Raw genomic sequence first — 285,701 nt, 5'->3', positions numbered from 1 at the left:
GTCGACGAAAGGTTTTAGAATCTTTGAAACTTTGCTTATGCAAGCACACACATGTGTGTCTCTGTGTTTGACAGATTTGGGAGGTTTAGGTGTTCAGGATAAATGCACACAATCCTGTTAAAAAGAGGTGTGAATAGTTGCTTGAGGAACTGTGCTATCAGTCTACATTGGCTTTGGTAGCAACGCAGGGATCACGCTGAGCCGGATGCGTGGCATTAGCCAATGTGAATAGAGACAAACAAATGGAGGTCAATTGGAAACCTAGAGCTTACTGAAAATACAAAGAATGAGAAGATGAGAAATCTAGAAAAATACAATCCAGCTACTTTCTGTTCCCCCAAAATAGCTTCACAGTTAAAATAACAGAAAAGTGAATAATAGAAAAATAAACACACCTATAACAGACTGATATTAGCAAAGTAAAATAGGGGTAGCAATAGAAGTATCAACATAGAATTCAGGGCAAAAAAAATAAATGGGATGAAGAGGTTTACCATCCATTGATCTAAGAAAAAATCACCAAGAAGATACAATAGCACTGAGCCTTTGCACACCAAACAACATAGCGTTACAATAATATAAGGCATAAACTGTTAGAGAATGTATGAATTTGAGAAAAAAACAATCATCATGGGAGACTTGAGCATTCTTTTCTCAGAATTTTAAGATCAAGTGAGAAAGCTTCATTTTAACAAATTTAGACATTTCCCTTTTTTTAGAAAATTTGGTCACATACTAGTCAACAAAGAAAATCTCAATAAATTCCTCAGAATAGAGGTAACAAAGACCACATTTTCTGAATGGTAGAAATTAAACCCCATGTGGTCAGCACCTTGCCAGTTTTGTTCACCTTTTACCTCAGCACCTAACACATTGTTTGGCACATGGCAGGGCTCTGTGTTTGTTACATAAGGAAGGAAGGAAGGATGCCCATAAGACAACTCAAAAGCAGCATGAAAAATATAGCCTCCCCCGATATAATCCCTTAGAAATTTCAGTTACAATCATAAAAGTAATTCTTGTCTCAAAGAGAAAACTAAAATGGGAACTGGAACCTATTTAGAAATAAGTGACAATAAAAGCACTGGGTGTAAAAATGGACAGTTTTTCTTTGTGGAAAATTTACAATCTTAAATGCATTTCTTGGAAAACATAGAAGATTGAAAATAAATGAAATATATATTCCACTGAAAAAGGTAGAAAAATAAAAGGGGAAATCATAAAACGAAAACAAAAAACAATGAACTAGACAACAAGAAAATCAGTATATCTAACGAATTAAATAAGAAAACCTCAAGTCTGACCATGAAAAAAATAGAAAACACAAATAAAGAATATTAGGAATAATAAAAGAACTACAGATAATGTGGAGCTTTTTAAAAATTAAGAAAACACTATGCTTAACTTCATATCATTAAATTTAAAGTTTAGAGGAAATGGCTGATCTTTTAAGAAATTACAAAGGATCAAAACTGACTCAAGGGGCCGTCCAGTGGCGCAGCAGTTAAGTGCACACATTCAGCTTTGGCGGCCCAGGGTTCGCCGGTTCGGATCCCGGGTGCATACATGGCACCGCTCGCCAAGCCATGCTGTGGTAGGCGTCCCAGATATAAAGTAGAGGAAGATGGGCATGGATGTTAGCTCAGGGCCAGCCTTCCTCAGCAAAAAGAGAAAGATTGGCAGCAGTTAGCTCAGGGCTAATCTTCCTAAAAAAACCTGACTCAAGAAACAGTAACATCACCAGGTTGGTCAAACATCTACAAACATGTTTTCCTAGTCTTTGGTTTGTTGATTTGTTGATACTGTCTTTAGCCATACAGAATTTCTCCCACCCCAAAATTATATAAATACTCTCCAATAATTCTTCCTTATATAGTTTTTAAATTAAATTCTTCAGTTATTTTTGGTGTGAGGTAAGAGTCTACCTTTATTTTCTTCCAGACAGACAGCCCACTGCGCCAGTATCTTACATTAATCCAGGAGCTGCTATTACTTCTGTATATTTAAAATATACAAATGGCTTTGAAAATTGGCAAAAGGTTTGAATATGCATTTCACTGAAATGGAAATCGTTGATAAATAGATGAAAAAATACTACATACCATTTTTATTTAAAAATATAATGAAAACAATCATGAGATACTGTTTACTTATCATATTGGCAAATATTTTAAAATTTGATCATTTTTAGTGATGGTGAAGGTATGAAAAAAGGCCAACTCTTAAAGATTATTGGTGAAATTATAAATATATACAGTCTTTCTGGAGGCAATTTGGCAGTACTATCAGAATTTTAAATGTGCCTACCCTTTGAACAGGCTTTATTCTAAATATCTGTCATGGAGAAATTCTCACACACATACGCGAATGTATGTATACAAGAGTGTTAGTTGCACCATTTTATTACCAAAAAAATTGAGAACCACCTAAATGTCTGTAGCAGAGTATGGCGGACCCATATGATAAACACCATGCACCATGGTGAAAAATGAGCTACGTCTATAATACACTAATATGAAAAGACATCCACTGTGTATTAAGTGAAAAATGCACATTGCCTATATATATTCTGAGGCCATTTTTGTAAAAATAAAATATCCAAACCACTATATAATTAACAATTTTACCTTCTTGCTGGTTTGGTTTTTTTTTTTAAATGAAGTTTTGATTGATTGGAGTAAAACATACAGACAGGAAATTACACAGGGAACACATCTGTGTTACCACAAACCAGATCAAGAAATAGAACTATTCTCTAGGAGTCTGGAGCACAAGAAAAAGGTCTGGGCTGAGATAAAGACTTGGGAGTTAGCATAGGAAAGTAATTGAATAGTTGTCGAAATTGGGTAAAGGCTCCCAAGGAAGAGGCATAAAGTGAAAAATAGGGAAGACTGATTGAAGGGGTGGGGAGAGTAAACTGGGTCTGCGAAGGAGACTGGGCAGCATGCCAGAGGTAAGAACACCAGGAAAGTCATCCACCACCTGAGACGGTCTGACCGTGTCCAGCTGCAGAGCCCAGGAGTGGTCCAGGTGCCCCAGGCGGGACTCCTTACCTGGGTACTGTCTGTCCTATGATCCTGTCACTCGGGCCACAAGTGATTGAACGAGAGATCCATGCCCAAGGCCCTCTGGGTGCTCCGACATTGGCCAGTGAGTGCCACACCCACTGACCTTCCTCTCTCTTTGGATCACAGACACAGAGGGATACAGAGGAATAAATCGACACAGAAACGGAAACAGAGAAGGCAGTAACAGAAGTGTGCCTGGGAAGAAACCCCACGGTGGAGATGAGAGGCCAAAGAGTGGGTAGGGCGAATGAGGAAAAGCAGCAAAGTGTACTCCCTCACAGAGAGGCAGAGAAGTGCGTTAGAACCCTGGGGAAGCAAGCTGGGAACCTCCCTCGAAGCCTGTCTGTTTCACTGTGCTCTCCTTATCATAGACACCTGCCACAGGTAACCCAGGAGTGACGTCTAAGGCTGCCCGGTCAGTAGTGGCGCGCTGGAAGCCTGGGACAAAGTGCCCCAGTCACATTTCTTATCATATCCTTTTCATTTCCCCCAGGGTTTGGCATTTCCCCTTTTCTGATTGGCTGCCTCCCCAGGGCCCGGGCCTCAGTGCTGGTGGCCCTCTGGGGGTCGGGAGCGCATAAATAGTTCCTGCTGGGGAAACTGGGAAACTGGTCTCAGACAAGAGGAACAGACATCTCTGCCACGCACTGCTGCCTGGAGCTGCATGGGGTAAGTGCTCTTGTCTCCAGGAACTGACGGCTGTTACTTGGTGCCCAACCCACTGCCACTTCTTACCTGTGCTGCTTTTTATTCAGTTTCATCAGACACTTGTGGGCTGGGGACCCAGGGGAGGAGAAGGGCAGTGATGTGGCAAGCTGCAGTTGAGAAGGCCTGGTCCTTCTGCTCTGTCATCAGAACTTCCTTCCCCTTTTGTCACAGGTCCCAGTGCTGCCAGCGTGTCTTCTGTGTATCGCCCCATGCACCTCTGCCTCAGCCACAGCCCTTCCCCGCAGCAGCTCCCGCGGCCTGGCCTGGTAGAGCTGCAGCCCCAGGCCTCCTTCTACTCCTTCCTGGTACAACTGCATGAACCCCAGAGACCCAAGAAGCGAGTAGTGTTTGCAGACACGAAGGGGATCTCGTTGACATCCGTGCACAAGTTTGAAGATGCTGTGGGCAGACACTCTGAAGAAGCCTCGTGTCCCATGTTCAGTTTCCTGCGCCCTGCGCCACCTGGCTGGCCAGAGCCACCACCTGCGCTCTGGGCTTCCCCGCACCCAGGCAGGGTTCGGGGGTTTCAGAGGCGCCTGCAGGTGCAGAGTGTGCGCCCGGAGCAGCGTGCTGGGCAGGGGCCTTCCTGCGAGGCGCTGTCTAGCAGGCAGGCTGGGTTCCAGAAGGCAAGGCAGATGCGCATCACCTTTGATGTCAGGGCTCCTTCCAAGAAGTGCCTAGTGTTCACACGGCCAGTCCTTGCAGAAGCGAGACTGACAGCTTCGCCTTCCAAGCCATGTTGCCACTAGGTCTCCCAGGCCGGTGGGCACCATCCAGTTCTGCTTCTGTTGTTGGGGAAAACAATCAAGGGCAAACCTGTTGTTTGGTGCCCAGTTCTCAGTCACGCTCATCACAATGTAAGTGAGCTCTGTGAGGGCCCACAGACAGGGCGAGCCGTCTGTGGTTACTTTTTCTGCAGAGGCAAAGCTTGAATTCCTCACCCAGGATGTGCTATTCCTATCGCTTCTGGAACTTTATTCAGACTCTTCTTTCTCCTGAATTCACAGTGGGGAGACAGGAGGGACACAACTCCCAGCCCCCAGAAAGCCTTGAATGCTTTGCATTCTTCTCTCACAAGGGGAGCCCACTTCCTGACCAAAGGGCTGAAATTTCCTTTAGGGAGATGCTGGGAATGGCACCCTTTACCCTTTGCAGAGGAGCCTTTGGAGTGTGGAAACAGAAGAAATGTAAATAAAGCTTTTATGTGTCATTATTTAACAGGCCTGGCAGAGTGTCTGTAAGGACTGTGTGGAGGAGGGGTGGGCCGGGGAGGGTTCTTTGCATTGAAAGCAGGAGGCACCCAGCACAGGAAGGAGCTCTTACACTTTCCTCTCCAGGTGGAAGGGGCCAGCTTTCTGGTAACTTGAAATCCTACTGCTGCTTCAACTTTTGCCTAAAGAAAAGTTCATTAAAGCATCTTCAGTGGTTCACGTTGTAAACACTTGACCTTTCCCCCTCTTTAGCAGGTAAAAGTCTGGGGAAACTCTGTCTACCTCAAAACAGGTGCACTTAAAAAAAAACAAAAACATTTTTAGCTGTTTTGTGCATAATTTACCAAGACCCAGAGACCTGACCTTTGTTCCTAGGCCCCTCCCTCCCCTGTTGTATTTATCACCCTATATGGAAACTGCTTATTGAACTGTTTGCCACCCTCAGGGCCTGGAAAGGCTGGACCAGGACTGCCATCCACCCTGCTGGCCCCCAGGCTGGCAGCCCTGGAATGCTCAGGAGGTAAGGGTTGGAATAATACGTGAATGTTTGTGCCAGGTAGGCCCCTCGCTTCAACTTGCAATGCTCTGAGATCTTCAGTCTTCAGAAGATTTTAGCCTCTTTTCGGAGATTGCTCATTCTCTCAGATTACTGTTCGTGGATGACAAATTTTAAATATGTGTTTAAAAAGAATGTTTCTCTCTTCTGATTCCTTGACTTCTTGGGCTATATTTGTTTGTGCCGGTGGCAGGCTATATCAATGCAATCATTGTGGCTGAGCAAGCAGCATTCTCTTTTTCTCCCTAAAGGGCCTGCCCCAGCTGATTCAATCTGTAAAACAACCAGGTGGTTAACAGCGTAAAGCTAGAAGCAGCCAAACACACTGGCTTCCAGGGCCGCTCTGAACACAGCTGCAGCTTCCTCATCTGATAAGTAACGCTTTCGTAACTGCACCTGTTTCCTCCTGCTCCCTCTCCAGCCTTCTAGCCCTGCCTCCATTAAGGGATGATCAGGAATAGGTGAGTGGTACCCACAGGGTATGCTGTCAGGATTGGGGGTCGCTCTCCCAAATTAAAGCTGGTACGAATCAACAGAAAAACATGAGTAGCCAGCTCTAAAGGTGATTTACCTCTAGAATGTGTTGTAGTATATTTCTAATGAAACTAGGGTTTCTGAAATCTCATCAATGAGCCTCTGAAAAAATACAACTCAGGTCAGGTCCTACCACTGGGGAGGGGAAGTCGTGGAAGACCACGTGGGTCAGGTTTTACAGTTATAGGGGGCCTGAAATCTAAGACTTTTGATATTATCTCTGATGAAGTTACACTCCGATGAAGTATGACGGGGTTCGGAACAGTCCTCCCCAAGACGTGCCACTTTGGCATGTGGAATATTTTGAGCTAAAAACAAACGAGACCCTGCGGGCTCAAGCGAAACTTTTACCTCTCCCTTAAAGAATTTAAATTGGGAGACTTGCCCATAATAAGAGTTATTACCAGAAATAACTTTTTATGACCTATCTGTATGGCAGGGCAAACATCTAATTACCGAACATCTGCTCTTCTTATCATCCTGTGAATGACTCTCCTCCTCACTGAAGCCCCAGGCCCCCATCCCATTCCTTGGCTCAAGATAGCAGATACACCTCATTTTACCTTTCTGTCTTCGAACCTCTCATGTATGTGGGGTTCCCATATGTACAAAATTAAATGTTTTTCTGTTAATCTGTCTCATGTCGACTTGATTATTAGACTAGCTGAAAGAACATTTGAACAGTAGACAGAAATTCTTTCTCCCCAAAATGTACAACCACAGAGATAGCTAACCAGATTGAAGAAAGATGCTGTTCGTTAGTCATCTTTGAATTTCCCTTTGGTGTTTCATTGACAGACCACATTGCCTGTAGTGCACTTTGATTTAATATTTGATATTTTTATAAACCTTATCTTGTAAATAGTACAACTGTGTTATTTGCCCCTTTTTCTGTTAAAATTGATAATTTTGGAAATACACACATGTACTATATGCCACAATTGTAATCCTGTAATTCCTTTTTTTTTTTTTTGAATAGTGATAATCTCAAAAAAACAGTTGTAGTTCAGGGGTCTCTTGACCTCTAAAACATCCAGACTAAGAAAAACTGGTCCAATTAAGACCACCTTTTCCATCTAGCTAATGTTTGCATTCAGGGAGCTCTGATATTTTTACTGTTAAGAACCCCTTTTACTGTTTTTCCCACATACCCCAAGTATTGTCTACCAAATTTGATGCATTAAGTACTAGTTCATTTCACAATTTTATTAAATACGTATGTAATTTGTCGAGTTTCTGGTACTCATCATGTAGTTTTCCCTCATTCAACATTTATTGAACAACCTCTCTGTGCCAGACATTATGGGGACAGAAAGATGAATAAAACAAAATTTACAGTCCAGTGAGGGGAGCCAGACATCTAAACAGATCATCAATAAAAATAAGTAATGTGAGAGGCACCTAGAGAGTGTTAGGGACTCATGAAGAATGCACCCTAAGGGAGAAATCAGAGAAAACTTCCTTTTGGAGTTAACGCCAGAAGTGAGTCCCAAAAAGATGAGTAGATGTTTGCCAAAAATTACATCTTAGTTAGCTTAATTAAGTGGCCTTATTTATATATGTGATTTCCACTAGACTTTAAAAATTATTATTAAAGTAATTGGAAGCTCCCCTTTTCTTTCCTTGAGAATCCCAGGAAGGCAGCCATTGTTTTAATGGGTGGATAACGGTAGACGAGAGTGAATTTTAGAAAATAGAGAGCTGGGCAAAGAAAAGTGGTTTACCATATTCATCCAACAGGATGTTCTGCTCAGCCAAGTTTTTTTTCAGCTGCTTGGCACATAGAATCCTGTACAAGTAGAACTTTGGGATATGTCAAATCTCCAGAACCTCTAGATACGTACATTTCCTTTTTTCTTTTTTTTTTTAAACTTTATAGTAACAGACAACCTATCGATGTTGATTTAGTTTCCCAAGTAGATTTTCCTACTGCTAGTGTATGAGCTGACCTATGGATTCTATAATTCCGGTTATATTATTCTGTTATTCCAGTTAATTTTGCATTTTCAATTATCCACTTCAACTATCCAAATAAGCCCTTTCTTTTTATCAGTGTCTCCTGCAGGTTTGATTACTACAAGTCAGTGCTCACCCTGCCGTGAACTGGCAAAATTGAGCCTGTATATTTTTTAATTGAGGACCACGGTGTAGATATGGACTGAAAAACTTGTCTTCTTCATTTTGCTCTTAACTGCAAAGTCTCTACTTCTTACATCTGAGCATTGTTGAATTGATCTGATCCAACATGTGCATCGTCTGTATTCTGATGACTCTCACGTTTATATCACTAGCCTGATCTCTCCTCCCAATTCCAGACTCATATATCAAAGAATAGCATCTCAAATAGCAGTTGCAAAAGAAATTAAAAATAGAATTACCACATGATCCAGCAATCCCACGTTGAGGTATATATTCAAGAGAGTTGAAAGCAGGAGCCCAGATATTTGTACATTCACGATCATAGCAGCATTAATCACAATTGTTAAAAGGTGGAAGCAACTCAAATGTCTACATGGAGGACCGGGTAAAGAAAATGTGGTATATACATACAGCGGGATATTATTTAGCCTTAAAAAGGAAGGAAATTCTGCCACATGCTACAACATGGATGAACCTGGAGGATATTATGCTAAGTGAAATAAGCCAGTCACAAAAAGACAAATTTTGTATGATTTCACTTATACTTCATATGAGTATGAGGTATGAGTAGTCAAATTCATAGAAACAGAAAGAATGGTGGTGGGCTGGGGGGAGAGGGAAATGGTTTTTTTGTTTTTTGGGTTTTTTTTTTTTTTGAGGAAGATCAGCCCTGTGCTAACATCTGCCAACCCTTCTCTTTTTGCTGAGGAAGACTGGCCCTCAGATAACATCCATGCCCATCTTCCTCTACTTTATATGCGGGATGCCTACCACAGCATGGCTTGATGAGCGGTGCAATGTCCGCACCTGGGAACCGAACCCGCGGACCCCAGGCCACCAAAGCGGAATGTGCGCACTTAACCACTGCACAACCGGGCCGGGGGTTTTTATTTAATGGGTATTGAGTTTTCATTTTTCAAGATGAAAAATTTCTAGAGATCAGGTGTACAACAATGTGAATATACTTAACACTACTGAACTGTGCACTTAGAAATGGTTAAGATGGTAAGTTTTGTGTGTATTTTACCACAACTAATTTTTTTTTTTAAAAAAAGAACACAACTTTTGCTTAATTTGGCTTTTTCTCTTGGTGCTTGGAATTGAGCATTGGTGTTGCTGGTTGTGTAGTAAACAGTTGTAGGTTCACCTCTTAATGAATGTTAAAGACTTTGTACATTAAAAGGTGACCGTGGAAGGGAAAGGAATTATACAGCACACTTATGGTGTTGTTCTACTGAGGGACAGAGTACCTTTCAAACGGAGTATCTTCCCAGGTTCATAGCACTGTGTGTCATACACGCAGCAAACACAATGATTGTAGAGGCACATTTTGGGAAATGAGCTCAAAGTTAGGATGGGATGGGGATTGTTAAACCTCTCACTGAGACCTTAATCACTGTGACCCCCTTCTTTTAATGGTCTATCCTTCATCAGGTACTTAAAATTACTCACATAGTTTTTGTAGCACAAGAGTATTTTCATCGTAGAATGTGAAAATACCTTCAACAATAATCTAGAGACAGTCCAAATTCAGTGTCAAGGAATTTAGTGCCGGCGATGAGCCTGGTCATGCTATCAGGCAGTAGGCCTTCTCTATAGATAAACCCACGCCATGTCTAAATTCTCAAGCATTACTTGCTCACTTTCTCTCTCCCGTTTGTATTCTTTGTGCCTAGAAATGACCATGACAGAGAGATGCCCAGATCACTGACCTTTGCAAACAAAACTTTGGAGCCTAAGAGAACTATATTAACCCAGTTCTTACTGATTTCCTCTTTGGGGGGGAAGTTTGATTGCTTTCCCACACCAAAGAAGTTTAGAGAATGTACCAGTGAATGGGTGCCTACTCTCACCTGGGCATGTGTGCGTGTGTTGATACCCAAGAAGTGAGTTTACTATTTGGTTGGGCAAAGAATCAATGAACACGATTTGTATTGAGCCTGTAACGTGTGTGACTTATTTTTTAATTTCAAAATTATTATATACAAGGAACTGTAATATTTGGTAAGAATTGTGAGAAAATTTAAACATGAATAGACACTAGCAGACCAGACAGACACACGGCTTCTAAGCTTGGCTGGTTCTAGGGGTGGGAAAGGAGACCAGATATAAGAATCCAAAGAGCGTTTAAGATGGTGGTGGCCACTTTAAAACCCTATCCCTAGCATTGGGGAGGACACAAAAATGTAGAGTGTCCCATTTCTTCTTTTATGGAACTGAATCTAGTTGAAGATTAGACATGGCAATACATTATTCTACTTTGCATCATTGGGACCCTGGCAAAAACTGGCCATATGGTAAGGGTTCAAGGAAGGTTTGTTACATGAGTGGATAAATGATTGAGTTCAAGTCCCAAATAGGCGTGGTAACATTTAGCGTGGGGATGAGTGGTCCAGTGTTTTGGAGCAGAGCCATCATTCTCATAGTCAGATTCTGAGGTTTAAGAAGGTGAACTTTTGGGGCCGGCTCCGTGGCCGAGTGGTTAAGTTCGCGCACTCCGCTGTGGCGGCCCGGGTTCTGATCCTGGGCGCGGACATGGCACCGCTCATCAGGCCACGTTAAGGCGGCGTCCCACATCCCACAACTAGAAGGACCTGCAACTAAGATATACAACTATGTATGGGGGGGGGGGTTGGGAAATAAAACAGAAAAAAAAAAAAGAATGTGAACTTTACTCTCAAGATTTATTATCAGATTACTTAGCACGGAATGGCAATCGGATAGCAATATGCAGAATAAACTAGTGGGGAGGCATTGGTACTGGAGGCAAAAATATCCTTTAAGAACGGGAAGGAGAAGGGCTAAAGAAGGACGAATTTTAGAGAGGTGATAAGCTTGGGTTAGGTATTTGAAGTCTGAAGAGATGATGAGAAATACACTTACAAACTCCAGCAGGTACCCCCTAGATTTGAGTAGAGTGATCAGTGTTGAGGTAGACGTTGGAAAGTTGCAACTGCGAGGAAACATGGAGATCGTCTACAGCAACCCCTGAACTCCTTGGCTTCACTAGCAAGGCAACCAAGACTCCGTGATGATGATGAAGTAGTGGTGGTGGGAGCAGCCGCGGCAGTCGAGGGTGATGGCAGCTCACCTGTCTGGAGCGTGCCGGGCCTTGAGCTAAGTTCTTTACATAAACAACCGTATCTCACTGCATACTACAGCAGCCCCAAGACGACCAGGTAACTGATGATTCAAGCCTCTTCTCACTCAGCGGGGCTGACTTCACCCTCCAGAACCTAGGCTAGTGTACCCCGGGGGAGGCGGCAGTACGCGGGCCCTGACGCAGCTCAGAAACGCGGAGACCCCCCTTTAGGGAGCGCTCCCCGTGTGGGGGACGGAATCCCGGGGGCGCGCCACGGCGGTGAGCGGGGTCCGGAGGCCGGGGCCAGGGCGCACAGCCCCGGCGCTGCGGCACCTGGGTTGCCCGGCGCAGCGGCCGCCCGCCCTCCAGGGGCTGCTGCGAGGTGCGCGGGCAACGCCCCGCCCCACCTCCCAGACGCCCTGCCCCTCGGGGCCCGCGCGCCGCGCGAGAGTAGACGGGGGCGGGGCGGGACGCGGGGGCACGTCAAGGCGGCGTAACAAAGGGCAGGCGCGCGCACGTCCTGACGCACGCCTCGGCGGCGGCGGCGGCAGCGGCGCGGGCGGGAGCCAGCGGTCACGGAGGGATTTGGAGCCCCGGAGCCTAGCGGTCGGTGAGTAGGATCGAACCGCCCCTCGCTGAAGGTCACTGGGCTGCGGGAACCGCGAGCACCGGGGCGCCTCGGGGCCGGGCGCCGGGGACAGCGCCCCTGCGCAGCCCGGCGTCGGGAGACACCATTGCGGCGTCCTGGGGTTTCCCGGCCGCCCCTCCCGCGGTGGAACAGGCCGCCCGGGCAGGCCCGCCCCCGGCCCGGCCCGCTCGGGGCGCTGCTCTGGTCCCCGAGGCCCGGCGCTCCGCAACCCGCCCTCCTCGCCCCCGGGAGTGTGGCTTGGCAGAGCCGAGGGCTGCTCGAGATCACGAGGAAGCGCCTGCACCTGTAATAATTCCGTAGCCTCTTTGGCTTCCCTGGGATGTATGTTTTCCTTTTTCGTTCTTCCACAGGAATCCCATTTTCTTTAGGATTTCCTAACCCCCGAAATCCCTTCTTTGCGTTTTGATTTCACGTCCTGCGAGGCATCCGCCTGCCAGAGGGTCTTATTCCCTCCCTCTCCGTTTCACGCAGGGCTTTGACCTTAGTTGAAAAGTTAGGGAGTATGTACTGTGCATATACACACACAGCTAAGTGTGAAGCGTGCGGCATGGCTCTGTGGACGTAAGTTCATGCTGTGCTCGGTGCCACTGCCTCTCGCTGCTCCTGCCCTCCGTGTCGTGGATCTTCTCATTGAGAACCTGCACATCAGTTGAAGAATTTCCTTTCTGCTTCATTTTCCTTAATTTTGGCGGAACTTTGAGTGCCTCTGCTTAGTTTCCTGTCTTGTAGATCCTGTCTCAAACCAGGGGAAATGGTGTGAAAAGCAATTATCCTTATGCCAAGACTGTGTAGTACTGCCAGTCCGGTATCCTTTGCTCGCTTTGACAGTGAATTATTTTTTTTCGACCTTGTATTATGGAGAATTGCAGACACTCAGAAGTAGATAGAATAGTGAAGCAGCGTGTAGCCATCGTCCGGCCTCAAGACTCACGGTAAGTAAGCCTGTCCCATCACTTCTAGATCCGTGCCCCCTCCTCCATATCGCTGGGGCAAATTCTTCGTGTCAAAAGTAGCTTGAGATTTGAAATAAAAATCTTACTATGGATTAAAGTCATAATGTACTTTTATTGGGACACAGTCTACTATTATAAGTCCTTCAAATAAGAAGCACATAGTAGCATTAGAGAAGGACCAGAAATAGCTATCTAAAATGGTCAGGCTGCTGGAGGACAGGTTAAAACAAAATGTGTTTCAGATCCAGATGAGGACTTCCAGATCATCTGGTCTAACTTTGTCTTTTTTTTTTTAAGATTTTATTTTTTTTTTAAGATTTTATTTTTCCTTTTTCTCCCCAAAGCCCCCCAGTACATAGTTGTATATTTTAGTTGTGGGTCCTTCTAGTTGTGGCATGTGTGACACTGCCTCAGCATGGCATGATGAGCAGTGCCATGCCCGTGCTCAGGATCCAAACTGGCGAAACCCTGGGCCGCCAAAGCGGAGCGCGGGAGCTTAACCACTCGGCCACGGGGCCGGCCCCCATAACTTTGTCATTTCTGATGAGCCCTCAAGGTCCAGAGAGGTTCAGTGACTCGTCCAGGTCCACAGGGAGTAAGAGGCTGAACTGAGACTGGAGCCGACATCTGCCACCGCTGCACGCAGTCTTTCTGCTGTGCTGCACTGCTTGCCTTTAAGCGCTTTCCTTCAGGAAAGAGAAAGTGTGGAAGGGCTATGACTGAGCCCTCCTGAAGGGCAGGGATGGGTAGATATGAACTTTCATACCAGATTCTGGAATAATAAAACTTGGGGATATGCCTTAAATGATTTCCGAAACTCCATTTGGGACAAATGAGAAGTTCTAATCATAGCTTTTAGGAAACATGGGAAAATTCTAACCTTACAATTGGAATACCAGACTGAGAATAAGGACAAACTTTAAAAGATTTAGGTAACATTCACAGCTATTTTGTGAAGAGTTAGGGAAACTGGGGTGATTTAGAGTACACCCCTATGTTTTGCTCCTGATAGCAGACACCATTAGCACCCTCCCGTAAAAGGTGCTTTCTTGCCATTAGCAGATGAGAATCCTGCCTGGACTGGTCATGGATTAGGCTTTTTTTTTCCCCTTAACAAAACCATGGTATGCATTTCCCAGCACACTTTATGCTATTAAATTTTCTTGTCTCAAGAAAGAAGTAAATTCGGTACTTGTTCCTCAGTTTTCTTACCTTTCCAATGGGGATATTCTACCTACAAAGAATGCTGTGAACAAGGGCATCTTTGAGTTTGCTTATAAATTCAATTTATATGATGTAACATAATGGTTTATAAATTTACTTTCAGAATGGACTTTTCCTGTGTGACTTGTGACCTAAGTACAGCAGTTGTCACACATCCAGTTTATGGAAATACTGCTGAAATAACAGTATCTGGGTGTCTCGGTAAATTATTACCCCTAAAGACGGCCCCCAGGGTTGGGGTGGTCGTGGGGATTGTATGTTTCACGTGGAGGTTTTTTTGTGTTTGTGGTGTTGGAAAGAGTGCTGTGGTTCGTCTGTCAGGATTCTAGCCTAACTTGCTAACTGGTTTCTGCTAAAAAATAAATTATTTCTCTCATCTGTGTGCCTATCACAAAAAGTTACCTTTTACTTTTAAAAATCTCTTGCTTTCTGGAGATACAGTTAAGCTTGAGCTGTACTGCAGAATTGTTTCTTCACTTAAAATAGGACCTCATTATGGCATGTCCTTTACTTCTTACTGTGTCATCATGTTCATGGAGAAAACTTGACGAAATATTATCAATTCCATGTCTCACAAGCTACTTTATAATGCTTACTATAGCATGGTGAGTCCTTGTTAAGAGCAGAGAACTTTAGTACAAGTGTTATAAGTTTTTTCCTAACTCCTTTAAGGTACTCTTTCTCCTTTAAAACATATACATACACACGCACCTGTCGCACAGCCACAGAGGCCGGTCTGCTTTCTTTCAGCACTTTCTAAATTTTGTCTTGTATAATAGTAGTTAGTGTGTTTGTATTGCACCTCCTAGTAAAGCCTAAGCTCAAGATCTGCCATACCAGAATAATGCTTTCTAAAAAGTAGGAGCATGGTACATTTTTGTTGACTTTTTGAATTAAAAAACAAAAAACTGGGCCAGCGCCAGTGGCCTGGCAGTTAAAGTTCAGCATGCTCCACTTCAGCAGCCTGGGTTCGGTTCCTGGGCATGGAACCACACCACTTGTCTGTCAGTGGCCATGCTGTGGTGAGACCTCACATGAAAAAAAAAGAAAAGGGGAAGATTGGCAACAGATATTAGCTCAGGGCGACTCGAGGTTCCTCAGCAAAAAAAGCCCCCCAAACTGGTGAGGAAACTTAAATTCAGGGAAGCTGAATGACTTATTCAAGGTCACGTAGATCAGATAGTAACAGAACTATGCCTCAAACCTAGGAAGACTGAGTTCCAGTTGTGCACCCTTCCATTGTACCGTTTTCTTCACACCTCAGAGGAATAGGGAAGGAAAAAATATATGTGCATATTTTTTCCTTCCCAGTTGGAGATATATTGTTTTCAGGGTCTGCTTTGATCAGTGCTACACAATAGGAATATAATACAAGCCACATACATAATTTTAAATTTCACAGTAGCCACTTTAAAAAAGTAAAAAGAAACAGGTGAAGATAATTTTAATAATATGTTTTATTTATTCCAGATTATCTAGAATATCACTTCAACATGTAAAAAATATACATGCTGTTAATGAGTTCTTTTACTTTCTTTTTTTCACATTGTCATTGAAATCTAGTGTATATTTTACGTTTACAGCACATTTCAGTTTGGACTGGCCACATTCCAAGTGCTCAAGAGTCACATGGTCTTGGCTGCTGTGTTGGACAGCAGAGAATCACGGTCAGCTGCACACAAAGGTGAAGGAGCATTTTGTGTTCTTGGTGATATTCAGTTGTGAGGTTAGAGTTTGTGGTTTTGGTCTTTAGTTTTTTTCTTTCATGTTTTAGTGATTTTTCCTTGTACAAACAGGATTGTTTTGAGTTTTTGGCAAGTTGAACAGAGAAGTCTGATGTTGCACGAATTTTGTACCTTCATGATGAAGTGCTTTCTCATTATTATGCTTTTTTGCCTGTGGGATCAGCCTCCTCATTTTTTTTTTTAACCATCTTAACCATTTTAAAAGTACAGTTCAGTAGGAATGCTGTCTCATTTTAATACGACTGCTTAGTCATTGGGAGGGAAAACCTTGACTTAAAAAATGGCTAGTAATAAAACTCAGTAATAAAACAACCTACTAAAAAACAGACAACAGATTTGAACAATTCACCAAAGAAGATTTATGGTTGGCAAATAAGCACATGAAAAGATGCGCAATACCATTAGGTCATTAGGGAAATGCAAATCAAAACTACCAGATACCACCTCACGTCCGTTAGTATGTCTAAAATTCAAAAGACTGATCACATCAAGTGTTGGTGAGGATGTAGAGCAAATGGAACTTCCATACGCTGCTGGTGAGAATGGGAAAGGGCACAACCAGTTTAGAAAGCAGTTTGGCAGTTTCATAACAAGGTAAACATACGCCTACCTTACTTAGGCATTCCACTCCTAGGTATTTACCCAAGACAAATGGAAGTCTATGTCTGTACAAAGACTTATCGCTAGCAGCTTTATTTGTAACAGTTCCAGACTGGAATAACCCAGATGTCCATCAAGAGGTGAATGAATAAACAAATTATGGTATATTTATATGGTGGAGTACAGCTCAGAATAATCATGCTGAGTGAAATAAACCAGACAAAAAAGATCCTTAAAAGAAAAAGGCCATGAAGTTGCCCCTAGTTACGTATCTAACACTCGAATGTAAGAGCGCTGATGTTGTAATAGAGCTCTCAGGTCAGGAGTGAGAGGTCTTGTATCTTACAGCCTCAGCAAATCAAACTGTCCTTCCTTAAACTGGTGGCCCCGAATATCAAATTATCCTATATCCTTTGTCCTTTTTATCTTTTCCAGCTTTGAAGACTTAGGTTGCTTTGGGGTGAACTTGGTACCATGTTGCTTATTACCCAGTTCCTACTCAAGCTAGGCCTTTCTAGGCAAGAAGAAAGTACTTAAAGTCAGAATGACCTTAGTTAAGACCGAGTCCCTGAAACTGACCATATTCCTGACTTCTTCCTCGTGAGCTGAGTCATCCTTTAGTCTCTTGTGTCCTGGCTTTGTCTTGACCATTTGTTTTATCCAGGGTTGACGTCGGCTGAGTGTATATTCTTGGTTTTTCAGCACTTCAGATTTACTTAACCTACCAGCTCTGAGTGCTGCCCTGTCTCTTCGGAAACATTATACGTTTTCCTCCTAATTAGCAGCATCCTGTTTGAGCAAATCTCTTATACCCCACTACTCTGGTACACATGACATTAAATTCACACCAGCATGCATTTCCTCTGTGTTTGCGCAAATGTTTGTTTATTTACTGTCACATCAGAATTTGATGAGTCTGTGTCCTGTCAGAGTAAACTAGGAAAATGGATGGCTTTTCTCTGAGGTATAACCCACCCCAAAGTGGTGAGAGGTCAGCCTGTGGAGCAAAAAGGCCACAAGACCAGGGATCAGATCTGAGTTCTAGCTCTGCATCTTGTTACTGGCCAAGTTTGTGACTTGTCCTGGTCATTTAACCCAAGGCTCAGTTATTTGAGCCATAAGAACAGGTTGGACCAGAATTCTCAATGATTGACTAATAGAGTTTCAGTTTGTTACTGTTTTGTTACTGCTTTGTAGTGATGATTAATTAGTAGTAGCTTCTGTTTATTGAGCACTTGGTGCTGAGCACAACGCTGGTAGCTTGATAGGCGTTATCGTCCTCAGTCTTCACAGCAATACCACAGGATGCATGTTATTCCCATTTTGCAGATGAGAAAACTGAAGCTCGGAAAGTTCATTTGTTTTCCGCAGGTCGCACAGCTCCAAGGTAATGGAGGCTAGTTTCGACTGCAGCTTGCGTGGTTCCCTGTATGTTTAACTGTCCTGCTTTACTGCTCCTCTGACGTGACGATTTTAACCACTTGAGGAATTGCTGGACTGTTTCCCAACGTGGTTGTACCATCTTACATTTCCACCAGTAGTGTGAGGGTTAGATTCTTAATATTCTAGCTAAAATTTACACCCCTTTCACTACCAACCATAATACCAATTCTCTTGTCTCAGGGTGTCCAGAGCATGTCTGCCTTTTCTGGAAGACAGCCCACTTGATCTGATCTTCTGAGTGCTCTCTAATGCTCAACGGCTTCTTTTCATGATTCTGTGATGTAGTTTTAGATCTTCTCATCAATTCTCTCATGGAAGTCTTCAGTTTGTCTGGTGTTGCTCCCTCTTTTTTTATTTAGAGAACTAGGTACAATTTATTTACTTACTTATGGGTAATTTGTAATCAGAGATAGATAGTAGGTTGTCTTCTCAGTTTCCACTTCTTTGCTGGGGTAACTGGTAAGAATCCTTAACCTAGTAGTTCTCAACTCTGGCTGCCCATTAGGATCACTCAAGTCTCTTAAAAACAAATCCAGGTCTCACCCAAGGAGGTTCTGATTTATTTCATCTGGGCTGAGGCCCAGGTGATCCAAGTGTGCATCCTCGGTGGAGAATCAGTGCTGCCAGGAGTGGCCAAAGGAATGGTTCTGGCTCGGTCTTCTGAGGGCCCGCACTGCTCCCATCCCTGCCATGTTTGTATGGATGTCTGCTTTATTGACTCAAAAATACTGTGACAGTCTTAGTTTTTGCTGGTGCACTCGCGTAGAGTGCCATCTTTAAGCATCAAACATTTATTTTTCCTGATTTCTGCAGAGGTTTTGTTTCCCCTCACTGTGCTCTGCAGACATTGGCTGCAGCTGTGTTTTGCCTCCCTTTCAGGCCACATGCAGTTTCTGGGTTGGTTGACATGCTCCAGCCATTTTAGGGGATTTTAAACACCTTTAGGTAGAAGTGGTAGTGGAAAACAGATTTCTCATTAGTGTAATGTTATGACTTCTTTGGAAATAGCTTCGAATGCCCCTCCTCCTCCCTAGTAACAGGAGCTTAGAATAGTAGTAATAATGGAGCATTTACCTTGTTCTAGGCATGTGAAAAGTGCCATATGTGTATTGTCTTGTAATCTTTTGAACAGTCCTTTTCATAGGATTTTGTTGAATAGAAGCTTAAAGAGATTAAATAACCCAAAGTCACACACACACTACTAGGTGAGTGATAAAGATTCAAACCTTGCTGTGTTTCTTTGGATTTTTGAACCATAAGGCTATTACCTATTCAAAGTGACAAATACAATTTTAAAGATACCAAAAAGACGAACAGTGACCTCTCCCTTCCATCCCTAGAGGCAGCCACTGTAGCCAGTCTGTGGTGTATCTTTTCAGAGATATGTATCTTTGCAAATACATATAAACTGTATATATTTTTCCTTTTCCTCCCTCCCTCACAATTGGTATTTATTGTGGACATTGTTCTGCATCTAACTGGGAGATTGTTTCTTATCAGTGCATACGTAGATGTCTTTCTATCTTGTTTTTTAACAGATGAATAGTATTCCGTTGTTTCCTCTGTTAATGGACATTGATGTTTCTTTTGATATTACAAACAATGCTGCAGTCAGTAACTGCGCACATAGATCATTTTGCACATGCTTCAGTACAGGCTTTGTCGCCCTCAGCGCTGTTGACATTTGGGACTGGATAATTCTTTGTTATAGGAGCTGGCCTGTCCCTTATAGAATGTTTATCACCTCCCTGTCTTCTATGCACAACGCCAGTAGCACCCCAATCCCAAATTGTGATAAACAAAAATGTCTGCCGATATTACCAGTTGTCCCCCAAGGAAGTAAGAAATTGTCCCTGGTTGAGAACCGTTGTTCTAACTTATCTTCAGGATAAATCTTTAGAAGCGGAATTGCTGAATCTAAGGTTATGTGTGTGTGAAATTCTGATGCCAATTGCTGAGTTGTTCTCCATAGAGATTGTACTGTTTTACACTCCAACCAGCAGTATTTGAGGATATTTTCTCATTTTCACCAATATGGTGGTTTCTAAAAAGTTTTTTGGCACCTCACTATGGTTTTAATTCGTATTTCTCTGCTTTACAGCTAACCTTGTTGTTGAGCACTTAGTGCTTGCTAGGCACATGGTATTTTTTGGCTTGTGGGTTTTGTGACATGCTGTGAAATGCCATCCTCTCTATGTAGCCCTCTTAAAGTTTGGTACCTAGAACTGAAGACAGTGCTCTGGGTTTCTTCTGATCATAAGGAAATGATAATATGTAGCATCTAATGTGTGACCGACACTGTGCTCAGTATGATTTAGAAGTGCGTTATCCCCATGTCGCCTAAGCGTTTATTTTTAATAAAATGGGGCGTACATTCTTCCTTTTGCGTTGGTATGTGGTGTCTCTCTGGACACGTTCTGCTAGTCAAGTTCTCCTGAATTAGGATGTGTCACAGCTGGCTGAAGGAAGTATTTGATTCTGCAGTTGGGAATCATAATAGTCCTTGCCTTGTGATTGGGTCAGAATTGGTTTAGATGCCCCAATTTAAATTTGTAAGTTCTCTTAGTTATTTTCTCTTCCAGGACTCTCTTCTTTTCCTTGTTAACCGTCGTCAAAGTGGGAAATTATGGCCTTGTGTATGCTTATTTTCTTCGTTCTTTTCTCTAGGTGTTTTTGTTCATCACTAAATACCTAACACCTGATATAATGTGTGGCCCATAGTATGCGCCCAGTGAATATCTGAATGAATGGGAACTGAGGAGCCCTGGGAATCGGGTCATTTGAGGCCCTAAAGGCCTAGGTTTGCTGTTCAGTGGGTTGAAGAGTTTGTTTAGCTTAGCGATGGGCTCTGTCACCTTCCTAGGATGAAGCCATCTTCCCTCCTAAAAGGGTCAGAACTAGTTGGTTCTTATGTTTTTCTCTGGACCCTTTGGGTTTTGGGGGGAACTTTGATCCAAATAAGTCTCAGTGAGTTTGGCTGAAAGCTGTGGAAGTTAAGAGAATGAGTAAATATTCCTCGGAGTTAATGGCTTCCCCGGCCTCATGCCTAAGGAGTGTAGGGGAGGAAGACATTTCCTCCGCCCACTCTGGGTCCCTCTGGCCGGACAACAAATTAAATTCACACGAGACAGAATGACAGGAGAAAATGAAACAAAGCCGTATAACATGTATACATAGGAGAGGCTCCGGCAAACTGAGCAACTCAGCCAACTGGCCGAGGCTACCTGTGTAAGTATCTTCAGCTACAGACAAGGAGGACGTTTGGGGTAGTGGTTTGGGTCTTCAAAGGGGAGGAAGGCAACCCGCATGGAAACGGAAAAGCAAATGTTTGGTAAATAGAACCTTGAGAAGAGTGGGCTTAGCAAGGATCCTCCCAGTCTACCGAAACCCAGAGTTACCTAGATTATGGCCTGTCCTGGGGACGGGCCTTTATTTTAAACTTCTTTCAGGCAGTTAGAGGGAAAAGTCGAATGTTCCTTGCTGAGTCTGAGCCTTTATTGTCTTCAGCTCGAAATAATCTGCATAACAGAGTGGTGCATCTTGGGGTGGCCTGCCCTGAACCCCATCAGGAGTCATGTTTATATTTACTTGAGGCAAAGTGATAGCCTCTCCTAAATGAGCAGTTATCTAGGAATTGTGGTGTGATTGAGTTCGGACGGGTGTGATTTTCTGGTGTTTCCAGAGGTACAGTCTGTTGAAGCCTAAGATGCAGTGACCTCTGGCTTTACCTACTGCTCTGCTGATCCAGCAAGATGTTTGGAACCCTGCTTACTAGCCACAGTTTACTTGCTTTTTATCTCTACTTCTCAGAATTTTTGTGAGGATTGCTTAGTGTTGGCCACATAACTTGTTTGGCTAGTTTACTGTTCTCTGTTCTGGAGCCAGCTTGTAAAGGAGAACTCAAGGGTGGGGCGGGACAACAAGGGGAGTTCGCGGCCTCTGATGCGGGAAAGTGCAGCTGGGTCATGGTCGGCAAACTGTTTCTGAAAGGGTCAGGTAGTAAATAATTAGGCTTTGCAGGCCATGGTGTCTGTCACATATTCTTTGTTTTTCACAGTTCTTTAAAGATAGAAAGACTATTGCTAGATCATGAGCCTTATGAAAACAGACTGTAGCCAGATTCAGCCCATGGGCTGTGGTTGGCCAACCTCTGAGCTAGGTGAAGAAGTTAGTTTAATGCTAAACGTGTTTAATGTTTTGGGGACGTGAACCAGAATAACCTTGGGAATTCTCAGTTGATTGTGATCCAAAGAAAGGGATCTAAATTCTGGCGTGGGAAGTCAGAGTGACCCTAGTGTCAGTCACTTTGGGTCCTCGGAACTCAAGGTGACCTTGGCCAGTGAGACAGCAGCTGTCCAGTGGGCCAGAGGGATCACGCTGCATCTTTCCTACAGGAGTGCTGGCTAAGGGAGACAGGGATGGAAGAGTGGAACGGAGATGTGGCCCTAGAATTAGGCTGGAATTAGATAGGTTTAAGGAATACAGTGACTCAGCGTGTTAAATTGGTTAAGTCTCAGAAATACATTTAATTTCCTGAACCTTTGCTAGGATGTAGTTGGAAATCTGGCATGTGCAATCAGTTTGGCCAGTTTATAAAAATGAAAGAGCAGGTTTGTACTTTGGATTCTGAGAACACCAGATTCTGATACATGAATCCAGATTTGTCTTGTGGTTTTTCTCTGATCGCAGGAAGTTCTATAGAGCAGGCCTGGCATGAAGGAAGTGTTAATTTATTTCACAGTAGTTTGGGGGAGAGGAGGACACAGTGGTTAAAGAGCATGGTCTATGAGACACATGCACTTGTCCAAATTCCTACTCTACCACCTGCTAGCTATGTGATCCTGGGGAACGGAATCCTCTGAGCCCAGTTCCCTCACTTGTAAATAGTGGTGATAATGATAACTCCACCGTGGGGTTGTTGTGAGAATTGAGTGAGGATAGTATATGTAAAATGCTTATTATATTAGCTCAGTGTCTGTCATGCTAGCTTTCAGTAAATGTTAGCAGTGAAAGTGGAGGATCAGAAACAAGTATCAAGTATTTGTATTTGATCAAGTATTTGTATTAGTATTTGTGACTCAGCACTGCTGAAATACCATGTCCTGTTAATTTAATCACTAGATGTGTGGGAATGTAATGGGAGCAGTACTGAATTAGGGGTCAGAAGAACTGGCTCTGTCTCCCTCACTCAGTTTCCTAATTGGTAAATAAAAATAATACGTGTTGACAGGTTATGAGATAACATGTGAAGGGGCATTGACTTCTATAAAGCAGTGGACAAAATTGAAGGTGAAGTCAGTAACCTGTTCACTTGTTCAGTTTCTTGGCCTTCTAAATATGTTGGAACAGAGCCAGAAGGTGACTAGTGTGAAGCTAGAAGAAACTCAATAGATGCTCCGTGGTTCCGGACTTGCGTTGGTAACTGGTGGTTAGGAATGAGTAATAGAAAATTGGAATACTTTTGTAAGTTATTTGAAGTAGTGGAATATTGAAAATGAGTGGCCATAGTAAGTGAAAGAAGCCAGTCTGAAAAGGCTGCGTACTATTGGATTACAACTGTATGATCTTCTGGAAATGGCAGAACTATGGACACAGTAAAAAGATCAGTGATTCCTAGGGTTGAGGGCAAGGAAGGCTGAATAATTGGAGCACAGAGGATCTTTAGAGCAGTGAAAATACTCTGTATGATACTATCAAGATGGATGCATGGCGTTATACATTTGTCCAAACCCATAGACAACACCAAGAGTAACCCTAATGTAAACTCTGGACTCTGGGCGATTGTGCTGTTAATGTAGGTCCATCACTTGTAACACAGGCACCACTCTGGTGGGGATGTTGATGCTGGGGAAGGCTGTGCATGTGTGGGGGGAGGGTATATGGGAAATCTTTGTGCCTTCCTCTTAATTTTGCTGTGAACCCAAAGCTGCTCTTAAAAAATAGTCTTAAAAAAAAAACAGTGGCTAGTGTGGGGAGATAGGCTGGAGGAGTTTAATCTCCATGTTGAAAATGTGACAATATCTTGTAAAATTAAAACTGTATATTTCTTTTCCCCTGCAATTCCATTTATAGGAATTTATCCTGAAAATATATTTGCATGTGCATTTTGTATGCTAAATCCTGTATACACACATTATTTATAACAACAGAAAAGTGGAAACATTGGTGTCCAACCTCAGGAAACCAGTTAACTACATTAAGGTACATTCTTACAGTGGAAAACTATGTACCAGTAAAGAGTGAGGGAGCGCTGTGTGTGCTGAAGGAACACTTCCAAGATACGTTAAGCAAAAGAAACAAAACAAAGCAAGGTGAAGAACAGTGTTCATAGTATGCCATGATTATTGTTGCAGGCGGGGGGCAGTAGAAGGGATCAATTATGATTTCCTTGTATAGGCATAGAATATCTCAGGAAGAGTAGGGAGCTGGTAATATGCTTGCATCTGTGGATAAGAACTCTGGGTAGCTGGGGGACAGGTAGGAGGGAAATCTACTTTCACAGTATACTGTCTTTATCTTTTGAAATGTGTCTTATTTCCATATATTTTCTATTCAGAAAGTTTGAGTGGCCGCAGTTTGGAGTTGAAAACTGCATGAAACGTGTTTGTTTTCCTCCCACGTCCATGTCTGCCGCTTGTTGCTCCACACCATCCCTTTGCTCTTGATGACTGGGGAAGCTGGCACTGACTCTGGGCATAGCCTGTAACAGCCCCCATCCCCAAAGCACCTTGGTGTTTCTCCTCTTGGTTTGTGTGACTGACGGTGTTTCTGTTTCCACCCCCAGCTTTGGCAGCGTGTAAGCAACTTCTTACCAAGAACCCAGGTCACCTCTAAGAAGGGGGCCTTAGGGAGAAGAATATCCAGAGGAAACCAATGCCAGACGCGTCTGGAATTACAGTCACTGCGGGCAGCATGAGACATTGTGTGCCAGCATTTATGTCCTCCTGGCAAAGACTGTAACTCTCCAGGTGGGAGGGTCCTGGAAGCAGCACACACCAGGAGCCTCCAGAGGAAGAATGGAGCCAGATGTGAACTTTCTACAATGAACACATTTTCAGCTTATGAAGGAAATTTGAGTAAAACAATTATTTAATTTCCACATATTCAAGTTCAGTGGCCTTCCGTGTGAAGTGCCAGCAGCCACCCCTCCACAGGAGTTACTAGGATTTTTCTGGCACCAGGTTGAACTCTTCTTGGTACTTCTGGCAGTGACGGGTCTTCAGGACAGATTTATCTGCTAAATGCTCTTGGGCAGGAAAAAAATAAAACTGACGAAAGCAGCGTAAGGGTAGCAGGACAGAGATCCCTCCTTCACTGCTCACTTTCACAGAAACTCACCCTGGACACGGATGCTTACCCTGAAGATTGATTCTGCCTCATTCCCCTGCAAGCCCGTCTATTCTGGAGAGAGCTGGCATTTTTGGGCTGCCTCCTGTGGCCCTTCTTACTATCCTCCTCCTCGCAAACTTACTCTTCAGGCCGTCAAATGATATGAACTTTGGAATGGAGTTTGTTATCCTTTGGGGACTTGCTCCCTTTCCCGGGCTCTTGCTGTCTGAGAGGACCATCTGAAGGCTGTGGTTTGTTCTTGGGGAGGAGGGCCTTGGCCTTGCCTGGATCCTCCACCATGTTCCTGTTGCTGCCTTTTGATAGCCTGATTGTCAACCTTCTGGGCATCTCCCTGACTGTCCTCTTCACCCTCCTCCTCGTTTTCATCATAGTCCCTGCCATTTTTGGAGTCTCCTTTGGTATCCGAAAGCTCTACATGAAAACTTTGTTAAAAATCTTCGCGGTGAGTGGTCCTGTTTACAAGTGGTTCCTTCACAGAGGAGGGAAGAAGTGCCCTCAGCAAAAAGTTCTTATCTGGTTGATGTTTATTTCTGTTGACATGGAGAAGGTAGGGAGGATGGGAAATGGCATTCGAGTAAAAAGAATAGCTAAGTGTGTACATGTGACAGCCCGTAGCAGTCTTTCTTTTTGAGCTGAGGTGCTTGTGTGTGTGATTCTTCTGTGCAGAGGAGCCTGTTCCATGACTCCACACCTGGCCTGTCTACTTGAAAGAGAGGGGCTTAGAATTAAAGGAAAAATCACTGCCAGACTCTCCCTTCTCATATGTTACAGATAGTGAAACACAAAGCTGCTGCTGACATTTTCCCTCACTGATAGTATGAGAGAGTCTTTTCTCTCTTTCACACATTTATCTTAAATAGGTTCTTGCATTTAGACAAAAAGAAGGAACAGAAAAGGGCATTTGATGAGTTGTTAGATTTTCTTAAAGATAGAGGAGAGGGATAATAAATTTCTTAACATATGTCAGAACTTAACTATCTCCCACTGAACAGAACTGGTCACAATGCCAAGGGGATGGATGAGAAGTGGTAGTGCCTGGATGTTGATCTATGCCACAGACTTTAAATATCTGTTCAGAGATCTGGTAACTTATTAGTAATATCTGTTTTCAGTGGTCACCAAATCGTGAGGTATTCTTTTCCACAACTGAGACCATGTATAATTTGAGAAATGCACTCATAATAGTAAAAATAATACAGTATTATTTGTTCATTCTTATGGTATCAGAATAATTTCATCCATTTTCCTTTGGTTCCTTGTAATTCTGCAGTAACATTTTATCAGTGAAGAAATAGAGACTCAGATAAGTGAGCTGTATGAAATATTACATTACAGTGGGAAATATTTTTTATGTATGTTATTGAATCTTGGGTTTTGGTATTTAATATTCCTATAAGAATAGGACTTTTTTCACGTTTTAAAAAGTTGAGGTGAAATTGACATAGCATTGAATTAACCATTTTAAAGTGAAGAATTCAGTGGCATTTATTATATTCACAATGTTGTGTAACCACCACCTCCATCTAGTTCCACAAGTTTTTCATCACTAAAAGGAAACCCCATACTCATTTAAGCAGTTGTCCCCCATTTTCCCCTCCTCCGGCCCCTGGCAACCATGAGTGTATCTTCTGTCTCTGGATTTACCTATTCTGGATATTTTACGTTAATGGAATCGTGTAAAATGTGCTCTTTTGTGACTGACTGGCTTCTTTCGTTTAGCATAATGTTTTAAGATTGATGCGCGGTGTGATGTTTCAGTACTTTGTTTCTGATGGCTTGATAGTATTCCAGTGTGTATGCGTACCATAATTTGCTTACCCTCTCACCCACTGACGGGCCACTTCCACCTTCTGGCTGATGTCAGTAGTGCTGGTGTGGTGCACATGTACTTATTTGGGTAGCTATTTTCAATAATAGGATTTTGGAGCACTACTTACATCCCTGGGGTTATCTAGTTCCCTGCTACTCAGAGAGTGGTCCAGAGACCACCACCGTGAGTATCACTAAGACCTGGTTAGAAATGGAGGTCTCAGGCCCACTCCAGACCTCCTGAATTAGAATTTGCATTTCAACAAGATCCAGGTAATTCATGGGCCCGTTAACATTTAAGAAGTGGTAATCTAATCAGTCTTTGGACTAGCTACTTTACTAGTGTATAGTATTTTAATTAATCAGGAAATGTGATTTTCTTAAATTTCGGTCTGAGAAAATCTTCAGTAGAGCCCAGGGTTCCTGTGGACCGTATAACTTACTACCCATGCCTTTTTGCCACTGTGAAAACACACCAGTGTAGAGTTAGGAGAGCAGCTGATAAACTTTTAGGAGACAACAGTGAGGGATGTCTACCTTTCATTCAAGTTTATAAGCAAGTGATTCATTCATAGACCTATGGAAATACTTTATTATTTTTTAAATTTTTTAATTTTTTCTGAAGAAGAGTCACCCTAAGCTAACATCTATTGCCAGTCTTCCTCTCTTTTGAATGTGGGTTGCTGCCACCGCATTGGCTGAGGAGCGGTGTAGGTCTGTGGTGTGCATGGGATCTGAATCTGCAGACCTGGGCCACCAAGGCAGAGCATGCTGAACTTGAACCACTAGGCAATGGGGCCAGCCCGGTGGCGCAGCAGTTAAGTTTGCACATTCCGCTTCAGCAGCCCAGGGTTTGGCAGTTCAGATCCTGGGTGCAGACATGGCATTGCTTGGCAGGCCATGCTGTGGTAGGCGTCCCACGTATAAGGTAGAGGAAGATGGGCACAGGTGTTAGCTCAGGGCCAGTCTTCCTCAGCAAAAAGAGAAGGATTGGCAGCAGATGTTAGCTCAGGGCTAATCTTCCTCAAAAAAAAAAAAAAGCATAGAAGTAGGCATTATCAGCCTAGGGTTCTTCTGTAATGGCTAAAATTTTTTAGCTTGGATCGCTTTGTGTAGGACAGAAGACCTAGAATCCATGTATATTCACTACTCCATTTTGAAAATGTCCCCCAAAATTAATAAAGTACATAGCCAAGTAAATTTTTCTTATTGTGACCATATTTTTAAGTATACATTCTTGCGACTTGTACTGTAGATTATAATTATACAATGGAAAGTTCACCAAATATATATATTGTTGGCCAATCCATGAGGCAGGTAATCTTGAACCATCAGAGACTCTTTGCTGACTACATCTTGAAAATCACTGGTTTGAGGCACGGTAATTTAGAAGTGGTGATGGAAGTAATGTGTATATATGTATATACCCATTTGTGACCTCAAGATTTCAAATTTCAAGAACTAGACTTGTGCCTCTTATTTCCTAGAAGTGTATATCTGGCACTTAAAGGGTTCTGGGTCCTGTCCTGTTGAGTCTCATGGACAATTACAACTTGGCTATGAGCTAGACTAAGGAGTGGGCCGGAAAGGACTGGTATATACCAGCAGGGACTTGGGGTGGGGCTCCAGGGGTGTCCAGTCTTTTCTCACCCTTGGTGAAGTGTTACTGCTCTGAGTTTATCTTAATGGACAGTAAGAACTGAATATGATTTTTATCAGCGGTAGTGTTAGGTGGAAGTTGGATTTGGCCAAACTGGTTTTAGATCTTGGGAGGTACACATCTGTGTATCCATGTATGTCTCTAAAATACACCTGCCCTTGTGAGTGCTTTTTAGTGGAGGAGAGACCTTTATTTTGCTTTCTTTAACCTCTTCATCCCTTCCTAAATTGGCATGATATATATAATTTTGTAGTGGAAGGAAGCTCAGAGATCATCCCAGTTCCGTGGGTCTCTCCTGCTAACTACACATTTGAATCACTTGGGGAAACATTTTTAAAGTACTTACTTGAGAGCACTAGAATGGAGAGCACTCCCAAGAGATTCTGATTTAATTGGTTTGGGTGGGCATTTTTAAAAAATTCCTCAAGTGATTCTGGCATCTGCCATCAAAAGGTGGAGTCGGATTGATCTCCTCTTGAATGGGGACCTGCCTCAGGACTCGTTTCTAAGAAATAGAACGTGGTGGAATGTGACACTGGATGACATGAGATTAGGTTAGAAATGGCAGTATAACTTCTATCTGGCTCTTGGGATGCTTGCCTCTGGAACCCAGCCACCATGTTGTGAGGAAGCCCAGGCTACATGTAGGTGTTCAGCTCACAGACCCTGGAAGGCTCTGACAACCAGCATCAACTGCCACACACAGGAGTGAGCAAGCCTTCAGAGGATTCCAGCCCCCCAGCCTTTGAGCCACTCATCTGATACCAAACTGTGCAGTTTGCAGATTCATAAGCAAAATAAATGGTGGTGGTGTTCTAAGCCACTAAGTTATGGAGTGTTGTATTACATAGCAGTAGATAGCCAGACATAATATAATATTAAAGAATTCTGTTTTTTTATTGAGGTCACATTGGTTTATAATATGTAAATTTCAGGTGTACATCATTATATTTCAACTTCTGTGTAGACTATATCGTGTTCACCACCAAAAGTCTAGTTGCTATCCGTCATGATACAAATGTCCCCCTTTACCCCTTTCACCCTTCCCCCATCCCCCTTCCTCTCTGGTAACCACCAGTCTGTTCTCTGTATCTATATGTTTGTTTTTTGTTGTTTTTTATCTTCCACATATGAGTAAAAGCATGCAGTATTTGTCCTTCTCCATCTGACTTGTTTCAGTTAGCATTAAAGAATTTTAAACATTCATTCATGCCCCACAGCCTATAAACTTAAAAATTTTTTGTGTGCATCACCTTTCACTCTGGCAGTATGTGTCCATATTTTATGGTTGTGTTAATAGCATGTATGTATAATTTTGTATCTATGTTTTCTTTGGGGATTTTATCAGCCATTTTTACATTTTACTAGATAATCTTCATAAAGATTATTAAAACTGGGTATCTAATGGTCCATGCAGTACATATACCTGTGCTTTTGGAGGACCTAAGTAAGCCCTGTCTTAACAGCTAGTTTCCCCTGTTAGTTCGTCTTTCTGTATAAAGGAGCCTTGGTATACCTGCCGAGCAGGTAATGTAGAGTCTGGGTGGGTGAGTGTCTGTTCTGTTCCCTCTCCTGGAAGCTTAACTCAGTGCAGGTCCTGTTGATGCCAAATTGCTGAAGGTGGTCGAGTGCAGAGGACAGCATGTTACTTAAAGTGTTTGAGTTATCTTAATGTTTGTGCTTCAGATTTACCCTCACTACAGTGGCGTTGGTATTATTTGGGGTAGAGTTCCTAGGAGTGGACTTTCAACTAAGTCGAGAATGATTTGGAAAAGGGCAGAGAAGAAAGCCTGGATATAAAGGAGAAAGATAAATGACCTGAGTTTTCTTGCCTGATGTGAAAGGGATTGATCAGGTCAGGTTAGAGAAGATGGGACATTTGTCAGCTGGTTGACATTACACTCCCAAGTGTAGTCAGTTGGGACCGAGTGGGGGCTGTGAGGAAGTTGGAGGTGGTGGGGCAGTGGTGTGATGGCGTGAGTTTTTGAGTCTAGTGCCCTCTGCTTGAATACCAGGGCTTTTCTTCCCAGCTCTGAAACTGTCGTCAGACTTTCCGATCTGCCTTCTCATCTAGAGAGTGGGAGTAGTAATACCTACTTCACATGGTTGTAGGGAAAGAGGTCATGTTAACCAGGCCTGTCCTCCTTACCCCAGTGAGAAGGCTGATTTTAACTTAACCTTTAGTAACTTAAAGGATGAACTGAGGGAGATGAGAATGCGGTTGTGGTGGGGACGGTCACAGGAAGTAGTTTTAGGTTTTATCATTTCAGGTCTGTCTGTTCATAGGGAGACTTTGAGGAAGAGAAATATTGGGAGTTGATTAATTACATGCAGCCCTTACTGACTGCCTACTATGCAAAGCAGTCAGTTAGACTGCAGGAATGCAAATATGGGTAAGTTCCGGCTTCTGCCACTCAAGGTGTTGATAGTCCAGTAGGAAGACAAACGTATGCATTCACAGCTAAGTTAGAATGTGATTGCCAATTACAGTGCACAGCGAAGATCAGCTCTGACTGGAGGAATTGTGTAGACAGCATTTCATACAAAATTTGGCATTTGAGCTAGATCTGAAAAAGGAAAGAGCATTCTAGAAGTGCAGTGGGTAAAGATGAGAAAGTACAGGCTTGTTTAGAGATGGTACATAGTTCAGAAGAGAAAAAAACATTTGGTGCATGGTGGGAATGAAGTAGATGATAAAACAAAGTGTGTCTTTGGGCCTGGAGAAGCCGTTGGAAGTTTCTGAGTAGAGAAGTGATGTGAGCAGCCTGGCAGCATGTGTTCCGATGGATGGGGGGGAGGAACAAGCAGTTAAACAGCCATTGCCTTAGTGTAGGCAGAAGAGTGAGCAGTGAGCGGAGCGAGGGGCACGATGCAGCTGTGAGTGCCCTTCAGGGGAGGACTGCGCACTGAGTGACAAATGAGGAGCCCGAAGGCGTGGGTGAGCAGCACCACAGGAGGAGGGCTGGAGGCAGGGGCGCCCTTGGGGCTGGGGGGCAGCTGTCTTTATCCTCCATGTGCCGGATGATGAGGGCTGGACCCAGGTGAGAAGGGGACCGGCGGGTGATTGGAGACGGGAGGGCGCCCCTTTTGTAAGGTCAAGTGTGTGGATTGGACAGTAGCTACAGAGATTATGGCTGACGCAGGGAGAGACTTGGTAAAGATGTAGTCTTCGTGTGGGAAATAGAAGGCGATGGATGAGGGGAGCGGATTTTTGTAAGCATCTGATTCTTGGGGTTTGTGTAGTTAGTCATGGGAAAAGGCCCAGGAGGCTGACTGAAGGAGGGAAGCTCTGCGCTGAGACTAGTGTTGCCACGACAGTTACACCTTACTCCTGTGAGTGGTTCCCAAGTTGGAGTGTTCTGTAGAGTGAAGAACCAGCAAAAAGGCCATCATGCGCATTTCTAAGGGCTGGGCCTTCGTTTCACCTGCCAAGCTTTGCATTGGGTTTAATGTTACCTGAGAGTCCAGCATTGTTAGTGTCCTAAAATGATCTCCTCCGTCTGGGAGAAGCTGAAAAGGGAATAAGGAACCTGATACTGAATAGCATAGTAAATGGCATCTCAGATCAGGAGAAGGGAGAGGAGGTTTATAGGGAAATGAGCTCCGAACCTAGGAGTCTCAGTTTTATTCTGGATGTCTGAACACTCTACTTAAATTCACAGTGTGGAGAAGCCACTTCTGTGGCCGTCAGACGTCGCTGACATACAGGGCTCCTTTCATTCAGGCCTGTGCACCAGGGTGAAGTAATCCAAGTCACTGGCCAGCCATTCTTTAACAGGCTGCTCCCAGCCAGCCCCCAGGTTCCTTCAACCCTGCCCTCTTTCCCTACTTTTTTTTTTTTTTTTTTGAGGAAGATTAGCCCTGAGCTAACATCTGCTGCTAATCCTCCTCTTTTTGCTGAGGAAGACTGGCCCTGAGCCAACATCTGTGCCCATCTTCCTTTACTTTATATGTGGGACGCCTACCACAGCATGGCTTGACAAGCGGTGTATAGGTTCCGCACCCGGGATCCAGGCCGCTGAAGCGGAACATGCGAACTTAACCACTGAGCCATCGGGCCGGGATCCCCCCCAACACACTCTTGACTTTGGGCAATTCTTTTTTTTTTCTGCTTTTTCTCCCCAAATCTTCCCAGTACATAGTTGTATATTTTAGTTGTGGGTCCTAGTTGTGGCATGTGGGACACAGCCTCAGCATGGCCTGATGAGTGGTGCCATGTCCATGCCCAGGATCCAAACTGGCGAAACCCTGGGCCACCAAAGTGGAGCGCGTGAACTTAACCACTTGGCCATGGGGCCGGCCTCTGGGCAGTTCTTTCCTAGGCACGGAAGCATTTTGTAAGGTACCTGAAGTTTGAAAAAGTAAAGCTAGAAGTAAAAGTAGGAGGGCAAGGGGATGTCTGTGACAGAGCTTTGTCGCAGAGCTAGGAGATGTAGAATCTCATTTAACCAGTACCTTCCCAATTAAAACAAAAAACCACAGCCATCTCAAATTTTGCATAGTGCAGCAGTCCTCACTGACATGAAGTCCTCAAGGGGCGTGATGTCAGACATTCCTGCCTGTTGCTCTAAGTATCGGAGGTGTCAGGACAGAACCACATTTTTCTGATTCTGACCATGCTTGCAATACCAACACAGAGTCTTAGCCAAAATGGAAAACCCTAAACTCTAGTTGAGTGATCTGTGTGCCAGGGCTGTTGTCAACTCTCTTATCCTTTATTCACCTCTTCCCTGGATGGAATTCATCTTCCTCCATTTTGGGGGTTATATATACATTTTCTTCTAGAAAAAATCATCCGTACACAGAGCCAAAAGACATCAATGGCTAAATATCTGATATAGAACATGGGTTATGTGAGTTTCCTTGCCTTAGACCTTGCCTTGAGTGGGTGTCTCTGTAAGCCATCTGTTTTTTATAAAACTGTTTTAGAAGAAACTCTTTGATGTTTGAAGAAGTTTCCAGATGAGGTCAGATCACTGGTTAGACTCGTGTCCGTGCTGGTTCTGGCTCTCGCGGACACCTAAGGCTCTGCCACAGACTCTGCGTGTGCTTCAGGCCGTGTGCATTCTGCTGTGTCGGGATGGGAGGGCTCTTGCCCACCTTGCATCACTGTGGAGACAGGTTTGAAATGACGCTTTTTAAGGTATCTCTGCTATTTCTTTGACTCCTAGTGGACATAACTTTGTGTGCAGTGATAACACCTGCCAGTAGGGGGTAAGTGAGCTCGTGTCTCCAGCGGTCCTGATTTGATAGTGGGAGAGACCCAGCCTCTGTCTTCCTATAGTTAAAAGGATTTTAGTGAAGGAAGGGAAGCCCTAGGAAGAGCCTCTCTTTTCTAGCTCTCTTCTGGAGTCCCTTATTATTTCAATAATAATGAGGACAATTAGGGCATTTTATAGTTTCCCAAGTTGTGTCACATATATCTCATTTGATCCTGAGTGATCCCATGAAGTAGGAGGTTGACATACCATTCTGTTTTGTAGATAGAAAAGACCAACATTCAGAGCGTTGGAATGAGTTGCTTAAGGGACATAGCATACCTGCCAAACTTGGGATTTGAACCTAGAATTTTTAATCTCTAAATAGTGTTCTTTTCTTTTTCTTTCTTCTTTTTTTTTTTAACACTAAGCCCCTCAGGCCTTTCTGTGTCAGATGTGAAGTTCTCCTGTTAAAAGGTTACTCAGGGTGAATGGACAGTCCAGACATAAATATTATTTAAATCCTTTACTTGAAAACTAAAATCGTTGCTTTCTCGGAATAATTTGGGAGGTAGGCAGCGTTGTGTGGCAGGCAGTAGCTTAAAGGATGCTTTACGTGGTGGTTTGTGAATAGTTGCTGTTTGGCAGGAAGGAAGGAGTGTGTGAGGTGTGTGCACTGTTGGCTGGTGAGTGCCTTGAGGAACATGGAGACAGATTTAGGCAGTGAGAAGCAGGCCTGAGAAACCCACCCAAGCTCCTTAGTTTCCAGCTCTTTCCTTTAGGTGACTTAACTTTTGGTCCTCCTTATCAAGTAGGGGGCTGCTCTAGGAGGAGAGGGCTTTGAGTCTCCATTTAGAATGAATGCTTTCTTGGCTACGATCCGATCTCAGGTGACTGGGCTTGAGGCTTTCACAGCATGGAAATGGAGGTGTTCTCTGAAGGAAAAGATCTCATTCTTGTTGATTGCCGTTTTTCCCCCCACAGTGGGCCACCTTGAGAATGGAGAGAGGAGCCAAGGAGAAGAACCATCAACTTTACAAGCCCTATACCAACGGTAAGACTGGAACTAAATCCTTGTCCTAAGAGATCCCTTTGAGATGTGTTCCTGGGAGCTTTTAATTCCACACCTGCTCTTCCCCATCTAAGAGCAGGATGTGTACTCTCAGTATTTTTAACATGCGTTCTCCCACTGTGCTGCTTGACAGGGGTGTTCTCTTTTGCAGGAATCATTGCAAAAGATCCCACTTCACTGGAAGAAGAGATCAAAGAAATTCGTCGAAGTGGTAGTAGTAAGGCTCTGGATAATACTCCAGAGTTTGAGCTCTCCGACATTTTCTACTTTTGCCGGAAAGGAATGGAGACCATTATGGATGATGAGGTGACGAAGAGATTCTCAGCAGAGGAGCTGGAGTCCTGGAACCTGCTGAGCAGAACCAATTATAACTTCCAGTATATCAGCCTTCGGCTCACTGTCTTATGGGGCTTGGGAGTGCTGATTCGGTATTGCTTCCTTTTGCCGCTCAGGTGAGGGCAGGGCCTGATGGGGACAGACTTGAGCTGCTGCTGCCTAAGCCTGATGCAGGATCCCCCTACCTCGGTCTCCTCGCTTTGTTTTCCCATTTTAGAAAGAAGGATAATGTGATTCTTTCACTGGCCAGTCCTTCTGACTCTTGGCAGGGTACTGTGCTGGTTATCCTTTAAAGGCCCTTGGATTCTCTGCCTATCAGACAGAAATAGTTTGGGGTCTTAAAGACAGAGTGCTTGTCCAGGTGGACTAAACACAGGGACAGGGAACACAATGTCCTTTCTGGCCACTCCTCCTGGACACAGCTAACTCTTTCCTCCAGCGTGCCTCTCTGGTACAGAGGCAATATTGATCTCTGAGTTTTTCTGTACCATGTGCTGTTCTGAGTCTCTCTTGCCAGATGCTGGTACCTTCAGACTCTATTTCCTGTTGCTTCACAGAGAAGCTGTGCTTCTGCCAGGGTTTAAAGCCAAAGGGAAGGGTAAGACGGCAGGGCAGCAGGTGCCTGAGGGCAGAACAGCCAGCGTTAGGATTTTCCATCATTTTGGCTGCCTGATGCCTGAGGAGATTGTGTCAGCTGAAAGCCGGCTCCGTAGTTCACTGTGAGCTGGAATCAGAATGGTCTCTGGCTCTGAAAGGCCCTCTCAGTTTCCAGGTGGAGCTCTTTTCTAGGTCCCGGGTGATGGGATCATGGGGTGGTTTTCATGATACCCATTTTCATTTCACACATTCAGTTCTATACTAGGTGCGAGCATTTGTTTGCTGTGTTTTAACTTGTCGTCTTGTTACAGGATAGCTCTTGCTTTCACGGGCATTAGCCTTCTGGTGGTAGGCACAACCATGGTGGGATACTTGCCAAATGGGAGGTGAGTCGAGTGCGAGTGTCCATGTCTGAAGGGTTCTTACTTCTGGGATTGCTGGCTCCAATATTGAAGGCCAGCCTGCTGCTTTGGGTACAGCCAAATCCACAGAATCTTAGGTGGATAAAATAACCCAGTAATCACAGTGGCATCATCATTAAAGTCTTATTTTTTACTGATCCTGCTCTGTGACTGTTCTTTGTGCCCTCCGAGACTCACACTCTTCCCATTTTAAAGACAAAAGGGAGAAACGACAAAACTGTAGTCCGGGGTGAGCAGATTTTCTAGCATATTGTTTAGTTTTGAGCATTCTGCTGTGTCAATAAATTGGGGGCAAGAAATGTACGTAGGGCTCTTTTGTTTGTTTTTTTAAAGACGAATTTGCTCCTTCTGGTAAAGTTCCGGGGCTAGTAAAGCTGTCTTCCACCCGGGCTGCTGAGGAGGTTTGCCTGCTTCCGCCTGCCTAGGTGCTGCTGGGAGGGGAAGGGACCTAGGAGACTCACCTGTGCTGGAAATTCAGGGCTGTGAGTTCTGAACCCGTTAACTCAGGTGAATTTAAGCAGTTCTCGTCATTTCTGTTTGTTCATGTGTAGACATAAAGATGCTAATTCCTCACAGGGTTTTACCATATATACTAATATCTAAAAGGTACTTTGCAGTCATAAAGGACTCTAGGCAGTGATAGTTAAATAGTTGGAGTCAGCAACTTTTCCTGTCTTCTTTATGTACACTAAAAACATAAACCTCTGTCCTGTTGCTGCAGGTTTAAGGAGTTCCTGAGTAAACACGTCCACTTAATGTGCTATCGGATCTGCGTGCGAGCCCTGACGGCCATCATTACCTACCACGACAGGTGAGGTTGCTCTCTGTACAATCAGAGGGACATGGTGCTGGTGAAACATGCCCGACTCTGGCAGGTGGGCGGGGCTCCTCGGAGAGCTCAGTCAGAGCTGCTGGGGCTGCCGAGGTGCGGGCAGAGTTCCAAATGAGTGGTTTCACACTAATTTTTGTTGCTTTGCATTTTAAACATAGGAAAAACAGGCCTAGGAACGGTGGCATCTGTGTGGCCAATCACACGTCTCCTATTGACGTCATCATTTTGGCCAGCGATGGCTATTACGCCATGGTAAGACCTCTTTCTCTGGCTTTCCTGGGGTGGGCCTTCTTACATTAGACTGGTCAGGTCTGGGAGGCTCTGGACCCTTCACGTAGCTCTTTCTTTAGGGTATAAACAGGTAAACGTATTTTTGCACATGTTTACACCTTTAGGCGACCTCAGTTGTCACCTTTGTTTCTGTTGCTTTGGGGAACTCCTTGGGACTTCGGTAGGAGATGTCCGGAGCAGAGTCACTGAGAGCGTGGTTGGAGATCAGACTGTAGATATTTAGGTGGACTATAGAAAATGGTGACCGGTGGGGAAGGAGGATTTGAAAGGACTGAGTCAGGGGTGTTGAAGAATCTGCTCAGGGAGAGCGTTGTTACACAAGGTATTGCTCAACTTCATTATTTCCTTTTAGGGTTTTCAGCTATGTTCTTAATTACACATCTTTGGAATCACTGACTAAAAGCAGAAATTTAAGATTCAGGTAGTTCAATAGTGGTTTCTTAGTAGTGAGAAACCTTTATGGTTATCAATAGAATGTTAGAGGGTGAAAGGTTGGGGTACTTGTGGGGTTGGGGGCTTCCTCCACAGAGTGGGGGATTTGTGCAACGATGGCTTCACCACCAGTTGTTCCCTTGTCTGTGATTAGGTGGGACAAGTGCATGGTGGCCTCATGGGTGTGATTCAGAGAGCCATGGTGAGGGCCTGTCCTCATGTCTGGTTTGAGCGCTCAGAAGTGAAAGATCGCCACCTGGTGGCTAAAAGGTAAGCCAGCAAGATTCTGCTGTTCTGTATGACCAGTTGTAGAGAAAGGATGCATTTTAGGGGTAGTTATCCCTCCACAGTGGAGTTACAGCATCTTCTACACCAATCCTATACTGTGTTCATAATAAAAAAAATTTTTTTTGACATGGAATAGTGTATGTATACCACATCTTTATCCATTCATCCATTGATGAGCACTTGGATTGCTTCCACTTTCTGGCTATAGTGAATAATGCTGCAGTGAACATAGGGCTGCGTAAGTCTCTCTGAATTATTTCAAGTTCTTTGGATAAATAGCTAGTAGCTGGGTCATAGGGTATTTCTATTTTTAATTTTCTGAGAAATCTCCATACTGTTTCCCTTAGTGGCTGCACCAGTTTGCATTCCCACCAGCAGTGTATGAGGGTTCCCTTTTCTCCACATCCTCTCCAACATTTGTTATTTTTTGTCTTGGTAATTATAGACATTGTAATGGGTGTGAGGTGATATCTGATTGTGGTTTTGATTTGCATTTCCCTAATGATTAATGATGTTGAGCATCTTTTCATGTGTCTGTTGACCATCTGTGTATCTTCTTTGGGAAAATGTCTGTTCACATCCTCTGCCCATTTTTTGATTGGGTTGTTTTTGTTGTTGTTGTTGAGTTGTGTGAGTTCTTTATATATTACGGAGATTAACCCCTTGTTGGATGTATGATTTGCAAACATTTTCTCCCAGTTGGTGGATTGCCTTTTCATTATGTTCCTGGTTTCCTTTGCCTTGCTGAAACTCTTTAGTCTGATGAAGTCCCATTTGTTTATTTTTTCTTTTGTTTCCCTTGCCTGAGTAGACAGGGTATTTGAAAAGATGCTTCTGAGACCAACGTCACAGAGTGTAGTGCCTATATTTTCTTCTAGGAGTTTTATGGTTTCATGTCTTACCTTCAAGTCTTTGATCCATTTTGAGTTAATTTTTGTGTATGGTGAAAGATAATGGTCTGCTTTCATTCTTCTGCATGTGGCTCTACAGTTTTCCCAGCACCATTTGTTGAAGAGACTTTCCTTTCTCCATTGTATGTTCTTGGCTCCTTTGTCGAAAATTATCTGTCCACAGATGAAACAGCATATGAACTTTTAATGCTATTTGAAATCTCAAAATGAGTTTTTCACAAATAAAAACACACTTAAGGCAATGGAACAAGGTCCTGCTCTGTTTTCAAGCTTGGAAAAAAGGTCAGTATAGTACAAGCAATGACAGGAGCTTTGCAGTAAATGGAGAGGAATCAGGACGCAGCTGAGACCATCTTTGCTGGGGACAGATGAACCCGCCACTAAATTCCCTTTGCTGCATCTTTAGGGACAGTGTTGGCCAGGTGGACTGTAGGTCCAACCCAGCATGGCTGTCAGGAAGTTCGGTAGCAGGTATTTATTCAGGGTGCTCTTGGCAGGGCCTTGTGGCAGGCGTGTCCTTTGTGCAGTCCCCAGTCTGAACAGTGTCCTCTGTGCAGAGACTGTAATACTTAATTGAACAGTTGTATGGATTAAATAGTGATCTGATTTTCCCTTCTAAGTTTTGTCTTTATGAAATAAAGATTGTGGGTTCATGAAAGGTAGGATCATATTTGTTAACTTGCTTTTGTACCACCTAGTGTCACATGTATGTAGATTATTCCTCAATGCATTTTGATGATGATGCACGTAAGGCTGTCTGACCCTTTGTTTTACTTTTCTCTCCTGAAGACTGACTGAGCATGTGCAGGATAAAAGCAAGCTACCCATCCTCATCTTCCCAGAGGGTAAGAAGGCTGCTCACCACAGGGGTCTTCTGTGTGGGGCAGCCCTGCAGGCTGGGGTCTCTGCTGTGTCCTTGGAACCAAGTCTCAACCTTTGTTGGGATGTCTGTTTTCACTGCCTAATGTTAGGTCCCCTTTAAGTTGGTTGTGGGACTGAAAACTCAGGGGAATTCAGAATTTGGACTAAGATTGCCATAGTGTGAACTCCCCCAGTGCAGAAATCCCATCCTTCTATTGTCGTCAGGGTCTCAGCTTCTTGTGGAGTTCTTACTGAGACCTCCCAAGTCTGCTGAGTGTCTCTGGCCTTTATCTAGGCTGGTGTGTGTGAATCAGTGAAATGGTCTTGTAATCAGAGGATGGGAAACAGTACAGTATTTTGCCCATCTCTTTTAGGTGTTCATTTATGAGCTAGGGAGATGACAGGTTTATCCTGTTTGAAGGGCCATTAGAAGAATTTTTATTATATTTAGTCATTAAACTCTGGGGTAAAGGACCAAAAGAAATAGCATTTTACTCTCTCCTGCATTTTAGGAACCTGCATCAATAATACATCGGTGATGATGTTCAAAAAGGGAAGTTTTGAAATTGGAGCCACCGTTTACCCTGTTGCTATCAAGGTACATGACCTCTGAGGGCGTGTGTGGTCGTTACTGCAGCTGCCGTGAATGGGATGCAGCAGGACAAGGTGGAGGAAGGAGCAGTCGGTGGGTTGATCCACTCCAGCGGGCAGCCTGGGGCTGGGCGAGTGTGGGTAGGATGCTGGAGAAGGAGAACGTGACACTGTTCATTACCTAGTTGAAGAGACTAGGGAGAATTTGAATGAGGCACAGCCAGGTTCCAGCCCATACCTTGCTCTCACCACCAGGCTCAGGAGCTGGCGCACCCTTCACAAACTGTGTGTATTCCCCCCATTACCTTTTTCTTCATAAACCCAACTAGAATGTAAGGTGCTTCACTTGAAGAGGTGGCTTGCTGAAGGGAGGGGCTGGCGGGTATGGCTGCTCGAGTGGATCTAATAGAGAGGTGAGGGTGGATGGGTGCAGCTGTATCCTCATTCCTGAAGGAAGACTACCTCCGCTGCTTTGGGTTGTCGTATCATCTTTATAAACCAAGGACAGCTTATAAGTATGAGACACATCTAACAGCTTGTACCTCTGACTGTTCCAGCTCACCCAGAGATGAGATCCAGTTAGCCAGTCAGTTTCCCTTTTTCCCCCTTCACATTCTTCTGATTTTATAGATAGCCACATAGTATTATTTCTAAAAGAATGTTATTACGTTGTTACTTCTAAAAAACACAGGCTATTGTCCATATGTTTAAAGTATTTAGGTTGGAATCTCGGATTAGCGTAAAGCATTGTTTAAGTTCGGGTCAGAGTTGTGCTTAGGATTTCGTCTCTATGCTTTTGCAGGCGTGCCTCTGCAGAGCATTCTGTAGAAATATTCCTCATTTTCACTCTGCAGCACAGCAGGTGCAGTTGGGAAAGAGGTGTTCCTCTTGGTTAAGCAAGTGCTTGCCAGCCACTCCCCTTCTACCAGGAGTCAAAGCACCAGGGCAGGGATGGCAGATGATGAACGCAGGGAAACCGAGCTATGGGTTAGGGCTGCCCGAGCGATGTGTCAAGGATGCTGTGTCTGGGAACAGCAAGAAGGAAAACAGTCTGTCAGCAGTGTCTCCTGTGGGTGTGGGAACAGGAGTGGTGTTTGTGTCACACACATTTTAACATTTTGGTGGTCCAGTGCTTCACCACGTGTTTATCAAAAACAGACTAGTAGGTAGAAGCCCTGATCACTCACTCCAGAGCTTCGGTTCTTTCCAGCTGCGTTAGCATCACCTGGAGGGATGTGCCAATGCTGGGCCCCATGCCCAGCATTTCTGAACCTGCATTTCTGATCTGTTCCTGTGTGCTGGTGATGCTGCTGTCAAGAACCACGCTGCAGGAACCCTGCTCTGGAGCAGTGGTTCTTAACCAGTTTTGGGACGTGGACCCTTGAGACGGTTACGACTCCTTTCCAAAGAAAAACGTGTAAATTTTACGTATGCTTTCATTCCGTTCACGATTTATTGAAGCCCATGGGGGATCCACAACTTGCGCTGCGCAGATGTTTTCCTAGTTGTTGGGAAGCCTTCATTGGTAACCAGACTTGAATAACCTTAGCTATTTCAAGGCTCTTTTAACATTTTCAGTAATATTAAGCCATTATCTGATTTTGAGGAATTTATTGCTATTTTGAGCTTTTGCCTTGTTTTTCTCTCAGGTGTCTGCCTAGCCTGGAATAGAATCAACCCTAAACAAAGGATCCTCACACTCACACATAATATCACATTTTTTATCCTTATAGTGCTTTATAAAATATAGCACCACTTCCTTCCAGTCATACTCATTTGCTTCTGTTTAAAACTCATTCTTCTCCCTTGTTTCCTTTTGGTATTATACTGTGAGCTCCTTAAGTTTTCTGTAGTTAAATCTAAATTTCTTAGTTTGTATAATTAAATCTAAATGTCTTCACTTTTGTAGTCAGGTCCTCAACTAGGCATAATTATCCATTTTCTGCTCTGAGGATCATAAAATTTAGGCTTGACAGGCCTAAAAGATCATACAGTTGAAGTGCCACCCCCACCCGCAGCATCCCTGCCAGCGTCCCTGCTCCGGCTCTTCCAGGGAAGGGCGTTTTTGACGCTGGTGACAGCTTGGTCCTGTGGGATAACTCTTGAAATTGTCTCCTTTTATTTTGTCACTCCCTGGTCCCAGGGCTTCACTTTATCATTACACACAGTCAGTCTGTGGTAGCCCCTCAGACTTTTGGTAGGAGTTCCTCTGTTCAGGCATTCTCCTCAAGAACTCAGTCCCTTTTGTTGCTTCGTATGTCACTTCCTCGAGCACCACTCCCAGCCTGCTTACCTGCCACTTGCATTCTTCTGTTTGGGGAGAGTGAGGGGCACAGCTGCAGCCGGTTTCCCACAAAATGCGTGAAGGACAGCCTTGGCCTCTGCTAGTCACTGGCAGAGGAAGGCACATGACCCCCTGGTTGTGGGTGGGAAGTGCGGCACCTGTGTGGCAGGGACCTTGTGAGCTGTCGCCATGTGCCCACTTGCTGGTGAACACTGGTGGCTTCCTCAAAGCAGAGCCACCTCCTCAGCAGATGAGCTGTGTTATAAGTGTAATTATAGAAGCGTATCGTAAGATTTTTAATTGTTTTCTCCTTGGTCTGGGGCACCAGAAGTTAAAAAGTTGGTAGTTGTATAAGAAAATATCTTTATTGGGGGAGGTACGTGAAGACGTATTTATGAGTGAATGACGTGATGTTGGGGCGAGGGTTTATAAGAGGGGAGGGGATAGAGGAGGCAAGTATGGTGAACTGTTGGTAATTACTGAGTCTGGGGAATGGCTATATGAAAGTATATTATCCTATTCTCTTTGTTTTTGGGTATGCTTGAAAACTTAAATAATAGATTCTATACACCTGTGAGTGAGTAAGACACGCGACTAACCCCAGGAGGAAGGACATGTGTTTGAGGAAGGCTGTTAGGTATCCTCCCTAATGCCCACAGCAGACTCTGGGGTCAGTCAGGAGAGGTTGGTGTTGCTGGAGGTGAGAACCGCCCAGATGTAGGATTCCTTCGGAATGTTCGTGGAGGGGTCTGGCAGCAGCTTTCTAATACTCATACTGCCCCCCACCTGATGCACTCGGAAAAGTGGCTGTTGACACACACACGTTGTTACCATTTAGCTTGCCGTTGCCTTTTAGTATGACCCTCAGTTTGGTGATGCCTTCTGGAACAGCAGCAAATATGGGATGGTGACATACCTGCTGAGAATGATGACCAGCTGGGCCATTGTCTGCAGTGTTTGGTACCTGCCTCCCATGACCAGAGAGGTAGGTTCCCACACCGGGCAGAGGTCTTCAGCTACCTCTGTGGGACCTCTGTTGAGTGGTCTCACTCCTTCTTTTCTTACAGACAGATGAGGATGCTGTCCAGTTTGCCAATAGGGTGAAAGCGGCCATCGCCAGGCAGGGGGGACTCGTGGACCTGCTGTGGTGAGTCCGAGCCAGCCTGCGCCCGCTGAGTCTGGGAACACGAACTTCCGGAGCAAGCGCTGAAGGCTTGACTCCATTTACAAAGACGACTCCTCTCTCTTCCTGGTGTGGAGGATTGAGCCTCCCAGCTCTGGAGAGTGAGCACTTTGACTCCTTTCTCCTGGTTCCAGCTCGGAAGTGCCCCATGTTACGTATTGACCTTGAGGAACATGGAGCCCAGCAGGCTTCGACTGAAATTGTTGAGTCTGTGTTCCTTTCTGGGGTGTGTACCGGTCTACCAGGGCACCCAAATAGTTTTTGTCTCTTTAGGTAGAGTGACCTGATGCTGATCTGGAAACCTCATAGGAGTACTGGGCTCTCTGAGCCCATAACCTTTAGCAAAACTGGACCATCCTTAGAAAGGCAGAAGTTGTATGTATTGCATTTAGCTTGGTCCCTCCTAGAGCAGGAGTTGACAAACTTTCTCTGTAAGGAGTCAGTAAATACTTGAGACTTTGTGGGCCGTGTGGCCTCTGTTGTAACTGCTCAACTCTGCCATTGTGGTGTGAAAGCAACCAGAGACAATACATGGACGATGAGCGTGTCTGTGTTCCAGTAAAACTTTATTACAAAAACAGGTGTCAGCTAAGTTTGGCCCATGGGCCATAGCTCCGTAGACCCTTATACTACATAATGAGATGATCAGCTTCTAAATAGCAGGAGAGTAACTGGGATGAAGGCTGGTTCAGGGAAACCTTTCCACCTGCAAGGACTCTTAGTTTTAAGTGCAAGGGCCAGCTCTGAAGGCCATTTGACTAAAGTGGGCATTATAGGAAAAGAAGCTGTAGTAATTCAAGTTTTAAACTGACCTGTGGATTCTTAAGTAATAGCATGGCCCTCAGATTATGGCCTTTTTAAAAATGCTAACATTTATTGAGCAATTCCTGTGTGCCAGACACTGTGTCGTTGGTGCTTTACATGATGACCTCACTTCATCCTACAGTAACTCCATAAGGGATAAAACTGTTACTCCCATTTTACGTGATGGCCTCACTTCCATCCTGCAGTAACTCCATGAGGGATAAAACCGGTACTCCCATTTTACGTGATGGCCTCACTTCCATCCTACAGTAACTCCATGAGGGATAAAACCGTTACTCCCATTTTACGTGATGACCTCACTTCATCCTGCAATAACTCCATGAGGGATAAAACTGTTACTCCCATTTTACAAGTGAGAAGTTGAGACTCAGAGTCTCAGTAACTGTTGTCACAGACTAAGCACCAGAGCCAGATTTTAGGCTCAGGTCCGACAGGCTACTGGAGCTGGAATGTTCCACCACTGCTCCATGTTCCCTGTCACTGAGGCCTGGTAAAGACAAGGGGCTCCTTGCTTACAGTGCCTTTGCTGTGGGTTCTCGAGTGCGTAGCAGATGTGCATCTCCCTAGTGTAAGTCTGTCAGTGGTAGGGCTTCATCAGAGACTTTTTCCGCCACTACCACCAACATAGTTCAAAAAAAAAGTATAGCAGAAAGACAAAAGTTGGCTGGGATTTTCCTTAGTTACTGCAGGTGATGCTAATTCTAGAGTTAGGCAAGGAGGTGGGATGACGGTGGGAGTGGGACCTTGAAGCAGCAAGTCCAAGTGTGCAGGATTTATTTGGGGTGTTGGAGGAGGTGCTGGGGTGTTAGCCCAGAACTCTGAGAGTCACTTGGGTTCCCTTACACTACCGGCCCTTGAGCGCAGAAGCAGTAAGAACTTGTATTTCCCCTCGTGTTCGTTGTTTGGGTGAATTTGGAGAATCCTTGGGTCTGATTTTACAGGTATTATTTCACAGATAGATCTTACAGATTCATTCTAAGTCTCAGTATTTCCTAAGCTTGGCTCAGCTTCCATGGTGCCAGAATGCCTCCTTTATCTTTTGTCAGGTGGCGATGAATGTTCCAGTAGAATTTTAAACTCCTTGGTAGACTAAGCAATTACAAAGTGCCTTCAGTATGGGTAGGGAATTCTGACCCCAGGGCAGGAGTGAGAGTTTAAGGTAGAAAGGGCGCATTCCAGGAGTCCAGGGCCAGTTTCTGAGGTTGTGCTGATGAGAGCGCCCTGGAGTCCTTTTGTTTCTGGTGGGTTTTTCTTGGTGTTTGAGCAGCATGTGCATCTGGCTGTGGCGCGAGGGCGGGTGAGAAGCCTGCTCTGCTGTTACAGCCAGTCTTTCTGCCACCAGGGATGGGGGGCTGAAGAGGGAGAAGGTGAAGGATGCATTCAAGGAGGAGCAGCAGAGGCTGTACAGCAAGATGATTGTTGGGAACCACGAGGACAGGAGCCGGTCCTGAGCCCATGGTCGCACCGGCTGGGGCTGCCGCGCCTGAATCCTGACACGTGAGCCAGCTGGAGTTGTCGCCGCCTCTGCCCCCACTGCTGCATCCTTTCCAGACTCCAGGGCTCTTTTGGCTGCTCTGGAGCCCAGGACTCCAGCTTCTTCAGAGCCGCCCCGGGATCCTGGGCTGGCCGTCTGAAGTGAACAGTGCTGGGTGTTGCTGCCCAGGACGAGATGCCTTCTTGTTTCTTGTACCATAAGTCCGTTGGAGGAATGCCATTAAAGTCAGCTCTCCACCTGTGCGCATGCACAGCTGAGTGGTTGGGGAAAACTGGCCCCATTCCTGTATCCGAGTTGTTAGGATGTTGGTCTGTTACAGATGGCCACCTGCCAGGGACTTTGCTGGGGAAAGGATCTCCCCACCCATGAGGAAAGGCACCACTGAGGCAGTGCGGCTCGCTTTAACCTGAACACCACCCGCCAGCCTTGGAGCTCTGCAGACTTGATAAAAAGAAAACTTGTCTGCAGGGGCTTTCAGCAAAATGAAGTTTTAAATTCTTTGCTGCTGCCCACTGGCAGTAACCAAAGGGGAGGGGAAGAGGCAAGGTGGGCCAGTGACTGGTGTGCAGTGGCCGCCAAGAGGCATTTTGCACTCAAACTCCACGCTCACCCTGAACTCCAGTGTGACTTTCTCTCTGTTAACATGTGCCTCAGTTTCCCTGTCTCTAACCTGGACCAGGAGGGGAAGGGTGGCGATACGTACCTCACAGGGTGGTTGTGGGGGTGGGAGGCTACTGGGAGTGAAGGACAGGTCTGTGAAGAGCGGCAGGACAAGGTCTGAGCTCAGAGCTGCTGCCCAGGGCTTGGGGTTTGTTTTGTGAGTAAATAAAATTGTCTTCTGTGGTGAATGAATTGAGGGGTTTTTCCCTTCACTCTTTCTCCCCTAGATGTACCCCTAAGCAACAGGTTTCTAATCAGAGTTACAGTTCTCTCACTTGAACACCTGTAGAATGTTGGGACTAGGAAATCCACGTGACCTCTGGGATGAGGACAGGTATTGTTGGGAAGACGGTAAACGACTTGTGTGACATCTGCATCTCTCTCTGATGAGTTTAGAGTTCTCAGCACAGACTGAGATGTGGATCTCTGCACAGGTGGGGACTCCACTGGTGGAGTTTGGGGAGAGAGTGAGGGTGGCAGGGGCAGCATGGAGGTAAGGACAATGGGAAGCAATGAGGAATATGGGAGCAGGGAGGAGCAGCGGTTCTAGAAGGGTTGGCGAGGGTGGCAGGAGGGGCAACGAGATCTTTGGTGCCCCTTGGGCTGCCATCCGGCCAGAGAGAAACTGGGCTTCCTGCGCCCGCCTGCAGTCCCTGTGAGGGCAGATCCGAAGCCAAGCATCCCTTGCCAGCGCTTGCTTCCAGTGCCCACCAATTTCAACATCCCTTGGAGGAGAGCCTTGCCTCACCCCCGTTTGCCCATCTCTCCATCCCCCCGGCACCCTCCCCTGGCTCCAGCATGGCAGTCACAACACACCTTCCAGGTCTTTGCACAAGCCATTCTAAGTGTCACCTCTCCAAGGCTGCCCTCTGGGCGATTTGACGATGGGGAAGTGAAGCCCTGCTCCTGAGGCAGCCGATCTGGTGGCCTCTCCTCCCTGCCCTTAGTCTGACTCACCTCGGTGGCCTTCCGGTGCCGCTGCCTCCCTGAACAGCCCCCAGCTCCTCCTCCCCGCCCTCTTGCTAGCCAGTGAGAAATTCTTCTCTCTCTCAAATAAAAACACTATTAGGACTGTAAGAACAGGCTGTTATGAACTCTTCTACAAAATGTTCGAGAGTAAAGTGGTTTTCAGCTTACAGGAGGTGATATTTGCAGAGTTTAAAAGCTATCCAGAATGATCTTTAAAAATTGGGCTTGAAGATCAAGTTCCCTTTTTAAAAAGCTGCCATTTAGTGATTCTCACAGGTGTTTTTTAATACTTTGTTTTTAGTTTTCTCATGTTCTTTTCAGCAAGCCTGTCCATTGCTGATGACCTAGCAGAGTGCTGGGGAGCTTGGTTCAGACCCCTGCTCCATGACAAGTGCTCGTGGGGGCTGGGTAGCGTTTTGTTCCTCTCTCACTCAGCAGAGGGAGGCGAATTACACCCCCAAAGAGAGATCGCCCAAACTTATTTGGTGCTTGTTACAAGCGTGCAGACTCATCAGACTGCTCCATCCTTTTAGTTTGGGGTCCCTGCAGGCCCCATGTTAATCCAGAAGTCAGAACACCTGGTTTTAGATGACGGGGTTGGTCTTGAGTGGTGAACCTCATGGCACTTAAGAATAAGGACAAAGACGCATGTCGAGTACAGAATCCACTCTTGTGAGCCCGGCAGCGATGAGGACAATCTTGGAAGAAAACCAAATGGAATTACTTAGTGAGATGAGCACAGGCTGGCTTCTAGTCCCACTTCCAAACCTGCTACTCCTTTGCTGTTGTGACTGTATTTCTCTATTTCCTGATCTGTAACTAAGGACTTGAGCTAAATGACCTCCAAAGCCCGTTCCACCTCTGAAATTTCTATAATTTTTAAAACCATAGTTCAGGCTTTGGCTTTAAGCTCTCAAGTCATCTGGGTTCAGAAATAACTTCAAAACTTTGGGGCTAGCGAAGCTCCGCTCCACTAGAGTGCGCCCCACGTGTGGAGGAGAGTCCTCAGTGTTTTAGGTGATTGTGGGCCTGGCTAGGTTTGATTGTGGATCTTGGAAAGACTTTTTTCACTCAGACGTGAGGTTTTTTTTTCACCTAGTTAGAGAAGGAACTTTCTAAAAAGGCTAGTAAAATTCCCCGACAGAGAAGCCTGTCAGCCAGGCCAGAGCTCAGCAAGCTAAGCTCGATGGAGCAGTTTGAGGTGGCATCCTTGTGACATGGTAGAAGCAGCTTTGGAACTTGACTCTTCGCTCTGTCAGAGCCCACTTCCTCCTCCTGCCCGTCAGAGATTAGAAGAGGCTTGATGTGAGGTGGTGGGGAGTGCTCTGCAGAGCACTGAATGCCCACGCCACACCAGTGGCAGGAGTCCTCGGGTGTGTCCCGTTTCAGCCCTTCATAGCAGCACCTACCGGGTGTGCGCTAACTCTGTTGTTCTGCATAAGTCTTCTGGGACTATAAACCCTACCATTTTCTTCCTGGAATTGACCAAAAACTCAGCTGTCTGTGGGATAGTGATTCCAGCTGTGCCCTGATGCATGAGAGAGTCGACTGTGCCATGGGTCCCATCTGCCTGCTGTGCGTCTTGGGTGGGCACACTCGATTTCTCCAGCCGCACTCACCGTGTGTGGCCTGGGACATCTGGACTGCATGGGCACCTGCACGCACACTGACTCCTGGACAGGTTCAGAGCTGACCATCCCGCCATCCATCTTCCACTGCACTACCACCCCTCTCCCCCCAGTCAATATGTCTCTCTCCGATGGGAAAGTTAATAAATTTTGCTCTAGATTAAAAGTATTGATCATTTCATTTGTAAACGATAAATAAAAAGGGGGAACTTTTCATTGCACCAGGAGTAGCGCCTGGTGTATTTTGCTGGTGAAATTGCGCCAGCTGTCGGGGGGCGGGCGTCTCATATGCATTCCGGCCGGCCGGCTGCATTGATTTCCTATTAGTCTCCCAGCACCACCCAGTAACACATCATTTCAGTACCTGCTATTAATGGTCTTTTGATAAATAATCACTTGTAAGTCAATAAATTTTTATTAAACAGTGTGGCTCTTTGATTTATTAAAATCCGACCGTGTTTGTCTGGGAGAAAAGGGATGCTGAATTGAAGTGGAGGTTTTCATACATCTTCCTGACGCTGAGCAGTCACCACACGCTCCAGAGAAAAACAATTGCATTTTAACAGAAACAAAACAGCCGAGTTTGGAACTTGGGCGCAGGGAAACTTCATCTCCGTCAGTCTGAGGCCCACTCTGCAGGGAGCAGCTGCAGGCCCGAGGGCGCGTGGCGAGAACTTTGGGCCTGCTTCCGAGAGTGGTGAGGCACCCGGGCTGGGCCCCGCAATTGCATTCTGGGTAGCACAGCCCCTCGCTGGTGCCACAGACGGCTCCACGGGTCAGCCATGCCCCCAAGAGGTGCACCTGGAGTAGGCACCCACGGCAAATGGACATTGAAGATCCATCCAGGACCTGTTAGCTTCCTACCTGCCCAAATCACCAGTCGTGGCTTGTGGCAGGAACTGCCAAGAAATTGTATTTTGTTACGTGGAAATTTGGCTGTGTATTATTTTAAAAAGTGAGGCAATAGCTGAAGGTTGGAAATCTTTTTTGTGAGATTGGCATTGGCATAAAATTTGCTGTAAAGGGTTTGACACCTTTTCATTGAGACTAACATGGTCCCAAACATGAATATGGAGCAGCCCAACCACTAAGCATAGCCAGGACTACCCAACCCAGCAGGAAGTTACGGGAAGGGGAGAAAATGGCTAGTCAAGTGTTTTCTTGAAACTAATAGTGGAACTCCTGCTCCTTGACCCTGTGATTGTGCAGGCCACTGCCACCAACTTCTTTGCCGTTGAAACTTAGTGTGACAGGTGTTCACAGGAGAGGGGCTTTCAAAGCGTGGATTGCTAGGAAGAAGTTCAGCTGAGGGCCTTAGTGTTTTCAAACATTTTACGTTGTTATGTCTTTAAATCACATTTTTAAATGTTTTTAAGATTTCATGTTTTAACCCTGCTGCAAGGTTTGTCTGTCATTGCTTGGAGTTCCTTTTCTGTCCTGGTCTTGGGAGTGAAAGCTGCTAGATCCGGGATCTTGAAGAGGAACAGGCAGCTGGAGAGAAAACAAACGTGACCGTCCCGCCAGGCAGTAAGTAGTAAGATCAGGGTTTCAGGAGAGGGGCCCCGCTCTGTCCGTGTGCGGGGGTGGGGGTGTCGGTGTAAAGGACCCAGGCTCTCCTCCAAGGAGCCCTGAGGCCTGTGCGCACGCCGGAGCCCCACCCCCACCCCAGGGTGGTGTAGTGCTGCGGCCAGGCAGGGGAGCCACAGGACAGCTTGCTTACAGCTTTCTAGAACCCGAATGACGACATATATCTGCACTTGACATGTGCAAACTTCAAGTCCACTTTCAAGGTAGAACAGGAGACTTGTGTGTAATGTTTCCCTTGGGGGTTTGCCTCTAGCCTCGATAATTCTCCCTCCGTCGCTTCCCCATCCATGTACGTTCCACTCTATTGTCAGAACTTCGGTGGGGAAGTTGGAGAAGAATCGTCTTAGAGTTTCTTGTATTCCCTGAGTTTACTTCCGGTCATTTTGAGTCAAATACGTTAAACTAAGGGAAAGGAGTGACTTGCTGTGCAACTTCCGCCATGGCTGATGGAGGGGGCGAGAGGAGCGAGGCTGGCACAAAGGAGTTCCAGGGGGCCTTCGGGCTTCATCCAGCAGGTCCCTGCACCCCTGTGGGTACAGCCAGACAGTCTGAGGCCAGGGGAAGGTGGAGGTCGGCAGGCCCTGTCTCCCTTGGCCGTGAGGGTGGAGACCTGGATCTTCCAGAACGGAAGATCGGGTCATCCTAGTGGGCTATGACTGTTTCCTTCTCTTGACCCGACGGCTCCCCAAATGCATTCTCATTGGATTTGAACCCCCCTGCAGCTCCAAATGGCCGGATATGAGGTTGCGGGAGGTAAGCTGGCGCCTGCCCATGCCATCCCGTCCCGAGTTCTGGGCTGAGATGTTCTTCAGCCCCTTGCTCCCTCCCGCCCCCATCACGGGCTCGGGGTCTGGACAGAACACTTGATCCTCCAGGCTGAGGGGCGGCTCTGCAGCGGCACCCAGGGCCAGGTCCCCACGGCTGCTGCAGGGGCCGGGGACGGCCGCCTGCGCTCCAATTGATCCCCCAGCTGTGATTTGTCATCTCTCCGCGGCAGGCGCTGTTTTCTCTTGCTTCAGGAGGCCCCTTCGACACCTGCTTTATTTTTCTTCCTGCACTGACGTGACGGGAGACAGGTGTTAAACTACTTAATCACTTTAAAATTGTTTTAATTTTCTGTTTTTTATTGATCTCTCCAGCACCAATTAATCAGCTCACTGGACCAGGCAGTTAGTACATTAAAAATTGTCAGGGAGGCCGTGCATCTTGCAAAATGTCTGAAAAATATTCGGCTAGCAAATTTCGTTTCTCTTTGGCAGGCAGCAGTCCTTCGCCCACAAAACTCCCACTCGAAAAGGGCCTCCGCCTCTGGGCTCATGGCCGGAGCACTCAGGGTCCAGGAGGGCCTGGCTGCAGGGACTTCCTGGAGGGAAGAGGAAGCAGGTGTCCTTTTTGCCACCGACTCGCCACCTTTCCTCCACCCTTGCTCTTTGCTTCCCACACAGCGTTGGGTCTCCTTTCCCTGGGAGCTGTGGGAGTTCTCGTGGCAGGGCATGCTTGCCAGGGCATGTCCTGACGCCCACAAGGGCAGGACTTCACGGTCAGTAATGGCCCTCGCGGCCGGGCACCCGGCCCACAGCCAGAGCTCCTCGTCCTGGGACGTTGGCACTTTTGACTTGTCCTGACTGTGCCAAAACCACCTCCCTGGGGCAGGGGGCCCGCTAAACTTGGTAAACTGTTGGCAGGTGGCTGTTGTCACACTGCCTCGTCCCTGGTACCCTGGTCATAAGCCTGAAGCCCTTCCATGGAATGTTCTGGACAACACCCCCACAGTCACCCGCTTCTGTGCTGCAAACCCTTGCCATTTGCTTTTATCACCCCTCTCGAAAATTACCTAACTGCTTGCTGTACTTTCTGAATTAAATAAAATATGGACAGAATAAGCACGGGCTTCAATATAATTTCTTGGGAGTAGAAATTTGTTTTCCAGTTTTCCCATTTTTGCCCGATTTTCTATCACTTTCCAAAAGCAAGCCTCTTATCTTTGGGGGGGCAAGTGAAATATCAAGCAGCCTGCCTGTGTGGTCTGAGTTGTCTACTTTCCAGTGGCTCCCCCTCCCAAAGCACCTCTCGCCCACCCTGCCCGCCCTCCTCCTGCCCCCGGCTGCCTAGGTGACTGAGGGGAGCCCCTTTTATCACCTCCCCCCACATTTCACGGCCCACACAGGCCCCTCAGAATCGGGGCTGCAGCCCCCACCCGGGGAGGCCCGCTGCGAGGCAGCCGGCCACCTACCTCCCGCCCGGCCCACCCGCCGGCGTTAATTGGGATATGATTGGGCCGGGACACACAATCTAGTATCGATTTTCTCTCTGGACGCCACAGCTTTATTTGCTCACATCTGCCTTGTGTTTAATTGGTGCTTTGCTCTGGAAACAAGCGATCTTATCGGCCTGTTTGGTTTCTTTTCCTGGGGCACACAGGCATGCACACACCCTCACCCTCTGAGTTAGCTGGCCCAGCCCTGCCTCTCCCTGCCCCTCCCACGGCGAGGCATTCCCGGGGGTGGGGGCGTGGAGAGTGACCCAGAGGGGCTTTCTCGGAGACTTCCTGTCCTTACACTTGACCTCGGTGCTGTGGCTGATCCTTCCAGTGTGAAACTGGGTGTGTGATGATGACTGGGGGAAACGCCGGCTTTGGATTCAGGCCTGGGTTCAAGCCCACCTCCTCCCCGTGTGTGGCCTTGAGACTAAGCTGTTGAATTTTCCTGCACTGCAGGATCTCTGAGACAAAGGCAGAATGGCCGCTCGGAGGGACTCTTGGAGAACATCTGTCAGTCCCCACACATGGTGCCTGGCACAGCAGGTACCCTGGGACCAGCGCTCCTCGCTCAGTACTGTGGCCCCATTCGGCCTGTGCGGCTGCATGTGCCGACTGCCTAGGGTGAGAGTCAGCCGTGTGTCCTGCAGAGAGAGAGGGGTCTCCTGCGCCGCGTCTATTTGTCCACGCAGGGGTGGGGCGAGAAGCATGTCTCCCTAGGGCTCACAGGCCATGGAGAATCTCTGACCCCAAGGCACTGCTGTCACCACTCGGCTTGTCTGAGGCCGGCGATGGCTCCTGTCCTCTCCCTGCACCGGGGAGCTCACCTCAGAGGGCATCCCATCCCCGGCACAGCCTAGGCCGGCGCCTGTATTGGGGCGTTTTGTTTTTCTCTCCTCTGACTGTGGTCCTGCGTTTGGGCTGTTCTGCCCTGGGCTTTGTAGCAAAGGGAAGATGTGAAGGCCAGAGGTAAACACTAATTTCCTATTGACACAACATTAATTCTCCGGCTCGGACAGGTGAATGTGCTTTCACTCACTTTACCAAGATTAATGAGGTTTGTCTGCCTGCTGAGAGAGGCCTCAGGAGGGGCTCTGAGCGCATGCCCTCTGGGCTGGCCGTGGGGAAAGAGGCTGGCAGACGCACGGAGGAAGACCAGTCTCTCCCCCCACTTCCAACGTCATCTTCCCTGTTCAGGTACTTGCCTTACCCATGGAAGTAGCAGGATGGGAGAATTACTGCTTAAAGGATGTGAGCTATTCGTGCCTGGCCCCAGGGGGTTAATACTGACAAGGAGCCCATCCCAGCAGACCTGCACAGCACGGTCTGGAGGTCAGCCCAACCCTCCCCTGCCTGTCACCTGGAGCTCCTTTCCACCTGTGCAAACTGAGTCCTCGCCCCTTTGCACCCAAGGCTGTTGTCAAAGGTGGGGTCAGTCTTTGGTTCCTTGCCCTGAAGAGCAGCAGACAGTACTGGGGGACAGGCCAGGGCTTCTGAGGAGGGGCTGCTGGCAGCGGAGCAGCAGGACAGTTGAGGATGTCCATGACCTCAAGGTAGGGGACTCCTGGACCTGTAGGTGATGTGGGAACAAAATGGGATCCAAGTGGCTTCCATGTTGTGACTCTTTGGGTTCAGCACAGCTTAAATAGGACAAGAAGGAGCCCTACAGCTTGACTCTCCTCAGATCAGCCTAGGCAGATATGGAGAAGTAGCTCCATCCAAGGCTGTTCCACATCTGTGGACGGCCAGGGTCTCTTGAGGATTTCCTCACCCTTGGGGTGGGGGCAGTGGCCCCAGCCATCTCTGCTCAGGCAGCCTGAGTTGTCAGACCCTGTAAAGTACCGAAGCGTCACTGCCCGCGAAAGCCGGGCTGCCCTCACCAGAATTTGAACAAGGCTCTAAAGAATAAACACTTCGGGGACAGGAGGAATGGTTGAATCAGTCCCTTTCTGTCGCTAAGGCTGGTCCATTATAACTTAGCCATCCGAGCTGAGAGGACAGCTGGGGAGTAAAGACAGAGAGGGTCGAACTCAGCTCTCAGAGAAGGAAGATGGGCAAGTTCTAACCCTGAGCCGCTGCCCTTCGTCCCTATGTCCCGGTGTGGCGGGCTCCCTGGCAGGGCCAGCCTATAGGTAAACAACAGGGTTAAAAATTTTTTTTTTTACTGTGAGTGTTCTTTCTGTTATAAATTACAGAAACCCAATTCAACCAAACTCAAGACAAAAGGGTGTTACTGCCTCCTGAAAAGGCTACGGGTATCTGGGGCCTGGCTGAGTTCAGGCCTGAAACAGTGTTACCCATTCAACCTGCGTTCTCTGGGCCTCTCAGGCCCACTCTGCTCCAGGTGAGCTCCTTCCTGGGCTGCTGCCCCTCACAGGGGCGGGACGGCCTCCACAGCCAAATGGAGCCCCAGGTAGAGAGAGGAGAGCTGCTCCAGAGAACAACCCGGGTCCTTAGCATACCGGCTGCAGCTGAGCCTTAGACCCATCTCGAGCTGGGGGTGGGGTCAGCCCACACTAGGGCAATCCAGCATGGCAGGAGGGCTGTTTGCACCTAGGAAAGTCAGGGTGGCATCACCAGAAGAAGGCACGGATCAGGGCCAGGCAAGCCCAAACCACAGAAGTGCACTGCGCCCTTTTACTACTCCCAGGGTAGAAGCTGCCATTCACTGAGCAATGCACTGTACTTTACAGTTAACCTGCAGCTTGGCCACAGACCCTTCTGCCCCAGCTGTTTCCACCTTGGCATGTGACGGTCCAGCCAATGCAGTACGAGAGCTGAAAGCCCAGCCCTGCCTTCTTTTCCAGAACATACCAACGTAGTTTAGCAAATTCATTAGTGCAGAGTTTCTCCCAAGAGCCCTTGGAGGTTTGATTACATGAGACCTTCCCATAAGTGTCACCGCCAGGGGCTGGTGCACGTGGCAGCAGGAGGCCTGCAGGGTCCTGCCCTCTCTCCTCTGTCATCGGGGAGAAGATCCAGACCCTTTGCCGCTTTGCTTCCACGCCGCCGGCAGCCTTCCCTTGGTCACTGGGAGAGGAGAGAAAGCTACGGAACCGTACGTCATCCGTGAACAACTCCAAAGCAGGCAGGGAGGGCCAAAACGTGGATTTAAATCCAGATGGGCTTCTGCAATCACTGTTCCTCAAACCTGTCCATTACCATGCCCCAGGGCACTTGTCAGCCGGGAGCATTCCAGGCCCGCAGCCCGCCCAACTGAGTGGGGAGGTCCCAGAAGGGCCCTGGGAATCTGTGTCTGACAAGCCCTGTCTGTCGTCAGGCAAGCCTGGGAAACTGCCTAAGTGAATACCTTCTCTGGCTGTGCCGTGGCTGCTCCATCCAGGGACGCTGGCGGTCACCCATAAAGCAGAAACCACACGCAGGAAAATGCTCTTTGCTGTCATTGTGCACCACAACGCGTGTGCTCATTGACTAGAGGACTCCTGGTCTTCTGTGTCCTGAAGGCAAAGCGCTTTCAGATCTTTGCGCAACGGGCAGTAGACACCGCCCTGGAATTAGACTTGGGAGAGAAGGAGGTTTGACCTTGTTGGGTCTCTTCAGCGCTCCAAGCCTCAGTTTCCTCTTATCCCAGTTGGGGCTAAAACCTGATGGCCAATCTGTCTGAGAAGCAAATGAAGTAAGTGGTTGAGGTGCTGTGGGGAGCACAGCCTTACTGTTTCAGTGGGGATGTGGCCATGCTTTCCAGTCGCACCCTGGATTCTGGGTCTCAGCGGGTGCACACACAGTGATTCTGACTGAGGAAGCTTGTTTCTGTTCTAGCGCCTTCTTACATGTGGAAGGATGTGATGCTTTTGGTGACATGTGGTGTGGTGGGGTTACCCGCGAAGTGCATTTTTGCTAGTGCACGTTGTCATTAACTAAACGCTCTCTCAGTCTGAACCTCTGCCTCCTGCGGCCCTGCCATGCCCTGTGAAGACCTTCCTCAGAGCACCACTGGCACTGCATCCCTTCCTTTCTAGGCAGCCGGGCTCCTTCGAGACTTTGAGCATCAGGAGGCGAGGGAGCTGGTCCCACGTCTGTATTCCCAACAACGAGCACAGTGCCAGGCAAAAAGCAGACCTCAGATGGCGGCTGCGTGCATTTAAATTGATAAGATATATGATCTGAATTTTCTTTATAGCTGTTCAAAGCCCAGACTTAGTTCACATGGGCATTCTCTCTCTCCCCTTATTACGGTGGTTAAGAGAGGGGGCTCCAGGGGCCGGCCCGTGGCCGAGTGGTTAAGTTCGCACGCTCTGCTTTGGCTGCCCAGGGTTTCACCGATTCGGATCCTGGGTGTGGACATGGCCCCGGTCATCAGGCCGTGCTGAGGCGGTGTCCCACACAGCACAACCAGAGGGACCTACAACTAGAATATACAACTATGTACTGGGGGGCTTTGGAGAGAAGAAGAAAAGAAAAAGGTCTCCAGAGTCAACGTGATGGGGTTAAGATGGACAAGTTATTTAACTTCTCTGGGCTCCAGTGTCCTTGGCTACAAAATGGGTGTAATAATAATAATAGTGTTTATTTCACTTGAGTTTTTTTTTTTTTGAGGAAGATCGGTCCTGAGCCAGCATCCATGCCCATCTTCCTCCATTTTGCATGTGGGATGCAAACCCTATTTCACGTGGGTTTTTTGAAAATTAAATGAGACAAATATAGCTCCAGAACAGTGCGTGGCTCTGTGAATGTTTAAGAAGCGTTAGCGGGCAGTAGCAGCAGGAATGGTGGTGGACATGGTCATTGCCACGGCAGTGTGGTGCGAGGACAGAGCACGGGCATCAGAGGTGCACACTACTGACCACCATGGACTTGGGGGGCACCAGTTCATTTCTCTGCCTCAGCTTCCTCATCGGGAAAATGGGGATGCTAGATAGTACACAGCTGTTGGAAGACAAGGGAGCAGGTGTGAGTAAAGCATTTAGAAGCAGCCACTTTCTCAGAAGGTGCTGGAGTCTTCCTGCAGCCTGGACCTCCTGCCTTCTAGGGAACAAACCAGCACCTCTGCGGCGTCCTGGCCTGGTGCCAGGTGGGTCCTGTTGGAACTCCAGGCCCTGGGGACAAGGTGAACACAAGGAACCCCTTAGCTTTGTTCTCAGGACCTCTGCCTCCCGTTCACCACAGGTTTGCGTCACCTCCCTCCGTGAGCTCCCAACCCAGCCTCTGAAGCCAGTGGAAATGACATGATCCAGCAATCAACACAGCAGATTTTTTATTTGGAACCGTGTTGTTTATCTGAGCATCATCAAGGAGTGAATTGTTCTAAGAAAAATAATTTCCCAATGAAAATCCTTCTAGGGCCAGCTCGGCAGCACAGCAGTTAAGTTCGCACGTTCCGCTTTGAGGCCCAGGGTTTGTCAGTTTGGATCCCGGGTGCAGACATGTCACCGTTTGGCAAGCCATGCTGTGGCAGGCATCCCACATATAAAGTAGAGGAAGATGGCACGGATGTTAGCTCAGGGCCAGCCTTCCTCAGCAAAAAGAGGAGGATTTGCAGCAGATGTTAGCTCAGGGCTAATCTTCCTCAAAAAAAAAAAAATCATTCTAAAATATTATGCTCTTCCTGCCATCTTATGCAGAAGACAAAGGACCCAGTTTAATCTTTCTGAAGGCTCTGGGACATCGTTCTGTACATGAACCACAGTGCTGTCCTCGAAGCCCTCTGACCTGAGCTGGGTTTTCAGTCCTGTCACCAAATGCGCACAGAGGGCTGTTCTGAAATTCCTCATTCTCCTTTGTTGGCAGCTGATGGCAGTTGCCGCCCTGCGTCTTGGCTCTGGGCCTCTCTGAGCCTCGTCTTGTGCCTGAGGTGGCTCCAGTCTTGCCTGGGAGGACAGTGTGTGCGCCCTGTGGCAGCTACTTTCTTGTCCCCACAGCTTTTTCTTATTTTGCTCACAATCGGATTCCAACTGTTTCACATGGTCACAAATGCTATGAATCTACCTACACCCTTCTGTAGCCATCTCACAATTTTTTACTGAGCACCTACTTTGGGCCAGGCTCTGTGCTCTGAGAAGAGGGGTGTTATCCACACATTCACACAGTCAGACCCACTCTCGATCTTCTCACACAGCAATGTGCATACGAACCAGCCGGGATGTGTTAAAATGTGGATCCTGATTCAGGAGGTCTCCACTGCGGCCTGAGAGTCCGCATTCTGACGAGTTCCCAAGGGAGGCAGCTGCTGCTGGTGCACAGACCATGTCTTGGAGTGTCAGGGATTCAGAGTAGGCCGTACAGACCCAAATGCCTCCAGGGGCCAGGGAGGCGATGTACCCATGTGGAGCCAGGGTCCATGGAAGTCCTGGGAAAGTGGTGGGGACCACGCCCTGGCCCCGGCCTGGCCTGCCTCAAGGCCAGCCACAGCGTCCGTGAAAGCACCATTCTGCCCCCGAGGAAGCACGGCTGCAAGCCCAGTGCAGCCCTGGCGTCTGGTCTGGCCCTGACCTGGAGTCCAGAGTCTCGGCGTTCTGCAGGCAAACTAGTCTCGTCCCTCGGCAAGTCCTCCGTAACCCCCCAGGTAGCAGGGAGCTGTGACTGTGGACCGCCTGTCCCATCGTGGGGCAGACTGGCTGAGAGCCGGCCCTGCCGCTTCCCAGAGGTGTGAATTTGAGGAGGATCAGGGGGAAAGTGTGGGCACGAATGTGTGCGTGCCCACGCCGGTCTACACGTCGTACATGACTTCATCTAATCTTCTCCTCAGCCTTGCAGAGTTGGTTATCAGCCGCGCTATACAGGTGCGGACACTGGATTTCAAGTTGGTCACAACGACCCAGCTTGGTCACAGTGACCCAGCTACTAGTTGGTGGAGTGGGGTTCACACTCAGGACTGTCGGCCTCCCAAGCCAAGAATATCTAGCAGACACTGTGGTTTCTGCACACACAGGCACATGCATTAGGTCTCGCTTACAGAGCCCCTGCGAGGTGTGCACAATTACTCCTGTCTTCCGGATGAGTAAACTGACGTTCAGAGTTTAAATAGCTCGCCCGAGAACACAGAGAGTGGCAGAGCCAGGCTCTAACTGGACGCACGCCCCTCCGCCAGGCTGCAGGCAGACTCAGGTTAGCAGGCTCAAACCCTAGGGGTGGCCCAAGTATGAGGAGGGGTTGCCAGAAGTGGGATTTCAGTACCCCAACTCCTCTTTGATTGTCACAATCAGGATATGGCCATTCTGAACCTGGTAAGACACTGCCACCCTTGCCCTGCTGGGGCCATGTCCGCCATCCCTCTAACATCAGAAGCCGCAGAAGTGAGGCCCCAGCATGAGGCAGAGTCTGTGCCTGCCTGTTGGAGCCGGCTGGGCCGTGTGGCATAGCAGGACCCTATGGCTGTCAAGAGAACAGGACTTAATTTCTTTCTCCTTGTCTCATCCTTGAAAAGTTTGTGATGTAGGAAAGGAGTTACAAGAAGCATGAATTTCCAAAATGTTTTGTTTTTTTTGCTTAATTCAGCATATACAAAAGTCCTTGGGGGGGGCAGTCTATGGCTTATGATTTCTTTATGAAATCACAATGAAGAGATTTATGAAATTTATGAATTTCATTTAAGAAGTGAGAGCCCATGCTCCCCCCAGCAACACACACACACGTGCATGTGCACACATGCAATGCATGCACACAAATGTGCACATTTGTAGAGGGCAAGACTTCCAAATTTCCCTCAAGAATCTGGGCTGCTCGCCTTCGGCTCTTCTCCTCCTTCAAACTCCAGCTCTAGTCTCTTGACCAGGCCAAAGGAAGATAATGAGTGAAATCGGAGAAGGAGCCTCTCGCTTGCGTGGTACACGTGCTCAGACGGCATCCGGGAGCAGGAGTAAGGCAGGATGGCTGGCAAGAGTGGCATCTTTTAGCCAGAGGTTCCCGTGGCAAGTGTCCCAGAATTCTGAGACTGGAGGAGCTTTTGTCTAGCTCAGCAAATGTGTCCTGGGGAAAAACCTTCCCCAGGCTTGATTTAATACTGACCCAAAACAACTTGAAGCAGATGCAAGAATTATAGCCATTATACAAAGAAAGCACACGAACACAATTGCATTGTCACTGGCTTCTTCCTCCATACCTGCTCTATGACCTCATGGCCGAATGACATCAGCGGCCCCCCTCTGGACTGCAGGCCCCAGGACCTCCTCAAAGTGCTCAGGAATACCGTGCACCCCCGGCTCCCAGAGCCCACGGGGGCTGGTCTTTGTGGCTGTGCAGAGTGAGTCCTTGGGTCCTCCCAGGCTGCTGTCCTCCTGCTGCTGCACAGCCGCAGGGCCCAGCTCAGGACACCTGTGTCAGTGGAGTGCTCCTCAGTGTGGCTTGCGGCCAGGAGCAGACAGAGATGGTGCTTGATTCTTGGAAGCTGCCGTCTTATTTCCTTCCCCCTTTACGTGGAGAGAGACCAAGAGTGGACACCACTGGGGACTGAGGCGTTCTGCATTTTCTTGTCACATCATCCCACCCTCTGTGTCCGTTGGGGTTATTATGAAAGGCTGGTGCCTCAGTGTCTGAGAGGGTCTTCCTCCCGCCATCATTCCCACCACAGGATGACTCCACTGGCAGACTCTCCAGCCCTGGGGCCCGAGGGGCGAGCTGGAGGGCTTGGTGGGACAGCACAGGGCGCAGGCTGCCCACACTACTCAGGTTTGCTGGGGTTCGCACAGATCGTTACAGCAGGATGGGGCCTGCTCGCTCATTCTGCCTCTCCTTTTACGGAAGAGGCTTCCTGCCCCTTGTGTCCAGGCAGGTAAATGTGACAGCGTTGGAATGTCTTGTCTCGGGATGCCTTGTCCCACTCCCACGACTTGGTGTAGGTAGTTTCTGAGCCTCAGCTTTCCCCTCCACGCAATGAGCACAACACCTACCTCCTGGCTTCCTGTGGGGTCAGGTGAGATCACCCAGGCCTTCCAGAAGGAGAACTGAGAAGGTGCTCGCTGCACGGTAGAGCTCCTGTTCTCTCCCCAGTATCTTTTCCTCCTTATGGGACCCGGTTCCCCAAACAGATCATTCCCCCACTAGGCCATGAGTTCCTGGAGGCCACGGATCCCGTTAAACCCTTCCCGGCTTTCTCAGCACCTAGGACAGTGCCTGGCACACCCCCCCCCCCCCAACCCCCCCCCCCCCCCCCCAGGCCAGACATCAAATTGATCAGTGTCAGACGAGGTTTCCCAAGGCCCAGAGCACTGATTCCCTGCTGGGAGCAGAGATTCCTGCCCTCCAAGAGGGCCCCTCACAGCTGGCACGTCCAGGACTCCACAGCCAGTTTCACAGAAGCACATGAGCTATGGGGAGGTTTCTGGGACTTTTATTTCTTAAAAGCCAGTGGAGATGGGCAAATGCGGGGTCCCTTTTGGGCTGCATTCCTCTGGCCAGCCCCCACCCGCCTCTCCCAGCCCCTCCCACCTGCTCGTAGAGCCCTCCGTAGCACAGCTCCAGCGCCAGCCGCAGGGCAGTCCAAGGAAAGCAAGGGCTGGGGGTTCCACACAAGCCCTTCGTGCAGCCCCTCCCTGCAGGGGCCTCTCCCTTCCTTCGTGGGTACCCCAGTTGGAGAAGTAGGGGTTTCTGAGGTCCCTTCCAGCCCTGCCATCCCTCCCCTCTCTCCAGGTGGTCCTGCCCTTGCATCAGCACCAAGGCAAGCCCAGATGAGCAGCTCTCTCGGAGGGCAGCATCGGCCGCTAGGATTCCCTCATCTTTTCTCTGCCTCTCCTATAACCCTCTTTCCCAGCCAGTAGGGGCTGCTTATCTCTTCCTGTGGGGGGTGAGGGGGATACCTCCTGAGGGCAAAGTGGAGAAAGGAGGCCAGGAGGATTTCTCCCTCCAAGGGCATGATCCTTGAGTTTAGGTGTTTCTTCTTCGCTAGGAACCACTTTCCCTCCTGGATTTCCTCCAGCCTGGGTTATGTATTTGAATCTGGCTCCTCAAAGTCTGAGGAGGGTACCTGGACATGCCAACTTTTCTTCCGCAGTCAGCCCGTAGCCGACCTGGGCCCAGTATCCTCATGTCCAACTCCTAGAGCAGAAGGGAGACCCTTGCCCTGGTCAACTGCCTCCCTGGGGAAAGCCCCCACAGCTGGCTCACAGGGACACGTCTGGGACCCCACGGTCAGTTTCCTGGCTGCAGAGCCTGGTCATTTTCATCTCCCTGTGCACCTCTGAATCTGCAGAGTTGGCAAGGCAAGGCCTGGGCCCGCAGAGGTGCGCGATGGCAGAGAGGGTGCCAGGTCTCAGGACGTTTGCACGTCTCTTTGCTGCCTCCTCCCTCAGCATCTTCCCCTACCGCCTCCGCCACCTCCTTCTCCTTCTTCTCCCCCTCCCCCTCCCTCCTCCCTCCTTCTCTTCCTCCAGCTCCACAGCACCCTATGTTAGCGCTCTGCCCCCTGTCACCCTAGCAGTGTGGGGAAGGGGCGCGGGCTGCAGCTGGGGCGTGGCTGACTTGCGGCTGACGGGCGGGGGCTGGGCCTGTCGGGGGCAGGGCGGGGCCGGGCCTATCGGGGCTGGTCGGGGGGCGGGGGTGGGGCGGGGCCGGTCGGGGGCGGGGGCTGGGCCGGTCGGGGTCGGGGCGGGGCCGGGCCTATCGGGGCTGGTCGGGGGGCGGGGGCGGGGCGGGGCGGGGCGGGGCCGGGGCCCGTCGGGGGCGGGCCGTGTCAGACGCCGTGTGCGCCCAGGCTGAGCACTGAGAAGGCCGCGCGGTGCTTGCGGAGCAGCAGGCGAATCTTCTCGTCGTCCGAGTCGGGGTCCAGCGGCTTGTTGTACTCGTCGTCCTCGTTCTCCGAGGCCACGCGGTCCCCGCCCGCGCCGCCCGCGGCCCGAGGCGTGGAGGACGAGGGCTCCAGGGCGCTCTTCTTCCGCCACTTGGTCCTTCGGTTCTGGAACCACACCTGGGATGAGAAGGACGCTGAGGGTCATACACTCACAGCACACGCAGGGCCCCTTTCTGGGAGGTGACTCCCCTCGGTGGCAAGTCCACGCAGTCCTTAGGTGGAGTAAAGTAAATGGCTCAATAATAGAGTCAGCTGTCATATTCACATTCCTCTTTTTGAGGGGGCAATAAAATGAAAATACACGTGGTGAGCGCAGCAGCCCTTGGGCGCAGCTGTGAGCCTCCGTGTGGCGACTCTTCTCCTCCGCCGTCGGGCGTTCGGCGGAACAGGCTCGAGGGGCCCCGGGGCGGGGGCGCTTAGTCCGGGCGTGTCCGTAGGTGCTCGAGTCGCCGTGTGGCTCCGCAGACCCTTGCCGAGGTTCATGAGTAACCCCCCTAATTACACGAGCGCGCTGTGCTCCCGCTCGAGACGCCGACGAGCCCGCAGGGGACAGGCCGCGCGGCGCCCTCCTCCGAGACCCGGCGGCCCGCTCGCCGCGGAGGCAGCGTCGGGCTCGGGGAGGCTGCGAGGCCGGCGGCTGGGCCCGGGCCCCTGGGGAGAGATCCGCACCGACGCCGCCGGGGCCGCGGCCGCAGCCCGAGAGCGAGCGCCGCCCCCCGGCCCGGCGTCGGCGCGCGGCCTCCCGCCTCGTGGGTGGGCGTGGGTGGGGAAGGCTGGTCTTCCTTCTGGGGTTGGTAAACCGGGCCAGCTCGCTTGGCTGGCTGAGGGACACGCGTGGGTCCACGTCTAATCTGGCCCCGGCTCCCATCAGCTCCGGAAATTTCTGGCCGAGGCGGTGCGGAGGAGGGGAGAGGGAAAGACCGCCGTCTGTGGATGGTACCGAGCCCCCTCGAGCTGCTGCTCGGAAGCCCTCGGGACGCGGCTCGGAGCGGACAGCCAGCTTTGGCTCACGGCAGTGGTCCCCGGCGCTCGGGGTGGCGGCAGGCCGTGCCGAGCACCAGGCTGGCCTCCCAGCGCGAGCGAGCGCGGCGGGGCCGGCGCCGAGGCTGCCTCTGTGCCACGCGGCGGCCTCCGGTCCCGGCAGGCGGCTCCCTGCCAGGCACACCCACACAGACTCACCTTGACCTGCGACTCGGTCATGCCCAGCGAGTATGCCAGCCGCGCCCTCTCCGGGCCAGCCAAGTACTTGGTCTGCTCAAAGGTCTTCTCCAGGGCGAAGATCTGGTGGCCCGTGAAGGTGGGCCGGGTGTGCTTTTTCTTGTGGATGCTGTCGCTCAGGGGGTCCGGGGCTGGCGGGAGGAAGGAAGTGTGCGTTAGCGGGATGGGCGGGCTGCCAGCCCTGCCTGCCTCTCCCGCAGGGCAGCTCCCTCCTACGGAGAAGCCGCCGAGGACAAGGGGCCGTCGTGCCACCTGCCGCCTGAGCAGCACTTCTGACATTCTGATAATAGCGACGGCCACCGCTGCCATGTCTCGGGGGGGAGGGCGGGTGGCACCCCCGAGGGAGCACCTACCTGCCCCAGGTTATAGCTGTGCGGGGGCAGAGGGACCCCACCCTGGGCTCCTGCTGCTCTGTAATGTTCTCAAGCCTCAGTGATGCTGCCTTCCCCCAAGGGGCTGATGGGAGTCTCCTCAGGGACACCCAAAACCGGATTAGACCCCTTCCACCAACAGTCGGGGCCAGGGGCCCGGGAATTCCACCCCTGCCTACTTCCTTGCTCTTAGGATCCCATTTTCCAGATTCTCCCGGAAAACCAGAGCCTTTAGCCCCAAGTTACTGCTCTCTCCTGTCACCAGGCCTGGGAGTCATGGGGCTTCAACATGCTGGAGAGTCTGGCCACAGAGGCCCAGCCCCCAACCCCTGCTGGCCAGGGCAGCCTGGTCCAGAAGGAGCTGGGTGGAGGGCGGCAGGGCTCAGGGAAGCAGAAGGCCCGGCTCTCAGCCTTGTTCAGTGCAGCCCGATGGCCCATGGCTCATGTCCTTGTGTTACAGGTGAAGAAACTGAGGCACAGAAAGAAGAGACCTCCTGAGGGACCCTCCCCTTCAGTCCTCTCTCCCTTTGTGTCAATTCAGCCGCTGATTTTCTGAGATATTTTCCTGTGTGTGTATGTGCACTGGGGGTCGAAGCGTCAGGGTGTGAGAGGGTGTGTGGGGTGGGGGGAAGACAGAGGTGAGAGAGAGAGAGACAGCTGGAGGCTTAAAGCACCCCCAAAACCACGTAGTAAACTGGGTTCCAAGAGCTGAGGTCTTCACCTCCTGGAGCTCGCCGTGTTCAGGTGGAGAGGGCAGGCTGTCAGGCAGTGTGGCCGGCCGGAGCAGTGCAGTGGATGGGGGTCAGTGTGCTTCAGGGTGTCCTTGGCTGGCCCCAAGCCCCCCCTGCAGTGGGGGAGCCCTGAGGTCAGACAGCAGTGGAGGCCCCCTCCGCTGCTTTGCCCCCGAGATCCGAGGGCCTCTGTGGCACACTGATGGCTCCTGCAGCCACCGTCACTCTCCCTGCCTCCCAGGCAAGCCTCACCTGCCTGTGCATGTCCTGCCACCTCCTCAAGTTGTTGACTGGCATCATGGGGACCCTGGACCAGTTGTCTGAAAACAAGTTTGGGGATGGGTGGGGTGAGGAGAGCCCCCCAGCTAGGGCCAAGTCCGACCTGGCTCAGCACTGCTCCTGGAGACTGGGCAGTTGTCACTCCTACTGTTGACATAAACTCTGAGGAGGAGGATGGGAAATGGGCCCCCTTGATGGCAGGGGGGACTGCAATGGGGTCAGGGGGCATTCTGTGTACCTGAATGGTGCCAGGGCATTCGTGGGCTCTCAGGGAAGGTGATGTGGTGGCAACATCTCTTAGGGGACAGCAGTTGCTTGCTTTGGATGAAGAAGTTGTGACATGGGCACTGGGTGGGAGAAGTAAGGTGAGCTGCCGTACTGTGGGGGGGGGCTAGGGGTCTTCCCCAGACCTGGAGACTCCCAGGTTCCCTAGGAGGGCAACTGAGGTGGTGGCTGATAAGGGGAGGAGGTAGGGGTCAAGACGCCTGTCCAGGCAAAGCCAGGGTAGAAACGAGGCTGGGGAGAATTCAGTCCTGCACTAGCTGAGAGATGGCCCAGGGTGTCTGAGCTGGGCCGTCTGATGGCACCTGAGGAGAGGTGGGTGGCAGGTGTGACTGCCCTGTGAGTGCTCCCTTCCCGTGCCTCCTCCCTGATCCGATCCGGGCAGTGCTGGGCAGGGTGAAGTCGGCCCTGTACTCACTGTGGCTGCACTGCCGCCCGCTGCGCCAGTCCTGGCCCGAGTCCGCCCAGCAGTTCCGGGTCCGGGGCGGGTACTCGCTCCCAGCCTTGGAGAAATTCCCCACCTGGGGGCCATAGTAGACGCCCTGGGAGCCGAGTCCACCAAAGCCGGCCACATGGGGGTAGCTGGAGAGAAGGCTGCTGTTCGGTGTGGCCACGGGCCTGCTCAGGATGTCTGTGATCCCGTGCGGGGTCCCGGCAGCCAGCTGGGGGCCCAGCCCCGGAGGGCTGAGCTTGTAGAAGGAGTTCTGCATGGAGTACTGGCACACAGGCGCCTTCATCTCCGAGAACTGAGCCAGTGGCGTGTTGTTCAGCAGAAACGTCCCCTGCAGGTTGGACTCCATGATCCCCAGGACCGGGTGAGGGGAGGCAGGAAGCCCACAGGCAGACCCCTACAGCCCGAGACCCCACGCTCTGGCCCAGAATCCCATGGCAGGTTCGGAGGGTTAAAAGCGGCCCTGAGCCCAGGACTGCCCTCCCACCTAAGGCGTCCAGCCCAGCCCTAGCCCAGGGCCAGCACCCACGTCAGCTGCTAGGAAGTCAGGTGCTCCAGGCAGTGAGAGACCTCACCAGCGCCCCTTCCTTCTCTGCCTGCCTGGCCTGGGGAAGGCGGCTCCCCACGCCTCAACTCAGACCCCTCCTCTGCCTCTGAGTCTGGGACCCTCCATGAGAAGTTTGAAGTTCAGAGAAGCAACATTTCCCTGATAAAGATGTGGCCCATTAGAATACAGACCTGAGACTGGCTGAGCTGTGAGAGCCGCGTCGCCATTGGTCGAAATCCACACGGGCCGCACATTGGCTTCTCCTAGACAAATTGCACTTTGAAAGATTGACTGTGAAATCAGCCAGGGGGTGTGTGTGTGCGTGTGTGTGTTTACGCATGAGAGAGAGAGAGAGCGAGCTCTGGAAGCTCTGTTCATTCTCAAAGGGGGAATGCTGCTGCTCCCCCAGGTCCAGCATCTAGGAAAAGATGGGTACCTGGGGGCCCCTGGAGGCTCCTGAGGCAGCTGGAAGCCACAGTTCCTGAAGCTGCTCCTCTGAGGGTGAAGAGGCCAGGCTCAGGGTTGCTGTCCTAGGGTGCTTGGGCGCCCTTCTGGGCAGATGCCTAAGCCTCTGGGGGACTGTGCAGTCTGCACGGATGCTTCCCTTGCCTCTCCATGCTGGGGCAGGTAAGTGGGGAGGCTGGGCTTTGAGGGGAGGATGCACATCCCTGTGCCTGGGAGCCTGGGGTGGGAGCCTGGCAGGTGGATTGGGCAGGGGTGGGAGTGCGGCAGCTCTGGGAGGCTGGGTGTGTGCTCTGCCTGATCCCTCTGTCCTGCCTCCCTCCTGCTCTGAGGGATCATTTGTGTCTCTGCTGGAGCAATTGCCGTGTTCTCTCTGGCTTGGCACTGGGCTCGAAATCTCTGATGGCTGAGACGCTGTTGATTCAACGGTGAGTCCCTGTGCTGGGCACTTGGTTGGCGCTCAGTAAATATTGGATGGATGGGACTAGATTGAATCACAGAGCACCCATATGCCTTTCCTTTCTAAGGACTTTCTACAACAGACCGGCTCTGCTGGGGGCTATCTCCCATTTTACCAGCAGGAAAACCATGGTAAATAACGGGTTATTCTGTCTGGGGCAGCATTCTTTCTTGCAGTTTTTGTTTTTTTAAGTGGAAACCAGCATGCCACTGGTCTGAACATGCAAAATGACGGGAAAAATAGTGACTGCCAGACAGATGGACTGCTGTCCGTCCTCTGCCCGGCAGCCCCAAGGCCTTTCCTGACCAGGCTGTGGGCTCCTTGGCTCTCCACCACCTCGTGGTCAGGCTTTGGCAGGTGGGAGACAAGAGGTGCCCTTGGCTAGCCTTCTCCTTGGTTTCCAGGGGGAGGCTGAGGGCCCAGGCCTCAAGGAGGGCTCCCCTCTCACACGGAGCCCAGTTCCCCTCGTGGCTGCTGTCTGTTTATGGTGGAGTTGGTCTCTCTGAGCCATGCTCTCTGTAGCATAAATGATGTAGGTTAAGGCAAGAAAGACCTCACAAAGGCCGTGGAGATTGTTTTTCTAGAACTTGGATTAAAAACAAGAAAAAGACATTCTTATCCGTCTGAGGCAGTGGCACTACCACGCCGCCTGTCACAGGCATATGGGAAACTTAATTCCGATTCCCAGGGTGGGGCCCAACGCCACCTCGCAAGTGTGGTTCTGAACCTGTGCTTTGCGCCCGTCTGGGAGATGCAGCTGCAGAGCTGGGGTTGGCCCTGCGCCTGGGTGGCTGATGCTGAGAGAGGCTTCAGATTCCGAGTGAGGGCTGGGAGTGCTCCCAGGACCCTGTGACTTGGTCATCCCCTAGGGATGGGAACTTATGGGGAAGAAAGGCTCCAGCAATGATTGGACTCATTTAATGCCCAGCTTGACAAAGGCATTGTGCTTGGGAACCCCAGCATGACAAACTGAAGAGACTTTATCAATTGCTCACTCCATTCTGTCATTTGACAGATGAGGAACCAGGCCAACCTGGTGACCAGCCTGCATGAAGTGTTAGGAGCTAGTTAGGAACAGGGTGAATTCCCTCAAGTTCTTGAACTTTAAATGGCATCACGTGCGGAGGCCAGAGGCCTTGGCAGGGAGCACTAGTGTACACCAGCTGTGGGCTCAGCCATGGACCTGGTGGCTTGTGGTGCCCCCTCCACCCACCTTGGACTGGCCCCCATCTCCTGAGAGTCCTTAGGTGGGACAGAATCTGCTCTTCCATCCCCGGGGTTGAGGGGCTTCTCCCAGAGTGGGCTGTCCAGGTTTCCAGGAGGTGGGCACCTCTCTGGGGTGCGGGCCAGCCACCCCCTTACTGACCCCTCACCCTCAGACTCCTTCAGGCCTCAACCCAGGCTTCACTCAAACTCCCCAGGGACGAGCCAGGAAGGAGCAACGGAGCCGTGTGCCATGAGTCAATTTCTTTATTAATTTCGACATTTGTTCAGCTGGTGTAGGGAGGATGGTCTATACATCAGAGTGGGGGGGGGGGTTCTCTCCCCAGAACAGAGCATGTGGGAGAGACTCAAGAAAAGATTCATTTTCATAACAATTAAAAAAATCAAGGTAATTCCAAAACCTCTAAAAAGCATCTAATGTGCAGACCGCAGCATTCTCTAGGCATCGTGTGGAGACCCCGGCTCCTCCGGTACTAACGGCTCCTACAGCAGCTGGAGCACAGCCATGCGCCGCGGCCGGCCCGCCGGGCAAGCAGCCATGCCACAGGGAGCGCGGTGCTAAAGCGGGGCGGCGGGGCGGGCAGGCAGGACCGAGGCGCGGGCGAGCCCGGCCCGTGTTCCTGGGCTGTGGCCGGAGCCGTCGGACGGGCCGGCCACTGCTCCCGCCTCCGGGGGCGCCGCGCTCCTGCGCCCGGGCTGCGCTTCCTCCAACCCGGCCCTTGGGCTTCCAGAGGGCTCGGCGCGGGACTCCCGCTCCCCTGCCCGCACCTCTGCAAGCAAAAGCGACACCGCCCGGAGCTTCCCGAAGGCCGGCCGGCGGGGAGGGCTGCGCCCGGCTGGCTGCTCCTGGGGCCTGTGCGCTGGTGACAGGCCCAGGGCCAGGGGGCTGACGTGAGGGGGGCTTCTGTGCTACTCCGAAGTGTGACTGTGTTCTGAGGACCCTCTGAAGAGGGCAGGGAGGAAGGTGACTGGACCCCGGGAACAGTGGCTCTGGGAGCGAGAAGAGCCTGCCAGTCTCTGTCCTGGCCCCAGAGGGCGCCCGGGCCGGGCGGATTGTGCTGATTCGGGCCTCCCCGGGCCGGAGGCTCTACTGGAACTTTAAGGCTCTTCCCTGATGGCACCAAGGCGAGGAATAGCCAGCTGTCTGTGTCCTTCCTGCCCTGCCTGGAGCCTGGCCCAGGACTGTCTCCTTCCTGGCTGGGGCCTCCTGGTGGTCAGCTGCTCTCTCCTCCTCCAGCTCTTCTCCCCCAGCATGTGGTCAGCAGTGGGCCCCGTGCCCGCCTCTCCAAGTGGGCCAGGGGGCTTGGTCAGAATGGGGGCACCGAGGCTGTCCAGCCTAGGCCCCCACCCTGTGGGCTGCCTGGACTTAGAGCACCAAGTTCGCTCTGGGAGGCCTGGAGGGTGGTGGCTGACTTCCAAGAACCAGCAGATATCTTCACTAGCCCTACTCCCTTCCTTGCTCTCTCACTGAAAGACAGGCTGAAGCGCCTTCTCCCGCAGCCTGGAGAAGCCCTCAGGAGCTGAGCTACTAGTGCTTGTACATACCGCTAAAGTGCTTCTATTGGTTTGCATAGTATTTATTGTTTTCATATACACAAGGCTGATTACTGTACAGTGTACACTTTGAACACAGACTATGATATAAGTGCTTGAAGATATAGAAAATCTCTTCTCTACTGAACATGCTGGTGCAATCCTGGGACAGCCACCGGCCCTCCCCCAACTGAGAGAGAAGACCCTTTCAGATGGGGCACTGGCTCCCCTTGAGCCCTACAGCTAAGCCTGGGGGTCCTCGCCTCAGATTCTCAAGTCCCTAACACAAGGAACCCCGATGCACTCTAAAGCTAATGATTTTCCATTGGAAGATGATTAATACTGAAACTGGCAGAGAGAGAGAGAGACAACATAAAAAAATTCCAGTTTATCCACAGGAGAGTCTATACAGCTTCGGACATCACAGTAAAATCTGTGTGTGTACTGAGTAGAGGGGAGAGGTGCCTGTGTGTGTCCTGAATGTCACGTAGCGCTTGTGGGAGGAGCGGTCCCCTGCGGAAGGGAGGGACTGTCGCAATGGAATGGAGGTGTGTGAGGGTGGGGAGGCGGGCAGATGAGGACATGGCATTAAGGTGCTGAACTGATTTCATGCCTAGTTTTCACTTTTTTTTCTTTCCAGGAAGCCCACATGGATTTCTCACAGATGAGGTTGAAAAAAAGTACCCTGTAACAAGTCAAAATTAAAACGATTTAAAAAAATATATCCTCCCCAGCCACCAAAGAGCCCTTGTTCACTGCCTTGAGCTTGCTCTCCATGCCTCTCTCTCTCCCTGCTTCTTGCTGCTTTTGTCCTGTTTCCCGACAGAGGTCCGTTGTCGCTAGAGGCAGGATTGAGGACTGCAGGTCATGCGTCTACAGTCAGTCTGAGTTCATGCGAATAGGAGACTAAAGGAAGTCCCTTACAGAGACCATGCGTTTCTAGAGGAGCGTGTGTGCCGCTTCTGTAGCCCTCGGTCCAGCTCTCCTGTGTGCATGGCAGAGCGGGTGGAGTTCAAGGGTTGGGTGTCGAGGTGTGATCCTGAGGGACACAAAGAGAGAAGGAGTCACTTAGAAATTAAAGGTGCAACTTCCAGCAAAAACCCCAAATGCGGAGTTTTGTGCTGCTGCCCAGCAGGGTCTGCTTCAGAAAGAGCAGCCTCCCCAAGCAAGGTGCGGAGCTGAGAGGCGCTTGAGCTTGGAGCCCTGTGCTTCCCGGAACCCCAGCCACCCTCCCCCAGCTCCCCGCTCCGAGGCTGCCTCGAGCGGCATCTGCCCAGGCCACACTAGTTCCCTGTTGGGTGGACGAGCTTCCCGAAAACCCTCCAGGGTGGGTGCTCTTCACCTCGGAGAGGAGCAGAGGCCCCCAGGCCTATGATTGTCCTAGGGAGAAATCCCCATGAGAGATCCTTGTGCCTAGGAAAGGGACCATTCTCATGAGCCAGGGCTCCTCCAAGAAAGAGGCTAGGCCAGGCAGCGGTGCCTCCACTTTTTCAGTTCAGTTCAGCCAACATGCAATGACACCTGCTGTGCGCCAGCCCTGGGGACCCAGAGGCAGAGCAGACGCGATCAAAGCCTCAGACGCTCACTAGCCTCAAAGGACAACAGCGCCTCCTCAGCTCTGGTCCACAAGTGCTTCCTGACAGGCGCCTCTGGCCTCTCCCCATGCTCCGTGGAGGGACAAGCTCTGTTGTGGCAGAGAAACATTTGAAAAACAGGTGCTTTCTCCCTAGGCTACTGTGTGTCCCAGGCTGGAAGACAGCAGCTTTGCCTGCAGAGTGAAGTCCAAACTCTGCAGCTTGGGATTCACAGCCAGACATGCCCCTGCGCCCGTGCCTCGGCCTCCAACCTAGGGTGGGAACTCCGTGTTCCCAAGGCTGGCCAGTCGGGACTCTGTCTGCAGGGACCTTGGGAGGCATGGGGAAAAGAAGGACACTTACATAAAGAGGAGCTGGCAATCTCCTGGGTGGGGCGGGAAGTGACATAGAAAGGCAGAAACTCATTCTGAGACAGAGCTGTTGGCCAATCAGGAGCTGTCTTGGGCCTGACAGGTGACAGGGTTGGGGAGGAAGCTGGAGGTGACCGAGGTGAACTGACTCTGAGTGGTCCTCCAGGGATGGGAAGGTGGCCATAGAGTACAAACCAGGCCTTCTGCTGCTGTGCTTGAAAGAACTGTCACCCTGGAGGGCCGGACTCCTCCAGCACGGGGCCTCCCTGTCAGCAGCGCCCTCTCCTCCAAGTCTTCCCGTCCTGCCACACCCACTAGCTCCCTGCCTTTGCTGGCCTCTCCTGGCCAGGATGCCATCCAGTCTCCTCTCCATGTAAGTTCTGCCCCCCCCCCCCCACCAAGACCTAACCCCCATGAAGCCTTCCTGACCACTCCAGCTTCCCTGTTCCTCTGCTCCCAAGTGGAAGCTCTCCTCTCCGTCACTGCCTTTTGTTTAGAGCGATCACAGCATGTAGTGGTTAAGAGCATGAACTCTGAAGCCGATTGCCTGAGTTCATACATGTGTGTCTGAGAATTTCCTGCTGCATGAACTTGGTCAAGTTACTTACACTCTCTGTGACTCAGTTTCCTCTGCTGTAAGATGAGGGCAAGAACAGGACATTCCTCATTAGATTGTTGTGACGTTCAAAAGAGCTAAAGGCACATAGAGTGCTTAGGACAGTCATGTCAAGGGTGACAGGGCTCTCCAGCAATGCCCTCATTTTTGTCCTGTCTTTCCTTTCTCCCGTCTGCATTATTCCCCTGGCTGGAGTGTAAACACCCTGAGGGCAAGGGCTGGGCCTTATCCCTCCTGGTGGTCCCCACAGTGCCTACCCCACTGCTGAGCATGCCTCAAATAAGAGACCTGATAAAATCCTGAACCTGGGAAGGCAGGCTACCACCTCCCGCCCATGAGTCTGCCCAGACTTGGGGCGAGGAGAGACTTCCAGGCTTAGAGGTCACTCTGGTCACAGCTCACATCCTCTGGAGGAGCAGTGCTCCATCCAGCAGGATCTGGGTGGCAGCAGAGGGAGGACTTAGTGCGAGTCTCTGGCTGCGGCCGGTGCTCTGCCACCATCCTGTGCCTCTCCCCCTTGGTGCTCTGCCACCATCCTGCGCCTCTCCCCCTTGGTGCTCTGCCACCATCCTGCGCCTCTCCCCCTTGGTGCTCTGCCACCATCCTGTGCCTCTCCCCCTTGGTGCTCTGCCACTGTCCTGTACCTCTCCCCCTCGGTGCTCTGCCACCATCCTGCGCCTCTCCCCCTTGGTGCTCTGCCACCGTCCTGTACCTCTCCCCCTCGGTGCTCTGCAACCGTCCTGCGCCTCTCCCCCTTGGAGCCCCAAGAAGGTCTTACCCTGTAAAGAGCTGAGGAAACAGCCCCCCGCCCCTCCAAGTGGCTGCGCTGGTCAGGTCCTTTCCTCATTTCATTTCTCTGTGCTGCCACCTCTTCCACCCCCTACCCAGGGTCTGTGGCTCGCCCTTCTCTCCCTGTGCCCCAGACTCTCATACACCGCAATGGCTGGGGAGGGAGGGTGGGCTGTAACTGAAAACAAAACAGCAAAATAAACCACCATCCTTTGCCTCCCTGCCTTCTCCCACTGAGAGTGCTGACTGATTACTTTGAAAACTCACAAAAATATTCTATTTACTCAGAGCTAACACAAGTCTTGCAATTATAGTGTCTGAATAGAAAGTGTCTTTTAAAAAGGAAAACCAAAAAAAGCAGCAGCCTTTTCATGCCGCAGCTTTCCGAGAATTCCAGAAGGAGGAGCCACACAGATGCGGAGGAGTGCCCACGACCAGTGCCCCACCCAGGCTCCTGGTGACCCAGAGGGTGGCTGGGCTCTCCTGCCCCCAGCCCTCCTGCTGCCCTGCTCCATGCTGTCACTTTAGCAGCACTGACACCCTAATTCTTGGGCCTCAATACTTGGGCGTGAAGCGCAACCCACCAGCTGCTACCGTCTGCCCCAAACGATCAGGCCTTGACTAAACAGCTTCTTAAATACGACCGGAAAGCAACCCTCCGTGCCAGCCAGGCCTCAGACCCAGACTCCTCCCCGGGTCAGGAGTGACTGTGGGGAGTCAGAACGTGTGATCGGGGTCGATTCAGTCCTCACCTGGGAGGGGAATGTGCCATTCCTTTGACCAAACTATCACCATCCTTCATTTCAGCTCACCTTTTAAATATAAAGCCTACAACTGTGCCACATCAGCTTTAGGAGGTTTGGGAAGGAAAACCAAAATCTCATAATAAAGTATTCTTCAGTATGCATAAAAATCACTGGAGGGGCTGGATGCAGAATCCTGAGTTCCAGAATTTACTTCAGCAGGTGTGGGGCGGGGACCAGGAATCTCAGATGACAGAGGCAGGGATGCGGACCACACTTGGAGAAACAGTGCATTAGGACTTGACAACGTCTACAGCCCTTTCACAAACAGACACTCTTCCACCACCATGGCCGCCCTACAGGGGAGAGACGGGCACTCGCGCTGTGCTGCGGCTCAGGCCCTGAGGCTCGGTGAGCTGCCCACCTGGCCCTGGGCCCGGCTACAGGTGAGATCGGGGACTGAGTGAGTGCTGCATCCACGTGTTCTCCTTGCTCTTCACAGCAGCTCTCACAGCTCCCGCGATTATCTTTAGGCCTTTTTACAGAAGTCTGACACACATTCAGAGGGGACGCCTTCCATCTGCCCCCTAGGAGACAGATGCTCAGGGCAGTTAAACGACCTGTGTAAGGTCACATCACGTGGAGAGAGGGGAAGACAGGCCTTGAATCTAGACTCCCAAGCCCCAGCTTCCACTCTCTCTGCAACAAACACAGTCACTAACATTACTCACAGTAGTTCTTATATTCTATAAAGTCGCCATGAACACTGGCTTAGCCAACACCGAACCGTGGCTCCTCAGGAGGAAGCAGCACTAGGTTCCTGCAAGCCGCGCTGTTCACAACTCTTCTGTCAACCAGTGAAGACATACCCTTGTTTTATGCCTGTTTCTGTTTAAAACCCCTTATTCAATACACATGGTTGCTTCGTTGACACTGGACTCACGGCCAGCAGCACTGGAACTCAGCCCCGGATAAAGCTCACCAGCACACGGGTTTTCCCTGGAAGGCCCACCCAGCCTTCTGGCTCTTAAGACACTAGACAGCACTCCAGCACTAGGCTTGGGGGCCACTTTGAACAATGAAATCACCAAGAGAAAGCACAAAAATGCAAAAAACATGGCACTAAATAGACCACAAAAAGGAGACTAGTTTACAGGAGGAGAGCTGACACAAGCGGCAGGGTGTTGCCTGTTAGGCCTCAGCGGGGACATGCACACAGGGCCACTGCAGGTTTCACCGCCGTGCCCAGGCATGACGAAAGTGCTATGAGTGCTGGTTTAGGGGTTAAAGTAACTTCTGCAATTGTGGAATTCACAAATATGGGGACCGACTGTCCATGCTTGCGAGTGGGTGGGAGGGAGTGTGCATGGCCAGAGAGGTTGGCCCTCGCTGTCTTCTCTGTGGTCTTTGTCTTGGGGGCAGAGCACCGCAGGCCGCCCACTCTTCCCCTGCTCTTTGGGACCTAGGTGGGAGCCTGCCTCCATGCTGGCTCCCTCACCACTGTCCCCACCGTACGCTCCCCCGGCCTTTGCTTGGCAGAGGCCCCAGCCCTGGCCTGGAGCCAGGCTGCTCAGTGTTCCTGACACCCATGCTCGGGGGTCTGGAGCCACACCCTGTGGGGGGTTCAGCCACTTTGCAGACCATCTCCAGACATTTTTTTTTCCTAAAGTCCACGTTCCGGCCTTGCCCCCATCTGGCTTCTAGGCTGCCTCTCCCGCCTTCAGGGACATCAGGAGAACCTGAGCCAAACAGGAGCTGGAAATTAAAGCCGCTGCTGCCACTGCCGCCATAAGAAAAATCAGGCAGAGGAGGATACTTTCCCTTCCACTCTCTGCTTTTTCAAATTATATGCACCTTGGGATTACTTCCAGGAGTAATTACAGCTAGTCTCCAAAACCAGCAGCCTGGCGGGGCCCCTGGCAGTGCGGGGGTTAACACGGTGACCTCCTTAAGCTGCTGAGGCGTCAGGTCTAATTTTATCCCCTAACTGGATCCGTGGGCCTCTTTTTTGCCCACGTGCTGCAGGATGTCGGGAAGCCCAGAGTCAGCACTTCTGGTGGCTCCAAGGCAGTGGCCCCGCTTTTCGCCGAATGCAGAAAGCTGGAGCCTGCGTGCCACCTGGCCCAGAGCGAGGCCCTGGGGGTGTAAATGGCCACAACCCACTTAGCGCTGCGCTGGGGCCACAACGCCTCCCCACTTCCTGCCGACTCCCACCCCGACGCATCCTGTACTGAGCTGCCCCGAGCTGGGCACAGTGAAGGGCCTCGGGGCAGCTCAGTACAGGATCCCTCAGGGAGGACGGAGGTCAGAGCTGGCCGCTGAAGCCCCCAGCACCGCACGGGCCCGCTGGAGAGCCCTCGCTGCAGTGTCTTCTCAGCCCCCTCATCGACATCACCGCACAGCCCCGGTCCTCAGCCACGCTGTCCCCATGCTCACACACGCCATGCACCCAGCCCCGCCTCCCTCTGACTTGCAGGGAGAATGCCAGCTACCCCTTAGGCCTATTAACTTGGTCCTTTCCTAGAAAGCAAGGGCAAGAAACATCAAGGAGAATGGAAGCCTTGGGTTCCTCAGGACTTTTGAAGGGTTCCAGGTTCAAGAGACAGTGTGGGTCTACGCCTGTCACTGTTGGACACTTCCTGGGGACTTGTGTGGAAACAGCACAGCCTAAACAGACTCTACTGTACCCTCCAGCGCCCTGTCCCCCATCCTCCAGATCCCCAGGGCTTGGTTTCCAGGATGACATTACTGCTGAGTTACTGAGAGTCTTCACTCAGGAAAGCAGTTTGGCAAATCTGTCTTTTGCACTCCCCGAGAGGGAGGTCAGCAGGTATTGCTGACTGTTTTCTTGACGAAGAAACCGAGACTCAGAGACACAGACGCTAAGGAGAGGCGGGTCTATGCTTGAGACCACTGCTCATCCTGCATCCGCTGGGGGTGGGGAAGAGGGGACAGGGGACGGGGGGGTCAGGAAGTGAGCAGCCATTCCCAGGACCAGCCACTCAGAACCAGGCCAGGCCATGCAGAGAGGATGCAGAAAGACGGGGTTACCTCCAAAGAGGCCCTCCGAGGGGAGGGGCTCGAGGTCACTGTTTCCCCCTTTTCAGGCTGGCCCGCTTCACTATCTGAGCCCCCTTCCTGCCCTCTATCAGGTCCGGCTGCAGGCTACTCCCTCTCAGCTCCACCTGGAGACAGCAGCAGAGACAGAACACAGGACAGATCACACAGAGAGACGGGGCGAAAGATAGGCAAGAGATTGAAAGGCATCCTGTGGAGGCCCCGCCAGGGGGAAGGGAGGCTCAAGGGGGAGCCCAGAGAGAGGTGAGCATGGTGCAGACTGGAAGCCACTCGGGCTGGCACAGAGGGGAGCAGCAGGGAGAGGCGCTGGGCACTCGGAAGGCGGGCACCTCGGAGGCTGCAGCCACCGCAGTACCTTGGCGTGTTTCATAAAGTAATCAATATCAGCTTCCAGCTCACTAGGATCCTCCAGGGGCCCCTCAACAATCACCTCCTCGTGCTCCTGGGTGTCATCGGCACCAGACGAGTCTATCTGACGAACAACTTTGCGAACGATCTGGAAGAGAGACGTCAGGGAGAAAAGGTTGGCGAAGCCGTCAGGGCAGACTCGCGAAGAGCAGCTCCCAGGAGTGACATCAGGGAGAGGCAGCCTTTGTCCTAGGGGCCCAAGAACAGGGCTAGGCCTCTCACCCCCATCACTGAGTGTAAAATTCACACTGGACAGCCTCGGAGGGGCGAGAATTTGCAGCGGGGGTCTCAGCAGTTCTCATCAGTGGTCAGAGTCTGACCACGTGTGACTGCTGTCTCCAGCCCACAGCACCTCGTTCTGCCTCTTGGTGTCGATGCAAGTTGATGCAGTCTGTCCTCCCTGGATGGCTGTAAGCTCCGGAGGGCAGGGGGCGTTTCTTTTTCATCTATAGTAATTTGATGCAATCTTCCTGTTCCCTATTCATTCATCCAAATATTCTAACTGTTTACTCTGCACCTAGCATGTGCTAGGAGTGGGACATGAAAACATCGACAAGACACGATCCCTGATTGCTGTGCAGAAGGAAAGACAGGCACTGGGGTTTCCCTCTAACAGTGTGAGCAGCACTGCAGTGGAGCGTACAGGTCTTCCCTTCTCTCCTTCTCCCATTCGCCCATATCTAGATGGGGCCCAACCCTTGACAGGCAAATTCATGTTTTGCTGAATTAAAATCTACCCATTCAAGGTGTTTCCACATCCTTTTCATTTTAGAAGGGCTGTGGCAGTCCAGGACCACCAGACGGCTGCCTTACAGGGCTCAGCATCACAGGACTAGGTTTGGGCTGCTCCACGGGGCCTTCTGCAACAGAGTAGCAGGAGCTGAACTCAGGTGGAATCAGGCAAAGTGGCTCTGAGGAAGGTCATGTGCAGACCAGGGAAGACAAGGGCTCCTGGCACCAGAACCACCTCTTCTGGGCCGTGCTTATGCCCCGTTATGGCAGCAGCTAGAAGCCAGGAGAGGAGTCCACAGCCTTCTAGCTTCTAGCCCACCTGCCACTCCCCAGCTCAGGAGATTCTCTGCACCCACCTTCTTGGTGACAATGTTGCCCTGCTCATCCGTGAATTGCTCCTCTGTCACCTGCTCGCCTGGAATATTCTGAAGCTCATTTCCCTGGAATTAGAGAAAGGGAGAAAACTCGAGATTGCTAAGTGGGAGTTTGGGAATAAGAATGGAGGATGAGGAAATAGCAGTAGCAGAAACCACAGTCAGACAAATCCCCACCATGGCAGGAAACGCCAACTCAGCAGGTCGTGGCAGCCAAACCCACACCCAAGTGTGAGAGGCGGCCCATGGAGCCACGGGGCCTGAGGACGGGACGGAGCCCCAAGCTTGGTTTCAAGAGCTTTGTGTGCTCACTGTGGCAACAGCACCAGGAGCAGGCAAGACAGCGAGGAATATGCAAGTTTTACTAGGAAGCCCTGAGACAGGAAATGAGGCACCTAATTTATATTTCTACAGTACTTTACAGTTTAGAAAGCCCTTCCGGAGACACCAACACCCTGAGTGTGACCTGCTCACTTCCTGAAGCTGGTTGGGGACCGAAGCAGGACGAGAACAGCCCACTGAGTCCCACAGCTGAGCTTTCTCTGCCATAACAGAGTAGAGGTCTGAGCCAACGCTGCACTCAGCCCTCACTCGCGGTGCGCGTCCCATCCCCTGAGGCCTTCCTGGCCCTGACCTCATATCCAGCGCCATCACCCAGCTTCTCTCAACACACAGCACAGCACTGTGCCCCCAGCCCTGGCCTCCAGCCCCAGGCCTGCCTCCTGCCTAGCCGTTACCTTCAAGAAGACCCGACGGCGGACCACCCTGGTGGAGATGGTCTCCTCGTCGTCACTCAGGCCCTCGCTCTCCCCCAGCTCCTTGTCCAGCTCCTGGTGGATGTGCTTCAGCACAAAGCACAGGGAGCCCTTGACAATGTGCATCACATTCTGACAGCTGACCAGGAAGAAGCCCAGGAGCACGAGAGTGACCAGGAGTTGGGTGATGAAAGTCCACATCCTCACCTCCTCCTCACCAGCCCGGCCCTTGGGGGACCAGCGGAGCCAGGGGATCTGGTCGCTGGGGAGGTCCAACCTCTCATTCTCCTCTTGGACTCCTGTGACCCCCTGAGACCCCTTCCATTCTTGCCCCTTGGCCTCCTGCTCTTTCTCTCTGGCCAGGAGACTGACCGGCCCCTCAGTAGAACTGCCTGCCTGAGTGCCCTTCTACGGAGCAGCCCCAGGCTCTGCCCTCATGCCTGGGTGATGTCAGACTGCGATAATTTTAGCTCCCCAAACCAGCTGCTGGGGCTGTCCAACTGGGCTAGAAGGAAGCCGGCAGGTGCGCGTGTCCCGGGCACTGAAAACGCATGTCAAAGTCACTGTGTGCACTGAGTCCCGCCCCGTCCCGTTCTGTCCACCCCAAGAGCTTGAAGGGGGGCTTGCCCCCTCACCTCTCCTGCCTGCCTGCTCCTATACGAACTGAGGCAGTTCTGCCCAGGGAAATTTTCTCATTCAGGGACTCTAGAAGACAAAGTGTCCGAGAACGTGGCTACTTGTGTGTTTCCCTGGGGAGGGATGCCTGCTACTGCCGTCATCAGAATGACAACACTCCCCCCGCACCTGTGCAGATGGGACTGGCTAATACCCTGGAGAGTTAAAGGTTTATTTCAAAAATAGCCCCGGGACGACTGATTTTCTCAGGCCCAGCCAAAGGAGCACGGCAGGGTCCAGCACAGGTGGTGGGGCCACCTGGAAGCCCAAACAATTCCCATCAGCCCCATGTGCCCTTGGTGCCCCCCTTTACTGGGCACGGCGATCCTAAATGTAAGTGTGTAACTGGTGTGTCTATTTAAGGCCTGTCCTTAGAGGCTGTCCCCAGGCTGGGCTGTCAACGCCCACAAGCAGGACCCACACGCGTTACAGTCGCCTTTACAGAGTAGATTCACAGAGGCAGCCACAGCAGCTGTGGCTGAAAGGAATCCACTTTGGGGATCAGGCTGTTCCTCTTTGAGTAGCAGCCCACATGGCAGAGAGAACAAAGATCTGGGACACGGCTAATTGACCTTGCAACTCCCTCCTGGTGGGGGCTGGGGGAAGCCGGTACCTCTGGGACCCAGTTTCCTCCCCGCAAAACAGAGATTAGAGTGCTCTCTCCCCACCCCATTCTCGAGAGCGCTGGGGGCATCATGGGGTTTCCGAGGAGTCCCACGACGAACCCTAACAGCACACACTTACCACCACGCACACCGCTCCGCGTGGTTCTCGGTGGTTCCACATATTACCTTGGTTAAGCCTCACGACAACCCTACCATGCAGGATCTACGATTTTGCCGTTCAACACAAAGGGAACGGAGACACAGAGATGTTAAGTAACTTGCCTCTGTGAAAGGGTAAATGAGAGTCTGATTTCAAACTCCCATCCCTACACAATACTGCCTCACTTGAACAAGAGAGCACCTGAAACACAGAGGCCACAGCCCCGCAACGGAGCTGGGTGCAGGAGGGCGTTCGGTTTTAGCCCAGCCAAAAAGAGTCCAACTTCAGATATTTCCACCCGGGTCCTCCTCAGTGACTGGCTGGCTTACAGTCACTTCAGGCCCACCTCCCAAGCCCCAAATTACGAGGCATCTCTCTATCCCTCTCTTGCTGTTTTCAGAGATTCACTGGAAATACTCGGAAATGGGTGTTTTGCAAACTGTCACCTTAAATGGGCCTTGCTATCATCCCTGGGGGCCCTTGAGATGATTCAGACAATGGCTCATCCACGCCACTCTGTCCTGTCCCAGGCTGGGGAGGGGTTAGACGTGGTGGCCCGCACACTCACTGCCACTGGGAAGCAGGAGATGGGGCCCTCCTGGCCCTGACGTTGGTTCACTGTGTGACCCTGGAGAAGCCCTCGGCCTCTCTGGGCCTCAGTTTCCTCATTTATAAACAAGGCAGCTGGGCTGTGTGACCTAGACTGTTTCTCTCGGGATCAGCAGGGCAGTCCTGTTCTCTCCCCCACTCCCTCCTCACCGAGCTGACAGCAGAGGTGGTGGAGAAGAATGCTCCTGGTACCCTTCTCGCCCCCAGGGTTCTGGGGTGCACACAGGCTGGGAGCACCGCCCTCTGGGTATGCTCCTGCTCCCGGGAGAAGCGGGTGCCGAGGAACAGCCTGTGGCAAAGAATGCTGGGTGGGCTGGGGTTAAAAATGGACGCAGCTGCCTGTCCTGTCCCAGGCACATACTTGGCAGGGGAGCATTCTAAATAAAACCCTGTTTAATTCCTAGCAGTTCTTTACAGCCAGCAGCCCAGGACCATGGTGCAGCCAACCCAGTCTTGGGGTCCCAAAGGTGCCTCCCAGGGCTGAGGTTCAGATGGGGAAGGGGAGCGAAGAGAAGAAAGAGCAGAGACGAAGGAGAGGGGGAAATGGTTCCTGGACGAGCAAACAGTGCTGCCTGAACGGTAAGAAACCCAACGAGACACAGAATATATCGTTTATGTACACATCAAAAATACACATGCACCGCGCCAGCCCTGGGGCCTAGTGGTTAGGTTTGGCACACTCCGCTTGGGCAGCCCAGGTTCGGCTCCCGGGTGCAGACCTACGCCACTCATCTGTCAGTGGCCATGCTGTGACGGCAGCTCAGATGCAAAATAGAGGAAGATTAGCAACAGATGTTAGCTCAGGGAGACTCTTCATCAGCAAAAAACCCCGAAAAACAAAAAACATATGCACCGAACAGCAATGCAAATTTTATAAAAATGCATACATTGAAAAGACACACATTAATAAGATGTCTGGTATTTGCTTCAAAATAACATGGAGGGAGAGGGAAAGAGGGGGTACAGATGAAAGAAGACTGGCCACCAGTGGGTCATTCTGGAGCCTGGGTGGTTTGCGCGTGCTCAGTTAATGTGCTACTCTGTTTTTGTATTCGTTTGCAATTTTTTCATAATAAAAATTTTTTCAAAAAACGCATTAAAATGGTTGTCTACGGAAATGGGGAGAGGCAAGAGAATGGGAATGGGGAGTGAAGACAAAAGTGAATAAACAAAATGAGTAAAGTAGAGTAAACTGCAAGTAGGGAGGGGGGAAGAGAGGACGGGCGGAGAGAGGAGAGCGGCCTAGGGGGACGTTCTCTCTACCCACCTCCTGCTTCACTTGGTGAGCCTGCCACAGAATCAGAATTCCCCAGCCCGATGAACCTTGGTGATAATCTATCACTGCTCACTTACCAGTGAGGAAACTGAGGGGCTGAGGAGAGAGTGGCATGGCCATCGCCACGCAGACCAGCGTTAGCCTAACACCCAGTTCTCTTGGCTCTAAGCCCTTTCTAAAACATGATGGAAAAAGAAAAACAAAACCGTGGCTTTGGCATCAGCCAGACCTAACTCAAAGCCCACCTATGACCCTGTGACCTTGGGCAAGTTGCTCCACCGTCAGCTGCCAGATGGGAGTAACAGCGGAGAGCTGGGGCAGGTGTGAGGGTGATGACGGCATAGCTGTCGCCCCTCCATTCCCTCGGGAGAGGTCGAGGTAGGAGGTAGGTAAAGACCTTGCATCCTTACTTCTAGAGAAAGTGAAGGCACCACCGCAAGTTTTAAAGAAAGGAAACAGGCTGGGCTCTGGGCCTGAGTGAGAGAGAGGCCGCCCTAGAGCCTCAGGCCCCAGCAGGCGCCCCTGCGGCTCTCACCTGTACCACCCCGGAGAAGGTGCTCTCCGCCTCCTGCACCCATTCTTGGTGGCCTTGTCGTCTCCGTTCCCGGTCAGCCTGGGGGTTCTCAGCCTCGGGCTGCTCTATCCGCAAGTGCTCAGTTGCAGACCCCAGGACCTTCTCATACTCCTGAGACCCATGGGGCTCCAGCCCTGTGACGGTGGTGACTGCTCTCTGCACTGAGTGCGAGCCTTGCGTGGCCTCCTCTTGCTGGGAGCCCTGTGCAGCATCTTGCAGGTATGAGACAATGGAGCCTTCCCCATCCCAGTCCTGCAGTCTGGGGTCCAGGAAGAGAGAAAGAACACTCGGTCACCCTTCAGTCTCTGCTCTCTCAGACACTCTCCACCTCCAGAGCCCTGGCTCAGCCAGGACACGTCCTGTATTGCCCACCTGAGGGGCAGGAGAGCGTGAGCACATCACACAGCTGATTGCCGTGTCCAGAGAGGAACAAACGGTCCATCCATGCTGTCCAGGTGGAGAGGGCCACGGATGCCAGTACCACTGTCCCCTCCCTTTGAGTGATGGCTCCCTACCTTGGGCACCCGAGGCACTTGGCCCTCACTGATGGTCGAGTCATCCAGGGCTCCACACCCATCATCTTACCCACCTCCCCTCCAGCCCTCCAGGCCACTCACTCGACAGTCCTCCTCTCAGGACTCATCTGACAAGGTGTTCATGCTCTCCCCGTGGAAACACGCTCTTCCGTGGCTTCCAGGACAGTACACTTGACTGGTTTAACCCCCTCCCTCTCTGGCCACTCCTTCTCAGTGCCCTTCATTGGTTCCTCCTAATTTCTCTGATTTCTGAACACTGGAGTGCCCCAGGGCTCCGTTCTCAGACCTCATCTCTATCTCTATCCACTTCCTCAGGGACCATTCAATCCATGCTCACACCCCGTCTACACACTCCTCATGCCCGGATGCATGTCTCCAGCATCTCTGCCTCAACTGCAGATGTGTAGCCTACCACCTCCTCAACACTTCTGCTTTGGACTTCCAACAGGCATTTCGAGGACATCCATGCTGACGATCTTCTCCCCAAACCTGTCCTACCTAGTCTTCCCCACTGCGGTAAAGGCAGTTTCATCCTTCCAGTTGTCAGGTCAAGCATACCAGTGAACTCTTTGACTCCTCTCTTTCCCCCACACTCCACATCTTATTTGTCAGCAAACCCTTTTGGTTCAACTTTCAAAAATATATCCTGAACACAACCAAACACAACCACTTCTCGCCACCACCACTGCTACCATCTTGGTCCACACCCTAGTGGACTCTCACCTCTTAGGGCATCCCCCTGCTTCTACTCCTGGCCATGTCTGACTATTTTCCAGGCAGTTGCCAGATCACCTCACTCCTCTGCTCGAAACCCTCTAATGGCGCCTCATCCCACCCAGTATATACCAAATCTTTCTAGGACCTTAAGGCCTGACATGTCTGGCCCCATTACCTCCCTGACCTCATCTCCCTCAATAATTCTGCTGAAGGCACAACGACCTTCTCACTGTTCCTTGACTGGGCCAGACATGCTCTATCCAGGGCCCTTGCACTAGCTGGGCCTTCTGCTGACTGTCTCTCCTCAGGTATTCACCCAGCCCACCCCAGATTCCTTTAAGTTTACTCCAAAACCACTATCTCAGGCTGCTAGGCCACCCCGTCTATAATTTCAACCACCCCCTCTCCACACCATACACACCTCCTATCCAACCCCCTTCTCTGCTTTATTTTTCTTTTTAGCACTTATTATCCAGCATTTCTCTTTAATTACTTTTATTCACTTTATCTTGTTTATTGTCCGTTTCCCCAGCAGAATGTAAACTTCTTGCAGATGGAGACTTTGTCTGTTGTTCAATGCCATATCCCAGGCACCCAGGCACTATTCCTAGATGCCTGGCACAGAGGAGGCACTCAATGCATATTGTTGAGTGAGTAAACGATATCTGTCTATCCCCACTGGGAGGATGACCAAGGACACAGAGCCCAGCTCTGAAACATACCATGGCTCAGCACTCAGGCCTTCTGGCTCCCTATCTAGTGACCCTGCTGTTACGTGGTGCTGTGGCCAGCACCCAGTGAGCATGTGATCAATGCTGGCTGAACGCATGGCCATCACAGCTTGTTGGAAGAAGGCCTCTCTCTAGTGAAATGCCAGGATTTCACTTGGAATCCTCACGGGCTTAGTCCATCCAATTCTCCCCAATAACCAAAGGTTTGTTTGGGAAGCGAAATGAACCCTTGCTGTCCCATCTGCTAACGACTCTCTTTTCCCTCCTGTATTCAGGCCACAGAGAGTAGGCCCTGGAGCTTCCGAGCCGGCCTGAGGGCAGCGTGGATGGGAAGAGGAAATGATGACAGACTTCCCACAGCTTGACCTGACTGGAGCTCCTCGGGTGGCCACAGCCTTCTGGGAGCGCATGAAACACCTCGCTGCTTTAGGGAAAGTCCAGGAAGCACAGCGACATGGAGGAAAGGGCCGCTGCCACTCACTTCCTGTGCTGGTCCAGAAAGGCCAAAATAATGCCCATCACAGGTCTGTGTCCTCTCCCTCTCTCCCCCTAGGCCTCCTCTGCACTGAGCACAGCGTCGGGGGTGTGGTAGGGGTCCACTGCAGGGCCGTGAGCCGGGCCGTGGCCTGAGGACTCTCAGTGTCTGCAGAGGTGCTGCCAACGCTGCTCCCCCATGGCCTGCACAGGACCAGCCTTCCCGTCACGGGGAGCTTGTGAGGAGCCAGCCAGGGGAACAAGCAGCTCTCGACAGCTGATAAGCCTTGTCCTGTCCCAGATAAGCCCACCAGCCTCACTCTTTCAAAGGGACTAAGCAGAACGGGCACCATTATCAGCCCTGTCTCACACAGGCTGTGACTGCACGAATAACTTCCCAGGGCCCTGGTGCCTCCAGGTTTCTAAATATGGTCTTCAGCAGTCAGCGCACAATGGCGACAGGGCCCGGAGCACCAACTCCAGCCCCACTTTAGGGACGTGGCAGCACCGAGTTTTACAGTCTCTCTCCTAAGCACGCTGTTCCCTGTACCAACACTCTCAGCCTCTCTCCTGCTGGCCACGCCCGGGAGGGGTCTTGGGGCGGGACTGGCCTTGCAGATCACAGCTCCTCTCTTACATGACAGAGGCCTGAGTTCAGCTGGGCGGCTTCAGAGGCAAGTTAGCGCCATCCTCAATTTATGTGCTCCGGGGCACTCAGAACACAGGGTCAGGGCGGCAGCATCACCTAAGAATGCCCTCTGTGCTCACTGCCAGGCACCATCTCCCCCGGAAGCCCAGAAAGACGAAAGGCCTGCTGCCCTGGCAGCCCAGCCCTTACCTGTCCTGGCTCGTCTCCATCACCAGACTCACGGTGGGGGATTCTGTGATGTGGGCTTGTACCCTCTGCTGGCCTGAAACAAGAGACACTTCATTCTCTGAGTCCTGCCTCACACCTGTTGAGTCCTCCTGCCTCTCATGACCTGGCAGCTTCTCTTCTGACCTCTGACCTTCCTTTTGTTCAAGAAAATCGGTAAAGCCATTTGTGGCATCTGAATCCACTGTGTCGTCCTCTACGAGGTCCAGAGAGCCCAGCGTGGGGCCCTGGAGTCCCTTGGAGAGCGCCCCCTCCAGCTTCCACTCGTGGCTGGTGGCATCAGAGTCCTCGGCCTTGCTGCACTCCAGAGAGGAGTCCTCAGCAGTGACCAGGGAGGGTGTGAGGCCCGCAGACCACACCTGCATGTCAGACATCTCCAGCATGGCGTCAGGATCCATGACCACCAAGGGATTGGAGTCTATCATGGCCACCTCGTTCCAGTACTGGTCTGCACGCAGCGGAGAGGAAAGCGCGTAGTGCAGGGAGGCAGGGGACAGCAGCTCGTCCTGCAGCGAGGAGTAACCTGGATGGGCAGACAGAGGGCGACATGCTCCAGAAGCGATTTTTGTCACACATGCTTACGTGCAAGTCCACGCACACGCACACACAGGCACAGCCATAGATAGGCATGCACATTCCGGGCAAGGGGCTTTCCAAGCTCAAAGTCCAATGCTCAGGCCTTGGGGCTGCTGCCCCGGGTACCTGGGCAAGAGAAATAATACTCTGAGTTGGATGGGGGGCAGCCAGGGAGTAGGGGTGAAGAGGAGGACTGCTGTGCTGGATGGCAAAGAAAGAGATTGGAATTCTTTGTTATCCAGTTCAGAGCGCTACGTGAAGAGGCCTTGATCCAAAGGACTTGTGCTCCACCCTGTCTCAAATCAGGTGAGAGCCCCACTTCTCGAAGGCTGGGCAGAAAGAACTCCTGCTCTTTCTTTGCTCAAGACTTCCCTTTGGCACAGTCCTTAGAGTCTCTGTCAGGAATGTACCTTAAAGGGAGGGACCAGCCCCCAGAACCAGGGTCCGTGATCAAGGTGCCTTGGAGGGTCTCATGGGGTAAGCTGAACATCCACAGACCTTGGTGCAGTGGTCAAATGGGAAACCATTTGGTGTGAGATGAAGTAATTTTTCCTCGAGTTGTGGAATAGTTCCAGAAACTCTAAGTAATCTAAAGTGGCACACATGAGTTTTCTTTTCTTTTTCGTTTTTTTTTTTGCAGGGAAAGAGTTGCCCTGAGCTAACAGCTGTTGTCAATCTTCCTCTTTTTTTTTTTCCTCCCCAAAGCCCCAGTACATGGTTGTATATCCTAGTTGTAAGTCCTTCTAGTTCTTCTATGTGAGCCGCCACCACAGCATGGCCACTGACAGATGGGTGGTGTGGTTCTGCACCTGGGAAGTGAACCTGGGCCTCTAAAGTGGTGAGCGTGGAACACTAACCACTAGGTCATCAGGGCTGGCTCCACAGGTGGGTTTTCTAAGGGTTCAAAACAGGGGGCCAGTTCAGGGGGCACCAGGAGGAGCTAGGCACACCTGCTGGCACTTCAGGACTCTGCCCCGAGCAAGTCATCCCAGCTCCAGGTCAGCAGTGACCCGGAGGAATCAGAGCCAGCTGGCTCAGGCCCCCAGACGCATGGCCCCATGGTCAGCACAGCCTGTCATCCATCTGTTCCTTGCTGCCTGGCTTAGACGGGAGTCCCTGCTAGTTTTCTGGGTGGCTCTGGTACTAGCTCTCTGATGTTCAGAAGTGACCAGGAACCCGAGTGAGAGGCACGTGTCAGCGTGTGAGAAATTTGTGTGCGAGTTGAATGGGCAGTGTTCTGTCAGGTGGCTCCTCTGCTCTCCTCTATCCAGGAGTGAGGGTCCCTGAAATAGGAGAAAGAGGGCCTCTGACTCCCCTTCAGAGCAGGTGCCAAGCTGTGGGCGGGAGGAGGGAATAGAAGACAAGATTCTCCATTCGGCTGAGCTCGTCTGGGGAGCCAGGGAGCAGGTGTGTGCCTACCACCTCTGAAAACGCAGCAGGGCCAAAGGAGGACACTGGGTAGGGTGGGGCCACCCTCTGCCAGGTCTCTAGGGACCTTCCTGCCATGCAGAGAGGCCCCTAGCCTAGAGTCCTGCCATTCATTCCCCACCACATGCATCCAGCTCTTCCCTGGGCTCAGCCTTTCTTCCAACAGGCCTTCCTCATTCCTAGCTCTGGGCCTCAGCTCCTGCTCGCCCATCTCTTCTCTACTTTTGATAATACTATCTCCAGTTATCCTCATTCACTCACTTGTTCAACCAAAAAATATTAATTGAGGTCTGATTACATGCTAGGTACCATGCTAAAGGGTTGGGGATTAGAAACACACACACAATAAGACGTGTTCTCTTTGTCCTCTTTTTCATGACCATTTCCTATAACTTCAGCTTATCTTGATTTCCCCCATCTTTGAATCTGTCCTGTGTTCCCTCACTAAGCTATTCATGGAACTGTACACTCTTTGAGGGCATCAATGGTGTCTACCTTTTCCTCTCACTTGCCTGGAACAGGATTCGGAATCCATTGGCCCCAGGGACTAGTGCAGAGCTCTAGAGAAGTGTGAGGGAGACACAGGAGCCAGAACAGATGGCTTCACCCGTATTTAGTAAAACCACAGTTGCTAATGATTACACGTGTGCTCAATGTAATCATGCTACGTGCTCAACACATCCTCTCTCTCAACCTTCCCAGGAGAGTCTTCCTCCTGATTGATCTCTACAAGTGTTCTCCCAAAATCAGAAGGAGGAGGAGACCGTGAGGTGGTGTGGTGGCTGGTGGGTAGGATGGTACAGTGGCGGAGATTAAGAGAATCCCCTTTCACCTCTGGCCAAACTAGGAGGAACACGGAAGAGGTGGGAGAGCAGGAGAAATGGGTGGGTCAGATCTTAGCACAATATTACCACCAAGACATTGCATATGAAACTTTGACCTCAGGAACTGGGAAACCAGGGGGAATGGCCTGCAAACCTTCCATAGAAATCTCTCCAGATATATAGGAGCAAAACATCTTAGAGTCAAGTGATTATTTTCCTTATTATTATTCTCGAAAGCATTATTATCTTATTTCCATTATCAATCAAGCATCTATTTTGTGAAAAAACATATCTAACAGATTATTTTTAATTGTTACAACAACCCTACAAGAAAAGTAAAATTATTCCTACTTTATAGATCAGGAAACTAGAGGTTTAGTAAGTTGCTTAAGGCACACAGTAAGAGTGGTCTTTTCACTAGATTTTGCCATTAAAATCTTTTTAGGATAGCTTTATTAAGGTATAGCTGACATACAACAAATGCACATATTTAAAGTAGATAATTTGATAAGTTCTGACAGGTAGACAACCATGAAATCGTCACCACAAGGACAAGAGGGGACGTTCATCATCCCAGAAAGGCTTCCTCACGCTTCTTTGTAACCCTTCCTTCTGCCACTCCATCCCCAGGTGACCACTGGTCTGCTTTCCATGTGAGTTTGCATTTCCTAGACTGGTAGATAAATGGAATTATACAGTGCGTACTCCTGTTTGTCTGGCTTCTTTCACTCAGCCTAACTATTTGGGTGTCATCCATGCTGTTACATGTATCAATAATTCAGCCATTGTTATTGCTGAGTTGTAGTCTACTGGATGGATATACCACAGTTTATCCATTTGCCTGCTAATGGATATTTGGATTGCTTCCAGTTTGAGGATATTACAAAGCTGCTTGTCTGTTTGGACATATGCTTTCTTTTCTTCTGTATGGAATGGCTGGATCATATGGTGGGTAAGTGTTTAACTCTTTAAGAAACAACCAAAGTGTTTTCCAAGCTATTTCACTAATGACTAATGATTTAAGCATCTTTTCACGTGCTTATTTGCCATTGGTATATCTTCTGAGTTAAGCATCTGTTCAAATCTTCTGCCCCTTGTAAAAACTGAGTTGTCTATTTTCTTATTATTGAGTTTTCAGAGTTCTTTATATATTCTGGATACAAATCCTATATCAGATGATTATTTGCCAATATTTTCTCCCAAGCTGTGGCTTGTTTTTCATTCTCTTAACAGTGCATTTTGAAGAGCAGACGTTTCTAATTTTGATGAAGTCTAACTTATCAATTTGTCCTTTTACAGATTGCGCTGTTGGTGTTATATCTAAAAAGTCTTTGCCTTACCCAAGGTCTCTAAGGATTTCTTTTATGTTTTCTTCTAGAAATTTTGTATTTTTATGTTTACTCCTAGAAGTTTTTATATTAGGTTTTACATTTAATCTATGATCCATTTTGCATTAATTTTTGTATAGGATGCAAGGTATGAATCCAAGTTCACTTTTGCATATGAATATCCAACTGTTCCAGCACCACTTGTTTGAAAGATTGCTCTTTCTCCACTGAATTGCCTTTGCACCTTTGTTGAAAACCAGGAGTTCATATATATATATATGTGATTCTATTTCTGGACTCTATTCTGTTGCACTCGTTTATCTATCTTTATGACAATACCACACTTCAATTACTGAAGCTTTGTAATAAATCTTGAAGTCAGGTGGTGTCGATCCTCCAACTCCATTCATTTGCAAAGTTATTTGGGATATTCTAGGTCGTTTCCATATGAAATTTAGAACCACTTTCTCAATTTATACAAAAAATCCTACAGGGATTTTGATTGAGATTGCTGAAATATATAGATCATTTTAGGGAGAAGTGACAACAATATCAAGGCCTCTGACTCATTAATGAGATGTATCTCTACATTTCTTTAGGTGTGCTTTAATTCCTCTTGGTAATGTTTTGTAGTTTTCAATGTATAAGTCTTTTACATCTTTTATCAGATTTAGCTCCAAGTATTTCAATTTTCTCAATACTATTATAAATGGTATTCTTTTTTAAATTTCAATTTATAATTGTTCATTGCTAATACATAGAAATTCGAATGACTGTTACATATTGGAATTGTATCCTGCAAGCTTACCAAACTCATTTATTAATCACTTTTTGTGGATTCCATTGGGTTTTTATATAGGCGATCTTGTTGTCTGTGAATAAAGACAGTTAACTCCTTCCTTTCCAATCTAGTTGCCTTTTATTTCTCTTACTTGCCTTATCGTACTGGCTAACACCACTAATACAATGTTGAACAGAAGCAGTGAGAGTAGACATCATTGTCTTGTTACTGAACTTAGAGGCAAAAAATTCAGTTTTTCATCATTAAGTGTAATGTTAGCTTTAGGTTTTTCGTAGATGCTCTTTATAAGGCTAAGTGAATTCCTTTCTATTCCTACTTTGCTGAGGGTTTTCATCAGGAATGGTTGTTGGATCTATCAGATACTTTTTCTGCATTATTGTGATCATATGATTTTTCTTTTTTAGTTTGTTAATATGATTAATTATACTGTTTATTTTATGGTTTTTACTCTTTTAAATCTCTTAAGGTGTGTTTTATGACCCAGAATGCTGACTGTTTCACGTGAGCTTGAGGAGAATATGTATGCTCCTGTTGTTGGATGAAGTGGTCTATAGATGTCAGTTATATCCAGCTGATTGATGGTGTTGTTGAGTTTGACTACGTGCTGACTGATTTTCTCCCTGCTGGATCTGCGCATTTCTAATGGAGGGGTGCAGAAGTCTCCAACTGTAGAGTGGATTCACCCGTTTCTCCTTGCAGTTCTATCAGTGTTTGCCTCACACAGTTTGATGCTTTGTTGTTAGGCGCATACACATTGAGGACTACGTCTTCTTGGGAAATTGACCTTTTTATCATTATGCAGTGCTCTTCCTCACCCCTGATAACTCTCCTTGCTTTGAAGTCTGCTCTATCTGAAAATAATATAGCTACTCCTGCTTTCTTTTTATTAGTGTTAGCATGGTATATTTTTCTCCATTCATTTACTTTTAATATATATATGTGTCTTTATATTTAAAGGAGATCTCTGTCTTTTAATTGGTACATTTAGACCATTGACACTCAAAGTGATTATTGATACAGTTGGATTAATATCTACCATATTTGTTACTATTTTCTATTTGTTGCCCTTATTCTTTGTGCCTCTTTTTGTCCTCCATTCTTTTTCTGCCTTTTGTGGCTTTAATTGAGCATTTTTATGATTCCATTTTCTCTCGTTTCTTAGCATATTAATTATGCTTCTTTTTTTAACTTTTTTAGTGGTTGCCCTAGAGTTTGCCATATACATTTACAACTAACACAAGTCCACTTTCAAATAATACTATATCACTTCATGGATTGTGTGAGTACCTTATAATACCAAAATAATCTAATTCCTGCCTCCCGTCCCTTCTATCATTGCTGTCTGCTGTCATTCATCATTTGTTTCACTTATATATAAGCATATATAAATATATGTATATACGTGTGTGTGTGCGTATGTGTACAGATGGTCCCCAGCTTGATGGTTTAGCTTATGATTTTTTGACTTTACAATGGTGGATTCATGAGAGTTCAGTCTGTCATTGAATTGCACAACTCTGAAATGAGGTCAGCTTTGGGATCCATCTTACTTCAAAGATTTAGTGAAGGATGAATATGCCTACATGGTAATGGACTGTTTTGGTTTTTTTCTTTTACTTTTGAAATATACACACACACTTAAATAAATCATCTTGCGAAATAACACTGTGTATGTGAGTGTGTGTGAAGGTTTCTACCGCTTTAAAAAAATCTTTGAAAACCTGATCTTGTTCAACTTCTTACTCAATGCATTTTCAACTTAATGGTATTTTCAAGTTGTAATGGGTTTATCAAGACATAACCCTATTGTAAGTTGAGGAAGATCTGTATATATGTATGCATATGAGATATATATATATAAGCATGAATAATTAACTACATTGTTACTGTTATTATTTTGAATAAATTGTTATCCTATAGACCAACTAAGAATAAGAGAAATAAAAGTTTTCATTTTCACTTAATCTTTCTTTCATGCTCTTGCTTAGTTTACATAGAACCAAGTTTCTGACATATTATTTTCCTTCTCTCTAAAGAACTTCTTTTAACACTTCTTGCAAGGTGAGTCTGCTGGCAAAAAATTCCCTCAATTTTTGTTTGTCTGAGAGTCTTTATTTCTCCTTCACTTTTGAAGGATAATTTTGCAGGATACAGAATTCTAGGTTGGTATTTTTTTTCTCTCAACACTTTGAATATTTCACTCTATCTTCTTCTTGTTTGCAGGGCTTCTGAAGAGAAGTAGGATGTAATTCTTATCTTTGTTCCTCTAAGGTAAAGTGTCTTTTCCTTCTGGTTTATTTTAGGATTTTTTAACTTATATTTGATTTTCTTTATATCTGATTTGAAAATAGCCTAGGTGTAGTTTTTTGGCATTTATCCTACTTGGTGTTTTCTGAGCTCTCTGGACCTGTGGGTTGGTGTCTGACATTAATTTAGAGGAAATTCTCAGTCATTATTGTTTCAAATATTTCTCCTATTTTTTTCTTTCTTCTATATCTGGTATTCCCATTATGTGTATGTTACACCTTTTGTAGTTGTCCCACACTCCTTGGATATTCTATTCTGTTTTTTCGGTCTTTGTTCTCTTTGCTTTTCTACTTTGGAGATTTCTATTGAGATATCCTCAAGCTCAGAGTTTCTTTCCTCAGCTGTGTCTGGTCTACTAGTATGCCCATCAAAAGCATTCTTCATTTTTGTCCAAGTATTTTTGATCTCTAGCATTTCTTTTTGGCTCTTTCTTAGAATTTCCACTGCTCTGCTTACATTGCCCATCTGTTCTTACATGCTGTCTACTCCATCCATTAGAGCCTTCAGCATATTAATCATAGTTGTTTTAAATTCCCAGTCTGATAACTCCAAGATCCCTGCCATGTCTGGTTCTAATGTTCGCTGTCTCTTCAAATTGTGCTTTTTGTCTTTGGTATGTGTTGTAATTTTCTCTTGATAGCCAGACATGATTTACAAGGTGAAAGGAACTACTGTAGACAGACCTTTAGTAATGCAGTGGTGAGGTGTGGGGAGAGGGGAAGGGTCATGTAGTCCTGTGATTAGGTTGAGACCTAGGTCTTTTAGTGAGCCTGTGCCTCTCGACTGTGAACTTCACAAGTGTTTTAAATTTATTTTCCTCTACCTTAGATGGGAAAAGATGGCTAGAGTGAGCTGGAGTTAGGTATTTCCCTTCTTCCAGGTCAGTTAGGCTCTGATAATACCCCCAGCATGTTAAGCTCTAGTTAACTAGTTTCCCCTGAGGGCAGGCCTTGTTAAGAACAGAGTGCCCTGGCATATTTCAATGGTTCCTTTTCTCCTCCCCCAGCCGGAAGCACGAGGGGATTTTTCTCTGATATTTACTGTGGGAACCTGGTCCAACTCCTGGAGGTAAATCTCACAAAACTGTGAGGGCCCCACTATGCCTGGACCCCCCTGGAGCGTTTAACTCTCAGAATTGTCCACACTGAGCCTCCAGCAATCTGTTAATCACAGTCCTGGTTTTCCAAGCCAGCACTGGTTCCCAGGTGGTTTCCCCTTTTGAATCTCTGTCCCAGTAAAGTGATATTCTCTGTATTCACCAGACTCCCCAATTTGGGGGCAGCAGTTCGTTCGGTGTCCTCGCCTCTCTTAAAGATCCTAGAAGAGTTGTTGATTTTTCAGTCTGTTCAGTTTTTTACCTGTTAGGTCAGAGGGTCGACTCCCAAGCTGCTTACATGCAGAACCAGACACTGACTTATTATAGAATGTTAAACCTCCCTTGTATTCCTGGGATAAACCTCACTTGGTCATGATGTATTATCCTTTTTACATAGTGTTGGGTTTGATTTGCTAAAATTTAGTTTAAACTTTTTGCATAAACGTTCATTTTTCTTGTAATGTCTTTCCCCCCCAATATCAGGGTGATGCTGTCCTCATAGAATGATTGGGAAGTATTATGTCCTTTTTACTTTTATAAACGAGTTATTTCTTCCTTAAATGTTTGGTAGAATTTGCTAATGAAGCCATCTAAGCTTAGAGTTTTCTTTGTGGGAATGTTTTTTAAGTATAAATTTAATTTCTTTAACATATATAAGGCTATTCAAGTTATTTATTTCTTCCTATGTGAGCTTTGATAGTTTGTTTCTTTCAAAGAATTTGTCAATTTCATCTATGCTTTCAAATTTACTGGCATAAAATTGTCAATATTTCCTTATCATCCTTTTACTACTTCTAGAATTTTTAGTGATATTACCTCTCTTATTCCCAATGTTGGTAATTTTTGTCTTTGCTCTCTTTTTCTTGATCAGTCTGGCTAGAGGTTTATCAATTTCATTGATCTTTTCAAAGAACCAGATTTTGGTTTTATTGATTGTCTCTAGTGTTATTTCTGTTTTCAATTTCAGTGATTTCCACTCTGTTCTTTATTATTTTCTTTCTTTGGGTTTAATTTGTTCTTCTTTTTCTAATATCTTAAGGTATAAGTTCCAGGTGCAATTGAAAAGCATGTACATTCTGCTGTTATTGGGTGGAATGTTCTATAAATGTCAATGAGGTCAAGTTGGATGATAGTGTTCAAATCTTCTATATACTTACTGATTTTTCTATTTGTTCTATCAATTATTGAGCCAGGGTATTGAAATCTCTCACTATAACTGGTTTTGTCTATTTCTCATTGCCATTTTCTCAGTTTTTGCTTCATGTATTTTAAAGCTATATTACTAGATGCATAAACATTTAGGATTGTTTGCCCTCTTCATGAACTACTTATCATTATGAAATTATTTTCCTCCTCCTTGGAAATATTCTTTTTTTTTTTTTTTGAGGAAGATTAGCCCTGAGCTAATATCTGCTGCCAATCCTCCTCTTTTGCTAAGGAAGACGGGCCCTGAGCTAACATCTGGGCCCATTTTCCTCTACTTTATATGTGGGATGCCTACCACAGTGTGGCTTGATAAGCAGTGAGTAGGTCCACACCCAGGATCTGAACCAGCAAATCCCAGGCCACTGAAGCAGAGTATGCAAACTTAACTGCTATGCCACTGGGCCAGCCCCCCTCCTTTTTTTTTTTTTTGCTGAGGAAGATTTGCCCTGAGGTAACATCCACTGCCAATCTTCCCTTTTTTTTGTCTGTGACCCATCACCACAGCATGGCCACTAACAGATGAGTGGTGTTGGCCCCCGCCTGGGAACTGAACCCAGGCCGCTGAAGTGGAGCGTGCCAAACTTAACCACTAGGCCACCAGGGCTGGCTCCCTGGTAATATTTTTTATTCTAAAATCTACTTGTCTGATATTACTATAACCACTCCAGTTTTCTTTTGATTAGTGTTAGCACAATTTATCTTTCCTCATCCTTTTACTTTTAAGGAATTTGTGTTTTTATATTTGAAGAGCATTTCTTATAGGCAATATATAGTTGAGATTTACCTATATATCCAGTCTGACTATCTCTGCTTTTTAATTGGGGTATTTACACAATTTACATTTAACGAGATTATTAATATGGTTAGCTTTAAGTCTATTACCTGCTAATTTCTATTTTTTTATTTGTCCTATCTTTGTTTTCTTTTTCCTCTTTTTATGCCTTCTTTTGGATTAATTGAAATTTATTTATTATGATTCTATTTTATCTATTTTGATGGAGTATTAGCTATAATTCTTTATTATTTTAGTAGTTGCTAAAATAGTAGTTTATGGGGGCCGGCTCCGTGGCCGAGTGGTTAAGTTCACTTGCTCTGCTGCGGCAGCCCACGGTTCAGATCCTGGGCGCGGACATGGCACTCCTCGTCAGGCCACGTTGAGGCGGCGTCCCATGAGCCACAACTAGAAGGACCTGCAACTAAGATATACAACTATGTATGGGGGGCGGGGTAGAGGGGAGTTGGGGAGATAAAGCAGAAAAAAAAAAGATTGGCAACAGTTGTTAGCTCAGGTGCCAATCTTTAAAAAAAAAATAAAAAAAATAAAATAAAATAGTAGTTTATGGAATATATCCTTAACCTATCACAGACAACTCTGAAGTGATATTATACCGCTTGGCATATAGTATAAGAACCTTACAAGAGTATAATTCCATTTTTCTCTCTAGACTTTCAACTGTTTTACTATTGTTGTCATAGATTTTCCTTTTACATATGTTACAAACGCAACTCTATATTGTTATTTTGTTTAATCAGTCAGTTATCTTTTAAAGAGATTTAAATAATGAGAAAATAGTGTAACTAAAGAGAAAATTCTGGTTTTTTTCCTTGCAGTTGACATTTTTGGCACTTGTTCATCCCTTTCTGTAGATCTATACTTCTGTCTAGTATCATTTTTCTTTAGCCTGAAGGACTTTTTTTTTTTTTTTTTAACATTGCTGGTCACATGGGTCTCCTGGTGATGAATCCTTTCGGCTTTTGTATGTCTGGCAAAGTCTTTTTTTGCCTTCATTTTTGAGAGGCATTTTTCTGGGTATAGAATTCTAGGTTACTTTAGAGATGCCCTTCTTTAAAGATGTGGTCAACTTTAAAGACGTTGCTCCACTGTCTTCTCACTTGCATTGCTTCCAACGAGAAATCTGATGCCATTCTTTTCTTTGTTCCTTTGTACATAACACTTTTTTTCTTTGGCTACTTTTAAGACTTTCTTTATTACCGGTTTTGATCAATTTATTTAAAATGTGCCTTGGCATAATTGCTTTCATGTTTCTTGTGTATGTGGTTCATTGAACTTCTTGGATCCATGTGTTCACAGTTTTCATCAAATTTGGAACATTTTCAGCTATTATTTTTTTACTCCATTCTCTGTTGGGAATTCTAATTTCACAAATACAAGGTTGCTTGAAATTGCCCCATAGCTCACCGATGCTTTTTCAAATTTTTCTTTTCTTCTGTGTTTCATTTTGGAGTTTCTATTGCTATGTTGTCAAGGTCACTAATCTTTTCTTCTGTAATACCTGTCTAATCCCACCCAGTGTATTTTTCATCCTATGTATTACAGTTTCATCTTCAAAAGGTTGGTTTGGGTCTTTTAAAAATATCTTCCATGTCTTGACTTAACTTTTTGAACATCCGATATACAATTATAATAACTGCTTCACCATTCTTGTCTGCTAAGTCTAACATCTGTGTCAGTTTTAATTGATCGATTTTTCTCCTGATTACGGGTCACGTTTTCCTGCTTCTTTTTATGTGTGGTAATCTTTAATTGGATGTCACACATTGAAGTTTACCAAGTTTACCTTGGGTGCTGGATATTTCTGTATTCTTATAACTATTCCTGAGCTTTGTTCTGTTATGCACTTATGTTACTTGGAAATAGTTTGATCCTTTTGGGTTTTGCTTTCCAGGTTGAGTAGGCAGGGCTGGAGCACTGCTCAACCTAGGGCTATTCTCCATTTCTGAGATAGGACTCTCTGTTCCCCGTGCAACGTCTATGAATGATCAGTCTCAACCAAACTCTGCAGGGGACCCTCTGAAGATCTCCAGAGTCCTCTGTCTGTGCAGCTGTCTCTGCCCTGGTATTCTGTCTTGGGAACTCTAGCTGCCGTGATCTATCTGGACTCTCCACTACTCCTCCTCAACCCAGGCAGCCTTCTTGGATTTCCCTTCCCTGTGCCATGACCTAGAAACTCTTCCCAGGCAGTAATCCAGGCAATTGTAGGGTTCACTTCATTTATTTCCCATGTCTCATGGATCACTGTCCTTTGCTGCCTGATGTCAAATGGCTTGAAAACTGTCGTTTCATATAGTTGTCCATTTTTTAGTTATTTCAAGCAGGAGTTTAGTCCCTGTTACCTCATCTTGGCCAGAAATAGAATGGATCTTAAACAGCCCCTTGGTTACGGCCCGATGAACATTCTGACACTCTCAGGAAGACTTGCTCACGACTGGGAAAGGGAGCTCTACTGGCCACAGGACACCTGAGGCTCATCCTTGTGTATCCTTTGTGACTTTTCCACCTTGAAACTTCCATGGTGTTCATTTTAATGGAATTTCACCCAAATGAAAATGTGTCTGTGAAGAGAACTCATGCACACCCTCTCCCAGGACTTCCTGTCTGATGTTTACCCTAAAGCCCCTCCCTTGGTAACAGTATTTAGGGGCCATGCCTCACTGCTCCCTCTCAGTCTCTAGAGGACCCCACTAATCCACCCACACCCCCACAAGCTTGGCTCTGAGGCTGTAGGTGGCCTTACTCAGTGTAGGTGGGGACTACTACTAACCCGGGGCAATGCTCCCTGAGGCCTGAGCACAGCCGCATGAGTACCGTCTCACAAGGTCTAGGGTGGACTAGACCATAATAAGGTCTGCTGAGTCCCTTAAGTTAAGTTTTCAAAGCCTCATGTGGCCCTGCCATACCTGGGTCACCGACCCGTCCTTCAGTCTAGAGGTCTCTCCTCTGGGGTTGCATTTTGGGGAACTCGGGTAAAAGCATCCATACATACTGCTTTGGGGCAGAGCACAGTCCAGTGGTCCCCCCCACACCCCCAGGTCTCCCCTCATCTCAGGTTATCCCAGGGGGTCTGTCCTAACCCAGACAAAGATTACTCTACTAGTTTAATGTCAGTAGCAAGTCAGACAAGTTGTCAACAGACAACCTACCCTCAGACAGAAGCCACAGAAGCCACATTTCGCTAGCTGTATTCATTAAGACTTGATAAAAATAAAATGCATTTATTTCTAAGTAGACATTAATATGTGCCCAATGGGGGCCAGCCCGATGGCCCAGTGGTTAAGTTCGCACACTCCACTTCAGCGGCCCAGGGTTTCGCTGGTTCGGATGCTGGGCGCGGACATGGCACTGCTCATCAGGCCATGTGGAGGCGGTGTCCCACATAGGACAACCAGAGGCACTCACAGCTAGAATATACAGCTATGTACTGGGGGGCTTTGGGAGAAGAAGAAGAATAGCTCAGGTGCCAAAAAAAAAAAAACCTGCCCAATGTATCAAACCAAATGGAGCTGACAAGCATACCCATACTGGAGATGTCCATTTTTTCCTTCCATATAAGAAATCTGTTTTATTTTCAGGAACGTGCTATTGCTTTGCTTTATAGGTAATATTTTTATTCATGTTTACTACCCAAGCGCCCAAGCTAGTCCCCTCCTGTGCAGGAGAAGCAAACTGGCCTTTTGACTTAAACCCTCTTCTGCTCAGGCCGCTCCAGGTGTACATGGAAAGAGGAGCCGGGAAGGGAGGAAAACAGACCTCAGGTTCTATTTTCCAGACACCACAGAGCAACCACTCACTGCCCTTAGTCCCCATGGCTTCCCAAGGAAGCTCAGACAAGCAGAGAAACAAGGTAAAGCATGAGGGAGACAGAGGATGACCGTGCCCATCAGCACAGAGGGCTGGGTGGCCCCAGGACAAGCCATCATGGCCCTGCCCAGGAGAGAGCCAGGGAAACCCCAGGAGGCTGTGTCTCCCCACCCTTCCACCTCTGATCCCTCCTGCTCCTTCTTCCAGGCCAGAAGGGCACCCAGATGTGGGATGGTCCTCCTGGGACAGGGAAGAGGGCAGGAAAAACACACAGAAGCCTATTCTGGTGCCCAGAAAGGCAGGATGGGCCGAGCTGGGCGCCTGTTTCTGAGTGTCTGCTCAGGCCGTGGGGGACTGTGAGTGCAGGACACACAGCCTGTGTCCGTCGGGGACCTGCTGGAGGAAGGGGTTCAGAGGCGGCTGGCGAGGCTGGCCAGAGAAAGCAGCACTCAGCCAGTGACTGTCTACAACCAAAGGAGGAGAGGAACCCTTTGTCAACTCAAGTTAGATCATGTTACTTTTTTGGTCCAAGCCTCCAAAGGCTTTCCGTCTCACTCCCACTACAACCCCATGTCCTCAGGACAGTCTGTAAGAGCTGGCCACCTGTGCCCTCTGACCCCCGCTCCTGCCCTTTCTTCCTCCCTCCTGCTGCCCAGCCCCTCGGGCCCCTCAATGTTCTGTGAACACACCAGGCACAGGCCCCTCAGGATTACCGCATGGCTGTACGCTTGTCTGATGCCCTCTCCCCATGCTGACATGGCTCATCCCCACATCTCCTCCTAGCCTTTGCCACCCCCTCCCACCCTACTACTCAATCCCCCAACCCCAGCACTCTGATCCCTCTTACTCAAGTCTTTTTTTTTTTTTTTTTTTTGAGGAAGATTAGCCCTGAGCTAACTACTGCCAATCCTCCTCTTTTTTGCTGAGGAAGACTGGCCCTGAGCTAAGATCCATGCCCATCTTCCTCTACTTTATATGTGGGACGCCTACCACAGCATGGTTTTTGCCAAGCAGTGCCATGTCCACCCCCGGGATCCAAACTGGTGAACCCCGGGCCACCAAGAAGCAGAACGTGCCCACTTAACCTCTACACCACCGGGCCGGCCCTCAAGTCTATTTTTTCCCACACCACTTCTTGTAAGCTGCTAGCACGTTAGATAATTCACTGACATATTAGGCTATTTTCTGACTCCAAACAGAAGGGAAGCTCCATGAAGGTACAGTTTTGGGGTTTTTTTGTCTTTTGACTAGTGCTTTATCTCCCTTGCCTAGAATAGGCCCTGGCAGGTAGAAGATGTTAGAAAAATATTTGCCAAATGAGCTGACCCCCTGAAACAGAGCCCCTTCACCAGTGCCAGGGCGCACACACCCCCCCAGTCCACACAGGGATTCAGAACTCTGTTTAGGCCTTAGAGTCTCTCGGCCTGCCCGGGGCTGCGAGCTGCGGCCACCGAGACGTTCATAAATGCCTGGGTCTGTAACTGCCTTCCTAAAGAATGGTTATTGTGGTTAGAACACTTAACATGGGATCTATCCCTCTGACAGATTTTTAATTGTTGTAACTGCCTTGTTTATACTCATGTAATTCCATCGGCCTGTTGTCCCATAGGTACATAACCAGGGCACAAAACCCAAAATGTGCTGATTTGACTTGATTGAAACAGCGCTGGGGGTGTTAAGAAACCCAACCAAGCGATCAGTTAGATGTAGAAAAGGAGGAGAGTTTTGCCATGTGGATTTCCCGCAGTTGGCAGCATTCCTCGACCGCCCTCCCTTCTTTCCTCTGGGAAAGGGAGCTGGTCTATTGAGCAGTCCCCACAATGCTCCAGCCAGGTCCCCGAGGGCCGTGGCCACTGCCTTGCAGCCTCTGCACCGATCTGAAGAGTGAGCAGTGCACGGTACGCAGCCTCCCCTGGGAGCAGACAACCCCCGTGCACACCCGCACACACATGCCTGAGACGCATGGAGGGGCAGGGCTGGGGGTCTCTCAGGACATGCATCTGTGGAGGCTGACGGCTTTCAGACCTCTGGCCGAGGTGGAGACAGCGGAGACAGGCAGTGTGAGAGAATGAACGGACCAGAGGTCCAGGTGAGGTCAGAGGCGGCAGAGAAAGGCAACAGGACCTGATCAACAGAGGATGAGCCCTGCGCCCAGGGGCGCTAGACAGCCATTTCAGGAGACACAGGACACAGGAGAGAGAAAGGGGTGAGGGGCTCGTGTGCACAGGCTCCACCTGGTGGAAGGAGGCCGGTGCCCAGCCCAGCCTGGACCCGTTCGTGGCACATGTCCCGTGCCACAGGGGCCACACAGCGCACGCATGTGTGCATGGCCCTGGATGGCCATTAAACTAGGAGCTCGGGGAGGATAAACAGCAGCCATGCAGCTGTCAGGGTGATATATTAGTCACCAGAGGAAGGGAGTTCACAGAATTAAATTTTTTTCAGGGTCTGTAAAGACTTAGGAATCTGATCCAACTTGCTGATTTTAAAGAAGAGGAGCTAGCTCAGCTGCACGTGCACTCCAGAAGAAGGAAGGGCCCAGAGCGCCGGCCTCCGCTCCCCCCCGGGGCGGGGCCTCGGCTCCTTCGCAGCGCCCGCTGGTCAGAGAGGGGGCAGAGGAAGGGGAGGGGGGCGGTCCGCAGCCCCGGCTCCTTCGTGCGGCTGGCGACTTCCACTGCTGCTTCGAGGAAAGTGGTCCTCAAGAGGCAGCAGTCGGGGTGCTGAGGGCAAAGGTCAGGGCCCCCCCAGATGCCCCGTCACACTGGGGGCTCTGTGCCATGCTGACCCACATCAAAGAGTGAAGGGAAAGAGATGGGGTGAGAAAAAAGGGAGAGAAAGAAAAGGAGAGATCGGACTCAAAAAAAAGTGACGCGCTCAGCTTCCCAGAGCGGGCGGCAATAGGACTTTTAAACCAGCATCCAGCTACCCCACACCAGATCGTGGGCCAGAATCGCCAAGCCCTTTGCTTCTCAACCGTCGCCGTTTACAGACCGGGACACTGAAGCCCAAACGGGGCGCTGCGCAGAGCCGCAGAGAGCCTCGGCGACGGGCAGGGGGAGCGCAGCACAGCCCACGGAGCCCGGGCTCGGGGAGCCGCCGCCCCTCCGCCCCGCCGCCCCCCGCGGCCGGCGCCCGGAGGCCCCCTCCTCCGGGAGACACTCACCATTCACCTGGGAGGGCGACGACGAGTAGTCTCGCTCCGCGGGCCGCCGCTCGGGCTTCAGGTTGCGGCCCTGGCGGCCGGAGCCCTCCAGCATGTTCACGATCTCGGCCCGGTCCACGCTGCGCAGGGCCGCGTACAGGTTCTCCACTGTGGGCAGAGGGAAGGGGCGCTCGCGAGGGCGTCTAACCAGCAGGCGGCAGGGCGCGAGGGGGCTGGGCTCTGAAAGCCAGGCCGGAGGCAAATGGGAGACGGGAGGGCATTCCTTTTTTCAGAACGTGGAGGCCTCCTTTTCTTGTCAGAATCAAAACAAAGCTGCCTCTTTGGAGGATACTGTTTCCCTCCAACAGACTCCAAACGCTAACGGCGGCCAACTGCACACCCCGGGAAGACGTGCTTCGGAATCTAAGAGGAGCACAAGACAACCAGAGCCGTGGATCTGTCCTTGTGAAATCCTCGCTCCCGGCTGCTTGCTCCTTGAGCTGAGATGCAAATGTAAACGCTCCATTTCCTCTCCGTGTTTTGAGGATGGAAATTGGTGAGGAGGAGCTGAACAGACAAGACAACCTTCCATCCAGGTCAGAGAGAAAGCTGTTCCGGGAGCACAGCACTGCATCAGACAGGAGTCGCTCCCCCAGCCTCTGCCCTGAGAGGACAGCCCTCACTTGTTTGGGAAATTCAGCAGGAAGCCCCACACCCCACACACCTGCTGTCATCTGGGGCCCCCGGCAATGGCGACCTCAGTCTCTGAGGACAGGAAAAAGACCGAGGCCAAGACTGTCTGGTAGTCTCTTCTGGCAGGATTGCCTAGGAGACCCAGTGACCCTGAGAGGGGTAGGGGTGTGTGTGTGTGTGTGTGTGTATGTCTGTGTGAGAGAGAGGCAGAGACAGAGAGTGACAAAGAGATTTGTTCCCAAGGCCAACACCACACATGGAATTTGAAGGAAGAACTCCTTTAGTGAAGAGAAGGTCCTGGCACGGGTTTGGGAAAGAGAAGGCCTCCTCAGCTTAAGGGTACTGACTCTTTGCGTTTTGGCCTTCGCGGAGGACCCAGAGGTTCAACAAGGCTACACTCTGCTCCAACAAGGAGTTGGGGTTTTCCACGCGGATCCTGTTGATGTCTTCCACGCTGAACTGCAGCTCCCGAGCCAGCTCTGCAAGCAAAGAACCAAGACCGGGTCTGAGTGGGGCCCGAGCCCGGCCCAGCTCCCACAGAGGGCGCTGCAGATGGGAGTCCAGGGGGAGGACTGGCAGTGAAAGAATAGTCTCCCTCTGCATTTGGTCTTGCTTCTTACGGAGAAATACCTGGTGTTATGCAGACACCTACACCTTTGTAGGCCCAGAAAATGGGGCAGAGTAGCGGTGCTCAGTAAATAGGTTTTGAATGAGTGAGTGAAGGAATGAATGAATGTCCTCTCTTTCTCTCATTGCTGCCAATGTGAGATGATGAGACTGAGCCTCTCCACAAGGTTAGCACTTATCCAGGGTCATGAACGAGCTGGTGCCAGAGCCCAGAGTAGGGCTGCATCTACTGATGCCCACGCCAGCGCCGTCTGTGCTGCACCAGGAGGCCACCGACCTTCCACCAAGGAGCAATTATTACAGACACGCATTTCTGTATTTACCTTTCTTCAGGGAAAGGCATTAATTACATTCGAAATGAAAATACAAGCTCCCATCTAAATGCAAGGCGATAACACAGAATCTTAGCTTTCTCCCTCCCGTTATCTCCACTGTTATTTCTCACAGGTGCTTTGAAGGGAGAACAGCATCAGAGTCTAATTTCAAGGACGAGGAGGACCGGAGGAGAATCAGAATGTGCGCGTGGCAGCACACACATAACCGAGAAGCATTCCTTTTTGGCTTAAAGAACGAAGCGTCCCTGAACGTCTGTTGTGACCTCCCATCACACTGCCTTTCAGCAAGTTCTCCCTAAGGTTTCTGAGGCTGTCTGAAGCCCTCTCTGTAGGGGGAAGGAGTGAAGGGAGTCCATTCACATAAAAATGAACAAAAAAGGAGAGGGGAGGAAGGAGAATTAAGTTAGAGGGCCTGTGACTGAGAAAACACATTTGAGCTTTCCCTTTACTTCACCCACTGCCTCACTTCAAAGAAGAGCTCCCCTGACTGGAGTCAGGACCTCTGGTAGACTCCGGCAACAGCCAGAGGGGCTGATGAAGCATTCTGAGGCTTGCCCTTTTCTCCGCCCCTTCCTCCGACAGAGCCAGCCTTGAGGACAGCAGCGTGTGGAGGACGGGTGCAGGGCACGGGCAGACGGAGGCGCGTGTTTTGTCTGTGTGTTTGTTATCGCTGGCAGGTTCTTCTGGGCTCTGTCATTAACTAGCTAGACAACTAAAGTCACTCTACTTAGCTGGATCTCAGTTTTCCTGTCTGTAAAATGAGGTGAACTAGATCAATTCTAAGGTCTCTTGTAATGTAAAAGTTGATTTTTTCTTACAGAGGAAAACCAGACAGACGTGGAGGAGGGAGGGCCCCGCTCTCCAGGAGCGCCTGAAGGCACTGCTGGGACAACAGACCTGTCCAAGACCATCACAAATCAGATACAGAGGGAGAGAAAAAGCAGGTCAGAAAGACCTTCACCGGCTGCTCAGTAGCGGGGAGGAGGTGGAGAGGTAGGTGGACCCAGGCAAAGTGCTTTTCTACCTCAAATTCCCCGACTCACCTGCCCAACTCAGGCCAAGGTGCTCTGATATAATCGCCATTTTCATATCTGCTCGGTCTGTCCCGCTGAGGAGGCCTGGGGAGATGCAATGGATTTCATTTAGTTGCCTTGGTGGGACACAGAACTGACAGGGGTGAGTAAAGGACCTCAGGTGGATGCTCAGTCACATGGTGGCTCAGCATACACCGGATTGATTACTAAGCCTGTAAGGTCAGGTGGCGCCCCAAGCCAAAGGCCCCACACGCTGCGTCCCTAATGGGCTGAGTAAATCGTGTGGACGCGGATCCCTTGTCAGGGTGAGGGGAAGTGAGCCCACTCACACCCTCCTTGGAAAGGGAGGGAGCCACACCGTCACAAAGCGGGCTCTAAGGCTTATACCTGCTGAGGACTCGCTGAGACTGCTGTATCTCAGGGCGAGTGGCGTCAAAGTCCTCCTCCTGTCGTCGGCTCCACTCCCCTGCAGAAGAAAGACCACGAAAGGGTGCTTTGGGTTTCGGGCTTCCTCCCTTCCTGGAGAAGGGCATTCGAGCCTGCAGATTGTGGGGTGGGGAGTGACGCCATCCTGGTACACGGTGAGTAGCCCCACTTCTCTGGAGCCTCAACACAAAGAGTAGAAGTGTGGGAAGGTGTGGGAGGGAGTGGGACTGATGAAACTCACATACTTTATTCATCATTATAATAACGGCAAACTCACGTGGCCTTCTCACGTGCCAGGCCCTGCTTACTGCTACAAGAGCCTTCAAGGTAGGTACCATTGACATTCCCGTCTCATGGATGAGGAAACTGAGGCATGGACGGGTTACATAACTTGCCCAAGGTCACTCAGCTAAGAAGTGCTGGAGCTGGGGTTGCACTTAAGAAAACCAAAGTTTTCTTTCTGGATTCCTTTTGTTCAAAAGACTCATTTTTGATGCTAGCCCAAGGCTGAATAGCCCGGCTGGGTGGAAAAGTGCCCAGAGGCTTGCTCAAGGCTGCAGGAAATCCTATTTTGAAAGAGGAGTTGGTTCACCCTAACCCCAGACAGAAAGAGAAACTGAGCCAAAGCTGTATGAACAGATCCTTGCTTCTTTTCTAGTTTGGCACAGAAGGCTGATGATTCAAACAACAGCAAAACAACACCAACGAAAACGTGGAGACACGTGAGCCCTCCAGAGTCCCTGTTAGAGGTGGTGACTCTGACACCCTCACAGGTAGTGCTAAATGAACACACTTGGCCAAGATGCCTTTGCTGAGGGCCTGGCACCCTGGGGAAGATAAGCAAGTCCATGAGAAGAGCAAAGCTATTAAATGGCTGGGAAACCTTCAGCGGCTCGACACCAGTCCTAAGGCTCAGAGACTCAGATGAGCGGGGCCGGGCAGGTGCCTTTCAAGCTCCTTCTAACCTTCGGGAAGGACCCTAGAGCGCTCAGGGCCCACAGCATGAACACGCATGTTGCCACCTGACACTGACATTTTGTTCCTGAGCTTTGCAAAAAGGGCCAGGGTATGCTTTCCTTGCCACGCCATGGTACGTCGGGGAATTCAAAGGCAGCCTTTCAACAGGAGGAAGCCCTCTGGAAGCGCTTGACTCAGGGTCTGTTTTAGGACCTTCTCAGGCGAACCCACCTCTGGCCGAGGGTGCTCATCAGGGGGCAGCTCACCTTGGTGCAGGGGGGCATGGTGATGTTCAAGTGGCAGAGAATGTGCTGGGTGTCCTCATACTTCATCGCCTTGCGCAGAAATGACAAGGACCCTCCTGGTTCTCGACTGCTGTCCCTCACCTAAATTCAGACAACAGGAAGATTCAGGGGAGCGTTCCATAGGCCACCAGGCTGGCTGGCTTAGGGCATCCTGCCTCCCAAACTTTCTAGACCCAGAGATGTCGGCGAGAGGATGCAGCACCTTCACAGGTATGGCCAAACGGTTCTCCCGGAAAGACTGGAAGTGGAAACTCCGCTGCTGGGCAGCTTTTTTGACAGGCACCAGATTCCCAGAGAGTTCTGCAAAAAGGGGCATTCCTTCCAAAACCTGTAGGAAGGGAAAAGCAAATACAGCTTGTCAGGGAGAAATGCCCAGATGCCCTGTCTGCCCCTCAGCTTGGGTCTTTCCTTCCCCACGACACACCCTTTCTACTGCAGGAGGCCCAGGGCACGTGCTCTGAGAAATCCATGACTTGTTTTGGCAAAGGTTTTATTTCCAAGATCATGCTTCCTTACTTCAAGGGATTTTGTGATAAGCAAGAGTCTTCCTATATCCCTGCGTAGTTGATCAGGATTGCTATCAGAGTATTCTAGAACTCCACTAGGATAGCATACCATGGCTTCTGAAACAAACCTCATTACACCTGTCCAAAAATGTCTCATTTATGAGACATGCTAGAAGGACTATGTTATATTTTAATCTCACTCATAATATAAGGATCCCTATGATGCTTTCAACTGAGAAGTTATCATGAACCCATTGACAGTTGAGGAAATTGAGGCCCAAACGGAACAACCGAGTTGGCTAGTTAGGGCAGGGCTCCAGAGTTCCAGCCTGCGCTCTTTCTTCCAGGTCCTCAGCCCCCAAGAAAGCTCAGCACAGACTCTGCGGCCAGACCTTTGGGAAGGTCCTGGCTGATTACACATCTTGACACGAGTGAGTGTCCTGGGATCAGTGACAGGTTCAGTTCTAGTTCCTGTCTCTTCACTCCTCACATATTAGTGCAGCCGTCTCCCCTGCTTCCTCCTCTGGGCACTATCCAAACCCCCACTAGCAGGGAAAAGCGGGGGCTCTGGGGTCAGACTACTTGGACAAGTCCTTTCCCTACCGCTCACTTAGTGGTGGGACGTGGGGCGGGTTACTTAACCTCTCTTGGCCTCACTTTCCTCATCTGTAAAGTGGAGATAATAAAAGCACACACAGTTATGAGAATCCAGAGAGATCATACAGGTCAAGCACTTTGAGTAGTATCTGGTACACAGACCTGTAGTCAATGTCAGCTCTTATCATCACTGACCCCTGGGCCCACTGTCTGCCACCTGCCCTGAGGCACACAGCAGGGCCCCGAGCGGCAGCAAAGCTTCCCTGGGATGCTTCTCAAGAGAAGGATCAAAGAGGCACCACCTGCGCGCCCCTACAGAGGTGGGATTTCCTGACTGCTCTGGGCCACAGCGTCCCGGGAAAACAGCCCCTAGGTGGCCCGTCCTAGCTCCAGAAGCTTTGTCTCATTGTAAGCATGGAGGAAGGCCCACGAGTGCCCAGTAACGGGGACCGGGCGCTGTACCTCTATGTCCCTGCTCCGGGCCACCTCGACGAAGTTCTCATGCTGCTCCAGGGTCTTGTCCACTTTATCGTCCGTCATGCAGTAGCAGCGCAGCCGCCCTTCTCGGGGGTCGTTCATCTTTGCAAAAATGACAAACTTGGCCATGTAGGGCACTGCCGTAAGCTCCTTGTACAGCAGAGTGGCGAAGTTCACAGCTTCAGCTGTCCGAGGACAGTCCGACAGCCAAAACCTAAAAAGAGAAGACTACTTATAAGCATGTTCCTACATGCCCGAAGGAGGCTCCCTTTCCATCCAGACAGGAGCTATCTCTAAGCCACGCGATGGCCACTGCAACACTCCCGGAGGTCAGGGCTGGCTTCTATGTGGAGGGCACAGTGGAGGACCCTCAGGCTCAAGCCTGGGATGGGTGGGCGGTGGCATGAGGATGGCTACCTGCAGAGGCAGCACTAGGCCCACACTGTGGGGCCCACAAGCCCCCTGGGCTGTCTGGGCTGCATCTCACCTGGCGGAGACGTTGGTGGTGAAGGTGGCGCACTCGTTGGCATACACGAGCTTGGTTGTTCCTGTTATATCTTCCCACTGGGCTTGCTCTGTTCCTCCTGCAACAGGAACAGAGACAGGCTGGGGGATGTCTTCAGAACGCAGACACAGAACTCACCAAAATGCTAAAGGCTGAGCGTCAAAGGCAGAGACTAGCACATCTGGATGCGGCCCTGAGCACACCTATGCTCTCCTCCCAGCAACCTGCAGGACCCCTCCTCTAGGGGTCAGAGGGCTCTTCCACAGAGCCAGACTAGACTCAGACGCATCACTCCTCCCTCCCTTTGAAGAGCTGACCCCCAGGGAAGCCAACAAAAATGCCAGGTAACTGCTGGCTTCACCTTCTCCTGTCTCCCCAGCGTAGCAGGAAGGAGCTGCCACTGCCCTGAAGATGGGACAGACTCGAGGGCACCTCTCACCAATGACGCTGCAGAGCAGGCGCAGGCTGGTGGTGTCCCCCTCCCCGCTGTCCCGCGGGTTGTCCATCCAGGAAGGGGGCAGCGGGATCCGAAGCCCGATGGGGCGGTGGAACTTCCGGCGCCGTGGCTCCACTGTGACGATGGGGCTGAACGTGGCCTGGTTGCCCAGGAGCTTGGTGACTAGGTCATCGGGTACAGGCTGGGCCTGCAAAGTGCCAGAGGGGGACACTCAGCCCCAGAGCAGCAGGGGGCTCATTGAGAGGAGGCAGAATGACCCCAAGGAGAGAGCAGACCATCTGTGCAGAGTGCAAAGGCTGCTCTGGAGGTCCCACTACCGGTGGACCATGCAGATCTGTTTCGCTGACCCCAGGGTCTGCCTCGGGCCTGATGTCACTGCTTAGCTCTCCTTTCTGAGCCCTTTCTCCCCATTTCCCTGCTGCCCCTCATTCCCGGGGTGGTGCCACCTTTGCTCAGCATCAGGTGCCCTTCCAGGAAGCCACGTGGAATTCCTTCATGCTGAGCGTACTGGCCGTGCAATTTAACACGTTAGCTGGTTGGGCCTTTCTGCAGCTTAGCAGGGAGCGGCTGCCTTATCCCACCCACCCAACTTCCTCTTGAGCTTTAAGGTCAAATCTCTAACTGGAATTTTCAGGCACTGGACAAAAGTAGGGGGGATGTCTGGGGAAGAGTGTCATCTTTCTAGGGACTTGAACTCCTTCCACCCTCCGCGAACTCTGTCCAAGCGGCGTGCTGTGTCACCTGCAGAGCCAGCTTCACTTTCTTGTTGACAGCATTTTCTGGGAATGTCGCCTGCACCATGGGGACCAGCTTGCTCCTCAGAGAGCCGCCCTTGGGGTCAATGGTGTCATAGTCCTGGCAGAGCCGCGACATGATCACGAAGTACAAGGGGAAGTCGGTGGTGATGATTCGGCACACCCTCTTCTTCTCCAGCTCCTCCAGGCTCCCCAGCTCTGGAATCACATGGCACGGTGCTGCCTGCCCTGGTCATGCTGAGCACAGGCTCAGCCACCACTGTGTCACCACAGCCTCCTTATCCTGGCTCCCAGTGCATGCCCCCTCCCCAGGCCCCTGGCACTTGGGACAGACACCTACTCTGATGCCCTAGGGACTCAGAGCTGGACAAGATGGGGTTGTCTCTAGCCTCTCAGGGCTTTCCAAACTCCAGGCGGACCTGACAGCCCACCCCTAAAGTGTAACCTCAAATCTCATCTTCCAGAAGGAGGCGGGCCCGGTTACCTTCATCCATCCCATTGAGAATCTGATCCAGGTAGCTCTCTCCGTAGCGGTCCTTGTGTTCCTTCCACACAGAGCCATTTTCACTCCGAAGCACCACAAGCTCGCGGTCCCCACGGCCATGGGAGGCAAAGTGGGGGATCTCCACAATCACAGGGCTGAGGGCACAGAGCGAATGGTGGGCAAGGTGTGTGGATGCAGGTGTGTGTGCCTTGTGGGCAGGTGGCTGGGCACGGAGAGAGAGGAGCAGGGGGCAGGGGCAGTGGGTCCCTGCCTGGAGGGGAAGGAGTCTTGCAGCCACAGCAGGGGCCCCACCTGCGGGCAGGTCCTGACAGCGAACAGACCTGCCTCATGTTCCTGAGATGCCTCGAGGCCCCTCACCACCACCAGGCCCCGAGTGACCATGGACAGGGCTCAGTCTCACTTCACAGGGGTTCTCCTGCCACAGCCACACACTGGGCCCAGGCTCAGCCAAATAACCCTGCCCTTGAGCCTGATCCTGAGAACCCGCCTGGCATCCCTGGACAGGGGACCGAATATCTCTGAGCCTCAGCTTGCTCCTCTAGCAATCGGCCATACTGACGTTTCCTTCAGAAGGGGCTCTGAGGACTGCAGCTAAAGGGAAACTCATCCTGAAAGCATCTGCAGGCTGCTTGACAAAGGGTCGGCGACTGCTCAGAGCGGGGCAGGCCGTGGCCGGAGAGGAAGGCAGGGCGCCTGTCCCAACATTACAGCCCGTGGGGCCTGAAGGGTAACAGAGCACCACGGACCCATCTGCTTCAGAAAGGGGAGGAACGGGCCTCTGAGGCCTGTGAATCTCATCCTTGAGGGCAACGCTATAGGGCTGACTTCTAATAAGATCGTTTTAGAGCTGAAATAATTAAACCCTTGAGTGTCTTCTCCATTCCTTCTCTAGTGTCACACGAGATTTGAGAGCATTAAGCTCCGCCTTGGCTGTGGTCTCTTCCGTGGAGCTAGGAACAGGCCATGGAAGGGGAATGAAAGCTCCTGGTTCTGTTCCCCCGTCAGGACAGGAGAGCAATAAGATGGCATGGGCTCCGGGGCTGGCCTCCCCCTCTGCCCTGTGGCTGCGTGACTCTGGGTGTCTGCTGCTGAGGTGGTTGTGGCGGGCCAGCAGGGCAGGGCAGGCCAGGCCAGGGACACATGTTGCACATGCACGCCCAGCGAGAGCGACCTCTCACCTCAAGAACTGGGCTCCTGTGGGCCCCAGCGCAATGATCCTGCTGGCCAGGCCCTCCTCCTCGGCCAGCGGGGGCGGCGTGTTCAGCTTCTGGGGCTTGACCAGGCGGCAGGTGATGCGAGTGGGCGCTGCACACGTCCGAGGGGGGATCACCACCCTCAGGCCGTTGTGACGACTGCCCCTCATGGAGCCTCCCCGGGCGTCCACCATGAAGCTCACCAGAAACCTAGGGGCACAGGCAGATCCACGTTGGGCCTCTGTGCACTCTCTCTGAGGGGGGACAGCGGCGGCCCACAATCTGCACACCCCGTCGTGGGGGTCACTCACCCTGTATGGACAGGGCTGGCCACCGGGCTGATGTTATCTGAGGTCTCTGTGGCCGGGCTGCTGGGGATGAGTGAATCTTCATCATACTCCTTAGATGCCTGAGGAGGAGAGAGGCCAACAGGCCCATCACTCCGGGGCCACAGGTGCTGGTGTTGGGCCAGCTGAGGGCGCGCCAGCTGAGGGTGAGCATCTTGTTGCCAGAAACTGAGTGGCCCAATGGAGGAAGTGCTCCCGCACTCTCACCACTGACCCTTGGGAGAAGGCATTCCTGGAGTCTAAAAGGAACCATGGGCTTCCTCCCCCTACCGTCATGGCCTCTCCTTGGCTCAAGTCCCTGGGATAGAGCTTCAGAACTGATGGAGCAAGTCATCACTGCAGTCCCACATGCACTGTGCACTGTGCACACGGCAGATCTACCCACCCTGTTCTCCAGCCCGCCCGGAAAGGAAACCTCTGCTCTAGGAAGCTTGGCTTTCTCCCTAGAGTTGGCAGTGGACTCCTGTACCACGGCCTACTAGCTGTTAGCTCTGGGCAAGCTGCTTGTCCTGGAGCATCTGAGGAACACGAGGGGAATAAAACAGACCCTCGCCCCCAGGGGGCTTCCTGTTTCCTCATCTGCAAACGGGACAGTCCCTGCCTCCCAGTAACATTGCAACTGCGGGGACATGGGGCTGTCTCGCACGAGGCCTTGTATGTCACAAGGACTCATGAAAGCCAGCAGGGGCTGAATCTGGCCCCAGTCCCCACTGGTCCAGATGCCCATCCCTCTCCTCCGCTGGTCCCATCCTATTTATTTCTCATTTCTCGCCTCCTCCATGAATCTTTCCCGTTGACTCTAATCTGGAGGAATTCACACCACACGGTTGAGTAGTCCGATATTTACCCTTCCTGCATTCTGTGCTAACTGGCTACACATATCCGAGTCCACCGTTCCCAGCTGGACTGCCAGCTCCTAGGAGGCGGGTAAGGGTCTCGTGGTCCTCCTATACCAAACTCTATACAGGCGCATCGTACGAATCCAGTAAATACCTCCTGCGTTGAGTTCATGACTTAAGCAAGGAGTTGAAGAGAATGGGTTAGTCAAGCAGGCCTACCGACCACAAAGAGCCGGAACTTCCAAGTGGCCCCTATCTTCCACGGGACGCCTAAGTGAACACGTCTACTCGGCTGCTTTCTCACTGTTGTCTTTGGCAGCATCCAGAGAATGTGCCACAGCAGTACCAGGGCCATATTTGACTGTATCTCCCAAATGCCACCCAGCGAGTGACAGCAACATCACATCACTGTGATATACCCCGGCCTGGCAGGCTGAGTGGACAGCTTCCTGGGCGGCTTATCCCTGCATGCTACTTCTGGGTGCAGGGCCATGGCTGCTGCTTTCAGACATATACCCCTTCAGTGGCAGAGGAAGAGACCAGCCTTAGCCGGAAAACAGACATGCCTGGTTCAGTTATCAGGCCTCAAGGGCAGTCATTTCCAACCCGCAAACACCACGCTGCTTTCTTTTTTATCCTAGAAAACCCCCTTGCCTTGGAAAAAAGTGCTGAATGGCATAAAATTAAACTCAGGGGAATTAAATGGTTTTAAGCCACCCCACCCTTTTTTAGACAAATTCAGGTGACATCCAGGGAAGCCACAAAATAGGGAAGTATCATGATTAAAGCCCACACTGGGAACAGCTCTCTGACATCCCCTTTCTACCTGCATTGGTATTTTAAGCTTCCAAGAATTCCTTGAGAAAGGTGAGACAGAAACTGTCCCCTTTTGTACAGATATTAACGAAAAGGAGCACAGAGCTCCGTGACTCGCCCGCAGCTTCATTGGAGGCACAGCCGCAGCTGGTGCCAGCCTCAGGCTCCCTCTCCACCCACTGCCCCTGTGGGTGCAGAGAGCAGGTGCTCAGGGTTGTGGCCGTGAGAACACGGGCTCTGGAGCCAGAACTTCTGGAGTCATTTCTCAGCCTCACTCACGACTCTGTTGGCCTCTGAGACACATGTCATCAATATCTGGGATAACAAGGATGCCAGCAGCACAGGGGGCTACAAAGAACATGTGCCATCGCAGATCTGAAGGGCTTGGTAAATGCTGCGAGCTTTTCAAGTACTAGTTCCTACCGTACCGCAAGTCATCTCAAAACATCTCAAAACATGACCTCAAGTCATCGTCCGGGGTACTTGCTCTCTGCAAATGGGAAAGTAAGAGAAATGCTGCTTCTTACCTGTTCTGGCTCTTCAGATTTGATTAGCACTGTCTCAGGTGTGACACAAGGAATCCTCGGGATGGCTGGAGATTCCACCCTGTGCGCCAAGCACATTGGGAAGTCAAAGGGATGATCCTTCTAAGTAGCCCCTATCTTCCACGGGAGGCCCAGGTGAAACACCTCTGTAACCCCCTAATAACCTCTCCAATCCACCCTCCTGGCTGCAGCCTGAACCCCCCACTGACACACGCAATACAACTCTGCCTCCACACACTGACCAGCCTCTTCCCCTCGCCTCAAGATCTTTCCCCAGAGCCCAAGTGTCCTTCATGACCTAGCGGAAGGATTGCCTCCTCCAGGAAGTCTTCCCTGCACTCCCCACCCTGGTTCTGCAGCCTGGAGCCCTTGCTGATGGAACCTTGCTCTGGCCTTAACCTCTTTTTCTGCATTGCTATATGACCTCTTGGTGTGGGTTTCGATTCCACCAAACAAATCTGTAGGTTCTTCATGGTCAGGGTCCGAGTCTTGTGTTTCTTTTTAACTGATGTTTAGTAAATACTAATCGATTAATTAGCCTTGTAGTTTCACTGCCTGCTTGTCCTACTGCCCTGTTTTGTATAAGCCATGGGGCTAAGCTGGCACATATCTGTCTTTTCAGAAAACATCAAGGGCTCAGTGTTTCTACAAAGTAGTCGCTTTCAGATTTATTCACAAAATATCCCTGTGTGCCATGTACGCCCAGTGAATAACTCACAGCGTCACAGGGAGGAATGAGAAATGTGTGCCGTGCTGACAGAGGCATGTGGTCAGTGTCTGAGCTTAGCTTGGCAACAGTTTCTAATGTGAATTGCCCTCAGTGGATTTTTCTGATGAGACGCTGAGAGGGCAGGAGGGGGAGAGGGGTGTGAACACGACACTGTGACCAGGGAAGGAAAAAGGTTGGGGATCCAGAAGAGGAGGGGAGACACCACCGACAGCATGCTGTGAGGTGCAGAGCTGACTTATCCTCAGTGCTGGACCCACAGTCCAACCGACCAGCTTTCTACCCTTGCAGCGGCACATCCGGGGCCTGGCCCTCTCGTGACTTTCCCTGCTCTGGAATCCTTCCACTCTGAGCTCCAGGCTTGGACCTGGGCCATCCACGGTAGAAGCAGTGCTTACACTTGGTCCAGCTTCGGCACAAAATCCACCAGCTCTCTCTCTTCATCCATGTCCCGGGAATCCTGCCTCTCAGCCTTGGAGCCAGCAAGTTCTTCTCCTGAAACCACACAAGTGTAAGTGAGTGACAGGATGGAGATTTCCTCTTTCTTTTTAAAAAGTGCTTTTCCTGCGCCTCCCCTCAATGCTGGCTCCCAAGGAGTGGAGGAACGTCTCTGACGCCTGAAGTGGCTCGTTAGCAATGTTTTTGACCAGTCCTGTTCCTCCAGCCCTGGTATCTAGAGCAGGGCAGCCAGCTCCTAACATCCTAGTCTGTATCAGGCTTTGTACAAGAAAAAAAATACAACCAGAAAGAACTTTCTTAGCTTGACTAGTTCCTCTTCAAAACAGCCCTTGCAGGGTGTGCAATGACACCAAAGAAAGGATCTTTTCTGTTCTTTTCCACACCACACACTACAGAAGAATGAACTAAAATGGAACTGAACCCATTCATTTTGAAGGGCTGTAGGGTTTTTTAAAACCATGGCAGCAGAAACCTCATTATTATTTCCTCAGCCCACTATAAAGAGTTTCAAACTGTGTATGCAACCCAGTCTGCCTCTCTCCTTGCTTGGACTGGAGTTGGAGCCCTTGACCTTGCAGTGTCATTTACTGTCACTTAGCAGTGTCCTGGCTTCATGGTCTGGAGCTGACAGAATGGAGTAACAACAGCTCATGCAGTTATGTTCACAAACACAGTGGCACGGGCACACACACAGAGATGGACAGGCAGGAGCTACCCGCCAGGGCATGGGTCTTATGCGTGTACGGTTCCTGTTTTAGTCAAGCTCCCGGCTAGAGAGCGCTGGCCGTCGGAGAAGGGCGGAAAGCAGGAATGGATTAATGAGAGCTTGGATTGCTTAGGGTGAAATGCACTCGTGAGAAAGGACCACAGGGAACAGAAAGTGTTTCATACCCATAATAGTTATATGAGCAGTTCCTGGAAAGCAAAGAAGAGTCAAGTTTAAGGAAGGACATGACTGAGGTCAGTTAAAGCAAGAGGCATGTTTTCAAAGGGGACACAGGAGAGCTTTAATTGTCTAGGTGACAAAGCTATAAAACCACTGAATTACTGAGATTGAAGTGGCTGGAGAGATAATCCGGTCCAACTCCGCCATCTTATATCACAAGGGGTCCCTTCAAACTCAAGTGAGGAAGTGGGCTTATTTGGGGCAGGAAAAGTGCCACAAGCACTCTGTGGCTCATAGAAGTTAAAACTATAGTAATTTCACAATAATGGATATACCGAAAACTTTGACCCATCATGTCAGAAGAGCAGCTTATTAAAAGGAATTCTTCCAGATTTTATATAAACAGATTATTATTCGTTCAAAGCCCCAGGAAAGCACCAGATGGAATTTCATTAAGTTCCTCACAGCTCTGAGAGTTGATCTGAGTAGAATCACACTCCACGAATAATACATGCCAACACACATATATTTACAACACTTCATGGGATTTTATATTCTAATCTCTGAGATGGAGGTTTCCTTCTGCTAAAATTACATTAAAGGAGTATTTTTGATAATAGACAACGTCTTTAGAAAACCGTTCTCTTCAGTTTTGCTACACACCCTCGGAACCCGGGTGTGCTGTGAGGACCCTGGAGGGCAACTGGCAGCCGCGGGAGCCCAGGCAGTGCCGCAAGCCCAGGTATTCTCTGCAGCCCGACTCCCCCAGTGGTCTGTCAATCCCAGACCTTACCTTCATCTTCGGAGACATCCAGGATCTCATCGACTGTCTCAGGGACACTCATCCGGTGCTTGTCACTGACTAACTAAAAGGAGAAAAAGCAGAGAATTCAACCCAAATAGAGCAGTGGGACCTTTCACCCACTGATCCAGTAGTTACCTGGTCATCACTATGGAGACAGGAAGGAGGTGGGAGAGGAGGTTTGTCCCAAAGGAAGAAAATCAAAGCTGAGAGGCTCTCTGCCTGCCCAGAAGCTGATGTCTGGCAGGAACCATGGGGGATAAACAGGACATGCCAGCTTCCCACTGCCTCTCTCTACCCCCAACGCCATCTTGCTGCTGCCCCCTTAGGTCTGGTCACGGCCCCAATTCCTCCGGTCACTAGGTGGCAGTACAACTCCACCTGAAGGAGGAGAACCCCTCCCCCGCTTCTTTTGGGGTCAGCTTCCTGCTGGGCATCCTAGCAACCCAGAACATACTCCACTTCTGGGTGTAACCACTAGGGGCGCCCTGTTTATCAGGCTGTGTGTGTTTGAGGTGGGAAATGAAGCAGACATACCACCACACTGGTTTCATCCGTGACAACTTTGAGCACGTCTGTTACAGAAATGTAGCCCAAGCGCGTGGCTATTGCCAGAGGTGTGGTTCCATTCTGGGAGAAATAGAGAGAGGGTGAGAGCGGACCCGGGAATGGAGTCTGGGAGAAACTCGCCCCTTTTGCATAGACCAAGCTCACATTCTAATTGCTCAGAAAGGCCTAAGTAGACAGACTGCAGCTGGGAGCCCAGGACAAGGTCCCTGTTCGTGAGTCAGTGACAGTGCTTGCAGACAGGGGCGGGGAGCAGAGGGCAGGGGTGCTCTCACTCTATAGCACTGAGTGTGGGAGCCTTGAAATGAGAGCAGGAGGAATCTTGCCAGGACAAGAACTGCCAAGAGGGAACCAACTGGAAAGGGATGGGTCAGGAAGGCAGCATATGCAATTTTAGGAATATGAGAGTACAGGGCGACGTTGCTCGCTGTTCACTGCTCCCAACGCCAGTTCTTTGGGTGTCAGTAACTGAGCGTGAACATAGTTAAAATAATCCACATATTTCAATTAACTCTTTTCAGGCCAATCAGAAATCATGAATCACCGGAAAAAGGGGAGGGGCACATTTTCTACTCTGATTTTAAGAGAAAGAGTTAAGCGAAAATAAACTGATAACGAGGCTTTATTTTTCTTTTAAGTTCTCTAGTTCCAGCTTGTTCCGTGGGCCCCACACAGATTCAGCTCCATCCCCGGTTAGCTTCAGCAACCACACCTACAATCAAAGGTCCACACACTGTCCAAGCTGGCGGCAGGCGTGGAGATGAGCTAATGAAACCTGCAGGTGGTCAGATGAGGCAGTTCGCACTGAACAGTGAGTGCCGACGTTGCTAAAGACGTCGTGAAGATCACGAACCCCCCGAGAAATGCGGTTTGCTCACTTGTACCATACTGAAAGCAGCTTCGCAAATGTTAGAAAGGGTTTCAACAATATTTAAACAAAAATAAAGGGGGGAGGGTAAATGGTGCTTCAAAGGATAACCTGCAGTTCACCAGAAACAGAAACTAGTCACAAAAGCCTGTGGCCTGCAGTCCCGAGGCAGCTGCCACTTTACGGCACTGCAGCCGGTTCAGGCCCCGGCCGTGCAGTAAGGACAGATGGAGCCTCTGTGGTTCAAGGCCGGCTCCCTGGAGCAGCTCTCCAAAATTAGGAAATGGCTGGGTACTCACCGAGCTGACCTCGTTTGGGGAAGCACCATGTTTGAGAAGCAGTGTCACTATGTCTGTATGTCCTTGCTGGGCCGCCTGGTGCAGTGGGCTGTATCCTAGCTGTAAAGCGAAGGAGACATTTTGGCAGGATGAGCCAGCTCAGAGGAAGAACTGCCCACATCCTACAGAGCCTGTTCATCTTCTACATGCAACATAAAAAAGGCCTTTTCCCCATTTCTTCCTTCAGGGCCAAAGCTTAGAACTGTGGCAGAGCCCCAAGTGTGCCCAGAGTAACCCTGGCTGCATCCTAATTTGCCATCTGAGAAGTGTCAGTTTAGGAATCAGGTCTCAGGCATCCCTGTACCTTAGTTTTGGCATTGACGTTTGCCTCGTGCTGTAGCAGAAACTTCACCAGCTTGATATTTCCATAATGACTGGCCACATGGAGTGGAGTGTAACCCATCTGAAAACAAAGAGATGAGAATGGGTGACCAGCAGGGCTTCTGGGTATACCAAGAGCCATTACGAGCTGTGCATTAATGAAATCCTTACAACAAGGGCTGATGAAAAGCGAGAATGGATGGGGACGCCCTTTGGAAGGTTGCCAGCTGCTATAAGGTGTAAGCTGTACAGCCATTGCCAGCCTGATGCCCTTGGCCTGGGAAGGAACAGGGCTCTGAGTCAGACAAGTAAAGTTTGAGATGTCCGAGAGACATCCAAGTGGAGATGTCAAGTAGGTGGTTGGAAAGCTGACACTGAGCCCCGTGAAGAGGTCTAAGCGAGGACACTCCTACGGAGAGTTTAAAGTCTTGGAGATGAGTAAGGTCAGCTAGGATAAGTGTAGAGAGCAAACAGTAGGGCCCATGTACCGAGGCAATACTCTGAGGGAAAGTCAGAAAAGAAGACTGAAGGTAAGGGAAGCGAAGAGATAGGAGGAAAACCAGGAGAGACCTGTGTTACAGAAGCCAAGAGAGGTTATTCCAAGAAGGAGGGGACAGCCAGCAGGCCCTCTGCTGGGAACGGGGTCAGACGAGGACAGATGGAGGCGTGGAGCTCCCTGCAGGCCCAGACAAGAGCAGACTTACTTCCACTAGAAGGTGAAATCTCATCATAAAAACTCCAAAAAGGCTGTCTAGGTTACTGAGGTGTAATATAACGGAATTTATGGGAACTGGTCATTGCTTGAAATGAGTGGGCTTTGGGTAGTTATTTGTTTGAGTTTTGGCTGCAAAGGAGCTAATTTTCAGGAAGTCTGCTCTGCTGAATATTTTATTGCTCCCTCCAAAGGCTGACAAGCCAAGGCTCTCTGAGCTCTTCGGTGCCACATGTCCCTGGGAAGCTGGTGCCCGATTCCTGAGACCATCTTGACACAGACCCTGCAGGCTGGACCTCAAGTAATGGGATGGCTTTGGGACCTCCAAGTTCTAACCCACAGCATAGGTTCCCTCAGGGCAGGATCCTAAAAGACTAAACTGGGCCCACAAGAGAAGCCTCAAAGATCCAGAAGATTCTTGGGTTTTAAGGAGATTCTTGTTGAAGCTGCAGGAAGTTGGGGATAAAATACAGTTTGTAGATTTTTCTCGGGGAGATTTCAACATCATATTGTTGACTGGTGTTCCTGTGGGACTCCGGAGGCAGCAGGGCTGGAGGGGGTGTCACTTTGTCCCTTCCTTTTCATAGAGTTGCCTTGTGGTAAAAAGGAACAAAATGCTACTTCTTCCATGCAGCTTCCTTCTTCCACCCAATGGGGACACTCTTTCTTCCCTTTGTGCTACGAGTGGTTCACTAGGGCCTCTCTCACACCAGACAGCACACTGTGCCATCCCTTCCAGCCTCTCACAGTCACCTCCACACTGACTGCAGACACCTCGAGGGATATCCCACTGTGCAAGCTATGGGCTCGGTTACCTTCAACCACCTCACAGAGCTCCTTGCACAAAGACGACGCTCAAAGACAGTTGAACTGAATTTAACTGCATGCTGGAATAAAAGGGGCTGAATTTTCGAGTGAATTCAGGGAAGTCTGACATTTTGAAACACGGCTCATGTTAGATAGGTCTCGGAATCAAGATTACACATTCCTCTTAGTTTCTTGCTATAGACCTCAAAGGTTTAGCAAACTTTTCAAAATTCCCCACTGGAAAGTGAGATAATTGGGATTGGTGTCTTCAAACTCCAGTGCCACCTAGGAAGTGGCACAGAAGACCGTGCCGCTGGGTCCTTGGGATTTCAAAGCTCTGCGGATGAGCCAACTCTGAAGAGGGAGGGAGGCCGGCACTGGGCAGGGCTATGGGAGCACACAGCGGGAAGTGTGGGGAAGGCCACGTGGGAAGCTCCGGCTGCCTGCCTTACCCGGGTGGTGGCGTCCACTTTGACACCGTGTTTGATCAGCATGTCTGCCACTGGAACATGACCTTCTTGTGCTACCAAATGGAGAGGAGTGAGTCCACTCTGGAAAGAAAAAGTTGTTCATCACCTTGTAGCCAGCAAAGAATTCCAGGCCACAATGAAAGAGCACTGAGGTTTGGGAGCGGAACCTGGCTCTGTAGCCACCCACCAGCGATGTGGGCAGCGATGTCTTCCAGCTCTGGGTCTCCATATCTTTATCTAAAAAATGAGGTGGTTCAATCAGAGGTCAGCAACGTTTTCTGCTAAGGGCCAGACTGTCAATATTTTCAGCCTCTGTCTCTCTCACAACGACCCAACTCTGCCAGTTATAGTGAGAAAGCAGCTATGGCCAATATGTAAACAAATGGCATGGCTGTGTTCCAATAAAACTCTATTTACACAAACAAGTGGCAGGCCAGATTTGGCCCAGGGCATAGTTTGCTGACCTCTGAACTGGATGAACTTTATGGTACTTTCCAATTGTAACATTCCCTACTTCCATGATTCAAGATGAACTTCAGAGCCTTGGTTTCCTTATCTAGAAAATAGGGATTATCACTGACCAACCTCAAGGGAAAAGTAAGGATCATCTGAGAAAACACAGATGAAAATACATTGAAAAGCTCAACATGACATTTAACCATGGCATGTGATTAGCACATTGCAGCCAGTGCTGCACTGTGACAAGGATAGAGGATCCTGCTGGGAGGGAAAACACCAGATTCTTGGAGTTCTCATCACAGCTTCCTCAGGAGGAGAGGAACGCACCAGAGATCCTGATTGGTATGTGCGCACCCACACAAGAATGTCAGAAAAGACTTCCCTCCCTTGTACCCTACTCAACACGCTTTACTAAGTGTGGGACAAATAGAGTGGCAATTCCTCTGCAGTCAGAGGCAGTGGGCAGGGCCAGTCCCCTCTCCAGGGACTCCACAGTAGCCCTCTCCAGCCAAAACCTGAGCAGGAAGTCCATCTCCTGAAGACACAGACGGGTGCGCCTGGCCGAAGCACGAACAGGCCACGACTGAGCAGTCCCCAGGTCAGTCACAAGCTTCTGGGCACCTTGCTCGATTCTTGGGATAACGCAGTGATCTGCCTTGTGAGGGTGGTGTGTGCATGAGTGAGGATATCTCCAGGACAGAGAATCACCATCATCCTTATGGCTCCTTACAGAGCCCACTTGAAATGGCACAAAAATGAGAATCCCATCCAAAATAATGGTCCTACCAGAACAGTTCCCTCCTGGGGGTCACCTGTCCAAACCTGTCCAAAAAGAGCCAATGGATCTACAGGTTTCTAAGAAACCTTAAGTTACCCTTAAAACACTTGCCCTCCTGAAACTGTATTGCATTCATTTATCATCTAAAGAAGTGGCTCTTCATATTGAGTGATTCCGTTTATAAAAAATGTCTAGAAGAGGCAAATTCGTACTGACAGAAAGTAGATTAGTGGTTGCCAGGGACTGAGGGGTTTGAGGGAAAGGGGAAGTGGCTGCTAATGGGTATGAGGTTTCCTTTTGGGGTGATGAAAATGTTCTAGAATTAGATAGTGGTGATAGTTGCCCAATTCTGCAAATATACCAAAACCACTGACTAGTACAGTTCAAAAGAATGAATTTTATGGCATGTGAATTATATTTCAATAAAACTGTTACTTTAAAAAAAGAAGTGATTCTTAGTCCTTCTTGGGTCATGCGTTCCTTTGAGAAGCTGACGAAAACTATGAAGACTTCACCCAGAGAAATGCTCACATGCCCATCCTCCCAAAATGTTGTGCACAGTCTTCGAAGGTTTCATACTCGTAAGCCAAGGATCCCTGGATTGAGAACTCCCAGTTTAATGCCTAGGTTGGCATTGTAAAAAAAATCTTCCCCAAAGAAAAAGAATATTTAGTACCAAACGACTTAATCCAGTCCTGAATGTAGACACTGGCCTATATTTGGGAAAGTGTACCATGGATTTTAATATTGATCTTTCTTCAGATTCTTGAGTCAATCTATTTAGAAAGAATCAGCGAAGACTTTGGCATCAGAGAGGCTCGAGGTCATGCAACCGTGGGAATAAACCACCTTTCTGAATCTGTTTACTCATTTATAAAAATGCAATAAAACCTACACAGGGCAGTTGTAAGGATTAAACACACACACACACACACACACACACACACCCCTAATTCAGAACCTAGGCATACAGTGGGTACTCAATATTCAGATACAATATCTCGTCAGCTGACACTAAAGCGTTCATAAGACTACAGGGCAAATCCGAGAGCGCCATGTTTACCTTGTTCCCCAGGTTGCCATTGGCTTGTCTAGAGAGGAGCAGAGCCACCATCTCTGCATGACCCTCTTGGGCAGCCAGGTGCAGGGGTGTCACACCTTGCACCGACTCTGCATTCGCCGACGCCCCGTACTGCAGGAGACAGCGGGCCACCTCCATCTGGTTCTGCTTGGCAGCGATGTGCAAAGGGGTGTAGCCATTCTGAAACAGAAGAAGCCATCCAGAGCCTGGTTACAGGAAGGCTGAGTTGACAATGGGAGCACATGCTTAACTTTTAAATCCTCTGAGGGAGGGCTAGGCATGGTTCTTCGCCTGCTAGACACCCACTGGGCAGGACTGGTGTCACCCAGCAGGGCAACTTAAGTAAACAAACCAACAACCACGTCCATTTGCCTTGGGGAGGCCCCACGGCCAGCAAATGCCGGGGTCCTTTTCTCATCATCTATTTTTGGTATCCCGCTCTGACAAACAGCTGTGCAAGAAGTGCTCTGTCACCCACAGAGGCTAGGGTTCAATTAGGTGGCCTATGGAACAACTAGAAGGCTAGGTAAGTCAGCAGAGGAAAAGTGCCCACTTCCTCCTTCCAGCATAAAGAACCAACCCCCAAATATCTCAACAAAGAAAAGGAAGAGAGCCCTCCTCTCTCCCTGTGAAACTGGCCGAGTGCGCCCCTGGACCAGCCTGCTTTCGGCAGGGGGTGTAAGAGGACAGGTACCCAGCAAGGGGCTTGGTGACACGGAGCCAGTCCTTGTTCCACTTTAACTAACGTGTCACTGGGGCAAGATATGCAATGACCTCCTGACTGCCCTCTGGATTTTTGAAGCCATTAACAGTGGATAATAACATCTATCTTATTCTCGTAGTTGTTGGACAGATCAAATGTGATCATCTATGTGAAGATGCTTTCCAAAATTAAGATCTGAAAGGAATAAACCTTTGTGTGGTTTGCAGTTCAGGGCTTCACAAGGGGTGTTAAGTCCACGACGAGATGAGGGAGCTGGGCCCAAAAGTCAATCAACCGTGTTACTGTGCTCCGTTTATTCAGCTGGCTTTTCTTTTGCCTGTTTTTCGGTAGGAAGACTCTCAATGAAGGAAGCAGCACATGGCTTACATTCTGGAGCAGGCTCCTTGTCCCACTGCAGACGGGGCAGCCTACTTTGATCATCACTATTAGAACCACTTTCTCCTACATTTTCCCTTTTGAGCTTCACCACACCACATACAGGCATTTTGAGCATCACCCCAGTTTGTGGACAAGGAAGCCAATTCTCTGAGAGGCTAAGTGCCTTATTTAACGTCACACAGTAAGTGGAACAACAGATAACGTGAGCCTGGCCTTCTGACTTCAGATCCCAGGTTCTTTCAGCTGGAGCAGGGCGTGTCTAAAATCACCTGGGATCTTGTTAAAACGCAGATTCTGACTCAGAAGGTCTAAGGAGGCCCCAGAACCTGCATTTCTAAGAAGCTTCTAGGTAATGCTGATGCTGCTGGTCCAGGGACAACACTCTGAGTAGCCAGGCCCCACAGCTGTCATGGCTGAGGGGACGCAGGACCCAGGACGCTCTAAGCATTTGACATCCAGTCTCAGGGCAGGCGGCATAAGGCACCTGGCTTCGCCGACCCAGCCATCCCAAGGCTGGGATTCTTCTGGCTATCTTAGAGAGCCGGATCTCCCCAGCCAGCTGCTATCTTACTGTGGAAACCAACACTTCTGATTCTGCCAGCTTCACCGATCAGGAAAAGGAAGAGAAAAAAAGGGGCTGACCAATATAGTGAAGTCCCAGGTTTATAGCACTGGGGGACAGGGGACAATCCATCTGTAAGGTGGATTTTACGGGGAAATGAAAAGTTGTAATTTATGCAAAGAATTAAATTGAATTAAGAAATCATTCTCTTTGAATAATTACATAAGATAATTCATTTGCGTGTTCCTCCTTCTTAATTTGATTATGTTATGAGAAAACATTAAATTCTTCTTTGTAGGTTGTGTTCCTATAACAAGATTGGCACTTTGATTATAATAAAATTGATTAAACCCAACAACTTCTGTCCTGTGTCAAAAGGGAGCAAGGAAGTGTGGTTCGGTGGACGAGCCTGAGACGCAGAGTCATCCCCAAACGGACAGCTTTCTGTCTCAGATGAACACTGGAGAATATCTCCTTCCAGCGCCGCTCAGGATGAGACGGGATGAGGCAGCTGGATACCTAGCTGGTGACCGGCCCACAGCAGGCCTTCACTGCATGACAGCCACTATTATTAGAACTTCTTTTAATGTACAGAGGACAGTAACTTGAGCAATTTGAAGTATATTCGTGGGAGAATAATGAGGATTCCCCGGCCACTTGGGCAGCTGCCAATGTCCACACTGGCAAGATCAGTGCCCTGTCCTGGCAAAGGGCAAGCTTGCCCTGGAGGCTGCCCAAGGCTGCCAGGTGACCCCTGGTTAAAACCGAGATACAAGACCCACTGTGAGGCTCAGAACAGGGAGACTGAGCTACCCCCAAACCAGAATTAAAGGGAACAAATGACCTTCTGTAGGTGACAAGGACAGGATGCAACTAGGCAGGAGAGTCAGAAAGAGGTTAGAGAGGGATATGTGCCAGTAAAAGGCCTTTCTTTCCCAAGGAACTGAGCTCATCCAAAGGAATGCACGTTGGAGAGAGATCTGCCTAAAAGTTAAGACAACATTAGCATCACAGTGACAAAGGGGAGCGTTTGGTTTGGGTGCACAGAGATTTGCATGTGAAATTCTACAAAATTGCCAGACTACTTGGGAAACTATTTTTTGCCATGGAAACAAAACCCATCTGCACAGTGTTTGTGTTTGGATGAAGCTCTCTTTAAATACCATGAACCTGGCACCAAATTCTTTTATATAAGGAGGAGAGTCCAGCTTTTTATTTTTAGAGGCAGGAGTAAGTCACATCTTAACAGGGTCGCATGCTCCGTCTACACAGTGACGTGAGCCTGCTACAACAGCCGCACAGAAAGGAGCCCAAGGAGACCGGGGCGTCTGGGAGACGCTGTGTCTGCAGGAAAGTGATGCTGTAAAATTCAGATGAGCATCCATTCTGAGGACGGAAGACAAAGTGCAGCCACTGATTTTCGCTGACGCAGCGACCGCGCTGAAGACAGCAGGTGTCAGCTAGAACCACACAGCAACTGCCCCCTGATGGCTCCCTCTGCGGGCAGCACCCTGACTCCTGCAGCAGGCTGAGCACTGGGTGCTCTCCCATACATTACCCTGTTTCTTCTGAGTCTTGGCTGCTCCATCAGCCAGTGAGCTCGGGGTGCAGGATGCTGCGGCCTTTGTCCTTTGTGTCGGAGCCCTGCTCTCCCTCCGTGCCCCTCCCCTCACAGACAAACACTACACATCCTTGTGGCCCACCGGGGGCAGCCTGTCCCCAGAAACGATGCTCACGTCTGTCCTTATGCCTGCGCTTGTACACCCTCCCCTCCTCTGGTCTTACATAAGCAAGTCCTATCTGCTCCCTTCCTTGGGCCCTCCTGGGGCCAATGACCTTGCCCTCGGAGCAGCACAGTCCAGAGGTGACAGGGCCAGGACTGCACGTGGGCGTGCCTCATTATAAGGCACTGCCGCTGCAAGCCCAGCTCAGACAGAGAGAGATTTGGGAGTGACTAGTCACATTCAGAACAGGTTCCTTGCTTCAGAGTTTGGGCACGTTTCCCTGCAACCTCGACTATTTCTCAAATGCGGCCTCTGCGCCACCGGCAGCAGACAGAGAGCAAGGCCCCCGGAGAGTCGTGGGCATGCGGGCCTTTGGCAGCCACTCGTGCCGCTGCTTGGGGAACACGTTGGTTGTGCAAGGCGAATGCCACGTCTGGGAGGTTACCTGTTGCTACAGCTCTTACCCCCTTCCCACCCGCTCTGGTCCCCAAATAGCAGCAGTTATACTGCAGGCAACACTCCTGAAAGTGAGGCGAGATTTCTGAGGTAAAAATAAAAACAAACTCCAACAGCCCGGCCGCGGCCGGAGCGCCCTGCGGGCGGCCTTACCCAGGCGGGGCTGTGCGGGGAGCCACCCCGGCGAAGCAGCAGCTTGACGATGTCCAGGTGGTTGTGATGGACGGCCACGTGTAGGGGCGTCAAGCCGTTCTGCGGGGTGAGAGACAGAGAACGGCCTTCAGCAATTGACCTCCTGCAAGCGGTCCCTTTGGCTACAGGCAGCACCATTTTGGGATCCGTATCTTTTATACGGTAAAATCTGGTTAAAATTGTTCCAGAGCCTGTCATGATCTGAAGTCACTAAGGAGCAGAACCAGCTGGCCCTGGGGCCACCTCCTCATTCCTGGGGCCCCAAGGGAGCAGTGCAATCAGCAAACCCACTGACCTTGTGGTGGCCACAAGACCTGGCCACCAGGTCTTTCTGAAAGGAGAAGGCCTGTGTCAGGAAGACCTGTATTCCCAAAGGCCATTCCCTCTGGGTGGCTGCCCACTCAAACAGGACAGACAGGCTTAGGCAGGCAAGGCCACTCACAAGCGGTAATGTTTATTGTTGTTCTGTTCTCTAACCTCAGAGGAAGGGAGTTCAAACTCACTTTTCCTGCAGCATTTGGATGAGCAGCCCATTCCAGCAGCACGTTTGCCACCTGAACCTTCCCGTACTTTGCCGCCACATGGAGAGGGGTAAATCCTTTCTGAGGAGAAACACAGGCCGTCAGAACCATGGGAGCCACAGCTGTCCTCCCGGGAGAAAGGGTCTGTGGCTAAGGAGGCATCGCACTTAAGTGGCATGGCGACGCCAAGCAAACCAAGGGCACAGGATTTCTGATCCCTCTGCGAGGTCAAGACCTCAGGAATCAGCAGGCTTCCTCCACTGCCTGCTGCCCCCACCTCTCGGGATGAAGCATAAAACCATCTTGTGTTGTTACGTGACTGCTGGCTAGCTGAGGCAGGGGTCTCGATCCCTCCTGTATCCCAGAACCTGCCTGACTTGTGGAGAGCAGGTGCTGAGCAGATAGCTATTGCATGGTGAAGGCTGGGTGGGTGGAGGAGAGATTACAATTGACCACCTTTCTGGGGAAGGATGACGATACAACAGGCTCCCAGATGGCGGCCAGGCCTGTGGGTGCTGCCTTCCCAGCTGCTCCCAGCACCATCAAGGGGAGTGCCCCGCCCATGCCCCGGACCCCACAGTGACTGGCCTGTCCCTTCTGGAGAACAGGAGGAGGAAGCCTGTACCTTGGTCATGCTCGCCTGGGATGCTTCCTTTTCCAGAAGGGCCAGGGCTGTTTCCACATGGCCCTCTCGGGCTGCAGTGTGCAAGGGGGTGTGCCCGGCAGTGGTGGCCAGGTTGGGGTTGGCATTATTTTCTAGCAGGAGCTTCACCATGTTTGTGTGGCCAATGCGAGCTGCACAGTGAAGCGGGGTCTGGTCATCCTGAAACCCGAAGTGAAAACAAAAAACAGGAAATACTAAGCTTACCTAATCCAACTCTGCATTTTACAAAGAAGGAAGGTGAGGCCCAGAAACGTTAAACGACTTTCTCAGGGTCACACAGCTAGTAAGATGAAGAGCTGAGATTCAAATCAAGTCTCTGAGTTACAGAAACCAATATGTCCTCTCTTATTTAATCCTTCCAACAACCCTTCACATTAGTTGTTATTTTTACTTAGTTGCCCAAAGACTCAGCCTTGTCATCTGTGAAAGTGGAATAATAATGTCTACCTTATGGGGCTATGGTTAGGATCAAGCAGACAGCGTATATAAGATGTTACGCACTGTGTGTGGCACACAATAGGCATCCAATAAATCGTGGTTGCTGTTACTGTCTCTCAAGTCACGTCTGAGTGGACGTTTGTCTTTCTGTTTGCAGGCTGCTTGGATTTCTCTGTGCCAGGGTCACGGGAGAAGGTAAACTGCTGACGGGAAAGATGACTGTTCATCCCCACCGTCCCTTCCTGTCCGTGCCTGATACTGAAGGCGGTCAATGGGTGAGCGCCCTGTGTTACTGGGCCCAGCGGGGGCCTTCTCCACGTGGCCCAAACACAAACCACAGTCCTAATTCTGAACAGAGCCCCATGGCCTGGGAGGGAGGAGTCTAATCTTGGCCAACGCCCATCGATTGCAAACTCGGCAGCTACTCTTCCTCCTTGCTCACTCAATCCCCCCAAAATGCCTTTTACAACAAGGGGGAATCACCCATTTTTAGATCAAGAAATTCATGACTGATTTTCACTGGCAACACTTTCTTCGAAAGGTTGCTTCTCTTCTTATACCCTGACTGTGACCGTGACAGAACCCTTCCAGCCTGGTCAACACTGCAGGCCAGCCCTGCTCCTTGGACTTTCATTATCCTAAAGAAACATACAAATACAAATATGCACACAAAATATCTGATACAAAAATATCTCTGGCCTTCTCAGAACCTCTGCAAAGCACAATCTGAGCCTTTAGTGGAACCGACACGGGAATGACAGGGACCTTTGTGCCACCAGCACTGCAGCCAGGCCTCTAATCAAGATGGACTTCTCATCACACTCGAATTGCTTACGTCCCAGGACCCTTCCCTGCCCACCTCCCAAACTCACCTTGGCCTTGGCATTGACTTTGGCTTTGTTCTGGAGCAAATATTTGGCCACTTCCACGTGCCCTGCTCTGGCTGCCATGTGTAGCGGGGTCTCCACTTTCTGTAAAATAACAAAATCATCGAAGTGTTAATGCAAGCTGGGTTTCCGAAAGGACACACACAGAGCTCCAAAGTGCCAGCCCAGAGTGGTGTGGGGGTTTTGTCCAAGAGGTAGAGTCACCCCCCTCAGGAGCTCCTTTAGCCTTCAGCCTGCAGAGGCCTGGAGTGTGTGTGCGTGTGTGTGTGTGTGCATGTGCGTGTCTTCTAGGTACACTTCAAAGTCAACCCCAGAGTTAATGAATGTTTACAAATGTAAATGTATTCTCAGATAACACTTTCAGAAGTTCCCAAATTATTGTCCAAAATAAAACCTCCAAGACTCATAGATGTGTGACAAGCTTAATCGGGAAAGCATCCGTAAACCTGGATGTTCTCCCCAAGTCTCAGCCTACTTTGAGAACTCCACCTCTTCCCCCAGAGAGGAGATCTTGAGATCCCTAGTTAAAGCCGCCCTTTGAGCTCTTGGTCCAGAGCAAAGAGCCCTCACTCTCCCCACAGGCTTACCACGTTGGAGACATTGGGTGACGCCCCCCGCTGCAGGAGGGTCTTCACGATGGGCAGGTGCCCCATGAAGGAGGCTACGTGGAGAGGTGTCAGGCCAGACTGGAACAGACAAGAAAGGAATGAGAAGACAGGAGCCTTTCCCGCTCCTCCAAAGAAGACGCGGCCAGATGTATCCAATGCTTTCTTGCCTCTAGATGCTCCAGAATGGGTTTCCAAGAAAAGGGAGTTAAATGAGATGAGTTTGCTTCCAGGAAAATGGCTGGAGGAAAAGCAACCACTGCAGGGTGATTCTACCCACTTTTACAACTTAACAAATTGCATCTGATCTTGGAAAGCTCCCAGAGACTTGACATATGTTCCCTCGTCTTAGTCACCCCTTATTTATTCCTCTGAGCGGTTTAGACTCGCATACGCACATGCGCCCCTGCAGCCACATATAGCTACCAAGAACCACTCTCAAGGCTACTGAAGGAAGACCGTGGCAGAGCCCAGCCGCTCATCTGCAGAGTTCTCCTACCTCAGTGACAGCGTCGATGGAGGCCCCTGTCTTCAGCAGCAGCTCCATGACACGCATGTGATTCTTCTTGCAGGCGATGTGTAAGGGGGTAAAGCCATTCTGCAGCCCCACACGAAGGGAGACAGACAAGCAGGAGTTTACACGCTAGCCCAAGGAACACCCAGACCCCCTCGCCAGGGAAAAGGCAGCCTCTGCCCCAGCCTATCAGCGATTCCCGCAGACCACACTGTCAGTTACGGCAAAGCACATAAGAGGCAGCTGGCTCCCACTTTATGTACCAGGGATGTCCCTGAACGTGTTGTCTGTAAACCTTTTTCAAAAATTTAATCATAATTTTGGATGCACGAACAGAGCCTGCTGTTTAAAGTTTCCTTAATGGGAAATTTACAGGAAAGAGCACTTCTGTGAAGCAAATCATGATCCCTCTTCCCAGAAACTGCTGATCGTTCTCAGTAAGATGGTTTCTGTGTACCAGCTCTGCTCCTCAGTGATGCACTAGAATGTCAGCTCCACAAAAGCAGGGTTTCTTGTTTGTTTGCTGGTTTTTGTCTGCGCTTTATCCCCCTAGGGCGGTGGTTCTCAAAATGGACAAGATCCCCTCCCCCCACCCCGGTGACATTGAGCAATGTTTGGAAACATTTTCGATTGTCACAATAAGGGAGGAATGCCATTAGTGCCTAGGGGTAGAGGCCAGAGATGCTGCTAAACATCCTACAGTGTACAGGCCAGCCCTCACGATACAGAATATCAGCCCAAAACATCAACAGTGCTGACGTTGAGAAACGCTGCCCACCCCACGATAGCGCCTGGCACTGGTGAGTGCTCAGTGAAAGCTTTCTGAGTGAATGAATGAGCCATCCTTGCTGTTCCTGGCGGCTGTCTAGCCTTCTCCATTCTCCTCCTCCTTGAGGGGAATGGGCAGGAAGGACATGGTGATCGTGGGCATGCTCCGTGCAGAGCTCCTGCTCCACTAGACCCCTGAAGCTGCCCTGGGAGCCCCTGGCCCAGGAGAGGAGGGCTAGGAACCACACTCCCAGCAGGAAATTTGCTTTGGGCCTGAACTCACCTCTGCAAGAGCACCAGGAAAACTGTAAGCCCCTGGGCAGAGGAAGGATGCTAAGCTCAGGCCATTTCACTCGCCCCAAAGCAGATCAAAAAGCCAGGCAGTCTGATCATCAGGGAAATGCAAATCAAAACTACACTAAGATATCACCTTATACCCATTAGAATGACAGAAATATCTAAAACTAATAGTAGCAAATGTTGGAGAGGTTGTGGAGAAAAAGGAACCCTCATACACTGCTGGTGGGAATGCAAACTGGTGCAGCCACTATGGAATACAGTATGGAGATTCCTCAAAAAGTTAAAAATAGAACTACCATACGATCTAGCCATCCCACTACTGGGTATTTATCCAAACAGCTTGAAGTCAGCAATCCCAAAAGTCATATGTACCCCAATGTTCATTGCAGCATTATTTACGATAGCCAAGACATGGAAGCAACCTAAGTGCCCAGCAACAGACGAATGGATAAAGAAGATGTGGTACATATATACAATGGAATACTACTCAGCTGCAAAACAGAACAAAATCATTCCATTTGCAATAACATGGATGGACCTTGAGGGAATTATGTTAAGTGACATAAGCCAGCTAGAGAAGGATAATCTGTGTATGACTCCACTCATATGAGGAATTTAAAAATGTGGACTAAGAACAGTTTAGCGGATGCCAGGGGAAAGGTGGGGTGGGGGGTGGGCGCAAAGGGTGAAGTGGTGCACCTACAACACGAATGACAAACATTAACGTACAACTGAAATTTCACAAGATTGTAACCTATCAACTCAATAAAAATAAATAAATAATTAATTAATTAAAAAAAAAAAAAGCCAGGCAGTCTCTAAGAAGTCACCATCCCTCTGCTCTGGGCCTGGCTCTGATGGAGTGGCACACCAACCCACGTACCTACCACGAACACTACTTCTTGAGTCAGGTTTCCTGGGCCCAAACCCACCCTTGACCTCAGTCTGTTACCAGGGGCCACAGTCATCGGGTGAAGGAGGCGACACCCAGCTGGATGTGGGGGAATGTGAAGGTTGCCACCCTGGCTGTGCGTTGCCATGCCTTCTGGGCCTTAGCAGGCATTGCCACTCTGCAGGCCCTGAATCTCAGGAGTCGTTCCAGGCACCAGCTGGGGCCCTTCCCACGAGCTCCGGCCATGCAGTCTGGTCCCGCCTCCCTCGGCCCTTGCCCATCTGGCAACTTCTCCAACAGCTGCCCACTCACCAGGGCTCTGGAGTTGGGTTTGGCTCCTTTATCCAAAAGGACCTTGGCCACTCTGTGATGGCCGCAGTGGGCTGCCACGTGGAGTGGGGTCAGGTGGTCCAGGGTGATGTCATCTATCTCGGCGTTGTATTCCAAAAGAAGTCGGACACAGTCGAGGTGGTCTCCCTGAGCCGCCATGTGAATTGGGGACAAGCCATTCTGAGTGAAGAGGAAAAAATAAGTAACCACAAAGGCTTCTGGGGACAGAACACAGCAATTCAGGGCAATGATTCCAACCTCACTTCTACTTCTTCCCTACACGATGCTCTGTGTGGCTCCTGACGGAGCATGGTTCATTCTGGCTTCCACACTCATGCTAGCCTCTGACTGCAAACATTCTCCTTTCCACCTAGCCAAATCCTCCAAGCCAGCTCTAGCCGGCCCCACCTCTCCAAGAAGCCTTCCCTGACTGCCCTGGACTTCTGCAGCCTTGCTGACCTGTGCCACTCACTTGGGCCTTATTCACGTATTTGCTGAGTTGGATTCGTAATTAACTTTTCAGGTGTGTGTATCTTCTCTCCTTACTTATAAGCTTCTTAAGAGATATTAAGACTGTGCCTAATATCTCTTATATGCCTCCTACAGTGCCCCGTAAACGCATGTAACACACATAGTGGTCCTTAATTAATGTGGTTTGAATGAATGAATGACAATAAAATGTAAGTTGGATCTAAACCCCTCTGTGCATTGCCCCTAACAAATGTACATCGATTGAGAAACTTTTAAGGATTCTCATTGTTTCTCAGATAGCAATTTATTTTAAAAAACATTACAGACAGAGAAGACTCATTCACTCATTCATTCAGACACTGATTCAACAAATATTTATTAAATGATTAATGTGTACCAAGAATGGGTTGCGCTCTGGGGAAAGAGAAGAGAAGAGACATCGCTTCTGGCCTAAGGAAGCTGGTAGACCAGTAGATAAAAGACGAGGAAAGAGACACGTTGTCGCCATTCAGTATGGTGACACCAGGGAAAGCAGGGTCAAAGCACAGAGGGACACAGGAGGGGGGAGTCACAAAGAGGGAGGGACACAGCTCGAGAGAAGGCTTCCAGGAGGAGGTGATCCCTGAGCTAGGACTTCACCAGGAAGACAAAAGGGGAAGAATCTCCCAACAAAAGGAACAACATGGGCAGCGCCACAGCAAAGGGAACAGCATTCGCAGTGCCACAGTGAAGGGAACCGTATGTGCAGCACCACAGAGGCAGCTAGTCCTGAGGCACTCAGGGACCTGTACACAGTTAAACATGCAGGGGAGCACGTGACGGGGTATGGAGCTTGGCTGGAGGGGCTGGCAAGAGCTGCATCATGAGAGTCTATGCACTAAGGGACTGGGACATCGGCTTTCAGAAAGTGACAAGAGAAAGAGGACTTTCAGCAAGGGAGTAACCCAATCAGCCTGCATGACAGCCACGATCAGTGTCAGGGGTTGAATTGTGCGCCTTCGATATCCACATATTGGAGTCCTGACCCCCAGAACGTGGGGATTCCTAACCTCGGAATGTAGCTGTATTTGGAAATAGGGGCATTGCAGGTGTCATTAGTTAAGATGAGGTCATTAGTGTGGCCCTAGTCCAATCTGACTGCTGTCCTTGTAAACGGGAAATCTGGACACACACGCACACATACAGAGAAAACACCATGTGAGGATGAAGGCAGAGAGCAAGGTGACGCGTCCACAGCCAAGGACACCAGAAATTGTAAGCAAATCACCAGAGGCCAGGAGAGAGGCCTGGAACAGGTCCTCCCTCACAGCCTCAGAAGGACCAGTGCTGCAACACTCCAGAACTTCAAGACAGTAAGTTTCTGCTGTTTGAGCCACTCAGCGTGTAGTACTTGGTCACAGTAGCCCACGCAAACTAGCACGGTGCCCACTTACTGCATTTCAGAAAGGCCCTTCCATCCTTCCCAACTGAAAAGCCAGAAGTTCTCAGTAAGGCACTTTTATAACCATCTTTTTTAGCCTCTTTCTAATCATCCAGATAATATAAAATCATTCCTAACTTAGGAACAATTACATAAGTTTAAATACAGGGACTTGGTGGAAAAATGTGCAGAATTTCCTGACCTAATAATATAATTGGCATCAGCAATTTTACCTTCACTTATCTGAGGATTTTTACTTTTATATGCACTTTCAAAGATATCATCTCCTGCAATCATCCTGACTACCCCAGGAGAGAGTAGAACTCTCCAGAAGGGGAAACTGAGGCACAGAGAGAGTAAGAGACATGCTCAAAGTCACACAGCAAATCAATTGTGGATGGAGGATTCAATGAGAAATAAACTGGGGGGTAGACGATACCTCTGCCCAACACACAGACATACACACACACACACAAAGGGCAGCTTGGTTCTGTGACTCACGACCCAAGTTAGAGATAGCTCTGCAGAACATTCACACGATAATCTGTCAGGCAGTCAACTGGCTTTCATGGTTATGGACTGTGCGACTGTGCTGCAATCTTACGACAGAGAGCTGCTGACAGGAAACCTCCAGTGTGACCGTGAATCGGCCTGGTTTCTACCTTGCTCTGTTTCGACATGACTTCTGAACTCGCCCCAAGGAAAGGGGCAGAGAGCCTGGAGGAGGCGCAGGCAGCACGGGGCGGCCCAGGCAGACTGGAGACCTCAGACCAGAACTGAAGGACGGGCCTGTGCTCTGAGCCCTAATGGACTTGAGAAGAACTGTTTTGCTTTCTTTGTAACTTCACCCCAGCCTGGCCCAGGCTCTAAGACTCCTGGGAGCACTGAGCTCCTGTTTTTCTGGATCCAAGATAAAAGAGACAAGGGTTGACTCAGAGCTAGAGTGGGCAAATAGCTTGCAGGTCAAATCTGCCCGCTGCCTGTGTTTGTAAATAAAGTTTTATTGGAACTCAACTAGGCCACTTATTTGCATATTATCCACAGCCGCTTTCCCACTGCGATGGCAGAGTTGAATGGTTTCAACAGAGACCGTGGCCTGTAAAGCTTAGAAATATTTACTATCTGGCCCTTTAGAGGAAAAGTTTGCCGACCCTGATCTAGATAATAATTAGAGCTATACTGAGTGCCTCCTGTGTGACAGGCATTGGGGTAAACACCACGCACACTGGCTCAGCTAGTAGTATCAGCATCTCTGTTTCTCAGAAATGGGATTTGATCCTGGGTGGCCTGACCTGGAGCCCTGCCTAAGGGATACTCCTCGTGGAAAGGAAGCACACACCTTGGTTTTGGCTTGGATGGGGGCCCCGTGGTCCAGCAGGATCTCTGAGATTCGCACATGCCCATTCCGAGCTGCACAGTGGAGAGGTGTCAATTCATCCTTTAAAAGACAGAGCCAAAAACAGAAAACCCCAAAGGCACCTCTCAGAGGCCGTGTGGAGAGAAGACTGCTCGCAGCATCATTCCAGCCGCAGAAGTGCGCATGCCTCCTTCAGGACCAGCACAAGACTTCCTTCAGCACAGTCTTGTAATATGTCCCACTGCACCCTGGGTCCTGCTGCAGGCTGCTCTGGGAGGCTGAATGTCCATCACTGCGTCACTTCTGGAAGGCAGAATTCCCTCCCCTGGCCTTGCCACAGAGCTTGCTGGCACCCACCTTGGTCCTTGTTTCTATCTGGGCCCCGCGGTCCAGTAGGAGCCGCACCATGATCACGTTCCCCCTGCGGGAGGCGATGTGCAGTGGCGTGATGCCGTTCTGGAGGGGAGGAACGGGGACCAGTCAGGGCACAGCATCTTCCTGTTGAATGCAGCTGCTCTGCCCCCCACTTCCCGGGGCCCCTGGTCCCAGCCCCACAACGGCAGCAGCACAAGCAGCCACTTTAAGCCCACTGTGAGGACATCTCTTGCCTAAGAAAGATTTAAAAACCTGTAAGGACTTGATAGCATCGTAGTTAATCACAGCAAGCTGGCCAAGCCCAGGTCTCCCAGAGTCAACGTAATGGGCTGGAAGAAAGCCAGCCTCCTGCCCTCCAGATTTCCCACTTCTGGAATGGGTGGATGATTAGAAACCTACCCACTAGAAGCCTCGATAGGCATCAGGGCTGTCCCACCACAGGCACTCTGCAGTACAGGGGACACTCAGAGTGCCACAGTGAGAGGCAGGAGTGCCTGATTCTAGACAGCCCCCAGTGCCTGTGCGGGGCCTGCAGGGAGCCTCACCTGTGGCGTGAAGTTGACACTGGCTCCTCTGTTGAGGAGTAACTGGGCCACGTTGAGGTTCTCGTAGTGAGCTGCGATGTGGAGGGGGGTGAATCCCGTCTGAGGCACAAGAGAGGGGGAACAACTTGTCATATGCCATGTACTGTCATTTCTATCTCACAATCAGCCCAGGGATTCTGAAAAAGCTGGCAGGGCCAGAGGACCATATACATAAAGCAGAAGTTGAATGATGAGAACATGTGCTGACAAGTTACATTCCAAAGCCAGGTGCTACCTGAGGGACCCACACTCTTTGTTTTGTGGTTCACATGGACAAACCACAGCCTAGGATTAGGTTACCCACTGCAGGGCCCATTCATCTGCATGGTTACTTATGAAGAGATCTGAATGAATGAATGAAAGTGTTATGGTGGCTATGATCTTAATTCTAGGATTGTTTCATTCCCCTAAAAGGGTGTGCTCCCTCTGCTGGCTGGCCAAAGGCAGCCCTTTGACCCCTTGGTGCATCTGTTGTCATCATTCTGTTCTTTAACCCCAGACCATGCCTAATCCAGTAAGCAATTTTTCAGACAAATCCCAGTGACCATGGGTGGGGCGACTATGTGAATAACTCAGTGCAAATCCATTCCCAATATAAGAAAAGTAATTAACAGCACAAACTGACAGACAGTGGATCAGGAGTGCCTGAAAACATCAGGCAGTATGTTCAGATGGCTAGCTGTCCAGGCCCCCTGGGAAGCCCGTCTACTTCTCACCTCCATCTGTGGGGAGACCTGCCCCCCGCCACCAGGGGGCAGCCAGGGAAAGAGAGCAGGATAAAATTCTAGAACCCTGCATGCTGGGATTCCAAAGTTTCACCCTGGCTAGAGACCCATCCTGCCCCACCTGGACACTTTTCTGGATGACCTGGAGCAACAAGAACCTTCCGGCCACACGCCAAGCACATTTTTCTCAGCGTTCACCAGGGATTTAAAGTGGGGCTGTCCACTCTGGCTCTGATATGCAGCCGGTGGGAATCCGAAGGCACTGTGGGAGCTGGTGCTCGGCGTGCACGGCTGGCACCATCTCTCACCTGGGTTCATTCTTGGGGAAATTGTTGGGAATTGATGGTGCCTCTGTAACCCATAGAGCTCCTTGGTCCAGGCCCCAGAACTTTCTTGACCCTCGTCTGGCGGCCCTCACCTTGGAAAGCACGTCCGGGTTGGGGTCATTCTGCAGAAGCACCGCAGCTGTCCGGGTGTCATCGTTGCGGGCCGCGATGTGCAGGGCAGGGAGGCGCACCTTCCCTCTCGTCCCGAAGTTGATGAGGTGTGCCACCACGTTCTCGTGGCCCTGTTGCAGAGCCACAGCAAGAGGTGTGAAGCCATCCTGGACAGAGGAGAGGAGGAAAGACCGACTTGCTCTCACCGGATCTGACCACTCGCTGTCCTCAAGGCAGGACACAGGCTCTCATACCACGGGGCTCCCACTCACGACAGGCCCTCAGCCTGAAATGACCTTCCCCCAGCTCTCTGCTCTTCAAAGTCCTCCTCATCCTTCAAGTTTGGCTTAAATGCCACCTCCTCTCTGAAGCTTTTCTTGGCCACACTTTCTTTGGCTGTAATTTCACAGAGCCCATAGTAATTTTTCTTGAGCACGTATTTAATTTTCCTGCACAATCTGTTCCCAGTCTGACCAAGTACAATGAGGAGCTTCTTCCTACCTGGTTTCTTTCCCTATCCTCCCCCTCACCCCATCAACTGGTGCCAGGATAGTGCCTTGAACACAGCAGACGATCATTCATTTATTCATTTCATGAAAATTATTGAACATCTACCAAATCCAGAAACCAAGCCAGACACTGAGGCCTCAACTGCGAGCTCCTGTCATTAATCCCCTCAGTTGTGTACTTGGGGGCACAGGACCCCATGAACTGGCGAAGCAGAATGATAACGGAGTCATAATCACTGAATCTTACAATGTTAAGGGTCAAGAGAAGCCTTAGGCCTATCTAGTCCAATTTCAGCATTTCACCAATGACAAAACTCAGCATCAGCGCTAACGTGACTTGTCCAGGGTGTCCAGTGGGTTCATGGTCAGAGCCTTCCTCATTAGGGTCCAAGGCAGAGTTGTCAATCATACATACGCACACCACCCCCACCCCTGTCCAAGGAGCCTTCAGTGTTGGTTGCAGTGGGAACATGCTCGACTCTGATGGCATTTCCCTGGCATGCGTCTGGGCATTCCTCAAGACCCATAACTTTGTCTCTTACTCCCTTGCGGCCTTAACAGCACCCAGGGTGAGGGCAGTGATCTGAAAGTCGAGAGCACTCAACGAGACTTAACACTGATCACAGCAGAGGACGCATCTCGAGCCATGTCCCAGGAACGCAGGACCCACAATGATGTCCTGCACCTGGAGACTTCCGGCGGCGGGCCATTTTCCCAGGGTACTTACTTCTGTGGCTACATTCTGATTAGCTCCATTTTCCAGTAAAAACTTAACCACTTCCAAGTGATTCTCTTGTGCTGCCATGTACAGAGGTGTAAAGCCTTTCTGTAAACCAGGAGAAAAAGTCATTAAAATTCACCTGCAAGAGTGAGAGATGCTACAACCAGTGCAAACTCCACTAAACCTGAGGACAGCTCTCTCTTCATCCTATTTTCACCTGGCCCACAGGGCAATATCCCCACCTATAACTCCAGTTATAAAAACTCACTGCCACTTTGAAATGGCCTAGTGGGATTATTACAAAAGGCCACAAGGTGGGGGCGACAATCCATGGAAGTCTCTTTCTGCCCCTCACAGCATTAGTTAGCATCTTGCACATACAGCCCCCTCTATTTTCACTCCCTTTTTCATCAACCCTCCATGTCTCACCCACCTCATGCACAGTTTCTCCTCAAATGAGCCATAACTAAACGTATAATTTGGCTGGTTTACTGAAAAGAGATGGGGTCCACAATGACCAATCACATTGTGTAGTATAAGCACAAAAAAATAATAAAGGATGCCTTCATCATTGCTTGGAGACACATCGCCAATAAACCTAGACTCAGCTACACAGTGTGTGTGGACTAACACAGTAGCCAGTGTGTCCACTACGTAACAGAACTGCAGGTAAAGAAGAAAGTCAGCGCCCTCTAACCAGGGACCGGAGAGAGCCGTCACCTGCGACTGGGCGTTGACGTTGGCGCCATAGTTGACCAGCTCCCGGACCACCTCGTCCTGACCAGCGAGGGCAGCGATGTGCAGAGCTGTGTTCCCTTTCTGAAACACACGGAGGGAAGAAAGAGAGGAGATTTCCCACTGGGCCTGCGTAAGTGACTGTCAAAGGTACGGAAACAAGGTGCTAGTTGGGGGGAGGTGCGGTGGCTTTCTTTATGACCAAAAGGGGTAGACAACATGTGTGTGTGTGCCTGACCCATCGTACATCTTGAAATAGTACTGAGAGCCCAAGGGGGAAAATTCTTCCTGTTCTCTATGAAAAAAAGAATAGGAAAGCCAACTTCTCAACACTAATCTGCTGCACGCAGGCACAGCGTCCTGTCGCCGGCTGACGGGCGGTCAGCACTCCTCAGGACCCACGCAGCAGGTCTGCCAGGCGAGCAGCCTTCCCTGTGCTCGCAGCTCCTCCCAACCTGTAACTCAGCAGGACAACGCGGGGCCCCCAAGGCCTCCCCGGGGCTCCTAGAAGGGGAGGCCGGCTGATCCATCCCACCAGCTCAGCTCCCTCGATGCAGTTATACCCAACGACCAAAAGCTGGACCAAAGGAACCAAGGGAAGGAGAGGGAGGGAGCTAGCAGATGGAGAAGGAAAGGGTGGACATGTGTAACAAGGCGGCGTAATGAAATGAACTCTATGCTGTGTGTAGGAGAGAGAAGGCAAAGATGAAAGGAAGCGGGGAAAAACAGAATAAAATCGGCAAAGGAAAATACAAAGAAAGAACCTTCTCAATATTAATAAGTAAAATATAATGAGGAAGCATTCTCCAAATAAGAGAGGAGAGAAAAACCAGAGAGAACAAACACTAGAAGAAAATGAGGTACACAATTGTAAAGCAAACTTTTAAAAGCTGAGAACCGACAACAGAGACTAAGGAACCAGGAGGTTCTGAGACGGTGAGCGGAACGGTCAGACTTTCTTGTCTGGACTCGTCCTGGGTGTTTAACAATAATTCCTCCACGGGGGTCAGGTGGAGCCGGCTTCTCCTGCTCCAGGATCCGGCCTTCCTGTTGGCTGTGTCCTGCCTCCCGGGTGTCCGGAGCACAGTCCGACTCACCCACGGCCCCCACTGGCAGACCTGCTCCATGAGAGGCAGGCGGGACAGGGCCCACGTGACAGCTGCCGTCAAATAGGGCAGGTGAGAGAAAAATGGGACCACAGCTGGATCCATCTGTCCCTCTGCTGCTTAGGGAGCAGAGATCTCAGACGCCCTCATTTTTTCTAGTTCAGACGACAGATAGTTTTTAACTAAACTACATAAACACATAAATCCATCTCAGGAAACTCAAACTCCCACAAGCAGGGGCTTCAACCGCAGTCCGAGTGCTGCGGCCATGTGTCACCTGTAAGAAAAGTGTCCTCACCTAGGCAGAATTGAGTAGCACGGGGTCCAAGCTCCGTGGCTACCCAGCCACCGCTTCCCAGTGAGCTGGACCCGTGGAAGGTGCCCTGGGCTGGGAGTGGCTCAGGTCTTTGTTTCTAAAGCTTGGCCTATTTCAGGCAGGAGTGTCTGCTTGTGGCCTCCCGAAGTTGTCTTTTGATTTCTCCCGAAGCCTCATTTGATAAACAAAAGGGTTCTTCCTCAAATATCCATCAGAGAATAGTGCCAGAAATGAATTTACAGAAGCTAATTAATCATTTTCATAGAAGTCCAAGAGCCTACATTTAGAGGCCTTGGCACCTGGGTCCGGCTCGCTCACTGTACAAAGTGGAACAGGGCTGTTGGCACCAGAACCTTCTCTAGAAATCAGGACTCCTAACTGTAGGTCTCCCTGTTTAAAGGAAGGAGGCGTGCCGTGTCCATTCATTAGTTTGTCACACACTGAACATGTGTGTGTCAGGTGCTGGGCCAGGCCAGGAGGTACAGAGATGGTTGTGACTGAACCTCCTTGCCCTCAAGAAGCTATGTCAGATGTTTCTTTCCATCTGCCCCTTCCTGCCTGAAATCACATGACACCAGGGCTCTCCCTGAATAAAACCATGCAGAGGGAAGCCGGCCAGTTGTGGACCCCTGGCTGTGGATCTTGGCCATGCCATTTTCTGGATCTGCGATGTGAGGAGCACTGCTGAGGAATGAGAACAAAGGGAAGACCCTGGGGGACAGACCCCCGTCTGCACACACACATGCACACAGCGTAAGGCTCAAGAAGCAGGCCCCCTGGCCTTGGGTCAGGAGTCACAGCAAGAGGCGTTGCAGGCCTCTGTCTTCTCTGCCCCTTCCTCAGCATGAAGGAGCACGGCCTCGAAGAAGCAGGAAAAATTTCTTAGCTCTGTTTGGATCCACAAGGATCCAACCTCTCCGTTTCCAGGGAGTCACAGAGCTCAAGGAACGGCGGGCGGTGGCAGCAGGCGCTGAACGAATACAAGTGGAGGGCTTGGAGCTTTCTCCCTCCACTACCAGCTTCGATGCTGAGCTCCCGCCTCCAAGGGGGCAGGGGGGAGGGTGGGGAGAGATTGCTTTTGTTTTGTGCATTTAAAATTTCTAAGCACAGCTTAGGAAACTAGATTGGTTTGGGTTTTTATTCTTTTTTTAATCTTTCTCATGCTTGCGAGACCCATTACAATTCCCCAATCTGTTATGACTCTTGCTCAGCCCACGGTTTCAGTTTCACCACATTTTTCCTCCCTCGGTATGGCATTCAGGAACCACGTTGGCTTATAAAATTTCTATAAATAACAAAGACACACCAAGTGTTCACTTGCGAAATAACAAGCAAAGGGGGAAATTCGGAAAGAGTAAAATGCTGAAGCATAATGTTTTCGCAGCTCTTGGAGGGGTGCCAGAGGAGGAAAAGCTGCTCTGGCCCACAGAGCCCGTCAGATGGCACGCTGCTTGCAGCCAGGTACGTGAGAGCAGCAGAGGAAAAAGTAACTGCATCCCCTTCATCCACAGAGGGAGCAGGGTGGAAACAACTGGTACTGGTCATGGGGTTAGAGAAAGCACCCCAGGACATTCAGAAAGAGCAACACAGTCTATTTCACCAGCGAGATCTTCTCACCTTCGGGAAATGACATGAAAATTAGAATTTTACCTTAAAAGATGATTCTACTTTCACAATATTTTGGTACTTCGCCTCATAACCATAAATTATATCTGTTCTCTATATATTGTTCTTCTGGTTCTCTGCTTGAGAGGCGGCAAAATGTTTGCTGCATGGAATTGACATTGAGGCTGTGTGTGAGACCACGTTTAATAAATAGCAAATGGAAAATAAGAGGTGGAAGGGACAAGCTCAGGAGGAAAACCATGCAAAGTAACAAAGGAAAGAAGAGAAGAGGAAACAACTCGAGTTAGTAAATAGAGGTGATTATTTGTTTAGTTTTGTTTTGAAATGCTGGCTGCATGTTGCTTAATAAACAAGTAAGACACATGCATGTAGGAAATAAAGGTGATTTTGCAATGTGGAGATGCATCCATGTCATGACTGCGGTTTTGGAACTTAAGTCCCTGGTGTTTATAATCTATTGCTAGGGGGAGAAACATATTGCTGCGAGAGGTTGACATCACTTATGCCAAATGCCTCCCAGTGAAAGAGAATGCTGTTCAGGGAATTAGGAAGCAGAGGAAAGAGGTTTGGGAAGGAAGGCTTGCTGGAGAAGGTAAGTGAGAAGGATCTGGACTCTCTTCTACAGACCTTGATAACAACAAAGTCATCAGTATTTATTAGAAGACATTTTGACAATGTCTACTACTACTAGACAAATGAGGTAGTATGCACTACCTCATTTAGTTTTCATATCAGTCCTGCAACTAAGTGTTATAATTCCAATTTTACAGATGAGGAAACAGGCTGCTCACTGGCTGAGTAACTTGTGAGGTCACAGAGCATGAAGCATCTCAGCTGGGATTTGGACCCAAGCCACCTGACTGTGGGGCCTCCACTGCTCTGAGCCCCCGTCAGGAGTCAAGGACCCAAGGAGGCATGAAGCCACCAGGAGAAGGGTTTTATTTTTAGGTTTATAATCTAGTGATGGGGATAAAGGAAAGGCCCATTGACTCCTTGTGGAAACAGGGTCCTGTGTTTTTCAGGTGACTTCAGGGATTCACAGAACTGGGAAGCGATTGGAAGGACAGGAGAAACTGAGAAGCATGTGTGGGTTTCTCTCAGGAAGGGCTGGCTTCTACGCCAAGGTTTGGAACAATACGCGAGGCATCCATACACTTGAATTTTCAATGGAGAGCTCCCCCTCTTCCTAAGAGACGTACCTTGGTTGTTGTTTCTAGAGAGATTTCCTTGTGCAGAAGTTCAACCACCATCTTCACATGGCCTTCTTTAGAGGCCAGGTGCAAGCCATTCAACCCATTCTGTAAAAGAGCAGAGAGGCAGAAAGGGGAAGGTTAGTGGGACTAGGCATCTTGGTTCCAAGTGGTTACAATGAGGCCCTTCCCCACGCAGGGCTGGAGGGGAAGAACCAGAGGGGCCCTGAGTGGAGCCAGCACAGACTGAGAGCAGAGTCAGCCCAGCCTCTCTGAGCAGCTCTTCTGTAAGAGCATCAGATAGCAGGAGAGCAGGGAAAGAAAGAGCGGATGATAACAAGACCACCATCCCCGGGTATGAACTGAGCGTGAGGAAGCCCTCACAAAACCAACGGATGACACTGAATTCAGGTCTTGGCCAGGCTCTAGGCAGCCACTTAATGGAAAGGGTATAGCTTCAACCCCCTGGTTAACCTTCACAGTAGCAACCAGAACAAGCAAAGAGGCAATACCAGCGCATCCTAAACATTTGCAGAGATAGCTGTATATTTAGTCAAATAACCAATTTTGAAATAAGGTCATATGAGAACTAAATACCACCAACCACCCAGCTATACGATTTCCTCAACAGAAGAATCAGTATAAAACAACCCCTTGGCCACCTCGCCATTTCAAATGTGACCAAAACTTGTCTGCCAGTTAAATATTAGGGGAAAAAATGAGCAAACACTTTCCATGCCCAATCATCAGTCCATAAAAGCAGAACTCTCGCCGACCAGTTAGAGCTTGCGCAGCCTCTGGCGAAGCTCCTACTGTGCTCTGGAGAAAGCAGCCGGGCTCAGGTTTCACCTATCACCCTCCTGGCCTTCAGGTCTCTGCACTTAGACGTCTTGACACTTTCTGGCAAAAGCTGACTTCAAAGAGTGCTGCTTACAGCCCAAAATAATTCTGACAACACGATGGAACTAAATTTCAATTCCAGTGGATCAGTGGATCCCGGCTCCATAGAGAAAGTGATTTTAGTCTGTCAGCAATCCCTGTTCCCTACTTTCCTGTTTTGTTCCTCTCCTGCTTCCCCCCAAGCAATTCTCCCCTCTTCCCCCACTCCTCCTTCCTGTCTCCTTTTTGGGTCAACTCTGCTCTAGCACGTTTCCTTTCAGGGAATGCCCCAGAGCCACCGCAGGCTCTGGTCAATAAGAGAGACCCTGGCCACCAAGATGGAGGGGCTTGGCTCCTACGGGTGTGCTTTGAGGGGTCCCTGGCTCACCTATGCCCAAACATCTCCACAGCCCCTCCATGGCTGCCTGAAGTTTTCACTCTCTCTGTGTCAGGGCAGCATTTGTAGGAGATTCCTGTTAAAACACAAACATTCTTCTGGGAGTGGTAGCGCATTATCACACTCACAGATCGGTCACCGCTTTGCTAGAACCAGAAGAGGAAAGTAATGTGTAATTCCTGAAGTAAGGAGGCACAGGATAGGCACCTCATGATGGCAGAAGGCAGGGTGTCCAAAACTCTACACTGGGGCCTTGGACAGGGCAAATATGACAAACAGGGGCCTTGGGTGTCAGAGAAAAGCAAGTGTGGGCTCCGAAGGGAACTTTGCCTACTTATTTAGATCAGGCCGCCCTGCAGCCGTGAACACGCAGAGTGCAGTTAGCCAAACCTTTGCACATCAGCACGGCCCGTCTCCCCAGGGTGTGTGCGGGGGCGGGGGAGGGTGGGTGCCCCCATGCAATATTTCCCTATGCAAATGCCTGAAAATCATCATTCGATTTCTTTCTCTTGCAGATTTTGTACTCCAATAAATGTAGGGTCCAAGGCAGTGTGAGTTATTTATACCCCAGTGTCAATGATCAGATAAAGGCAGGTCAGAGCCAGTTTTGATAAAAGAAAGGGAGAAAGTGATTGAAGGCAAGACGGCCATCCGATAGAAAGATAGAACAGGAACCGGGAGGGAGAAGAGCATTGGGAGGAAGTAAACCAACTGCCCTCAAATCAATTTGTAAAACCCAAATGCACTGAGAAGCAATTTGTCAAGTGATTGGTGTTCTGGAAGCCTAGAGCCACTGCCTCCAGCTTGGCGTCCTCAACTCTACCCTGGGGCAGGCCTGCACAGGAGTCCCCCCTCCCTCCCAGAGCACTGCGGTCTGCAGTCCCCTCCTCAAATCCAGCAGCGGCCTCGTCTGGAAGATTCCAGGCAGCCTGTGACGACGTGGGCATTGGAGATGGCGTTTGCTGCCCGAGCCTCAGCAGGCGCCGCCATCTGCTTCCCGCAGGGACTCAGTGCGGCAGCAGCAGTGTTGCGCACTGCTGACTGCTGGAGTTTTCGCGCTGACTTGGGCAGCACAGTCACTCTTCACGAGCATCGATCCCGAATGCCTCAGAGCTGGGAAGCCGGCAAGTCTAGAAGGAAGACACCTCCTGTGGACCTCTAATGCTCCAGGGTGGCCGTCCCTGCTCTTTGGAGCCAGTGTCAGGATCTCATTCCAGAGGGATTCTAGACATACTCTCAGCCCAGAGAAGCCTGGGATCGAAAGGGATCTTGGAGATCCCTGAATGCTGAAGAAATCAAGGTCCAGAGGAGTCAAGAGATTAGCTAAGGTCGCACAGCCTTTCTAGGGCACACCTATGCACAGCACTAACCTGGATTTCCCAGGAAAAAAGGGTTTTGAGGTTTTTTCCCCCTCGGAGCTGGTGTGTTTCTTTTTATCAGATGATGAAAGAACATTTTCCCTTTTTTGATTACTCGGCAGCTCAGAGCTAACACTCAGTCACGATAGTCATCCACATGTGTCTGCTTGTGACCACTGTACCTGCTCTCCAGGATTTTATTCCTCGCCATGGTCCACTGAAAGCCCCTCTGCTTCCCTCCCCGCCACGTCTGCCTCCGTCCCAAAGCCGCACTCGTGGCAGAAGACGGTGCTCTCCAGCATCAAAGGACCCGTCTCAGCAGATCTGCATCTCTGGTACTTTCACTCAGCTTCCATCCCAGATCCTGGGTTGAGGATCCCTTTCTTCTTTATGACTTTTTATTTTTCTCACTTGAGTTTTAGTTTGCGTGTTCATGTTCAACACGGTCACCCTAAGTTACTTCCAAGTCCACTCTTGTGGTGGTCTGAACCCAGCACCCTCCTTAGGGCCACAGAAGCAAGCCGGCGGGCATGGTTGTGGCCAGCACGCAGCCACCTGCGGTGAGCATTTTCTTACCCCAATCAGCACACATTTGCTGAGAACCTACTCTGCGCCTGGGACGGGGCCAGAGGTGAATACAGCACAAACCCTCGTCCTTGAAGTTCTCGGCTTAGCAGAGGAGGCAGATACATAAAAAATAAGTAGAAATTCATGGAGAAAATGTCAAAAATGGATGTACAATACTAGAAGTAGCACAGAGGAGAAAGGAGTTGCTCTGTCAAGAGGGTCAGGAAGCTTCATGAAGGCCTTTTCAAGGAAACCGGCACACGGCCAGGGTTACAAGTTCATTGACAGTGGCAACCTGAGAAGCCGTATCTGAACTTAAATTCTAAACCCATGAGCTAAAATTTTAGAAACGATTCTCCAAGCCATTCTCATCAAGTGCCCTCCTCTTCCTTCCATGAAGCATCTGAATTTAAGGGATGCACAACCATCCAGACCCACAGCAGCAAGTTTTCTCCAGCACTTGGCCTCAGCAGGTGGATGGCTGATTGCCGTCCAGCCGCTGAAGTCATTGAATGCCTGAAAACTAATTTACTGCACCAAGGAGCTCATACAACTGTTTTATTAAATGCATAACTGGTCTATACAGGAGAGCACTTCCAGTAGCTTAAAAGAGTGTTTCATGAATAAACACCATATCTAATACTTTCTTTTTCTTTAAGCTGATTTTTTTTATTGCTCAGACAAGAAAGGAGGGGTGCAAATTCTGTGAGCTCTTTGTTCTTAGCTGTAACTACAGACAGAGATGAATTGCAATCTACCATCCCTTCAAAGCCAGGATTCACGTGTTTTATTTTAGTTAAATCAAGTTTAGGTTGTTTGCTAAAAGGAAAAGGCAGGCTGCTGAATCTTGACTTGCATCTTCTCAGCCACTCCACCTAACCTTCACAGCCACTCCTCTTGATGCTGAATGGCAGACAGACTGCTGAGGGGGATTTAAGGGGGAAATCACACATTTCTTCCCCCAAATAACTGGCTGTAGAAGATGAGCAAGACAGAGGTGGAGGAATATGAGAGTCAATGCTTCAGCTAAATTACAAGTTGGGGAACAAAGCAAGAACTGCTTGCGGTCACTTTTTTAACTGCACGCCCTTCTCAGGGGAAAACACCAGCTTGCCAGATTCCTCTTCCTAAAGACACCTCCTTCTACGTCTCCAAATACGTGTATGTTAGACCAGCTGACACTGTCCCACAGCTCTTGGCTGCTCTGTTCTGTTTTTCTTTCCCCACTCTTTTTTTCCAATTTTGATCACTCTACTGACTTATCTACAAGTTCTTTGATTCTTTCCTCAGCTGTGTCCAGTCCATTGATGAACCTATTGAAGAAATTCCTCATTGCCAAGAAAGGTTTTTTTTTTATTTCTAGCATTTCACTTGACTCTTTCTTATAGTTTCCATCTCTCTGCTGAAATGCCCCATCTGTTCATGAATGTTGTCCACTTTTTCCACTAGATCCTTTAACACAGTAATCACAGGTATTTTAATATATTAATCATAGTCATTCTGATAATTCCAACATCCAGTTCATCTCTGAGTCTGGTTCTGTTGATTGCTTTGTCTCTTGACAATGCTTTGTTGTTTCTTGCTTTTGTGTGTGTGTTGTAATTTTTAATTGAATGCCACACATTATGTGTAGAAGAGTAGTAGAGACTGAAGTAAACAGTATTTATGCCTGGAAATGGACATGCCTCTTCTTCTGTGAAGTTGTTACTGTGGGGGTGGGGGCTGAGTCAATCTAGTCAGGAGTAGACCTAGCTCGGGTTCTGTTACCTTCAGTGCACCACAGCCTTCCAATTCCTCTAAAGGTAGGCTGTTGTTACCTTGAGCTTAGAGTAGGAGCTGGAGTGCCACAGGGTTTTTCTGTGTTCCTGATCTCCCCTGGGCTTTCAGCCATCCCTGCATGCCCACGCCTCAAATGGGGTCTTACTCCATGCTCTTGCCCCTCTCCCAGCAGTAATATGTTCTTCCTGGTTGTAAGGTGGGAGCATGGGCGTTCTCGTCTGTCCTAGTCCAGCTGCAGTCTTAGGCAGGCTGTGCTCCTGGACCTCAAAGCTGGAATTTTTTTAAAGCAATCCTTCCCCTCTTCTCTGTGGCAGCGAAATCTGCCTTGTCTCTCTACTTGGTCTTGGGTGGGAGTTCCTTGCTCCTCCTCCAGTAGCAGCAGACCTCTGCTCATTGTTGATGTAGGATCCTGGCCTAAGATGGTTTCCTGCCCTCCCCTAGGAGTGGAGGGTTCCGCCTGCACCTTTCCTTCAGCAGCACTGGCTCTCTACCTGTGTCTTGGGGTAGGAACGTCCCCAGGGGCAGGGGCAGTCCGTTTCTATTCCTCCCCATGGAGAATGCATTTTTGCCTATGGTCTGAAGGCAAGGTTTGTCTTTGCTTCACGTGAGGGAAGAGTGCAGGGAAGCAGGCCAGGCTGTGTCTGCTCCTCGCCTCCCCCCTGCCTCCATAGCCACCAAGCACCTCCTGCACTCCTGTGCCACTGAGGGAGCCTCTTGTTGGTCTTCCTGACTTACCCAATATTTCTGGTGAGGCCTGTGGAGAAAAGCTTATTCCAGAAACACTGACCCACACTGGCCTCTAAGAATTTGTTAAGATTTTGGCTTGTCCGGTAGCTGCCTCTTTCTCCTGTACTCTGCCCAAGCTGAAACAGTGGCCCCACCCAGAGGGGCTCGTTCCTCTTTGGAATTCAGTTAACTTGGTTGCCTTGCACGCTTAGCCCTCTGACTAGCTTAGCCCTTGGGCTCAGGAAAAGTGATAATTTTGTAGATTATCCAGCCTCTTCTTATCGTTAGGGTGGGAGCAATGTTCTTTGAAGCATTTTACATCCTACATATCCCTGTGCCGACCCTGCACGGCCACCTGGCTGCGTATGATCTCATTCGCTTGGTTCTAACATAGCAGACAACCTTCTCAGGCTCTTTTCAGCAACAGTATTCATGCCAAGCACACACACCTGGAGTTCTTCATCTGCCTTTGCTCTTTTTCAGGTAAAACGTCAATTTAGAGGATTCTTCTGAGAAGCAATCTGTCCAATGGGAGGGGGAGGAGATCTCAGCCAGGCTGTGTTTCTTTTAACAGTTTTAAGAAGAAGAAGAAAAAAAGTTACATTCAGCCTGAATGATTTAATTTGGAGTATTTTCTTGTACCAACTGTGAGAAATTCCACTGGCAAAACACACAATTCCAGACATTTTTTCTCAGTAAATGATTCCTCTGTTTAGCATCTCTGATTGCCCCAGTTACACTAATTGATTTCTAAATGTACAAATACAGTAGACATGTCATAGGACATTTACTCCACGTCCTGTGCAGAGCAGAGGACAGGGTCAGACAGAAAGGTCATGGTGTTCCGAGATCCCTGCTCTCTCTGAAAATCCCGAGAACATCTCAATAGCTGATGCTTACACGCTTGTGCAGGCACACAACCCTGCCAGTCCCCATTCCTTTTCTCACAGCTGTTTATTCTACCCACAAACATGGCTGGCCCTGCCCCCTCAAAGCAGGCAGCCTCAAGCTGTGTCCTGAGGACCTTGAGGTCCACTTGCCCCTCCCACCTCACGTCCCCTGAAACTCATTGTTTCAGTCTCCCACCCCCTTTCTTTGAGCTAAACAGTGTTTCCAGAGGACTTAAGCTAACGTATTAATGTAGTATCCAGGAAGCATGACCTTTCCTTTTCTTTTTTTTTGTTGAGGAAGATTCACCCTGAACTAACATCTGTTGCCAATCTTCTTCTTTTTTTCTTTATGTGGGCCACCATCATAGCATGGTTGCTAGCAGATGAGTGATGTAGGTCCGCGCCCAGGATCCAAACCCGGGCTGCCAAAGCGGAGTGTGCCAAACTTAACCACTAGGCCACTGGGGCTGACCCAAAGCATAACCTCTTCACTCATAAACGCCTACTACCACGTTCCCAGTTCAGCTTACTAGATTTCTTGGCCACTGTGAGCCAGGCCCAGAGGCAATGGAGCACCAGCCAGGGGAAGTTTTGATGGGAAAGGAAAGGACTGGAGTCCTGGGAAGAATAAGCCAAGAGCAGTGGCAGAGAAAGCCAAGAAGTCTGAGAAGCCCAGAGTGAACAAGAGAGGCAGGGCAGAGGGACTTCTAGGCAAGGTCTTCATGCCACACTCCACTTTATCCACACGGTCAGTAAAGAACCAGTCGGAAGATCTCGCCCCAAGCAAGGACAAGGATGTATACATAGACGGTCTCCACCTAGGTTTTTATACTTAATATCCCACTTTCCTACTCAGTCTGGATTCTCTATTGGTTTGTGCTATCTGTCCAGAGAAGGTATTACACTCTATGATACGAAAGTTTAGTTCCCCAAGTAACAACCAGCCTGTTCATCTGTGACCTGCAGCTTTGCTCTATTATTTGTCCCTGTTGGCAGAGCAAGAGCATTGGCATTATATATTTGCAGGTCTGCAGTCCTGAAATAGCGTAGGAAGTAAGGATTTAAACAGGGCTTATGGAGAGAAAAAAAGGATTGAAATGGTGGCCATTTCTACCCCAAATGCAGAAATCGATGCCAAAGAGAGAAAGAAGAAGGGAAGAAAGAAAGGCAGAGACCATGGAAACCCAAGGCAGAGGGGACAAGGAACAAAGACGAGATGATGGGAAAGGAGGGAGGGATTGACCGTCACATGGGCTGACGAGACGAGGGAATGCATTAAGCTGCTGGCAAAAAACTACATGAACAATACAAATCTTGATTCCTTTCCTCGAATTGGCTGCATTAAATTTTCAGCCAAAACAGAAATGAAATCAAAAGTGAATGGGAGTTTTCCCATCTTCCCTTCTCTTCCCTTGTCCTTCCCTCCCCTCCTGGCTCGGAAACATTGGCATCTGACGATGCAGGGCAGTGAACCAACTGAGGGCCCTGCTGGGGTACCTGTTGACAGTAGCGTGTTTGTGTCTGAGAAGGAGGAGGGGGTACTGGAGTGTTTGGGAGATTGTTACCTCGAGCAAATAAATAACTATGCTGAGGATGATGCGAATCAGTGGGAGTCAGGTTTCCCACTGTCAGAAGGGATTTACAAACCCAGAAAGGGGAAGGGCTAGAAAGACCCCTGTGGTGTTGGACTAGAATTGGAAGTATTGGCATGATCTCATGGATTTTAAATATATATATACATATACTCACTAGTTTATCCCCACACACTAACCACTAGCAATGTGCACATCAAGTAACCAGATGTTGGTGTCTAAACACCATCCTCCACTAAAGGGAACCAGGATCCTTGGAAAAATGGCTGATCCAGGGTTGGGGCAGGGACAGAACAAAATGACCCTGGGATAACTTGTGCCAGAAAGTAAGGAAATGTTGAAAGAATCTAAGGACGTGTCAAAGAACAAAGAAGCCAGCTTATCGAAAGGGTTTCTATTGGCCTAACTTAGGTTTGAACTTGAAAATAAATCATGAGATTATCAGATTACCACCCATCGAATCAAACCAGAACCCATGAATCTGAACAGGTATAAATAAATAATGAAAAAAGTAAATCAACAGGGGAGAAGGAAAAGCTGATCCTTCAGTGGAATGCCAGCTAATAAACGCGAGAAACGATGGAGATGAAGAACCACTCTTTGGAACCATCACAGTGGTGGCTGACACAGGCAGACGTCAGCAACGTACGCCAAGGCTGGAGGCTGGAAGTTTGAGGAGAAACAGGATATTGGCATTATGTTGGAATATCCCTCCACCCCCCACAAAATACTGATCAACTACAAGGGAAACATCGATGATTTTATGGTAGAAAAACCTGGCAGACACCGACTTCACCAGGTGATCCAGGGGTGGAAAGGGAGCATGATTTCTATGGTATTCCTGCCAAGAATGCACTGCTTTAGTCTGCCATAAGGGAACGTCAGCAGACGCAGTTGAGGTTCAAACTACAGAACGGAAGACTGTCAAAAACATGAGAGACAGGCAAAGACGGAGGAAGTATTCTAGATTGAAGGAGACTATGAGACATGACAACTAGATGCAAAATGTGTTCCTGGATAGACTCCTGGAACAGAGAAAGAGAGAGAGAGAAAAGGCCCTGGGGGGGGGGGGCGGTTGGGGGGATGTTGGGGGATGGCAGGAAGGGAGGAAAGGAGTGGGGAAGGGAGAGAGGGAGGGAGAGAGGGAGAACAATTTCTCATTGTTGGGACAGTGGCAAATGTTAAGGGGGTCTGTGGATGGTTGTGTGGCACGAGCGTTGATTTCCTGATTGGGAGGCTTGTAGGGTGGTTATGTGGGAGAGTGTCCTTACTGTTGCCTGGTGCACACTGGAATGTCCAGGGGTGATAAGGATTCTGTCATATAGAGTATAGTGATAAACGAACAGATGACAGATAAGAACAAATGCAGTAAAATGGTAATAGAGACTCTGGGTGAGGCAGATGTGGGCATTCTCTACTCTGTTCTTGCAACTTTTTTATACGTTCGAAGGAGCAGTGGGAGAAGCGTAGACAACGTGGTGGGAGAAGTGGAGGCAGAGCTGTGGGGGACTCTGGCTCTGGTGGGAGAGGATGGGTGGCCGGTTCGGGTTCTTGCACGTCTAAGGACTCAGAGCCAGTGTGAAGAGCTGAGCACACGCATCCCTCCTATTTCTAAAGGACCCAAGAGGTGTCAGCTTTACCAGAGTTCTGAGACGATTCCAGAATGGAAACCCCAGAACGCCACCAAACCTTGCCAGGAGAGCAGCCCCCAGCCCTGCGTGGGAAGCAGCTGAGGGGCAGCCTCTTCCGGAGGGGAGGGGAGGCATCATGTTCCAAAGGGCCATCCCACCTGCAGCCTCTCTCCAACCCAGATATCGCATGGCTCCCCAGAGACTGCTTGGTGGGAAAGGTCTGCTAAAAATATGTGGTCCTGGAATCTAATGAATCAGAAGCCAGACAGAGCTGAAGCAATTGCCATAACCCTGGCGGAAAATCACACCTTATCTCCTTTGCCAACCTGTCTCCTGTCCAGGAACAGGGAAGGGAGAATGAGAGCAGAAACCGAGAGGAAAGCGCAAACTCAGACAAAGGTGGCGCAGATGGAAAGCAACAGACCGGCTCTAAGCACGTTCCCTAATTTGCTTTAGTACGATCTAAATTTAGCTTTCCGACCCAGGTAGCTCTTAAGATTCATTGTTTACTAGATGTTCATGAGGAGGAGAAACACTCTAATGCTTTTCATTATCTTTAAAAACGAAAAAAGAAAAAATATACCCGCACTATTTCAGATCTCGGCAAGGAGATGAATCCATGCCGCATCGCCGCCTCTGCGCTCTGTACAAACGCTGGGCAGCCTCCGCGCCCGGAGGAGTCCCCCGGGCTCAGCGCAGAGAGGCTGCGGGGTGAAGGCCTCTGGGAGGCCGGAGGAGGATGTGCGCTCAGGTTAATGAGAGAATGGAATTCTGAAATCCAGCCCAGCAGCTAAGAATATCTCCTATGGACTAGAAAGAGTTTCCATGTCCGAGATCTTGGCATTCCTTTAAAAAGATAAGAAGAGCCAGACCTTGAGAAGCAGGGCAGTGAGTTTAGAGGAAAGAACACTGGATTGAGAGTTTAGGCCTCTGAACTGCCCTCCTGATGTGTCACTTCATCCCCCGGGAACTCAGTCTACATATCTTCAAAATGATAGAACTGCTCTATCTCCTAGCTTCCTCTTAATTCCACAATTCCAGAAGAAAACAATGTAACGGCTCTCGGAAAACAATTAAGATACACATGTAGAGATGCACAGAAAAAGGGATGGCAAGGTTCACAGCAAACTGTTCACAGTGATTTGGGGAGTGGGGGTCTGCGGGGAGTCTCACAGAAGACTTTACAGATTTCTGTATAGTGTGAATTTTTAAACAACCGCAACGCATTAATTTGTGTTAAAAGTCATGAAACACTAAAATCAGGGACACAGTTGTCAAAAATGTTTCTATCAAAGAATTCACAATCACATGAAAATAATCCCAGGCAAATTCACACGCATAGCGTATCCAGTCAGAAAGAACGGGGTTAGCATTCCCTCTAATAACCAGAGAGGCGAATCCTCCTTCAAGGCCCAGATCAAATGTCGTTTTTCTCTGTGACTTTCCCTGTCCCTCTTTCATCGCCACACCACACCCTATTTCTGGCCCCCCAAAAGCGAGCTACTCCCTCCACTGTGTTCCCATGGCACTCGAAGACTCTATCAAGGACCTTATCAGATGGAACTGCATTTATCTGCTCTGTGTCTGTGTCTCTCAAAGTGGACTTTTTGAAGTCCTGTTTTCCTCTTTTGTATCTTAGGTCCTAGCGTCAGGCCTGGCACATAGCATGAGCTCCAAAGGAGTTTGCAGAATTGAATGCACATTCATGCAGCCTGACACACACAGAGAGCCATCTTTTTTCTTAGATTCTCAAGACTATCACAGCTAGTTTTCATATTGTAAATTCACGACAATCAAACCATAAAGTGGAGGTTGGAGAGTGTGCTTTCCTTGCAATATAGTCCATATCATTCTTGACGATGCTGCTCACCCATTTCCTGGTCCCTGGGATCCAGAGATGTCCGTGTTGTTGCTACAAATGGATATTTTAATATAACTGAATTGGTCAGTTAACTCCTCCGTAACCGAGAAGGAAGGGAAAGGAAAAGGAAAGCAGGACAGGGAGGTCGCCCGAGGAGCAGCGGGCTCTGCTGCATGGTCTCAAGTCCTCTGTGGGGCGCGGTGCAGACACTGGGGCTGGGTGCTGGGAGACCCGGCCGCTGGGTCAGGAAGGCTCTTGGCCTCTGCCTCCGAGTCTCGAGTCTCGGCGACCTCCTTTGTCAATCTCCTGCTCTATCCACCTCACGCAGGGGTGTGAGCATGAAAAGTGATTGGGCCTGGGGCCGCCTGGTGGTGTAGTGATTAAGTTCACGTGCTCCGTTTCAGTGGCCCAGGGTTCGCAGGTTCGGATCTGAGGTGTGGACCTACACACTGCCCATCAAGTCATGCTGTGGTGGCATCACACATACAAAATAGAGGAAGATGGGCCCAGATGTTAGCTCTGGGCCCATCTTCCTCACCAGGAAAAAAAAAAAAAGTGGTCAGGCCTGGGGAAGGGCCTGGGAAAGCAGAGACACTGTAGAACCAGAATCTGTGATTATTAAACACTGTGGGTCACTCTGACTCACAACAAGTAATGAACATACTTTAAAACTACGAATTGGTCATTATAATTAGCAAGATGAACATCAAATAGCTTATTTCTGCTGAGACTCAAAAGCAGTTCACCTATTTAAAATAATTCAGAGGGTGGGGGTTTTCAAGTTCCATCTTTTTCACTAATACCTTTTCTAGTAGGAACCAGAACTTCAGAAGACTCCACAGCACCAGGCGTAGGGGCATCTAAGGGCTTCTCTTGTTTACTTCTCTGCATGCCACAGAGCACCACCTTCTCAGTGGGGGCTGCAATAATATATCCTTCTCTCTCCATTATTGCTATTCCAGAACTGCAACAAGGCAGCACGTTCTAAGAAGGCTTAACGTTGCCATATTATCATATTAGGAAGGCTTTCTGTCTGAGTTTGGGGGTGCAGGTAGGATTTAGTGACTATGCAGTTGAATGCCATTTCTATGCCTGGCAATAGTTCCTAAGAAAAAGAAAATGACAGAGAACAGTAACAGGCTCTGCATCCACCCTGATATGGACATAACCTCATTAGCCTGACTGCCCACCATCCTCACGCTCCTTCATTTCATTTACCCCAACCTCACTGATGCCCTTCACCACTCCTGCCTTTGCACAGTCTGCTCCTTCTCACTGCCATTCTCTTTTCCCAGTTCTCTTCTTAGTAAACTCCTACTCATCCTTAAAAGCCTTTCTCTGACTCAGGCATTTTAGCCGCTACCCTGAGACTAGAAGCGTCAGGAAAGCAGGCACTGGGGCTCACCCACCACTGAGTAGCCAGCACACAGCAGCTCAATAAATATTTGTTGAATGAAGGCACAAATGGATGAAAGCAACCTCTGTGCTCATTCTGGATGGCACATATAACACTGAATGTGTAAGCTCCTGTTTACAAGCTGGACTTCTTCTCCCGCTTCTGAGTTCTTTGAGAGTGTGTGTGTGTGTGGGGAGGGGGAGGGGATGAATGGATTAAGCCTTAGCAAGGTGCTTGGGTCACTGTAAGTGCTCAACCACGTTTGCGGAATAAATAAATGAGCAAAGAAAGTTCAGGTGGTCTTCTTAAGCCCACCTCACCAAATCCAAAGTCATAAAGCTCAGAAGATACTCAGAGGTAACCTCTAGACCTCAGCTGTCTGAACTATACGGGGGGAGAGTTGAATGCCATGATCTTCTCTAAGTTCTAAGATTCTATAATTTGGAAAGGAAGCAAGCATCACAGTCACCAGAGCCCAACAAATCCTGATCAAAAGACTTAGCATTCGGTGTCTGTAGAAAAGACTACTCCAGCAGAAACTATTGTTCCAGGTGTTCCATTTATTTGAAATGCCTAAAGCCCTTTACCTTCAAGATAAACAAGTACCCAGCAGTGATGGGTACATGTGTAATGTCCATGTGAAGATTTGGGGAGCATCAATGGAACCAGAACGGTTTCGCATGCTTCCCCTGGCTGTTTCGGCACTAGAAATCATTCATGTGCTTGTCATTGTGATGACATGTGATGGTCAAGCTTCTGGAGACCGCAGCAAATACTGCCACGTACTTGACGAGTGAGGCTACTGCCAGAATCTGAACCATCATCATGCAGGAGAGTCATTATCCTAAGAACGACTATGTCACGATGCTCTTTTAGATGGAGTTCCTATGTGGGCTAAGTGCCAAGTACATAAGCTTTAGACATTGGTGGTTACAGCAGACTTAACGTCTACTGACCGAATCTGTGTGCCAGGTAGAATCCTGACGAGGAGTGCCGAATAAAACAAAGCCCGCTGCCTTCGCGCTGCCTCCATTTTAGTAAGTCAGGCAGTAACAAGCACAATGGAGAGAAATAAGACAGGCTAAGAGGACAGAGGGGCCTGGGCTGCTCCAGAAGACCTCTCTTCCAACTCTTTGCCTTATGCCAGCACTGTAGACAACAAGGCTTCTCCTTTTGGCGTGAAATTTCCTCCTGAGGTCTCAAGTAACTTTCTTTCCTATCAGGAAGGCCAAGTGAGGCAGTGCGTGTTAGCGTAATAAGAACAGAAGCCTAACACATGAGGCTTCTGCCCCTGGAGTTACAGCTCCAGGTTCCCAGTGGAGCACCCCTGTTGCCTCGACAATTCTAGGAATTCAGGAGAACAGAGGCTCTCACTGCTCTCCGCTTGTTTTCTTCTTATTTGTCTAAGTGGTAAATGTATAGAGTCAATTAGTTCATCCCAGAACGTTTTTTTAAATTGCTATGGCTTCCATAATAAATTATTTTGATTTGATTAAGTAATCTAGGAATAATTCTGGAACTGGAACATACGAAGCTGATATTGGTAAGTACATAATTATGTAGCCATTTATTTAAACAAATATCGCGCATCTATTGCATGACTCCCCTACGCTGGGCGCTGTGAGGAGTACGCAGTCATGGACTTCGCCCCCAGGTGACTTAGCGTCTGCTAGGACAGATAAGACTCGATCAACGTTACCATGCTATATAGTAGACACGACTGAGCTGCAAGAGAGGACTGATCAACTGTAGGAGACACCACCCAAGGCTCTGGGCATCATTGTGTCTTCATGATGGCTTTTGAGCTGACACATGAACCAACCAGCCCATCGCCATGTGGCTGCTGCAGTGGCAAGAATGACACCGTGCCAGGCTGAGTAAAGGGCCCCTGGCCCCTATGTTCCTTTGGGTCCTGTGTGCTGAGACCACCACGGCCAGGGCTCAAAAGTCAACCCTTAAAGAGGCCTTCCTTAACTGCCCCACCTAAAACACCTTTCTCCTCCATGGTACTTCTCAGTAGCTGACATGACATGTTTGTTCATTTTCTTGGTTATTGTCTGTCTTCTTTACCTGTGTATAAATGTCACCAGAGCACAAACTTCGTCTATTTTGTCTGTCTTGTTCAGTGCCTAAAATAGTACCTGGCACCAAGTAGGTGTTTAATAAAGACATGTGGACTGACCCCCACAAAGACTCTGGTGGGATTATATTCAACATGCCTCTCATCCCAGTTTTCATCAGCCGACGCCAGCATTTGACTTCCTCGAATGCTGAATGACTTCCAAATATCTATCTTTGGGTTGGACCTCTTATCTGAGTTCCAGGCTCAAATATCCAATTGCTTACTATATATCTTCACTCAGATTCCTCAAGGACTCACACAGCCCTGTTCCAGCCTCCTCACCCCATTTCCGCACCCTAAGTCCGCTCCCAGCGTTTTCCTGGTCTCAGTGAATGGTGCCACCCTCCACCCCCTGCATAACCCAGATACTTGAGGGTCATTCTTGGAGCCTCCTTCCCTGCCCTCCCCCCTCCAATGCATCACCCATGCCTGTTCACTTTGTTCCATCTCCACAGCCACGACCCTTCTCCAAGCTACTGACATTTCTCTCCTGGACTACTGAAATAGTCTCTGACTGGCTTCCCCAATCCATCCCGGGCCCTCCCATCTATCTTCCACACAGTAGCCAGTGTGACCCTGTAAAGCACACCGCCAATCACGTGCTTGGATCTGTGGTTCGCTTCCCTCTGCTCTTAGGATAAAGGTCAGAATCCTTAACCCGCCTTCAGCAAGCAGGGGGATATTCCACCAGAACGCGGCGACACAGCTGTCCAGCTTGTTAAGTGCTGAAACACCTCCATTCTTCTCTGTCAACAGCCACTGCCTCAGCACCCCTGCTGCTCTGGCCACTCTGTCCCCTCCCCCAGATCCTTCCCCTCAGTCAGCAACTGTAGGGTTAACATGTGGCGCAGCAGGCAAACACACCCCCACGCACACAATGCACACACAAGTGCATGCATATACACTGCACTGCTCCAGCCCTGGGGCACACTGTCCTAGTTGTTGACCATTGTGACTATTGCTCCTGCCTATAAGGTCCAGCGTAATCCCAACTTCACCTCTCCAGCCTCATCTGGTCCCTCCTGCTCTCTGCCCTGCAGCCACTCTGGCCTTCCATAAACTTTCTGTGCTCTTCTCTGCCTCAGGGACTTTGCACAGGCTGTTCCCCACCACAGGAATGTTCTCCCTTTCCTTCAGCTCATTAACCATACTCATCCCTTAGCTTAACTATCTCTTCCTCATGGTAGCCTTCTCGACCTCCAACTCTAGGTCAAGCCTCTCTTATATATTCTCACATAATCCTATGCCTTTCCTTCACAGTTCCTAACAGAGTTTGGTTTGCATATCTATTTATGTGATCATTTGACATAGTTCTCACTACCAGTAGACTACAGCTCAGAGAGGATGAGGACTAGGACTTTCTTTTTTACTCTTAATCCCTAAAGCCTTGCAGTCCACGTACGTGTGCAGAGAGGCCCTTGGCTACATGGGTCTAAAGCTGGAACACTGCTTGAATAAACAAGAGGATCAGGCCTTCGTACAGAGATACAAGTGCATGCATGAGTGTATGTGTGTCCTTATGTATGAATTTGTTCTTTTCTAAAAGTATAATAATGAGATTATGACAAACATTAGTAGACAGTCTATGCAATGAGGAAACTGCCCTGAATTTTCAGATGTCTCTTATGTAAGCTCAGAGTTCCTCTTTTCACACTACTTAGAGTAATTACTTCCTATTACGGCAAGCAGTACGCATTCTTTCCACAAAACATGCTATTTGAAAGTGTGTTACTTACATAAGGATCGGGATTTGCTGTCTTACCGCTCTCACTGGCCACCAGCTCGAAGGATTCAAGCAAAAGCACACTCTCAAGCCCTGACCCCAGGACAAGAGCCTGTTTTTATCCTCTCAGAGCAACGAAGGCATGTTTTAAAGAGAAGAAAGCTGCAGTCCCATTACGAGGCCGGCTCTGTGACCAGCGGAGAGCAGCAGCATTGTCCCGATGGGCGCGCTAATGTGTTTATTGAGGGCGAAGTTCAGCTACTGGAGTCCCCCATTACCAGGCTCTCCACTCCAGAGCAGAGGCCGAGCCGCCCTAGAAACCAGAATGAGGCCCGCAGCACCCCGCCCCTGGGCAGCCCCGGAGCACAAGGCGCAGACCAACAGCGCCCAGACGGGCGGAGGAGCTGCGGGGAGAAACCGGCAGCTAGGGGCTTCCGCCGTGGCGAATCCCCCTTCTACTCCCCTCTGACATCCATTTCCTGGCTGGCAGCAGGTTCCTTTTGAAACAAAGAGGCAGGCCGTAGCCAGGACAGCAGTCTCCAGCCTGAGGTTGGAGCCTTCCTGTCACCCGCACTGAGATTGACACCGGAAACGATGTCAATAAAGTGCAGATCCTCCCTGGTGCCCGCTGCTCCTTGAGCGCGAGAGGAACGGGGAGGTGCTCCGAGGAAAGGAGGCAGAGGGACGAGCCGCTTACCCAGGGCCTCACCAACAGGAGACCAATCAGGACAAAGCCATTCCCTGGGGGTCATCAGAATCTTTCAATTTCACACCGAAAAAGCAGCCCCGGCTCAAGGCTTAAGAAGGTGCAGTTGTCCCCATTTCTGCTAAGTGGACTCCTTCCCGAGCTGGCATTTTCGCCCTGGGAGGGCCTCTGAGGGCACGCGCTCCTTAACCGGAGCGGCCCTTCGGAGGGGCCTCCTCGGCGCTGCCGCTGCCTCGGACCGCATCTCTCCGCCCAGGGACGCGGCCCCTCCTGCCGGCCGGAGACAACAGGACCACAGCTCCTGCAGCCGTTGCTGAGGGCTGGCGTTGAAACCATCCCTGAGCCCCCTCCTGAGCCACTCTGATCCCAGGACTCACTCTGCCCCCATACTTTGCTCCTACTGCCTCTTCCCAAGAAAGAAATGGGTTCCGGGTCTCAGTCTGCTATCAAAGGCCAATCTTTAGCTCTGTATGTTTGGTTGAAATCACCACAAACATCAAGTCTGCGGACACGTGTGTTGGGAAATTTGGGTGCAGGGGTGTAAGAGGAGGAGAGCTTGCTCGCCTCACCCAGTTTTGTTACTCAAGTGGCGGGGGGGGGGGGGGTTGAGAGGAGAGACTGAGGGGGCAAGGGGCCAGAGACTGGTAGAAAAGTCAACCTGCATTCCAGGAATTTGCCCCTGCTGGCTGGTAAAAGTCATCCTGTCCACTACAACGTGGAGGAAGCTGGAGGACACTACACTGGGTGAATAAGCCAGTCACAGAAGGACAAACACTGTATGATTCCACTTACATGAGGTCCCTAGAGGAGTCACATTCACAGAGACAGAAAGGAGCATGGTTGCCAGGGGCTGGGGGAGGGGGAGCGGGGAGTCAGTGCCTCATGGGTGCAGAGCTCCAGTTTTGCTAGATGAAAAGAGTTCTGAGGACGGATGGTGGGGATGGCTGCACCACAACATGAACGTACTTAATGCCACGGAACTGTACACTTAAAAACGGTTAAGACGGCAAATTCTATGTTATGTGCATTTCACTACAATTAAAAACATTTTTGGGGGCCGGTCTGGTGGTGCAACAGTTAAGTTCGCACGTTCCACTTCGGTGGCCCAGGGTTCGCCAGTTCGCCGGTTCGGATCCCAGGTGCAGACCTACACACCACTTGGCAAGCCATGCTATGGCAGGCGTCCCACATATAAAGTAGAGGAAGATGGGCATGGATGTTAGCTCAGGGCCAGTCTTCCTCAGCAAAAAGAGAAGAATTGGCGGCAGATATTAGTTCAGGGCTAATCTTCACCCCCCAAAAAAAGAGGAAACATTTTTTAATGGTTAAGATGATTAAGAAAAGGTCACAATTCGAAACTGAATTAGCATGTGTGACTGAACGCCTTAATTGGCCGGCAAAGACGCACAAACAAACCAATTCAAAACAAAAGTCATTGAACGCACAAGTCTCAGCTGCACCCTGTTCTCTTTCTAGGGAGGATTTCCTCTCTATTCAGTCAATTCCTAGATCTTTGGCCTCAAATCTGGCTCTGCCCTCCACTCCATCCTGAACACTTTAAGTTTCCTGACCAGCCCCTCCTGAACCAAGCCCCTGTCGCTTAGCACCTGGAACCTCGGTGAAGCTGTTTAAGCCACATTGGTTCTCAGCCTGAGCCAGACTCGCCTTCGTCCACACCCTGACAGAGTGAGTCCTCATCGCTATTTCCTCCTCAGCCCAGCAGAGAACCCACAAAGGCTGCTGGGGGACAAAGGAGATTTAATGTCACCACTGACACGACATCCTTCAAAGGCCCTTCCTCCTGCCCGCTTTCAAAGGCCACATATTCTAAGACCACAGCAGGGACCAACGGCAGCTTCTAAGGGAAGAGTCCTCAGGAGACAGAGCCCGGGCCGACCCACACTGTTCAGACATCGGCCCTTCTCTGTGGGGCCCCGGATCGCGGCAGTATGTGAACACCAAGGTTAGCGCCTTCAGCAGGCAGGAGCCCTGGGGGATTTTTGAGGCCACAGGGAAAAGGTTCATAGAGGTGAAGCAAAGCTCTCAGGAAATGGCAGCGGGCAAGAGCTGCTCTTCTGAGACCACAGGCCTGTCCCCATCACACTTACCTGGTTACAGGTGTTAATGTCTACCCCATTCCGCAGGTGATCCAAAGCTTTGTCCAAGTTACCTGATCTTGCTGCCCTTAGAAAGCTGGTAGCAGCGTCGGCCTGTGAGGAGAAAGAGCAGGCTGTGTCAGGGTGTTCTGTGTGGTAACAACTCACGGTCCCATCCAAGCCTAGGGCCACGAAAAGGGGCGAGGTCACGGCGGCAGCCACTGCACCCTCCTGTTATGGCTCGCGGGTGTGGTGGGGGCCTAGAGCCCCTGGCCGGTCCATAATGTGAGGAGGCTGCTTTCCAGCCCAGCTCCCCATCCTTTTGGTACTTTTATGAGCAAGTATGCTTGGGTAGGACCCCATGAAGAGGGACCCCATTGAGAAGTGAATGCTCAGCACAGCCTGGTGTCTTACTGCTTCCACGTGTCCAAGGGCCCACTGCCTCCTTACTGAGGAGCCTGGGTCTCACGGGCCTGGCCCCAGGAGCCACGGATGCAGGCACCACAGGCACCACACACAGGCCCTTTGGAGCTGATTTGTAGTTTTGTTTTTTAAGTAAACAGCACATACCATTTACTATGCGCTAAGAACCATTATCAACACTTTACATGCAATAAATACTTACACACACACACACAGATATGCATTTAATCCTCATTTTTAAAAAAAAGCCAAAGAGGTAAGTACTATGGTGGTCCCCATTTTACAGATGAGGGAACTGAGGCACAGAGAGCTGAAGTGACTTGTGCAGGGTCACACAGCAGGTAGGAGGCACAGCCAGGACTCAAACTCAGGCCTCCTGGCTCTGAAATCCGTGAGCTTAACTTCCCTGCTCCATTGCCAGCTTAACATGAGCCTTATGTCACAGGTGCCCCTGTGAGGCACCTTCCTGAATAACTTGGTAATTGTTGCTCAGCCACCTACACCCTGCATTTCAAGACCCTGCCACAGGAACACTTGTGTGTATTAAAGATGAATGACAGCCAGAGAGAGGGAGAGCTGGACAATAAAATAAAGCCTATGAATGCAGGCAAAGTCTACGAACGCAGGCGAGTGTGGTAGGAACGAGGCGAGCTGGCTCAGAGCAGCACCCCTGCGCCCAGCTGAGTTGGTTAAGTCACCAAGTTTGTGGTAACTTGCTACAGCAGTGACAGGGAACTAATACATATGCTAATGATGACCATCCCTAAACGCAGAAGACTCCAACGCCAACAATCCCAAACAGTATCCTCCAATTAAATCCTCATCCTCCCTCAAAGCGGGGCTGCATGCCTTTGCCAATTAACAGTTAATCCCAGGCAGAAAAGATTCTCCAGCCTCACCCACACCACCTTCACCATGGTCCAGCCCTTCGCTCTGAGTTCTGCCCTGTCCCTCCGCCGCCACCACTTCAGTCCTCCAGTGATGCACTGGGAGAGCCACTTCCTTTCTCTCCTCCCAGCCAGCCCCACTCCAGTCTGCCTTGGTGATCTCCCTAAAATCCTGCGGTACCGCCAACCCTCCCCAATGCCCCACAGGCCCACATAGGCCCACACAGGCCCCCTGCTAGAGAAGCTCAGACCCAAGCTCTGCGTCTGCCTGTTCACAGCAAACACACACACATGGATCTCTGCCCCCAACGTGGCAGGAGGGCCCCTTCCTCCTCCCTCCCTTGTCCCCCGTGGCAGTCCCACACTCTGTCTGCCTGCAGGCCCACACTGACTATTCCCAGGATCCTGCACCCTTCTGCCAGTATCATTTGCTAATTCTCACCTCGCCTTTCTTCGAGGTCTGCTCAGCTCCTACCTCCTCTAAGATGCTGTCCTTGGATACCCAGTATTTACCATCTTTAAATCTAGGAACAGGAGCTTGATTTTTTAAATGCATTTTAAATACATCTTTGTCGAGTTATTTGATTTATGCAAGTCTTGTCGCCCCAGCCAAGTTGTTCTCTTCTTGGGGCAGGGACCAAACCTTCTATCTCTCTTGAATCCTTCAGAGCATGAAGTGTCTGCTAGGCCAAGACTTCCCTTGGCTTCCAGCACAGGCCCTGGATGTCACCAGGTTCCTCGGCAAAGAGTCTGTGCTAGAGGGAGTATCTCAGAAATGAGGATCAATCTGTCGGTTCCCCATAAGCTGGACTCCCAGAGAAATCAGACTTAAAGTGTAGTCCCTCTGAGAAATGTCTGTTTGTACCTGCTGATGCAGAAAGTCTGTCTGGATCCAATGGCAGTAGTCCCTTCTCACCTGCCGGGGATGCTTCCAAGACCCCCAGTGGATGCCTGACACCGCAGATAGCGCTGAGCCCTATGTATGCTACATTTTTTCCTGTACATCCATGTCTATGATAAAGTTTAATTGATAAATTAGGCGCAGTAAGAGTTAACAACAATAACTACTAGCAAAATAGAACAATTATAACAATGTACTGTAATAAAAGTGATGTGAGTGTGGTCTCTCTCTCTCTCACAATATCCCATTGTACTGTCCTCGCCCATCCTCTTGGGACGCTGTGAGATGATTCAATGCCTACGTGATGAGATGGAGTGACGGAGGAGCTGTGACGGAGCGTCCCAGGCAGGATGGCCTGGGACGGGGCGAGATTTCAGCACACTACTCAGAAGGTGGGCAATTTAAAACATGACTTGTTTATTTCTGGAATTTTCCATTTAACATTTTCAGGCTGTGGTTGACTGCAGGTAACTGAAACCACGGGAAGCAAAACCATGGATAAGGAGGGGCCACTTTATTAGGAAAAATACTACATTATTCTCCAAGAATGAGAGAGAGGTATATCTCTTACCTACCCAAACTATCTTCTGCAGCACAGTCATAGGATTTGGGAGGAAAACCTGAGAATGGTGGGTAAAAATAGGTGCAACATCAACCAATGACACTGTTTGACTGTTGAAAGGACTGGACCTAGGAAGTGAAGGAGAATATTTATGACAGACAGACAAGCAGATAAATAGAGGGCGAGGGAAGCCCCGTGTAGACTAAGCTGAGGAAGGCTAACTAATTTCTGCAGTTTGTATAACATCAATGAAATTATACTACTAATACCAGTCACTGGGCAGTGTATTACCGACACGATATCTTTTCATGCTGGTCACAACCGCTGAGGCGGGTGTAATTGTCCACATTTTAGAGGTGACGAACTGAGGTTTGGAGAGGTTCAAAACTTCCCCGAGTTCTGCAGCTAGTTGGTTAGTCAACACTCAGGGATTCGGCCCAGGCCCCCCTGACTAACGCCAGTGCCTTTCCACTTCCCTTGACCCCGAGGCGTATTCTCAGCAATTTCACACCTGAGGGCGTCCACACAGCCCTGACAGATTGTAGGGGCTGGGAGGGGCCTCATGCCTTTGCCAATCGAACAGTTACCCCACGGCAGAGAAAGGGTGCCGGGCGGGGCGTGGCTCTGACCCTGAGCGCTGTGTTAGGGCCAAAACAGACCTCCAGAAAGGGGCCATCTAGCCCAGTTCCTCCTTTCACTGATGATAAAACTGATGGTGAAAATAAAGTGACTGGCTAAGGTCACCTAGACAGTTAGAGGTGAAGTTCAATTGCTAAGGCATTTCATTTCCTTTTGGTCTCCTCTAGGCCCTGGGTTGTCAGGACATGAGCAGGATCCTCAGAGTATCTGACAGGTGAGTGAGAGAGCACGGTGTCACTCCCACTGTGCATCACTCAGGTTAACTCTACAGTCTATTTACTGAGGTCCTATTTCAAGTCCTGGATCCTGCTGGGCAAAGAGAGAGAGAATAAAAAATCAGAATAGAGGTCTCTGCCCTCGTGATTGGTAAAACAAGGCAACTGGGGGAGAAAGGGGCATGCGTGCATGCATGCAGGCGCCCATTGATTCACTCCACATGCATTCATTGAGCACCTCCTGGGTGCCAGGGATTGGTTAAGCCACACAGCAACGGCCCTCGTTGGAACGTGAGACCCATTCTTAGCATCTCGTTCTTCCCAGCCCATCCTGCCCATCTATCTAATCAGTTACCTCCAGTCCAATGACCTGTCCTAGGTGTAATTTCCTGGTGCATCTAGGAACCGTCTGTGTAACCCAAAAGGACAGAAAGAAAGTCAAAAGAATCTAGTACGTTCCACTTAGAATACCCACCTGAGTAAATACTAACCAGAACAACAACAACAATAATGACAAACACTAACCGGATAGCTCTGGGCTCTGTTAAATTGGAGCAGAGTCCCTGGCCCTCTCGATACTGGAGGCAGCCTCAGAGAGGCCTCCCTGTGGGAGGAGACTAGAGGAGCTAAAGGAGGCTGCTCACGTGTCAAGAAAAATCAGTCCACAATGGCCCAACCCTGCATCACCAGCAAGGAACGGTCACCCCCTCAGAGCACCTCACCAAGGCTGCCTCCTTGCGTCTTCGCCCCTTCCTCCTCTCGAGCTGAGTTTCGATCGAATTTTACCCGTGAGAAAATCGCTCGTGCCTGCACTGAGGGGAGGAGGGGGTATACCCATTTTGTGTCCCTCGCCCACATCCCTTCGGTTAATCTATGTAATGTTCCTAAATTTTCTTTGATAACAAAATATCTACCTTTACAAAGCTCTCACTGTGTTTTAAGTACTCTACATGAATTAATTCATTTGCTCCTCCCAGTAATCCCATGAAGCAGGTACTTCTATTGTCTCCTTTGCACAGACGAGGTCAATGAATCACAGAGAAGTTAAATAACTTGTCCAAAGTCACACAGCTAATACATGGCTTGGCCAAGATTTGAATCTAAGTAGCCTACCTCCAGGGTCTTTCTCTAACCCCTGTGCTATACTGCCTCATGGGCCAATCATTTGCTAGTGCCCATAAGATTCCTCTCAAGTTCAGCCCTGGCTGGAGAGAGCCTTCCGTCTGCGCTCAGAGGCTGTGCCCCCTTCAGCCCTCAGTTTAGGAGGAAGCTGGTGGAGGGAAAGGAAGGGAATGGAATTCCTCCTGGGTCCCAAGTTCTCCTCAGGGCTTCTTGGGAAACGGAGGTGAACCCTTGGTTACCTGAGACACCCAGACTATTATTAAACTGGCACTTCCTGAGTAGGTGATACGAATATAGCAAGAGATAAGTCGCCGAGGGGGCTCCAGTGTCCTGGGAGGAGAGGCCGGAAGCTGGCTGCTAAATGTCAGCATGCCGGTAACACAGGAGCAGTGAAGGCTGCAGAAACACCAGAGGCCAGGCAAAGTTTAGATTTAGGTCTGGGAAGGGAAACCCAGGGCCTCTTCACATCTTCTCCGGGGCTTGAGTTGGCCTAAGTTCTCCCCAGGACCAATCATGAATTACTTCTCAAGGTCTTTGAGTGCAAAATTCATATCTAAAAGGATAAATGGAAACTGAGCTATCGTCAATTTCTGTAAACAGCGAGGAGATAATCTCTGTTTCCCAAGGGGTCTTAGTGTCCAGAATGTGGTTTCTCTCACAAAGCCATTGTCAGAATTCCCAGGAAGAGACTCCAGATCCTTTCCAGCTGCTGGGGCAGCACATCCATAAGACGGCGTACAGCAGGCGCCTTCTGGATGTGGAGCTGTCTGCTTGTCTAGGGGCTGCCCTCCACATCCAGAGTTCCTTCAAACTCAGCACCTGGGTATTCCTCCAGCCCCCCGGGAGGCCCACAGAAAGAACATCAGCTCCAGCCAGCACACACACCGCTGTGGCCCCTGCCTTTATCCCATTGACCACAGGGACACGAAAGTGAACCCTGGGCCACACTGTGTGTTTCCACTTAGTTTCTTTCATTTTTCTTCCCGGAAAGTTGTGCTATTAAAGCTTTACAAGCTGTCTCCAGGCGCCACAATCGGATTACCATTGGCAAAGATAAAATGAACAAATTAAACAAGGATGAGGAAACAAGATGTGTGAGCAGGAGTCCTCGGTCCCCTTATAATCTCCCAACACAACCGCGCGGCCTTGGGAAAAACTCTGTTCCTTGCGCTCTTCCTGCAACAGCCTTAGAGGCTGCGCGATGCAGCGACGTGTGAAGTGAGAGTGGACCCTGACGTTGGGAAGACCTGGAGTGAAGCCCTGCTCTGCCACTTGATGCTGTGCCTCCTACTTGTTCCCAAACCTCAACTTCCCCATTGTTAAAATGGGGATAATACACAGCTCACTGCGGGGCTGTGAGGATGATAAAGTCCAGGGAAAGCACAGGCTTCCTGGCTCACAACTGGTCTACCCTCCCCTCTTTCCATTCATTTCCAGCTACCTATGGACCTCCGCGCGCTCGTCTCTCTGAGGTTTAGGGATCAAGCGAGGCTGCCCCTTCACTGGCCAAGGCCAAGGCGGTATCCCCGCGAGAGGCAGCCGGGCGCCCCCCACAGCCGAATCCACTCGGCGGGACTCTCCTCCCGGGGTGCGGGGGACGCGGCCTCGGCCAGGGCCCCGCGCGCTCGGCTCCCCTCGGGGCACCTCCGCGCTCCCGCGTGTGCCGCCTCCCCGCTGGCCACTGGCCTGCCGCCTCCCGGCACCAGCCCCTTCGCGCCGGCAGCCTCCAGGCCAAAGGAATTTTCCTCTGGATCCTGCTAGAAGCCTCGGCGCCCGGCGTGAGGCAGCAGAAGGGCCGCGGGCGCGTGTCCCCGCACCCGCCCGGGAAAGTTGGCGCCGCCGAGCCCGCGGGCACCGCAGCCCGCAGCCAGGGCGCCGCGGCCCCGACCCCGCACGGAGGCCCGGCGCGCGCCCAGCGCCCCGCCGAGCGGCCGCGAGCAGTCGTCCACTCACCGCAGGGTCTGGACCGGACCTGCCCTGTCTCGCTGCCATCGTCCGGCGCCCGCGCTGAAATCCGAGCCCGGCTCCCTCTCCCCCTCCCCCGTTATCCGCTCGGCGGCGCGGGGAGCGCCAGAGAGTTACACGGCATCTGGCTAAAAATACAGGCTCCCTGCGCTCGGCTCCGGCGCCCGGACCCTGCGCTCGCCCGCCCTCCAGCCAGCCTGCCAGCCAGCCAGCCGCTAATGGGATCTCTTCATTTTCTCTCCATTATTGTGTCAGATGGGAAAGTTAATGCAAGGCGATCTCCGGAGAGAAAGCACTGCTGCCAAGCCCGGCGGAGGGGGCGCGCGGAGGGTGCGGGCGGGGGTGCAGCCCGAGCTGCAGGTGTGGCCGGCCGGGCGGAGAGCGAGCGTCCTGCCGCTGCAGAAGGGAGGCACACACGTCCAATGGAGGTGAGGAGCTCCAAGCTGCATGGCGCTCCCGCCCTGCCTCCAGCTACCCCGACTGCCCTAGTGAATGGGCCCCGAAGCCTGCAGAGCCGGCCAGGGTGAGCTCAGCAGAGTCTATTTATGCCCCACAACGAATTTGCATGTTTTGAGCTCTTCCATCGTGTCCTGAGATACCAGCTCATCAGCCTCTTCCAGCTTCTGCTGGAGAGCCGCGACGGAAATGAAGCTGTGAGGCAGCACACAGATTTGTTACTCCCTCATCCCTCCAGTCTGACGGTGTTAATGAATTCGCACCCACGGTGGGAGTAAGCTCCCAGGTTTCTGCTCTGCTATCATCCTCACCCTTTCGTGAGGTCATCTCAGGGGCAGATGTCAAAAGCGTGTTGGGGGCTGGCCAAGTCTTGGGGGTAACCCCAGGGATTGTTAAGAGCAAACTCAGCACGGTGATGAGAAATGGTGAGCAAAAGCAATGCCAGGTCACTGGGCCCCTGGTGATGTTGCTTGTTCAAAGCATGGATGTTTTGTATCATGAGCCCAGCTTCATGCTCTCTTCAAATAGTCTAGACACAACACCAGATGCTCTTTTCCTGCCCCTCCTGCCCTGACTCATGGGTATAGCAGAGCTGTGTGTTGGTGAGGAATTAATGCATTGAGTACCTCTCAGATGATGGACATACTACATTACCTCATTTAATCCTCACTGCCCCCCCCCCCAAGGTAGACAGTGCTATTACAGTTGTATAGACCCAAAACTGAGCCCAGAGAGCTTAAGAGTCAGGACCAAGGTCACCACTATAAACGGAGGGTCCAACTGACCCAAAGCCCTTCCATTAACAGCACTGGCAAGATTCCTAATGAAAGTATGCTCGGGTCCAGGAAGCGAGGATGTGGAGCATGCCCCGAGGTTAGGAAAAACTCTCAGAGTGTTTTTCAAGTCAGGTGCTCGTCAAAGCCATTTGACAATTAGGGGAAAGTCCCAATTAAGTGGGATGAATAAAGATGAAGAGAGAATGTCAGGATGTCACCAAAAAAGAGTGATCTGAAGTGTATAATGCAACTAACTCCTTCCCGTGTGGGTGAAAAAACTGGTAGTTGAAGACAACAGCATCTCCAGGCCGGAGACCCTCAACATCAGCAGAGGACAAACTTCGGGACAGGCAACCTCTGAAAGGTGGGCAGCTGGAAAACGCCCACACACTGCACCATGGGGCAGAAGGCACTGTGGCCCCTCTGTCCAATGCACGCATTTTTAAAACACAGCTCACTCTACGCGTCTCTTGCCCCATGCCTCTTACTGCCCCTCAGGTTTGCTAAAATCCTCCACATAGAGAGTGTCAATTAATAAATTATGTTTACTGGAACAGCCCTGATCATAGCCCAGTGGAACATCTCAAGGGATTCTAAAGCACTGTTCCAACATTAATATTTAGAGAGAGAAAATGCCCTACTCAAATGGGAGATGAATAATAGGGATTATACTTTCAAAAACACTGGTACTGATTGACTTGCACACTGAACTGAAAAACAGAATATTTTTTAACAGCTGCATTGAAGTAGACCTGATATACTATAAACTGGATATTTAAAAGGTACAATTTGATAAGTTTATATATATATGATGTTATATATATGTGTGTATATATATATATATATATAAACACTGCTTGTTTATATATATATAAACCCCCATAAAACCATCACTACAATCAAGATAATGAATCTCCAAAATCACCTCCAAAAGTTTTCTCCTGCCCCTTTGTAATCTCTCCAGTTGGTCCACATCCTTGCCAACACTTGGTATGGTCAGCCTTAATTTAGACATTCTAGTAGATGTGTGGTAGTAGTTCACTGTGGTTTCAATGAACATTTCCCTAATAATGTCATGTTAAACATCTTTTCAGGGGCTTACTTGCCATCCACATATCTTATTTGGTGAGGTATCTATTCAAATCTTTTGCCCATTTTTAAATTGGGTCGTTTGTTTTCTTATTATTGAGTCTTGATGGTTCTTTATATATAGAATATCTACTTTAAAGGTGAGATAAACTGAGCTCTTGGAATAAAGTGAAATGTTCGAAGTTAAATAAAAAATTTCCAGTCCAATTTTGGCACCAGGGTATCATAACTCCTAAGCCCAGTGTTCTTTATACCACGCAATGCTATGGGTTATACAGAATCACAATGAAAAAAAATGAGCTAGTCAAGTAGACCAGAAGCCAAATGCAACCCATAGTACTGTGACAGTAATGAGAAAGATGCTGAGGTATTATCAGAGGACTTGAGTACTCAAAACTGCCTAGAATTCTTGATGTTAGCCATGACCTCATTACGATTGAGGCTTTGCAACTTAGATACGCAGAGTCAGGCAGGGCCCAAGAAGAGAAGCAGGAAACAACTACAGATATGTTGCTCAGTACGGGCTGAGGTTAAAGGAGCTGAGATGCGGGAAACTCAAGAGGAGAAGGCTGGAGGATGTAGCCATTCAGATGGAAACAGCTCCAGCACTAGAGCCTGGAACCCCGAGTGGGACACACTATTTGGCGCCCTGTCCCAGGTGCGGTCGCCCGGTCGGCATGCTTCAGGGAGAAGCTTCTCACAGGCGGAGACGGCCTAGTTCACGTGTTCTGTACTCCCAGTCTCTCTCCCTGGCTTTTCCCGCTCGGAACCCTGTGTGGCGAGCATAGCGCTGGGCAGTGGTACCAAACCAACACTTGCTGACTTACGTGTGAGGACGACATACCCGCCATGTCTACTAGTCATAAGGAGACTGTAAGGCATGTGTTAAATTACTGTAGAGAAGGTTTAGGTTACAGAAAGAACTTTCCAGCTGTAAGGGATGCGACTTAAGAGAACTCATGCAGACAGGGCTGAATCTTTGCTTGGCATCCTTCAGGATAACAGAAAGATAACTCACCATTTGATAAGGCAAATAGAAGCCCAGGAGAAACAAATGACTTGTAAGGGTCTCTTTGGGCTCTTAAGGATTCAGAAAAATAAGCCATTATTTTTTTCCCCATTAATTGGCAGTCCCCCCTCAACCCTCCATCACCCCCACTCCCTTAGACGACAGTCACCCTGCTCCTTGCCCGTTTCCTATCTTTTTCATACTTCAGGCTGTACTTTTTACTGCAGGTTTGAGGTGCCCAGGGATCTGCTAGTGAGAGTCAGGAAAACCAAAGCAAAGGACCAGAAAGGAACTGATGGGCTAAAGAAAAAACTAGGCATTCTCGGGAAGGACACCAAGCCACTTGTTCTAGCCACAGGTTCATGGCATCTGCAGGTTTTTTCCAATCTTACTAAATATTTTACCAACTGTCTCTGCAGTTCCCTCAGCAGACAGGCATAACGAGTGCTAGAGGCTTCTGCTGTGGAGTCTGTCCTCTAGGCCTCATCAAGCTCCATCGGGAGGAGACAGTGCGGTGCAGGGGAGGAAGACATTCCCTCTACCCTCTGGGTCCTTCTGGCCGGGCTACGTATTGAATTGACATGAGACAGAATAACAGGAGAAAATCAAACAAAGCTTTATAACATGTCTACATGCGAGACACTCAGGAAAACTGAGCAACTCACCAAAATGGCGGAGGCTCTCATCTTAGACACCATCTTCAGATAAAGACAAAGCCGGCTGTTGGGGGTACTCGTTTGGGATTTCATGGGAGAAGAAGACCGTTTACACGGAGATGGAAATGTAAATGGGCCAACTACAGACAACGTGACCTGAGAGATGCGTTTTACATGACGTTGCAGTGATCCTAGGTATTAGCTCCATCCTGTGAAGGCCCTTCTATTTTACATTCTTTTAGGCAGTTGTCGAGGAGGTCAAGGTTTCTTTCAGAGTTCTTAAAAATAATCAAGCTAAAGAGCCACATTTTGGGGGGGCCAATTCTGATCTCCAACAGCGGCAAGAAGAAAGGGAGGCAACTCACCAGGACACATGTAAACCCCTGGATAGAGCGGGAGCCTGGGGCAGTTTATGGGCCCCCAACATGGAGTGTGTGGAAATCTCTAGCTCTTCCAGAAACTGGGAGGACACTTCTTTTTGCTCAAAAGCCTGAAGCAAAGAATCCCAGGTGAGTGGGATTCTCAGATGACTCTGCCCCCAGAATGCTTTAGGGGAAGAGGAGCAGGCAGCTTCAGATGGCAGCCAGCCTGGACACAGCTGGCTGCTCTCTAAAGGAACATCAGGGCTGAGATGGAAGGCAGACCCGGGATTCCAGAGAAGAGCCTCCTGGCCCCTCATGCCTGGGCAACGACCACAACTCGCCCATTGCAGATAACTGGGCGACAGACGGCCGCTCCGGCTCCTCCTGTTGTAATCCTCCTCTGCAATCAACTCAGACTCGCAACTAACCTAATACCAATAGCACTAATTGTTTTTCTGGGAAGCCTTAAAATCCTCGAAGTTAGAAGTCCATTACATGGAGCTGTGTAACTTTTGATAAGGGAAATAACTTTTTGAGCGTTGGTTTCCGCATCAGTAAAATGAAAATAACTTGACCCACCTCTCCAGGTATTGTGAGAATAATGTAAAAATGCTTGCATACTTCAGGCGCATAGTAGGTACTCAATAAACGACAGATGATGCTCTTTCTTCCTCTTTCCCTCCCTTCCTTCTTCTCAACTAAAGCTTTTGTCAAATGTTAACTTCCCCCTGAGAGGGATGGGGTGTTACTGATCTTGCTTCTACATTGGAAAATTAGGGGCGACTGCTTATGCAAGGTCAAACATCCACGGCCGAGAGCAGGATCCAAGAATCCCCAGTGTTCTGCTGTAGCAGCTAGAGCCCTTGGGCTTAGAATGCACCTTCTCCATTTCCATTTTCTCTGCAGTGAAGAAACAATTCTCAAGTTGCGTCTACAGCTGAAGCTCTGCTCGGAGCCTGTGTCTGACAGCTCCTCTTGCAGCATTCCTGCCCCTGGCTGTGTTGTGGCCTGCTGACAAGCACAGCTTTGCTCTTGACGGTTCTTCTATCTGCTCTGCCCCTCACCCACCTGGGAGTTTCTCTGTTCCTTGTGTCTGAGCATGGCCGATAAGGGCGGGTACTAGGAACTCCACCCTTTACTGAGAAAGACAGGCTGGTTTATCGCCTTGCCACCAGGAGCCAGCCATCAACCACCACGGGGATACATCAGGAGCTTCGCTGCTGGGAAAATGCCATTCCTCATATAGACACGGTTGTATCCTCCTGCACTAGCCCCCTCCCCAATTAATCAGGAAGGAACTCTACAGAATATACACTAAAGCTGTTATGTTGAATGGGCTAAGAAATCCAGTCTGACTCCCTGCAGACCTTGTAATTCCTTCTTAACCTTTTTAGTGGTGAGAGAAGAAAGGAAGAGGATGAAAGAGTTTTGGTTGTTTTTCTGTTTAAGTTAGTGTGGTGAGCTCCCAGTGGCCAGTTAGGTAGCCCTGGGCGCCCCGCCTCTCTGAAGCAAGGGATCCCAAGTGTGGGGTCTATTTAGGGAGGTGATCAGAGCCGGGTATCAGGTCCCACAGGGCTGGCACTGATCTCTATTATGTTCCTTTTAAGAGGGTTGGCAGGCCTGGAGTCTATTTTTAAACCCGTGAGAAAGGTGCTACATGGATTCTGGAGAGGGCCAACATCAACCCGGGGATCACAGTGGGGAGGTGGGAGAGAGCGAGGTGAATCTAGGATTTTCTCTTCACAAACACGCGGGGCTTCCCCTCATTCCTGGGACCATATTGGCTGTCCTTCCAAAGGGGCCTTTTTAGTGGCAGGCCCACTCTTTGATGAGACCTCGGTGGAATTTGACTCCTCACCAGCCCTTGAGTTGGAAAAGAGCTTTGCCCTCCAGATCCATTTTCAGTATCGAGAATTTTTTTTATATCCCCACTCCCAGTATGAAAAATCAATGTGCTTTTTTATATATTTGTCATCTCCCTCTCTTCCAGTTTTCAAATGATATGCTCTGGAACCCGCACCCCACACCCCGCCATCACTGCAGAGCCCACAGCCAAGAGTTTGCCAATGGGAAGAGCCAAGCAAAGCCTGAGCTCCCCAGTAGTCTCTGTGCCCAGCACCCCAGACATCCCGTCCCTGTGCTGGAGAGAAAGGTGAGGAGTGGATTTGAGTGGCAAGTCGGCAGAGAACAGGATTATTTTCCCGATAGTGAGAAGCAACAGGCATCCAAATGTCACTGTTTCTCATCAAATAAACAGATGAAGAGAACAGAATGTTTTATGTACAACAACAAATTTTAGCTTCAATATCCATTTCTCTTTTTGGATAAGAAATAGAACTGGGATTCCTGCAGAACCGAATGCCTTGAGAACAAGCTGAGCCGTTCTGGGACCTCCCAGCATGACCAGGGCAGGGAAGTCAGGACAAGACGAGGTATCCTCTCCCGGGCATTTATCTTGGAATCTTGATGCCCAGCACAGAGGAAGCGCTCAATACTTCTCTTGAGTTGAACAGGAGTCTGTTCCCCAAGTCAACCAAATGGGTCAAAACAACATATGTGAGTGTTGGCATAAGTACTGGCCACACACCAGAGGCTTGATAAATGTCAGCTGAATTGGAATCTGAAGAAATCCAATCAATTCAGGTTTTAAAATGAGTCACACCACTGAAAAAAAATCAGATATTTGGGACTGGTTGACCCAATTGTTCATTTCCCACAAGCTGTTATAGTCCTCGTGGAAACGGTTTTGGAATCACTGTGGCTTCTCAGGGGGAGAAGTTATAGGTGCTGCCCACCCCAAAGCCCTGGGCTGAGCTGCAGGAGGGATCCCGCACCCCAGCCGGCACCTCCCAGCCTTTCCCCCCCTACTCTCCATTAGCACTAAATTGTCAGTCCAGGCCCAACACCGCTTCCCCGCTTCCTCACCACCAAGACAATGAGGCAGACAGCTCTTCAAGAGTTCACATCTCTCTACTGAGGGTGAGAAGATGTTGAGAGGCCATGAGGTGCATAAATATAATTCTCAATGCCTCCCCCATCACGGAGGGCACTGGCCCGTGTCACATCGTCATGCTTCATTTTCCCCACTGTGGGAGGCACGGGCTACATTCAGAACTGACACTTCAGAACACACTACCTGACTGCTGATTGCAGAGGCCAGACTCAAGGCGGAAATCACACGTTTTGGAAAACATGTGTGAGATGCACTGCCAGAATGGTCCCACTTACTCAACTATGCCCAGTGCTTCCACACATCATGGAAACTTTCCTTTGCAGCCTGCTGCTATAGGAAGAAGAGTAGTATGTAGACACTGGAGAAAGTGCAAAATCAAACTCACTTCTCACTTGGACATGCTAATATGGAAAATGTTTTTTTCTTTCTTTCAAATTGCCAAATGGACTTGAGTATTGGTAGTGAACTCCATGGTTCCAGAATTTCTAAAGGATGCTCAAGTGTCAGTTCAGACAGCCCTGCATGGTTGACCAGTGGATCTGTCCAGGCCTTTCCTTCATTTGAACAATTCTCCCTGAAGGGACAGAGCCAGGATGGCTCATCGCCAGCCACATAGAGACCTACCCGAAGAATTCCAGAGGGGCCTGTGTCCCCCTAAAGTTGTCCAGCCTCTGGAGCAAGGCTTTCCCAGCTTGAGGGAGATGGCTCGGGGACATCCAGTGGGAGCTGGGGCCTGGGAAGATCATGTTGTGTGCCTCCTTCCATGCTCTCTGGCCCATAATATGTCACTGTCCTGACAATGAGATACAAATGAAAGAGCAGGAAGGGGAAAGGACCTGAAAATATCATTGGCTAAAATTTATGAACCAGGTACTGACATATTTAATCCTCACAACCACCCTTTGAGGTAGCTACTAGTCTTATCTCCATTTTACAGAGGACAAAGCCAAGGCACGAGAACATTCAGTAATTTGCCCAAAGTCCCCAAGAGTAGTACGATGCTTTGGGTGTTATCTGAAGCAGAGTGAAGGGAGTGGCTCTGGTTTTTGCTTGATTATATGAGCCTAAGGTATTTTTAGGGTAGGTGAGAGAAGTGAAATTCAATATTTTCCAGGAAGAATTTCTCGACCTTGGAAGTTTGAGTGCAATCAGGGCCCCTTTATTAATTTGGCCATTCTCTTTAGTCAGAAAAGACCCCAACACAGAAATGTTAGGGCCCTTTTTATATGAACAAAAGCCCATAAAGGTTCAGTGAGGGTGGCTGAGGTGAGACTGTCCTTTCTGAGGGGCTTGGAGAAATGGAGAGTCTGGAAACAATAAGGTTGATTTTAATCCCAGTTTACTCCAGTGGAATTTTCTAGAATTATAACAGTAACACCTCCTCTGAACCAGGTGGAAGAAGTTCTGGGAAGCAGGTGCTGAGCCTTCCCAGCTGCCCTGGGTCCTCAACCCTGAGGAGGGATGACAAGACAGTGGAGCCCTGGGGACCCTCTGCTGTGGAACCAGCTTCTTTCCCCTTCTTTGGGCCCCAGTAGTCAGGAGCAGACCCTGCTGGCCAAATGCTGACTGAAGACATTTTCTCTCTCTTCCTGGAGCCAACTCATTTCAAAGCAACTAAACCCAGTTAAACTGCTACTCGGCCTACCCACCATCTCCTGAATCTTGCCATTCCTCACGACTTGACAACAGGAAGACAGGCTCTTTCCTTCAAGATCCTCTTAAGCTCCTTTCAACAGGGCACTTAGCAGCTACCATCGAAAAACACCCTGGCATCTGCCTTCCACTTCCGGGTCCTATTTTCTCTGTGCTACCAAGGCGACAAGAGCAGGTGCCACACATAATATTTCACACGGGGCTCACTGTACTATTCTTAATCATTGAATAGAGACCATTATCTTTCTATTTAATCTTCTTGTGAATTCTGGCTGGCTTCCCGTTCAGATATCTTTTCATACAGTAGTTGTATCACCCCCCTCTTTTTTTTTTTTTTAAAGATGTATCTTTTTTTTTTTTTTAAAGATTTTATTTTTCCTTTTTCTCCCCAAAGCCCCCCGGTACCTAGTTGTATATTTTAGTTGTGGGTCCTTCTAGTTGTGGCATGTGGGACGCCGCCTCAGCATGGCTTGATGAGTGGTGCCAGGTCCACGCCCAGGATCCGAACTGGCAAAACCCTGGGCTGCCAAAGCAGAGCACGTGAACTTAACCACTCGGCCATGGGGCTGGCCCCCTATCACCCCTTTTTTAATTACTTAAATAAAAAAGGTGAGGAAATAAGCTATAAATGATCGGCCACATCTGGATTTCTCTCCATCCTGCTTATCTGGAGAAATCCCCACCTCCCGTGGGTGAATCCTAAGATATGTTACTTGTTTGGATGTTTCTAATCTGCACAATGATGAAGCATGGCCAAATGGTCTCTTTTTAAAATCTTGGCTTCATATCTTTTTAAAGAAATAAAACATTATTGAAGTATTGATGTTCCCTGCATCTCTAAAATTTTATGACTTTATCAAGTAAGGACCTTGTTTCTACTCTAAAATCAACCTTGAAATCCACTTCCATGAGCTGCTTTTCAAAATGACCTTTCTCAGCACCCCGACCTTGAACTCCTAAATAAAGGAGTGCTTCGTATAGAGAAAGAATGAGAGAAATGGGCAGTGAATCAAGGATCGCTAGAAAAGTCATTATCGTTTCTGTAATGACTGAGCTGGTTCATAGCCTCCAGAGAGAAACATTTCCAGGATTTCGGAAACAAGATACAAAGATGGCAATCAACAAATGTTTCCAAAGGAACATCACTGCCAGTATCTACATCAGCCTTCAGTCCCTCAAGTGCTTTTGGGGTGAGGGTAAGAGAGCTACATTATCAATACAAGGCTTGGTGGTACTCATAGGTCTGCTTCTCCTCATTCATTTATTCTTCCATTCAAATGTGAACTGTTGCATTGTCATGTACAATCTAAAAACTCAATGGCAGACACAAATAAGTATATTCTATGGTCCTACCCAGGGCAAGATTGCAAACTAGTAAAGGTGAAAGATATAGCTCCGTGGGAAATAAATAGAACAGTACAAGGGCTAGAGTCAGTCAGACAAGAGCTGAAGAGATGGCCCATGGCAGCGTATGATGAAAACCAAGTGAGAGGTTCCAACCAGAAGTGCCAGGAGTTCAAAGGAAGGGTTGAGGTGTGAGGGGGATACAGCACTCAGGGCAATCATTCATCGAGCAGTGAGATTGGAACCAAACCTTAAGGAATGCCAGTTTCTAGAAAGTCATGGGGATCAATTTCAACACCACCAACCTCTTTTGGTGCCCCCGCGTTCCAGGTGCTTGGTTCTAGGCAATAAAGAGGACATGTGCTTCCAACAGAACATGTGGATCCAGAAACAAACACGTGAAAATTAAAAACATATACGTTAGGCAACAAAACAAATATGCCTACTCTAGGAAATTGTGCAAACATTGTGTAAAAGAATAACTCATTCCTAACGATAGCACAGCTTTGAAAGTTTTAAACGTCTCCTGCCACGAGGTTGAAGGGACTTTCCATCCCTCACAAAGATTTTATGCAAAGAGAAAAATGACATGATGGTTGTTAGATTCATTCATTTGTTCAAAAAATATTTGTGTGCATGTTGGTGCCAGGATCCACCACTGAACAGACAGACAATGGGAGAGAGGGGACGTGGAGAGATGGGCAATAAGATATCTATTCCACAGGGAAGTGGCAAGTGCCATAAAGAAAAATCAAGCAGGAAAAGGGCCAGAGAGTGATGCGAGACGCAGGGTTATGTACAGGAGGCCTCACTGAGGAGCTGACGCTGGAGCAGAGGCCTGAAGGCGGGAAGGAATGGACCTGGTGGTATCTGGAATCGCACAGGTTGTGAGAGGCGAACTTGACGCAGTCAAGGAACACTCCAGCGCCCTCCTCCACCCCTCTCCCATCACCCACATACACCTCTTGCTGGGTCTGCAATGCCCTGCTCTACACCTGCAGAATCAACGCATCTTCTGATGCTGTGGGACTAGAGGTTAGAAGCACTGGTGGAGGAACTAAAAGAAACAAGAATAGGTAACATTTTGGGGGGGGCTTACTATGTGCTAGGCATTGTTCTAAGCATTTTACAAGTGTTAGCTCATTTAATCCTCACAGCAACTTTAGAAGGTAGGTGCTCTGATTGTCCTTATTTTAAGGCTGGAAAACAGAGGCACAGAGAGGTTAAGAAACTTGCCCAAGGTCACATAACATATAAGTGGTAGAGTCAGGATTTGAACTCAATCTGGAGCCGAGCCTGCTGTTGTAAGCATTCTGCGCTAGTGGAGGCTGAGGCTGTGGAAGGATAGAAAGCCTGGGACTCTGAGGAAGCAATAAATATAAGAGACGTCAGGCCTGCCCGGGAAAGAGATGAGAGGAAGCCCGGGAAGCCCTCTGTTCTCGCAGGGCAGCGCGGTGTGCTCCACAGCAGTGCTGGTCCAGGCCACTTACTCTAATTACTACTTCGCATCTGCTAAGTGCCTGCCCTGTACTCAGGCCAACCAGGGAAGCCGAAGTCACAAACAGCTGAAATAGGCCTCTCGGGTCCCCCCGGGACTCCCTGGCATGCTGCCAGCTAACCAGACCCAACAGGAGGCCACGCTCACATGTTCTCGATTTTTCACTGCTATCTTTCAATTTCTTCCTGGCCTCTGGTTGAATTCATATATGGCACTAGCATTTTTCAGATGCCCTGTAGGAGTTTGTTCAGTTAACCTGAGTGACTCCTTATTGTAGCCTTGCAGTTACCTCCTCTCCTCCCCGGATGAGACTTCCTCCCACACCCTGCCCAGGGGGAGGGGAGCGGAGCGGACTCTTCTCTTGCACTAGATTCTTCCCACCCAAGTGGCTCGATGCTCTCGGGCCCAGAGGTAACGGTTTTCCTGGAGTCCGAGGCCTGGGTAGCTCCAGTACGTGTCCAGGCCACTTTGAGGGAATGTGTGTGTGCTTGTGTGTGTGTACACACGTGTGTGTGTGTATGCACGCATGCCTGTGTGTGCACGCACATGTGTGTGTATCATCACTGTCCGGGCAACTTCAGACACTGAGACAGTGAGTCGGAGGGTGTTAGACTCCTGGGGGCTGGGGGCGGGGTGAGGGGAGGACGGTGAGGAGGGCAGAGGGCTGCTGGACTCCCTGTCTTCTGTAGTCAGACGTATTAGAGTTGACTAGACGGATTACTTACAGAGAGTCCAGGCCGCTGAGGGTGAGGAGAGAACATACCGCATACACACACATCGAGTGGTTTTGGCATTTAACTTATAACCGTGCCTCACTAGAACATTGGGGAAATCCCTAACTAGAAATACTAAAGAGAAACATCTCTGCCCTGTTCTTCTACATTGGTGCAAAGTATCCCTCTCTGGGAAGAAAGCCACCCCTTTCTGTTTTAACTGGGGACTCCATTTGGAAAGCTCGAGAGAGGAGATGAAAACCAGTCGGAGGTTTTCTTGGCCCAAATCTCCTCGACCACCTCAACCTGCCTGTGCCCTCTGCATTTCCTGGACAATCAGCAAGCTTTGGGCCATCCACAAGCCCCTCAGCCAGGACCTAGGGGTCCTGCCCTAACTGGAGGGACAACATGCTGTGCCGTCCCAGAGACGCCTTTTTGGCAGGATAGCACAGGAACCATCCCCCCGCCCAGCAGTTGTGCCGAGTGCCCTCAGCTTGGGAACTGCACCCCAGGGGTCATAGGTGGAAGGGACTCAGCAGGACCCACCTTTCCAGGCTCTCTGAGCCTTGGGCGCTCGGGCTCTGATCTCACCACACTTCCTGCCTCCCCCACCCCTTCTATTTCCACCTCCCACATTGCCGTTGTCTTCTGCAGAGGGATAGGCTGCAATGATCACCAACCCCAATGAGAGAGGAAGTGTTGCACAGGCTCTGACTGCAGCTCGAGAGGCACTGATTTCGGGACCTGGGAACAACCCCTCATCTGGGTCTGGAAAGATGAAGTGACCGGCTCAAGGTCATGGCAGAGGTAGGACCAGAAACTAAGTCTTCTGTCTTCTAGTCCAGCATATTCCACAACCTCACCCCCGGAGTGATGGCCCCTTCTCCCTGCCCTTACTGGGAAGAAATGTGCTCAGGACACAGAGAGCAAGAACCAACCAAGTACAGAAAGCGAGGGCAGGGAGGCGAGGGCACAAGGTCTCCAAGGCCAAGAGGGGTTGGGGGCAGACATCAACTGCAGGTCCAATCCCAGAGTCCAGGACTAGGGAGAGAACAAGTGCTGGGGGCAAAGGAGCAAATCGAGTGGGGGCTGAGGGATCCACGGCTGTTTGCAACTCAATTGCATGAGGCAGCCGGCTGGGGCCTGGTGGCTGACCCCATCTAAACTAAGCTGAAGGACAAAGCAGCCAGAAAGAACTCTGGCCAAATTGGGATCAGAGCTAAGTAAACCCAAGGATTTAAGTCATTGGGATTTTAAATGGCTAGGTACAAAACAGGAGCTCAGTCACTACTCGGTGAGTCCTTAGTTTAGAGAGAGGAGCCTGTTCATATGGCCTACAACAGCCTCTTCCCACCGGGGACTAGCGAAGGGCCCCAGAGCCCTTCAGCAATGGGACCTGTCTGTCATGCCCTCTTATCCCAGATCGTAAGTTGTCCCCCAGCCCACTCCAGTTCTGAGAAAGTCCACCCCTGCTATGGGACTGCCCCATGGAAGAAGGATTATTTCCCAGGGAGCTGTTAAACCAAACATGCAAACTCTCCAGGCCAAAAAGAAATTGGGTATGTGGTAGGAAAGCCCACCTGTGTCGGGTGAATCTATGCCTGGTGTTTCTTTGGTGGGTATTTCAAACCAGGAGAGTGAAGCTGCTATTCTCAGGCCTCCTAATATCACCCCTTCATGTTTGTCCCTGTATCTGTTTGCCACTAACAAGTGGAGTGAGTGACTGCAAGCAAGTCACCTAACCATTCTGCTCGCCAGTTTCCACCTCCACAAAATGAGATCTTATTTCCCAGTGGGAACATCATACTGAGGGAGTCAGCGCTGCATCCTGGGACGTGACCCTAAATATCTTTAAGGCCCTCTCTGACCCCCAAATATTTCCTATCACCATGAGGGAGAGGTGTGCCGGTGGAGAACCACCTCAGGTGGTCTTGGATTCTTGGTGAATCAAACTCTAAGCATTTTACTTGAATCAAAATATAGTACATTGCGTAAATTAATTTTTATTTCATCTTACACCTTTGGAATGAGGGCCTTTCTAATCACTTATGCAAATCTAAGTAAACAAGATATAAATCTGGATCCCAAATTAGACGAAAGAATTCCATCCTTTTCAGCTTATAAAATTTCAAGTATTTTGTTGACTTGATCATTAGACACCAGCTGATCAGAAAGTCCCAAGATTTCTAACTCCTACATATACTAAATGGTATAGGCATTCCGAAAATATCCACACCGGAAAGAGCTCCTTTGCTCATCCCAAATCCATTTCCCCTGATTGAATGATCTTCTCATTTCCACAGAGAGCTGTTAAGGCAACCATGCAAACTCTCGAGGCCCCACAGACCCAGGAGAAAGAAATTAACCCAGAGTTTAGATTAGTCAACCCTTAGCAAAGTAACCGCACTCAAGTGAATGCAGCACATGGGGTGTCGTTAACCAAACCCCATCTCCTCTTTGCGTTTTCTGTCGTATAATCACATCATTCAAGGTTGTCAGTGCCAAGGTCATCGAAGTCCTACTCCTGGTCCATGCAACTGTCCTTCCTTGGAAGTTCCTGACAGGACTATTCTTGATCAGATATTTTCCTCTTTGGAGAATCCTAATTGTTGGAAAGTTCTTTCTCATACAAAATTGGGATCTGCTTTCCTGTGACTTCTACCCACCCTTTACTTTGTCCTGACCTTGGGAACACCATGGTGTGAAACTTCTCTCACCAGTGGCACCCTGGTGACAATTAGAGACTTTCCTTCAGACTCTCTAGTCTTTTCTCTCCCTTGCTCCTTGGATCTCTCTCCCAGCCACACTTCCATATCTCTTTCCTTGGTGGTTTCCTGCCTACATATATGCTCCAGTTGTCAAGGTCTCTCCTAAAATGAAAATCTGAACAGCACCCTCTCAATGCAACCTGATACCACATTTCCCAAAGTGTGTCACCCGCTCCATGCCAAGGGTGCACTGGGCTAGTAAACATGGGAAATGCAGACTTTATCCTTAGAGATTCACAAAACAAGGGAGCACATTACAGCTCACGGCAATCTTGAGGAAAACTTGATCAGCGGTGTTTAAGCCAACGTGCCCCAATGGTATTTGATTCTAAAATTCTTTATTTTCCTCCACATAACACATTTCCTGATAGGTTGGTCATTTTCCCTCTGACTGATCTCCAGCTAGCTAAGCCTTATAACACTTCATTATATTTCTCTGCCCCGCTCTCTTTCACCCTAACCACCCCTCTCCGGCCTCCGTGGCCCCCAGGAACTAATAATATGAAAACAAAAAACTTTAATGCAATAGCTAACTGTATTTAGTGAATTCCTTCTTAAAGCAAATATCCTTTGGGATATTATTAATAAGTTCCATAACTTTCCTGTTTTGTTCATGTGAACTTTGGTATACCACATTTCGTCTCTGCAGTAAGCCCTGGAATACAATTCAATGCCACCACCACCACACAGATATTTTTTTAGCTGACTGACGTTTGTCATTAAATTCACTGAAAATACGAAGGGCAAGGGAAAAATTGGAAACCTTTTTAGATACTTTTAGTATGTACAGTATATCCGAATCTATTCAAAGCATTTTTTTTTTTTTTGCTGTCCACGAAAGTTTTTATGTATCATAAGTTTCCCATGCACTTGGGAGCTAGACACTTAGAGAGAGCTCCTGGGGATTGTTGCAAATGAAGCAAACATCTGTGCTGCGTCTGTTTGTTGAGTTCGATGTGCACACACTTATTGAGGTGGTTTGCTTTTGGCTTTGAGAGTCCAGGGGACAGCCCTGCACACAGTGGGTCCAGGGAGGCTTTGTTGAAGGAATGGGTGGGGGGTGATAGGAAGGGTCCAAAAGGTGGGCCTGCGGCAGTCCTGCCACAGGGCCAAATACTTGCGCCCTGGAATCAAGCATTTGGCCAGTGGACTCCAGGGACTTCCATGTGAAATGCCACCACATGACCTGGGAGGAGTGATGCCAGCCCTGCCAGCCCCTGCTTTTCTTCCTGAGTCTCCTGTTTCTGCCCCTCATATGAAAGCAGAATAAGGTACTGGCTCAGAAGCCAGGCTCCAGGGGCCCGCTTTCCCGGCTTCATATTCTAGTTCCATTGCATACTGGCTATGTAGCTGTGAGCACATTAATCTCTCTGTGCCTCAGTTTCCTTATCTTAACATGCAATGACCTCATAGGGCCATGATAGGGATTAAATGAGTAACTACTCATTTCTAATTCTCAGAACAGGGCCTGGCTCAGGAAGTGTTAGTGACAGCTCCCTCTTCTCAGTTTGAGGGCTCGCATTCACCCACTGCTCTCCATTTTAATGCTAACACCTTAGATCAGGTCTTCATTGCTCCTCACTTGACCCACTCAGCAGCCACCTCCGAATTTCCCCTGCCTCCAAGCTCCCTCCCATGAACTTTACCCAGTGGTGGAGGAGTCAGCTTCCTGAACCACAGCCAGGACCCTGCTATTCCCCAGCTCTAACCCCTCCATCTCTCCTCACTGCTGTCCAGGTCCTTTGAATGCCCTGGCAGGTCATTCCCGGGCCCCTGCTGGTCCACTTTCCAGCTAAATTTCCTGTCTGATCTCAGACCTGTCTTATTCTCCTGCCTTGAACCAGTCTGGAAAGGCACCCATCAGTCAGGGTCTTCCCTCATGCTGTCGTCTCCCCCTGGGTTGCCCTTCCGTGTTCCCCACTCCGTTCTCGACTGCCTACATCAGATCTGTCCTTTACAGCCAACTTGGAGGTACTGTCTCCCTGGAACTTCCCTTGATTTCTTCTGCTTGCAATATTCTCTCTCTCTTCTGAATTTCCAAAGCCTTTTATCCCTTGCAGCAGATTCCTTTCTTCTTTGGGATTATAGCAGTTTATGTATGTGCCTCATCTCCCCTTCCAGGCTGTGAGTTCTTTAAGAGCAGCCACCCCAGGCTGCTTCATATCTGCAGCACCACCAGACCTTGCCCATCTCAGGTGCTCAGTGACTACTTATCAGCTTGGAAAATGCTCCAGAGCAAGACTCCGAAGGAATAGGAGTGAGGGCAAGTCATGATGGCGATAAGGAAGTTAGGAAAATTTCAGAGGCGTGCCTCCATATGTGAAAGGCATGATAGAAGGGTGTCTACAGGCAGCCCTGCACGCTGCACGTGGGCCCTGAGAGCTGCCTGGAGAGCAGCCGCACTGAGCCATGGGAGGCCCTGGAGAGAGACTCCTCCAGTTTAGTCATCAGCACTGTCTCTAAGCAGGGCGCACCTTTATTGGTACACAAGCAAACAAGATGAGATGCACACGATCAAAGCAAAGAGCCTTAGTCAACAACTTAAGGCTGCACCGTGCACTATTTGCTCCAAATATATCCTATTTATTCAAAGGCTAGAGATGAAGTTCCTAACAGCCAGGCTGCGAATGAATGAAGCAGAGAGAAAGGGCTCGGTACAGTTATCCTGATCCTGGAGCATCTATTTAAATATCGCTCTGTGCCTGAGACATTCAGATCAACCTGCCAACACTAACTCAGCACTTGACCCAAACTCCTCTGTGGTCATCAATGCCAAGTGCAATTATCGCATTTTTCAAAGGGAGAAACAAGGACATTCAAAACTAAGCGGTTTTCCAAAACCCCATATGAAGACAGTTTAGGTGGAGACTGAAAATCCAAACCTCCCAACACCAGTTCATCACTCCATCTGCAAATGTTTTTTAACCACATCTAAGATGGCAGTTTTAACAAAAGGCTGTTCTGATGAGGGATTCCGTGAGGAGAAGAACAAAGGCAGTGGTGGAACAAGTCCCATTTAATTGTTCAGTGCAGCAACCTGGAGACTGTTCCACTTTTCTCTCTCACACACACACACACGTCAGAGTTGGTGTGCAATGCTCATTCATTTTTTTAACTCCACAAGTATTCATTTAGTGCCACAGCCTTCCCAAAGCAGAGATGGATCAACTGCTAGACGAGGCCATGGCCTAAGGGGACCAGAGGATGGGCAGAGCTGCAAGAGTTGGAGATGATGGTGGGAACTTCTCTGGCCCAAAGGATGGGTAGAATTTCGATTGGCACAGAGAGATGGGAGTGGAGGGGTAGGCCCAGCCTGGAGGCCAATAGTCAAGGTTTGTTAGTGATTATATCAAAAGCTTGGGGTAAGTTGAGTTGGAAAGCTCCAACCTCACAGGTGATATTGAATGGCAATTCACACACATCCGGCCATGAAAAGACCTCCACTGCCATTGCTTCATGGCGGGTCAGGGGAAGAGCTCGGCTCTGTGCTCACACAGGCCTATGTCTGAATGAAGACACTGCCACTTCCTGGCTCTCTGATCTGAATTCAGCCCCCCAGAACCTGATAATGGTAACTAGCAAAGATAAGTAACTTGAAATATGCAATATAACATTACTTTCTGAGAGCCAACCAGCAAAATCAACACATAATACACAACACAGTTAGCTTCAGAAGTCTCCTTGAAAGACTGGATGTCTCTCAAATAAATAGCAGTCAGAACATGGCTCATCTGATTATAGCTCAAGTGAAGAAGGAGACAGAAGAAAAAGAAAAACAACAATGGCCCAGAAATGGCTACCGTAACCCTCCAACTAATACCCCAGCCCTCCCCGACATGGCGCCCCAGCAGAGGTTGCTTATTTATCACAGATTCTTGCCTGTAAGCCGAAGAGTTCCCAAATCTCTCTCGACACAGCATTCCAGGCAGCTGCTACACATCAGATTGGTGTTGACACGGCAGTGAGACTCATTTTCTATTCCCATGTTGTTTAATCAGCAATTTGTAACAAATGCGATGCTCTTGGCTGTGGGGCATGAATGGCTCATCAGGCCTTACCACAGTCTTGATGACACATTCTTCAAGAGCATTTCACCCCCTGCTTCTCTGATCGCATGCTTACAGAACATGGTTTTAACCGACTCGCCATTTTGATTTTCATAACGGGATGGAATTCACTGACCAGAGAAGACAAGTGAACAAAAACACGAAAGAACAGCAGAGGACCACAGCAGGCCTAGCTCTCATTTTAACGTTGGCAGGCCGATGTCAACCCCACTTCTGTGAGTCCATTAGGGTTGTCAGTTCCCAAATCTGCTGTTCTCTGGTTGTGCCTCAAAATCAAGTTACTCAGACTACAAGCGTAGGACCAGATCCCAGGCCACGGGGGCTCCCTCCTGAGCAGGCTGCGGATAACCCCAGACAAGAACCTTATTTCCTTGCTCTTCCTGACTGCAACAAGACTCAGTTTCCTCATCTGTAACATGACTGGTAATTCCTGTGTGGCTGCTGTGAGCATTAAATGAGCTGAGGTGTGAAATCACATAGCATCGTGGCTGGTACACAGCAGTTACTCAATAGTGTTAACTATCTGCCAGTCCCCTTCATGAGGACCCCATCACTTCTCACCTGGAGACCAGCAATATTCTTCCAGCCAGTTTTCACTCCCTGGCACTCTGATGACGCTCTTCCTCAACCTTGCCAGAGTGAGCATTCTGATCGTGACGTTTTCACACTCAAAACCCTCTGCTGGCTCCCCCACACTGCAGAATAAAGTCCAAAGTCTCAGGCTGCCATTCAGAAGCTTTTACAGTCTAGCCCCTGCCTACCTCTTCATCCTCATCACCCACCGTGTCCACCACCTACCTGTCCCTAAACACCTGCATCACGCGCCTTTCCCGGCCACCCGAGGCACCACTATGCATTTCATACTTTGGATCACGCTTTCTCTGCTGCCAGCGCCTTCTCAAACTCTGTGAAACTCTCCTGATTCTTCAAGGCCCATTCAAAGCTCTCTCCCTCTGCGAAGCTCCCCTGACAAATCCCCTTGTTCTCCTGACAAGCAGAAATAATTCTTCCCCATTCCAGCCTCCCACTTACCACTTCTTAAGGACATTTATTCTCGTTTCCGATTCAATAAACTCTGTTGACCTGAGTTGAAGGTATGTTGAAGATAGAAAGATATTTTTTAAATTACCAAATTCTTAAAATTTTGAAAGTTATTGACCTAGAGAAGAAGGTGTGATTCCAAAAAAGTTATAATAACCAACATTTCCTGCCATGCCATACTCCAATCTCAGGCACTCCTCACAACAACTCTAGGACAACTACGACTGTCTCCAGTTTATAGATGAGGAAACGAAGGTGTGGGGCTGGTTCATAGCTGCTCCAAGGATGCCATCTGGAAAGGGTGTCAGGAGGCAGACATGAGTTGGGAACCTAGCTGTGAGACTTGGGCCAGTTAATCAACTGCTCAGCCTGTTTCCTCATCTGGAAAGCGAGGATGACAATATCTACCTCACAGGGTGCTTTCAATATCACATGAAGTGTGCAAAGAAAGTGCTATGCTTGGTACACTGTAAAACTGTATTATTCTGCACAGCGTTTGAAAGTCTAGTGGAGACGCAAGGTTTTATTAACCCCGGGCCCCGGGGCCAACCAACCCCTGGGCTGACCCCATGGCCACCTGGACAGCACATGCCCAAGGAGGGCACTCAGAATCTGAGTACCTCCATCACCACTCCTTATTTCCACTTTCAGTCCAATGTCACTTATGAAATTGCATGTGCCACATTGTGACAGGCAAATTGCCTGGAACCCAGATCTTAGGATACAGGAATATCTAGGAAGGCATCTTTGGCCCAGTCACTGTCCTAAGCAAGGGAGGGAGCTTTTCTTACCCTCATCACCACTGAACCGGCACCTTAAGCTCCTCTCGTCCCATTCCAGGGACCTGCCCTAAATTCCACTCCCTGCTTTGGTCTAATCCTAGACTAATCTCAGAAGATAAGAATTAGTTCCTTGCATCTGTAAGATTCCAGATCCTGTTATTAAAGGCTTAAGTGTATGCAATTAATAGAAGGCTTTTACAGAGCAAAACCCCTTCAAGAACCTAAGGAATAATCTCGAAGGGTGGAACTCCAGGCCTCACAGCAGAGCAGTGGTGAAGGTGATGGAAAACTAGCAGATTCCGCTGGGACCTTCAAATCACACCATGTTGATAGAAAGTCAGCCAGCCCCAGAGGGACTTAGAGATGACACACCCCTCACCATTCCCTCCCTTTGGAGAAAAGAAAAACCTCAGGTACAACCGTGACCCACTGCCCCCCAGCAGGAGGAGAGGCTGCCACAGTGGGAAAGGGCGTGGTGCCCAGAATGGGTGTTCTGAGTAGCTGGAATCCATTCCATTGTTTGCAAATCATAATCACCCTTGATCCTGGAAGGGCTGGACGAGAGCCAGCTTCTTTTCAGCTTTTATAGGCACTAGCTTTCCAAAGGAAATTGAAACCAAGTGCTCTCTTACAAAATGTTGCTTCACAATCCGCTCTTGGAAAGGGCAGAGCAGTATTCTGACCAATACGCTCCTGGGGAGGCCAGACAGACTCCCTCTGCCTTCTCTGTCTCCTGGAGACAGCTAGTGCCTGCAGCTGTCTCAGGAGGCAACTCACGTGCCAGCCCTGGATAGGAGAGAGGGCTGGGGGCAGGGATGGTCTGCTGGTTTTGTTCCTATGCTGGGGGCAGGGATGGTCTGCTGGTTTTGTTTTTACTAATCTGTCCCTAAACAAGTTTCCCTTCAAGCAATCCACCGTGTCTCCATCCCGCATCACCTTCCCCTCCGGGCTGACAGATTTCAGCAGCTGGTTGGTCAGGCCCATTAGCAGTGGGACCGCTTCCTCCCTTAATGCGCCTTCCTTCAGGTGCTGTGGCAGTAAATTCAGGAGATAAATCAGCCTTGACTCAGAAAGTGAGCCGCAGAGGGACCGTAGTGGTCAAGGGTGAGTGCGAGGCAAGGGAGGAAACAATTCTATTTCTCACTAGATCTTTAATTGGTTGTCACTGCCTGTCAGAAAATGATGAACTCCGAAACTGCCCTGAGCACATTCACACCGACCTCAGTCCACACTGGGCGTGTCAGAGAAGCTGGGATACCCAGCCAGCTGGGGCATTAGGCTGTGACCGCCAACTTCTGCACAGGGCCTGCTTGGAGACTTACTTTGCAAACAACCGACCCAACGTACTCCTAACACTGAGTCAATGCTCGCACTTTCAGCAAATGAAGGAGAAGCAAGAGCTAAGACTCACTCATTGGTTTTAAATTGCTTCATTTAACAAATATATTTTTTCAGCCCCATGTTCAAGACCTTGGTCGATGTCGGGGGGAAAACGGGAGAAATGACTCAAAGATGAGTCAGTGGGGTTGCTGCCCTCCTCCCGGCGCCCCCAGCTTGTAGGAAATACGTGGAAAGATGCAGAAAAGGAGAAGGGCCTTAAGGGAGAATCCAATGAAGTGCAAGGAGAGTTCAGAGGATGGGGAAACTATCATGTGGATTTAAAGTGCACAGTAGCTAAAAAGTCATACACACAATCCACCAGAGCAGTGATTTTCAACTGCAGATTAGTGACCAAACCAGTGAGCAGGAATCAGTCAGGGGGTGGGGGTGGGGGCTTTGCAAGGAATTGGTGGTTCATTCATTAACGCAACCAGTAGTTAACAAGCACCTCCTGTGTGCCGGGCCTGGGCGACGTGCTCAGGATACAACAGTGAACAAGACAAGCACAAGTCCCCCATGTGGAGATAATTATAATATAAAAATTTCCAGAATTTCCATTCTCGTGGGAGTGTGGAATAGCAAACAGGGCTGGAAAGAGGGGCAGCCAGGGCAGGAGGGTCCCAGTAAGGAGTGTGGACTCTTTCCTGAGAAAAGCAGGAAGCCGTGGAAGACTGAGAGCAGGGGAGTGACACGGCGAGATTCGCTGTGCTACGAACCACGTTGGTCACACGTAAAGAATGAATCCTGGGGAGCAGGACCACCTCCAGGAAGACCATTACTGCTTATTTAAAACTTAGAGCAAATTCCATGTTCCCCCTCTGTGGCAACTCTGCTGTCACGTGCTTACCCCCCATAAGCTTTCCTGACGGCCAGTGTTCCAGAACTCGTCTGCTTTATCCACGCCAAGGTCCGAAGGGAACAACCAAGGATCAGCAGCAGCTGTGATTACAAATTGTTGGACTACACTCAAATTATAATTTTATAGTGGCTTCCGGTTCCTTTTTAATTTCACCCATGGTAATTCTTTAGGTAAAGAGCATCTGTGGCACTATTTATTTTCTCATTAAATTGGAGAGTGTGAGGGAGTGGGACAGCATCAACACGCAGGTGTGGCCATGAAACACATGTGTAGCTACGTCGGCAACCAGCCCTGTGTGCCCCAGAGAAGACCCGGCTGAGACAGCTGCACTAGAGTTCACAGAGAACTCTGCTTGCCACACAGGCGTGTTAGGGGTTCCATTTGGTAGCCCCTTCCTGGGAGTTTGGTTTCAAAGGCATGAGGAAGTCACAGGTATAGGAAGAAGTCAGATCACATCACGTGCCTGTCTAAGCCCAAGACTGTGTGATGCTTCTCATCTCATTCAGGAGAGAAGTAATGTCCTTACAGCGGTGCTCAAGGCCCTATATGTTCTGCATCCCACCCCTCCCCAATCTCTTCCTCCTGCCACCTCTCTGACCTCACACACACACACCCCCCCCTCTCCCCCTGCCCTCCTCTCTCTGCTCTGGCCACGCTGACCTCCTGGTTCTTCCCACAGCACACGGCTGCCTCACGGCCTTTGTATTAGCTATTCCAGAGTCATGCATGGCTCTCTCCTTCAAGTCTTTGATCAATGGTTTGTTTTTCTTTTTAGGAGATATGAAAAACAATATTCTTTATTCTTAAGAATGCTGCTGACAAAGATCATCCTGTTTGTCAGTGTCCATAACACGTTGAACTAGCTATCTTACAAAAGTTTCCTGAAAAATCATAACGGACAAGTGTAATCATCAGCAATTTGACATAAGAAATCCTGGCCACCCACAGAGCGGAGCCCCAACTAAGATGTCATCCAACCAACTGGGCCAGTCAGAAAGAAAAGCCTCCGACCCAACATCCTGGGAGTCTGACACGGACAACACATACAAGTATCACAAACTCTGCTGGCTTCTAAGGTATCATGTCAACAGTGATGTAGCCGAAATCTGTAGCTTCTGACAATCAACGAAGTTTAATATTTAACATTCTTGACATCAACTGTAATCCTTATACATGGTCACATGAAATCTAACTTTGAAAATCAACAGGCAGAGTGAACGCCCCTGAGGCCTTCTGGGAGCACCTTATTTAAAGTGCAGCCCTCCCCACACTTCTTAGGGCTGCCTCACAGCACTTCCCACTTTTGACAAACGAGTACGCATTACTTTCACTTTTATGTTTAGTCGGGGTGGTAAGCCCCACAGGGCAGGGCTCTGTGTCCTTTGTGTTCCCTGCTCCACTCCTGCACTGACAACAGGCCCAGCACAGGCCGGCAGTGAGGGATGTTTGCTAAATGTTGAACAGACCTTGAGGACAAAGATTTTCAGTCACTCCAACTTTAGAAAGCACTCTATTATCTTTCTTCCTTTCTTTCTTTTAGTTTTTGTCAACAGCAACAAAAAAACCTGCCCTTCTAAATATGTTTCACTTAGATGAAACTCAAAATAAGTCAGCTGATTCTTGCAAAGACACTGGCCAAAGCATTTTGGGGTAAAAGGTGGTAACTTGGGTTTAAAAACTAATTATAATTGGCCCCTGAAGCTAAGGGGCAGCTGCTCTGGTGATCCTCCTTATAAAAACAACCCTCGAGACTTTGGTTTCCTCTTCTGATGGCTTCAGAGTCAGTCTCGCAGCAGACCCAGTTCCAGAGAAAGAAACAGACACAGAGAAAAGTGGCTCTCCCAAGGCTATTTGGTCTGTGAAAGTAATCACACTAATTTTAAACATTTCGTTTATAAGCCATTCCTTATTCCTGCAAAACACCAGGCTTGGTTTTGGGTCTGGAGACAGTTCCTGTGTCCCATGGACCGCTCAGCCACTTCCCTGCGTTCTGAGGTCTATTAAGAACAGCCTCCAAGACTCGCTAGGCACTTGCGGCCTAGGGTTGCCCAGTGAAAGGGCAAGACTCAGCTGAACTGCACCTGACTCGTGCTGCTGGTGGACTAAAAGTGTGGGGCACGGGTTCCTCCACAGCCCCTCCCCCTCAGGGGGGCATGTTGTGAAGATGCTAAATCACTAAAAAGAAATTCCCACTTAATATTGTTTCCCTCTCACCCAGACACTTTTAGACGAGCGGAAGAGCAGACGCTCTCTCTGGCCACCACACTGGGGTCCCTCTGACCATGTGGCCTGGGGTCCAACTCTGGCCTCTGAACTCACCGCCAAAACCAGGAAACTCATTCTGCCACACCACACTTGAAAACCAGCACAGCCAACCCTGCTGCCAGACAGCGATATATCCTATCACCACAGGGTGAATGGGGCGGGGGGACCCACTACCACTTTAAAAATATCCTTCAGACCCTATCTCCCAGAGCCACTTTTTGCCCTTCTTTCTTAGGCTTTTCTCCCTCTAGTTAGCAAGATAAATCCAAAGTTCACCGTCTCAAGAAAGGAGAAGGTGTGACAATGAGGCGACTGGCTTTTGTGGGTCTTTGGGAAAAGCAGCAAGCCCCTTTCCAAATGGGGGTGGCCCAGGCCCCTCAGCAGAGCAGCCCACCCTTACATGTACCCTTATTCTCCTTCAAGGCCACTGGCCTGTGATAATACACCTGGAAAATGCATTGCTTAGTACAAAGGAAATCTTCTAGAATCCCAATAGACAGACAGAAGGAATGCAATCCAAAGATTATTCTCTCCAACCCCTAATGCAGAGAGAACATAATTCAGAGACCCAGGTAGGTGGAACTCAATTTGACAGCAAGTCTCGGGCTGTAAAAAATATGAACTGGATTAATTGAGTCAAGCAGCAGCCACCTGCTACCTTCAGCGACAAGGCGAATGAGCACGGAAGTTATTGTAAAGCACAGAGCCCAGGGTGCAAGGCCCTGGTGAGCGCACACAGACAGCTCTGGCTCTCACATCCCCAGGACGGCTGCAGCCCCTGCCTGGCTCCTCACCTTTCCCAGCACCACCCCATCCCCTTCGAGCAGCCGCTCAACAACTCACTCCGAAGAGGCCCATCTGGCAGGGCAGGCCGGTCCTTAAGCAGGATTCCTCGAGAGTCAGTCGTGCTGGAGGAACAGCTGGGGCTGCCGGAGGCACCGCACCTCTGCCGGGGCCTGGGACATCTGTGGGCAGGAGGCCCTTATCGGCAGCAGAGGCCCACTATCGGCTCTGGGGGCCCAGCACGCGGTGGAGGGGAGGTGCCCGCCTGAGGCGGCCAGATTACAGGAGCACCCTGGCCTGCTCCTGCTCCTGCTCAACCCAGAGGGAGACGTGGCCTCGCTCACCATGCCCCAGCCAGCACAGTGCCTGCCAGGGGCCCCCTTGGGGTCCTGAGCAAGGCAGGGGCAGCCCCTCGGAGAGCTGTGCTGCAGGCGAGCATCAGGAGCACCTGCTCCCAGCCTCTCCGCCTCGGCCTGCTGCTGAGTTTGGGGTGCAGCAGTCCTCCAGAAGCCGGGCTGCCTGGAGGAGGCTCCTGGAGGACATAGAGCCCCCAGGTGAGGGCAGCGTTGCTTCTACCAGCAAAGGACTCTCTGGGAGCCACTGGCCTTCTCTGTTTAACCAGCCCTGGGTCTGCAGGACACCTGGCTCTGGCCCTCTGTTTTTTTACATACTTTCACTGAGGGCCCCCTGCATTCCTTAACTGCTGATTTGCAGGGAATCTGGGCACAATCTTAATAACATTGGGGCCAATAATAACAATGTTCCTGGGAACCAGAGGTGAGTCACCACAAAACTGGCTAGGGGGGAAGGGGGCCCAGGGCAGCTCCCCATACTGCGGCTGCCGGGAGGCCAGGGCTGTCCAGTGAGCCCAGGCGGGCCCGTCAAAGGCCAAGCTCCTCCAGGCCTGGCTTGGGGAGGCTTCTCTTACAACACCCATCCGTCGCACAATGGGATGAGGCGGCATCTGCCCAGAGTGGCTTTATCTGCTGAGAACACTGTGCCTTGGAATAGCAGTTGGTGGCTGGCAGAGGGAACAGATGACCCAAAGAAACTGAAATGTGAGGCCTGGAGAATGACAGTTTCCCCTGGGCCCGGGAGCGGCCTCTCCTAGATGGGGGCTGCCACTTACATGAAATGTGTCCATGTCTTCGATCCTAGAGGTGTGTCGACACCGTTGGCTTCAGTCCTGCCTGAGAAGGGTCTCTCTGGCCTCCCGCTGGGCTGAGGCTGGTCCAGGCCCCCTGACAGGCAGCCACCTGGCTTCGGAGCTTTTCTACAGATCCAAGCGGGCCCTGCTGTGAGGGCACAGCTGCCGTGGAAAATGCCACCAGGGCTGCTCCGTCACCCTCTGTGTTTCCACAGCAGCTGGAAAGTCCCCCAGTGGAGGCGAGGGCCATCTCAGAGCAGACCAGCGCCTGACGTGGTGTGGGGAGGGCAAAGCAGGTTCTAGGCCACATTTTGACCAAAAAGAACCACCACAATCATTATAGCACAAGTCCTTCGCAGATGTCTTTTGAAGCACAGAATTCAAAACAATGGCTTTTTTTTCTTTGAGGGGGCCAGAATGCTAAGAATTGTCAAAGAATCGGGTCATGTGAGGCATGTGAGGTTTCAAAGAACCCAACCACAGGACACAGGGTCTTATTTGGCGACAAAGATTGGGCTAGGCTAGTTCATGATGGCAGAGTGCTGCCCTGCACCCCGCTCAGGCGTGGGAATGAGTTTGGAATCGCGGTGGAATTGGTACCGAGCGTGTGCTCAATGAAGGTTTCTGGAATGGATCGATGGTTGTCACCAGCAGGATGATAAGAGCAAGAAGCCACTTCACCATCCAGCAAAGAGGAGAAATATTTTTCTCTCCAGAGTTCCCAAGCTCTGAGGAGAAAATGCCACCAGGAAACATGGAGTGTGGCAATGATCGGGAAGATGCCCTGTGAGGAGAAACTGTAGTTTCCATCTTCAGCGAGAGCAGACAGTCATGCAGGCTTGATTCTGCCAGGCCCTTGTGTGGTGCTTCCGGCAGCAAGATGGTTCCTCACAGGTCCCCAGCCCTGAAACTCCAGCAGCCAGGTCTGGGGAGCTGGGCGCCTCCGAATTTAACCCCAGAACCAGGCCCCTCCAGGCAACGGAAGGCTCCTCTCCCGTAGGTACATCGAGGGGGAAAAAGGCCAGGCCCACAGGGAGCAAACCAAACCCCTAGGCTAAGGCGAACTGGGCCGGTCACGCAAGCACTGGACTCACAATATGCTTGAGACACGAATGCACCCCTGGAGCAGCATTCCCTGTGACAGCCAGGCCAAGAAGGGGCACATCGAGTGATGTGGGTTGAAGTGCTATTTGTCACTCCCTTGTCAGCAGATTGCTCCCAAGAGCTTTCTCTGCCACACACCTTTCTTTTCTCTTAATCTCTGAACGGGAGCCACAAAAGCTGTCCCAATGTGGGACGTGCAAGGCCGGGCTGTTTCAGGATTGCGAGGGTCCCTTGAAAATTCAGCACTCTGCTGCCCCCACCCCTCCCAGTCCCTCAGGAGCCCCTCCTCTTTGTTTCATTTGTGTATTGATGTTCAAGAGCCTACCCATGCCCACTGTGTGCCCGGCACTGTTCTAAGCACCTGCCGTTCACTCAGATAATCCTTAGAATCCCTCAGCGGGGTAGTCACTAACATTAGGCCCCGTCTACACAGAGGAAAGGGAGGCTCAGGGAGATCACGAAACCTACCTGAGAGGAGGCCGAGCCAGCTTCCAACCCAGGCAGTCTGGATCGAGGCTCTGGAGGCCGAGTCGGCCATTTTGCTTTGGGATAACACTTTAATTTCATTCACAGTTAGCCAACCCACTTTCTTTAATAAGTATGGAATTCAACGACTGTCTGTTGAATGTTTCAAGTGTTCTTGTCTTGGTGTTCTATTTTTAGAAGACGACAAATAAATCGATAGAAGAGGTTTTTAATAGATTTTTTATCGTAAAAGTGGTAAGACATCCTCACTGAAAAAATGTGAAAAAGGGAGGGTATTACATATGATCTCAGTCCCCCTCAGCACCCCCAACATGACCACAGCCAGCATCTTGATGTATTGCCCTCCAGACTCTCTATGTATATTTCCTTTACTTTAATGTTTATATTATAGAATATTACAGAAGATATCTGTACAAATACTCCTGTGCCCACTTCTCAGCTTCATTAAATTTTGCCACGTGCGTCAGATTGTTTTAAAGAAATAAAACACTGTAGATACTATTGAAGCCCCTGTGCAATGCACCTTGGTCCCATCCCCCTCTATGCTACAGGTAACGACTAATCTGAATTTGGTGTTTACCAGTCTCACGAAATTTCAATCAAAAAAAAAATCTATAGCCATCGGAAGGCATAAAGACAGATAATGAAATGGACAGCGATGTACCCATGATCCCGCTAATGAAGAGAGGGTGCCAGGTACTCATGTTCCACCCCTCCCCCACAGTGTAAACACCACCCTGAATTCCGTGTTTCATTCCCTAGCTTCTCTCTAGTTTTAGCACCTCTGTATGTATCCTTAAACAACGTCCTGTTTAGTTTTCTAACTTTGAATAAGTGGAGTTATGCGGTATGGATTCTTCTGCTATTTTCATCTTTTACGCAACACGATGTTCCTGAGGTTCAGGCAGGAGTGGATTATTCACTTTCACTGCTGTAAGGTATTCCATTGTATGCAAACACCACAAATTATTTCTCCATTTTCCTGCTAATGGAATTTGAGCTATCTTCAGGTTTTTGTTACTAGAACATTACCGCTATGAACATCCTTATAAAAGTTTCCGGGTGCCGTGCGCGAGATTAGTCTAGTGGGGATGGTGGCAGGGGCACAGTTACTGAATTGTGACGGACCTGCCTCTTCGGCTTCACTGGATAACGCCGAGCTGCTGTTGAAACTGGCTGTTCATTTTGACCTCCCGACAGCAGGTATGCAGTTACTCCTCAAGCTCATCAGCACTTGATATTGTCAGACTTTTAAATTTTTGTCAGTCTGGTGGGTGTAAAATGATATGGTATTATGGTTTTAATTTGCATTTCCCTGATTACTCATGAGGTTGGGCATCTCTTCACATGCTTATTGGCCATTTATTTTTCACCTTCTGTGAAATTACTGTTAAGCTCTTTGCCATTTTTCTATTCTGTTGTCTTTTCCTTACTGAGGTGTAGGAGTTCTTTATATAGTCTGGATACTAATCATTTCTCAGGTACATGCATTGCAAATATCTTCTCCCAGCGTGTAGTTCATCTTTATGAGTTTTTTTTTTTAAAGATTTCATTTTTTCTTTTTCTCCCCAAAGCCGCCTGGTACATAGTTGTGTATTTTTAGTTGTGGCTCCTTCCAATTGTAGCATGTGGGATGCCGCCTCAGCATGGCCTGATGAGCAGTGCCATGTCCGTGCCCAGGATCCAAACTAACAAAACCCTGGGCCACCGAAGCAGAGCACGCAAATTTAACCACTTGGTTACAGGGCCGGCCACTCATCTCTTTGCTTTTTTAAGCATTGTCTTGATAAACAGAAGTTGTCCATTCTAACATAGTCAAATGTATCAATCATTTGCTTTATGGTTTGTCCTTTTTTGTTATGTTAAAGATCTACATTCCTACTCTGAGCTCAAAACACAACTTCCTATAAGTATTTTATAGTTTTGATTTTCATATTTAGGTCTTTAAACCCACCTGACTTATTTTTACGCATGGTGTGGATTAAGTTCTAATTTTTTCCATATGGATCGTCAATGATCCTGGCACCATTTACTGAACAGTTCGTCCCTTCTCCACTGAGCTGCGGTGGCATCTCCATCACATGCTAAGTCTCCATGTACACGGGTCTGGGGGGCTCTCTCCACCACCCATTGGCCTGTACATCTATCTCAGCGCTAAAATCACTGTCTTCATTACTGTTGCTTTATCATAAGTTAATGTCTTAATATCTATGAGATAAGTCTCCTTGCCTCATTTCTCTCTAAAAGTATCAAAGCTTCTCTTGGCCTTTCCATGTACATTTAGAAAAATGCCTCAAAAAAACTCTGTAGGAATTTTGGTTACAATTATATAGATTTTATCAATTTCAAGAGAATTGACAACTTTATGATATTGAGTCTTTTAATGGTATATCCATGGTACAATGTATCTCTATTCTGATCTTCAATAATGTTTTATAACTTCATAATTTTTTCCAAAAAAGATCTTGCCCATTTTATTAGGTTTATTCCTTGATTTCTTATAGTTTTAATGCTATTGTGAGATCTTTTATTTGATTATATTTTTATTCAGTCATTACAGTGTATAGGAATATTATTAATTTTTGTATCTTGCTTGTAGCCAGCAATTTTGTTGAGCTTTTTTATTAGTTCTAATAGTTTGTGTCCGTGTTTCTCTTTGAGTTTTCTCTGTAGACAATTATTATTCACAAATAAGGACAGTTTGGTCTCTTTTTGAAGTTTTTGTACCCCTTCTTTTCTTTTCTTGCTCTATTACATTGGGTAAGACATCCAAAACATTGTTGAATGGAAGCAGTGACAACAACATATTTATCTAGTTGCTGACTTAAATGGGGCTGCTTTTAAAGCTTCACCATTAAGTATGATGGATGTGTAGGTTTTTGTGGATATCTTATTAGTTAAGGAGGTTACCTTCATGAATGAATGTTGAAACTAAAGTTTTTTTCTCCTTTTCTGTGAAGGTGGAGCATTGCATTAATAGGTTTTTCTAATGTTAAACTATCCTTGCATTCCTGGGTTAAACCCTTCTTGGCCATAATGTATTACTTTTAATACAGCACCACTGAATCAGAGTTGTGAGGCTTTATATAGGATTTTCGCATTCATAAGTTTTATTGGTTGTACTAATTTGCTACTGCTGCATAACAAGTTAGAGTTTTAGTGATTTAAAATATACACCGATTTATTACTTCACAGTTCCACAGGTCAGGAATTCAGGAATGCCTTATCTGGGTGATCTGGCTCACGGTCTTTCATGAAGCTGCAGTCAAGATGTCAGCTAGGGTGTCAGTCGTCTGATGGCTTCACTGGGGCTGGAGGCTCCACTTCCAAGACCCCAAATGGCTCACTCACATGGCTATTGGCAAAAGGCCTCAATTCCTCACCCGATGGGCATCTCCACAGGGCTGCTTGAGTATCTTCATTACATGGCAGCTGGCTTCCCCCAGAGTGATCCAAGATGGCAAGGCAGAAGCCACAAGCCTTCTAGGACCGAGTCTGGACATCATACATCATCACTACTGCAATATGCTATTTGCTAGAAGTGAATCACAAAATCCAGCCCACACCCAAGGGCAACGGAATTGTCAAAGGGAAGTGTATCAAAGAATTTGTGGACGTATTTTAAAACCGCCACATTTGCCTATCACTTTCTTTTCCCATATTGTCTTCAGTTTTCTTATCATGCTATACCAACCCCATAAAATGAGTTGGGTAGCTTTCTTTCCTCTTCTATCCTCTGCAATAGTTTGTCTATGACATGGGTTAATTGTCATCTGCAAAATCATCTAGTCCTCATGTCTTTCAAAGAGAGAGTGGCCAAACGGGAGGGAGACTACTGATTTACTTTATATAATATTATATGTGTATTCAGGCTATAAGTTTGTTAAGAGATCAATATTTTTAGAACATATTACAGATCTGAAAACTTTACTCCCATTCTCTTAAACTCTGTACATCTTTATCTACTCAGCACTGGCCTAGAATGCTGCAAAATTCTTACATTCAGGCAAAACACTAAAATAGAGAAGTGACCTCATTCATTTAAAAAAGTATTTCGGCATGAAGAGCTGGGGAATTAAAAGGTTAAAGAGGTTAAAGAATGGACATTTGCTTAATAAAAAGTAATCCAATGGCAGACTCCCACTCATTCTGGTAAATTTAGGACAGTGGCTCTCAAACTTTTCGGTCTTAGGACCTCTTCACCTCTTAAACATAATTGAGGGGGCCGGCCCCGTGGCTGAGTGGTTAACTTCGCATGTTCCACTTCGGCGGCCCAGGGTTTGGATCCTGGGCACAGACATGGCACCGCTCATCAGGCCATGCTGAGGTGGCGTCCCACATAGCACAACAAGAAGGACCTACAACTAGAATGTACAACTATGTACTGGGGGGCTTTGGGGAGAAGAACTTAAAAAAAAAAGAAGATTGGTAACAGATGTTAGCTCAGGTGCCAATCTTTAAAAAAAAAAAAACACCATAATTGAGGCCCCCATAGAGCTTTTTCTTAAATGTGGGTTATATCTATCAATATTTACTATATTAGAAATTGAAACTGAAAGTTTTGAAAACTAGCATTTTCTGATTCATTTGAACATAGCATAAAAGCCCATTTCAGGGGCCGGCCCAGTGGCGCAGCAGTTAAGTTCGCATGCTCCGCTTCAGAGGCCCCGGGTTCACCAGTTCAGATCCCAGGCATGGACCTACCTACTGCTTGTCAAACCATGCCGTGGCAGGCGTCCCAATATGAACTAGAGGAGGATGGGCACAGATGTTAGCTCAGGACCAGTCTTCCACAAAAAAAAAATTAAAAACAAAAACCCATTTCACATTAACGTAAATAACGTATTTTTATGAAAAATAACTGTATTTTCCAAAACAAAAAATAATTCAGTGAGAAAAGGGTCATGCTTTACATTTTTACAAATCTTCTTAATGTCTGGTTTAAGGAAAAAAGGCCGAATTCTTCTATCTGCTGCGGCACTCGATGTGCTGTAATATGCTGTTTCGGTTGAACAGCATGAAGAAGATCTGGCCTCACTCAGGTACGTAGCTGGGAAGGGGGGAGTATTTTCAGAGGCGTCTCAGCTAATCGCATGCATTCTCATTGGCTACTAACCAAAACTCAACAAGTGGTACTTTCTCCAAGGTTAGCTGCAGGGTAGGATCTTATCGAATGTCAATGAACTTCTCACATCCTTTACACTTGTGAGAGAGTGAGAGCGAAAAGGGCAAATAATATCCTAGTATTATGAAAATAGTTTTGACCTTGGACCCCCTGGAAAGGCCCGGGAGACTCCCTGAGTCTTCAAAACTGTGTGTTCAGGTAGAGGAGGAAGACCAAGAAAAGAAACAGGAAGAAGATACTACAGCAGCAAGGCAATGCACTAAGATAGCAGACTGTGACAGACTCCTCTCTCCATTGTTTCATGAGCGGTTTACCCAACTGATAGCGTTTTCAGGCCCTTCTTTTCCTCAGAAGGCTCTTGTTTATGCCTGCATTTGACCATTCTCCTACTTTGAACAGTTTCACCGTCAATAGACGTGAGAAAAAGAAGTAAGCAAATTCAAATCGATAAAACTGGACTTATCCTTTTAAGAGGAGGGATGGAAGAATTAAATACTGGACAATAATAATAATAACAATAATAATTACAGTTGGCATTTATTAAACACATACCATGCGCTTGTTCATTCATTCATTCATTCACTCACTCTGTCTTTCCTTCTTCCCCCCATCCCACCTTTCTTTCTTTCAATATTTATCAAGTACCTATTACGTGCCAGGCATGGTACCATGTATGCAGTGGTCAAGAAAACACAGTCTAAATGTTCTGCATCCATTAGTTACTTATTATCCATTATTCACTTAGTACGCCAGCAATCCGATGGGGTAGGTACTGTGATAATCCCCCTTTAGTGATGAAGTAACCGAGGCAGGAGAGGTACTTACCAAGGTCGCAGAGCCAGTGAAGGAGGCCAAGACTCACTCTGGAGCAGTTTCCCTTAACCGCACACTATATTGCCTCCAAAATGACTCTGAGTCACTTGTGGTTTATTTGTCTGAATTTATATCCCCTGAAGTCCAGCATGGAAATTGAGTCATTATCGTCCCACTCCTTTTGACCTTCTTACCTTCTTTCATTGAACATCTAACCCAACATTGTAACCTTATATCTAAGAGCAGTGACATCACTGTGACAACTTGGCAGGAAGTAGAGTCTAAGAGATGGCTGCACGCTAGATGGATCTCCTGGTGACGGTGGGGGTGACGATGACGATGACAGTGATGGGGCAAGCAGGTGCCTAATAAAATCTCTGATCATCTCTAAGAGGTCCTGAGAGCATAGCTGGAAATCTAAGGACATTAACTGCCTCTCTTTTATTTTTAAATTTGAGAGTAGATTACTGGTCTCCAAGGGGCCCGAGTTGAAGAAAGTCAGATTCGTATCACTAAAACTTCCTTCTCTACAAGTGTCTACAAGGGGGAGGAAAAGAAAGGGGAGGACTGGTTTTCTCTCTAGGAGAAGGAAGAGGAGGACTACTTTTCTGGAGAAAGAGCTTGTTTGGCCTGTCCCCAGGTCAGCAGACTCTCCTCTGAGTCCAGACCCGAAAAGGGTCTTCTGCTGGAGAGCATCGGTGCCTGCGACCTGTCACCTCCTCTTCAGGTGAGCCCTGAGCTTTGTGGCGATCTGCTGCACCAACTCAGACATCCCCGCTGCAGACCCGCCATGCAACTTCCAGTCCCACCCACACTCCCCGGGTGTCATTTCAACTGGAGAACAATTTTTCCTGAAAAGTCCTTGTCATGAAAAAAGCACTAGGCTAGGAGTCAGACAGTCTCAGTTTTCATCAAGCCTCTGTTGCAACAGGCTATGGAACCTGGGACACGCCACTTACCCTTTCTGAGTCTCAGTTCTCCTTGTCTATAAAATGGATATAAAAATAACCTTCTCTGCCTGGTCCAAGGACTGTTAGGAGGATCACAATAAGTGCTCCATCTAACAGCGCTTTATTATGATCAACTGAAATAACAGTCATGCTTCTAGATAGTGTGCTTCAGTGATAAATGACCTGGTTTACGTATTCCCCTGTTCCTCACAATTTAACTAGCTTTTTTTTTCTTGGCAGTATTCAAAATGCCAGTAGCCTCTGGTGCCCACTTATCTCCCTGGGCGTCTATAGAGCTCTCCGAGTTGACTGCCCCATCCTATTCAATTGGGACGAACACACTTATTTCTTTAAATACAACGGGAATTTATCATAAAGGAAATTGAAAGTATGCCACCAATGGGAATTTATCATAACAGTTTTTTAAAAATCATAATTTAGAAAAATGATCAAATAGCTCGTAATCTCACTGTCGCCATACAACCACTACTGTGAGTGGAGGGCCGTGTCACACAGGCTCTGAGCCGGGCTTCGGAGTTGGGCAGACCTGGTTCTGCCACTTAGCAGCTGCATGGCCTTGGGGCACCTTAGTGATCCTCTCAGTCCCTAACTTCCCTCTGCCCTGAGAGAAGAATATGAATGCTCACGCCCGGGGCTGGTCGAGGAGACTAAAGGGGATAACACAGGTGCAGAGCCCAGCCCCACAGCGAGTGCTCAGGAAATACGACCTGGTGACTGTCCCTGAGGACTTTCAACAATGCACACACAATACATATAAACATACACAGGGTTCCAAAAATAGGGTTCAAGATGTTTTATGACCTGCTTTTAACATATCGAAATCTTTTTTCACGTGAGAAAAACATCCATCTGCGTCATCTGTTAATGGCTGCAGAGGAAGATGTCCTGAAGATGTTTGCTCCTTCATGTAACCCAACCCCAGCGCTGACTACTTAGGTCCTTCCCAAATCTTTTGCCAATTTAAACAATGTTACAATTAATACTTTATGTTCTTGAGAGTGATTGCTTCCTTAAGATCTTTCCCACATGTTTTTCCAGACTGGCTGGAGTCAAAGGCTATGAACACCTCTCAGGCTTTGATGGGCAGTGTCAATTTTCCTCCAGAAAAGGTGTGTAACTGTTTTCCTGCAGCCGACTAGCAGTGAGTATTTTATTATTATTTAATAAGAGTTATTGTTATTTTTTAACTCTTTGAAAAGTGAACTTCTGATTGTAGGATTATCATCCCACAGGACTCACCAAGCAGCACGCCTGCCCTGCAAGTCTTCATCTTGTCTAGGGCCACGATGTGGGCAACCAGACCCGTCTGACCACACCAACGGGGCTCCGTCCCTGCACTCCCTGGTGACGTACTTTCAAGAACTGTCCTTAGCTGAGGAGTAGTCTTTAATCCCCACTGTGATCTCATTCCTTACAGCCACATAACGAGGTTTCAGTCAACAACGGACCACATCCATGACGGAGGTCCCGTAAGATCAGTACCGTACAGCCTAGGTGTGTAGTAGGCGACACCATCTGGGCTTGTGTAAGTGCACTCTATGATGTTAGCACAACAATGAAACCACCTAACGACGCATTTCTCAGAACGTGTCCCTGTCATTAAGCATCGCATGACTGTACGTGTTGCAAGTTAAGGGCATGACCACCTGGTTTGGCAGTTACACATGCTGGTTTAGCAGAGATTTATTTACGTAATTAGCCAAATCCTTTGAAGATCCATAAACAAACACTGCATTTACACCAAATATGGACTTCTGTAAAACCCTCCAAACCCCCCAAAACCCATCTTAGGGTCATTGCGGTAGTAATGTACATTTGTAGAGCAGTTTGCAAATGTATCGACACACACTATGATGCATCATACTCAAAATAATGCTGGAGTTTTTATTATCATCAAAAATTATTATTATTTCTGTCTTACAAAATGAGGAACTGAAACTCAGAAAATCCAACTGAGTTGTCCATGGTCCTACAGCTAATTAGTGACAGAGGCCAGAATTTGTCCTCCTGACTAGATCCCAGACTCTCTCAACCAGACTGCTTCTCTTTTGTGACAATAAGCTACTCGTGTTGTTGAGGGTTAAGCGATCACTGGCGCTCTCTCACCATCATCCTACAGTGAACCATGGGCATCTGATGGATGCGGGCGGGGGGGGGGGGCGGTTTGTTAGTGGGGGGAGAGAGGGGGAGAGAGGGAGAGGGCGAGAGAGAGACAGGGGATGAATTTTGCCTCAGGCGCCCTTGAATTCCAGCTTTACCTCTGATCTAAGGATACTAGCATTGGAAGTGTTGCATATGCTGTCTAAGGGTCATCCTCCAAGCTGGAGAGCAGTGAGACTCCTAAAATCTTCAGTTTATGCTTTCAGATACAGCAAAGTTTGCCTGATTATTTATAGCCTGGCACTGCCTAAATCTAAGCGGTATTTGGGGAGGTAAGTCAGCCACCCTGACAAATGCTGAATGTCCAAAATTCAGCGGAATCATTGGTGCATGTCAGGTTTCATGTTAGAAGGTATAAGCGTTGAAAACTATTTTTTATTCCCCCCAAAAAGGCAAATCTCAGCTAATAGCAGCTCAGACTTTTTCCTTCCACCCCTCAGGTCATGGATCTGGCCTCTCTGGAAAGCAGCTGGGTTTCCACAGTGAAGCCATCTGTGGCTCCTCCAAGAAGGCTGCCGCGAAGCCAGATCGATGTCTCTTTTAATAGCCAGCAAACCCACCGTCTGTACGCAGCAACTGCAGGTCCGTGATTTCACAAAGGATCATAGACCTCAAAGTGGAAATAGACCTGAAAGGTCATCGAATCCCTCTTCCAACAAGGGGTGGAGCGGCCTCCCCTTGCCCTTCTGGAATGACCTGTCCCAGAGATTTAGAAGGTCCTTCCTCACACACAGGGGCCACTGCCCTGGAACTCCCTCCCTTTGGCCCCAGTTCTGTCCGCCACCACCTTCCTCTCAGCTTTAACGCACACATAGGCACCGGCTGCCCCACCTGCCTCAGGCCGCCTCCCCTCGAGCAGCAAGCCCAGGCCCTTCACCAGTCCCAGGGTGGCTGGGCAGGCTTGGGTTTGAATTCCAGCTCCACCTCAGGTTGAGGAACCTCCCTAAACCTCCGTGTGTCCCGCTGTCAGGTGGGAATAGAAACAGTGTCCACGTCATAGGGCTTCTGCGAGGACTGAATGAGATCATGCATGCACAGCGCTCACCATGGTGCCTGCACATGGTATGCGCTCGGTCTATGTGGCTATTATTATCATTTATACTTTCTGCAAACATACTTTTAGTTTGTCCATGTTTCTCAACGTCTTTCATCCGGACGTTCTGACGAAACACTAGATAGGATCCAGCACAGGACAGAGAGCAGTTATGACCTCCATTCATTTGAACACATTGAATGCTCCTCCTTCCCCAGAGTTCAATGAACATGCAATTGAAATACGATATTAGAAAACAAATACATATGGAAGTTCTAATGTTTTCTTTCCTTGCGGAAATGGATGGTCTCACCATCAGGAGTCGCTGTCCCCATAGCATTCTCCTTTTGCTGAATCCTGGGCACATTTGTTTACAACCACTTTGTTTACAATATAACCACTACGTGGCACTTAGGAAATGCTTTATTTTATTATAGTTATTTGTGTACATGTTTGTCTCCTTTATTAAAAGGAATGCTCTTTGGGGACAGAGATTACAAGGTATTCATCACTAGATGTCATCCAAGCATGGGCTTTAAGCATAATAGATGCTCAGTAAGTACCTGTCAAGTGGACCATAAATGTAATGCATGAAAGATGAATGAATGATCTCTCCCAATAAACCATGTCAAGTGTTATAAAGGAAATGAGTTTAGTTGGGCGTGACTCACTCCTGGTGAACCCACGCTAGCTGCCAGAGACCACTATTTTCCCTAACTGGTCATAAACCATCTGTTTCATACTCCATTCTACATTTGTTTCAGGAATTTGGCATTGTGACATTTGCAGGTAGTGAGACACCTACCTGCCTCCAGTTTTCCTCTCCAATTCTTCGGGACTTCACCAACATTCCCAAGACGGTCTCTGTGCCCACACGGCCAAGTTACTCAGCACCAGGAAGGACACGTGTCTAGACTAGAAGATCTGAGCTCGTGTGACACTCGTGCACTAACATAACGGTTGATTGGAAATAACGTGGATCAGTTCAGTTGAACAGACTTTGCAAAGTCTCCAAACTTTTTAAATTGTACACTCCTATCAATAAAAATATTTTTGAGTGTATACTTTCAGTATATGGATATTTATTTACCTATAAATCATATATATGTACTACTGTGCCAATATATTATGTACAGTATCAAACACACAACAAAACAGAAATTTTAAAAGGATAGATATCTTCTTCCTGCATCTTCTTGTGCACTGCTGCTGTACACGGACCCACTTTGGAGACCACAGGACCGTCATAACTTACCATCAGGGTGAGGAGCCGATTTCCCTGCAGGGCAGAGATGTTCACTGGCCTCCAGAGCCACCCAGCTTGCATCCTTACCACTCCAGGCACCTGCCAAATGGGTGCCATTGATCACAAGGTGAAGAGCTGGAAAACGTGGCTGGATGTGCATCCCTTTCTCGGGAGCACTGCATGGAACGTGGGCAGCGGGAGGTGGTTTGCGTGTGAGCCCTGCTCTGCACACACTATGATGGGGGACCCTCCATGGGCGCCTTATCCTGGGCAAGTTGCTGAGCACCACCAAGCCTCCACTGCTCAACTATAAGATAGGAAAGCTAATACCTACATTTCAGGCTCTTCCAAGGGGTGATATGTGTAATGTGTGTAATGCCGGCACAGAACTGGTGCCCTGTCAGGGTCTGTCTCCTCACACGTTCGGTGCACGATCTTTTTGTTAGAAGGCAGTGTCTGTAAAAAATGAAGTTGCTCAGGTCTCATCAAGAGCCTCCATACCGATGCGGGGAAGTATTTTTCTTCTAGTCGGTAGTTGAAGATATAATTACTTAGAAACGCTGGAAGGGACAATCTAAGGAGAGAGAAGTGGTTGGTGTAGATAAGAAAGGGAGTGGGAGTTAATGAGCAACATGAGAAAAAAAGCGCCCAACTTAGGGAAGAAACAGACATATTTACTCAACTTTCCCGCCCTCCACTTTTTCTCCAGTGAAGCAATCCTTAAATTAGAGACATGTTTTAAATGCAGTTTTATTTATATTTAAAGTGTATTATGCAATATTCAAGGCATACAAAAAAGGACAAAGAAAAATACAACACATAGCTATGTATCCAACACTCAGTCCAAGAAATAAAACACAGGAAACAGCGAAATCCACCTTCTGCACCTCCCTCCAGACCCAAAATATTAATTTGGTATTTATCACTCCACACACTTCGATACACCTTTATAACATAAATATGTGTCCCCAAGCAGTATATAGTATCATTTTGAGTATTTTTAAACTTAAAAAATATGTTTTATTATTATCTTATTATTGTCACTTCGGTTCATTAACTCATTCATGCAACGGATATTTATAAAGCGCCTACTATGCTCTTTGTGCCACAATTAATTGTAATAATAAAGGAAAATCCCTTCACTTTCCAGTCCTGGAAAGATGTCAGCACAAACTACATAAAAAATGATTCCTTTGCAAATTCATTTTCAGATCTTGCAAACCCTTACTGCTTTCATTTCACTATTTCCACAGAAAACCCACCGTTCTGTTATCAGGCAGAGCAATCATGGATACAGCGATTCAAGAAGTGGGCCATAAAGACATGTCACGAATACCTAAATGAGCTCCCCCCAGAGAAAGCAAGCTGAGCACCCAGGAAAGGCGGGAGTTCCACCCTACCTCACATGGCTTATTTTCTAGACATCAGAGTTTAGAAGAGAGTGGGATTCTCCTGACTCCCATCCATGGGAGCTCACTTACAGAGGCATCTGTGTAGGAGTTTACGCTAAAGAAACTGCTAACCCTCCAGGGTCCATCCGCACAGAGCTGGGAGTGCAGAAGGCCGGCTCCAGAGCCTGTCCATCTTGCTCGAGGGCCTGTGCGCCTTTCACGGGCTCCAGCGGCATCTCCTCAAGGGCAAAGACCTCACTGGCCTCCCTTCTTGCCTTCCACTGGTTACAAGTGGGTGAGCAAGAAAGTGAGGCAAATTTCACAAATTACCAGCACAGTAACCCAAGGTGACCATTCAGCCCATTCTAGTTTTCTGTTACACAGGCTTCTGGCAAAAAAGATTGTGGAGCTCATGGTGTTCTTGTCCTTTGGATTAGGTAAATAAAAATACTTCTACAAATATAAACGATCAATACTCTATTAATCTTTCATCGCAATTGCTGGCAAGTTGCAAAACTCCTCCAGCCTCTGTCCCCCTCGAATTGGCCTTTGGGTCACACTCTCACTTGAATCACACTCACACCAATGACGTGCAAGTGACCTGCTCCTACAATCTGCGTGGGAGGACTGCCCTTCAGCCCCCACTGTAGAAGTCAGAAGTTATTTTTACCAGTGAGATTCCAGTGTTTCTTAGGCCTTTGGATGGGGGCATCCCAGAAGAGCAAAGGTGGCCCCGGCTGGTGAGGAGCGGCCTTAGCATTGATCCTGTCCTAAGCAAAATGTGGCTGAGGGTCCTCTTCCACACCAGGGAACAGCTGCGCAATACTGCAGAGGGCCCCTCCTGCCCCCACGCTCAGGGCCACGGAGCGGCCTCTCCCTCTGAGAACCACGTCCTTTTGGGAGAGCCGAGCTTCACGGAGAGCCGCTAGGCACACGCTCTGCACCAGCGAACAACCCCACTTCACAGGCGGAGACTTTGGACACAGGGATGGGAACTTCCCTCCACCTCACCCCTGACCCTGCCAGCCAGTGACATACACAGGAGATCCCCAGCCCTGGAGCCCCAATCCGAAGAGGCCTGACAACTTGGACCGCTCACCACTTGCTGACGGAGGGCGTCCACTCCTGGAGATGGGCAAGCTCCTTTCAGGGCCTCTCAGTGCCCCCAGGCTGCCCACTGTCAGATTCTTTATCCTCCCTTTCCTGCCTGTGCAATTGCCCTGTTTTTCTAGAAAAGCTTTCTCTGGCCCATCTCCTTATCTCACTGTCCATGACCCTGCTGGGGCTCAGGCTCTTGTTCCTTTGGGTCAGAATCATTCACTGGAAGAGCCTCCGAGCCGTCCCTTCCCCCCCAGTTCCTCTGCTCACTGCTGCTGGATGGGGCTCAGTGCAGCCTGTAGGGCGCTGCTGCTCCCACGGTCCACTGGCCCTCTCCTCTGGGCCCACAATCCGCCCAGCACTGGTCGGCACATGCCCCCAGGCATACCCTCCCCGGGCATGCAGCACGTGCCGTGTTCCACCAGCAAGTGAGCACATCCCTCTCGTAACAAGGAACAATGGTTTCTTTTTTCTGGTTATAAGAATAAATGATTTCATTATAAACAGAAAATATCAAGTAAAAAGAAGAAACTAAAATCACGCATAATCCCTCTGTCGTTTGATAAACATTAGTTATATTTTTATACATTTTCTCACAAATATATACGAATTTTTTCTTCGTATATGAATAAGAGATATTTTTAAGTTGGATTTACGCCATGTATAATAGTTTGTATCCTGCAATTTGTTCAAGCCTCACTCTAACAATAAACACATCACTCGTATTCTTGCCCCTGTATCCCAGGCATGCTTTTCCCAGACTCCCCTCCCCTCCATCCGTCTAAGTCTCCCCTGCCTTTAATTCCGTGTCCTGCGAAGCCTCGCCTGCTATCTCAGTCTGTATGCCTTTTGTTCCTGTCAACATGTTCAGCCTTCGTGACACAGATTGCATAATTCAGCGCTTGATAGATTGTCTTGTCTTTTTCTAATAACTTTGAGACTTGGTCTTATGTTCCTGGAATTAATCTAAGTCCCTAAAGGTTGGCAACCTTGTCTCACACATACCAGGTGCTCAGTAAGTACCTGCTGATTCTCAGATCGCTTCATATTTTGTGGATTCCATTACTTCCTCTGCTCTTTGGTGTTTCTATGCAAAAGTGGAAATTCTCAGATAACGCCGCAAGGAGCCAGGAAGAAATACCAACCCCATGGCGAAAGCACTTTTGTCAGGTGTACCCAGCAAAGCATGGGCTTGCATCTTGTGTTTTCATAGCATGGCCCCTCCCCTAGCTGGCGCAGACGCAGCTTAGTTCTCTAAGAAGCACTGACGGAGGGCTAGAGCCACCCTGGACCTTCCCGGGCTGGAGTTTATTGGGCAGAGGTCACCCTAGAGCTGGAATGATTCAAGCATCAAAGAAATGAGATGTACGCTCTCCTCTTCGTGCTCTCTTCACAACTTACAAATAAATAAAATAAAAAGGTCTTTAAAAGAAAATTCAGGTTAGATAGGATTGCAAATTAATAATTTTTTAACATTAAAGTAGCATTTTTCTGACCTCATTTTGCAAAGGGGATCCCCTCCACTCCCAAATACAACACCCTCCACACCCCTGCCCGAGGAAGAAAGAGTAACCGCCCCACTTTTTGTGACTCACCTATTATTAACAACAGACTAAGATCACTCCCGAGTCCAGGTGAGCCCCAGGGCCACAGAAACTAGATGGGACACTTTTCCCCTAGCTTACTGGGGGGAGTGTAACTCCAGGCCCTCGGCATCCACTTGGAGTTGCCAGTCCTCCATCAGCTGGTGTTTACTGCTTAATTTCATAGGAAAGGCTGTGTGCTGGAGGAGAAAGAGGGGGCAGGGAGTTGGGTGCTACCCCCTCTTCCTTCCAGGCACCCCCACCATCCCTTCCTATGCTCCCCACCCCTGACCCTGCACCTGCTCAGCTGTGTGACTTTGACAACTCACTTTACCTCTCTGGGCCATGTTTCCTCATTTGTACATGCATCCTGGCCTCCTTCCAGCTCAGGGTCCAACATTCTATGAAATACCTTCTCCGCTTTCACCATCTCCATACTACACATTTTAAAGTGCCAGTGTGTGATATGGTGGAGAGAGCTGCAGCTTCCACCTATGGCCACCAGCCTCTATTTCCTGTCTGACTCCCCTTTGATTAAACAGAGGCCCAGGTGCACCCCAGGATGTCACCTCCTCCACGAAGCCTGTCTTCCATTTTAATTGCCATCATCAGCATCCTCACCAGCAGAAGGAGGGACCCTTCTCCTCCTCTGTGCTCCAAGGGCACTTTGTTTACTCCTCTGTGCTGAGTCTCATACTGAGGGCTCTTGCATCCTGGGAACATTAGCAATTAAGTGTCCTTGGGTGCAACTGTTAACCGGATCATTCCTGCTCACACTACAGTGACAGGGCTGGCGAGAGGGCACTTGGGACAGAAACAAGCATTGTTTCTCACGCATGCTTCACAGCCCTTTACTCTTCCAAGTGGGGAGCTACTTTTCATTTCCCTGAAGATGACCCATAGAAGGTTTGAGACAACACGGGAGACAGGCTTTTGCCGACAATGCAAAAGTGGAAGCAGCTGGCAGGCTGTCTCTCCTCCTCTAGGACCCTGAAAACAGCCAGGCCAGGACCGGTCCACAGAAGCAAGTAGAAGCAGGGGGCCCCTCCTTCCCTTCTCTGGTCCCAGGGCAGACCCCAATTCACTCGACGCCCCTGTCCTCTCTAGAGCGCCCTCTGGTGGCCATGGGGCCATCTTGCTCCCATGGGCCGGCCTCAAACCCAGGGCAGACTCACTGTTTAAAATAAAATCCAATAAATCCTACGCTGACCTGGCTTTAGAACTGTTAGCAGGAGATTAGGGGGGAGGGTCCCCTGCTCACTGCACAGCCTGCCACCATCTTGCTAATGTCCCCTCCTCACCCTCCTCCTCCTCCGATGGGGACTACTGTTTACACACCAGAAGCACTTGTGGAATCACCTTTCTGGATCCGAGAGTCGGTTTTCAGAAGCTTCCTCCACAAGGCTTCAAGGGAAAACCTCAATTGTGGCAGTTTCTAGAAAAAAATCTGAGGTTTCTTCTTGTGGTTTCGTGATCTCAGCTGATGTTTCTGAGGGAGGCACTTACGTCACTTAATTCTCAATGCAACCTTAGGAAGTGTGGCCACCACTACCCATTTTGCAGATGCAGAAACTGAGGCTCAGAGAAGCTCAGTGCTGCTTGCTCAAGGCTACACAAGCAGGGAGTGGAGCTGGATCTGACTCCAGAGTCCCAATCCTCACCACTCTGCTCTGCTTTCTCCCAGGCCAACTACTCTACCAGATCTGGCATGCACAGCTCCCTGGGATAGAGTAAACAGTCTTCCAAAATTCAAATTCTCTCTTTGATTCTTCATTTGAAGAGCATTAGAAGACCTCACTGTTTAAAGACTGCCATCCTCTAGCTGGCCTTTCACAAAGAAATCTGACTTGGCAAGGGATTTCATTTTTATAAATAAGCTTCTGGTATCTTGGCCGAGATATTCCCCAGATAACATCAATTAAAGTATCCAGCACGTTTTGCCTGGCACACAGTGAGTACTGAATAACTATTTGTTGAATCTGATTTTGTGCCTGCACGAATCCAACTGGAAACATCCAGCCATTGCCTGACTCTTCGCGACATGAGGGATGCTGCAGGTCCCTGTGCAGAAAGAAGTTGGCCAAGCTGGGACAGCCAATAGATGCCCCCATGCAAGGCTTCTAGACCCAGTCTCCAGGACCAAACAGCCACAGCCCCCTCCTTTGCTCTGAAATATACAAATTTCTACAAAGTACACAGGCTACCCGATAAGCATGCAGTTCCTCTCCGGGGTCATCTGTTCCTGATGAGGCTTATTAAAATAGGAAACTATTTTTAAGCTAAATCATCAATCAAAAGTATTCTCCATTCTGGTATGGCTGCTTTCCACAGATAATAAAATCCCATCAACTTGCTCCAAAGAAAAGTGACCTACATAACAATGACAGCAGGAATAACGATTAATCCTCCATTGAAATGCTCAAAAGCTGGAATTGTGGTAAAGGCAAGATTCCCAGGAGTGTCAGGACCTGCTGCCTTGATTCTAAACTTGGAGCAGATAAAGGAAGGGCTGTCTGGGACTAGCACTTTCAGGGACAGGACTCAAATCCCAAATGACAGGTACAAGGGGGATGTAGTCAGACAAAGCAAAGAGTAGTCAGTGTCCACGGAAAAACACAGAAAACCAGTTCTGTGTCGGTTTTGTTTGAGGGGATCTCAGCAGAATTTTGTAGATGAATCATAGAAGAAGAATTTTGTAGACAACTCCATCGTGCCCAACGACCAGGGCAAGGGCTGTGTCTACCGTCCTCTCACAGCCCTGGAAGAGCAATTCGGCTCATCAATATGGCTGTGTTTACACAGCCACTTGGTTTTCTTCACCAAGTGGATTAATCCTTTGGGTCACATTCCTTGTCAGTGGATATGGAAGCTCAGTGGTGGTCGCCCAATGTGTCCCAAAAAGAGAATCCCATGAAAATGAAGTTACAGCACAAGATGGCAAAGGGAACTGTAAGATACAGGTAGAACAGTGACCTGGGAAGTAGGAGACCCTGCCAGTGACTTTCTTTGAAACTTTGGACTAGTCAATTGACCTCTCTGGGTCTCCTTTTCCCCATCGGTAAAAAAGCCAAGCAGTGATATGGTGCTATGGTCTGAAAAGTGTGGGGCAGCTGTGGGTACCCACCAGTTCCCCTAATAACAATCAAGCCCAGAGAGTTTCTTCTAATGTTAAACACACACTTAGCACACAACCCAGCAGCCCCACTTCTGGGTAGGTATCCAAGATAAATGAGAACCTACGTTCACACAAAAACCTGTCCACAAATGTTTACAGCAGCTTCATTTATAATCACCCCAAATGGAACCAACCCCAATGTCCTTGGTGGGTGAGTGAATAACAAACTGGCAGGTCTATACGGTGGATTACTGCTCAGGAACAGGCCACTGACACTCACAACAACACAGATGGATCTCAGATGCACTACCTAAGTAGAAGAAGCCAGATGCAAAGGCTGCGTGCCACATGGTCTCGTTTATACGACATTCTGGAGAAGACAAAACTGTAGGGTGGAGCACAGAACTGGCTGCCAGGTGGTGGGGGTCGGCGAGGACTGACGACAAAGGGGCACACGGGAGAATTCCGGGGGGTGACGGAGCTGTTCTGTATCTTGACTGTGGTGGTACACAATTCTATGCATATGTCACAACTCACAGGACTGAACAAAAAGGGAAGTGAATTTTACTGTACTTAAATTAAAAAAAATAAATTTAAAAATTATTTTAAAACTCAAGCCCAGATCCTCTAAGACTAAAAAGAGAGGAAGACTCCCCACTGGGAGGAGAAAGAGAAGCGTCCCCAAAGTCAACTCCGTTTCCCAGGACCCACCTCCCCTCTGCCACTACCAGCTGGCCTCAGCGCGCACTGCTGCCCCACGCACTGACCACGCCATTCCTTCGATGCTCTCAGCCCAGCAGACACGAGGCCAGAACATAAGACCTAACTTGACCTGTTAACAGGGTCAACAAGGGGCAAATAAACTCAGAGATGAATGCCCAACTTATCAGCTCCCTGCCTGGCTCCTGCTCAATGAAGCAGAGGCTGCATCTCCTACCACCAAGCTGGCCAGAGACTGGGAGCCCCAAGAAAGCAAAGCCAAGAGGAGCGACCTTGGTACCTAGGCCCAGCTTCCCAATCCTCCTCTCCTGAATGAGGATGCACTGCTTCTTGATTGATTGACACTGGGAATGCCTACCCCCTTCAAGGGAGACCTCTCCACAAGGGTTATCAGAGAAAACACAGGATGCCCAATAAATGTGAATTTCAGATAAACAACGAATAACGTTTGGGTATCCTGTGCCATGTTTGCATGTATTTTTATTTACTAAATCTGGCAACCCTATCCTCCACCCACAGGGGTGTGACCTCACCTACCGCACATCGGAGGGAATATGTTACACCTCCATCAATCTAGAGCCACACACCCTGGCTTGTCCTCTGGGAATTAGAGAACTGGCTCTGTTAGGTAAGACTTTTTAGAAACCTGGCCCCAGAGCAGACTGGGGTGCTGGGGAAGGGAGAGAAAAGGCCAGCCAAATAGCATACCCTCTCCAATCTCTACTCCCTACCAGAAGCTGACTCCAAGGCCAAATATGAGGGGGGGGGGGAGGGGAGGCGGGGCGGTGGGAAGCAAACCTAGCTTGAGAATCTACTCATGAGCAGGCTGGGGCGAGGGCAGCCCAAGCCCAGCCAGGTCTCCGTCCAGGCTGCATCAGATCCTCTCAAAGGATATCACGGGTCACCCCTAGAAGCTCCCTTCAGATGGATTCTGCAACCAGCCCACCTCTGGGGTCTTCCCCAGTCACCCCTGGGCAATTCACAGTGGTCTCTACACTTTCTGAGGCCCCCTGATTACAGGTTTCTGGGGGAGATGCACCCACTGCCCTGCAACGTAGGAGAGGGGTGGTGCTTCCTTTCTGAGGACTTTTATTTTGCCATTATCAAAGAGAAAAATCTGTCCAGAATTTATATTAAAAGCTCCAGTAGATGCTAAGCGGCTGCTCTCCATCTGCGAGGTTCATGGAACAAGGTTAAACTGAAGCGCCAGGGGTTTAGGGTAGATTAGATATCAGGAAGGGAGTTGTGACAAGAAAGATGGTCAAACGTGAGAGCGGGCACTGCGTAGGATCGGGTTATCTCCTGATCCTGGTTCCCAAAACATGGGTTAGAGTTTGCCCAGTGGAGGGCCAGATGGTGTCTCAAGTTCTCATCTGGTCTCTCACTCACCCATTCATGCAGTTATCAAACTTATATTGAGCACATCTGTGTTCCAGGCACCGTGTTAGTGCTGTGGTTACAAAGAAATACACAAAACAGGGCTGGCACTCAAGGAGGTCACATTCTTGGGAAAATCACCACAACAGGCCAAGGTGATAACAGAGCTGAGTCTGGGGATGACAGGAGCATAGAGGGGCTGCGGCAGGAGGGTGGGGCGGGTTTCCTGGAGGCCATGTCTGTGCCGCGTCTTAAAGGATAAGCAGAGGGTAGCCAGGAGGAGGAGAGGTGTAGCTTGGCGATTGGAGAGGGATGGTGCTCCAGGCAGAGGACCCCGCATGGACAAAGGCATGGAGGCAAGAAACAGCTGAGAATGCAGGGAACAACAGTGTGGCTGGAGCTAAAATCAGAGAGCAGCAACAGATAGGAATGGAGGGCCTGGTGGGCCTGGCATGACAAGCTGGGGGTTCTCACTGTATCCTGAGCAGCATGAGGGCTTTTAACATGTCAGAGTACCATGTCCAAGGTGTGTCTCAGAAAAGGCTCTCTGGCAGTGGAGAGGAACGGGGCTGGTCTGAAGGCTGTCCAGGGTTGGGGTATGGTGGTCTCAAGCAGACCACGGCAGCAGGGTAGAGAGCAGAAGACAATCTGAAAAATCCTTAGGAGGCAACATAGCAGACCTGGAGATGAACTGGATGTGGGAGGCAAGGCAGAGGCAGGGGAAGGTGACGTTCAGGTTTCTAGAGTCCTCAGCTCTTCGGGTTTGGAACAACAGTCAACTGGCGAGGATCACGCAAAAGAAGCGACTACGACGTCAGGGGCAAGACTATGGTTTCATTCTTGTAACCTCCAGGTGCACCCAAGTACACCCCCTAGACCCCTCAAACCCCGTCCCCAAACCCACAACACAAGTCACAATAAAGGCTGCTCTGCAATCTCCAGCCTGGCCCAGCGTCTCCCCCACTATTTCGGCCACAGTTGCATGGGTGCATCTGGACCTGGATTTGCAGAAAGAGGTCATCAGGGCCCAGAGTGGACTTTCAGTGGTCACCACGGCGACATCAAAGAGCTCACACAAAGTACACGAATACAGCCCAGTCTTAGCGAAAGCAATATGGGGGCGCAGCTCGGGTAAGGATTCCAGAGCACCTGACCCCACTCTGGAGCTCAGCATCCTTGTCTGGCCAATGACGGGCATGTAAAGGCTACAGTCCTGCTGGGTCTAAGGATCCTGCCGAGGGTGAAAACAAATAAATGCAGCTCAGTGCTGCCGCTTACTGTTCTCCTGCCGCCATTACATACACTCAGTACCACAGAACACGGTCACCCGCAGATGCACCTCCCGGGCGCAGGGCTCTGACTGGGATGGTCGTCACTCCCCGGGACAAGGCTAATTGCCAGCAAGCACACGTCTGAACTGCAGGTAGGGAGAAGGCGGTCAGGAATTGGGTCAGAGCAGCCGCAAGGGGCGTAGCTAGAAGGAAGGAGGCGTCCTGGAGACCACCCCACTACCACTGAGTCTTTTCACATCCAGTCACAGCAGTAACGGGGCATAAGCTGTTGCGAAGATGTTCAGGCAGAGGCTGGATAACCCCTCTTGTCAGAGGAACATGAGGAAGCAGGAGAAGGAACACGGATGAGATCGGGGTCCACAAACTGGCCCACAGGCCAAATCCAGCCACTGACTGTTTTGTTACAGTTTACGAGCTAAGAATGGTTTTTACATTTTTAAATGGTTGGAAAAAATCAATCAAGAATAACAGTTGTGACAGAAACTGTATGGTCTGCAAAATCTAAAATATTAACTGCCTGGCCTTTTACAGAAGTTTCTCTCCTAGACTAGAGGGCATCTGAGGTCTCTCCCACTCTGAGATGTAGACAGAGGGTCAGGGCTGCCCTGGGACACTGTCGCCGAGAGGTCACTGGCTCCTCCAGCAGACTCAGCTGCCCTCCTGGGTCCCTTGCATCCAGCCAAGGCCCCCTGATGCCACCTGGCCAGTCTCCTGGCAGCCCCTACCAGGGAAAGGGGACAGGATCCACTGTCCACAGAGGCTGGGGGGGAGGGGCAAGGAGCTGGGAGGAGAGCAGCTTGAGTCAAATGTGCTGATCCTCCTGGCTCTCTTTGGGCCTGTGCCCAGCACAGTTATTCCCAGGGGGGCAAACGCTCCCCCTAGGAACTCTGTCTGGAATTACACGGCTCTCTGAGGCCTCGAAAAATGCTTCAGCAGTTCTGCTAGGCCCTGATTTGCCAGAAAGTTCCCCTGTGCCCAGCGCAACTCACAGGACTTGTCAAAATGACCTCCTTTCATGCTGCAAATCCCTTCTCAACAAGGAAACTGCTGACAGTTTCTTTTTTTTGTTAACCAAAAGAAAATTTTTTAAAGAAGAAAAAGAACCCCTCAGTTCTTGCTCTTTCTGAGGGCAGAGGAAGTCACTGGTAACCTAAACAAATGAGGCAAGGGTGTCACCTTCCAGTAGTTTCCTGGTCCGTCTCCTGGCTACAGTAGCAGGCCATGAGACTGAAGAACACTCGAGGGCAACAGCCACCATGCTGGGAGCACACCCCATGAGCCAGACACTGGGCCAGGCCCTCTGCTGATACTGTCTCGGCGGTGCTGCCCGGATGGTGGTGGTCTGGGGGGGCGGGGGGGAAGTGTCAAGGGGTCCTAGGCAGAGTTCCATTTCTCAGTGCCCTGGCTTCCACCTGGCGACAACTCAGCCTGGGCTATGGGCCATGAGGGCAGGAGCCTCTGAAAAGGAAGACAAGAGGTGGCTGCGACAGTGGGCAGCACAGGGGCCTGGGGGCCTATGCTAATGAAATAATATGCATGAAAGCATTTAGCATGGTCTATGGCACATGGCAGACTTTTTTAAATGTTCATTTAACCAGATGACACCTCAATAGACAATAGAAGGAGGCATGAAATCTTCACCTTAAGGACTGAGGCTGTGGGAAAGCTTGGGTAACCTGAGTCCCAGGTGGAGAGGGGACTGGATCTCAGATGTCACCTCCTCCACACACCCACCACACCTGCTGCTGGTGATCTCTCCCTGAGCCCCTAATCAGGCCGGTGCCCACAGATGTGTTAACAACGTTCATCCCCACCATTTATTGAGCACTCATTACATGCTGACACACATCATCTCATTTAATCGTCACCACAATCCTATAAGGAGGTTCTATAGTGATCCCCATTTTACAGAGGGGAAAGTGAGGCACAGGAAGGTGTGGTAAATTGCCCAAGATCACATAGCTGGTGGTTAGAGCAACCAGGTTTGAAGTGAGTCCACATGACCGCTAAGCTCACAGGTTAACCTCCGGGCTAGAGGACCTGAATCACCCAGCTGGGTGCTGGTGAAACATATTATCCTAATAACAGCTAATGCTTGTTTAGCACTTCCTGTGTGTCGCACATTCCTGGTCTGTGTCTTAATGAGAGCTTAAAAATATAACGACAGCCATGCCACTTGCATCAGTTAGGAACTGTGCTGTGGACAGAGGCACTCACCTGTCTCCTCTATGTGTCAGCCATTTCCAGTTGTAATTGGTTTGTCATTATTGCTATGTGCCATCAAGCCAGCTCCAGCTCCTCTGACTGCCGGTTAGTGAGTGTGGTCCGCAGGGTCTCGTCCTTGACAGCCCACCTCAGCTCCTGCAGGCTCACGCCTGTGGCCTCCTTTATGGAGTCAATCGTCTCAGATTTGGTCTCCCCCTTTTCCTGCCGCCTCCTGCTTCTCCCATTACTACTGTCTTCTCCAAAGAATCCTGCCTTCTCCTGATGGGCCCAAAGCAGGAGCGCCTCACTTTTATCATCACTGCCTCCAGCGACAGTTCAGGTTAATTTGCTCTAGGACCCACTTGTTCCTCTTCCCGGCAGTCCAGGGTGTCTGTAGAGCTCTCCTCCAACACCGTATTTCAAGCGAAGCCATCTTTCCTGTGGGCCTTCCTCACTGTGCAGCTTGTGCTCTCGCACACAGTAACTGGGAAAACGAGGATGTGGAGGATCTCGGCCTTGGTCTCTGATGACACTTCCTTACACTTGATGATCTTTCCTAATTCTCCCATTGCTGCCCTTCCGAGTCTCAGGCTTCTCTTGAGTTCTTGGCTGCAGCCTCCAGAGAAATCGATGACTGAACCGAGGCGAACATAATCTTTAACAATTTCAATGTCTTCCTTGTCTACGTCAAAGTTGTGTAGTTCTTCTGTGGTCATGATTTCTGTCTTCTTGGTGTTCAGACGCAGACCTGCTTTGGCACTTTTGTCTTTTACTTTCATCAGAAGTTGTTTCAAGTCATTGCTGCTTTAATTGGTGCTTTTATAGAAGAATAATAATAGTGCTGACTCTGTGCCAGGCCTGTTCGAAGCACTGTGCACATATTAACTAGGATGGGTAGTACTGTTACCCTCCCTTTGACTGACATAAGGAAACAGAGTCACTTGGCCAGGGTTCCCCAGGCTGCAAGGGGCAGAACTAGACACAACTCGAGGGGCGCGGTTCACCGCCCCGCATGCTGCCTCCCTGGGCTGCGCTGGTCCCGGTGAAGCAGGGTGCCTCCCACCCGATGACTGGGAAATGAGCAGTGCTCAGCAGATGATGGGCTTGGCTTCCTCTGGGCCCTGGAAACAGCTTACATCTCTGGCTTGCACAGATGGGTGGGATGAGAATTCCTTTGATTGAAATTTTGCCCAGGAAAGTGGTGTATTTAGTCCCAAATTCTCACCCACTGTGAGACTCCCCAATATAAGGCTTGGACAACCTTAATTGGGGCCTCGCCTTCACCAATGACTGATAACTACCAAATCAGCCAAAATTACACCCTGGAAAACAAGTGGCCACCAGCGCTCCTAAAAACTGTCAAGGTCATCAAAACCAGGAAAGTCTGAGACACTGTCACAGCCAAGAGGAGCCTAAGGACACATGATGATGAAATGTAGTATGGCATCCTGGAACAGAAAAAGGACATTAAGAAAAGACGAAGGAAATCTGAATAAAGTATGGACTTTTAGTAATAAAACTGGATCAACAGTGGGTCATTAATTGTAACAAGTGTACCATACTAATGTAAGATGCTAATAATGGGAAACTGGGTGCACTGAACATGGGAACTCTCTGTACTATCTTTATAGTTTTCCTGTAAATCTAAAACTGTTCTAAAAATACAGTGTATTATACAAAAATATATACTCGTTAATGACACTGCTTAATTTTACAGCTGTCTACTTTTTCACATTTCAATTTGTCTTAGTCAACTTGGGCCGCTGTAACAAAATGCCATATACTGAGTGGCTTGAAGACATGCAGTGATCTCTCCCAGTCTGGAGGCCGGGAAGTCCCAGATCAAGGTGCTGGCGGATTTGGTTCTCAAGGAGAGCCCTCTTCCTGGCTTGCAGACGCTGCCTTCTCACTGTGTCGGCACATGGCTGAAGCTCTGGGGTCTCCTTCTCTTCTTATAAGGGAGTAATCCCATCATGGGGGCTCCACCCTCATGACCTCATCTAAACCTAACCACCTCTCAAAGGCCCCGCCTCCTAACACCATCACATTGGGGGTAGAGCTTCATACGAATTTTCAGTCTATGGTACAATTGAATTCAATAAGAGGATATAGATGCCAAAAAAAAAAAAAGTGGTCCCCTTGGGATGAAAGTGATCCTTCCTATCATTTGACACTTGTCAGGATGGGGCCAGCCTGGTGGTGCAGTAGTTAAGTTCACGTGCTCCACTTTGGCAGCCTGGGGTTTGCCAGTTTGGATCCTGGGCACAGACCTATACACTTCTCATCAAGCCATGCTGTGGCAGGCATCCCACATATAAAATAGAGGAAGATGGGCACAGATGTTAGCTCAGGGCCAATCTTCCTCAGCAAAAAGAGGAAGATTGGCACTGGATGTTAGCTCAGGGCTAATCTTCCTAAAACAAACATTTTTTTTTAAAGCAAAAGCTAACTTTTGATGAGGATGTGGAGAAACTGGAACTCTTGTGCACTTTGGTGGGCATGTAGAGTGGTGCAGCTGCTTTGGAAAACAGTATGGGGCTTCCTCAGGAAATTAAAAATTGAACTACCCTATGACCTAGCAATCTTACTTCTAGGTATATATCCAAAAGAACTGAAATCAGGATCTCAAAGAGGTGGCACTCCCATGTTCATTGCAGCATTATGCAAAATAGCCAAGATAAACAACCCGATATCCACCAACAGATGAACACATACAGAAAATGTGGTATACACATAAGATGGAATATTATTCAGCCTTAAAAAAGAAGGCAATCCTGCCACTTGTGACAACATGGATGGACCTAGAAAACATCATGCTGAGTGAAATAAGTCCGTCACAGAAGGACAAATACTGCATGATTCCCCTTAGCTATCTAAAATAGTCAAGCTTAGAGAAGCAGAGGGTAGAACAGTGGTTATCAGAGGCCGGGGGTGGGGGGATGGGGAGTTGTTGCTCAACGGGCAGAAAGTCACAGTTATAGAAGATGAGTGAGTTCCAGGGATCCACTCTCCGGCTTTGCGCTTATAGTTAACAACCGTACTGTGCACTTAAGATTTTGTTAAGAGGGTAGATCTCATGTTAAGTGTTCTTACCACAAAAACCCAAAACAACAAAAAAAGTGAAGGGATGCAAGGAAAGTTTTGGAAGTGATAGACATCTTTATTACCATGACTATGGTGATGATTTCACGGGAATATGCCTATGATCAAACTATATACATTAAAGATGTGCAGTTTTTTATATAGCAATTATACTTCAATAAACCTGTAAAAAACAGAGAGGAAGTGATCCTTCTTGCCACACATCAAGAACGTGTGGGTGATCTCTGATCTTCACGTTGTTTCTTCCCTGAAGGATAGGTCCTACCAGCTCACCTTCATTGAGGCACGTCATGTGGGACATGGGCAGCACACTGGGCCTGGGAGCCCCCAGACAGTCTGGCTCTGTCTTGCTGGGAGCATCACTTCCAGAAGAAATGACCCGAAGTTCCTGGAGCTGAGGTTACCAGCGGCTTGTTCAAACCCAGAGATGGCACTGGCCTGGGATATGAGGGGCCCGAGCAGCCTGTTTAACAGGTAGAAGTCCTGCTCTGAGCTAAGCAGCGACTCAGAAGCACTGACCAGGAAGCCAGAGGATGACTTCGGGGATGGTGACGGGTGAGAGGGGCTCCAGGGGACACCGGGGCAGAAAGGGAGGGGACGCTCACCCCTTGCACACACTGTGGCTTTCAGCTAAAGGTCTGGAGGCTAGCCTGGGTTAGGCCAGTGCCAAGCTCAAGCGACCCTGGCAAACCAGTCTTCCCCTTTAAGACTCAGTTTCTTCATCTGTAAAATGGAGACTGCTGTGGAGATGAACTGAGAGCGTGTATTAATATTTCGATATGAAGGTAACCACCCAAAGACCTGAACAGAGAAACAGTCAAAGTAGCTTTGTTTGGGATTGGCCAGGTTGGAAGGGATGGGGGAAGGCGCTGTTGCTTTCATTTGCCCACGTGGAATCATTATGTGGATAAAACAACTGAAAGCATGTTTAAAGTCAGATGGCATGTGTGAATCTCCCAGTCTGTGTCAGCGCAGAGCAGGCACCCAGCCAGTGGTGCAGACCGTGCGCCTGGGAGTCTGAAGATTCATTCTGTCACTCAAGGCTTCCTAGGAAGGCCAAGGGGATGATGAGGATGGGAGTCTAGAAAATCTCAATGAGAGGGGTTGGTGGACACTGTTTACCAAACCCCAAAACAGCAGAGCGAGCAGATCTCTCTTCAAGTTTGAAGGAGGTGTTTGAGAACAAATTACAGCAGCTGACAAATGTATGGAGCTTGTGAATCCAAGCTAAGGTGCAGGCCGGAAATCAGAGAGGCAGGTTAGGAAGGGCTCCCAGAACTCTCACATCATGAAACCACGCATTTGTCACTGAGGGGTGCCCAGGAGGCTTGGGAGTGGCCCCAGCCTTTTGAAGCTGAAGTCTCAGAAGGCAGCTGCACTCTGCCCTCTCCGAACCCTCCACTGGCAGATCTTGGTAGCCCCCCAGGGATGTCCCGAGACAAACTGTGGTGTGACTTGGTCTAAAAAGGATGGCCAGACATCAGCAGCACTGGAGCTGCGAGCGTACAGGCAGACTCCGGTGAGGAAGGTGGATGTCCCTGCTGGCCCAGGACGAGCCAGTACAGATGACAGCCTCCCCAACCTACACCACCACTGCACACGTCCACCTCACCCCTACACACTCAGGCACACACCCCACCACACACACACATATACCATACACAACACATCCCAGTACACACACACACACACACACTGCCGTGGAGGGGCAAGCAAAGGATATAGAGTTAGAGCCTCTGGGCTTCCATCACTGATCCCAGGCAGGCCATTTAAACTTGCTGAGCTGAAGTTTGCACAACCCTAAGTACAGACCTCCCTCCAAAGAGACATGGCAGAGAACAAATAGGGGGAAAAGTCTGTGAAAGAGCTGTGCAAATTGCAAATCAGTTTATAAATGTAAGCTGTGGTTGTTATTAATTAATGGTCAGTTCTGCTTTGGATGATATAAGATGTAATTTCTTCATCCAAGGAAACAAGAGCGAGAGGTGGCTGGGGCAGGGACAGGGTCGGGGCAGGTGCAGGGTCGGGCAGGCGCAGGGTCAGGCAGGCGCAGGGTCAGGCAGTTGCAGAGTCAGGGCAGGTGCAGAGTCGGGGCAGGCGCAGGGTCGGGCAGGCGCAGGGTCGGGGCAGGCACAGGGTCGGGGCAGGCACAGGGTCAGGGCAGGTGCAGGGTCGGAGCAGGCACAGGGTCAGGGCAGGCACAGGGTCAGGCAGGTGCAGAGTCAGGGCAGGCGCAGGGTCGGAGCAGGCACAGGGTCAGGGCAGGCACAGGGTCAGGCAGGTGCAGAGTCAGGGCAGGCGCAGGGTCGGGCAGGCGCAGGGTCGGGGCAGGTGCAGGGTCGGAGCAGGCACAGGGTCAGGGCAGGCACAGGGTCAGGCAGGTGCAGAGTCAGGGCAGGCGCAGGGTCGGGGCAGGCACAGGGTCAGGCAGGTGCAGAGTTGGGGCAGGCACAGGGTCGGGCAGGCACAAGGTTGGGCCAGGGTGGGCAAGAGGCCAGAGCCTGGAAAGCACCCTCTGCGATGAGCTGCTGGACCAGCCTGCAGCGCCATGGCCAGAGGCGGACGTGCACCAGCCACAGGCTCGCCAGGAAGGAGAAAGGAGTCTCTCCTCAGCTAACTGACCAAGTGCATTTCTATTCTGAAAGACATTCCACCCAGCAAAATAGTGGGGTAGCAAATCCTGTCAGACAAAGATGTGAATTTCTGAACGGATGGACTGGTGACTCTGTCCTTCAGCTCTTCCTTTGTTTCTTCTGTGGCCTCCTGGCTGGGGCGCTGCCCCAGATAAGCTCTGTTTCTCAGCTGGCTCTGCTCTCCAGAAGCCGAGGGAGTCTCTGATGGAAAAGTGTGTGCCTTTGGGAAGAGAGGCTGAGACCTGGGGGAGTTTTGATTGTGAAACAGTGAGTCACTCCCTTCCTGCTGCAGTTCACTCACTGAGCGGGGAGAGGAGAAATGATTAACTCTAGGAAATCAGCTCATTTGCATGACTATTTGCATGGATGTACATAAATTATGCCTTCCTACGAAATGATATGACCATGAGTAAAGGCAAAAGAAATGTCCTTTCTGTTCTCTTCCCCATCTGCTTTTCGTCTTCCCCTCCCACCACTTTCTTAAACATACCAAACGATTTTAAGCTCCCACATGCAAAAAGTACATGTCAGTGCATATATTACAGAGATTTGCAGAATGTTTATATATTGGAGTCTCCAAAAAAGTCCTGCTTTCTTCCATCTTTTCTCCTCTATGTCACCCCCAAATGCATTTCCACTCTCTTCTCTGCAAAATGGAAAGCTTCAGATGGCAGTGTTCATTCTTCACAGAACCTAAGAATTCTTGAGCTCAAAGGGCACGTAGTGATGAACCAGACTGGAAGCTCTGTGAGGTCAGAGAAGCTGTCTGTTGGTGCCGCACTGTCTCCCAGGGTCTGTGAGTGCACAAACAAGACCCCCTTGACCATTGTGGAGAGGAGGAAACAGGCCCAGAGCACAGCATGGCGTGGCCAGATTCGCGCAGCTTGCTCTGGATACCACCAGAGCCCAGAGCTCTTTCTGCAGGACCACACTGGCCCATTATCCTGGCAAACGGGCCATTTGGGCAGACTGGCCTTTGTGCCGTAAAAGCCCCTTTCTAACAGTATTCACCAGCAGAACAGGAGCACCAGATGAGCGGGGCCTGGAGCGAGGACAGAGTCCTGCCAAGGCCCACATGGGCTGCAGTGCGTGTAGGCACGAGTCACCTGTCCCCATCAAGCTGGCTCCTGAGGCCAGCAGCTCTGAAGGCTCACAGGGGCTGGCAATCGTCCCAGGAACAGGGGCCAAGGGCAAATCACTTCTTAATTACTGCTTACAGTGCAAGTTTTTGCTTTGGCCTGGGCAGTGGCCAATCCCCCAAAACACATGGAGTCTCTTATCAGCCTGCAGTGAATTGATCCTGGGAACTGATCCTTGCCTGATCCACGATACTACTGTAACTGGAGAAGCTGCAGCAATCGCCTCCAGCCACAGGCTCCTCTCTGCGGCTGGAGGATGCCCACAGGCCCTGCACCCAAGCCCCTCTCTCCCACCCCTCCCACCCCAGCCCTTGAGATGGTGTGAGACCAGGCCCTTCTTCTCAGGGCCCTCGCCCACTCAGCCTGGTCTGTACCACATGGCCCGAGGGGCTCCAACAGCAAGGTTCCTAAGCCACCCCCCAGACCCCGTCTGTCACACTTCAGCAGCCACAGAGCAGTTTCACAATCAGATCTGCTGTTGAGTTTTCACATACAACCCTCCAAGGCAGTCAAGAAAGGTAAAAAAAATGTGACTTTCCCCACCTTACGGTGAAGAAACTGGCTTTAGACAGTAGGACAGAAATGCATATTCAGAACCAAGAGAGAAGCTATATAAGGGTGATTAATATACCTAGCATTGGCAACAAACAACCCCAAAATCTCAGTGGCTTGACACAAGGGGTTCACTTCTCGCTCATGTCACAGTCTAATGTGAGCCAGGTGGCTTTCCAAGTGGACACTCAGGGATGAAGGCCCTTCCATCCCAGGACACCACTCTCTCTAACGTTTACCTGGGGAGGTAAATGTGAGGAAGCTGGTGAGGTGGATTTGAGGTGAGGCCAGAAATGGAAGACATCACTTCCACACACATCTCACTGGCCAGAACTAGTCATGTGATTACTAACTGCAGGAGAGGCTGGGAAATGTAGTCTTCCTGTGGGACCAGGAAGAAGAAATGGACAGGTGAGCATCCAATCACTCTGCTACAGAGGGGACAACGACACTGACTTTTATCCAAGGAGTTCCAGAGAACCAGCGCTCTGACTCCAAATGTCCAGCTCCGAGACATGCATGTATTCTCTTTGGACAAAACTGAAACGTGACAGAGAAGACGATACCACTTGTTGGCCATCCTACCTCCTACACCAGATCCCTCCCAAACTCGCCATTGTTACCAGACATGGATCCTTCTGGATCTTTTCATACGTGCACTTAAGTGTGTGTATGTACTCACAGTGATTATCCAATTGACTTATCATCTTCTATAAAAAATAGCACTGTACTGGGGCTGGCCCAGTGGGCTCAGCAGTTAAGTTCGCACGTTCTGCTTTGGCGGCCTGGGGGTTGGCTGGTTCAGATCACAGGTGTGGACCTAGCACCATTCATCAAGCCATGCTGTGGCAGGCGTCCCACATGTAAAATGGAGGAAGATGGGCCCGGATACTAGCTCAGGGCCACTCTTCCTCAAAAGAACAAAGAAAAAAAAGTAGAACTGTACTATATAAATTATTCTGCAACAAAATCTAGCACACTTCTCCTTATAAATATCCAATGTTGTTTCCACCAGATTACACAGCCTCTCAGATTTCTACCGCAGAGTAATTCCTTGGAATAAGTATAGTCTCTAGGAAGTCTTAGCTAAAATGCAAATGCCTCAAGGCAAGTGTAAATCATGAAGCATTACTGTCGAAATCTCATCCATACCTTAGCTCAACAGCATCTGTCACAGTAGAGCCAGACCCGAGAGGACCAGGCACAGGGCTCTTGGCTTCTCTTCTCCAGCAGCCAGCCCTTGGTCCACTGCCCAGTTTGAAGACACTCTCATCTGTATCCTAAGGCTCTGGCCTGTGTAGACAACCTCTGATCAAGCTTCTCAGGATACTGGGGATCGAGGTAATGGATCCCTGAAGGTGAAGAAAAAACTCACCCTTTCTGAAAGTGGGATTAGATGAAACCACCTTGAAAACAGTCTGAGTCCGGCCAGCTGAAGAGATGGTACTCTACGGTGATCTCATGTAGCCCTCGCAACAGCCCCTGCTACGCAGAGAGGTTGGAATGGCTTTCCCATTTCACAACGGGATACCCCAAGTCCAAGGGGGGAGGTAGCCCGCCCAAGACTGGCGAGCAAAGCCGTTCCCTCACCTGGATGGGACCCTCCTTCCCAGGTCTGGGGCCGTTGCCCGAGTGGGGCCTGTCCCAAAGCCCTAACACCTGAGGCTTCATCTACCAAGCTTCTACTCTCCAGCGCCAGACAGGGCACCAGGGATTTGAACCAAACCTAAAAACGACTCCAAAATCACCAAGCTGTGTGAACTTGGAACCAAGGTTCGATATTATTTCATTGACCTCGGAACCACATTTGGAGGGACCCACTTTATATCTCCTACTCATCCTTAAAGAGCTAACAGTCCAGGTGAGGCGGCCCTGATGTCTTCGCCTGGAATGATCTGTTCTCTGAACTCACGAGCGGTTAATGTCCCTATAATTAACGGGCCAATAAATCAGCTTCACCTCTGTCAGCTCTTCTCTGGTGTTGGGCTGCTGTTGAAATAATTTGTTGTCATAATTTCTCAGGAGCCCCTGTGCCATCTCCCAAATAGAGGGTCATCTCCTTGAAGGCAAAGGCAGGATCCCGACCGAGAGCCCCACAGACTCAGCCCGACGCCTTGCACGTGGAAGGCACTCAGCACATGCCAGGGTTTTACATCGCTTCAGCATTTTAATACCTTCATATTTAATACTTTTTTATTTTTCACCTAACAGGATAATGCCTTTTTTAAATGATCTCTCCAGCTCCTTTCATTAGCACATGTCAATCACAATATTCCATCTTATATCCTCTTAACTCTTTTTCACCAACTATGCTGAAAACATCTCATCACCGTCATCACCACCATCACCATCGCCATCATCATCATCACCATCTATCGAATGCGTGCTATTGGCCAGGCACTTGCTATAAGCAGCCAGCGTCACAGCAATGATCCCCACATTCCCTTATCCCACTGCGACTATCACACCATCACCACCCCACGCCAGCAGCTCTGCATACATTCTCTCACTGAACCCTCCCAGCAGCCCTGTGACTGCTCACATGGATGAGGTCCTCACCAGCCTACAGACGCCGTCCTCGGCACGCTACATGAAGTACATCATTTAATCCTCTATACTTCCCTATATGTACATTTTTTTCCATTTTGTAAATGAAGAAACTGAGGCAGAGAGAGGTTCAGTAACTCACGTAAGGTCTCACAGCAACTTCCGTTAGCTCTCGTCACAGTGCACTGTAATTGTTTAGTCTACTGGCTAAAAGCTCTGCTCAACTGCTTAATAATTGTTGAAACTTGGTGATGGTTATGTAGGGGTTTAGTGAAAACTCTTCTTCTGTGTATATTTGACATTTTCCATAATAAAAATTTAAAATAAAAAGTGACCTCTGTAAGCAAGAACAAAAGAACGTGATCAAAACAGGTATCAGGTCTAATTCACTCACTGGTATATCCCAAGTACCCAGTACATAGTGGGTGCTCAATAAATAGTTACTGAATGAAAACCAGATGAATGGAAAGGTTCTGTAACGCGCCTGAGGTCCCACAGCAAGTAAAGGACGTGGCTGAACAGGAGCCAAACCCGGGTGTGTGTCCCTGCCAAGCCCACCTGCATGTCACCCAGCGGACCACCTTTCCTCTTTCTTAGGGAGGGGGACGACCGCCACCAGACGGGAAGTCCTTCAGAGAGACCAGTGATCTCTGGAAAAGAAGCTCTGCCACAGAATCTTACCTGTGTCCTGGGACTCGGAATTCCCCATGCCGCCTGGAGCAGCCAGCACACCCAGCTCTGACAGTGAGAGGAATTCCTATTCGACTGCAGCGCTTGAAGATCGATAGTGGGGCTGGAGAGTTCACAGAAAGGAATCAACAAAGTCTTGATGGATATTAACAGCACGGCATGGTCATCAGCTCACTCAGCTGCTTCCCTCTGTCTGCCTCTCCCTCTCTCTTCCTTTCCCTTTTTCTTGCTGAAGCTTCACCAGGCCCCGAGACTGGCGGAGAACACAGGAGTGATGAAGCAATGGCACGCTGCAGGGTCCGCTGGAAGCCAGCCCACCCTGCCACCACCCAGACTGCCTAGATCTAGACCCAGGGGAGCCAGAGGCAGGGAGAGCATTCTTGTGAGGCCATGGCAACACAGAAGGCCCAGTGCAGAGCTGGGCACAGAGCAGGCGCTTGACGCTGCTCATTCCCTCCTGCCCGCCTGCCCACCTGGCTTCCCACTGTGCCACCCTGCCTCCAGAGACAGCCCCTTCATAGGCAAGGACTCAAAGTCCCTGCTAAGTGCAAAGGTGTTACCTGGCTCAGCCATTAGTCTTTCCCCACCGGCCCCAGTCCTTAGCTCAAAAAAGCTCACAATAATAACGCACAACAAGGGCCTTCCTGTATATGATCCTTGATCTCCAGGGCTTTTGTCAGTCAGATACCATCCTTTCCACTTCACAGATAAGGAAACAGAGGCTTTAGGATTAAAAGTAATGCACCAAGATCACAGCTCGCCCTGGCGGTCTGTTGGTTAAGATGGGCACTCTCACTGTCTCAGCCTGAGTTCCTTTCCAGTCAGGGAACCACACCACCCATCCGTCAGTTGTCACACTGTGGCAGCTGCGTGTTGCTGTGATGCTGAAAGTTATGTCACTGATATTTCAAATACCAGCAGTGTCACCCATGGTGGACAGGTTTCAACAGAGCTTCCAGACAAAGACATACTAGGAAAAAGGACCTGGCCACCCACTTCTGAAAAAAATTGGCCGTGAAAATTCTGTGAACAGCAGCGGAGCATCATCTGGTATAGCGCCAGAAGGTGAGAGGATGGCACAGAAAGACCGGGCAGGGTTCTGCTTTGCTGCCGGAATGGACTGATGGCACTAACAACCACAAATCAAGATCATACATCTAGTAGCTGGTTGAGCCCCTGCCACCTACCTGGGAGGGAAAATTCAGGTGGAGGGAAGGAGGGCAAAGTTAGGGGTGCTGAGCCTTGAAGGGGAAGAGGCGGGCAGAGGATGCCTTGGGAAGGCACCGAGGGTAAGAGGAAGGAGGTGGAAGTACAGGAGGTCAGGGGCTGTTCTGTCTCCAGCCACAAAGCAGATAGTGGCTCAGTAGGGGGACTGGCCCACCCTAAGATTCTGCCCTTGTCTGGGTACCAGGGTGGGGGCCGGGAGCATGGGGCAGCAGCTTGCTATAAAAACTAGACGGCGACTGTGACATTTGCACTTGTGAGAGACTGTGCGGATGGATCACTGTCTATGCAGATCACGGGGAGAAACACCACCTTTAGTAGACCCCAAGAACAGCACAAAGTGGGGTCGGGAATGGGGGATGTAAAGAGGGAGAGACTGGACATTCCAGTTCCAGTTTGGTCAAGGGGCTTTGTACCAAAAGACCCCGGCCCCTCACTAAACACGGGCGCCGTTTACTGAGTATCTCACTTGTCTGGCACAATCTTAAGCAGCTTTTAAGGGAAATGGCCTCAGCCTTATCATGGAGTTGAGGAACCTCAGTGCACTGGTCTGATGACTCCTCTCGGAGGACACAGTTGGTGGGTGATGAACTCAGAAGCCAAATCCCGGTTGCTCTGGCCCCAAAGCTATGAGCTGCCCCCTCCTCGAGTCCTGGTCACAGCAGCGTGAGGCTCTGCCTGCTCCTGGATGTCCGTGAAGCAGGCCGCTCTAAGGCTGCCCTGCCCCTGCCCTGACTCTGAAGTCTTCTCCCGGCACTCGGCCTGAATCCCGCAGACTGTGACGGGGACAACTCACCCTTTATTCCCTCCTTTTTGTGCACAGGTGGTCTCTCCTTAAGCAGACTAAATATACAAAAATCCAGACTTAGAAAAATAAAAAAATTGCAAGACAAGAGAGTCGGAAAGTATTCACGTAATCAAAAGGCTTCTCTGTTTTTATGGGAGTCCCCAAGGACATTCAAAAATAAGACTCAATTTACAAAATTCATTTGACGCTCAACTTTTCAGGAACATGATTATTGTCATTTTATAAAAGAACAAAACAGCTCTCTTTCCTGGCTTTCCTCCTGATACTGACATGCCAAAGAGACTCCGCGTTTGCTAAAAAAATTATTTACTCTACAAAAATGTTCTGGCAACTTTGCTTACAATGTCTCTTTAGTGCAATGTTCAAATAAACTTTTGGAATTTCTGCATTGCGAAGGCAAAATAGCAGGGGAAAAACAGCAAACTTAAAAATGCTCTGACAAGATCAATGAAATATATTTTAGACTTTTCCTTCTTCTGGGGTCTGAACACTTAACGTTTTTCTCCCTCTGGGTAATTTTTCAACTTGAAATTCTATTATTGATTTTGCTCTAGGCTATATTGAGGTACTACTCCTTTTAAAACTCAAATTTATTTTAATTTTGATATCTTGAAGATAGCAAAAAGACAAGACTAAACTGTTTCTTGTCTTCTCTAAGTTCAACCCTCTCCCAGCCCCACTGTACCACCTCGTAACAGACACCTACAGAGGATGGGCGTTCGCAAAATGAAGGTCGCCTTCCCTTGCGTTAATATCGTGCTGGCTGACGAAGGGCTCCCTATGCATAATACACAACATGACCGTATTCCCATAAAGGACAGAAATGCTTTCTACTTATCAGACTAACATAGTATTTATTCATTAATTAATCTCGGATTAAATACTTGGCTATTTATTATGGTTTCCAATCTTGCCAATTAGTTAAATGGCAAAACCACATCTCCCTGCAGAGGGTCGCTGCTCTGGGCAATCAGAAGAGAAAGAGAACGTCATTCATAGGAAAGCTCGCATAAAAGGGAAGGAAGGGAAGGGGGGGAGAGGCAGCTTAGCTTATGTAACCGTCTGATCTAACTTTGAATCTAGATTAGAACTTGAATCATCTTCTTCTCTTTTTCTTTTTCTTTCTTTCTTCTTCTTCTTTTTTTTTTTTTGTTGGTGAGGAAGATTGGCCCTGAGCTAACATCTGTGCCAATCCTCCTCTACTTTGTATGTGGGATGCCACCACAGCGTGGCTTGATGAGCGGTGTACAGGTCCACGTCCGGGATCCGAACCCGCCAACCCTGGGCCACCTAAGTGGACTGCACGAACTTAACCACTATGCCACCAGGCCAGCCTCTAAAAAAACTTGAATCTTCTAACATCCATCTAGCTCATCTTGGCCCCCAATTCCACTGAGCCGACCAGGAGGCCAAATAACACCTCCAAGAGAACCATCTGCATTACCTAATAGTCTGGAGAGCCAAGAAGGATACATTGTGAGAACAAACATTCTATTGACAAGGACCTTCTGCTTTTCTAAAGTGCCTTTATATGCACTAATCCCCTGGATCCTCATAACAATGCTGAGAAGATGCAGGGTCATGATAAGGACTTCAGAGCCCCCTGCTCCTCAAAGTGTGGTCTTTGGGCCAGCAGCAACAGCACTGCCTGGGAGCATTTTAAAAACGCAGAACTCTGGGCCCTACCTTAGACCTACAACTCAGAATCTGCATTTTAACAAGATTCCTGGGTATTTCTGTGCACACTGACATTGAGAAGCACTACTCTAGTATCTAGAGCTCAGAGACTGTTTTATTCATCTCTGTATTCCAAAGTGCAGTGTCAGTTAATCCCTGAAACCCAAGAAATGTTAGCTGGACAGATGATAGACAGACAGACAGACAGGCAGGCAGGCAGACGCCCAGACAATTAAATGAATAAACGAGATGCAATTAAATAAATAAACGAGATGCATTTGGGGACACAAAAATGTCAAGTGATCAAAGTCACAAAGAAGTGGACCAACTAAAATCCAGGTCATCTCTAGACTCATTCACTTTCCCTTTTTTATTTCAAGGTGAAGAAAGTGGGCTCCAAAGCCTAACAGGAGTCCTCTGTTTTAGAACGTGCCTGGGCGGAGGAAGATATATAACCAGCCACACCGCAGAGACGCCATCCATCCTCCTTCCGTCAACTTTTCAGATCACTGGGTCATGTTTACAGAGTATTTTTCACAGTCCAATTCAATTAAAGAAGCCACTTTACGTATGGAGGAACCAACAGACTCAATGGGATGTGCTTGTTTTTCAACCAGCACATTGGAAATCAAGTCACTCTGAGTAAAAGAAGTCAGGAGGAAGGTCTCTGCCCACCTAAGATAACCGACTCTATTTTTATAAAAGTGAACACGACAATACTTGGGAGGATCTAAATCTAGTCTTGGCTCTGAGTGCGCTCTGCAGCCTGGACACATCCTTCTCCCCTTTCCCCTGGCATCAGCAAGAACGCGGAACGCGCTGACCCGAAAGGGCAGAGCTTCACTCCGAACCCGCCCTTGCCAAGTGGAAAATCCTACAGCTCCTGGCTCCTGCACATCCACCTTCTGTCGTATCCAATTCATCACCTGCTGTGGGACGGGCCAGGAGACTGCAGTCTCCAGGGATGTAGAACCATGACCTTCGGAATCCGGAGCTTCAAAGGGGCTTTGCGAGATCTTCTGGCTCCAGCTCCCTCCTGAGTGCACGTGAAAAGCGAATGTCAACAACCCAGGACAAAGTCTCCTCCATCAGAAGCCCACAGATGCAATTTCCTTTGGGAATGTGTTTTCTGCTCCTCTAAATTGGAAGCCCTAACCCTTTTTTGAGTCACGGACACCTGTGAGAAACTGATGAAAGCTATGGCCCCCTCCCCCTCCCAGGGAAAACGCACATAAATCCTTTTTGCTTTCAATTTCAAAGGAACTTCTTGAGAGCTATTCATGGAGTCTCTAGGGTCCAGAAATTCTAGGTTAATCATCCCTGATAGAAATGCAAGCTTTCAGCCTTTGCTCTGGTCTGCTAAACATGACTGTGCCTCATCCAATGTTAATACCAACAGGAGTTGTTTTAAATCTTTTGCCTAAAAGTGATTCAAAAACTAGATAGGAGAGGATTTATACAGAGTAGAAACTATACGGGTTATGATGAGAAAAACCTGAGTTTGAGTCCCAATTCTTCATTTAATACCTCTGTGTCCTTGTCAAAGACACTTAATCTCTCTGAATCTCCTTTTCTCATCTGAAAAACAGGAATGATCATACTACTTCATAGATTGTCAGAGAATGCATGAAAAGTGACTACTACGTGTTGTGCCTGGGTGCTTAATAAATATTATTTCATTCTCCCTCCCTCTTTTTTCCTTCGCCTTAATGAAAACTGACAGACTCCCCAAGCACACTTCTTACCCTGAAATACTCTGAATCCCGTTTGACTCGTTCCTTTGTGTCAAGACATTGATGGGCTCTGTTAAAAATCCACCCAGGCCAAGAGGGTAACACCCAAATCATCTGTCCAGAAACAGTGGTTTAGCACTTCTGTCTACGTGCTAGCCACTGGGGGAGGAGCTGTGGGACGTTCCTCAAGTGGCCTTGAGTCCTGTTGGTGAAATGAGGATAACCCCATAAAAAGACAGTAACGACACAGGTTGTGGGTACTCGGTGTCAGGTGAGCCACTCAGACGACGAGTGTCGATGGTGAGGGGCCTCCGAGGGCTTGGTGATCAGGAGCCTGTGCTCAGAAGTCAGGCAGATCTAGGTTTGAAGTCTGCTCCTTCTACTTATCATCTATAATTTACAGGGCAAGTTCAGCTTAGTCTCCTTGTCTGAGAAAAACAAAGAACAGCAACAATAAAACCTACTTCACAGGGTTGTTGCGCGGATTGAATGACATGCTTATGCAGAATGCCTAGCATAGGATGCGACCTCCAGAGCACTTAATAATTAAGGCCATTCTCACTCCTCTGTGGAGCGTGGGTGACGGAGGAGGCTTCTGGAGGAGAGTGGCTAACAGGCACGGAAGAATGGAGAGAATTCAGACCAGGAAGGGAGGTGAGGAGTGACAACAGAAACAGGAGCAGAAGGGCTCCCATCAACCTCACCCATTGTCATCACTGAGGTTATCCATCCAAATTGGGCAGGCCTGGGTGGTCCTACAGGGAGGTCTCTGAGGCCCCAAGGTGCACCATGAGAACCTAGAATGAGGGAGCAGGTATGGGCGCACAATGGGAGAGTGAGCTCCCCTGGGCTGGGGTGGGAAGACAATGGGGCCCAGCAACACACACAGGAATTTTCCCGGGCTTGGGCCTCTGACAAAAGTTGAGTTTCTTAAATCCAAATTGCTTTAGTGGCTACTTTTTTGACAGTTACAGACTATGTGCTCAATAAATACTTATTGATTGACTGATTGCTCCCTTGGCTAACGTTGCTGGGAATGAAACCACCTGCGCAGCGTCTGCAGCACAGCGTTATGAACTGCCCATCTCCCGGCCTCTCAGGGACCGGCGTGTTGTGAGTCCCAGCAGGGGCTTGGTGCCCGCAACAGCAAAAGGCAGCTGGACAGGTGGCTCTGGCCCCAACCAACTAGAGGAATCCATGTGTCACAGTCCAGATTCTCTAGAAAATTGCCAATCCTCTGATTGACCTCCACCGCCAAGGGCTCTGCCTCACTAAAGAAGGGACAATGAGGAGGTAGACGTGGTCAGAGAGAAAGATCTGGAGCAAGGACACCTCCCTCCTGACACCTATCCTCAGCAAATACGACAGATACAGACAGAATCTACTCAAACATTCATGACATCACAGAGGGAGGAGACAACTGGGGCGGGGGAGGGGGAGGCCTATATTCTAGATGGATACTTTAAAATTCTGCTAAGTCTCCAAGGCCCAGAGGAGCCAGATCATTAAAATCTTGTCTTTGCGGGCCAAGAATAGCTCAAGATTTATGCCCCACATCGGACAGTCCTCCCCCGCCTGGATGCTGCCCCTGAGCAAGCAGCGCAATCTCACCTTGGCTCAGAGCAGCTCCTTTCCTGGGGTTCATAGGCAAAGACATTCTAATCTACAGAGGGGCCAGATCAGCCCTGTCCACGGAAACGGGGCAGTCAGGGAGCAGTCAAGGCCAAATCTAACACCCTTTGTAAAAATGAAGCCAGGACAAAACAATGAACCCCCAAGAACGCGCTCACAAGAAACCCAGATGCTCAGGGTCTCTCTCAAGGTTGTGAGTTGCGGTGGGAACTCTAGCCGTGTGACATGAGCAGGTTACTTAACCTCTCTGAACTTCGGGTTCCTCGTCCGCAAAATGAAAGTAATAAAAGTACCTAGCTCATATGACGGTTGTGAAAATTAATACAGGGAATGTTCACAAGACAGCGCCTGGACCCAAATGAGCATTCAACAGGAATTGTTGATTTTAAGGTAGGCATCTCTCCAAATATGGGGAAAATCAAGTAAGTGAAGGAGTGTGCAAGTAACAAGAACATTCTCTAGGAGGCGGTCCTCCTAGGGTTGCTGGAGGGACCAATGGAGAAACTGTGAGGGGTGAAGCAGGCCCTTGGAGCATCTCTCCTGATGCACCTAGAGCAACATCTACGGTCAGATAAACGGGTTTCCAAAACTGGGCTGCAGTGCTGCCAACAAAAGACGACGTCCAGCAGGTCAAAGAGCCTCCATCAGTTATGGACAGAGCAGCTGCTGCTTCTGGAAGCCCCTCTGCTCTGTGAACACCCTCAGAACTGCTTCACCATAGGGACACTGGCACGAGTGATGGCAATACTAGCAAGGTATTACTTTTGCAACGCACGGAGTAAAGACACTGAGAAGTCCTGCAGTAAAGAAATGCCAAACTTGCCTGAGCATGGAACTGTTTCGTTTTTGGTGGAACACCATGGAACACACTTTGGTAACCCCACTTTAGAGCTCCACGCAGAAGAGAAAGCCCGGTTGGGAGGCCCCACTCTGCTGCTAATTCAGCTGTTAGTTCTTGCTCGGTGCCTTCATTTTCCCATCTCCAGGACTCCTTGCTTCTAGCCCACCAGACCTCGCCGAGACCATGAGAAATAGCCAGGCCAACACCGGACACTGCAGCAAAAAGGAATGCAAGACCAAACCCAGGTCCTCCAGACAGATGACCACACACAGAGGAGACACTCAAGAACGGGGATCTGGAAGGAGCGGAGGGAAAGGGAGATTCTTGGCCTCTCCCTGGATTACTGCTCTCCGTGCTGAATCTTAAACTCCTAGTTTACTTTATTAACATGCCTTCTTAGAAAAATCATCATAATCTCACCAGCTAAAGGTAATTTCAAAACTGTGTACAACTTGGTGACTATCCTGCCTGGCATTTTTGGTATGTAAATATGTATTTTCTTACCAAAATGACATAATACAATATGTACTGCTGGGTAATCTGCTTTTTTAAAATTAATCATATTAATATATACATTTTATTCTGCGTACTAATACATAATGAATACTAACATTGTTTGCTTTTGATAATGTTCAGAGAATCTTAGCTTTCGGTAGGTTAAGGCCCTGGCTGAACGAGTTGATAAATATTCTGAGTACTACCCCTGTCAATGAGGTATTATTAACCCCATTGTTTAGACGAAGCAACTGAGGCCAGGAAGGTGCCACAGAAAGGTCGTTCGAGTTGTGGGGAGTGGACTGGGGCCCAGAGCTGAGGTCTCCGCCTCCTGGAAGAGTGAATATTCTTTCTTTCAGGTTGTTTCTCTGAGTCTTGGGACTGAAAAAGCATCACAGGTCAGTTCATATTTGTTCTTATTACATAACATCAGGAGCTAAGAATGAGTCGGCTTCACGTTAACTGCCTCCTTTAAATTTTAGGGTACCATTTCCTCCAAAAGCCAAACGGAATATTATTTCTCCCATTGGATTATATATGAAAAAGTCTACTAAGCTTTCCTCATTTAAATGCCCCAGGACACCTTTTGGTGGCCATATGGGGCCGTGGACAATCTCTCCTGCAGAGGCAAGCTGCTCGCATCTGCACGGAGAGCCGCTGGAGCGGCCCAGCTCCAGCGGCTCTGAAGGAACCTGCCCCGTCCTCCACAGCCCTCCCCACCCATCGCTCCTCTTCCTTGTGCAACTGCCTCACAGCAGAGCACAGGATACTGTCTGGTAACCATGCTCCAGCTGCATTGTAAACAACAGCAGACCACAACGGCTTCTGCCACCGTTATTGCATCGCAAATAAAACGAATGGAAGAATTTAAGGAAAAGAAAGTCCTGCAGAAAGATTAGCACAGAGACGGTGAAGCAGAAGGGGAAAACAATCACTCCAACCACCTCATGAACATAACTATGGTCAGTCATTGAACCCACAGATGGTGGCCTGTGTGCAGAGCAATCCAGGACTGGGGACTAGCTCACCTCTCTCTCTGCCTTCTTCCAGGGGCCCCACGGCTCCCAGGATCAAAGCTGTGTGTGCGTGAAGCCAAATACCCAGATTTTTATAAAGCATTTCCTAATAAACATTCTGCATCCCAAGCAACTCAGCTTATCCCCACAGGAAAGGCGCATCTCTGGTGTGGAATGCTGACCAGCCTGACAACAGGATGACAAGAAGGGAATCCAGTGGTAAGCAACAGCTTCCCTCAGTCTGTAAGCCGTTTCAGGAAGCCTTGTGCCCTCAGGAACCCAGGACGTCACCCCCATTCCTGCCAACCCATCTGTGGCCTGCCGGCGAGCTCTCAGTGTGTGACTGGCTGCGGACGTCATCTGGGCTGTGTTCCTAAGATCCTCTGGCCTCCCAAAGACTTCCTGAGCCTCAGATGAATGGGCGCAAATAGCCGAATGCATCCGGTTTGGATTCAGGAGCACAAACGCCTGAGTTAGCGTTAGCTGCGGCAAACTTCCTGGTTCAGTCTTGGCAAAACAAACTCACAAAGCAACTGAAGACTGCTTGCGAGGGTTAGCAGATTTCACTCCCATAGATTAAAACAGTAGAAACGGCCAGGAGCCCCAGAGGATTTTGCTTTTATAGGCACCATATTGCATATTGTGAAGGAGCCACTATAAGTTGCTATAAACCCCACATTTTCAGGAGCTCTGTTAACTCTGCAGGGCCCCAGGCCGACCTTTCCTGAGCGAGTCTGAGGAGGGACTTTAAACAACTGTCTCAAGTTGATGGTCTCCTTGAAATGACACGAGCTGGGTCTTCCTCCATCTTTATTCCTAGGAGGTGCGAAGTCCATACGGGATGCTCAGCAAACCTCATCCGAGCACGTAACGAAAGTTCGGACCCGCCTGGGGCTCAGTGACTATCATGGAAGGAATGAATGAACGGGCCCTCAGCTACTGCTCCAGCTGCTGTCTGCGCTTCCGCGTCTCCCAAATCTGTATCTCCGGCCCTCCGCCAAACTCCTCCTCGCTGCCAAAGCCATCACCCCAGTGGCGGCCAGAGCACATGACGCTGGGACACCTCAGGCTGGACACGTCTGAAAGGGAACTCATGACCTTTCTCACCGCCACCCACCCACTTCTGGCCCCCCCCAAGCGGTGACCCCCACTTCCGGCCCTCCTACTCACGGATCCCTGCTGCCGGTTCCCCCCCACGTAGTGACCCCCACTTCTGGTCCCCCCCATGTAATGACCCCCCACTTCTGGTCCCCCGTAGGCAGTGACCCCCACTTCCTGCTCCCCCACGCAGAAACGCAGTGACGCAAGGACTGGGCTCCTTACGCTGTGCCTACATCCTCCCTGCCGCTCGGCCCGCGGTGCAGTCCCTTGTAGGGCTGGGAAGTAGTTGTCAGTCAGTCCCCCTTCCGCATCGCCGCCACTACTTCCCTCAGGCTCTCCTCGCATCCCAGCTGAATCACCCCCTCTCGTTGCCTCCAGGATCTCTGTCACCACTCCTTCTCCGCATCCCTGCGTGGGCGTTCAAAGCCACTGTGCACCGTAACCCCAGGAGATCTTTCCGAGATGCGAACGGGAGAGGCCGCCCCACGCCTCCAGCACGCCCGCCCCAGCTCTCCTCTCCTCCCCAGCGACGCTGGCTCCTCGCGAACTGGAGGGAGCGCTGCTGACGCCCCTCGCGGAGGGCTCTGGAGGCTGCCCTCTCTTTTCTCACCTTTCCTTTTCAAAGGCACAGGGCCACCCAGTGACAACCTGTGTTCCCTTTGGTCTTAGGACATCATGCTTTTGCCTTTTCCCAAAAGTAATTTTTTCTTTAATTGTGGTAAAATATACGTAAGGTAAACGTTACCATCTTAACCATTCTAAGCGTTTGGTTCAGTGGCATTAAGCAAACACATTGTCATGTTGCCATCACCACCATCCATCCCCAGAACTCTTCACCTCCCCAAACTGAAACTCTGCATCCATTCAACAGTGGCTCTCCCCTCCCTCCCCCAGCCCTGGCCACCACCATTCTACTTCCTGCTGCCATCAATCTGACTACTCTAGGTAACTCATATAAGTGGAGGCACACAGTATTTGTGCCTTTATGACTGGCTTATTTCACTGAGCGTAACGTTCTCATGGCCCATCTATGCTGTAGCATGTCAGACTTTCCTTCCTTTTTAAGGCTGAATAATATTCCATTGTGTGTATATACCACATTTCGTTTATCCACTCATCCATCAATGGACACTTAAGTTGCTTCCACGTTGTGGCTATTGTGAATAATGCTGCTATGAACACGGGTGGACAAATATCAGTGTGAGTCCCTGCCTTCAGTTGTTCTGGGGCATAGACCCAGAAGTGGAATTGTTGGACCATATGGTAATTCTGTTAATTTTTTGAGGAATCATCATACTGTTTTCCATTCTAATGTAATTTTTACATCCATCTCACCGATTGACTCTGAGCATGCGGGAGGACAGACCCCAACACCCAGAGAAGCAGCTAAGGTACAAGTTGCTACAAGTTCATTAAGAGGCCCTAGAAAGAGACCTCTCAGGACGAGTCTCCACGAGAAAAGTGAGTGCCATCCTAGCCCCCACAGCACCAGTAATGCTCCTCTCTCCTCTTGTCTTACGATGGGCTTGTTCCAGTGTGGAAGGAGATGGAAACTGGGCGGGAGCTGTGAAGTACTACAAAGGGAGAGACGCTTTCTCGTAAATAAGCCACTTGAGGGCTTAGTGAAAGATGCTCAGGCCCTGTTTCTCACGGTGTCTGGCTGACGTCATAACATCAACAAAAATCTCTGACTATGCTGTAAGCCAGGCCTAAGGAACAAAGCTTCTGAAAAGGGGGATTCTAGACCTGGCAACCCCCTCCAGGTGCTCTCCATTCCAGCCACAGCGAATAACCTGCCGCTCCCAAACATGCCATGTCCTCCCTCCAGGTCTCGGCATGTGCTGTTCCTCCCACCCCGCAGCCACCTATCAGTCTCCTATTTATGCTCAAGGATTTCATTCCAGCATCACCTTCTCAGGGAGACTGCCCGGCCCCCAGGCACAGCCCTCCTCCAGGCTCCGAGCAGGTTGGCACATCTTCATTGCTACACTGCTTGCTTTTCTTTTTCATCATCCCCACTGAACTGTGTCTTCTTTTATTGAAATGACAGTGTTTCTCATCTCTGTATCCTCAGTGTCTAGCATGGGACTGGGCACACAGCTGAAGCTCTGCAAGTACTTCTGGACGGGCAAAGGATATTTCCAAAGCAGGTTTTGATGACAATAGCATTGGTAGTAGTACTAAGATAGAGTTCTCTACCTCGCATTACTGACATTTGGGGCTGGGTCATTCTTTGTTGTGGGTCCTGTGTGTTGTAGGATGTTGAGCAGCATCCCTGAGCTCCACCCACCGGATGCCAGTAGCACCCCTCCTCCCACTTGTAGCAACCTAACTGTTTCTAGACTTTGCCAAATGGCCCTTTGGGGGATAGTGGGGCATAATCACTCCCAGTTGAGAACCTCTGTACCAAGTTGCTGTGCGATTATTCAGGCAGGGTTTGTCCTCCCAGGGACCTTCTAAAAGTGCAAGGCCTGGATGCAGATCCCAGACAATGTATGAAATCTCATCAGAAATATTCACAACATTATCATCTCGTGAATGATTTATAACTTTATATATCTTATGAATAATTAAGAAATGTGCCTGGGAACATCTTCCAACAGATCATCTGGTAGGAATCTTAAATCATTTGCCATAAGATATTGACCCTGGTCTGACTCATTATTTACAAAAACCTCACTCAAGCCTGGGATGAAGAGATGCCGCATCAAAATGGTTCCACCCAGAATCTTTCTTAAAGAGCTTAGAAAAGTTTGCGGGGAGGGGAGCAAAGTCCCTGCAACAAAAGTTTATCGTGGCCATTCAAACTTTCATGTGGGAGACATTTCACCCAAGGCCTGTTTAACAAAAGGCAGTGGAGAGGAGAGAAAGATCGGGAAGGCCCAGGACTCCAGCACCCAGGGAAAGTGCGTCCTCATCAGAAAGAGGCAGGGGAACACTGCCTAAAATCATCTCACAGTCTTAGGACAGATTCGATGAGATGAGAGGAGCAGAGTGCTCAACACAGGCTCCACATGTGGGAGAAGCTCCATCCATAATGGTCTCCTCTGCACATCTTCCTGTGCCGAGAAAGGAGGGGAAAGAAACAAATCCAGAGCAGGGAACTATCAGGAAATGAGCTGCTCCTAATCTGTAAAACTGTGTGGTTGGACTAGATTATTCCCCCAGTCCCTTCCATCTCTCAAGACTAGCAGGACTCCGCCACCCCCACACCATCTCAAAGGTCTCAGGCAGGGTGGTGAGGGCTGTGGTTCCTGAACTTTATTGAGCAGAAGAATCATCAGGGATCTTGCTTAAAATGCAGATTTGGGGACCCTGTCCTGAGAGATCTTAATTCAGCCCTTCTGAGCAGGACCCAGGTGCTGCATTTTCTACAATGGGCCCTGCACACTAGCACGGGTACGACAAGGACCACCCCAAGAAATGCTGCCCTAAGTAGGAGAGCTGGCAGAGGCTGCACCCACAGAGGGCTGCCCATGCTTCCCAACACCTGGGTGCCCTGTGGCTACAGTCGTTAACACAAGATTTCAATTCAGTAACACCACACACAGCTGATGTTCAGTCAGAATGGTAACTAGGAGTTACCTGTATTTTCCATATTGCTATAAATCCAAATGTTCAAGACTTTAGCAATAACGTTGCTCTAATGGTGAAGTAGCTCTCTAACTTTAGTGTAAAGAAGACTTACCTGAGAAGAAAGGATCAAAAATACAGATTCTTGAGATCTACCCCTAGAGAATCCAATTCAGTAGATAGAGGGGTCAGGACCCTGTGATTTTAACAAGCGCTCTAGACAACTGGGATTCTGGAGGTCGGAAGACCATGATGCAAGACACACCAACACAGCCACAAGGGCCTCTCGCTAACCCCTAGCTCCATGGATCATGGAAGGAGCTGCACGACAAATTTTAGGTGCTTGGCAAGGCTGCCAGAGGCCTGAGAAACATGTGGCCTTGAGCAGGAGCATCGCTGAGAGGCCCATTTCTTGGGACGCTGACAGACACAAGTTCTAGAGAAAGTCAATGAAAGAAATCCTGAGCCCGCCCAGAGTTGAGCTGGAAGAGGCTGGGAGAGGGCGGGCCTGCATGCACACCGCCGGATCCCTGGCGCTCAGCAGCAGCAGCCCAAGTTCATGCCCACAGAGCTTCTGGTCCTGTCGGCGATGCTGCATCCCAGTGGTGCACACAGCAAAGGACACAACTTGGGGCAGAGAGTCGGTGCCTCCACTTGGTAGAAGCTCCTTCCAGAATCAAGGACAAGCTACTTCCCTGCCCTCCTTGGCTTCACATGATCACCTGGCCTATCTGTCTCTTCCCATCCTTTTCTCTCATTGTCCTCCAAACTCATGCTCCAGCTAGTCACTGTCCTCAATAAGTGGTCCTCTCTGCAGCCTCCACATCCAATGGAGCAAGTCCATCTGTCTCCTCCTGGACCACATACCCATGAAGGCCAGCCTCCCGCGAGGCAGAGGCCTGATCCAAGAGGCCCTCCGCTGCCATCACCTTCTCCCCAGGAGCTTCAGCGGAGACCATGACTTGTCTATTCAGACCAATGTGGCCCTTAACATAACGCTTTTCTAAAAATTAATTAATTAATTAATTAATTAATTAATATTTTTTATTGTGGTAACATTGGTTCATAACATTATATCAGTTTCAGGTGTACATTGTTATATTTTGATTTCTGTGTAGATTACCTCATGTTCACCACCCAAGGACTAATTACCATCCATCACCACACCTGTGTGCCTAATCACCCCTTTTGCCCTCCTCCCTCCCCCCTTCCCCTCTGGTAACCACCAATCCAATCTCTGTCTCTGTGTGTTTGTCGTCCTTTTTATCTTCTGTTTAGGAGTGAGATCATATGGTATTTGACTTTCTCCCTCTGACTTATTTCACTCAGCATAATACCCTCAAGGTCCATCCATGTTGTCGCAAATGGCTGGATTTCATCCTTTCTTATGGCTGAGTAGCAGTCCATCGTGTATAAATACCACATCTTCTTTATCCATTCATCCCTTGATGGGCACCTAGGTTGCTTCCGAGTCTTGGCTATTGTGAATAGTGCTGCAATGAACATAGTGGTGCATGTATCTTTACGCATTTGTGTTTTGTGTTCTTTGGATTAACATAATTCTTGTATTATTCTCCGAATCATTTGTGAGTCTGAATCTTCTCACTCATCGGAACCACTGAAGGATACAGCTAGGGATATGCCCTCCTAACTTCCCCACAGAATCCAGGCAGGGGCTGGATCCACAGCAGGTGCTTCAACAAATCCTTACTGATTTGATCTGCCCCCCTTCCCCTTCCCAACCAGTCACTGGAAACAAGCAGCCACATGTAAGGCAGCACACAGTGGAAAGTGGAAGGAGAGGGAACTTTGATGTGGACCGCGGGTCCTCATTCCAGCTCCACCTCCACTGTGCAGTCTGTGGCCAGTTACCTCACCTCTCAGAGCCCTGATTCTCTCATCCTTAAAATGGGGATGGAAACTCACCAGCAAAACAAAGAACTTGATTCAAAAATGGGCAAAGGACTTCAAAAGACATTTGTCCAAAGAAGATGTAGGAAAACGGTCAATAAGCACATGAAAAGATGCTCAACATCACTAATCATTAGGGAAATGCAAATATAACCCACAATGAGAAACTACCTCACACCCATCAGAATGGCTACCATCAAAAAAACCCCAGAAAATAAGAAGTATTGCCGAGGATGTGGAGAAATTGAGAACTTCGTGCACTATTGACGGGAACGTAAACCAGTACGGTTGCTGTAGAAAACAGTCTGGAAGTTCCTCAAAAAATTGAAAACAGAACTACTATATGATCCAGCAATTCCACTTCTGGGAATATATCCACAAGAATCGAAATCAGGGACTCAAATAGATATTTGTCCACCATGTTCACAGCAGCATTATTCACAATAGCTAAAATGTGGAAGCACACCAAGTGTCCATCAACAGATGAATGGATACGCAAAATGAGGTATACACATACGATGGAATATTATTCAGCCTTAAAAAGGAAGGAAATTCTGACATAGGCTACAACATAGATGAACTTTGAGGATATCATGCTAAGTGAAATAAGCCAGTCACAAAAAGACAAATATTGCAAGGTTCCATTCATATGAGGTACCTAGAGTAGTCAAAGTCATAGAGACAGAAACTAAAATGGTGGTTGCCAAAAGCTGGGGGGATGGGAAATGGGGAGTTGTTCTTTAACAGGTATAGAGTTTCAGTTTTGCAAGATCTAAGAGTTATGAGATGGACGGTGGTGATGGCAGTACAACAAGGCATTTAATACCACCGAGCTGTACACTTAAAAATGGTTAAGATGATAAATTTTATGTTATGTATATCTTACCATAATAAAAAAAAAAAATGGGGACAGCATAGATGTTCTCATAAAAATGAAATGAGATGACGTGGAAGTATCTAGCACACACCAAATGTTTCCTCCCCACTTTCTCTTCCCTTCCCTTCCTCTGGTCATAGAAATCTACACACCCGCACCTCACAGTTCTAGCAGGTGAGAGACAGAGTGTGGCGGCCAGCCCACCGGCCTGGGATTCAGGTGGCTGGTGTTCTGACGCAGGGGCTCCCCATCTCAGAGTTTCAGGGTCCTCAGCAGTGAATGACAGGAGGCCCCTACCATCTCCGAGAGACCAGAGATTCTCTGATCCCAGAGCCCACCGCCCCTCTCAAAGGACAGTCAAGGATTTCTGGGTGACACTGTCCCCAGCTTGTGACTTCCAAGGCACACAAGTTTGGTACATGCTACCCATGTGTTATGGGTTGAATTGTGTCCCCCAAAAAGATACATTGCAGTCCTAACCCCCAGTACCTCGGACTGTGACTCTATCTAGAAATTGGGTCTTTACAGAGGTAATCAAGTTAAAATAAGGTCATTAGGGTGGGGTGTAACCCAATATGACTGGTGTCCTTATACAAAGGGGAAATGTGGACGCAGAGACAGACACACACACAGGGAGAGGCCAGGGGAACATGAAGGCAGAGATAAGAGTGATGTGTCTACAAGCCGAGGAGTGCCACAGACGGCTGGCAAACCACCAGAAGCAGGAGAGAGGCCTGGAGCGGATTCTCTCTCACAGCCTCAGGAGGAACCAACCCTGCCCACACCTTGATCTCAAACTTCTAGCCTCCCGAACTGGGAGACAGTGAATCTCTGTGGTTTAAGTGCCCCAGCGTGTGGGACTTTGTTACGGCAGCCTTGCAAGCTAATACAGCAGGCATCAAGAGCCCTGAGAGAAGACACACATTTGAAATCTGTGAGGTTCCACAGAGCTCAGGCACCACCATGGAGCAGACAGCAGGGGCTGCGCTTGCCCTGGGTCCAGGGACCTGAGGAAGCCCAGCGCAAGCATCCTGGCTCGGGAGGAGAGCCCCCTGGGGTGGGAGAGAGAACGTCTGGGAGAGGTGCCCACACTCCAGATGACAGGGCCTCAGCAGCCCCTGCTGGGTCTATTATTTATAAGCTGCCGTCATCACTTTGCTCGGTCTAACTCACTTCAGAGAGTCTTTAATATTTCAGAAACGGACGAGCCCAGCATCGCCCAAGCTCTTCGGAGTCTTAGTCATAAAACACTTCCTCCAAAAGGATGCTGCAGGATGACTTCGAGTGAAACATCTCCCCGGCTGTGCAGAAGGAGGAGGCTGACCCTGGAGGCTCCCCGGAGCTGCCCCAACAGAGCTAGACTGCAGCAGCCAAGAGCGGCACGGCTGCAGCTGAGAGGCCTGGCCGCGCGAGCCCAGACATCGCCCCTCTGTCCCCCAGGCCCTGCCTGCTCTGCTCGGTTCTCATTTGCCACTCCGTGCCAGCACTGGGCCAAGTCCTCTGAGCACATTATCCCAGGGACTCCTCCAAGGCTGCTGGTTCCCCCATTTCAGAGAAAAAGGAACTGGGGTCCAAAGAAGTTCACTAACATGCTAGAAGCCACACAGGTAGTGACTGGAAGCCAGGATTCTAACCCAGCTCTAATTCCAAAAGCCCCAGCTTCCCCTACTAACTAAGCCATATTTCTGGAAGGTCATTCCAGGTGAAAGTGACAGTGAGAGCAAAGGTCCAGGGTCACAGGCCTGAGAGCCATGGGGGGCTGTGGATGCATGATCAGCACACCTGGGGTGTGTGCCAGGTGGGGTGGGGGGAATCACTTTATAATCCTCAACCTGGATTATAAAGGGAGTTTAAAGTTAAAAAAAAAAAAAAAGAAAAGCGACATATCTGTAGAAAGGCTTGATAGAGCCCGGAAAGATGAGAGGTTTGCCTAGGTCCGCCCCTTGAATGATCCTTAAGAGTCTGGCCAGGGTCCCCCTTCTCATATGGCCTCCCACTGCCCTGACCTGAGAAACTGAGGCCCCCAAGTCTCAAAGCACATCCCCCCCGCCGTGTCCCACCCCCGACGGGGGAACTCTGCAGGGCCCATACCTCTGGAGACAAAGACAGAGACCTTTGTGGCAGATCCACCAGTAACATGGTTTATGGAAACAGTATTAAACTCTCAGTCCTTTTCCACTGAAGAAAAATCTCTCGAGCCAGCACATGACAGAAGGTGGAAGCCTGGAGCCGTCGACATGAAAAGGGCTTGGTTTTCTGCAGCTCTTCATTCTGCCCGAGTGCTCTCTCCCTCTGTTACAGTTCATTTTCTTTGGGAAAAAAATCACCATTCTATTTAAAAGATATGATTGGTTTAGTCTGCTAAGAAACAAGTGACTACAATTTCTTCCCCGGTGCCTCAAAGTTTCCTTTGATAGCATTCTCTGTAACCAGGTTTTGAGTGACTCCTCCTAAGATGGTTTTCGAAGTCATATTTGAATCAGCACATCCTGGTGGTGCCACTTTCTCTGTGGGTTACCTGCTTTCTCTAGGCTTCCTTGTCTTCATTTCTAAAATCAGGGTGACACTATCAACGTCCAGCAGTCACACTCTGAGCACTGCCCATGCACCAGGCACATTACATCCATGAGCTCGTGTAATCCTCACGACAACCCTACGAGCCAGGTAGTATTAGTTCCATCTCCATTTTGCAGAAAAGAAACTGAGGCTTAAAGAAGCTAACTGGACCACAGCTACACGCTGGGAAGCCGGGATTTGTATCCACATTAGCCCTCCTCCTGAGGGAATGCAATGCCCCCTGAGGATGAAATTAAATAAGATAGCGCAGAGCAGAGCCCTGTGTAAGCTGGCAAATGTCAGGCCGAGGGTCACCGATATTTCTAGGGGTGGGGAGGGGCTCCTACCAGATTGGGAGCTCTGGAGCGGAGCCTGCGCCTTGCCTGCTTCAGAGCTGGGTGGCCCTGGACCCCTGAGGCCCTGGTTGCTGCAGTCACCCTTCCTGGAGCACCTCGTGTCTTTCTTGGGGTTATCAGGCCACCAGCACAGTAGTGACAATGCCTTGGCCTCATACACTGAGCCAAGGGGTGGTGGAAAGAGCACAGCCTGGGGGCCTTGGCTGCACAAGTTACTCCAGCAGCCAGACAGATTTAGGCAAGCTCAACACCACCACCACCACCTGCAACCCCACCCCCAACACACACACACAGGAGCTCATAAGCACTAAGAGATTTTTGGACACATACCAGGGAGGGGTTTGGACATCTTGCAGGTAGGGGGAAGGGCAGCTGCATTCTGGAGTGGCCAAGGCATGGGAATTGTACCCCAAACTGTCTAGGGGGCACCCTTGTTGGACTGCAGCTACTGAAATACAGCTGCTTTAGAGAAAGGTCCATTGCCACTTACCAAGGACCAGCAGGGTCTGCGAAATGCCTCTATTTCAGATCCTGTTTTTTCTCATCTCCATCATAATTTGTTTCTACTAAATTAAACTTAATTTTGAAAGGTTGCAGTGGGCCCAGGAAAAGGACAATGAGTTAGGGTAAGAATTGGTTAGCAAAGTAATAGTTTCCTGAAGCTCACCTGCTCATCTTTGTGGCACACCTAGGTCAGGCATCCGCCAGGCCCTTGGTGGGCCTGCTGTGGTGCTGGATAAACACACATCTCTCTCAGTGGACCGGAGCGGGTAGGAAGCACGGGCGAGTTCCCTCTGCCTTCCTCTTTATCTCCAGGCACAGTGTGCTAATGAGGAGGTGACCACAAATGCCTTTATCGCTCCCTGACTGGTCTAGAACCAAGAAGGCCCTAGGAGAGCCTCCGTCACAGCTGCTACCCTTCAGCGCCGGCCAAGGAAAAATGTACAACTGAGAATTTTGCTTTCTGGGCTCCCCATGTCACTCTGCTTCTCCTTCACTGTCATGACTTCCTGCTCTTAAACTTTCCATTTCTCCAATATGAGTGACCCTCCACAGGGCTAGTCCTCCAGGCATTTGCATTTCCATGGATGTTTGACTAGGAGAAGTAAAGTCCCAGCCACAAGACTCTCAGGACAGGCGGTGGGAGTCTGGGTCCAGAGAGAAGGAATCTTTCATCCCTGAGGGGAACCCTCAGGACAATCCACTTCAGTCCCTTTATGGAGCCTGGGAATGGTGGATGGGAGGGCACAGAACTGGGCTGGAAGGGCCAGTGGGGATGACGAGGCTCTCATCTTCCTGTCCCTTCTCTCTACGTTCCTTAACTCCAAGCCCTCCTATCCTGGTCCTCCAGGCCCCAGTCACCCAGAAGCTGGGGCTCTGCTGCCCCTTGGCACACAGTGTCAGCCGTGCCAGGCTGCCAGCACTCAGGCTCCAGCTCAGAGGCCAGCAGCAGTAGGCCACGGCTTAAGAATCTGGGGCAGAGAAGAGGGATGGGATTGAGGCACAGAATAGGTCGGGGTGGATGAAGACAGAAATCCTCAGCCCTGGGCATCCAGAAGTCCTTGAGAGAGGGACCACTGGCCTCTCAACACCTTGAGTTAGATGCAGGACCTGGACGCTGACGCTGGAGAACTAACAAGCTGAGAAGAGAAAAGCTACAGGCGACTTGACCCCAGATCCATCCAACTTCAAAATCCCAGCTCTTTCCAAGGGGCCACCGAGCCTCAATGCCTAGGCTCCATAGTCAGACACGTGTACACATAGTAGGTAGACACTTCCAACGTCGTACACTTTATCTTTTGTGCCAGGTCTTCAATAACTGCTGACTGAGTGAGTACCCGTCCACCGGCCCATCTCCCTAAGCCCCTGGGAAAGCACGCACTTTCAAGTGCAGCGCCTGATGCCCGCATATCACCAGCTCACGGGGGCACTCTTTTTCTCAGAGGGATAGCAACATCTTTGTTCTTTTTGCTGGGTTTTAGGTGATCTATTGTCTTACGTCTCAGGGGCTGGGAGGCAGCCAGGCAAGAGAAGGGAGGCCCAAGGACACTCGCTTGCGCCCGCGGGCCGGCGCGCACCTGGGTACACGCACGCGCACGCTAGCTCCCGGCCTGGCGCCCTCGGGGGTCCGCTGCCCGCGTGCGCCCTGGAGACCTGGGCCCGCCCCTTTCCGCCGGGCAGACGCCTTCTGCGCACCGGCCTCATGCGCCCCTGTTGCCCAAATCCAGAAGCCGCCTTCCTTTTCCGCAGCCTGCGAGCTGCCCAGCCCCAGCCCGGCTCCCGGGGCTTGGTGAGTCTGCGGGGGCCCAGGGGAGACTCACATCCCAGCGCTGGGCTGGGCCTGGGCGCTCCCAGCCGCCCGCACGCACGTCCGCCGGCGCTGCCCCCTGCCCGGCCAGCAGCCTGGGAGGGCCCCCGCCCTCAGCACTCCGCCCCGAGGGCCGTCGCGGCCTCCCAGCGCGCTCCCGCGCTCAGCATCCGCGCGCCCCTGGCCCGGAACCCGCCCGGAAAGGGGCTGGCACTGAGCCTGCACCTGGTGGCGGGCAGGGGGCGCATTTAACATTTCCTTGCAACCTCGCAGGCCCACGGAGGGGTCGAGGAGGGATTGATATATTACACGTAAGAAAACAGGCTCAGATAAGCTAAATAAGCACGTGTATAGCCGAGGTCCGCCCAACCCCCAAACCTATGCACTTTCCTCTGCACCGCTCGAAGGCTTGACTTCAGCCTGACGGCTGAAGAACGCAGAACGAAGCTCCGAAATTCCCTCCTTCATCCTCCTCGGATCGATCGCTTGTATTAAGAAACCAAGATGGCAGATTTGTTGGGCAGTGGTAATCCCTCCCATTTCTGGACTACTTTGAACTGTTCGGAGCAATTTTGCATAGTATCTCATGTTTAGGGGATGATGCATGGGGGATTCAGACAGGCTTCATGGAATTTTTTTTCAGTAAAGGCCATTTGATCAGTGTAAAACTACATGTGATTTAGTGGAAAGACTCGTATTAAAAAAATTGCAAGTCAAAATTATTTCTGTGTCCAATTTTTTAGAAAAACAAAGATATTTTATGGAACTCCCACGCTATCATAGCAAGACCCCAGGAAAGGAATCACCAGGCACAGCACAGGCTAAAGGGAGACCCCAGCTGTAGAAGCGTACACACCCCTCCTGACAGTGACTCCAGGCTGGGGCAGGGAGCAGGGTCACTGGAGGGGCTGGGCCGCTTGGTCCTGGCAGCTCACCTGTGCTCCTGATGGCTCACCTGTGCTGCAGAGCCAACAAAACCCCTCCTTTCTAAGCTGTGAGGCCTCGGGCAAGTTAGTGAATTGCTGTAGGGTCTCAGTCTCCCATCTATATGGCGAGGCTGATGGGCCCTAATTGCTGGAGTCTGGTGAAGAGTCATCACTTCATTCGGTATACAGTGTGCTCGTGAAGCACCCACTGTGTGCCATGCACACTTCTCGACTCTGGAACTAGAGCAGTGCATGAGACGGACAAGGGCCTTGGCCTTATAGAATTTATTTTGAAGGCAAGGAGGGGGAGACAGACAATAAACCAGAAATAGGATAATTCTAGATAATGAAGACAATTAAACAGAACGATGTGATAGAACGGTGGACCGGTGGGTAGTTGAGTGGGGAAAGGGTGAGCTGAGACAGACAAAAAGCAGCCAGCTAGCGCGAGGAGGATCAGTGAAGACAGAGGGAACTTCAGGCACAAAGGCCCTGAGCGGGACAAGTTAGGTGGATGTGAGGACCGGAACACAGGCCAGTGAGCTGCAGCCGGTGAGGGAGAGGCTGAGGCTCCGCTGGGACACTGAGCACCCACCCTGGCAGCCAGCTGTGGTCAGGGACCCCTGGCTATTATTACTCCTGGTAGAACACAGTCCACTAAGAGCACATACACTAACACTCTGGAAGGTGCAGAGTCCAAAAGTAGTGCCGGATGCCCACTCCCCTAAACCCATTATGAGACCTGTAAAATAATCCCAAATGCCATCGGCAGCAACGACAAAAACTAACAGAGAATATAGTCTGCACCAGACCTGGAGAGCAGGGCTGGCTCTGAATCCTCAAATCTGCTGGGAAGACAGCAGCACAGATTTATTCTGCATCCTGCCTGGTGCTGCAGCCACAGACAGGGGTGGGCCCTTCTGTGCTTCTTCCACCTCACCTCTGACCTGAGAATTGGCCCCTGCATGCCCACGCATGCCCGGCTGCCCTGCAGTCCAGAGGCCAAGGTGGAAGGAGGGAGCTGGAGGCCGACCTGCTGGCCTTCTCCCCAGAAGCCACATGGGAATCTCGGCTTTAGACAGGTTTCGTGGGGAGTTGTTTATAAAAAGAAGCTCCTCTGGACATCCCAGCTGCCACAGCAAGATCACAGCACACTCAAGGTTAATTGGATAGAAAAGTACAAGTGCTGGCCCATGAAGACAACCTTATGCCCAGGGCATGGCCCAGTGCAAAATGAAAATGCAGTGTTAAAAAATGATGAATAATTCCCAAATGGTCCTAGCAGAGCACGAAAGCAATCAGAGGGCCCACCTCCCAGCAGGGCCCTGTGCAGTGCGCCGGCTGCCTGCGCGTGAGGCCGGCCTCACCCACAGCTCAAAAAAGACAGGGACGAAGCTTTTCAACTCCAGCACTAGCAGAATGGAAGCCACCTAGAAATCAGACCTGTGTGACCTGGGGTATGTAACCTCACCACCCGGGCCGTGGCTTCCTCGTCCCGAAAAACGGGGATCACGTCCTCAGGGCTGCTGCCCTCCTGAGTTTGTTGTGAGAGCTCAGATGAGATAATGAAGGGGGAGGTGCAGGATGGTGAGGCCGACGCGGATATCAGGGATCCCTGCTCCTCACCACGCCTGGCGGAGCTGTCCGATTGCTGAAGAACATCGCCATTCCTCAGCAATTAAGTCAAATTAACATAATTCAAACAAAACATCTAATTTTAGCTACGTGTAACAATTCCCCCTCAACAGAACAGACGCTGCTGCCTCTCATTCGAGGAGAGCAATGCCGGAGAGATGCAGGAAGGAAACCAACCCAATTGACACAGGCCTATCCAGGCAGGCACCGGACTGCCTCTATTTTCACAGCCGAGAGACGCGCCCCTGGATGGCTTCTACTGCATCCAACGGCTGAGCTGTCCCACTGGCACAGCTCCTCAGAGCTTCCCCCAGCGACCGAGGGGGCCTCAGCAACCACAGCAGCCCCCAGGACCAAAGACAACAGCTGGAGCGGGAATCAAAAGCCCTGAGGCTCTCCCAGTGGACCAGTCCTACAGCCTCAGTTTCCCTGTCTTTAAAATAAGAGCAGTAATGCCTATTCTGCCTTCCTCCCTCAAAGGGTTACTCCAGGCTCGGCTGCTCCGCGCTCTGGTGGGAAATCCCAGCCCTTATAAGCTGTGTGATTCTTTGAGTACAACGTGGTGAAGGAACTGGGAGAAACAAAGAGGGACTGTGGTTCCAGTGGAAACAGCCCCATCAAGTAAAGGCAGCACGAGGAAGAGCGTGCAGAGAGGGGATGTGCCCTCTGCATTGTGGGGAGAGGGCTAAATGGTTCAGGACCTTCCAGGCACCTCTGCTGGGGAGGAGGCTGCAGGGAGCTCCATCTGAGCACAGGAGCCTGAGCCCTTTCTGGGCCTGAAGGAAGGAAATGTGCTCTGGATAGATTATTCCAGACTGCTCCTCGTCCCACTGCCCTAATTAGTGCTCTTTGGGGCCTCGTGCAGCTCAGAGTGCCATCGGGGCCTGCTGTGCTGCCCGTCATGGCCTGTGTGGACGCTGAGTTTGTCCCACGCAGCTCTGGCCTCAGAGGCAGGGTCAAGTGCAGCCTGCTCCTTCTACAGACATAGAACCTAGAGGCAGTGAGGTGAAGGTTTTCAAATCAGGCAGCTGGCGTGAACCCAGCCCTGGCTCTGCTCAGATGTATGCGCTTGGGCAAGTTACTTAACCTTCCTGAGCCCTCCAAGGTCCTCAGCTGTAAAACGGGCTGTTCTCTGGCCCCTCGGGACCAGTGGGCTCAGCTGAGTGGTGTGCTGGTCAGAGGTGTCCCTTTCCTTTCCCTTCTCTCCTTCAGTGGAGAGAACGGCAGCCACCGACGGCTGGGCCTGCTGTTTTCCTGCTGGTAGTTGCGTAAGCAGTTGATAAACAAGACAAATAGAAACAACACAAATTTCGATCCCTAACACCCTATATCTGCTACTGCCTGCTTGTTATCAAAACCAGGATTTTAGAGAGAGATGGGCCAAGGTTTCCGCGTGGCCCTGGCACTTAGCAGCGGGGAAGCACACTTCATCTCCCTGAGCCTCACTTTCCTCCCAGGTGAAATGGAGCCTGACACCTGCCTCCCTGCAGGGCCACTGGGAAAAGAAGTGAAATAATGCTCTGGATGCTGGGTGTCCAGCGGGCTCTGTGCAACGATGGCTACTGTCCACACGGACCGGCTCTGTGGCTCCCAGGGCTCTTTGAGGCCTGAATATCCAAGCCCTCATCTCCCAGGAGACGCGACCACTGGAGAGGGTTCAGTTCAACATCAGCCCAGACCTGGATGTCCCCTTACAGGCAGTTCTCTCCTTCCTCTCCCAGCCCCAGCCAAGCACTGGAGAAACTGTGACAGGTTTTCAGCATCTGGGCTGCCATTAAAACCATTGGGCACTACATTCCAGGGCGAAGGAGAGGGCCACAGAGGCAGAGACTGAAATCAGAAAAGAACTTTAACTGGGGCTGAATTGGGATACTGACTCCTGAAAATCCTGACTCTTGGAAACTCAATAAGTGACAAAGTTGGAATTTTCCAAAACTGTGCAATTCATCTCTAAAAGATGAGTCTCTCAAAAGCCAGGACTGTCTGACAAACCTCATCATGTGTCGCACAGCGTGCCACCTGTTCTCTGGGCCCTGGGTTTGCCTGAGTCTGCTTTCCTGGGAAATGCAGCAGCAAGGGCTGCCTAAGCCCCATCCTCACGGCACCAGGGCCTCCCGGGCTCCTCCAAGCTCCAGGGGAGGACGCTTACTGTGCTCCTGACATTGAAAGCAACTCGGTGTGCGACAGACCCACTCACCGTGCCCTGAAAATAGAAGGCGCTCTGCCTCCCGCCACCCTGGTCCGCCTGCAGCAGGTTGTCTGTCTGCCTGCGGCAGGCCCTCCACCCCTCACAGGCTACTTGGTTACGACCGGAGAAGGAGGCACCTTAGGCTTCAGCAGGAGGTTTACAGAGTCTCAGGGGTGCCCGCTCACACAGGCTCTCCAAATACTCACCCCCAAGGACCAGATCCTTCACCCTTGAGCACGTGGCCCCCGCACTATATAGGCAGGCCCTCCTCTCCTCCAACTGCCCACAGCAGCATCTGCCTTGTAGAAATAATACATTGGATGGCGTGAGTATCAACGAGCTGAGCCAGAACCCAGAGCTGGGTGGTCTCTCACACTTCTGCTAACATCCCTATGCCCTGCAGCCTGGACTACGACACAGGGCGGCCCCCTCATCTGGGTCTCCCTTCCAGGACACCTCAGGCCAGGGTGAGCTAGCCGGCTCTGGGAACGATTTTGCCTGTGGCCTTATAAATTCACACCCTGCAGAATTACAGGTACCCCCAGAAAATTCTCAGAAGCCCTCTAAACCAATCCTCTTATTTTAGAGGCAGGGAAACTGAGGCTCAGAGAAGCATCCAAAGCTACACAAGAGAGCGGAGAGAACTAGAACTCAGCCCCAGGTCTCTTGACCCCGTGGCCTGTTCTTTTTGCCCACACCCACGCGTAGCTAAGGCCCACTAATCCGAGGGTGGCATGGAGGAAGGAGAGGCTCTACAGCCCAGATCACACACAGCCTCCCCTAACTGAGAAAGGCACGGTAATAGGTTAGCTTCACTTCCTCACTGGGTCCACAATCCTGCGCGGTCCTAGGACTTAGCTGAAAGTCTCATTAGCTTTAATAGGCCTGCGAAACTCCCTGGGCCCGCCTACAGTGGCTGAGTGGGAAGGGATCCTGGACGCCAGCTCGCCAACCTCCATTCAGGGTGGGCACCCCTTCTATAGCATCTTGGACTCGGACTCAGGAGAGCTTCTTGGAGGAGGTGAAGCTGGGCCTTAACGGATGAATAGGGATTCAACTGAGGGGCACGAGAGCACCACAAACTCTAGGGGCATCGGGGCGGGGCAGGGGTGCTGAGAGGTAAGATCCTAGTGGTAGGAGGTCATGAATGGCCTCAGAAGCCTCAGGGAAGAGTTTGACTTCATCCTAAAGGCAATTGGAAGTATGAAAGGTCTTAAAGGAAATGACAACTATCAGACTGTGCTTGAAAAAACATGAGTCTTCCTGCTGGGTGAAGACTGGACTGGAAGGGCACAACCAGTGGGGTTAGTGCAGGAATGGTGCTTGGGCAAGACAGCGGAGATGCAAGCAGGGGTGGAAAAGCTGAGTCCACGGGAGATCCTTAAAAGTTCTTCCTGAAGAACCTAATGATGGCGTAGCTTTCACCAGGGTACAGAATCATAGAGAATGTTTTTCCCATCTGCCTCTTTTAAGCCCTATCATGTGTGGGGCAATATTGACATGTGGATTCAACCACATGGCTTGTAGTCCAGAAGTCCTTCCAATGCAGATCTGTTCAAGAATGAGGTCCAAAGGCGACAAGCAAGAAGACAGTGTTAAAAGAAAGACAAACTGTTTGTTCTACCTAAAGCAGATAGCGAAACACAGCTGCTCCAGGACTCTGCAGCTGCATCATGGCTCCCGAGACATTGCTCAGCATCAGTGGACAGGCACTGGGTCCCTTCCACGTGTGCTGCAGCCATCCTAAAGCAGAGAAGACTCGTGGACTGGACCCATCACTCACCTGGCCCTGCCCAAGGCATCCCAAGGCGGGATGAGCTGAGCAAAGGCCCGCCCAGGAGCACCACGTAACCTCAGACCAGCAGGGCGGCGTTCTCGTGTCCAGAGCGGCTGAACCAAAGCAGCTCTTCCAAATGGCATTCATGTGGCTTTGCCCAATCGCCACGCCAAAGGAGAACCTAACGTCTCTGTAATCCAGTGCAACTCTCCGGGTGTTTCAGAATTTGAAGCTTTTCTGACTTGGGCTGTTTCCGACTTTTCACTTTAATGGGAGTTTTGAGTCAGGTTCGCATTTCGCCACAGCCTTTCCTAATTCATTTAAGAAACTGGCAGCAATACTAGATGAGTACAACCAGCCTTGGGATGTAAACTTGACGGCCATCTCTGGAAAGGAGTTTACTCTATTCGAATTATATACAAGGTGAGAATTCAGCTAAGTGGGACCAGACTTTCATCTTTCAAGGCTTATTTGGGGTGGGAGAGGAAAACTCCAGTGGTCTCATTCTTTGAAATCTTCACTTATTGATCCATTCAGCGCTCTGGGTGCAGACATTCATTTCTCTCTGCCACCCCACCCCCACATGCACAGCCTGTTAGAGCTCATGTCCCAGACTTCATTGATTGTTCCGGTGGGAGATGGGCATGTGTGGGAACCAGGCATTTATTGCAGGCATTTATTTGTGCATTGGACCAGGCATTTCTTGAGTGCTTACTACATCCGAGATACTTTGCATATTTAACTCATTCAGTCCTTCCAACATCCCTGTGTGGTGTGTGGGAGATATTCTACCTTATAAATGGCAAAACTGAGACTCAGGGAGGGTAATTAAGCAACTTGCCCAAAGTCACCCAGCTGGTAAACATCTGAGCCAGGAAACCAGCCCAGGACCATCTGACTCCGTCTAAGCCCAAAGCACGCATCTCTTCAGCGCTGCCTTGACATCACAATCAAAGATGACCTCCTGACACTCACTAAAGTCCTCTGGGTTTTCCGGCCACCTGCCCATGAGCATACTGGAGTAACACGGGGCAGGGTAGCCTAACCTCCTCTAGGACTTGGGAGGCAAGGTCTAACCTGAACCCTGGTGGAGGAGTTGGCCTTGGTGTTTGAGGTGAAAGCTTTAGCAGACAGGAAGATCTACAGGCAGAGAAAGCATACACATCCAAAATCCTAGAAGAGAGTGCAGCTGAGTGTAGCTCGTAGGAAAGGACGAGGGGGGATGGCAAAGGCAGCCAAGTGGGGGGCGCTGGGAAGCCAGAGCAACGAGCCTCGACCTCATTCTAAGGGCAATTAGGAAGCCACTGAAGGATTCACAGGAGGGAGTGTCCAGATCTGATTTGCATTTCTGGAAGATCATTCTGGCTGCAGAGTGGAGTATTCGACCCAACACACACACATTTTCAGGTTGGTTTACAATGGATGGCTACACATGCCAAGACCCAACTGCCCAGATTTTTCGGGACCACACTCCAGCTCCACTTGGAGCCAGTACATTCTGTTACCTACTTGGCTCTGCTCCACGTCACCTTGGAATTCTTTATGGGGGGTGTGACATCATCTATACACTCCAGCTTCCATCTCCAGAAGACAAACAGGCAGAGAAGGCCTGGCTACTCTCTTTGACAAGCAGGCACCTTCTGTCCTTTCTTTTCTTTTAATTACATTACATTTTTTAATTACATTATATCTTAAGCATATGCCTATTTTTTTATTAGAAGCATATTCTTAAAAACACATTCTTTTAAGCATCACTTTTAGTGAATGCGTAGCATTTCACAATATGGGCGATGGCGTCAAAGTCATTGTTGAAGAATAGTTAGTCCTGCCTCCCTCAGCCCACCTCCAGCCCCAGGGTCCTGCTTTCCGTGCAGGAGGGAGCATCCACCAGGCAGATTCTGGAGTTGCCACAAGGCCCTGTCGGCTCCTCGCGTGCATGCACCCTATTTAAAGCAATCAGTCAGAAGATCTGCACTCCAGGGCTCGCTGGGGAGCTCGGACTTGAACTGCCTGCCTCTTCTTTCCACTGCAAGCCTGACAGGTTCCCCGATATTCCAGAATGTTTTCTATTAGCTCTCTCCCTCTACCAACTGAGAGCCCCAGGAAGCTACCTAACAAAACACTATCTTCCCAAAAAGGGACTCATAATTTTCTTCCTAACCTGTTTCCCTTTCTCTTTCCTGGCTCAACGAAAGGCACCACTAAATACAAATCCTCCACATATGTCAGAGCGGAACCTGCAGCATCGTCCCTGATTACTTACTCACACCCACTTTCTTACTCACAAAGACCAACTTTCTCTACCACCCAAATGTCTCCAGTTGTCACATGCTCTCCATCCCTACTAGCTGCCCCAGCTCAAGATAGCCCACTCCTCAGCTGGATCACCCCTCAGCATTCTAGATGCTCCGCTTACAACAGAGTCACCCAACCCCAGCCCGTTTCTGCACTGTGGGCATAGTAGCCTTCAGACTTCTGCCTGGAGCCCCTCAGGGCTTCCTCTGCCCTTGGACCCAGCTGGGCCCCTGTCTCAGCTCCCTCTCCAGCTCATCCTGCCGTCTCTCACTCTGCCCCCTTTGCCCCTGTTACTGGGCCCGCGGTTCCCAAACCACTTCCTCCTCCGGACGCTGCCTGCTCAGCCTCCACACATGCTATTGCATCAGGTGATGTCCTGCCCCACTGTCCTCTGGGCTGAACCCTAGCAGTCCATGAACACCCAGCCTCTCCCCTCTCCCTCTCCCCTCCTCAGGCCCAGGCCAGCACCCTGCCCAGGCTTACTTCTCCCATTGGACTGGCCACAGGGCTAAAGTCAACTCTGCTTCCCCACCTCCTTTGGGAAATTGGATACAAAATAAAGAATAAGTAAATACAAATCCTCCACTCTCCCACCTTTTTCCTTCATCTCCTGGTTTGATTCTCCCTTGGTCTTGACACATTCCATCAACTGTTCCTGTCAGTCTGCTGGAACAGGGGCTAGAACAACTTGCTCTATGCCAGCTTCACCTGACGGCAGCTTGCTGGACCTGCAGGTGCCTGGCCCCGCCCACACCCAGCATCAGGTTCCGCAGGTGGGAGGCGGGCCAGGCCTGCATGTAACAAGCCCTCTCTCCCAAGGCAATCCTGATACTGGCTAAGCTGAGGGGCCACTGGGCCATTTCTCCCTCCCTCTTTTCCTGTGGGTCTCACCTGGAGTATTTGGGGCTGTCCCTTTAATCTCAGAATTGAGTTTAGGAGTCACGGCTCTAGCCAGTCCATAGAAAGCATCTCCTTTCCTTTTCCTGTAATGCTTCCTCTTTCTCCCCCCACCCACCTCTCCCAATTCTACTTCAATGAAACTCTGGCCTTCAAACCTCCTACACCTGTTTTTCTCCCTGACTGCACTCTTCCTTTGGGCATTACTCAGCCTGCTTGACTTCTTAGGGGCAAGAAATAGAACCATGCAGATCCAAGGGATGGATAAGAGAACTCGGGCAAGAGCTGGGCCGTGCTCATCTCCTATTCTCACCCGTCCCTGTCACACCTACCACCAAGTCCAGCTCCTGGCGAGCGCTTCCTGTAGAGGCCCAGGACCTCAGAGGCCCAGGAATCCTTACCGTAACAAGCAAAGTCCCAGATAGGAGGAAAGAGTGGATGACGATGGCAGAAATGGCGTCACTCTGTCCTACATGTGTAACGTGCACACACTATTAAACAACTATGTTGAGAAGATGCTGACTATGTGGGAGGTAGAGAAATGCCCAAAACAGAAAGGAAAGAGGAAAATAACCATTTTGTGAGGCAGACAAGCTGGAAACAGAGGTCCTCCCTGGGACTCAGGCTCCGGCCACTCCTTCATCTGGCCTCTTGTCTCGACCCAGGTCCCCGGACAGGGTCCTCACCCTCAAGCGGGCTGCTCCCGAGACGTTCAGAGGAGCCTGGGACACCCAGGCCCAGCTGGAATCGCAGGCCAGCACTTCTTCCTGAGCCCAGATCACCTGCCTCCTGTCTCTGCCACGGGTTACTTCCTCCTCTGGCAGCTTTCCCACTAATTTGCAAGTCCTTCACGTGAAGGCAGGAAAAATTCCTTCGGTTCTGATGCTCCTCTCAGCGCCTCACACAGCCCTGAATATCCTGAGGGTGCAAGAAATTCCTAAGGAGGCCGCCTAGTGCAGAGGTCTGTGGATAAGCCTTGGAGCCCAGGATGTGCTCTGCAGTCACGACACCGTTGGTGGCTCCAGAGCGACAAAGCCTGCAGGGCATGCGGGCTCCTAATAAACACAGACTCCTCCCTTGACAAACAAAGAAGGTTGTTCAGTAGCTATCATAGTCCATGACGGCTGACATGGATAAAAATGTATTAACTGATACTATATCATCACCCTAGCAAAAACATGCAGAAACGTTCTTTGAGGGAAAGCATCCAGTCTCATTGAAAACAAATGCCAAAAAGTTTTTTAAAAAAAATTGCCTGGCTTCCATTTTTTTCCTAATTTTTAAAAAAATTACGTCTTCCTTGCTTTAGCTGTGAGCGTCCACAATCCAAGTCCTCCTTCTGGGGGGATGTGTGGCGCTCGCACTCCTGAGATGCACGGTCTCCTGGAGGAGCCTGGTCTGCCCAGAACATGGCGTGTTCCATTATCGGCGACATTCCACACACCGGATTTATCAGCCACGGCCACAACAGCGATGTATTCTCAGAAAGTTTAGGAACCACTTTTATGTCCCCCTTTTGATATACAGTTACAATGGCCATGCAGGACTTTAATAAAGCCCATCTCAAAGTGACAGACTGGACCCACGTAGATAACTGAGTGTGTGATAATAAAGCTTGTCAAAATAGGAAATTCATTCCTTTCCTGAAAACGAAATGAAGATATGATTTAAAGTATCCTTTTTTCATTTACCAGCACTGAAATAATAATGTGCTGGCCTTTCTAGGCAAACACCAAGATTTCATGCCACCATGGGAAGGCTAGGTATGAGCTTTGGCATCTGATTAATTAGAAAGAATAACTTACTTAACAAGCATTATGTTAGTAACTATAACCTCTTAAATATATGGGCGTCTTAAAATTTACAAAGCACACCCCACCCTCATTTGATTCTCATCCCTATTTTACAGATGAGCAAACTGAGGCTCAGAGAAATTCAGAGGTTTATTCATACACAGGTGGCCAACACATGCAAGAGCTGATGCTGGAATCCAGGCATCTGACTTCTAGCCCAGTGCTCTATAAGGGGTGGACTTTTGGGCTGCTTTTTGAAAACACAAGGAGCCAAGCAAAGCTTATTTGCCTTTTTCGAAAACCAAACGTTGATGACAACAGACTTTGCATTAGTCAGAATAATTCATGGGAAAAAAATTATTTACTTTTTCCAATCCTATAGAGCCAACTCTTCCAAAATGAAATAGAAAGACCAAGAGAAAATCTGAACCATGTAGCTGCCAACTCAATGCAAGCCATAAATATTCACTGAGGGGCAGGACAAAGACTCAGGCTTTGGCTTCAAGGAGCTTACAATTTAGTGGAAGGGATAAAACAAGTACGCGTGTCACACACAGAAACACACACACACACACACACACACACCCAGCACAAAGGCTGACATAACACAGAGGCCAAAGACACAATAATGCAGCTGGGGGAGGAGGGGACACCCAGGAAAGGGTTCTTGAAGAAGACAGTGGTGGGCTTTGACATTGAGGGAGGAAGAAATGGATGACGGACCAGCCTACGCAAAGGCATCACAGAGGCCAAGCAGGGGAATGGCCTAACACACATGAAACCGGTCTGGCACACAGCATCCATTCACTAATGCTTACTCATTTTTATCGGAAGAGAGGAGGAAAAGGCCTTAGACTGAGGTTAAGAAAAAAAAGCACCGCCATATTGAGGGTAGATAAGAAGAATAGTGAGCAAGAGAAGGGACAGGTCCCAGGAGCCAGCTCGTGGGCTCCTTCACAGGGAAACCACTTGCTTGGGGCTCTGAATTTCTGCTGCTGCCTCACCTACACCGAGCAGCGGCTGTGAGGAGCAAGTGATGTGCAAATCGTACAGTGCTGGACACAGTTGAGGGTATAAGATCTTCTCTGCCCACAGGCCCCTGCTCTCCTGGTCTAGCCGATGGTAGGGGGTGATGGTGGCACCAGGGAGCAGCCCCCACCACCACTGCCTCTGCAGCAGCGGTGGGGGGGGGGGGGGAGCTGGGTTGGCAGACAAACCTGGAGCAGGCTGGGGAAGTTCCCACATCATCAGCCACTGCCAGCACCTCCCAGAGCTTGCGAGGGGCAGGTCCACTTCCATTTTTTAAGGCTCCCAAGGTACCAAAAAAAGAAGTGACGCCAAAGCAGGCTTCCCAAAGTTGTGGTATATTTTAAAGGCTCGCAACTAATAAATTAACACATTTAATAATTAACATGCAATTCAACATAATTATGCTAGTCAAAAGCCAAATAGAAACTTTATATACAAACATCAGTTCATACAGAACACATGCCAGTAACTTGGTTGGGCAACAGGACCCGGGTTTAAAGATGTGTGATGAACATCATTCTCTTTCGATCATGTCCGTTATCTCTCAGGTTGAGATTATACTCATCTGCAGATAACAGCAGAAGTTTAAATTTGTAGCCCTTTATGAATGCTTAACTCCCCTCCCTTCACCTCACTCTTGCTCATCCCTCCCCACATCCACCCCCCCATCACCCTCCTGGTGATGAGCCTGGGCCACGAGCATGCCAGTCTCGTGCAGGTGCCCCCAGATGTCCTCTGTGATTCCAATCACTGGATCAACCAAATCCATCTCTGTAGCCCAGGAGCAGGGCCTCGTCCCGCTGTGCTGAGGCTGAGGGCTTTTTGGGGGGTGCTGCATAGACCAGAAGGAGCGATGATGCTGCCTGCACAGCAAAGAGGCGAAGGCCACTTTCCACTCCTGGGCTTGCTGCTTTTTTTCTTTCTGCACCCTCCTCTGCTTGGCTCCTTGGGGCCCTGTGCAAATACCGTTGGTGTTCCAAATGGCTAAAACCACTTGACATTTAGAGCAGCAGAGACCCTGCAAGGAAGTGACTGCATGCTCAGTGGTAGAATTCACTGCACCAAAAAATTAGGCGGTTCCACTGCCTGCCTCCAAATCTCTATTGCTTTGCAAATAATTAAAAAAGAGAGAAATATCAGCTGTTCTTCAGATGCCCCCAAAAGACAGTCAGTCAACGAGTGTATTGCTCACCTGAACACCTGCCCATGACCAAGACAACATCTAGGCAAGCAGAGACAAACACGCGAATCCACGCATTCAACCACCCCTTCCACACACATTCGCTGCCTGCCCATGGTGTCAGGCACTGAGCTGAGTGGTGGGGCCACAGCTATGAACAAGACAGGATCTTTACCTTCCCCAGCATCAGAGGATGCAGTTGGGGGACAGAACGAGGGACAAGGAGGGAGCTCAGTGGACGCTGTCCCTGGAAGGGTCTTTGCAGGGACTGCAGGGCGCGGGCTTCGTGTGATCCCTTAAAGTCAGGCTGAAACGCCAGCCCCCCAGCTCTCTCACCCCTCAGCCTCTCTTCCTTTCTTTCCGTCTGCCTGTCTCCCTCCTCCTCCACCCTCGGCCTCACTTTCTCTCCAGCCTCCCTGTCCTCCTCTCCTAACCTCCACGTCTGCGTAAACATCAACAGCACACGCATTCTTATGGCCAAGGCTTCCTCAGCCCCGGAAAGCCGTGGCTCTTAATGCAAATGCCTGCTTTACACATGCTGTGCCATTCATTTATTTCCCTCCCAACCTTCAGACGCAGGGAGACTTATCAGTGAATGTCATAAATAGCGGATTTTATTTTATTTTTTTAAAGCTGCAGCTGCAACAGCAAGTATCTGACGAGGACTACACAAACAGAAAACTGAATGAAGCCCCAGAAGACTGCAGGCATTCTTGGAGCTCTAGAGTTTTAGCTCAATTCCCGGCGTCGGGGTGGTTTCTATCTGTGTCAGTCAGTGCGTCACAACACCAGCCTCCACCCCGCGCTGCACAGCCCCCCTTAGCAAGCGCCTTCCCACACAGCACCATCAACTGTAAAACCGCAGCCGCCGCTGAAGTTACAACCGCGATCATTTCTACAAATGGGGAGGGATGCGGCTCTGCTCAGCCAGTCCCCGCTGAGTAGGGTACCCATGGGACAAACACCTTTCCTTTTCGTAAATTCAGAGCGCCCTTGGCTCGGCTGCACATTCACACGAGTTACTGATTCACTGGAATAAAATATTTGCATGTATGAAGCTCCTTCTCCATGCTAATGTAAGGATGGTCCCACAGCATCCCAGTGGTTCGTGGTCACCAACTGTGAAGTCCTCAGTTGCTTGATTTTAATATACTTTGCCTTGAAAAATGGTTTCATTTGTGAAAAATCAGTCTTAGTTAGACTTCACCTCACATGAACTTTCCATTTAGCCGCAGGTCACCTGCTTCCCCAGCCCCGCTGGGCACCCTCTGCCTTCTCCAGACATTCCCTCCTGCCTCGCTCTGTCTCCCTCACCTTCCTCTCGAGGGCCTTCCACCTTCTCACGATTTTGTATTTTGCTACAGATTTTAACTCTCCTCTCTGCGATGGCTCTCAAGAGCATGCCAATGGCTATGAGAACTCACAGTCATTATGCAACACAAAGGCAGCACCCCATGCCTCACCCGGACCACATCCCCTCTCACCCAAAGAATCAGCTCTAAGAATTTACGTCATTGCTATCACTTTGAATTAAGATTTCCCTATTATTGTTGTATCAATCACAGTACCCAGGACACCGCATAAAATAATGAAAATCTGTATGGAAGATTTTCCAATGCTTACTGACGCAGTATGCTGTGACCAGCTAGTAAAACGAAATAACACAAGTCGGGAGGAGGGGAATATATCATCATCTAGCCCTCAAAATGGAAATAACGTTTACTAAGAATGGAAGGATTAAGCCCAAAGAAGTAAAAAGAATATTGAAATTGCCACTTGTATGTATGTGTGTTACATACCATCGGGATTCAGAGCTGTATTAAAGGGAGTTTCACAGAGTGGAAAGAAGTCAAAGAAGAGTAGAAGGGAGAGTTTTGTTTTGACTATTGCTCAAAAAAATTATTTACAGCATCAGGAGCATCAAAGAAGAAGCTCAAGAGCAAGAAGCAGGAATAAAAACAGTGAGTGAGCAGTTTGGAGAGGATCGGCTTGGCTCCTAAAGCAATCGGCAGGCATGGAAATAGAGAGTACCCCTTCCGAACAAGAAGCTTACATTCATGCCAAGAAAGTGGGTGAGCACTGTCAGCTGTAACCAGACGTCCCCCCATGACTCACAGGATGGGCTCCGGTATTTCAGACCCCAGCAGAAGACTTGATGAGATTCTCTCTCTAAGTGGCACCAACCCAAACTCTGATTCACCATCGGCTTGGGGAAGGCCTCTTTTTCTGTCCTGCTAAAGGAGTGGTGCTTTGGGAAACTATTATTTACACACAAGATGGCAATCCCTCGAGGGAGGAGGGGCTGTCTTTTGAAGAGGTACGGGAAGCCCGGAGCGCGTGGGTTACTGCGGTTACTCTCGGAGAACATCTCTGGCCCATGTCTCATCTCTACGTAAAGGCTGGATGTGGGACCAGCTGACCAGCTCGCAAGTGCACTGTGACCCACAGGCAGCCTGCTCCCCGCACTCTGCTGTCAACTGCAGGTTCCAAACTTCTTTCTCAGAGAGAGAAAATTTCAGGGAAAAAAATGTTTCCTCTCAACCAAGACCAGTGCCTCTGCTCCGGAACCCCAGGGGCCCATTCCCTGGTGAGGACACTTGCAGGCCATGCCTCACATCAACTTCTTCAGGTTAAAATGGCTCTGCTGAGCTGGAGGTCAGCCCCGTCTCCAGTTCCCAGAATTGCATCCCTGTCCTGCTGGCCTCCTCCACGGGCTCTAAAACAGCTCTGGGCTGGACCCCTGGGCCCAGTGAACCACCCCCTCCCCTCACAATCAAAAGTGTTTCAGACTAAAAGGTGTTTCTCACCAAAGGTGTTTCTAAAGGTGCTTTGAATCAGAGGGAGGAAGACCCCAGACCCAGAAGGGGAGTGGTGAACACACAAATAGTTGCCCTCTGGGGTCTGGGTCCTTGTGGGGGGATATCTTGTCTCCACACGCCTCCAAAAAGGCAGTCCCGTTCTCTGACCAGGTCCCTGGGCCAGGCTGGACAGCACCTCTGTCTGGCTTCCAAAGGAACTTCTCCTCCCGCCATCAGTCGCTCATCTTGAGTGACCCGAACATACGATACTGCCAAACGCCCCGGGGGCATGCCCCTCTGCTGCTGGACCCGGCGGGGTTAGGACAGCTGGGCTTGAGAAAGGTAGAGAAGGGCAGGAGCCCCGCTCCTTCAGACCTGAAAACGATGCTCTCCGCGCCGGAGAGCGGGTCACCGGGGGAGGCGCCGCGCCGAGCAGCCTCCGGAGCCCGAGCCGCCTCTCCCAAACCGGCTTCCTTGGAAAGCCAGGAGAGGCGGCGAGCCGAGCCGGCGCGGAGCAGCCCAGCACCCGGCCGCCCGCCGCGAGGCCGGAAAAGTTCCTCCCGAGCGGAGCGGGCCTGCCGGCATCTGTCCAAGGTGCTGAAAGGTCTCCGCCGGCGGCCGGCCGGCCAGCTGCCGCGCGCCCTCAGCCTCCTGGCCGCCCGCTCTGCCCTTCCAGCCTCCTGCCCTGTCCTCTTCCCGGCCGCACCGAAGCCTCTTCCCTCTTCTCCCGCCCCGCGCCCTCCACTCTCGGGAGGCACCAACTCCGCCGGCGCCCGGGCCCCCTCGCCCCGACCTCGCTCCCGGGTCTGCCAGGCCCCTTCCCCCAGCAGCCACCTCCAGGCGCCTCTGCCGCCGGGCTGTCGCCGCCGCCCCCCTCTTACCTTCTTCTTTCGGTCACGGGAGCGGTTCCTTCGCTTCCTGTTGGATTCCTCCTTCTCCTTCTGCTCCTGGAGGGCCTGCGCCTCGATGTCTTTGATTTTCTTCAGCTGTTTGGCCGCTTGAGCCATGGCGGGTCACGGTGCTCCGGTCCCCGCCTCCCGGACCCCTCACACTTGGCAATCCAGGTGGCGACACCCTCCCGAGGAGGAAGAGAAGGAGTCTCTGCTCGGCGGAGGGGAGCTTCTTTCCCCGCCGCGGGAGGGATGCGGCCGGGTCGGCGGGGGAGGCGGCTGCGAGACGCGCGGAGGGCGAAGCGCGCCGAGGCTGCCCCGCGGCCCCCGGAAGGCGCCTCCCGCCGCGGCCGGAGCTCGCTCGCCGGCGCCCGGGACGGGCTCTGGGCTCGGCCCGCCGCCTCCCTCCCTCCGAGCCTCCCTCCCTCTCCTGCGGCGGCGGCGGCGGCGGCGCAGGGGGCGGGGGCGGGGAGGCGGCTCGTACTGCGGCGAGCGGCGAGCGGCCCGGGAGGAGGCGGACTCCAGCAGTTAACGCAGGGGGGCGCGGGGGCCGCTCGCGGCCGGGGGGCCCGGCCGGCCCGACGAGGCTGGGCGCGCTCGGCGCCCGCGCTGCTGCATTGCGAGCGCCGGCTGCGGGCGGGAGGGCCGGCCGGGCTGCCGCCACTGCAGTGCCGCCGCCGCCGCCGCCGCCGCCGGACGCACGGGCCCCCGCGCCGTCGGGTCGAGGAACAAAGCCGCCGGGCCGCCCGGCGTTGGCGGGGCGCCGCCGAGGACCCCGCTGCGGGCGGCCTCGCCGCGCGGGGGGGCGAGGGGGGGCGGCGGCGGGCGGTGGGCCCCGCGCCCGGGCGACCCCGCGGACCAGCGCGCCTGCAAGCGGCGGCGGAAGCGCCGGCATCGCGGGGCGCGGAGGCCGGCGGCGCGGCCGGGGCGGGGGCCGGGCCTGGGGCGCCCCCGGGCGGCGGCTGGGCCCGGGCCCCGCCCACACCGGGCTCCGCGGCCGGCCGGCCGGGGGCGCCGCCGAGGGGCGCGCGGTGCAGGGCTCCCCGGGGAAGAGCCTGTTCCCCCCGCCGCTCGCTTCGAGCTTGATTTGCCCCTTTCGGACCATGTGGACCTTTCATTTGCATATTTACCAATTATAGATAGAAAATGTGTCCAAGATGAAGTGAGCAGTCTTCCTTTCTGCTCTCTCTTGACCGGAGAGGAACCAGGCCTCTGCCTCGGGGACCGCCCACCCCCCGTTCCCGACACTCATACGCCCGCGCCCGGCAGCGCCTGGGCCGGTGTTCAGCTGTAAAGAGCCACACCCCCGGCCGGTGGGGTCACGCAGCCACACACCCAGGCTGCGGGAGGAGAAGGGGCATTAAACTCATCTAACACCCCCTCGCGTGACAGGCGGGGAAACTGAGGCCCCGCTTGGGAACCACTGCCCCTTCAGTCTGCTGCCGCTCCCAACCCACTCCTTCCCCGTCCAGTGGGAAGAAAGCTCTTCGTCCACACAGGGCTAAAGAAGGATTTGTGGAAAACACTACTTAAGAATTGGTGAAAAGTCACTGTAAAATAGTCCGCTTCCGGTGGCCCTCCTAGGCTGAGGGCCTGATGCAGACGTTTAACCAGCCACAGCCCAGAGCCTAGAAAGTAGGACATGGGGACATGACTCTCAAAGGGCCCTGCACTGGGCACCACCCCTTCCGCGCTTACAGTACACACTTGGGGAGTGGTTGAGTCACCCACCCCTCCTCCAGTCGCCATGCTTTCTCTTTACTGGAACTTTCCCTCTGCATCCCCCCCAGTCTCCCTCCAGCCCCCTATCCCGCTCAATCCTCTCCACCTAGATGCTGCCAATAATTAAGGTGCTGGCTGAAACCTTGCTTTGAACGTTGTCCTCTCCCAGAGCTGGGTCCTGGACCCTCTCCTCTCCTCACTCTTCATCAGCAGTGTCCAAGTGGAACATAATGGGAGCCACAAGTCCCAATCCCATATGGAATTTAAATTTTCAAGTAGCCACATTCAAAAAGGTTAAAAGAAACTGGTAAAATTAATTTTAATAATATATTTTATTTCATTGACTATCCAAAATATTTCAACATGCAACCGATTTAAACTTATTAATGAGATATTTCACATTCTTTTATACTAAGTCTTCAAATTTTCTGTGTGTATCTTATACTTAGAGCACATCTGAATTCAGACAAGGCACATTTTAGTTGCTTAAGAACCGCACGTGACCTGTGGTTATTGTATGGGACAGCCCAGCTCTAGACGCTCTCCCCAGACCAGCTCACCGGTGACCCCAGCTGTACTCAGGCTGCCGCTGGGGCACATGTGTTATCTCTAGCACAGACCTCTCCTGAGTGCAGGCCCATGCACATGTGCTCTCAGCCTCCTACCCAGCATGCCTGCATCCCTTCTTGCCATCCGCCAATCCATACCACACACTGCAGCCACATTAATCTTCTCAAAACACAGATCTGATCGTTGTCACTGCTCAGCCTACCATCCTTTTTTGATCCTAGGATGAAGATCAAAAATTTGTATATGGCCTACGAGGCCCTGAAGGATTGGGCTCTTCCGACCACCACTGCCACCAGACCTCAAGTCTGGCTAATTCCAGCTCACTCATCAGACATCAAGGTGGTCTTCCTTTCCTCAGGGAGGCCCTCCTCAAGCCCCAGACTGATGACCCATCATTCTGACTCCATCTGTGCCTCCTCCGTAGCACCTGCCATCAGTGCAATTTTGCATCAGTGGGATTGTTTTGTCTGATGCCTGCCTTCCCCACTAGACTTTAAGATCCGTAAGCGAAGGGACAGTGTCTGGTTTTGCTCACCCCTGTGTCTTCAGTACCTTGCAGGGTGCCTGGCACATGGTAGGGCTCAAAAAGCATGTGTTGAAGAAATCAGCAAATCTCCATTTACCGGCTTAAGGAATAATGATGAGACCAGCTGACACTTACTCAGCACTCTACCGCACCAGGCATTGCCGCCATCCCACAGAGGGGGATGGGGCACAAGGAGGTTAAGTAACTCATTCAAGGTCACACAGCTGGTCAAGAATGGAGGCAGAATTTGAACCCTAGCAATCTGGCTCCAGAGTGCATATGCTTAACCATCACGCTGCACTAAACTACTCCATTTCCTTATCTATAAAAAAGGATACTGAAATGACTTCCCTTAAAGGATTGTCAAGAGGAGCAGGGGAGAGAGTGAAGGTGAAATGATTGAGTAAAACATCAAGTGCTCTGCTGAACTTTGGTCTTGCGGCAAGCGTGAAGAGGTTGCACAGGTTGGTGTCCAAGGCCCCTTTCAGCCCCAGAATCCTGATTTCTCTTATATGTCTAAATCCTTACAGGAGCCTTTTGAAGATAAAAAATAAAATCTCTGAGAAGCTAAGGGGAAACATTGTCATTAATGAAGAGTAGTTGGTGGGTACGGAGGTACAGCCCTGGTTCCCCCCACATCACTACTAATGGTGGCAGTTCTGGCCCTGGATTTCCTAAAATCCGAAACTCAATAGGGGACAAAATGAAAGTCCTCTCCATGCCCAAGCTTCACTCATAAGGTTGTTCTCTTGGATCCTATTATATCTTAAGAAGATTGCAAGCTGAGAAAGAGAAAATGGGATTGTGCTGTCTGGAGGCCTTTGCTCCAACGGGCTGCTCTGGATTCGGGCGGGGGTGATGAGTGGACCACAGCCCCTCTAGCCGACGCCTGGAGGGGCTTCCTTCCTGCCAGTCAGAGGACGGACGATGTTGGGCATCTATGGGGTTCAGAAGATAGTCCTAGACACCCCCATGTCAACAGACAGTAATAATCACCATCTGTCAACAGTCTGCTATGCCCTGGGCACTGCTATTTATTTACATAACATTCATTTCTCATAACAAAAGCCTTGTCATCCCTGTTTTCACCTGAGGAAGCTGAGTGTGTTGACCTGACTTCCCTGAGGTCACACATCTCATGGGCAGAATCAGAATTCCAGCCCAAGCTGCCTAACTCCAGTCTGACTGAAAGGCCAGCAGATGACCAGTTTCGCCAATGACTCGGGGGCTCCCCTACAGCGCAGAAGTGATAGTAACTACTTGAGTTAGACACATACAATATATCCCCGGGCAGGCAACCAAAGGGCCCGCCTATTCCTCTAACGTTGTAAAACAAAACCCACAGCACTCGAGGTTGAAGAGACTGCCCCTCTGTGGCCACGAGGGGCCACCTCCTCCACTGCCACAGCCACACCTCTCAACCAGGTGGGGGTGTCAGTCTGTGATCGCTCCTCAGCCTCTTCTTAGGAGCCCCAGAGCCCTCACTCAGCTGTGCAGGGAAGTGGGAAGTGGGAAGTGGCCGTGGGAAGCAAGTTGAAATCCCAGCACAGGAGACAGGCCTTCGAAGGCCCTCCTCTTTCTTTCTTTCTTCCCAGGGACGATTATTACTCCAGTAAATTCTGTATTTCAGTAGGGCCTTTTTATTTAGCTATTAAGCAAAGGGAAGGAATCCACTTTTATATTTTTGCTTTCTTCCCTAAGATTTCCAACTGGTTCCCCCAACCCCATTCTGTTATTATGCATTTACACAACTAGACTGATTTGTGTTCTTAAAAGAAGCATTATTAATAATTAACAAAGCTTCCTAAGATAAAAGCTGCCTCCTGCACTAAATAATATAAATAGCTAAAATATATTGAGTGTACCAGACATTCTTCTGAGCATCTTTAACCCTAATAACAACTCCATGAGGTAGGTGCCATTATCATCATCACCATTTTACAGATGAGGAAACTGAGGCACAGAGAGAATGAATAACTTGTTCAAGATCAATGTTAGTAAGTCATGGGACCTAGGATTTGAACCAAAGAGTCAACCTTTAGAGTCTGCTTTTACTACAATGCTAGAGCTAACCCCCTGGATTGAGGCTCTCCTGTTCCGTCCCTGTGCCCTCAATGCCTTTTAGGAAGGAAGGAGCTGACATGTTACTACTGGGGCCTGGGCCCTCTGAGGACAGAGGCTGTCCCGCTCATTCGTGGGTCCCAGCCATCCAGCCCAGTGCCACACCCCGAGGCGTTCAGTTCAAGTTGGAGCCGGAAAATATCATCCATGAGGCATGAATGCTGAGGGAGAAACAGAAAGGCAAATGGAAAATCAGAGAATCTCAGAATCCAAAGGAATTGCCTTTTCATTTCCCAGCCAGTGCGAGGATTGGATTCTTCTGCCCATTCTCGCATCCCCAGGCCAAATCTCTCCCTGGCAGCCTGCCCAAGGGGGCCCAGTGTCAGCTCCACATGGAGCTAACCCACCTCCCGAGTGTGTACACATCAGCCCTTGCTCTGCCTCTGGCGAGACACAGGAATTATTCAAACCCTTCTCCTCTGACAGCCCTTCAAATATTTGAGGACAGCTTCACTTCTCCCCAACACTGGTCCCAAAGAAGGTCAGGAGTTCTTAGCAAAGGGGAATACTGAACTCAAGAATTCCTCCTTTCCTGTCCAAGGTTTACACACAAAGGCAATATATCATTTTAATAATTGCATTTTCCAGGGTGGCATTTGAAGAGATAAAAGAGCCAAGGAGTTCAGAGAAAACAGAAAAATAGATGTTTTACTTTGGGATTCTTGGGAAATGCTGGAATAAAACTCATTTATTCACTCAAGCTGGCTGGGCCCTCAGAGCCCATTGGTGACGCATCTAACACTCTCCTATCTGCCCTTCTAAACCTCAAGCGCCGCCCCCTCCTCTCCTTTGCCATTCTCAACAGACGCCATTGTCTTCCCTCACAGGGGAAATGGAGGCCGCCAGCTTGGATGTCCTCAGCGCCCGCCCCGTCCTCACCATTCACACCTGTCTACACCCACCCTCTTGTCAGTGCTTTTCCTTTGCTTTACTCTGGATCTCACCTCCTCAGAAAATGCAGCCATCAGTCCTCCCTTCCCTTGCCAGATCGCCATTGCATTCTTCCCCACCAGCTCCTCCCACTTGGTCGGTAGACTCCCCCCACACCCAGACTGTGTGGTGACCTCTCCCTTCCCTCCACAGCCAAGCTGCCAGAGAGCTTGCTCGATGCTTCCTCACCCGCTCGCTCCTCAGCCTGATTCTGTCCCCACACCACAGAACCTATAGTCACATTCCTGTCTTGAATTCAACTCCCTGGCGCATTTGGCCTCGTTGCATACTTCCCTGGGTTCAGAGACCCCACCCTCTCCTCGTTCTCCTCCTGTGTCCTGAATGCCCTTTTTAGGGCTCATTAATAAAAAGTTCTGTCCTGGCCCTTTCTCGGTTTCTCCATGATCCCAGCCATTGCTTCAACTAGCACCCACATGCCAGTGACACTGAGTCTGTAACTCCAGAGTTGACTTCTCTCCTAAGACCGAGACAAGCAGTGAACCGAGGCCTCCAGACAGCACCATGAGAAGTCGCCATCATCCTCACCCCTCCTGGCATCTCAGTGCCCAGTTGATGGCACTGCCATTCGCCCATTCCCCAGAGCTGGAGATCTGGGGTCCCATGACGCTCTGTTCATCCTCTCCTTTACTCGCCCCCAATCCCACTAGATTCCAAGTCTTTCTTCAAAACTAGTTCTCAAATTTGAGTGTGCCTTCAGATCATCTAAGGATCTTATTAAAATGCAGATTCTGACTCAGTAGGGATGGATGGATGCAAGAATGGTCCCTCCCCTCTGCCCCTCCGTGTACATGACAATTTAATATGTACACCCTGGGTAACACCACCCAGACCAAGGTGGGGAATGTTTTCAGCACCGCAGCTGCTCCCTCTTACCTCCTCCCCACGAGTGCCCCTCCCCAAAGTCAAGCTCCCTCTGACCTCTATCACCTTAGATTACCTTTGCCTAGGTTTAAACTTCGTAGAGATGGAATCATACAATATGTACCCTTTTGTAAAGGACTTCCTTCACTCAACATTATGTCTAAGAGATTTATCCATGTTGTTGCATATATCTGCAGTTTGTTCTTTTCCATTACTGTGTAGTATTCCGTGGTATGAATATGCAACAATTTATTTATCCATTCTCATGTTGATGGGCATGGGCTGTTTCCACTTTGAGGCTGCTATGAATAAAGCTGCTATGGACATAGCATTCACATGCACTTCTTTTGGTAGACAGGACTCATTTTTGTTGGGTATACGCTCAGGAGAGAAATTGCTGGGTCATAAAGCATACATGTATTTTTCTTTATTAGGTACTACAAAACACTTTTCCAAAGTCGTTATAGCAGTTTACATTCCCACTGGCAAGGTATGAAAATTCTGGTTGTTGCACATCCTCGCCAGCACTCGGTGTTAGCATTGGTTTTGAGTTTAGCCTTTCCA

General features: G+C 49.5%; 3 protein-coding genes and 1 long non-coding RNA gene across 20 annotated transcripts; 2 read left to right on the top strand and 2 right to left on the bottom strand.

Moving 5' to 3' along the window:
* The first annotated feature begins 3,206 nt into the window (after window positions 1-3,206).
* LOC123278388 (uncharacterized) lies at window positions 3,207-4,992 on the top strand. The gene is made up of 3 exons (XR_006515750.2): window positions 3,207-3,452; window positions 3,562-3,737; window positions 3,948-4,992. It is a non-coding gene; the product is annotated as an uncharacterized lncRNA (long non-coding RNA).
* Window positions 4,993-11,750: 6,758 nt separating this feature from the next.
* Window positions 11,751-50,030, top strand: GPAT4 (glycerol-3-phosphate acyltransferase 4). Of its 6 annotated transcripts, none has more exons than XR_011498758.1 (14): window positions 11,826-11,908; window positions 15,708-15,808; window positions 24,697-25,704; window positions 34,914-34,983; window positions 35,153-35,453; window positions 36,246-36,320; window positions 37,078-37,167; window positions 37,347-37,440; window positions 38,066-38,181; window positions 39,900-39,955; window positions 40,484-40,569; window positions 43,703-43,831; window positions 43,914-44,130; window positions 46,197-47,201. XR_011498758.1 is itself a non-coding variant. In XM_044751158.2 (14 exons), exons 3-14 carry the CDS (start codon window positions 25,540-25,542, stop codon window positions 46,303-46,305), a joined length of 1,371 nt encoding a protein of 456 aa, XP_044607093.1. In that variant the 5' UTR covers window positions 11,826-11,908; window positions 15,708-15,808; window positions 24,697-25,539; the 3' UTR covers window positions 46,306-50,030. The 6 variants fall into 6 exon arrangements, 3 of the variants coding, with proteins under 3 accessions (XP_014693250.1, XP_044607093.1, XP_014693253.1); XM_044751158.2 differs by having other exon boundaries at window positions 43,914-43,993; window positions 46,197-50,030; XM_014837764.3 differs by lacking the exon at window positions 15,708-15,808 and having other exon boundaries at window positions 11,751-11,908; window positions 43,914-43,993; window positions 46,197-50,030.
* A 13,996-nt stretch (window positions 50,031-64,026) lies between these two features.
* Window positions 64,027-68,211, bottom strand: NKX6-3 (NK6 homeobox 3). Its single transcript, XM_044751026.2, has 3 exons — window positions 67,491-68,211; window positions 65,371-65,540; window positions 64,027-64,308 (listed from the first exon to the last, which is right to left on the bottom strand). Exons 1-3 carry the CDS (start codon window positions 67,870-67,872, stop codon window positions 64,075-64,077), a joined length of 786 nt encoding a protein of 261 aa, XP_044606961.1. The 5' UTR covers window positions 67,873-68,211; the 3' UTR covers window positions 64,027-64,074.
* A 2,236-nt stretch (window positions 68,212-70,447) lies between these two features.
* Window positions 70,448-278,639, bottom strand: ANK1 (ankyrin 1). Of its 12 annotated transcripts, none has more exons than XM_044750882.2 (44): window positions 278,378-278,626; window positions 168,186-168,287; window positions 148,460-148,558; window positions 144,198-144,296; window positions 143,484-143,582; window positions 142,229-142,414; window positions 141,047-141,145; window positions 140,484-140,582; window positions 140,109-140,207; window positions 136,861-137,058; window positions 134,574-134,672; window positions 134,057-134,155; window positions 133,455-133,553; window positions 132,106-132,303; window positions 131,463-131,561; window positions 130,921-131,019; window positions 126,906-127,103; window positions 124,588-124,686; window positions 122,600-122,698; window positions 122,257-122,355; window positions 121,060-121,152; window positions 120,514-120,586; window positions 119,726-119,749; window positions 118,774-118,870; window positions 117,631-117,709; window positions 115,413-115,510; window positions 115,087-115,311; window positions 113,888-114,042; window positions 113,390-113,601; window positions 112,631-112,835; window positions 112,174-112,270; window positions 111,672-111,900; window positions 110,309-110,434; window positions 110,068-110,187; window positions 108,806-108,884; window positions 108,428-108,502; window positions 106,770-106,901; window positions 105,751-105,897; window positions 88,385-88,943; window positions 85,050-85,347; window positions 80,417-80,500; window positions 79,276-79,416; window positions 78,894-79,027; window positions 70,448-72,788 (listed from the first exon to the last, which is right to left on the bottom strand). In XM_044750882.2, the coding sequence occupies exons 1-43, from the start codon at window positions 278,501-278,503 to the stop codon at window positions 78,929-78,931; spliced, it is 5,841 nt and encodes a 1,946-aa protein (XP_044606817.2). In that variant the 5' UTR covers window positions 278,504-278,626; the 3' UTR covers window positions 70,448-72,788; window positions 78,894-78,928. The 12 variants fall into 12 exon arrangements, with proteins under 12 accessions (XP_044606817.2, XP_070356161.1, XP_044606818.2 ...); XM_070500060.1 differs by lacking the exons at window positions 119,726-119,749; window positions 278,378-278,626 and adding exons at window positions 172,156-172,209; window positions 174,876-175,104; XM_044750883.2 differs by lacking the exon at window positions 119,726-119,749.
* Window positions 278,640-285,701: the final 7,062 nt, after the last annotated feature.

This window comes from Equus asinus, chromosome 27 (genome assembly GCF_041296235.1).
Source record: "Equus asinus isolate D_3611 breed Donkey chromosome 27, EquAss-T2T_v2, whole genome shotgun sequence".
Taxonomy (NCBI): Eukaryota; Metazoa; Chordata; class Mammalia; order Perissodactyla; family Equidae; genus Equus; species Equus asinus.
The sequence above is the reverse complement of the archived record's forward strand: the minus strand, read 5'-3'. Positions and strand labels throughout refer to the sequence as shown.

What these genes read in the sequence shown, in the direction of transcription:
- GPAT4 (XM_014837764.3), top strand. Translation starts at nt 25,540, where the DNA reads ATGTTCCTGTTGCTGCCTTTTGATAGCCTGATTGTCAACCTTCTGGGC. An exon ending in TTACAAGCCCTATACCAACG is followed by an intron (nt 34,984 to 35,152) that starts GTAAGACTGGAA and finishes TCTCTTTTGCAG; the next exon opens with GAATCATTGCAAAAGATCCC. An exon ending in TTTACCCTGTTGCTATCAAG is followed by an intron (nt 40,570 to 43,702) that starts GTACATGACCTC and finishes GTTGCCTTTTAG; the next exon opens with TATGACCCTCAGTTTGGTGA.
- NKX6-3 (XM_044751026.2), bottom strand. Translation starts at nt 67,872, where the DNA reads ATGGAGTCCAACCTGCAGGGGACGTTTCTGCTGAACAACACGCCACTG. An exon ending in CGGGCGGCAGTGCAGCCACA is followed by an intron (nt 65,541 to 67,490) that starts GTGAGTACAGGG and finishes TCCTCCCGCCAG; the next exon opens with CCCCGGACCCCCTGAGCGAC. An exon ending in TGACCGAGTCGCAGGTCAAG is followed by an intron (nt 64,309 to 65,370) that starts GTGAGTCTGTGT and finishes TTCTCATCCCAG; the next exon opens with GTGTGGTTCCAGAACCGAAG.
- ANK1 (XM_044750882.2), bottom strand. Translation starts at nt 278,503, where the DNA reads ATGGCTCAAGCGGCCAAACAGCTGAAGAAAATCAAAGACATCGAGGCG. An exon ending in CCCGTGACCGAAAGAAGAAG is followed by an intron (nt 168,288 to 278,377) that starts GTAAGAGGGGGG and finishes TTCTCCTCACAG; the next exon opens with GCCGACGCTGCTACCAGCTT. An exon ending in CGAAGGCCAAAACGCAAAGA is followed by an intron (nt 105,898 to 106,769) that starts GTCAGTACCCTT and finishes CTCTGCCCACAG; the next exon opens with TGGAGAACCTGTACGCGGCC.